Below are 253,892 nucleotides of genomic sequence, written 5' to 3'. Positions count from 1 at the left end.
TTTCTCGGCTCAAAAACATCCCAACGATTACCGTCTTGCCTTTGTAGCTGTGTGTGGTGAAGAGATGAGCTTGGGTGTGTTATTTGAATATACTGTATATATCTCTTTTGTGGCCCCAACGAATCCCTGAGTGCTGCTCAGGACTAAGGTTGAGCTTGGGCATGTTATTTGGATATACCGTATTTATCAGCGTATAACACGTACAGGCTTACCATTGCCATGAAGGCAGCCTCACCATTGCCATAAATGCAGCCTCACCATTGCCATGAATGAAGCCTCACCATTGCCATGAATGCAGCCTCACCATTGCCATGAATGCAGCCTCACCATTGCCATGAATGCAGCCTCACCATTGCCATGAATGCAGCCTCACCATTCCCATGAATGCAGCCTCACCATTGCCATGAATGCAGCCTCATCATTGCCATGAATGCAGCCTTACCATTGCAATCAATGCAGCCTTACCATTGCAATCAATGCAGCCTCACATGTGCCATGAATGCAGCCTTACCATTGCTATCAGTGCAGCCTGATCGATGCCCATCTGCAGCCTCGGAGGGGACCGGGAGGGACAAGTGCCGTCAGATTACAAACAGGAGAATTTCTTGTTTACTCGTGGCCTCTTAAATACAAAGTCCCGCCTCTTATGATAAACAGAACAGTTATTCAATGTCATCCCAGGAAACGGGACTTCCTATTACAGACACCGCCGAGTAAACAGGAGATTCTCTTTGGTAATCTGACGGCGCACGTCCTGTCCCCTCCGAGGCAGCGCCGATTAATACGGTATATATCTTTTGTGGCCCCCAGGGCACATGTGAGGCTGCAATGGCTATATATATCCAAATCCCCAGGAGGGCCATATTAAATCACCAGGGGGGCCGCAATTGGCCCCCGGGCCGGACTTGGACATGCCTGGTATACATGTACATATTTCAGCAAGGTTAGTTTCTCCATACCATTTGGTATATTTATATATTACTTTCATGTTTTAGCAATTCTCTAAACTTACCTTGTCATTATCATGTCATCTTATACACATGTATTGTCATATATTTTTTTAGACACACCATTCTTATGGGGCCATCATACCCACTGGTCGGGCACTTCCAACAGACCCTGCTACTCATCCGGACCCCTTCACGTGGCGGTGTCCGCTAGCCTCGCCCCCTCAGCTCCCGAACTGGATATTCAATTTGCCGCCCCCTTTGGTGCGCAGTGATTGGCCATTCAGTCCAGAGTATTGGTGAGTATGAGGTCCCTCCTTTGGTCTGACCTCCCCCACCATTCTTCATGCCCCTATATAATAGTGTTATTTACCTATTCTTTTCACTCAATCACAGATACAATGACTAGACGTCTGCCCCTGAGGAAGCAAGCGGAGCTCACGAAGCACGTAAGTAAACATTGATGCCTTTGTATGTCTGTTCTTGTTGAGGACCTACACCAATTGTTGTATACTCACATACTGTGACAACTTATATTCTTTTCCATTCAGCATGTTATTGTGTGTATAATTGTACTGGCCCAGCAAGTTACTACTATTATCACTGTCATTTTATGCATGTATTGAGTTTGTAATCTATCAATATTTGTTTGTACCCATGTTGTAAACTTTGGCTATTATGCCTGGCAACGCACATTTATTGCTGTCACCATTTTGTTATACAGCATTGTTGTCAACCAATAAACTGATTTTATTCCAATTTGTGTGATTACATGCCTATTCTCTTCCACCTCATTTAACGTCCCGGGGCCGATTTCTCTCTTTTTTGGTTCACTTATAGGGATGGAGGTGCAAGAGTGGTCACACCAGACCTGATTTCTCTGTTTTGTCAAATTCCCATGCAGGTACAATATCCCACATTTGGTCCCTTTAAGTTGCCACTGATCGGGCAATTGATGGTAGATTGTGGTACATTGGCTCCTATCAAGTCTAATGGGTCATATTGTCTGTTGTAGCACCGATTGTAAGTCAAACAATAATAAATGTGTGAGCATTATATTCTAGTGTTCTATGCTTAGTGTCTTTACCTCTGGTGCATTTAATTTTCTTGAAGTCACACATGAACACGCTGGAAACAAATCAGTTTCCTTCCAGTAATTTTAAGTGCCTAATTGTTTTTTCTTTTTTTTTCTTAAGTAATTACACACTAATGACCCCTTCTTGGATATATCCACTGCTGATTAATTACATTAAATGAAAACAGGATATTTAATCAATTTTTAGAGGTTGTTTCTCAAATTCTTGAACTGTTGGGTCTACAAAGAGTACATGGTCTTGTAAGACTATGCTATGGAAAGAGCATACTACATGACAATATGAATATGTTACTTGCCAATTAATTAAGTGAAATAGGCATTTCAATTCAGTAGACTCATCTTCCATTAAAACAAATTGTCTATGGCAACCAATTAGATCTTAGTTCAGATTTCAAAACTTCTTTAGAAAATTAATATCTGGAATCCATTTTATTTCTCAAAGTAATCTTTAAGGCCCATGGCCACTGTTAAGATGTGTTATGTGTGTTCATTAATTCATTTTTGACATCCCAATGCACCTTGTCAATATGCACTATATTGCCAAAAGTATTGGATGCCTGCCTTCACACGCACATGAACTTCAATGGCTTCCGAGACTTATACTGGCCATACACTATATGAAAAATCTGCCAAAATTCGGTCATTCAGACAGTTTGTTCATTTTTCGAACAGTTAATGGGCAACAAAATTAATAATCGTTGGGATGTTTTTGAGCCGAAAAAACGAAGGACAAGTTTGGAAATGTTCTGCCGAACGAACGATAAATCGGAAGGTTAATGTGTTTCCCGTCCGAACTTCCTGCACTAGGTATATGTAAAAAAACTAAGCAATTTTTTTTTATTTATGTCCACTGAACGATTTATCGGTCATTACATGATGGCAATATCGTTTGCATCGTTTTTCGAAAGTTCGTTCGGACGATTTTTCGTAGAGTGTATGGCCAGCATTAGTTCGTAGGGTACAATTGTGAGAGTTAGCTCACCCTTTGCAGCTATAACAGTTTAATCTCTTCTGGGAAGGCTGTCCACAAGGTTTAGGAGTGTGTCTATGGGAATTTTTGACCATTCTTTCAGAAGCGCATTTGTGAGGTTAGGCACTGATGTTGGACAAGAAGGTCTGGCTCGCAGTCTCCGCTCTAATTCATTCCAAAAGTTTTCTATCGGTTGAGGTCAGGACATTGTGCAGGCCAGTAAAGTTTCTCCACCCCAAACTCGCTCATCCATTTCTTTATGACCTTGCTTTGTGCACTGGTGCACAGTCATGTTGGAACAGGAAGGGGAAATCCCCAAACTGTTCCCACAAAGTTGGGAGCATGAAATTGTCCAAAATGTCTTGGTATGCTGACGCCTTAAGAGTTCCCTTCACTGGAACTAAGGGGACAAGCCCAACTCCTGAAATACAACCCCACACCATATTCCCACTCAGGGCCGCTGATAGGCCAGTACAACTGGCCCTGTTGTACCAGGCCCGGCCAGCAGGGGGGCCCGGGCAGCCTGTTGTTCCCAGTTGCCTCCACTTTGTCATAATACCACTTACAGTGGTCCATAGAATATTTAGTAGCAAGGAAATTTCATGGATGAACTTATTTCACAGGTGGCAACTAGGGATGAGCCGAACAGCCCCCTGTTCAGTTCGCACCAGAACCTGCGAACACACCAAACGTTCGTGTGAACTTTAGAACCCCGTTAACAGGAGAAGGTAGGGAGATCGTCGAGGCAGGGAATGGAATGGCACAGTGAGGCATGTATAGATGGCACAGTGAGGCATGTATAATGGCACAGTGGGGGGTCGTCTTATACAATGAGTATATCCCAAAACCAACATTTTAGCTGGAAAAGTAGGGGGTCGTCTTATACGCGGGCAAATAAGGTAATTTAAAACTGACTCGCGGCTATAATAAATTGTTGGCTCCCGGGATTTCAGAGAGAATTCATTCATAAAAAAAAAAGCCTGGGGTCCCCCCCAAATTCAATTACCAGGCCCTTCAGGTCTGGTATGGATATTAAGGGGAACCCCGCCGTCAAATTAAAAAAAAAATGGCGTGGAGTTCCCCCAAAAATCCACACCAGACCCCTTATCCGAGCATGTAACCTGGCCGGCCGCAGAAAAGAGGGGGGGACGAGAGAGCGGCGCCCCCCCCATCCTGAACCATACCAGGCCACATGCTCTCAACATGGGGAGGATGTCCCCATGTTGATGGGGACAAGAGCCTCATCCCCACAACCCTTGCCCGGTGGTTGTGGGGGTCTGCGGGCGGGGGGCTTATCAGAATCTGGAAGACCGCTTTAACAAAGGGGACCCCCAGATCCTGGCCCCCCCCTATGTGATTTGGTAATGGTACCCCTACCATTTCACGAAGGAAGTGTAAATAGTTGTAAAAAAACACACACACCATGGAAAAAAATCCTTTATTAAAAAAAAAAAAATCCAGCGGTGCTAATCCACTCTTGATCCCCGCTCCCCACTCCAACGTTGTCGGTATCCAGCGACGGGTGATCTCCTCTCTGGGTCCAGCGATGAGAAGATCGTCCGGCATCCAGAGCGCAGCATCGCCGATCGCCTTTCTCCACCGGAAACAGCCTAGCGAATGACGCTGCTGGAGCTAGTGACATTTCTTATATAGGTGAGGCGGAGCCACCCGTCACGTGTCCCTGTCCCCTCTGACGCAAGGGTGAAGCCTGGGCTTCCCCAGTGACGTAGTAGAGGGTGCGTCAGAGGGGGACGGCGTGACGTGACGGGTGGCCCTGCCTCACCTATATAAGAAATGTCACTAACTTCAGCAGCGTCATTCGCCGGGCTGTCTCTGGTGGAGACAGGTGGCCGGCGATGCTGCGCTCTGGATCCCAGTGCTTTTTGCGGTGCTTGCTGCGTTTTTTGACGTGCATTTTGTCGCGAATTTGGACAGGTCTAGGGTCGTTTTGGATGCGGGTCCATTGAATTCTATTACATGCAAAGCGCTGCTTTTTGCAGGAAAAAAAGTCCCCGACCCTTTCCAAAAACGCAGAGGCACAAAAAAGCATTGATGTGAACATTTTCCATAGGAACCCATGTTAAAAAAATTCCCTGCTTTTCTGCAAAATGCAAAATGCACCAAAAAACGCATTAATGTGAATGGAGCCTAACATTCACTGAGCTCCTGAGAGCAACCCATTCTTTCACAAATGTTTGTAGAGGCAGTCTGCATGCCTAGGTGCTTGATTTTATACACCTGTGGCCATGGAGGTGATTGGAACACATGAATCCAATGATTTGGTGGGGTGTCCCAATACTTTTGGCGACATAGTGTAGCTGCATTGCAGCATTCTACAATGCATTGTGGAGTGCTGATTTGCAAAACATAATGCATGTCAGATTTTGTGTGCCATTTGGTGCATTGCCAGACTATTAAATGAGTAGACTGCCTTATCGCAAAGCAAGTCAAAAGATGCCATAATGCACGTCAACATGCAAAACAGACCTAAATATCAGCCTCATTTTATTTAGTGACAGGTGCAGTGTATTTTATTTAAAGAATAATGTTTTATTCATTTTCCAGTATGCAAGTACAGACATCAAAAAAGAGAAATCTTCATCAAGGCGTTCCCAACAAACATTTTCAATACAAAAATATACGTTGGCAGGCTCTTTATGGAGCTGGTTCACATATCTCGGCAGCGGGTCCAGTGCGTTTTGCACAAAAACAATGTGCGTCTTTTGGGCCATTTCAGGTCCGAATCCAGCCCAAAATTCGAGCTAAAATGGGACTTGAAATGGTGAACAAACATGTGCCAGACCCCTGCTGTGAGCCGCATGCGGCTCATATGTGAACTGACAGCTTAGGCGATTCGTGCTGTACCATGACCAGGATCATTTTACACCAGAGCCATCTTACTGAGCGGGCACGACTGGGCACAGACTGGGGGCCCCCCGAGAATGCGTGAGAGAGAGTGGGCGGCTCCACCGCTCCATGGATGGCTCGTTGATGATAGAGCGGGCGGCTCATGAGTGAGTAGACAGCTAGCCAATCAGGGAGCCGTCGGGTGAGGGAGCAGAGAGATGACATCATCTGTCACCGCCCACCCTGCATCCCTGCAGTGCAGTTTTGCCCTCACTGTGCAGGCAGCCACAGGAAGCAGAGAGATGACATCATCTCTCTGCTGCCTGACTTGCAATAAACCACCTTAGCAGGAAAGTGACACAGCAAATGACAATCCGTAACATGTGGCAAGTGACAATCTGCAACATGTGGCAAGTGACAATCCGCAATGTGTGGCAGGTGACGTGGCAAATGATAGTCCGCAACGTGTGGCAGGTCACGTAGCAAGTGACAATCCGCAACGTGTGGCAAGTGACAATCCGCAACGTGTGGCAGGCGATGTGGCAAGTGACAATACACAACATGGGGCAAGTGACAATCCGCAATGTGTGGCAGGTGACATGGCAAGTGACAATCCGCAATGTGTGGCAGGTGGCGTGGTAAGTGACAATCTGCAATGCGCGGCAAGTGACAATACGTAACGCGTGGCAGGTGACGTGGCAAGTGACAATCCACAACGTGTGGCAGGTGACGTGGCGAGTGATAATCCGCAACGTGTGGCAGGCGACGTGGTAAGTGACAATCCACAACATGTGGCAAGTGACAATCCGCAACGTGTGGCAGGTGGCATGGCAAGTGACAATCCGCAACGCGTGGCAAGTGACAATCTGTAACGTATGGCAGGTGACTTGGCAAGTGACAATCTGTATCTGGTGACAGGCGACGTGGCAAGTGGCACACTGAATCTGGTGACAAGGAATCGGTGGCAAGTGACACACTAAATCTGGTGACGGGATGGGTGGCAAGTGACATGCTAAATCTGGTGACAGGAGGGAAGGTAAGTGACAGACTGAATCTGGTGACAGGGGACGGATGGCAAGTGACACGCTGAATCTGGTGGCAGGTGACAATGGCAAGTGACAGGCTGAATCTGGTGGCAGGGGACGGGTGGCAATTGACACGCTAAATTTGGTGACAGGTGACGATGGCAAGTGACACGCTTAATCAGGTGACGATGGCAAGTGACACACTGAATCTGGTGGCAGGGGACGGGTGGCAATTGACACGCTGAATTTGGTGACAAGTGACGATGGCAAGTGACACGCTGAATCTGGTCGCAGAGGATGGATGGTAAGTGACACACTGAATCTGGTGACAAGTGACCGGTGGCAAGTGACATGCTGAATCTGAAGGCAGGTGACGGTGGCAAGTGACATGCTGAATCTGGTGGCAGGGGACAGTACCAAGTGACACACTGAACCTGGTGGCAGGGGACAGTACCAAGTGACACGCTGTAAAGTAGAAATATTGTACTTTCACTCTTGAGAGGAGGTGCGTAAATTGGGGCAGGCTTGTAAGGGGCCTTGTAGCATTACTTTGCCCAGGGGCCCATGATGCTATTAAGATGGCCCTGCTTTACACAGGGAATGAAAATTACAAATCATACAAACAGGACCTATCTGCCCTCATGTGGAATATTTTGAACAAAGTATAAACTGAAGAAACATTTCTCTAGGAAATTCTACAAACATTCAATTGTGACACTTCCCAAACCTGGAAAAGGACATGTAAAGCCAGCCAACCTTAAGCTGATTTCTCTGCTAAAGTCAGATGTAAAAAGTCTTTGCCAAGGTAATCACAGCTAGGCTGAGTTACTGCCAAATATCATTAACACATACCAGGTGGGGTTTCTAAAAAGAGAGCCAGGCCTCTGATGGGAGCAACAAAACAATAAACCCAATTCAATTCATGGAATACACCAGAACGCCTTCTCTGCTTCTAGGTTTGGAAGCAGAAAGGATATTTGACCAAGTTTGCCGGTTATACTTACCTCAGGAGCTTGACAAGTTTGGATTCATGTATGCGTGTTTACCTCATGGCTACTTTAAAATCAGTTATTTATTACCAATGATAAGCCCTCTATCACCACTCATATTAGCTATGCAAACCTTCCCCAGAGCAGTACAGAAAAATCTCACCTCAGGTCTGACAAATTTAAAATGCAACCATAATACTGTATTCTATGTGAATGGAAAAGAAAGTACACCCCCTATATATCCCTTACAGAAATGTACAAAACAAATGAGAATAAATCTTAAAGTGGAGGTTCACCCTATAAAAAAATTCTAACAGTACATCCAGCCCAGTCCTGCATATAAAATGACACTGACCTTTTTTTTTTATTTGTCGTAGATATCGTTTAGCCGTGGAATTCACCGCGGCTTCCGGGTAGGGAATCCCGCAGGAGTGGGCGTTCCTATTGTCATGCCAATTGATTGACATGCTAAACGACGGCGCACACAACGCGTCACGACTTCCCGAAGGAAGCTCGGGTCGGCTCGGCTCTATTCGGCATGACAATAGGAACGCCCACTCCCGCTAGGGTTGCCACCTCATCCCTTTAAAACCGAACACATATTAATTACACAGGTTCTGTGGCTAATTAAGGTGGTAATTAGACTCATTTGGTGCCTTACCTGCATTAAATTAGCCTCAGAACCTGTGTAATTCATATGTGTTCGGTTTTAAAGGGATGAGGTGGCAACCCTAACTCCCGCGGGATTCCCTACCCAGAAGCCGCGGTGAATTCCACGGCTAAACGATATCTACGGCAAATAAAAAAAAAAGGTCAGTGTCATTTTATATGCAGGACTGGGCTGGATGTATTGTTAGAAATTGTTTATAGGGTGAACCTCCACTTTAAATTCTAAATAAAACAGTGATTTTCTTAAATCACTGACAATTACAAATATAAATGATTTTAAATTGCTGTCAAATTACATTTCCCATCTTGCTTTGATTTAGAAATAAAAACAATTAGGTGGAGCCCCCCCAAATAGGGTTGCCACTAGGGTGACCACCACATTTCCAAACTACAATTCAGGGACACCCTCCCTTCCCAAAAATTAGCTTGTGCTGTAACGAATCACAGCACAGTGATTGGACACAAGAGGTGGGATTTATGATTTCTCCAATCACAACAAGTACTGTCAGTGAGTAAAGTGGTGATGTGGCATCCTTTTTTTTGGGGTATCAGATTGGGGAGGTGGCTGTGTCAGTTTCATTCCGGGACATTGCATTGTCCTGGAATGAATGTGCCCGGGACAGACCTGCAAAATGCGGGACTGTCCCGGGCAATCCGGGACACGTGGTCACCCTAGTTGCCACCTTATCACTTTAAAACCAAAGACATATTAATTACACAGGTTCTGTGGCTGATTAAGATGGTAATTAAACTCACTTGGTGCCTTATCTGCATTAAAGTGGTTATAAACCCTGAAAAAAAAAACCCAACCCTGCAAGACAAAGGCATAATAAGCTAGTATGCCTGGTTCACACCTATGCATTTTTTAGTGCGTTTTCAGTTTTGCATGGTTTATTATAGATGTGGTTCACATCTATGCATTTTATGGAAAGGACCAGGGATTTTTTTCTGGTTTTTGGTTCCATAGACTTCAATGGATCAAAAATGTGTATTTAAAAAAACAAGATGCACCTGGAATATGCAAACTGCAACCTGCATAGGGGAGAAACAGGCCTTAAGGCAGGGGTCGGGAACCTATGGCTCGCGAGCCAGATGTGGCTCTTTTGATGGCTGCATCTGGCTCGCAGACAAATCAAAATAATTTTGATCGGTACTTGCCTCTCAATCCGCGGATCACGTGGTGTGCCGATCCGCGGATTGAGCCCATAGGAAAGGCCGCGGCTTTGGCCTAGCTCTAGAGCGGTAGCCATCTTGGTACACCCGGCGGCGGCCTAGGTGAGCGGCGCTCTGACGTCATCATCACTCGCCTCAACTGCTTGTTGATCTACCTGCTTGTGTAGGGGTAAGGAAGCAGACGTATATACAGTGGGGGAGATGTGGATATTACAGTGGGGGAGATGTGGATATTACAGTGGGGGAGATGTGGATATTACAGTGGGGGAGATGTGGATATTACAGTGGGGGAGATGTGGATATTACAGTGGGGGAGATGTGGATATTTCAGTGGGAGGAGATGTGGATATTTCAGTGGGGAAGATGTGGATATTACAGTGGGGGGGATGTGGATATTACAGTGCACACATGTACTTGTATTTAGTTTTAAACATATTGTATGGCTCTCATGGAATTACATTTTAAAATATGTGGCGTTCCCGACCCCTGCCTTAAGGGATGAGGTGGCGGAATTACCAGGGTCGCAGCAGTCGCATTTGCGACTGGGCCCTTGATTTCTGCCACTGTATGGGGCCCGCTCCCGCCCGGGAGATGGTACACTGACTGATCATTCAAGGGGCATGCAGCACACAGTCTCCGTCCGCACTCACGGGCACACTGCACAGGCTCCGCCCATCCTCACCGCCCTCACTCATGGGCACAGTCCCCTCCTGCTTCGCCAATCCTCCACCTGCATTAAGGTGAAAAAACACCTGGCAGTCACCGGCCCCCCAGCCCCCTTGTTTTACTTACCTGAGCCCCTTTATCTCCTTGGCGCGTCCCTGCCGTCCTTCTCTCCACGGAGTCCTGGCTTCGATTGGATAGATTGATAGCAGCGCAGCCATTGGTTACTGCTGCTGTCAATCAAATCCAATGACGCAGGGCGGGGCCGAGTCATACACTCTGTATGGAGCTGCAAGAGCCGCTGAGGGACCCCAGAAAAGGGTGTTCGTGGCCACTCTGTGCAAAACGAGCTGCACAGTGAAGGTAAGTATGACATGTTTGTTATTTTTTTTTTTTTCTAAAACAAACCTTTCATATCACTTTAAGGCCCTGAGATCTACGATGCTGAAAAAGGATAGGTGAGCTACTGCAGACAGAGCAGTTAGCTGGAAAAATTAATGTTAAAACTTCACTCTCCTTACTCTCATACACCAGAGACTGGACTCGGCCCCCCTCTTTTCTGTATAGCTGTTGTAAATTTTCCAACACAGTAATTGTTCATATCATATGTATCAAACGTATTAAGTAGGCGCCATCCACCTGTCAGAACACAATAGAACAGCAGGGTAGATCGCTGTACTAATGTCAGATAGTTAGTACGATAGCTCCCTCTTAGCTGTCAGTTTTTTTTTTTACACAACTGGTGTGTACTGAGCATAACCACTAGCAGACTGGGAGTAATCATCACTGGAGTGGGTTAACCACCACTATGGGCTTTAACAAGGACCTGCCCCATTCACAGCATCTGCTGCTGTGGTTTTGACCTTTAAAAATGCCTGCATCACTTGCTGTCATGTCCTGTTCATTTTAAACAACAGTAGCTTCTGCAACACGACAGAATTCTTATTCTCTAATTAAAACTTGCCAGGTATCACCGAGTATGGCTGGGTATTGGCTGGGTGTTGCAGAGTATTGTAGGGTATTGCAGAGTATTGGCCGATCAGTACAGAGAGGGGAGGGAGGAATCGGCATCACATGACGCCGGTTTGTTTACAAGTGATCGCTCCATCATTTGACAGAGCGATCACGTGGTAAACGACTGCTATCAGCGTCTATTTACAGCGATCCGTCCTGATGACATTGAAAAACGAAAAGGAAAATCGAGGTACGTCACGGTCACGTCACTTTCTACCATTTATTCAACAGCTACCATTGCTCTGTCTTGCTGAACAGTTGGAGTTTTTTTTCTCGTTTGTGTGGGAGGGTGCATGTGATCAGCACAAGGGCCAATCAGCACTGTCCAGGCAGAGGATCTGGAGTCGTGCAGCCTCATAGGACAGTCAGAGAAGAATGAGAACTCCTTCTACAAGCTAAAGCCAGTGCTTGGCTGGACACAGATAGAAGTCACTCACAAGACTGCTACATACTGCTGATGTGAAAAGATATTTAGCAGTTTATGTTTACTAAAATAATTACATTTATATGTTCTGTGTACAGTAGGGGACCAGATATAGTGAATGTAGGGTCCTGAGATTAGTAACCCTCTAACCCAGTGGTTATCAACCCTGTTCTCAGGACCCACTAACAGGCCAGATTTGCAAGATAATTGAAATACATCACAGGTGATATCATTTGCTGCTTAGTGATTGCAGTATGCTAGTCTGCATCTCCCCAAGGTAATACATAAAACCTGGCCTGTTAGTGGGCCCTGAGGACAGGGTTGATGACCACTGGTCTAACCAAACCCAGGGCCGGACTTACCATTGGGCTTGACAGGGCTGAAGCCCATGGGCCCCGCCCAATAGGGGGCTCCGGGCCCAATCGCGGCAACCCCCCGTTCGCGGCAATCCACTTCTGCAATTTTGCGGCAATCCCCCTCCTGCAATTTCGCGGAAATCCCCCGTTCGTGGCATTTTCGGCACCCCGCCGCTCAACAACTTCGGCGGATGGATGTAATCCTCGGCACTACCCATCCCTCCCACCCCCGCGCAACAACTTCAGCGGATGGATGTAATTCTCGGCAGCCCCCCCTCCTCAACAACTTTGATGTTTCAGGGGGCCCCTTCACTGCAGCTGTGAAAAGGGCCCCAAAATTACTGAAGGCGGCCCTGGGAAGAGGTAAGAAGTCCGTCCAGCGGCTGAACCCCCCCACCCCCTGCTCAACAACTTTGATCGGTCGGCGCACTGCCCCCCCCCTCAACAAGTTCGATAGGTCGGTTGGCGGATCCCCCTCAAATATGATCGGTTGGCGGTAACAGCCCACCCCCCGCTTCTCTGCTCCAGGGGGCCCCTTCGAATATTAAGCCCAGGGGCCCCCATCTCCCTAAGTTCTGCCCTGACCAAACCCTTCAATGAACACAAACCCCAGGGCCTAATTTCAATTCAAGGGACCTCCACAAAAACATTTGGATGCACCCCCCCTCAGCAACCTCTTTCTGTTACACCTGGCAGTGGCATTTAAGAATGACATGATTTTAACATAAAATATGCCTAAATCAAGGACAGATAGCAGGAGAAATGTCAGCATAGACAGTGCACTATAACGGATCATTGCTGTGGATAGAATTTATCAAGGAAGAGGCAGCAGTGCTGGTAATTAACTTTTAGTTTACTAAGCAGTAAGCAACAAACCAGCATTTTTTAACATGCATATGAATTTTTTATGGAGTATAACATTTAAGGCTTTGGTGCAAAATGTAAGCCCGTCCAACTTCTCAGAAAGAAAGAGCTTTACTAAGAATAATAATAATATTTTTTTTTTTTTTTTTTTTAAATCAGTAGTCCTTAACCACTTCCCGACGGCCGTACGACTATATACGGCCGCAGGGTGGTTCTACTTCTCTGGGGCGCTGTCTTTTTACAGCCGCCCCTTTCCGCGTTCTCCGTGCGTGCTCCCGAGCGCGCAGCGGGGAACTTCTGTGCGGGCTGTGTCCCTTGGACACAGCCAATCACAGATCGCCGTGAACGGCCAATCGGAGTGGCCGTTTGGGAGGTGATCTGTGCGGCCAATGAGAGATGATCTCATATGTAAACATATGAGATCATTTCTCATTGCCGGCTCTCACAGCGTGCTGTCAGGGAGAGAGGAGACCGATCTGTGTCTCTTGTACATAGGGACATAGATCGGTCACCTCCCCCAGTCACCCCCCTTCCCCCACAGTTAGAACACTATATAGGGAATACATTTAACCCCTTCCTCACCCCCTAGTGTTAACCCCTTCCCTGCCAGTCACATTTATACAGTAATTAGTGCATATTTATAGCACTGATTGCAGTATAAATGTGAATGGTGCCAAAAATGTGTCAAAAGTGTCCGATGTGTCCGCCATAATGTCGCCGCCATTACTAGTAAAAAAAAAATAATGAAAAATAATAATTCTGTCCCTTATTTTGTAGGCGCTATAACTTTTGCGCAAACCAGTCGCTTATTGCGATTTTTTTTTTTAACCAAAAATATGTAGAAGAATACGTATCGGCCTGGATTGAATTTTTTTTTTTTTTTAATTGGGCTATTTATTATAGCAACAAGTAAAAAATATTGTATATTTTTTTCAAAATTGTCGTTCTTTTTTGTTTATAGCGCAAAAAATAAAAACCGCAGAGGTGATCAAATACCACCAAAAGAAAGCTCTACTTGTGGGGAAAAAAGGACGTCAATTTTGTTTGGGAGCCACGTCGCACGACCGCGCAATTGTCAGTTAAAGCGACGCAGTGCCGGAAGCTGAAATTTCACCTGGGCAGGAGGGGGGTATATGTGCCCAGTAAGCAAGTGGTTAAATCTGGTCCAAACAGTGTATGAAAATCTAAACTGAATTTGTTAATGTAAAAAAAAGTTTATATTCTGATAAAAAGCGTTTTCAAATTATTTGACGATAAAGTTTTATTGTGGCCTAATAGGTCAACACTTAGCTCCGACAAGCCATGAAAAGCAGTCTTCTGAGAATCGCAGAGAGTCAATCAATTTAGCTGGCCCAATTACTTGAAGAGATTGTAATGGTAAACAGATTATAACGAGGCTAAATGCAGCAATAGAAGTGGGCAGACGCCTCTACATTGTGAGCAAGGCGCACAATCTGAGCTGCGACTAGGAAAACAACTTGATATTGACTGGGGAAGAAAATCATTGCACATAACGTCAGAGATTTGATTTAGATTATTACTGATAATTTAGAGATTTAAAATGAATTTAAGTACCTGCTACAATTTTCATAGGCCGAGTTTAAAGTGATTCTGTTGTCAGAACCATTGACGTATCTCGGCATAGAGCCTACATATACCGTCAGAATATTTATTCTGAACTATAAAATATTATTGTATTATGAAAATATGTATATCTGTGCTTTGGGAGAAATACAATTTTCCTACAATACAAGATATCTAAAATTCTTTTATCCGTGCTATTTTGAGGACAAGCAATACAAATGAATATTTAAAATATATATATTTATTAACTAAAGGTACAGTGCAAAATCTAAAATCAGGTACAATTCGTATTACAACAATTATTTGATATGCTTCTATAATCAGAAATAAGCGATGGTATTTACAATATTATGACAAGGCATTCATAGCTCTCATATTTAAATCATCTTGGCGTATTTAAAACCTTTTAGCTTTTAGTGACATAACCTTGACGTTGTATTATTTCTTCTCAATAACCAACAGATCTCTTGCCACTGCTACATAAAACACAAGGACAAGATGTCCTGTGGACAGTTCTTGGTAATTTGGCCAAGAATGTCTTTTTAACACACAAGGCTATCTCTACTGCATCACCTGTTTAAACATATCCCAACATTAGGCCATTCACTAGGACTCACAATGATATTGTGATCGATATATGTAACAAGTGTCTATTTACAGCACGTCTAGGCGTTACTTATTTAATTGCCTCTGAATAATCTTATGCTGCAGTTAAAGATATTTCAGATCCAATTAACACTTGCTAAGATAATAAAGTGGCCCCAGTTGGTAACTGTTTAAACTACCTATTGCATAGAGGATTTAAGATCAAAATTATACATTACCAGTAATAAGAGATCTTTCTGTTTGAGAAGGGAAAGTCCTAATGAAGGACTCTTGAGAGCCCCTACGTGTTTGCGGTCACTCTCTGCTTTCCAGCTTCCTTCAGAGATCAGAGCAGCTTCCAGAGATCAGCCATCTCTCTCCCATCAAGCTTCTTCCCATCAGCCTCTCTCCTGTCTGCTGTAATCCCTTTTTATCTCTCCCAAGAAGTGGGTGTGTCACATCACTATCACATGACTGCCGATGTCACATAATAATAGGTTTTGATAAGTCTATACTTAACCAATGCCGATATTAACCTGTAGGGGGCAGTAGCGTGTAAGGAATTATTCCTAATGATGAGGTCAAGCAGAGTTAATCATGACTTATGACCTCTCTAACTTGGGCCTATAAAACCCCCCCATAAATTGTCCTGTATGTCAAACAATTGTCAGACATCTAAAGTTATGATTGAGATAAGGTTTTATGATCAACACACATGCCTTGGAAAGTTCCTTTAAACTAATGTCGGGCTGTGATCAAGGCAGTCTAATACTTTGAAGTTATTTTAGGATCTTATACCTGGGACCCCAGTAGTGTCTATGTATTAACGAGTAGTATTATGTGAATTACTGATATACATGTTGTTGTTGTGGCATTATAAAGATACAATACTATTTAAGATATATAATTTCACTGGGATTTGTGAATAGCCCTTTTAGTTTCATAACACAGAGACCACACTGTGTTTAGTGTCATGCCGTGCCAGGATTTTCATTCTCTTATCTTATAAGTGTCAAACCCCAGGAGATATGATTTGGGGAGATAGCACAGGCAGGCTCTTTACAACCTAAAAACAGTGTCCATTCATGCCTGAGAACCTTTGTTTAAACTCTAACAGGGACAAATGGCTGATCTTCAGTTCATCATATCCCTTTATATGGAGCACTATGAAACATGTATTATGTGCGATCTTTATATGTATTCTTTTAACCCCAAATGTTCCGACAAATCCCCCCCACGTTCTTTCATAGTGTGGCGAATAGCCAAACACATGTTAAGAAACGGTGTCCGAAGAAATATCAGTGGTTAAAAGATATGGCCACATTATTATTTTTCTTTATACTAAAAAAAAAATGTTCCTCTCTTCGTCCATATGATAAAGAGTGTTCTTGTATGACTTGGATCTTCCTTGACGAGTTCAAGTCTTTATAAAAACAAAATGAACTGTTGCAGTGGTGGTGTCACCCCCCCATTTCAAATGTAATAAAAACAAAACTGGAAAACCAGCAATTGAAGAACTCTTCAGTGAATCCGCTCTTGTAGTGTTACAAGCTGTAAATGGGACTCAATATCCCTTCTTTCGACGGATATTCTTGGATTCAAATGAACAAGGGACTTCTGCAACAAATCTTTCTTTCCGACAATACGAATCCTGGAGCATCTCGCTTCATGACTCCTGATGAAGGATTCGATGTGGCGGCAGGTTCCATCCTTAACTGGGCATCACGGATTAACATCATCCAGACGATCGCGGTATCTTTTGGTGGTTAACTTCGCCTTTACCAATCAACGATCTGGTCTGGAGTGTGGTTTGGTGACGGTTCCCTCCGGAATGGGGTGCCAAGGATTAACATCATCCATGCGATCGTTGCGTCTTTGGTAGATCACTTCACCTTTACCAATCAACGATCTGGTCTGGATTGTCAATCATTTTCTATTGGAGTAAATAGACAGTATGAATACATATTCTTATTAATTAAGATTTACTGTTTCTAACTATGCTATATATATATATGATATAGCGAATGGTTAACTATATTTTAATTAACTAAAAATCATCAACGATGTAATGATAATATTATTCTGCCAGGAATGGCAGGATCAACACTAATGCTGAAGTATAAGATTTGGAGATCTGTAAGTCAAGAGAGAAATATCACAATGTCATTTTATTACATTACATTCTCTTGATCCTGTTAAGTCTCTTCTTATACCTTACCTTCCAGCATTCTTGGTTGGAAACTAGGATGACAAGCATACAATTTCATATTTCATACCATACCCAAACATGTCCTCAATTCACTGATATTGGCAGATACTCTGGACCTCATCACAGTCTCCATTTTCTTCTTGTGCGAGACTTAGGCTACGAACCGTAGGCCTCAGGAGATGAACCTTGGAGCGACACCATTGGTCTTCCTGAAATGAAATTTCAAACACCCGCCTCCCTCAACTGGTTAAGAACATATCTGGACCCTGGGATTAGCTTTTCAAACATTTTGCTATTCAACAAAAATATCATCCACCTATGTTAAACTTTTTCTTGAAGGTATATCAGGCCTTGGCCTTATGTAAAATAACAAACAGAAACAAAATCACATTCAAAACATGAATTTATCTGACCAAGTTACATTCTGTTTCAGTTGTACTATTTCTTACCACCGTTAACTGCCAGCTTGTATGGGTCTTCAGGACTTACCTGAATGTTCCACCATCATTGGGCATCACTTAGTGTTGTGAAATACTTAGCGCTTTGTATTTTTGTATCCAGCATTGGTCAATGTATGGCACAGCTTAGCTGTACATATATACTCGTTCATGTAGCTGTCTTAGATCAGCATACAAACGCAATGACCATTTAGTTTAAGAATATCAAGTATAGGATTATCATAAGATCCGGTTCACTAATCTTACAAAGCTTCTTTCCTTTAAATTCCTAATGGTTTCCACTAGCGAAACATAGCCGGCTAGGGAAAGACAACAATGTTTGATTTAAAACACAAGGTACATTTTCGCTTGGATCAGATTGGATCCTGGCTATGTGTATGTCTTATACCATATCACAGGAATCTTTTCATACACATATTTTCTTGAACTCTATGAAAACTTTTCTTTCATGAGTGTGATTTACCGAAATCTTTTCTGTGTACATCCTGTCTGCGAAACGTTTTAATGCAGCAGGGTTCTTTTAAAATCTTCGGCCTATGTATACATGGCCGGGTAATAATAAAACGTATTAGTACCTGTCTGAATAATGACCTTTGTGGTACTAATATGTTTACTGCATCTGGCAGTAACCAGGATTATATTAGGGCTTCATGTTCATTTATGAAACTACTTGGGTTTTACTTTAATCTGGACCACTTTGGTATTTACCAGATCTATGTGCATAACAAAGCAATGTAATATATCGTTGTCATTGTACACATGATATATTGGGTCATTGATTATCATGAAGAAATAATTGACTGATTATTTATTCATTTCCTGAAGGGTGTGAATACCTAAATATTTATTTTAGGATTGATCAACTATTTTAATAATTTCTACTAATGTGATTATATTCCTGGCATAAATATGAACCTCATAAATATTCCACAGGTCATTGACCTGGGGGGAAAATACCATACAATCCCAGTAGGATTACGTATAATTGTGAAGCTCAATAGAGTCAGCATACACTGTATGGATGTGAGCATTTGAGAATATCACCTTCCAAGCATACCTCTCAATTATATTCCAGGGGACATACACTTTAGTATGATCCTCCTGTCTGACCCTCATATTGGGGAAAATCGGAGATGCCTGTATGAGGGTGCCATCTAAATATGGATCTCACTTATACTCACTGAATGTGAGAGAACCGAGAAGGTTCACATGTATGGCCTCATTATTATTTTTATAAAATCACAATAGGATATAAATATTGTTAAGGAGATCGATACCCATTTGTAATCGATCGTGGGCATATTGATTGATTATACCTGTGGGAATATAAATTACTTCATTCCCTTTTAAGTTGAAATACAACTGGGCTTTTTATTTTTATTTGATTTCAGGGCAGTGCTGAAATATTTACCAAGTCGGCTTAAAATAAATAATTTTAGCTGATGTATTTTTCAGAAAATAAATTCTTGGATTTATTTTAAATATTTCTGAAATAACATAATTGCTTGGATTTATTTGAAATATTCCATATATTCATATGGTATCCTGTTATTACAAAATACCTGTAAGGAAAACAATATAAAAACAAAACACACATACTTGGAATGAATGACATGGAACAGTTTTTTTTTTTTTTTTTTTTTCACTTTGTCAGTATTGTGTGTTTGTATAAGCAAGGAGCAATGCCCCCCCACTGGTATCACACAGACATTCCTTAAGATAAGGTTTTGGCTGGAGCAACATCATTCTGCTCTCTTCACCCCCCTCCCTTTTTACAAAGGAGGGTGTGAAAAACTCCTTTCAGAGAAAGAAAGAAAAAAAAAAAAAAAAAACTTTTAAACAGCCATTTAAATATGTGAACAACTCAGCTAGATTTGACTTTCAAGTTTTTTTTTTTTTTTTAGAACTGAGTGTAACTTTTTAATTGAGAGGAGCTTCAATTTTGTTCTTGCTCTTATTAAGCCATTATTTGAGCAGGTTTTTTTAAATTTATTTTTGAAGCTCTGGTTCTGTAGAACCGTCAAAAAAAAAAAAAAAATGGTGTTCTGTTTACCCAGCCCGATCCATTTTTGGGAGAATAATCCCGGCCATAATATTATTATTTTTTTTTTTCTCTATTTGGCAAAGCCTTGCCAAACAATTGGGAAAATTCATGGCTCTCAGAATCTGGGCTTCTTACAACAGCCTGGGCTTTCTTGAGAACTTTTAAAAGTTCTGTGGTACTTTGATTGGGCTTAAATTTGAAAGTACCCATTGTCCTTATTGCAGCGTCAGCTGACTTATAGGGACCAAGCTCTGTCTTCATTACCCATACTTCTCTGATAGAAGACATTACCTGATATTTTGCAAACTGTCTGTGATGCAGACCAATTTCAGTGTCTGCATCAGCAGGACTGGCTGCACTAAAAATAACTTTAGTCTTTGTCATTTTTCAATATTGCATCTAACAATGGCAATACAAATATAAATTTTTTAAAAATTATATTTAATTTTTTTTTTCAAAAAATTAAAAATTAATAATGACAAAAATATATATAATTTTGCACAATTATATTACTTGTCTCAAACGTTGACAGATCCCGGACGAGCCCCCATATATGTCAGAACCATTGACGTATCTCGGCATAGAGCCTACATATACCGTCAGAATATTTATTCTGAACTATAAAATATTATTGTATTATGAAAATATGTATATCTGTGCTTTGGGAGAAATACAATTTTCCTACAATACAAGATATCTAAAATTCTTTTATCCGTGCTATTTTGAGGACAAGCAATACAAATGAATATTTAAAATATATATATTTATTAACTAAAGGTACAGTGCAAAATCTAAAATCAGGTACAATTCGTATTACAACAATTATTTGATATGCTTCTATAATCAGAAATAAGCGATGGTATTTACAATATTATGACAAGGCATTCATAGCTCTCATATTTAAATCATCTTGGCGTATTTAAAACCTTTTAGCTTTTAGTGACATAACCTTGACGTTGTATTATTTCTTCTCAATAACCAACAGATCTCTTGCCACTGCTACATAAAACACAAGGACAAGATGTCCTGTGGACAGTTCTTGGTAATTTGGCCAAGAATGTCTTTTTAACACACAAGGCTATCTCTACTGCATCACCTGTTTAAACATATCCCAACATTAGGCCATTCACTAGGACTCACAATGATATTGTGATCGATATATGTAACAAGTGTCTATTTACAGCACGTCTAGGCGTTACTTATTTAATTGCCTCTGAATAATCTTATGCTGCAGTTAAAGATATTTCAGATCCAATTAACACTTGCTAAGATAATAAAGTGGCCCCAGTTGGTAACTGTTTAAACTACCTATTGCATAGAGGATTTAAGATCAAAATTATACATTACCAGTAATAAGAGATCTTTCTGTTTGAGAAGGGAAAGTCCTAATGAAGGACTCTTGAGAGCCCCTACGTGTTTGCGGTCACTCTCTGCTTTCCAGCTTCCTTCAGAGATCAGAGCAGCTTCCAGAGATCAGCCATCTCTCTCCCATCAAGCTTCTTCCCATCAGCCTCTCTCCTGTCTGCTGTAATCCCTTTTTATCTCTCCCAAGAAGTGGGTGTGTCACATCACTATCACATGACTGCCGATGTCACATAATAATAGGTTTTGATAAGTCTATACTTAACCAATGCCGATATTAACCTGTAGGGGGCAGTAGCGTGTAAGGAATTATTCCTAATGATGAGGTCAAGCAGAGTTAATCATGACTTATGACCTCTCTAACTTGGGCCTATAAAACCCCCCCATAAATTGTCCTGTATGTCAAACAATTGTCAGACATCTAAAGTTATGATTGAGATAAGGTTTTATGATCAACACACATGCCTTGGAAAGTTCCTTTAAACTAATGTCGGGCTGTGATCAAGGCAGTCTAATACTTTGAAGTTATTTTAGGATCTTATACCTGGGACCCCAGTAGTGTCTATGTATTAACGAGTAGTATTATGTGAATTACTGATATACATGTTGTTGTTGTGGCATTATAAAGATACAATACTATTTAAGATATATAATTTCACTGGGATTTGTGAATAGCCCTTTTAGTTTCATAACACAGAGACCACACTGTGTTTAGTGTCATGCCGTGCCAGGATTTTCATTCTCTTATCTTATAAGTGTCAAACCCCAGGAGATATGATTTGGGGAGATAGCACAGGCAGGCTCTTTACAACCTAAAAACAGTGTCCATTCATGCCTGAGAACCTTTGTTTAAACTCTAACAGGGACAAATGGCTGATCTTCAGTTCATCATATCCCTTTATATGGAGCACTATGAAACATGTATTATGTGCGATCTTTATATGTATTCTTTTAACCCCAAATGTTCCGACACTGTCAATAAACTCTGAACAAATACCTGAAAACAGAAAATACAAAAAATCTGATTGTTTTTAACCACTTCAGCCCCAGAAGATTTGGCTGCGCAATGACTGGGCCATTTTTTTGCGATACGGCACTCTGTCGCTTTAACTGACAATTGCGCGGTCGTGCAACGTTGTACCTAAACAAAATTGACATCCTTCTTTTCCCACAAATAGAGCTTTCTTTTGGTGGTATTTGATCATCTCTGCATTTTTTTTTTGTGTGCTATAAACAAAAAAAGAGCGACTATTTTGAAAAAAAACACAATATTTTGCACTTTTTCCTATAATAAATATCCCCAATTTTTTTTACTTATGCCTGCACACACGGTTTTCCTGACATCCCAAAACCCAACGTTTTTCCCGACGTGATTCCTCTCAAGCCTGCCTTGCATACACACGTTCAGTCCAAAAAAACGCTCGACCAAAGCGAGGTGACGTCCAACAAGTACAACGGCACTATAAAGGGGACGTTCCATTCAAATGGCGCCACCCTTTGGGCTGCTTAATAAAAGTTTGGTGAAAGACGATTCACGCTTTTCAGTCTTTGTGCTTTTCAGTCCGTTACAGCGTGACGAATGTGCCATCTCCATTACGAACGTTAGTTTTACCAGAACGACTGCTCCCATCTCATACCTGATTCTGAGCACGCACATTTTTTTCCCCTTGGAAAAGCATACACACGAGTGTTTTTTGCGACGAGAAAAAGACTGACAGGAAACACGACGGGAACAAATAGAGCAGTTTCTATTTTTTTTGCGGGCAGTTTTCTCGTCTGGAAAACTGCTATGGAGCTTACACACGACCGATTTTTTTCCCAACCAATCTGAAAAATGGCAGTTTTCTCGTCAAGAAAACCGGTCGTGTGTACGAGGCATTATACATATTTTTGGTAATAGAAATCAAAATAAGCGTATATTGATTGCTTCGCGCAAAAGGTGTAGCGTCTACAAAATAGGGGATAGATTTATGGCATTTTTATTATTATTATTATTTTTACTAGTAATGGCGGTGATCTGATTTTTATCGGTACTGCGACATTATGGCAGACACATCAGACACTTTTGGACCATTCTCAATTATTTTTGCAATTAGTGCAATTAGTGCTATTGGTGCATGCGCCGTGAATTGCTGGGGATCACAGAACGCACCTTCTTCAAGTTCTGAGCTTGAAGAAGGTGCGCGCTGTGATCCTCAGCAATTCACGGCGCATGCACCGAAACGCGTTACATTCTGGTCCTTTGCAGTGACGTCATTCCCTCCTCACGCCATTGCGTCCCAGCGTGCGCTCCAGCCCTCCATCTGGTTACCGCATAGTCTACCCAGAAATCTGTGGTGTAACAGGCACTATGCAGCACACGCGCATCATTGGAATCTACAGCAACTGCTTCAGGGGACTTCACAACACGGCTGAGAATTGACTGTCTTCTGGACACCATCTACATGCCAGTATACAGTAACTTCCATGTGAGTGCTTTGATGCTGTTTTTCCATTAAAGTTTACAGTTTTTCTAAGTGGCGACTGTTCTTGTTGTTTTCTCAATTACATGTTTGGAGTTCGGCTTCGGCTCCCCATACAAGGCTGCCCAGATCTCAAGACTGTTTTCTCACTCTAGAGATTTTGCTCAAAGGACTTTATTTGAAATTTGTTATATCTTCTATTAAGCATGCGCCATCATTGTATATAATCTGTCACTGGCGGATCTTCGCAGGTGTATAAGCAGCGACGTTGTCAAAAGCCAGGCTTTTCAAACACAGAAGAGCAGGCAGAGGCAAGAGGTGTAGTTGTGATCAAGCCGGGGTCAAACACAGGAAGACAATCTGGAACAGGCAAGGAGCTGGTCCGGGAAAACAAGCCGGGTTCAGAGCCAGGAGAAAAGCCAGAGCAGGTCAGGATAAGCCTGGTCGGTAACAGGTAATCAAACAGTAGCCAGGAACACAGGATACAGAGCTGACGATAATGCAGCGATTTATGAGAGCAGTCCTTATATAGGCCAACAAAACACTTGGTAATTGGCCGTTGCTAACGCGCATTCACCGTTACACGCCGATTGCTAGTGCGCATGCGCGGATTAGCGCAGACATAACAGGTATTGGCATATCTGCCAATCCTTCTTCAATTTCTTCCCTGACACCCCTTCTTTCCCCACAGCCTTCTGGGACACATCACAGGTCCCACAAGACTGCGGGACCATTCACAAAGCGCAGCAGGAAGCTGAATGTGAAGCCATAAGGCTCCACCGCCGGTTTTCCTTAGTTGGGATGCCGGTGGCTTAACCTAAAGCCAATTGAAGAATAGGTTTTGGTGAGGACAACGCTGGATCCCTGGACAGGGAAGTGTCCTTATATTAAAAGTCAGCAGCTACAGTATTTGTAGCTGACTTTAAATTTTTTGGGGGAAGAATGGAGTTCCTCTTTAACATAAATGTGATCTTTATTGCTGCCTAAAATGTGTGGTGGCCATAAAAAAATTAAATAAAAAAAAACCACAAATTTATTTTGTAATATTCAAATGTGATTATTGCCTTGGAGAGCTCACATAGTGTCTTTAAGAGTTAAGTAAGTGATAAACTTTTTTTCATTACTCATAGTTACATCCTCTTTCATTTCACAGGAGAACCTTTGTGGGACTAACAATTTAACTGTATATAATGCAACATAACTAGAAATAAATACAAATTAAGGTGAAAAGTATACTCTGATCAGTTATAATTAAGTCAGTCTAGTATGGTTCGATGATTAACAAGTAATGGAGGCAAAGCTGAGCACATTCAATCAATGCTAACTCAGTGTGCGAGAAGTAATACAGTACTTGGGCGATTTCACATGCAAGGTCAAATATATATTAAAACCACCTAGCTTTTTTCTAAATAATGCCTAACTTCTCAACCCCTTTTATTCCTTGAAATTGCAAGTAAAGAGGAACTTCACTTAAAGGGGTTGTAAAGGTACTTCGCAGGTGTATAAGCAGCGACGTTGTCAAAAGCCAGGCTTTTCAAACACAGAAGAGCAGGCAGAGGCAGAGGCAGGAGGTGTAGTTGTGATCAAGCCGGGGTCAAACACAGGAAGACAATCTGGAACAGGCAAGGAGCTGGTCCGGGAAAACAAGCCGGGTTCAGAGCCAGGAGAAAAGCCAGAGCAGGTCAGGATAAGCCTGGTCGGTAACAGGTAATCAAACAGTAGCCAGGAACACAGGATACAGAGCTGACGATAATGCAGCGATTTATGAGAGCAGTCCTTATATAGGCCAACAAAACACTTGGTAATTGGCCGTTGCTAACGCGCATTCACCGTTACACGCCGATTGCTAGTGCGCATGCGCGGATTAGCGCAGTCATAACAGGTATTGGCATATCTGCCAATTCTTCTTCAATTTCTTCCCTGACACCCCTTCTTTCCCCACAGCCTTCTGGGACACATCACAGGTCCCACAAGACTGCGGGACCATTCACAAAGCGCAGCAGGAAGCTGAATGTGAAGCCATAAGGCTCCACCGCCGGTTTTCCTTAGTTGGGATGCCGGTGGCTTAACCTAAAGCCAATTGAAGAATAGGTTTTGGTGAGGACAACGCTGGATCCCTGGACAGGGAAGTGTCCTTATATTAAAAGTCAGCAGCTACAGTATTTGTAGCTGACTTTAAATTTTTTGGGGGAAGAATGGAGTTCCTCTTTAACATAAATGTGATCTTTATTGCTGCCTAAAATGTGTGGTGGCCATAAAAAAATTAAATAAAAAAAACCCACAAATTTATTTTGTAATATTCAAATGTGATTATTGCCTTGGAGAGCTCACATAGTGTCTTTAAGAGTTAAGTAAGTGATAAACTTTTTTTCATTACTCATAGTTACATCCTCTTTCATTTCACAGGAGAACCTTTGTGGGACTAACAATTTAACTGTATATAATGCAACATAACTAGAAATAAATACAAATTAAGGTGAAAAGTATACTCTGATCAGTTATAATTAAGTCAGTCTAGTATGGTTCGATGATTAACAAGTAATGGAGGCAAAGCTGAGCACATTCAATCAATGCTAACTCAGTGTGCGAGAAGTAATACAGTACTTGGGCGATTTCACATGCAAGGTCAAATATATATTAAAACCACCTAGCTTTTTTCTAAATAATGCCTAACTTCTCAACCCCTTTTATTCCTTGAAATTGCAAGTAAAGAGGAACTTCACTTAAAGGGGTTGTAAAGGTACAATTTTTTTTCTAAATAGCTTACCTTAGTGCAGTCCTCCTTCACTTTCCTCATCCTTTGATTTTGCTTTTAAATGTCCTTATTTCTTCCAAGTACAATCAAGAGTATAAAAATTAATGCAATGTAGGGAAAGTCTACCGTCCATAGGGGTTATCAACAATCCACAGTGGATAAGTTCTTCACCCCGCATTATCAATTTTCTACCACAAATGCCGTTGTATATTGAAAAAAAAGGGGGAAAGGAATAAGACATCAACCACAATGATCCCAAAGTCGAGACCACCTTGGGGATACAGGTGAGAGATATCTGCAGAAAAAGAAAAGAAAGAGAGAGGGGAAGAAAAAATGCGAGAGATAGGAGAGAGATGCAGAATGGAAGAGAAGAAAAAAAAGGGGGGGGGGGTATGATCTTTATTATTCTTTATTTTCTAAGCGACCGCTTGGGGAGTCAGGTTGTGTGATGAGGCCACAATGTAGTGCACTGGGAACAAGATTAGAGATTATTTGGATACATTCTGATGTCTCTTCCACAGACTTTGGATAGGAGTAACAGGTGCAGAAAAATTGGGTTTTGGGTGTCCGTGACACCTTCATACCATAACCCTATAAAAGTACTCTTGATGAAAGCAAGAACAGGCCTTGCTTTTAAATATTTAAATGATATGCACCTGTCAAACAGTTGTGGAAAAATTAGTCTTTAAATCTTAATTGTGCCCATGAAACCTACACCAAGAAAATTCTTCCATAACGCTAGGTTAGTCTTGAAGAGATTCCACATCCCAAAAACACTTAATCAGCGACACCGGAATCAAGTATTGCTAATTAAGTGGCTGTCAGGTCATTTGTGCCAGGTGACAAGTGCACCCCATTGGGGTCAGGGATGCACCACAGGGTAGTGAACCTTATAGCCGACTACTGCGGACGGACCACAGAGCGGATATGGAGGAGAGGTTCGCTGGGGCACAAACAGGGATCCTACAGGAAGCTTGAGCCCAAGATTCCCCAGGGCGCAGAGTCTAAGACCCAGCTTGGTGTTCACCAGAGCCTCTAGTGGTGAGGATGGCCTTCGCTGCAGCTGGATCCAGGTCGTGGCCCCTGGAGTCCCCTAGGTCACGCTCCGTAGGGAGAGAGGGGAAGCAGCACAGAGGACACAAGCAATAGTGGAGGGTAAGCCGAGGTCGGGGCAACATGCAGACGTGGATTAATCAAGGCTCAGGCCGAGGGTCAGGGTCACAGGCAAACAGAAGAAGTCGGAGACAAGCCAAAGTCGGTACACAAAGATATTAACGTAGCACACGGCAAGCAGGAACACAAGCTAACAAACAACGTTGAACAGCAAAGCAGACCTGCAGTGCACTAGTTAATATAGAGTTCCTGGGATGGCCTGGGGTGGAGCCATACAGGGAGGAGAGATGATAAAAGGCAGCCAGACAAGGAAGTCTGGCCTCTAATGAACACATGGAGAGGAGGTAAGCTGCCAGACATACTACACATCTATGACAGCCGCACAGTGCATTTTGTTCATTCGGCAGGCCGAACAAACGGTGCAACGCCCTGATAATCTGGGTGTTCGTCAAATGGGCGAACAGCCAATGTTCGGTCTGAACTCATGCTTGGGCCGAACCGTTCGCCTGTCCCTAGTTTGGAGGAAGAGTGGAGAGGAACAGAATCCAAGTTGCATGAGGTCCAGTGTAAATTTTCCACAGTCAGTGATAATTTGGGGAGTCATGTCATCTGGTGGTGTTTGTCCAGTGTGTTTTATCAAGTCCAAAGTCAGCGCATCCCTCTACCAGGAAATTCTAGAGCATTTCATGCTTCCCTCTGATGACCAGCTTTATGGAGATGCTGATTTAATTTTCCAGCAGAACTTGGCACCTGCCCACATTGCCAAAAGTGTCAATACCTGGTTTAATGATCATGGTATCGCTGTGCTTGATTGGCCAGAAAACTCACCTGACCTAGAACCCATAGACAATTTGCAGGGTATTGTCAAGAGGAAGATGAGAGACAACAGACCCAACAATGCAGACGGGCTGAAGGCCACTATCAAAAAAAACTGGGCTTCCATAACACCTCAACAGTGCCACAGGCCGATCGCCTCCATGCCACGCCGTATTGATGCAGTAATTAATGCAAAAGGAACCCCGACCAAGTACTGAGTGCATACTGTACTGTACATGGATATATGTACTTTTCAATAAGCCAACATGTCTGTATTAAAAATTAGGGCTGTTACTGATTAAAATTTTCGTGTTCGATTAATCGATTTGTTTTTAATCGATTAATCGACTAATTTTGATTATTTATAACCTTAATGTCCACACATCTCCCCCAGTAATGTCCACACATCTCCCCCAGTAATGTCCACACATCTCCCCCAGTAATGTCCACACATCTCCCCCAGTAATGTCCACACATCTCCCCCAGTAATGTCCACACATCTCCCCCAGTAATGTCCACACATCTCCCCAGTAATGTCCACACATCTCCCCCAGTAATGTCCACACATCTCCCCCAGTAATGTCCACACATCTCCCCCAGTAATGTCCACATATCTCCCCAGTAATGTCCACACATCTCCCCAGTAATGTCCACACATCTCCCCCAGTAATGTCCACATATCTCCCCAGTAATGTCCACACATCTCCCCAGTAATGTCCACACATCTCACCCAGTAATGTCCACACATCTCCCCAGTAATGTCCTCACATCTCCCCCAGTAATGTCCACACATCTCCCCCAGTAATGTCCACACATCTCCCCCAGTAATGTCCACACATCTCCCCAGTAAAATCCACACATCTTCCCAGTAATGTCCACACATCTCCCCCAGTAATGTCCACACATCTCCCCCAGTAATGTCCACACATCTCCCCCAGTAATGTCCACACATCTCCCCAGTAATATCCACACATCTTGCAAGTAATGTCCACACATCTCCCCCAGTAATGTCCACACATCTCCCCCAGTAATGTCCACACATCTCCCCCAGTAATGTCCACACATCTCCCCCAGTAATGTCCACACATCTCCCCCAGTAATGTCCACACATCTCCCCCAGTAATGTCCACACATCTCCCCCAGTAATGTCCACACATCTCCCCCAGTAATGTCCACACATCTCCCTCAGTAATGTCCTCACATCTCCCCCAGTAATGTCCACACATCTCCCCAGTAATGTCCACACATCTCCCCCAGTAATGTCCACACATCTCCCCAGTAATATCCACACATCTCCCCAGTAATATCCACACATCTCCCCCAGTAATGTCCACACATCTTCCCAGTAATATCCACACATCTCCCCCAGTAATGTCCACACATCTCCCCCAGTAATGTCCACACATCTCCCCCAGTAATGTCCACACATCTCCCCCAGTAATGTCCACACATCTCTCCCCAGTAATGTCCACACATCTCCCCAGTAATGTCCTCACATCTCCCCCAGTAATGTCCACACATCTCCCCCAGTAATGTCCACATATCTCCCCAGTAATGTCCACACATCTCCCCCAGTAATGTCCACACATCTCCCCCAGTAATGTCCACACATCTCCCCCAGTAATGTCCACACATCTCTCCCAGTAATATCCACACATCTCCCCCAGTAATATCCACACATCTCCCCCAGTAATGTCCACACATCTCCCCCGTAATATCCACACATCTCCCCCAGTAATGTCCTCACATCTCCCCCAGTAATGTCCTCACATCTCCCCCAGTAATGTCCACATCTCCCCCAGTAATGTCCACACATCTCCCCCAGTAATGTCCACACATCTCCCCCAGTAATGTCCACACATCTCCCCCAGTAATGTCCTCACATCTCCCCCAGTAATGTCCTCACATCTCCCCCAGTAATGTCCACACATCTCCCCCAGTAATGTCCACACATCTCCCCCAGTAATGTCCACACATCTCCCCCAGTAATGTCCACACATCTCCCTCAGTAATGTCCACACATCTTACCCAGTAATGTGGACACATCTCCCCAGTAATGTCCACACATCTCCCCCAGTAATGTCCTCACATCTCCCCCAGTAATGTCCACACATCTCCCCCAGTAATGTCCACACATCTCCCCCAGTAATGTCCACACATCTCCCAGAATAGAAAGCACACTCACAGCAAGCAGCAGACGATGACGTCAGCGTGCCGCTAATAGGCCGCCGCCGCCGGGTGTACCAAGATGGCCACTGCTCCGGAGCTAGGCCGAAGCCGTGGCCTTTCCTATGGGCGAGATTGCGTAGCTCAATCGGTGGATCTCGTACTCAATCAAAATAATTTTGATCGATCAAAGAATATAACGATTCATCCAGGAATTAATTTCCGCAGCCCTATTAAAAATCCTTTTTTTTTATTGCTTTTATGTAATATTCAAATTTTCTGAGATACAGAATTTGGGGTTTTCACTAGCTGTAAGCCATAATCATCAAAATTAAAATGAAGAAATGCTTGAAATATATCACTCTGTGTGTAATGATTCTATATAATATGAGTTTCACTTTTTGAATTGAATTACTGAAATAAATTAACTTTTGGATGATATTCACATTTTTTAGATGCACCTGTATATCCATCTATACCCAGCTAAGACTGTGCTGAATTGGAAATCAGTTGTACACTGAAAAAAACCACCTCTCTCCATTATTTCACCTTCACTTTTATACTTTCAATCATAATAATATCCTGAAATGTTGTAACTTAGTATTAACACTGTTTTATCTAAACCAACATGTTACTTGTGTTTAATGGACCTTTAATGAAGATGGTTGATGGTTTTATTTTATGCTGTACTTCTTAGGAGGTTAAGGCAGTAATCGCTTTTTATTAATGGGTTGGCTAATTTTTTCTATGTGTCCTTCTGCATCTGGATTCAGCATGGCACTCTGGGAAAACAGATCAGTTGGCGATGCTTCACTGCTACTGCTGGCACTGAATGGGTTGAATGAACATAAGTAACACTTTTATAGTATTAGACTCCTTTGTCTTCTATGAAATTAACAGATTGTGTGACATAAATCTGATATAGCCGTGCACACAATGACTACCTGCGTTAGAGGGCAGTGCAAAATCATTGCTAATTTACATTAATGTTGTAAGATCCACTTTCTGCTGCCTGTCAGTCTGTAACTCTAGATAGTTAACATATTTCAAATGTAATTACGCGGCCTTTATTTACTATGAATAGCTTTTTCCGGGACAATGCATATAAAGAGCATTCTGGCATAGAGTAGTTTTAATGAGTTCTAGGCCACAAAAAATTCTGATTAGTGTTTTATAAGTGTTATGTGGAATATTAGATGCCTCACAAAGCATTATGTACATGAGAAATGGCTATTAGTCTTACATAATGTACAGTATGTATATCAATATCTCACTGACTTTGTAGATGAATGTTTAGGGTCGAACCTACCTTGGCATTGTTTGCCCTTGCTGAAGGTACTTTAATATTCCATTGTTCTGTGAGTGAAATCTGGATATCACATGCAAGTCTTCTATTTAAAATAGTATGTAAACTCTAGGGCCCCATGCACACGAGACACAGATGCAAACTCATCTAAACACACGTTTTCAAACGCAAAAAACGGCGTTTAAAACGCCCATTCTTGCCGAAAATTTTGCGGCGTTTTATCGCGTTTGCGTTTATAAGCGTTTAGTTAAGAAACATCATAAGACCCTCCCTAAGCTCAAAAACAGTATTATTTAACCATTATAGCCATTTTGTGAGACCAGAGTGAGTAGCAGCTGAGAGAGCAGCAGTGTACGTGTATTTAGCTTGTCACTTGCCACATCACCTGCCACAAGCTGTGGATTGTCCACTTGCCACGTCATCTGCCACGTCACCTGGCCACGCCACCTGCCACAAGTTGTGGATTGTCCACTGGCCACATCACCTGGCCACGTCACCTGCCATGTCACCTGGCCTCGTCACCTGCCACAAGTTGTGGATTATCCACTTGCCATGTCACCTGGCCACGTCACTTGGCCACGTCACCTGCCACAAGTTGTGGATTGTCCACTGGCCACGTCACCTGCCACGTCACCTGACCATGACACCTGCCACAAGTTGTGGATTGTCCACTTGCCACGTTACCTGGCCATGTCACATAGCCACGTCACCTGCCACAAGTTGTGGATTGTCCACTTGTCACGTCACCTGACCATGACACCTGCCACAAGCTGTGGATTATCCACTTGCCACGTCACCAGCCACAAGTTGCGGATTGTCCACTTGCCACATCACCTGTTCACATCACCTGGCCACGTCACCTGCCACATGTTGTGGATTGTTTACTTGCCACATCACCTGGCACGTCACTTGTCACGTCACCTGCCACAAGTTGTGGATTGTCCACTTGCCACGTTACCTGGCCATGTCACCTGGCCACGTCACCTGCCACAAGTTGTGGATTATCCACTTGCCACGTCACCTGCCACAAGTTGCGGATTGTCGACTTGCCACATCACCTGGCCACGTCACCTGCAACATGTTGTGGATTGTTCACTTGCCACATCACCTGGCACGTCACTTGCCACGTCACCTGCCACAAGTTGTGGATTGTCCACTTGCCACGTCACCAGGCCATGTCACCTGGCCACATCACCTGCCACGTCACCTGGCCACGTCACCTGCCACAAGTTGTGGATTGCCCACTTGCCACATCACCAGGCCATGTCACCTGGCCACATCACCAGCCACAAGTTGTGGATTGTCCACTTTCCACATGACCTGGCCACGTCACCTGCCACGTGACCTGGCCGTGTCACCTGCCACAAGTTGTGGATTGTCCACTTGCCAAGTCACCTGGCCACGTCACCTGCCACAAGTTGTTGATTGTCCACAATGCAATGCAAGCAATTACATTTTTTTTCTTTTAATGGTTTTTCATCATTTGCCATAATTTTTGAGATTTCTAATGTAAAAAAATATGCCACCTTTAAAAACGCCTATAAACGAAATTGCGGCAAAACGGCGGTGATTTGCCGCGTTTTGTGTCTGAAACGCGAAAACTTTTGCGTCTGAACCCATGTATTTGCTTCTGAAAAAACAAGCATAAACACAACTGCCGAAAAACGCAGAAAAACGTGACTGTGTGCATGGACACATAGGATAACATATGTGTTCAGGGGCAGTTGTCCAAATGCCTCTGAACACGCGTTTACCAGCGTCTTGTGTGCATGGGGCCTAACAAATAGCTTCACTTATTTTCTCTGTTTTGCTTTGTTAAATGTACAGCTGAATTGTTTCTTATATGTGTTTGATGAATGCAAAAACATACCTGTTAACCCCTTCGCGCTGCCGTCTCCTGGCCCTTTAAGAGGTTTCAGATGCCGGGAGGCGGGGCGGGGTTTATGATCATGTGACTGTCGTGATTAGCTGTCATGGCGATCACATGATCAGAAAGCTTCTTGCGATCGGGAGCTTTCCGTTAGTCATCGGGGGCGAGCAGGTCGCGTGTAAGTTGATATATGCAAATATGCAGCCGTTCTGCGCCAAGGCCCACCCGCCTTGGAGAGGTCGCATATTTGCGCACAGTCGGTGCCTAGGGGTTAAACTTGCCAATCTTGTTAAAGGGGTTGTAAAGGTACAATTTTTTTTCCTAAATAGCTTTACCTTAGTGCAGTCCTCCTTCACTTACCTCATCCTTCCATTTTGCTTTTAAATGTCCTTATTTCTTCTGAGAAATCCTCACTTCCTGTTCTTCTGTCTGTAACTCCACACAGTAATGTGAGGCTTTCTCCCTGGTGTGGAGTGTCGTGCTCGCACCCTCCCTTGGATACAGGAGAGTCAGGACACTCTCTACGTTGCAGATAGAGAAAGGAGCTGTGTGTTAGTGGGCTTCAGGATTTGAGGTGCCGGAGGAGACCACACACAAACACACTCACATTTAATCGCCTGCTCGGTGGTGGAGTGTTTACCGTCCTTGGTGGACATGGCTGGGATGGCCGCTCCCTGCTATCGGTGACTCGGCGGGCGGGCGGCCTCCTCCTGACGGCTCCGGACTGTGAGGGAGGGAGGAGGAGGGGAGAGGGAGGACACGAGCAGTAGCGGCTGCTGGCAAGATGGCGGCAGCGCAGACTCTGCGGCCGGGCTCACACAGCGCGGGAAGGGGGATCATGGAGGTTCCCCGGCCCAGCATCCCGGTATAATAACCGGGGGGGCGCCCCCCCTCAGCTCAGCGCCCGGGGCAGACGCACCGGCTGCCCCCCCGGTTGTTACGCCAGTGAGTGTAGTATAGTGGTTAGTGTAGTGGTCAGTGTAGGAATCAGGCAGGTTAGTGTAGTGGTCAGTATAGGAATCAGGCAGGTTAGTGTAGTGGTCAGTGTAGGGATCAGGCAGGTTGGTGTAGTGGTCAGTGTAGGAATCAGGCAGGTTAGTGTAGTGGTCAGTGTAGGAATCAGGCAGGTAGTGGTCAGTGTAGGGATCAGGTAGGTCAGTGTAGTGGTCAGTGTAGGAATCAGGCAGGTTAGTGTAGTGGTCAGTGTAGGAATCAGGCAGGTTAGTGTAGTGGTCAGTGTAGGAATCAGGCAGGTTAGTGTAGTGGTCAGTATAGGAATCAGGCAGGTTAGTGTAGTGGTCAGTATAGGAATCAGGCAGGTTAGTGTAGTGGTCAGTGTAGGAATCAGGCAGGTTAGTGTAGTGGTCAGTGTAGGAATCAGGCAGGTTAGTGTAGTGGTCAGTGTAGGAATAAGGCAGGTTAGTGTAGTGGTCAGTGTAGGAATCAGGCAGGTTAGTGTAGTGGTCAGTGTAGGAATAAGGCAGGTTAGTGTAGTGGTCAGTGTAGGAATCAGGCAGGTTAGTGTAGTGGTCAGTGTAGGAATCAGGCAGGTTAGTGTAGTGGTCAGTGTAGGAATAAGGCAGGTTAGTGTAGTGGTCAGTGTAGGGATCAGGCAGGTTAGTGTAGTGGTCAGTGTAGGAATAAGGCAGGTTAGTGTAGTGGTCAGTGTAGGGATCAGGCAGGTTAGTGTAGGAATCAGGCAGGTTAGTGTAGGAATCAGGCAGGTTAGTGTAGTCGTCACGCAGTGGCGGCCCGTCCATAGGGGGCGCCCGGGCCCCCCCCCCCCCCCCCCTCCTGTAGTATAAAAAAAAACGGGCCCTTTAAGACATTTTATTTTGCTTAAAATGTCATTTTAACTTTTACCTGCAGTTCTGATGGCCGTCAATAGAGGGCGCTGCAGCGCCACCCCCTTTCGCAAATAACACAAATTCATTGCAATGAATGTGTGTTATTATTGTTGCCAGGTGCCACTGGTCTATTCATATAACCGGACATACAGGGAGCCGGTTACCTGAATAGCGGCAGCTGGTTGGCTGTGAGGAAGTGCCTTTCAGAGCCGCTGGCTCTGATTGGCTTTCCAAGTACAACCCTCCGCCTCTCGGATGTCTATACTCGGAACGCAGCCCCCGTGTTCCTTGTATAAGACGGCTGTTTCAGCCAATCAGGTTCCCGGATTCTGGTTATCGGGGAACCTGATTGGCTGAAGCGTCAGCAAGGCGGGAGAAGACATCACGGAAGTGGAAGCATTAAGGTAAGTGCCCCCCTTTTTCCTATCGCAATGATTAATTATTAAAAAACTGATGCTGACAGATCCCCTTCTCAACGGCTACACCATTGGTCGGACAGGCATCCGACCGACGCATCCATCGCGTCACGAGATGCCGAAAGAAGCCGAACGTCGGTGCGGCTCTATACGGCGCATGCGCACCGACGTTCGGCTTCTTTCGGCATCTCGTGACGCGATGGATGCGTCAGTCGGATGCCTGTCCATCAATTAGGAACGCCCACCGCCAGCATCGTACCCGGAAGTGGCGGTGGGAACGAATATAGCAAACGCTACGTACGGAGGTATTTTTTCAATAAAACCAGCCGATTCTAATTGTAATTATTGTAGCAAATGCAATGTCAAAAGTTTATTTTTAGGGGAACCACCCCTTTAAGCAAAGTGCAGTTACCCAGAGCAAACCAATCAGAATGTATCTTTCACTGATCTGACAGTAGTAAGTAGAGCTTTTACTGGTTGATATGGGTTCCTGCAAGCTCTACAACATTATAGCCATCTATTTTTTTTTTTGGTATAGTTCTTTTTCAGTTCTTATGTTTTTAATAATGGCCCGGATTCAGGTAGAATTGCGCTATTTTTACGGAGGCGCAGGGCAACGCTTTTGCCCTGCGCCCCCGCAATTTTTTTGCGCTGCCTTCGATTCACGGAGCAGAAGCTCCGTAAATTGCGCGGGCGCGCCGGCAAAATGCCCGGCGCAAGAGCGCGCAATTTAAATGATCCCGTAGGGGGTGTGGATTATTTAAATTAGGCGCGTTCCCGCGCCGATCGTAGAGCGCATGCTCCGTCGGGAAACTTTCCCGACGTGCATTGCGGCAAATGACGTCGCAAGGACGTCATTTGCTTCAAAGTGAACGTGAATGGCGTCCAGCGCCATTCACGATTCACTTACGCAAACTACGTAAATTTCAAATTTCGCGATGCGGGAACGACGGGTATACGTAACATTGGCTGCCCCTGCTAATAGCAGGGGCAGCCTTACGCCAAAACCGCCGTACGGAAACAACGTAAATTGCGTACGCAGGGCTAGCGCAACGTTGTGAATCGGCGTTAGTATGCAATTTGCATACTATACGCTGAGCACAACGGGAACGCCACCTAGCGGCCATCGCAAGAATGCAGCCTAAGATATGCGGGCATAAGAGCCTTATGCCACGCATATCTTAAGCTGCAGTCGGCGTAACGAGGTTCCTGAATCAGGAGCACTCGTTACGCCGGGGCAAGTAAGCAATTGCGCTGTGTAACCTATGGTTACACAGGCGCAATTGCTTCTTGAATCCAGGCCAATGACTTTAAAGTTACCCTGTAAGTACAAACATTATCTAAAATGCAAATGCATTTTTATGTTCCTCTTTAAAAAAAAAAAGTAAAAAGATAATTAGATACATTATGGATGATGGCACAGTGAAGACAATGGCACAGCGGCTGCATTTGATGGCATGGCACAGCGGCTGCGTTTGACGGCATGGCACAGTGGTGCGAATTGATGGCATAGTGACTGCATTAGATGGCATGACACAGTGGTAATAATTGATGGCACAGTGGCTGCGTTTGATGGCATGCACAGCGGCTGCATTTGATGGCATGGCGCAGCGGCTGCAAATTGATGGCATGGCACAGTGGTGCGAATTGATGGCATAGTGACTGCATTTGATGACATGGCACAGCGGCTGCATTTGATGGCATGACGCAGCGGCTGCAAATTGATGGCATGGCACGGTGGTGCGAATTGATGGCATAGTGACTGCATTTGATGGCATGGCACAGTGGTAATAATTGATGGCACAGTGGCTGTGTTTGATGGCATGGCACAGTGGTGATGATGCCACAGTGGCTGCATTTGAGGGGCACAGTGAGGCTGCAATTTTTTTTTTCCGTTTGCGCCCCCCCAAAAATTTTGAGCACCAGCCGCCACTGGTGGTCAGTGTAGGAATCAGGCAGGTTAGTGTAGTGGTCAGTGTAGGAATCAGGCAGGTTAGTGTAGTGGTCAGTGTAGGAATCAGGCAGGTTAGTGTAGTGGTCAGTGTAGGAATCAGGCAGGTTAGTGTAGTGGTCAGTGTAGGGATCAGGCAGGTTAGTGTAGTGGTCAGTGTAGGAATCAGGCAGGTTAGTGTAGTGGTCAGTATAGGGATCAGGCAGGTTAGTGTAGTGGTCAGTATAGGAATCAGGCAGGTTAGAGTAGTGGTCAGTGTAGGAATCAGGTTGGTAAGTACTATTGTAGGAAGGGAAGGTAGTGCTAAAAGTTTGCCGGTTAGGGGGGGCGCAAATTACTTGCCTTGCCCCGGGAGCTGAGAACCCACGCTACGCCACTGCCCGTTAATAACATTCACGCTCTCTATTTACTATTATCATTGAAAATAAAAAGATACTCTCACATTTTGGGTCGCTTCCAGAAAAGTAATAGAGAGGAAATCTTCCAATGGGGACACTAGTTCTGGTGACCTGGGGGACCCCAAGTGATTCCCTTAATTTGCAGGGATTTCCTCTCACTTCCTGTTTTAGCTATAGGGACAGGAAGTGAAGGGAAATCTCCCCAATGAGACACAGATGGCAAACAAAAACTGACAGGGGTTATAACCCTTCATTCCTCTATTCAGAGTGGAAAAAAATTCAAGTCTTGCCTTTTCTACAATAAACACTTGCCTATGGGGCACTTTTACCCTCTTCCTGCCCAGGCCAATTTTCAGCGCGGTCACACTTTGAATGACATTTGTGCGGTCACGCAACGCTGTACTCAAATGCGTGTTTTGGTGCGTTTCTGCGAACACGCAGGTATAAATGGGGCCTTAGGCCCCTTTCACATTGAGGAGTTTTTTAGGCGGTACAGCGCTAAAAATAGCGCTGCTATCCCGCCTGAAAAACTCCTTCACTGCAGACTCAATGTGAAAGCCAGAGGGCTTTCACACTAAGGCGATGCGCTGGCGGGAGACAGAAAAATCTCCTGTCAGCAGCATCTTTGGAGCGGTGAGAGGAGCGGCATGTATACCGCTCCTTCACATTGAAAACAATGGGAAACCGCGGCAATACCGCCCGCAATGCGCCTGTATAGAGGCGCATTGCGGGTGGTATTAACCGTTTATCGGCCGCTAGCGGGGGTTAATAACGCACCGCTAGCGGCTGATTCCTGCGGTAATCCCGACGGTATAGCGCCGCTATTTTTAGCGGCGTTATACCGCCACCGCGGCTCCCGCCCCAGTCTGAAAGGGGCCTAAGGGGGCACAGCTGTGAGTTTGCATGTGTAAAGGAAGCCTGAGGCCTCATGTACACAGGCGAATGGATTTATCCTGCCAGGAAATCTACCTCTAATCCTGCAGGTTTTTTTCCTCATGTGTTTACATGTGTATGGCGCTTAGAAGTGTATGCGTGTAAACTCATTGGACAGACTAGAAGATTCCTGTGTTCTAGCCTTTTAGAGTAAAGTTACGCACATAGGCGTGCGTTTATGTGGCGTTTTTTGCGTTTCTGTTCATGAGGCTTTATAATAGCGAATAAAAGTCTTGAGCTACTCTAGATCAGGGGTAGGCAACCTTGGCCTCCAGCTGTGGTGAAACTACAAGTCCCATGAGACATTGCAAGACCCTGGCAATCACAGGCATGACTCCTAGAGGCAGAGGCATGATGGGATTTGTAGTTTCACCTCAGCTGGGGTGGCCAGGTTGCCTACCCCAGCTCTAGATCAATGTTTCTCAACTCCAGTCCTCAAGGAGCCCCAACAGGTCATGTTTTCAGGGTTTCCCTCAGATGAAATAGCTGTGGTAATTACTAAGGCAGTGAAATCAAATCACCTGTGCAAAATAATGGAAATCCTGAAAACATGAGTTGAGAAACATTGATCTTCTAGAATACAGATCTCCACCATAAATATGAAGAAGCAGGGAACGTCAGGCTGACCTATGGATGAACATAACAGTCCTCATTATCAACCAATCAGTATTCTTCTTTTTACTTTCAACTCCACTAAAAAACAAGTGAGAATCTGATTGGTTGTTATTGGCAGAAGGAAAAGTTCTGACTAGGACACTTTTATAAGCTCCATATTACATAAGAGGGCAGAGGAGATCCGTGTATCACTATGTATGGTTCTTCCACCAAGCGCTGCACGCCGGTGACGTCACGAGATCCCGGCCGGAGATCGGTCCGGGGACAAATGAATGGAGGGGGCGGGCTGTCCTGACGGGGTGGGCGTGTCGCTGGGTTGCACTCCGGAGATGTCCGGGGAGTCCCGAGCACGAGGTGTCACGGCCGGCAATAACATGGGACCGACCCGGCAACCGGATGAGGAGGGCGAGAGCGACGGGGAGAGGAGTCCGCACAGCACGGTGAGGGGGAGGGGAGCGGAGGAAATGAGTTGGGGGGTGTTACAAGGGAGAGGAAGTGCTGCAGAGGGGACCCCGATTACCCATCACTGTGTGCCCCGATCACCTCCTGGCACCCACCCCGACAGTCTGGGCCCGGGACAATGGAAACTTTTCCTGTCCTCCAGCTGCACTTTATTTATAGACTTCAGTCTTCAGGCCCCACTGTCCTCTCCAGGGCCACTCACACACACCACACTGTCATCTCCAGGGCCACACACACACACACCACACTGTCATCTCCAGGGCCACACACACACACCACACTGTCATCTCCAGGGCCACACACACACCACACCACACTGTCATTTCCAGGGGCCCCACTATCGTGCAAAGGACCTCACAGCCTGCTGTCATCTCCAGGGGCCCCACTATCATGCAAAGGACCACACAGCCTGCTGTCATCTCCAGGGGCCCCACTATCATGCAAAGGACCACACAGCCTGCTATCATCTACAGGGGCCCCACTGTCATCTCCAGGGGCCCCACTATCATGCAAAGGACCACACAGCCTGCTGTCATCTCCGGGGGCCTCACAGCCCGCTGTCATCTCCGGGGGCCTCACAGCCCGCTGTCATCTCCGGGGGCCTCACAGCCCGCTGTCATCTCCGGGGGCCTCACAGCCTGCTGTCATCTACAGGGGCCCCGCTGTCATCTCCGGGGGCCTCACAGCCTGCTGTCATCTACAGGGGCCCCGCTGTCCTCTCCGGGGGCCTCACAGCCTGCTGTCATCTCCAGGGGCCCCACTGTCATCTTCGGGGGGCCTCACAGCCTGCTGTCATCTCCAGGGGCCCCACTGTCATCTCCGGGGGCCTCACAGCCCGCTGTCACCTCCAGGGGCCCTGCTGTCATCTACAGGGGCCCCACTATCATGCAAAGCACCACACAGCCTGCTGTGATCTCCAGGGCCCCCGCTGTCATCTCCGGGGGCCTCACAGCCCGCTGTCAACTCCGGGGGCCCCGCTGTCACCTCCAGGGGCCCCACTGTCTTTTACATGGCCACGCAACACACTGTGATCTCCAGGCCCCCTTCCCCACTGTCACCTCCAGGGACCCCACTGTCCTCTACAAGGTCATGCAACACACTATCATCTCCAGGCCCCCTCCCCCACTGTCATCTCCAGGGCCACACAGCCTACTGTGATCTCCAGGGGCCCACTGTCCTTTACAGGGCCCCACAGGCTCTCTGATCAGCGGGTGCCAGTGGACATCCATTGGCTGGCACCTGCTGATCGGTGTGTACTTTGTCTAATCTGCGGCACCCTACCCGGAAGTGCTGGATCACATTCTAGGTACGTGATCTAGCGTGGGAGAGCCGCCTCTGCTGCCATCTAAGTACAGTTGTGCTCATAAGTTTACATACCCTGGCAGAATTTATGATTTCTTGGTCATTTTTCAGAGAATATGAATGATAACACGAAAACCTTTCTTTCACTCATTGATAATAAATGGTTTCAGCCAAACACTAACAATCAGCTGTGTTTACTCTTTTTAAATCATAATATCAACATAAACTACCCAAATGAACTTGATCAAAAGTTTACATACCCCAGTTCTTAAAGCAGAGGTTCACCCATAGAGAACACATTTTGCCCTTAGATGGATGCTTGTTTTGTCTAGGGGAATCGGCTAGTTGAGCTGTACTTACCGTTTACGAGATGCATATTCTCCGTCGCTTCCGGATATGGGCTGCGGGACTGGGCGTTCCTTCTTGATTGACAGTCTTCCGAGAGGCTTCCGACGGTCGCATCCATCGCGTCAAGATTTTCCGAAAGAAGCCGAACGTTGGTGCGCAGGCACAGTATAGAGCCGCACCGACGTTCGGCTTCTTTCGGCTACGAGTGACGCGATGGATGCGACCGTCGGAAGCCTCTCGGAAGATTGTCAATCAAGAAGGAACGCCCAGTCCCGCAGCCCATACCCGGAAGCGGAGGAGAATATGCATCTCGTAAACGGTAAGTATGGATCATATTTTAAAACAGCCGATTCCCCTTCACAAAACGAGCAGGAATCTAAGGGGAAAAGAGAAAAAAAAAACATCATTGGGTGAACTCCCGCTTTAAAGTGGTTGTAAACCCAACCACACATCTTGCACCTACAGGTAAGCCTAGATTAAAGGGTCACTAAAGGAATTTTTTTTTTTAGCTAAATAGCTTCCTTTACCTTACTGCAGTCCTGGTTTCATGTCCTCATTGTTCGTTTTTGCTTTGATGTTGCTGTAAATCCTCTCTGTTCTGGACACTTCCTGGTTGCCTGTTTCCTGATAACCACAGTACTGGGAGATTTCTCACGGTGGTCACTAATCAAGGAGCTGTGTGTAAAACGAAACTGGATTGGTGCTGAGGAGTTTTAGACAAAGTATCACTGCTCTCTATTGGCTGACTGCCCTCTAGTGGCTCTCTGTACATCAGAGAACCAGCAAACAGCAAAAACGAAACTACACTGCAGGCACATTATATGATTGTTTTTTTATCTATTTTTAATCATTTTTAAAAGGAATCAGTTAACTATTATGTCTCTATGCCCTGTAAACAGTCATTTCAGCTAAAAAAACTTTTTCCTTTAGTGACCCTTTAAGGCTTGCCTGTAGGTGCAAGAAATCTCTCCTAAACCTCCACGGTTAAGGAGATATTTACAATTGAGACGAGCGCGAGTTAATGCCGTATTTCCGCGCATGCGCGGGAGCGATGTAATCGCTGCTCCGGCCAGTCGCAGCCCGACGATGACAGGAAGAAGCGACGAGGGGACATGGCGGTGGATGGAGGAGGACTTCGGGGCTTTGATCGCAGGTAAGTGACTCATAATGAGCTAGTGTGCTGTGCATACTAGCTCAATATGCCTTTCTCTTGCAGGGTTTTTTTTTTTTTTTTTAAAGTGAAGGGTTTACTTCCTCTTTAATACCGTGTGTTGCCCCATTTAACAACAATGACAGCATGAAGCCTTTTATGGTATTTGTGGATGAGGCTCTTTATCTTCTCAGATGGTAAAGCTTCCCATTCCTCTTTGGCAAAAGGCTCCAGTTCCTGTGAATTCTTGGGCTGTCTTGCATGAACGGCACATTTGAGATCTCCCCAGCGTGGCTCAATGATATTGAGATCAGGAGACTGAGATGGCCACTCAGAACCTTCACTTTATTCTGCTTTAGCCAATAGCAGGTCGACTTGGCCTTGTGTTTTGGATCATTGTCATGTTGGAATGTCCAAGTACGTCTCATGTGCAGCTTCCTGACTGATGAATGCAAATGTTCCTCCAGTATTTTTTGATAACATACAGTACTGCATTCATCTTGCCAACAATTTTGACCAAATTTCATGTGCCATTGTAGCACATCCCCAAAACATCAGAGATCCACCTCCGTGTTTCACAGTAGGAATGGTGTACCTTTCATCATAGGCCGTGTTGACTCCTCTCCAAATGTAGTGTTTATGGTTGTGGCCAAAAAGCAACATTTTGGTCTCGTCACTCCAAATGACTTTATGCCAGAAGGTTTGAGGTTCGTCTCTGTGCTGTTTGGCGTATTGTAAGTGGGATACTTTGTGGCATTTGAGTAGTAATGACTTTCCTCTGGCGACTTGACCATGCACCCCATCTTTCTTCAAGTTTCTCCTTATTGTGCATCTTGAAACAGCCACACCACATGTTTTCAGAGAGTCCTGTATTTCACCTGAAGATATTTGTGGGTTTTTCTTTGCATCCAAAACAATTTTCCTGGTAGTTGTGGCTGAAATTTTAGTTGGTCTACCTGACCGTGGTTTGGTTTAAACTAGGGTTGTCCCGATACCGGGACCGATACTCAGCATTTGCGGGAGTACTTGTACTCCCCCAAATGCCCCCGATGCCAGATCCGATACTCAGCCCCCCGGCGCAAAGCCGCCTCCGCCGTTGCATAGTTAATACGCGCGGGGAACATTACAGCTTTCATTTGAATAGCTGTAGTGTTCCCCGCCGCGTATAGACACTCCCCCTTGCTCGGGATTGGACGGGTGATCTGTCCAATCCCGAGCAAGGGGGAGTGTCTATACGCAGCGCGGCAGGGAACACTACAGCTATTCAAATGAAAGCTGTAATGTTCCCCGCGCTTATTAACTATGCGGCGGCAACATCTAGGTATGGGGGGACATGGCTGGATATGTGGTGGGACATGGCTGGATATGTGGTGGGACATGGCTGGATATGTGGTGGGACATGGCTGGATATGTGGTGGGACATGGCTGGATATGTGGTGGGACATGGCTGGATATGTGGTGGGACATGGCTGGATATGTGGTGGGACATGGCTGGATATGTGGTGGGACATGGCTGGATATGTGGTGGGACATGGCTGGATATGTGGTGGGACATGGCTGGATATGTGGGGGGACATGGTTGGATATGTGGGGGGACATGACTGCATTTGGGGACACATTTAAAAAAAAAGTATCGGTACTCGTACTTGGTCCTAAAAAAGTGGTATCGGGACAACCCTAGTTTCAACAGAACCCCTAATTTTCCACTTCTTGATTAGAGTTTGTACACTGCTGATTGGCATTATCAATTCTTTGGATATCTTTTTATATCCCTTTTATGTTTTATACAGTTCAACTACCTTTCCCCACAGATCTTTTGACAATTCTTTTGCTTTCCCCATGACTCAGAATCCGGAAATGTCAGGGTCATTTGGGTAGTTTCTGCTGTCATTTAAAAAGAGTAAACACAGTGATTGCTAATAAATGGCTTCAGCCAAACACTAACCACGAGTGAAAGAAAAGGGTTTGTGTTATTCATATTCTCTGATAAATGGCCAAGAAATAATAAATTGTAAACTTATGCGCACAACTGTATTTTATGTGGTCGGCAAGCGGCTATGTTGCTGAGCAACACCAGATTGAGATCAGTAGATCTAGGTCGCTCATTTACAATTATATCTACGTTGATGAGCGATAAAACTGGAAGAAGTTCTGGACAGCCGCACTCCCAAAACGTTTTTGGCTTTTTTTTTTCAAAAAATGACGCGTTTCACACTAACAGTGATTAGTCATGGCTATGACTAAGCACTGTTTGTTAGAGTGAAACGCATCGACTCTTCTGTCCTTTCTGCTGTGGCATGTATTTTTTGCCTTTTTGTTCAAGAAATTAAATCAAAACTTTTTTTGGAGTGCGACTGTCCAGAACTTCTTCTTGTTTTATTGTTGCATGCATTGCCAGCACCTGGGCTTCTAAACTGGAGGAGAGGTTTTCACCTTTGTTTGACCCACCTAGATTGGTGATATCCCTTTCCCTACATTGATGAGCGGTAAAGGTAAATGTCCCTATTAAATTTGAATATCATAATTTTTTCCCCCATTTTGTGGCTTGCCATCTTCTTATTCAACAACTGCAGTTTATTTTGTACAAAAATGTGGGGAATAAAATGTGTTTGTGTGAGAAATACCGTATTTATCGGGCTATAACGCGCCCCGGCGTATAGCGCGCACCCCCGAACTTGAAGGAAGATTCCTGCAAAAAAAATAAAAATACTTAGTTTGGATGCCCCTCGTCTGTGTCTTGCCCAGCGGCCTCGTCCGGTCCGGCGTCCTTCTGCGGCCATCCCCGCTTCCCGCGCTGTGTTTGAACCACTGCGCCGACATATACCGAGCGGAGTACACTCGGGTATAGTCGGTTGGGCTCGGCTCCTCTCGTGTAAACGACGTACAGGACGCACACGACGTGACCGCGAGAGGAGCCAAAACTGCCCGACTATACCCGAGTGTACTGCGCTCGGTATATGTCTGCGCAGTGGTTCGAACAAAGCACGGGTATGGGGCGTATATCGCGCACCCACGATTTTGCCCTGTTTTTCAGAGCAAAAAAGTGCGCGTTATACGCCGATAAATACGGTAATTTTTAGTGTTTCTTTTTTTTTTTTTTTCAGAAAATTTAGATTTGATAAATGGTTGTGCAAATATTCTATATTGCCAAGTGGTTTAATGTTCTGTGGGTTTTAGAGCTGATGTCTAGATTTCGTTTAACTTTAAGGCTCCATTCATACTTTTTAGCGCAGTGAGAATGCGCTTTCCTGGTCGAGATTTTGTTGAGCGATTTGCACACGATTTTGGGGCCAACCAGTTTACTGTGTCCGTTAGTGTTGCAATTTGCAGTACCAAAACCAAAAATGCGCTTGGCTGAAACCGACAATGACATAAAAAAAAAAAAAAAAAGAATATATCATTTTTTTTTAAATAATTGTATTCAACTTTTTAATATTATAAATTGAATATGAATTTGTCAGCCATTATTGGCACTTTTTTTATGGTGTTAAAAATCCTGCTTGGTGCATATTTGGAAGGTTAAATAAAAAAATAAAAAAAACACCAAAAAGCTCACCTCCCCATTGAAATGCATTGGAAATGCAGCAAGCGTGCATCAAAAATACACCTGTGTTGCATCTTTGCTTTTATTATTATATATTTAAAAATTTTTGCATACCTATGAAAAATAATTGCGGGCGTTTTCGGCAGCATTTATCTACACTTTTCTTTTTTCCGGCACAACGCTGAAACCTCTATTTTCAGCTGATAATTTTCAGCGGCCGACATTTTGGTGCATTATTGGCACTAGTGTTCGTACAGCATGCTGCATCTCCGTTGGCTAACATAGGCTGCCTGCATGTGGCTCCTGACATGTAAACAAACACCTCGTTGACGCTGTATGGACCTCCATGTCCAAGTGAATGGAGCCTTCCCGTGTGTCGAGATCCTTTTCTGTTTTCTTCACTCTAGGATCACTGTGTCTTATTTTTATAAATGTCAGAGCACATTTTTCTTAGAGGGTAGCTAACTCCAGAAGAACCCAACACACAGGAAGGCTTCATTCACATGGACACTGAGGTCCATACTGTTGGAATGAGGTGTTTTGTTTACGTGTCTGGAGCCACATGCAGGCAAATATATATTAGCAAATGGAGTTGCAGCACCTGTATGGACACAGCCACACATTTCCAAATTTGATAGGCTTGCAGTTGTGGGTTTATGGCCCCAAAACATGCACACAAGCCCCGACGCACCTTTCAAAGTTGATGTGCGGTTGTGTCCATACAGCCGCAGTGTCTCCATTCACTAACGTAGGCTGCATTCACACTGTAACGAGGCGTATTTTGCCGCGATTTGTTAACTTTTTTTTTTTTTTTACAAATCATTTGCATTGATGTCTGTGCCGAAAGCCGCCTGAAAAAAAAAGCGTCCAGGACTTGTTTGCAGACGTTTCGGCGTTCGGCGTGAGATGTGAACCATCTCATAGGCATCCATGTAAATTCGCCCCTCCAGCGGCACGAGCGTCGCGCTTCAGGCGTATATACGCCTAGGTGTAAATGGGCTCTTAGGCTGGCACCATGCAGCTCCAGACATGTAAACAAAGGCCTCCATGACGCTGTACAGGCCTCAGTGCTCATGTGAATGAGGCCTTCATTCGTGTTGGCATCCTCTTACTCCAGGATCGCTGTCTCCTCTAGGAGACTTTATGACATTTTGTAAAAATTAAAAAGGTAAATCCAGAGCTGTGGAGATATATAAAGTCATTTGGAAGTCTTGTGTAGATGTTGTACCTGGCGGGATGGGTGGTTTCCCCGTTGGCATTTGATTACTGTAATAACAGTGATAGTGTTTATTTAATTACACGATGATATGAGTTGCCTGAGGTAATTGGATTATATATAGTGTTAGAGGCAAGGCTGAGGTACATTTTTTATTTCTAAGGATTATGGGGCTTATGTATGAACAGTGTGCAGACCAGAGAAAGCAATGTGACTTCTGAATGGACACTGTAAACCATGGTATCCCGCTTTTCATACATAGGCCCTCGTGCTTATAGGGCCTATTCACATTATGGTGTCCTTTTATGAAGCAGTGAAATCTATTCACTGCTTCATTCTCCGGTATTCACGGAGGAGAGCGCTTCACCCTTGGAGGAGTGAAGTGATCTACCAATGCTTCTAACACTGGAGAATGGCCCCTGATACTGGAATCTCATGAGAGTTTGAGACTACAGTACAAAAAATTAACAGAGATGTCCGTTTATTGAGCAGTGATAAATTATCACTGCTCAGTACAGTGACAGACAGCGTGGTTAATGTTATTAAAATAACGAGTCCCCCTTCATAAATATATACGTGTGTGTGTGTGTGTGTGTGTGTGTGTGTGTGTGTGTATGTGCACGCACACACACTCCAGGGGGAGATGGTTGTTGGGGGGGGTCAGAACGAGGTAGAAAGAAGTTTACAATTCTTCCTCCTCAGATGCCCCGGGATTCCCTCTTCACTCCCCGATTCACCACCTCTGAGCTGGTGAATTCTGACACAGATCGCCAGTGAAGAGCTCAGATCGCAGCTTCATAAACTGCCCGTTACTGTGTCAGTCTATGAGGATTCTCTGTGTGTGGAGATAATCGGTGGATAATCTGGCTCCTAACTTTTTTACCTGGCTCCTAGATTCCAAGCAAATTTGTCAACCCCTGGAGTAAACATTTCAGATGATCCTTAATTATCATTGTGTGTGTGTGTGTGTGTGTGTGTGTGTGTGTGTGTTTTTTTTTTTTGCTGTAATAAACATAATGATTGTAATAGTAGTGAGAATGGTGGAAGGATGGCTTTATGTTTGAGAATATGTAACTATGGAGTTTACAAATTCAAAGAATGGCCTTCACCTAACATTTATTTGGATACAATGTATTTTTTATGTGAACAGTTGGGATATTTTAAACCATTAGATAACGATATATCTTTGAAGTGCTGAGTGTGTCTGACATGTATAGCTGTGTATCAGTGAAGTGTTGGACCTCATGAGCCGACCTCTGAGTTAACCACTTAAGGACCATTGTTTACAAGTAAAAATCATTTTTTTTTGCTAGAAAATTGCTTAGAATCCCCAAACATTTTAAAGCGGATGTGCCATGGGGAAAAAATATTAAAAGCCAGCAGCTACAAATACTGCAGCTGCTGACTTTTAATATTAGGACACTTACCTGTCCTGGAGTCCAGCGCCGATCGCAGCAGATGACGAGCGATCGCTCGTCTCTCTGCTGCTCCACCCGCCATCCACGCTGAGGGAACCAGGAAGTGAAGCGCTGCGGCTTCACTGCCCGGTTCCCTACTGCGCATGCGCGAGTAGCGCCGCGCCCGCCGATTGGCTCCCGCTGTGTGCTGGGAGCCGAGTGTTCCCAGCACACAACGGGGGGGGGGGTGACGGGATGTGACGGAATGCCCGTCTTTTGCCCGTGAATGCCGGGCCGGAAGTGGGTGCAAATATATCTGCACCCCCCCTCCCCCTGAAAGGTGTCAAATGTGACACCGGAGGGGGGGAGGGTTCCGATCAGCGGGACTCCACTTTAGGGTGGAGAACCGCGTTAAATAGTTGGCACAGACCCTAGAGAATAAAATGGTGGTTGTTGCAATTTTTTGTCACACGCTTTTTGCACAGCGCTTTTTCAAATTCCTTTTTTTTTTTTTAATGCACTTTAATAAAAAAATAAAACATAATGGATACCCCAATTGTATTATATGAAAACATGTTACACAGAGTAAATGGATGCCTGACATGTCATTAGGGGTGATGAATATAATCGCAGCATTGATTACCCAGAAAGCAGCAAAAAACGTGACAGCCATTTTGTCCAGAACTAAGAAAAAAAGTGGTGCTGGATATATGTTTTTTGTGTTTTGATTCCTTCCAGCAGCTTTTTTTTTTTTTTCTCCCTAATTGTTCTTATAGTGGTTCTAAAGCCAAGATATTTTTTTACCTTTTAAAGTAGAGCTGGACGATTCAGGCTGAAATGAAAATCACAATTTTTTTGCTTAGAATAAAGAGCACGATCCTCGCATTATACAAAAAAAAATAAAAAAACGTGCAAACTTTACTGTGTTTTTATTTTTTTATTAATTAAAGTGTATTTTTTCCCCAAAAATTGCATTTGACCTAAGACAAATGTGCAAATATAGTGTGACACAAAATATTGCAACAACTGCCATTTTATTCTCTGGGGTCTTTGCTAAAATAATATAAAATTGAGGATTCCAAGTAATTTTCTGTTATTTAACCTGGGGTCCCAGGTGGCGCTAGTAGCTCCTCCCCCGCATCGGAAAACCACTTAGTACACGTGCGGGCACACGTCAGTGTCATTGGGTGTGGTTGACAGCAGCAGAAGCCAATGGCTGCCCTGCTATCAATCTATCCAATCAAGAGCCGAGACCACATCCAGAGAGGGTGTACGCGTCTCCAGCGTGGGAACGAACGGGCTCAGGTGAGTAAAACGGGGGCTTCTCAGTGACAGAAGTTTTTTCACCTTAATGCATAGAATGCAAACTTTTTTTTTTGGAGAATACATATTAGAGCTGCACAATTAATCGTTTAAAAAAAAAAAAATCAAGATCTCAATTCAACCCCCCCGTCGATCACCAATGCAGAGTTTGCCGATTCTTTCATATAAGTGGAGAGACTTTATCTGCTCACGCTGACAAAAGAAAATATCTGGGCAGTCTGCCAAGTTTTTAACAGGAAACATTGTAACTAATGCTTCCTTCTTAAGCCTCATACACACGATCGAACTTCAAAAAAACTTTTCTGTGGATTTTTGTTTGAAGGGCGTTGGCCAGGCACACCCATAGCATACACACGGCAGGACTTTTCTGTAAACTTTCCCAAAACTCTCCCAACATCCCGTGGTATTTCTGCTCTTTACCGCCACCCTTTGGTAAATTTCTGCTGTTGTTGGTTGATTTTAACATTGGTTCTGGGCATACGTGTTTGTACTTTGTACAAAAGTCTGATGGATTTCTGTACACACGGTCGGACTTTTGTTGTCGAAAAGTTTGTCCGTTTGCAGAGCGAACTTTTGTCCGATGAAAACCGAAAAAGTTTGTCCGAAGGAGCGTACACACGGTCGGATTTTTTTGGAAAACTTGCTCATTTTGAAGTTTGTTAGCAAAAAGTCCAACCGTGTGTACGAGGCTTTAGAGCAAACGTATGTGTGTAAATGCAGGAAGTTTAACCACTTAAAGTCTAAATCTTTTTCTAACACTTTGTTTCTTACGTTAAAATCAATATTTTTTGCTAGAAGATTACTTGGAACTCCTAAACATTATATATATATATATATATATATATATAATTTTTGTTTAGCAGAGACCCTAGGGAATAAAATGACAATTGCTGCAATATTTTATGTCACACTGTGTTTGCCCAGCAGTCTTTCAAATGCAATTTTTTGGGAAAAAATGCATTTCAATTAATAAAACAAAAAAAAACTAAACAGTAAAGTTAGCCCAATTGTTTTTGTTTTAATGTGAAAGATGGTGTTATGCCGCAAGAATCGCAATCTATTTTCTAAGCAAAAAAATTGTGATTCTCATTTTAGCTAGCATCGTGCAGCTCTAATACATCTTTGCCTAAACTGATTGAATATTTTTTTGGGGATATTTATTATAGCAACAAGTTAAAAAATATATATATTTTTTTTTTTTTCAAAATTACCACTTTGTTTCTGTTTTATAGCGCAAAAAATAAAAACTGCGGAGGTCATCAAATGCCACCAATATTTTTTTTGGGTACAGCGTCGCACGTCGGCGCAATTGTCAGTTAAAGCGACGCAGTGCCTTATCGCAAAAAAATGGCAAATCTTTCCGGGCTGAAGTGGTTAATAAGACTTTTTATGTTTTGATTTTGCCAGCCAGGTTTAACTTTCGCTCTTCTATTTTTATCGACCATTGGAATGCACTGCGTGATGCCTTTTTGTTTTAATAATGCACTTTTTTTTTTCTTTTATCTGCAAAAAATGCATGTGGGAAGTATTCCCTGTTGGCAGAACACGATTACTGCTAGCGGGTATATCTCTTGGCAGTAATCGCATGCCAAAATCGACTTCAGTACAACCAGCCTTGCCCATACATGGATGGAATCTTGGAGGTCCCTGCTGAACTGGCTGAGGTTCGATCCTTCTATGTCTGGCTTCACTCATATGATCGTCATGAATGATGTACATGAAAGTGGGGAAATATAAATGAAAGTTTTATTATTGCAGCACAATGTGACGCAAGGTATTTGATTTTATTACACAAAATCAGGTTTGTTGAATAAAGCCAGCCATTCGCTGATCAAAATTCGTCCCTGTCTAGCAGGGAAAGGATGAATTGCAATCAGTGTTTGGTCTCTCCTGATCAAGAGAAGTTGATTATTTAATTGGCTTCTCTTTTAAGGGATATGCTAGAAAAAATTTCTGATGATCAGAGGCTGCAGCAGCCAATCGACTGCAGCCATTAATCAGTGTACTCTGACAGCAGCGGGTGCCACTGACGGAATACAGTACCTTGTACAATATCCTAACAATGTATGGTGAGCATAGAGTCAGGTTCTCCCTGTCAGCTGGAAGTCCAGGAAATTGTATTGCCCTTATATTGTAAAGCGCTACATGAACTTTTGGCGCTGTAGAAATCCTGTATAATAATTGCCAAGCGGTTCTGTGACGTGCCAGGAAGGGGAGATGAATAGTTTCAATTTGCATTCACACCTGAGTGTTTTCAGTTTGTAAAGTGCCTGAAAAACGTCCAACAAACAAAATTCCATTCATGTCAGTGTCACTTGAAGCAAAACGCCTGAGCCCAGGTTCAGGCTACTGCGATCAGACATCGCATGTGATTCGCACCTACGGGGCCGATCACATGTCTGTGAGGTGCTGTTCAGCCATACAGTTGTATGGCTGAACTCATTCGATTTGCAGGAAAAAAACGCAGGGACTCCCCCCACACTGAAATTGGATTGCATGAGTATTCTCACTAATGCGATCCGATTCCTGGGAGTTCACAGTTCGATTCCTGGCAGGACGTTAAAAAAAACTCCTGTGAAGGAGCGATGTGTACACCGCTCCTGCCCATTGAAATGATTGGGCAGTGCGGCTAAACCGCCGTTAAAAGCGCCCCACTAGTGGCTGAATACCTCTGCAAAAATTACAGTAAAAATAGCGGCACTTTACCGCGCCCCAGTGTGAAAGCAGCTTTAGCGTAATGTGAGTCTGGTTAACTAACATTTCTCTTTGCTCTGCATTGTTGACTAAGGCACCATACACACTATAGCAGTTTTTACCAAAACCATATAATGAGGTCAAACCTTAATGCCGTGTACACACGATCGTAAATTCCGACAAAAAAAAGTGGATTTTTTTTCAGATGGAATTTTGGCTCAAACTTTTGTTGCATACACACAATTCCGACCATCAAGAACTTGGTGACGTACAACGAGCTGAGAAAAATGAAGTTCAGGCTAGGTTCACACTGCTGCGAATTCAAAATCGCGGTAAAATCGCTTTCGCAGCTGCGGTTTTGCCGCGATTTCGGCCGCGATTTAAGAGACATCTGTGCAGGGTTCAATGTAAATCGCGGCCCGAAATCGCAAAAAGTAGTACAGGAACTACTTTTTGAAATCGCTGCAGCGCCGCAGATGCCATTGCCGACAATTGCTGGCAAATGCCGCCGATTTGAGATGCTATTTGACATGTGAAATCGCATCTCAAATCGTACCAAATCGTACCCAGTGTGAACCTAGGCTCAATGATTCAAAGCATGCCTGTGTTTTTTTTGGGCGTTGGAATTTCCGACAAGAACTTTTCCCGTCTGAAAGTTTGAGAACCAGCTCTTAATTTTTTGCTGTCGGAAATACCGACAGAAAAAGTCAGATGGAGCCTACACGCGGTCGGAATTTCCGACCAAAAGCTCACATCAAACTCTTCTTGTCGGGGAAAATCCGACCGCGTGTACGCGGCATATGAGTTTCAATTTGTATGCAATCAGGCAGGCCCTTGCACTACATGGTTTTTGTAAATCCTGAAGACAAAAATCTGCAGAAAATCGAATAGTGTGTATGGCAGGGGTGCCCAACCTTTTAAAGCAACTTGATAACCAGTCGCGGGCCACAATGAGCGGAGCTGGCGGATGACAGGTCATAGCTACTCTATAGGCCCTCTGATCCGATCTGCCCAGATGGAAGGGGACGAATTCCCTCCTATTTTTTTGTTTTTGTTTAGAGGATTGGATTTGAGGTAGGCAGGCGTAAACGGACAGAAGTCTGTTTACATTTGCCGCTCTGTAGAGGTGAATTGAGGTTACAATTGGGTAGGGTCGATCATGTGAAAAGGGCTTAAGACTGCTTTCACACTGATGTGGTGCAGTTTACCCACACCACAGGTGCAGCGTAGTGCACCTATGTCTAACCCGCGGGTTAGCTAACTTTGCCATTGACTCCGCCTGTGGCAAAAGCTGGCACTCTACAGGAAGCATTGGCTTATGGAGCTCTGCTCAGGAGCCATTTTCTTCCTCTACCACCAGCTTCATGCACAACACTTATGCTGTGGTAGGACAGGTCGGCAACCTGCGATCTGGGCTTGCCAACCCACCATTCCAGAGCAGGAGGTCGCGGGCCACATCAGAGGGCTCCGCGGGCCACATGTGGCCCCAGGGCCACTGGTTGGCCACCCCTGGTGTATGGGATCTAAGCCCAGTGGTTTGCGACATGGAGTGCTGAGGAATTGCTAATTTTGCTATTTCCGAGGAAAGTGGATTTGGAGATTTGAACAGCTCCTTTCCAATGCCTCGTACACACGACCAGTTTTCCCCTCGGGTAAACTGCCATGGCGGCTTTTGGCCAGGAAAACTGGCCGTGTGTATGCTCCATGGGAGTTTTCCCGACAGGAAAACCGCCGGGAATCCTAACAGGAAAAATGTTCTCTTTTTTTTTCCTGCCGTGATTCCATGCAGTCTTTTTCCCGGCAGTTCTCTTATGGGAAACACTGCGGTGGAGCATACACACGTCCGGGTTTCCCGGCCAAAGCTCTCATGGCAGTTTTCCTGTGTCGTGTGTGTGTGTGTGTGTGTAGGGGGTATAAGCTGCCGAGCCGGTTCTCGGCTTTCCCCTCGGGTTTCCCGCCAGTAAAAAGTCCGCCGGTAAACCCGTACGTGTATACGAGGCAAAAGCCATTTCCATTTTTGGTCTAACATTAACATCCTGTGAAGGATATCCTATGCTGATGAACTGGATTCCTATAACAGGTACCAAATTCTAGTAATACGCTTCCCATCATCGGTGTTTTAGTAGCCCAGGCTTTGCTGGTTCTCAGTCACATCATTGTGAAGGAGTGAATGACAAACTCAAATGGCATGTGTAACTGACCTTAAAATAGCTCATCAAGCTCATTTACATTCCCTTGCCTCCTTATATGTCCCAGTGCATAGAAGAGCTCAGGACTTTTCCAGTCTCTGACATCCACTGCCGTCCTCGAAAGCCATTCTGTCTGCTCAGCCGTCCCCACTTAGCATCTGATAATTGTCTGCTAGGAATGAAGCCTTTCTGAATAGTCAACACGGTGGAACTATTCATAAAAAATATATTTGGTAATGTGGAGATTTGAAGTATTTGAGTGGAAAGTAAGAAACTTTAAATATTTTTTTAACACCATTGTAAAGCTACATTGTGCAATGATGGACACCTTAAAGGGCTTTTGTCATGTAATCCTACCAGAAAATGTGACTTTATCTACATAACAGATGTCCTGAGGTGTCACTTTTCTGGTGTTTCTGCCCATTTATTCTGGATCTCCGAGGTAGGGTATGTACACAAGAGTGTCGCTGCTTGGCAGTAACGGCGCTCAGGCCTCACCCGACGGTTTCTCAGAGTAACCATTACGTTTTAGGTTGGGTGAGGGACCATTCATGATTGCCTCATGCCTTCACGTTTAGGAGTTATGGTGGCTACTGCAGAGTATTGAGGCAGGCGACTTGACATGTTAGATACGGCATTTGAAAGTGCTTGCTACGCAGCTGTGGGTTTTGTTGCTTTGTATACGCATATGACCAGGGGCGGACTGACAATAGAAGATCATGGGGCCCCATGTGTCCCCCGCCCACACGCAAGCCACACCTGTACAGGGAGACACGGGGGGAGGGAGAGCACACAGGCGGACACTGGGGGGTGGGGGGTCCAGCAGAGTATCATGGGCCTATACTTTGGTCAGGTTGGCCTCGGGCGGTGCCTGCACATGACATGCTTGCTTTATTTTTGGTACACACAAATGTGTCATAAAAATACATGAAATTCAATGAGGCCATTTGCATTTCTGTGCTTTGTTGGTAAAAATTAGGCATTTTTTTTCTCCAATGCGCTGTGATTCCCTAGAAAGGATTGGAACACATATCCGGTTTTATTGTCTGTGCCCCTATTAAGCCCCATACACGCGGGAGACGTTAAAAAAAAACCGGCTGACGTTTGGCCCGTGTGTGTCGGTCTGTCTGATCGGCTTCTGTTGGATATGCATGCTGAAAAACCAGTAACCAACCAACCGACTCCCCATCAGCACTCTCAGCCAATGGCACGAGAGCACTGATCGAAGTATTCCCCCTGTCAGAACACAACAGCTCAGCGGGGGAGATGGCTGGACTAACCTTGCGTGGTTAGTACAGCGGCTCCGACCAAAGCTGTCAGTGTTTTTTTTTGTTTTGTTTTGTGCATCTGCCTGGGTTGCACGTCAAAAATAATAATTATAATAATAAAACTGTAGTGTGTACCCGGCTTTAGGGAGATTCCTCCTCTACATTTGTCATGTTTGTCTTTCTCAGAGTGTGAAGGTGAGAAATGACTAGCACAGGAATTGAGTGGGACTCTTCAAATGAACGCACTCGTTCTGGTGACCTGGTCCTGGATGACCAGAGATTCTCTCACTTTGAACAGATTTCTTCTCGCTTCTTGTTTTGACTATGGGACAGAAAGTGAAGTGAAATTTCCTCAATGGGACCCGGGACTCCCCAAAACGTCCCTACTCTATCCAAAATATTTTAGGAGACAACGGATAGAGCTTGGTAGATCCCATAGACATGATTGCTGATGCTCAGTGTGGTCAGTCCTGGTGATTATATCTGTGGAGGAAAGAAATGAAGATTGTCAATATAATGTGCACCATTGATGGGTGAACAAATGATCCATTTAGCTATAGTATACCTTCTGAACTAGAAGCTTCTTACTCCACTATGAATGAAGATGCAGGATTGGACAGTGTGATGATCTTTAAAATTCTGGAAATAAATGAATTGTTATGCATACCCTGATTGGATTATACTCGTGTGTTTTAAAGCTGGACTCCAGGGATGACTTTATTTGAACAGTTAAAGTGGGTCAGCTTGGCCCAATGTAAGTATGCATATGTGATAACAGATTGGCCTCTGTGGGAAGCTGTAGACCGTGGCCCCCTCCTATCCACCTCATCCAGTCAGCAGAGAACACTTTGCATTCACTGAAAAAAAATACAAGGTGTTCTCTAAATGTCGGCTGTGCCAAGCAAAGAACCTTCTGTGGTTGCTATGCAGAAGGCACAGCACCCAGAAGGTGGTGTCTATCACTGTAGGATCTCAGGCTGCTACAGTGATTTATGACTTCCATAAGACTGATTAGGTATCACATATTTATATTTGCATAGTGACATTGGGCTAAGCTAAGTACCGTATATACTCGAGTATAAGCCAACCCGAATATAAGCCGAGGCACCCAATTTTACCACAAAAAACTGGGAAAACGTATTGACTCGAGTATAAGCCTAGGGTGTCCATCTGCATGCCTCACTGTGCCCATGCCTCGACTGATGTTTAACATGGGAGTCTATGGAAGGGGTTCCCAGGTTTGAAAAATCGGTGCTCCACAGCCGTAGGTCCCCCAGACAATAAACTTTGCACACTTGTAGAGGAGAAATGGGGCTACATGTGTGCCAAGTTCTGGGTCCAGGGGACTTGAGGCCGGCCGGTACCGGGTCCCCAAAGTTAACAGAGAAATTACCGTTAAACATTGGAGTCTATGGAAGGAGTGCCGACTTTGAAAAATCGTTGCTCCCCGGCCTTAGGTCCCCCGGACAACAAACTTTGCACACTTGTAGAGGAAAAGGAGGGGGGGGGGCTATATGTGTGCCAAGATTGGGGTCCAGGGGACCTACGGCCAGCCAGTACCGGGTCCCCAAAGTCCGGGAGATCAGGCGTGAAAAGGTGACTCGAGTATAAGCCGAGGGAGAACCAAAAAATGTGCTGAAAAACGCGGCTTATACTCGAGTATATACGGTATGTGCTACAGGGCACCCATCCAGTTCTAAGTTGTGACCCTTTTATAAATCCATGCACATCGTGTTCAGACTATGTTTACAGTGTTTGTACTTGTTTGTCTGGATGATCCCAATTTTATCCCAGAGAACAGGAACCAGGAATGCTTTTTAACAGATTAGCCAACGACTATGTATTGAGTAAATGCTGCATTTGGCATGTCATGTTGTTCTACAAGCTCTAGTCTATGATAATCATGCATGACCCATGCTGTGAAGATTTGTATTCTATAGCTCCCTTTGTTACCTAACCACTTGACCTCTGGAAGATTTACCCCCCCCCCTTTATATATATATATATATATATATATATAGCAAAGATCCTAGAGAATAAAATGGCGGTCGTTGCAATATTTAATGTTGCACCGTATTTGCGCAGTGGTCACTAAAATGAATAATAAAAAAAAACACTAAATGGTAAAGTTAGTCCAATCTTTTTGTATAATGTGATGCTCATTTTATCCAGACTCGTGCAGCTCTATAATAAACCCATTGATGCTGCACTTAGCTTGCTCTTCCTTGTGTTCTATTTTGTTTTACTGTACAGCATGTACTGACCCACTATCTATCATATAGTATTAGTGTTTTTTTTTTTTGTTTTTTTACACTGATTTCTTTTTCATTTTCAGGACTCTCAAATGCTGATTAACCAACTGAGAGAGATAACCGGGATCCAAGATCCAGCTATTCTGAATGAAGCACTTAAGGTCAGTGAGTTGGGCATTTCATGTGTGAGACAATTTTTTTGGTTTAGGCCCCTTTCACGCTTGTGTGACTTGTCCTGCGACTTGGGACAGCATGTTTTCCAATGAGTGCCATTCATATCCCTGTGTCTTCAAAGTAGTCCCTGCACTACTTTGGTCTGACTCCATAGTCCTCCAGATTACACAGGCAAGTCGTGGCAAAATTGCATCAAAATCGCAAGTGTGAAAGGGGCCTTAATAGAATTAATTATTTGGGGATTATTTCATAAAGACATGCCAGCATTGTACAAAGTCTGTGACCCATAATGGTCAGAAATGGCATATGTACACGGGACATCAGTGCTGCTTTCCTTCCCTATAACATGTGATTGCAAGAGCAAATAAGAAACAGTTTCTTGCCATTTTAGATGCAACTGTAAGGCAAATCAAAGCAACATAAAGTGGAACTACATTGCAAAGTCTAAGGGCTAGATTCGGATAGCCCTGCGTAATTTAGTGCGGGCGTAACGTATCTCCGATACGTTACACCGCCGTAAATTAGGGCGCAAGTTCCGTATTCAGAAAGAACTTGCGTTCTAAGTTACGGCGGCGTAACGTATGTGGGCCGGCGTAAGCCTGCCTAATTCAAATGGGGATGATGTGGGCGTGTTTTATTTAAATTATTGTTGACCCCGCGTATTTTACGTTTTTTACGAACGGCGCATGCGCCGTTCGTGAAAGAATCCCAGTGCGCATGCTCGAAATTCCGCCACAAATCTTCATTGCTTTCGACGTGAACGTAAATTACGTCCGGCCCTATTCGCGAACGACTTGCGCAAACAATGTAAAAAATTCAAAATTCGACACGGGAACGACGTCCATACTTAAAGCGGGGGTTCACCCTTAGAGGGCACTTTTCCCCCTTAGATTCCTGCTCGTTATTACTAGGGGAATCGGCTATTTATTTTAAAATTATGTGCAGTACTTACCCGTTTACGAGACGCATCCTCTCCGTCGCTTCCGGGTATGGGCTTCGGGAATGGGCGTTCCTTCTTGATTGACAGGTTTCCGAGAGGCTTCCGACGGTCGCATCCATCGCGTCACGATTTTCCGAAAGAAGCCGAACGTCGGTGCGCAGGCGCAGTATAGAGCCGCACCGACGTTCGGCTTCTTTCGGCTACGAGTGACGCGACGGATGCGACCGTCGGAAGCCTCTCGGAAGGCTGTCACTCAAGAAGGAACGCCCGCTCCCGAAGACCCATACCCGGAAGCGACGGAAGAAGATGCAGCTCGAAAACGGGTAAGTACTGCTTATATTTTAATATAAATAGCCGATTCCCCTAGACCGAACGAGCAGGAAGCTAAGGGGAGATTTTTCTTTTTTTTTTTTTTAAATGGGTGAACTCCCGCTTTAACATTGGTTGCTCCTCATATAGCAGGAGCAACGTTACGCCGGAAAAAGCCTTACGCAAACGTCGTAAAAAAATTCCGCCGGGCGCACGTACGTTTCTGAATCAGCGTATCTAGGTCCTTTGCATATTCTACGCCGAAAACTGCGGAAGCGCCACCTAGCGGCCAGCGTAAATATGCACCCTAAGATATGACGGTGTAAGAGACTCACGCCAGTCGGATCTTAGGCTAATTTCGGCGTATCTTGCTTTCTGAATACAGAAAGAAGATACGCCGGTGCAGCTTTGAATTTACGCGGCGTATCTATAGATACGCCGGCGTAAATTCTTGCTGAATCTAGCCCTAAATTTTTTATTTTCTTTTGATACATTCCTTACATTAAGGTAAATAATGTTTAGGTAAAAGTATTGCCCCCTCACGCCCATCACTGTTATACTTACCTGAGCCCCCATCACTCGATCCAGTGATGTCCCCATCTGTATCTTCCCCCCCCCCCCCCCTTTTTGCAGGCTGCCATGTGTCTCCGACTGCTGTCAGTCAAATCACGTGACGAGGGTTCTTGCCTGATGAAATGTGGTGAAAATGTCAACAGTTTCCTTGGGATACTTTTTCACGTGACTGTAAATGGCCGCTGGTGATTGGGCCACTGGCGAGCGCCGCTGGTGATTGGGCCACTGGCGGGGCGCCACTGGTGATTGGGCCGCTGGCGGGGCGCCGCTGGTGATTGGGGCCACTGGCGAGGCGCCGCTGGTGATTGGGGCCACTGGCGGGGGGTCGCTAGTGATTGGGCCACTGGCGGGGCGTCGCTAGTGATTGGGCCACTGGCGGGGCGTCGCTAGTGATTGGGCCACTGGCGGGGCGTCGCTAGTGATTGGGCCACTGGCGGGGCATCGCTGATCATCGGTGACCTGATTACCAGTGTATATGTGCCCTGTCACAGGAGAGACGGTTATTGAAGGGCGTGCAGGGGGGCAGGGCTGTGGGAGGTCGTCAATAGACCCCTCCCAGAACTGAGCGACTGCGTTGTAGCCGTTTTTCTGCTATAGTACGGTCGGGAAGTGATAATCATAGATGGGAATAACCTGAAATTCCACTTTTAAGTTCTGCTTTTGTTTTTGTTGTATTTACCAAAACGTGTTGTAAAATGGAACAAATCTGTATCTGCTTTAGAATTGTTGCTTCAGGTAGGTATCCATTTCCGTAAAATATAGTAGATGGTAAGTCACACAAGGCTAAGGCATTACACTTGTTAACCTTAAAATGAGTTCTGTCTTACCGAAATAATAGAAATGTGACTTTTACTTTCTCTGCTCCTTTATTCAGGCTAGTAATAATGACATAACTCAGGCTGTAAGTTTTCTAACTGATGAATGTGCCAAAGAGCCAGAGGGAAACCCTGATGAACCATCTGAAGACAAGACAAAATCGGGTAAGTGACGAGCCTCATTGCCCTCCTTATTGGATCTTGAACTCTAGGCAAACTGCCAAATACAGGTGCATCTCATAAAATTAGATTATCATCAAAAAGTTTACTTATTTCAGTAATTCAATTTGAAAAAGGGATTTCAAGCATTTCTTTCTTCTATTTTTTTTTCATGATTTATGGCTTACAGCTACCGTGTTTCCCCGAAAATAAGACCTACCCCGATAATAAGCCCTAGCGTGTTTTTGGCTGCCAAAATTAATATAAGACCCGGGCTTATTTTCGGGGAAACACGATAGTGAAACCCTCAGAATTCAATATCTGAATATTGCAGACCAATAAAAAAAAAGGGTTTTTAATAGAACAATGTTGGCTTACTGGAAAGTATGTCCATGTACAGTGTAGTATGCACCCAATAATTGGTCTAGGTTCCTTTTGCATAAATTGCGGCGTGGCATGGAGGCGATCGGCCTGTGGCACTGCCGAGTTGTTATGGAAGCCCAGGCTGCTTTGATAGTAGCTTCCAGCTCGTCTGGTGTCTAATAATGTTTTCATTACATGTTGCATTCTTTTGAGTTCTGAGGAGAATTAGCCTGCCTATGTTACGCCCCTTGTTACCATAAAAGTACAATTGTAATTTTAATGTTATACCTACGTAATCGTGTGTATAAAAAACTTAAATTGTGCCAAATAAACAGAACAGTTATTTGGAAAGATGCTGAGTGTATCTTTGTGTCTGTTCCCAACTGTAGTAGGTTTTATTAACGATCAATAACATTTCCAGAACACTGCACACTCTGCTCTGTCCTCCTATCAGCATGTTTCACGTCAATACATTTGCTTTCAGCTCCCAGTCCTTCCCTCCCTCTCCCAGTCTGAGGGCTGCTATATTGGGGATTACAAGATGCAGTATACCAGGTCAAGTATAGTCCAGGTACACACACCCCTCCCCACACATTCAGAGTTTGTCTGTGAATAGTTCTGCTTTGTGCTAATCTATTTATAGCTCCCTCCCTGACACAAACTTCAGACTCCCGTCTCGGAGAACGTCTCAGAAGTTATCAGGCTGATAACAGAAGAACGGAGCAAGAGACGGCTACATGACTACTTTTGGAGAGGGATAACAAAACACTACAGATATGTGTTCAGCTAAGATTTTTATGAATGGGGTTTACATCCACTTTCATGTATAATCATTAAATAAACTTGCATAAAATCTCTCTTTTACAAAGCATGAAAGTTAAAACTTTGGCAGATCACCCCCCTCACCATCTTCGGGTACTGGAGACACTGAAAGTGACGTCACTTGCTCCACCCAACGTGTTGCGTCACTTGTCACATGACGATTTTTTTTTTTTTTTATCCTTCATGCTTTGTATGAGAGAGTATTGCAGACCAATAGCATTAGCTCAAAGGAAGCCATCTAACCCAAATTAGTGAAGCTTCCCTCTTTCCAACTGAGATTACCAATACTAGGCTAAAAATCCTCTAAAGTTTTCCTTAAATACAACAGTGCTCTTTTTTTTTTCTTCAATTGTCCTTTTAAAGTGAAAGTATTACCACATTTTACAAATCTTAGTTGAATCCCCCCAGAAATAGAGTTCATGTAGCAGTTTTGTTTATGGTACATATAAATCATACAGTTATAAAATGTTGATAAATGTAAATGTATGCACTTGGGGGCTAAGAATATGCATGCAGCATACATACTAGGGGGAGTACAACTGGGGGAATCCATAGTGGAGAAGTATCCGGGGGTTTTAGTTGATCATGAGCTCAATAATGGCATGCAATGCCAAGCTGAGGTTTCTGTCCTTTTCTTGTATTAAGAGAGGTATGGACTCCAGAGAGAGATATAATTTTGCCCCCCTGTACAAATCATTAGTAAGACCTCATCTGGAATATGCAGTTCAGTTTTGGGCCCCAGTTCTCAAAAAGGATATCGGGGAGCTGAGAAAAGTGCAGAGAAGGGCAACCAAACTGATAAGAGGCATGGAGATGCTCAGCTATGAGGAAAGATTAGAGGAACTGAATTTATTCTCTCTTGAGAAGAGGAGAATTAGGGGGGATATGATCAACATGTACAAATATATAAGGGGTCCATATAGTGAACTTGGTGTTGAGTTATTCACTTTACGGTCAACACAGAGGACACGGGGGCACGCTTTACGTCTAGAGAAAGAAAGATTTAATCTCCAAATACGGAAAGGCTTCTTCACAGTAAGAGATGTGGAATAGACTCCCTCCAGAGGCGGTTCTGGTCAGCTCAGTAGATTGCTTAAAGAAAGGTCTGGATTATTTTCTAGTTGTACATAATATAACTGGGCATTAACATTTATAGGTAAAGTTGATCCAGGGAAAATCCGAAGGAATTTTGTCCCCTGCTGTAGCAAATTGGAGCATTCTCTGCTGGTTTTTTTTTGCCTTCCTTTGGATCAACTGTGGGTATGGAGTTGGGTATATGGGATTGTAGGATACTTTCTATTTATTGTTTTATGGTTGAACTAGCTGGACTTGTCTTTTTTTCAATCTGACTAACTACGTAAAATGACTCATACCCTGCCTATGAAGTTTTACCATTTTATTATTTTTCAGCTGTGGTCAGGTTCCTGAATGATAAAGACGAGCTTCAGACAGCCATAGCCCTCAGTCTGCAGGAATCTACCATCCACCAGGTAGAGAGGAATGATTCAAATGACAGGTATGTGTGCTGAGATTTTTTAGCAAGCGACACGTTTTAGTCTCGAAGGTGCTGGGCACAATTTGTAGCAATGACACCAACAATGGGGCCCAATGGTTATCAATGATGAGGCACAATTCCTCCCTAGTGACAAACACAATGGGGCACAATTCTTCCCACTGACACCAATGATGGGGCACTGTCTAGACCCCTAAAGTCTAAAGGACAGGAGACTTCTTTGTTTAGAAAGTTTGGAGACCCTTTTTCTAGATAGTATAAATTATTGGCGTCTGTGTGGAGGAACATGGGACGGCAGCAAGCAATCCAAATGTTTACAATACAGAGGGGAATTTGTGTGATATCTGCAAAATGTTTATTGGCGTTCTGCCTTTCACCGCTGTCTTCATTATGGCAGCTTCCAAGTGACTTTGTTTTCCAGGGAAGAAAAGATTTACAACTAAGCAATATAGTCTCTCTCTTTTTCAAGAAGTACACCAAAGGGCCTGGGAATGTCCTGGAGTGATGGCACCTGCCATCATCTTGACAGCTGATGCCCAGCTTTTTGTATTTCGGCTTTGGTAGCAGAAGAAACGGCTGTTCTTCAATACTTTTTTAGAATGTAAACATGTACTGTAACAACTTGTGGCTATCAGGGGAGCTAAATACAGCTGATCTGGTGTGTGTGTGTGTTTTTTTTTTTTTGTAGAATTGTTGCTGAAAAGACAAATAATTTCCTATTTAACGCCACCTGGTACCCCATCACCAATTACAGAGAGAGAGAGAGATCAAAATGCAAATCTTTTATTAACCACTTGAGATCCGCGCTATAGACAAAAGACGTCTACAGCGCGGCTCTCAAGTGCCGAGTGGACGTCTTTGGACGTCTTTTTCTGTGCATTACCCGCGTGTGCCACTGGGGGGCGCGCAGCGGGTAAACACTGTGCCGGCGCATCGCTGGGAAGCCGATGCGTGTACCTGGCGGCCGCGATGTCCGCCAGGTACACGCGATCGGCGGTGACAGCAGGGACGGTGGAGCTCTGTGTGTAAACACAGAGCTCCACGTCCTGTCAGAGGAGAGGAGACCGATCTGTGTCCATTGTACATAGGGATACAGCATCGGTCACCTCCCCCAGTCGGTCCCCTCCCCCCACACAGTTAGAACACACCCAGGTAATACATTTAACCCCTTCCTCACCCCCTAGTGGTTAACCCCTTCCCTGCCAGTCACATTTATACAGTAATTGGTGCATTTTTATAGCACTGATCGCTGTATAAATGTGAATGGTCCCAAATTTGTGTCAAAAGTGTCCGATATGTCCGTCCGCAATATCGCAGGCCTGACAAAAAAAAAAAAAATCGCAGATCGCCGCCATTACTAGTAAAAAATAAAGAAATAAATATAAATCTATCCCCTATTTTGTAGGTGCTGTAACTTTTGCGCAAACCGATCAAATCCGCTTATTGCGATTTTTTTTTTTAATTTTTTTTTATTTAATTTTTTATTTTTATTTTTTTAACAAAAATATGTAGAAGAATACATATCGGCCTAAACCGAGGAAATAAAATACTTTTTTAAAAAACAAATTGGGATATTATTATAATAAAAAGTAAAAATTATTGTGTTTTTTTTTTTTTTACCAAATTTTCTGTCTTTTTTTTGTTTATAGCGCAAAAAATAAAAATCGCAGAGATGATCAAATACCACCAAAAGAAAGCTCTATTTGTGGGGAAAAATTATAAAAAATATAATTTGGGTACAGTGTTGTATGACCGCGCAATTGTCATTCAAAATGCGTTGGTGCTGAAAATTGGTCTGGACACGAAGGGGGTTTAAGTGCCCAGTAATGAAGTGGTTAAAGACTGAATTTCATTTGGAAATACCTTTGCAATGCTTGTATGAAAGCATTATTTTGTTAAGTTTTTTTTTTCTTTGCACACAGGGCATTAGAAAAAATGAGCTGGAAAGCCACTACTAATGCCAGTGAACAGCGGCTGTAAAAACCTTCTTTTACTAGCGTTAATGCGTATTTAGTCACGTTGGCTTTTAGCAGCGTTTCTCTGCCTTTTATTCAAAATCAATGGTTCCCTATGAGAGCCATCTTAACTGATCCGACTTTTAGCCCATTGGTTTGAAAAGAAGTTGCATCCAATTCGGATCATGATGAGGTGCGCCTTGTGCTCTGAGGATCTTGAAAGGGAACCCCATGCTAAAATGAAGAAAAACAAATGGCATGGAGTCCTCCCCAAGATCCATACTAGGCTCTTTGAGTCTGATATGAGTCTTTAAAAGGTAAATGCTATGCCAAAATGGGAAAGAAAATGGTGTGGGGTCACCTCCCCTCCCAGACCATACCATGCCCTTATCGAGCATGCAGCCCAGCAGGTTAGGAAGAGGGGGGGGGGGGTGAGCGAGCGCCCCCTCTCCTGGACCATACCAGGCCACACACCCGCAACATGGGGGGTTGGGTGCTTTGAGGCTGGGGGGCTCTGGACGACAAGCCTAGTGCATGATGGGGCAGGGTCTCTGGACGACGTCACCAGTTGGCCACGTCCCATAGCTTTATAAGTAATGAGACGCCGGAGCTAACACGGAGCTAGCATCGGGAGAAGATGGCGGAGGCAGAAGGATCATGTGGGTTTATTTTTTTATTTTGGCGTGGGGTTCCCCCTCAGAGCACAAGTTGCACCTCCAATTCAGATCATCATGATCCAACTTTGATGCGACTATTTTATTTAAATCGATGGGCTCTTATAGGGAACCATTGATTTTTGACATGTCAAAAAAAAAAGCTTGACCTGGATTAATGCTGTATCCAGCAGCCTTTAGCAGGGTCAGACTTTTTTTTACAGCTGTAACACCGGTTCTCAGAACGCACTGGCCTTGAGGTTTAAAAAAAAAAAAGTCAGACGCTGATAAAAGCAGCTGTCAAAACATCCTGTGTGCATGGGGACTTAAAAAACAATAAGGAAAGAGGGCACTGTTACAAAGACACAAAAAGTAGTGTATGTATGTATGTATGTATGTATGTATGTATGTATGTATGTATGTATGTATGTGTATGTATGTATATGTATGTATATATATATATATATATATATATATATATATATATATATATATATATATATATATATATATATATATATATATATATATATATATATATATATACATACATACATACTTATATACATACATACATACTTATATACATACATACTTACTTATATACATACATACATACATACATACATACATACATACTATATACAGCCCGACTCTACTTTTGAGAGCAGATGGGAAGCACAGTGCTGCCCACTGTGTGTAACTACTGGTACTACAGTACATTGCAGCACACGCAGTGTGTAATGGAAATAGTTTGGGCCAGCTTGGCCCAAATGAACTGTTAAAAGTGAACTGAAATTTAAATTTTTAAGGACCAATTCATAAGCTCATGAGATGGGAATAGATAATTTACATTTAACTCTTGGAGTGAGGAAGGATTAGAATGTATGCCAGGTTTTGTTTGGTGTGAACCTATTAGGGTTCATATTGATCTGTAAATAAAAGAAATGGAGAAGAACTCGCTTTTTTCATGAACTGATGGCTATTGTAATTTTATGTTCAGATGCCCTGACTGCATTTGTGCTGAAAATAAGAACCGTGCCAAAAGAAAACGGTCCGAAGTCTGGGGGAATTCACCTGACCCCAACGATCTGAGAAGGAATGGTGACTGGCCTGTTGGGTTAAAGAACATTGGAAACACCTGCTGGTTTAGTGCAGTAATTCAGGTATGCTCTAGAACATTTATACTAAACTACAAGTATAGATTGGAGATGGCATGAATTGATTTTCTATACAGGTCTTCATAGACTTAATATTTCTGGCAGGTTACAGAAATTATTGCATATTTTTATTTTGTATATTCTGCACTTGTGTACTTTTTATGTTGCTATGACACAGTCTCTGTTTTTAAGCCTGGATTCACATTGACTTCAGGTTAGAAAAAATTGTGCGAGTTCAGCTGAACTTGCACGATTTCTTACCCGCATGTCAGTCTGACGTCAGAAGCGATTTCAGAGACATCTGTACGGGTTGCTCCAGGTGTCTATACAAATCGCCCCCCGAAGTTGCCAAAAGTAGGAACTACTTTCGGAATCGGTACGGTGCTGCGAAGTCGGCACTGCACCGATTCAGACGGTGCCATTGCCGCCAATAGCCGCAGATTTGGCATGCGATTTGACATGTCCAATGTGAACCTGGGCTAAAGCATAAGTGAACTCATCTAAAAGTCCCCTGTTGGGCTTTGGTAAAATATCAGGGGTCTGAGTGCCACTTTTGAGACGGGGAAAGGAGATTGAGGACACAATCCTCAATCTTCTCTGCAGCCTCAGCTGTACAGATTGAATGAACAGGAATAGCTCTGTAGAGAGCTTAATGTTCATTCACAGACTGAAGCATAGTAAACAGTTATGAATGATCTGTCTATTCAGACAGGGAAAGGGCCAGTAAATGACGTGTCTACTGGCCCCTTAACCACTTTCCATCCTGACAGCATCCCCTGCAACAGCTGTCTGTGGAGGGGATAGGGGGAACCCAGCAGAGCTGTGGCTGATAGAGGAGGGGGGGAGAGTTTGGAGAGGGAAGAGAGCCCAGAGGCTTGGGGCAGAAGAAAGAAGCTGGCTAGGCGGGGTGGCATGTAGAGGAACCAATCTCCTCCTTGTTCCTTCTGCAGCTGCTGAATGCCTGCGGGAGGGAGAGGAGGTAAAGCGCCTGCAGGAGAAAAATGGACAGGATTGGTTCATCTGTGCTGCACCTGCCACCCTTCCTAACCAGGTGTACAGGGGAGTCGCATGGGCCAGCTGAAGGATGGGGGGGGGTCACAATTGTAATCCCTGTCTTCAATAAGGATTGGCTCAAGCGTGTTGGCAGTTCCACATGCCTGCTACTTCCAGGAAGCGTTCAATGTGCAGCGCTTATCGCAGGCAGAGAGACCTTTCCCAATCTCAGCAGCCACGGATCGGGAAATGTCTCAATGTCTGTGATTGGCGATGTGCAGTGTAAACTTTCTGGCGGGCCTGAGCCCATCCTTAGTCTTCAATATAAAGACAGGGTTGGATTGGATTGGAATAAATGCTTATAGAGCGCCGAATGCGAGTTGTGAAACTCGCGTCTAAGCGCTTACCAACAAGCTGGATACCAACTTTCTGCACAACTTGTGTCCACTCCTCTTTACGCACATGCATGTGGCAGCCTAATTTAATTATACTTATGGTGGCCTCCAGTGGCGCTGCAGATTATGGCTCTCCCCAAAGAAGTGAATGGGACTCAGGAGCACATGCAGAAGAAGAGGGTATGGGTAGAGCCACAGAATGATTGATTGCAACAGGTGCCAAGGTAGTCTGGGTCAGCAGCATGCTATAGGTTGGAGGAAAATGCTGTATTTATCAGCGTATAAAACTAGTTTTTAAATTAACAACTGTGAAGCAAAATAAGGGTCAGCGCTCATTAATGCAGCCTGATTAGTGCCCATCTGCAGCCTCCCCATCTCCCATCAATGCAGCCTGATCAATGCCGATTCCCATCAATGCCCATTTTCAGCCTTAATGCAGCCTCCTCATCCTCAGACCCCCTCTGTTGTTCTTTCTGGCATGCAGACACATTTTAATATACAAATCATTCTAGGTTATTCTTTAGGAGTATTTAAAATGCTTTTATCATATTTTGTGTGTGTGTGTGTGTGTGTGTATATGTGTTATATATATATATATATATATCTGGACTAAATTGTGTTTGTTTTGTTTTTTGTAATACTGGAAAGATTACAAACTTTGCTTTTAGAAATAAATCAGTTTTGTAATGGATATGGTAGTGTACTATCACATTACCATCTCTGCAGCTGCCTTCCGCTGTGTGATGGCTTTGATTGTTAAGAGATCAGCTCCTTGTCTACAGTTCTGAAACCATTACAGATCCCTTAAAAATGTATGACTCTGTTAATTGCTAATTATGTTACTTTGTTGGAGCGGGGCATTAAGTGAAGAAAAGCAGCGAACGTTTAAAGTTTAAGTTCAGCGCTATTTTTCTAATCCCTCTGAGATTGGATTTTTAACACAAAAGGTCGCTTCTGACTGTTCAATTGTGTTTACACTACTTGATTACAAAACGGAATACAGAGCGAACGCCAGCGTGCGTGTGGGTGCTGAATGACTCGGGATTGGCACTGAGCTTTCCAGTTTCCTTTTTAATTTGAGAGCCTGACTTCAGCTGGTTGGTTGGTGTTGGTGGCACTCAATTAAAATCAAGCGTTTTACTAGGTTTCCTGGGAGTGTGTGATGAGAATAAGCCATAGATAGAAATACGCGCTGCTGTTTCTTGCTGTTTATTAGTATGACTCACAGATAGAAATAACCCCTTCCCTTTTGATTGGTTCCCAGCTGAGTATTCCACAGAGCTCCTTTCAGAGCTGTGATAATGTGGAAACCTAAACTACCAATTAAAGTTAACACTTGTTTTCTTTATTTAAAATGGTGAGGTTTACTTAAAGCCTGATCAGCAAGTGAACTTTGATGCGTGCGTCGCATGTTATCGTTCTAGACCTAATAGTTAAAGCTGAACTCCAGGCAGATATAAAAGACACAAACCAATTCAAGTCTGGGCTCATTAGTAAATCAATAAAAGTATTCTTCCACACCCATTGAGGGACACAAGCATTCAGGAACAGTTGGGTTATATTGTCTCCTACAGGAAGTTTAGACTCTGCCAAACAGAAACATTGTAAGCCAGCCCCCATATAAAGAAAACATTGTAAGCCAGCCCCCATATAAAGAAAACATCGTATGCCAGCCCCCGTGTTAAGAAAACGTCATAAGCCAGCCCCCATATAAAGAAAACGTCATAAGCCAGCCCTCCCATATAAAGAAAACGTCATAAGCCCGCCCCCAAATAAAGAAAACGTCATAAGCCAGCCCCCCCATATAAAGAAAACGTCATAAGCCAGCCCCCAAATAAAGAAAACGTCATAAGCCAGCCCCCAAATAAAGAAAACGTCATAAGCCAGCCCCCAAATAAAGAGAAAATAACATCGTGCAAACCGGAAGATCATTGCAGCTTTGTCAAACTATAGAGTCAAGAGTGTTTCTAAATGTGGTACACCCCCCCCCCCCCATGTGACGTTACGTTTGTTTCTGCATTCCAACCTGATTTCCTATACTTCCTGGTGCGGCTCTGTACACAACCGATGGTCACGGACTAAGGCAGGGCTCAACAAATCCCGGTCGCCATGGCGAGCTGGCGCCATCTGGTGGTGAGCTGTTGGTATTACAAGTTAAGCATTACAAGTTAAACAGCAATTCTAATGTAATTTTTCACTATTTTCACTGCCATCTTCTTCCCTCTAATTAGAACCCCCAAACATTATATATATTATTTTTTATCCTAACACCCTAGAGAATAAAATGACGATCGTTGCAATACTTTCTGTCTCGCCGTATTTGCGCAGCGGTCTTACAAGCGCACTTCTTTGGGAAAAAATTACACTTTTTTTAATTAAAAAATAAGACAACAGTAAAGTTATCCCCATTTTTTTTTTAATATTATGAAAGATAATGTTACGCCGAGTAAATTGATACCCAACATGTCACGCTTCAAAATTACGTCCGCTCGTGGAATGGCGACAAACATTTACCCTTTAAAATCTCCATAGGCGACGTTTAAAAAATTCTACAGGTTGCATGTTTTGAGTTACAGAGGAGGTCTAGGGCTAGAATTATTGCTCTCGCTCTACCAATCGCAGCGATACTTCACATGTGCGGTTTGAACACCGTTTACATATGCGGGCGCTGCTCACGTATGTGTTCGCTTTTGCGCGCAAGCTCGTCAGGACGGGGCGCGTTTTCTGGCTCCTAACTTTTTTAGCTGGCTCCTAGATTCCAAGCAAATTTGTCAACCCCTGGACTAAGGCACATCACTGTCTTCCTGTTCCAGGCATATATTTGTGATGAGCAGACTTTACATATTTTAATGTGAGTTGCCAATTGCTTTTAACCATTACCGTTTACTAATGCTGCACTTAAAACCACAGTCAAACCTCAGCGCTCACTATGTTTCACATCCAATAGTGTGGCAATATTTCAAGCGATGCTGCTCTCCTCGAGCTGGAAAACTAGAAAACGCTACAAAGAAGAATAAAGGCGGGCGCAAACACCAAGTGCATCACCTTCAACACCGTGTTCAATTTTCTCAAAAAGCGTACTTGCAACCATGAGAAGATATAAAAGCCCATCAAATCACAACTCCAGCCTGGGGGATACCCAATATCCGCAGTTGGAAACTGATGTGTTTCGGGAGGCAAGTCCCCTTCCTCAGCTCTAAATTGAACACTGTGTTGAAGGTAATGCACTTGGCGTTTGCGCCCTCATTTTTCTTCTTTGTAATGCTGCACTTAGTTGGCAGCCTCCATAGAAACCCTCTTCTACCCAGCATGCCTCATTGTTTTGCTAGTGTTTTAATATAGATAGATATATAGATATATAGATATATATATATATATATATATATATATATATATATATATATATATATATATATATATATATATATATATATATATATATATATATATATATATATATATATGTCATAATAGTTATATATAGTTTCTTCATCTCTGTTGAGAGAACTCTGACTACTTTTTGCTAGCATTTGTTTTGTGTGTGTGTCCCCCCCCCCAAGCTGCTGTACTGCTTGAGTTGGTCTCTTTATAGCAGCGATGCAGATTGGCGTTTCCTCCGCCTAGCTTTGGAGGCTGTACCTGGACTCCACTGTACTGGACGTGTGAGGAATGTGACCTTCAGCCGGAATGTGACCCCCCCCCCCCCCCCCAGGCTCTGGGCTCTATGTTGTAGCACTTTCCAGACCTGAGTGTAATGTGTCTATCTTAGATACACAACACTTTCCACATTCAGGGCTGTGGCTCATCTTCAGGTCTGACCTTATCGCTGTACAATTTGTTAATAAGGCTGTTAACCACATCAATACTGGGTACTTTCACCCCTTTCCTTCCCAGGCTCTCGCACTTTCAAGTAGGGCCGAAACAACTAATCGATTACGAAATTAATCAATTTGATTAATCGGCCAGTAACATAATTGGGTTAAAAAAACAAAAATTAGCCCTGTATAGTACAAAAAAGCAAATCGCTACTGTAAATATTCACTGTCCCACAGTAAAAAATGACCCCCTTACAGTAGCGATTATTTGCTCCTTTTTGTACTTATATTTTTGTTTTTTTAACCCCATTATGTTACTAAACACCTCTGTGTTTTTTGGTGCTTTTTGCAGAAACGCACTACACTTCATTGACATGTTTTCCTATGGAACACGTTCACATCCATGATTTTTTTTCAGCTGCTGTGTATTTGGAAAGGGCAAGGAGTTTTTAACGCAAAACTGTGCTATTTTTTTTTGGTTCAATATACTTCAATGGAGAAGCTGCAGAAAAGCATGTAATGTGTCTTTGCGGCAATTTGTGTTTGTTTTGTAATCTGCCCAACAACAATTTGGCCCCAAAAAATGTAAAAATTCAATTATATATTTTTTTTTTTAAGGCTATATCCGATTAATCGAAACCATAATCGGCCAACTAATCGATTATGAAAATAATCGTTAGTCGCAGCCCTACTTTCAATGACAATTGCGCGGTTATGCAACGTAGTACCCAAATGAAATTTTTCATCATTTTGTTCACACAAATAGAGCTTTTTATTTATTTATTTATTGGTGACATTTATTCACAACTCCTTTTTTTTTTTTTTTTTTGAGATATAAGCGAAAAAAGAGCAGAAATTTTCTTTCTATTTTATAAAATCTACTTTTTTTTTTTTTTTCATAAATTTAAGCCAAAATGTATTATGCTACATGCCTTTGGTAAAAAAAAAAACAATAAATCCAGTTTAAGTGTATAATAAATGGTTTGTGTGATCATTTGTACGCAGATGATCATGTAGAGATGTGCGCAGGTGATAACAGACATATGTGTGCAGATAAACATTGGGAGATATGGTTTTACTTCTACATGTGGATGGGGAAACTATTTTCGGGACATGTGTGTTTACATTGTGTTGGGATGTGTGTGGGGACACTGGGCCAGTGATCGGTGTGTAAAAAGCTGTAAAAGATACTCGCTGATCACCGGCCAGCTGCAGAGATCTGCTCTCCTCACTGACAACTTCTGCGCGAGGAGAGCCGATCGCCTAGCAACTGGCTCTCTATTTACATCACATGACGGCTGTGATTGGACATAGCTGTTATGTGATCAGGAGTGCCAATCACAGAGCCCTACTGCCGATAGGAGATGCGCCGTGTCCGAGTGACACAAGTAAAACGGGATCGTGCCGCTGTGCGGGCACTTGCGCAGATGATCCCCCTCTTTCTGAGGGACGTTCCGGGCCTTATGTGCAGTGGCCGGGTGGGAGGTGGTTAAAGTAGAACTAAAGGCATTTTTTTGATGAAAAACTCTGATAATAGTTTTTTTTTTTTTTTGTAGGAGCTTTTAGGAGCATTAGCTTTTTAGTGTTTTCACAGTGCATGGAAAAAAAAAAAAAAAGAAAAGCTGTTGGGAGTGTTTAGCTTTTTTTTTTTCTGTAAGAAAAACGTTCCCAAAAAACTATACTAAAACAATTTTTTTTGTTTTCTGCTCCTAAACACTGAAGCTTGAAAAAAAAATGCTTCTGACACTATGTGACCATGAACATTATTTGCTTCTAGGAGCAGAAAAAAAATGCTAGTGTGCATGGAGCCTTAAACTTTAAAGTGATAAGTCTCCTTTTTGTTATTTTTATTGAAAAAATAAATGCTTTTATACTTGCCTGCTCTGTGCAGTAGATTTGCACTGAGGAGCCCGGATCCTCCTCTTCTCAGGTCCCTCTTCGGCTCTCCTGGCCCCTCCCTTTAAGTGCCCCCCACAGCAAGCAGCTTACTATGGGGGCACCGAGCCGAGGCACAGCTCTGTGTATCTATTTAGACACGGAGCTGCGGTTTGGCCCCACCATCTTTCCTCGTTGGCTAACTGACTTTAAATTGACAGCAGTGGGAGCCAATGGCGTCGCTGCTGTGTCTCAGCAAATGAAGAGGAGCCAATGGCTCTGCTGCTGTCTCTCGGCCAATAAAGAGGGGAGTCTCGAATGTCTGAGGCAGTCGTGGACATTGCTGGATCAAGTTAGATCAAGTAAATATTAGGGGGGCTGCATAGAATGCATTCAGATGATAAACCTTCTGCCTTTACTACAGCATTAAACATATGAATAAATCCACATTATAAAAACAGTCAGTCAATAAATGCTGTTATACATGTTGTTCATACTCACCCAGTCACTATGAGGTTCTTTTTTTTTTTTTTTATATTCTGCAAAAAAACCTGGTTGATCTTGCTGTTCTCTATGGTGTCCGTTTATGAAGCAGTGAAGAGCGGTGATCCCAGGGATCACCAGTGATCACAGCCCATAAACAGTTTATGAAACAGTGATAATCGGGGGAGAAGTGTTTCTCCCGCAGATTATCTCTACACACAGTGAAGTCTCATAGACTGACACAGAAACGGCCAGTTTATGAAGCTGTGATCTGAGCTCTTCACTGGTGATCTGAGTCAGAATTTACACTCCCCGATTCACCATCTCAGAGCTGGTGAAGCGGGGAGTGAAGAGGGGATCCCGGGGGTTCTGAGGAGGAAGGAGGAAGATTTTTAACTTCCTTCTACCTCGTTCAGACCCCCCAACACTGTAACAATGTCCCTCTGTAATATTTATGTGTATACATATATAAACATAAATATATATAATGTATACATGTACATATATATAATCATATTTGCCAACTGTCCCGTTTTTAACGGGACAGTCCCGTGAAATAGGACCTAGTCCCGGCTAATTTAGCCTGCCGGGACTTGTCCCGGTTGTAGGGGTGAAACGGATCGTCACCGATCCACGGAGCGCTCCAGAGCCTAGGAAAGTCCCCGGCTTTGGCCTAGCTCCGGAGCGGCGGCCATCTTGCTCCACCCAGTGTGCTTGCCAGAGCCCAGAGCACAGCGTGACACGCCTCCCCGCCTCAGCGTGTTGACTTCTGTAGTCAGCGCGCGGAGGCGGGGAGCCATGTCACGCTGGGCTCTGGCAAGCACACTGGGTGGAGAAGATGGGACTGGGCCCTGTCGTTCCACCGTCATCCGTCCGGGCCAGCCCAGTAGTGTAGCGTGGGGGTGAGCAGCCAGTGCTCATTCCAAACCTACCTCTGCGCTGCTCCTCCAGGCTCTGAGTCCAGCAGCCCCTATTATCACTGTGCACAATCAATAAATCAATCAATCAATCCAGTCCTCAGCACCTGCACCCCCCCCGCCCAGGGACTCCAGTGGTCTGGTCCAGCCTGTCCTGTCCCCCATGATTCCCCAGGCAGTCCGTGTGTGTGAGTGGGAGGGGCGGTGCTCGGTGCAGACGAGCGCGTGGAGGCTGCTGGTGGAGAACATGGCCTGCGGGGGAGGAGTGCTTCCTCTGAAGTGAATAGTGATCCATCTCAAATTATCCCTTTCCTCATGGCTCAGTTATGTCACCCTCAAGAAGGGACTGGTGGATAGCAGTTATCTATGGATGGAGTCCTGGCCTGGAGTGAAATCCCCCGATCTACCTGAGGGGAAGTAGTCAGTAGTCTGAGTACTGCAAGACACAGTGTAGTGGGCAGGTAGGTCAGTGTAGTGGGCAGGTAGGTCAGTGTAGTGGGCAGGTAGGTCAGGGTAGTGGGCAGGTAGGTCAGGGTAGTGGGCAGTAAGAATGAGTTCCGGCGTGTTCGCATAGAACACGTGCGGAACCCACCAGGAAGTGAGCATGGCACTGCGCTAATCACAGCCAGGGAGACATTTCCCGATGCTCGGCTGCAGGGATCGTGAAATGTCTCCCTGGCTGATATTAGCGCAGCACCGTGCTCACTTCCTGGTGGGTTCCGCACGTGTTCTATGCGAACACGCCGGAGCTCATCCTTAGTGGGCAGGTAGGTCAGCGTAGTGGACAGGTAGGTCAGCTGCCTCTCAAAGTGACTGACTGGTAGAGCAGTGGACGGTATGATTATTTTTTTCATTTTTATTTTGTTTTTTATTATTTTTACAGAATTTTTATTTATTTTTAGGAATCATTAGAGGACTTCAGTGAAATACCAGGGGTCCAAACAGGGGGATCCTGTGGCACACGAGGTGATTAGGGTGGGCACTGTGCACGCCTATGATCCTGACACCATATCAAGCATGGTGTTGGGATGATGTGAGTGCTAAAACAGCCATTCACCTGATAAATCAACCCCCCCCCCCTGGTCCTTGGCAAAATTGTCCCTGAATGGCAGTTTGGAAATGTGGTCACCCTAACAAGGGGGGACATGGAAGGCCGCGATCGGCAGCTGTATAGTGCCCACGAGCTGCGGGTTCTCCCTGGGGCTTGTAGTTCTCTCTCCTACTGTATCCACTGAAGAGTGGAGGGGCCTCTGACCCGGGCATAAATCGGCTTCACTCTTAAGTGAGTCGCTCTGCTTCTACACTTTTGATGATGCATGCCTGGGTTAGAGGCCCCTCCCCTCTTCAGTGGATACAGTCGGAGAGAGAACTACAAGCCCCAGGGAGATCCCGTGGCTTGTGGGCACTATACAGCCGCCGATCACTGCCTCCCATCTCACCTATGGAGAAGTCCTGGGTGTTCAAGGTGCACAACAGAGACTAGCCAGGTACAGGGAAACCTCTGGAAGTGGGGGGGGGGGGGGGGGGTGTGACTGTCTGGGGACCCTGATGTAAGGGGGCCCAGCTGAACTGGGGGTGTCGGTAACATATAATGACACTCCCTAGCAGTTCGTGTCGGGTGCGATGCGGGAACCCACAGTGGATTTGCAGGGTTCTCGCATTGCACCAGTGTGAACCGGGCCTAAGAAATACTTTTTTTAGTTTACAAAATGCATGCAATGACAGTTGATAAGGATTAACGGCTTGCCAACCGCCGCCTAACGATGTACGGCGACGGCGCGGCTGCACACATGGGCGTCCAGGTATGTCCCCTTTAAGATGCAGAGCCATTGGTCGCGAGCGCAGCAGCATGTTCATAGCTGTGCTGCAAAGTGTCCCTGGAATTTTTTTTTCAAATGTTGGCAACTATGATATAATGTGTGTGTGTGTGTGTGTGTGTATAAACACATGTATATACAATATGTGTGTGTGTGTATACATATATATATTATGCAGGGGGACTCGTTATTTTAATTACATTAACCACGTGTCTTTCAGTGAACTGAGCGGTGATAATTTATCACTGCTCAATAAACTGACATCTCCGTATTTCTGTGAATTTCTGGTCCATTCTCCAGTGTTTGAAGCGTTGGAAGATCACTTCACTCCTCCAAGGGTGAAGCGATCTTCTCCGCTTCATAAACAGGCACACAGAGGAGAAAAATATTCACCGTGAATGCCGGAGAAAGAAGCAGTGAATAGATTTCACTGCTTCATAAACGGACACCTTAATCTCCCCCTCCTGTCCATGCCTCCCAATTCCATTTAGGGATTTTGCATAGCAGTGTTGGCAGCTCTGCACGTGCTCCGTTTTCAGTGAGTTTCTATGCTGAGCATTTCCTCCCTATCACATCTGAGCAGCCCATGTGACTATAGAGTCGCACATGCGGGCGTATACACAGTGGTAAGTAACTGCCCACTACCTCCCCCCTCCTCCATGCCCACTAACCAGCTAAACACAATAGTGGTGGGATAGTACATACAGATTGATGGTGGCATGGATGTGTCATGTGGCTGGGCTGTGTAAATCTCAGGACTAATGGGCATCAATACCATGTCATGTAAAACTGTTTCCTTGTACTATATACTGTGTATTTGGCTGTTTTGCATGAAGTTCAGCTTTAAATTTCCCATTCTCTTGCTGTATCATCTGCTGGCCAGTCATTTGCTGAGTTGGTAATTATCATCCCCACTCATGTTTCTTTCCTTTGCTGAATCTGAAGAAAGTAGATGTGAAATGAGAAAAGGGATATTTCAATCCTTGGTTGTTCTTCCCTTTTTTATCACAATTACCTTTTTTTCTATTCCTTTCAGTCGCTCTTCCACCTGCCAGAGTTCCGAAGATTGGTCCATAGTTACAGTATTTCCCAAAGCATGCTGGAGAGATGTCAGAGCAGAAGTGTAAGTACTTGACTTGTGCGTTTTATTATAAACCATAGAAAGACAGTTTTGTATTTAGGAAGAGGTAGAAGTTTACTATTTCTTTTCCATTAGTAGGCTGATCCTGCTGTCAGAACACTACATCTAAATGGTAAAAGCTGATCCTCAGAAATGTGACAAAAGCAGCCCTTGCAGTGGGGCCACTTCGCATTGTGAAAGCATAAACGCTCATTTAGTCTATGGGGTACACCGATGAGGCTAAATCTACCCACATTATTAAAATAAGCTGTTTTAACCACTTAACCCCCGGACCATATTGCTGGTCAAAGACGAGCACTTTCTGCGATTCGGCACTGCGTCGTTTTCACTGACAATTGTCCTTTTTTCCCCACAAATAGAGCTTTCTTTTGGTGGTATTTGATCACCTCTGCGGTTTTTCGTTTTTGCACTATAAACAAAAATAGAGCGACAATTTTGAAAAAAAATCATATTTTTTACTTTTTGCTATAATAAATATCCCCCAAAAATATATTAAAAAAAATAGTTTTCCTCAGTTAAAGCCGATACGTATTCATTTTTTTTTCATTAAAAAAAATCCGCAATAAACGTTTATTGATTGGTTTGCGCAAAAGTTATAGCGTTTACAAAATAGGGGGTAGTTTTATGGCATTTTTATTATTTTGTTTTTTTACTAGTAATGGCGGCGATCAGCCTTTTTTTTTTTTTTTTTTTTTTTGTACTGCGACATTATGGCGGACCCTTCGGACACTTTTGGCACATTTTTGGGACCATTGGCATTTTTATAGCGATCAGTGCTATAAAAATGCATTGATTACTATAAAAATGCCACTGGCAGGGAAGGGGTTAACAATAGGGGGCGGGGAAGGGGTTAAGTGTGTTCTAACTGTAGGGGGGGTGGCCTCACTAGGGGTAATGACTGATCGCTGTTCATACATTGTATGAACAGACGGTCAGGCATTTCTCCCCTGACAGGACCGGGAGCTGTGTGTTTACACACACAGCTCCCGGTCCTCGCTCTGTAACGAGCAATCGCGGGTGCCCGGCGCCGATCGCGGGCACGTGCAGGGGAGTCAGGGACGAGCGGGGGGCATGCGCCCCTAGTGGCCGCGTAGAGAGCCGCCGTGTACGGCGGCTGGTCGGCAAGTAGTTAAATAACCAGAATCGCATAAAAAGGTCATTCAAAGCACCATACATTTATTGATCGATCTACTTTTCTATGATCTATTTAAGTCAGGGGTGTCCAAACTTTTTTCAAAGAGGGCCAGATTTGATGAAGTGAACATGTGTGAGGGACGACCATTTTGCCTGACATTCTGTGAACCATTAAAATTCTAAGTGTGTTAGTTCGAGCTCTAATACACTGCCCAACAAGAATTCTCTGTGTGGGGTGAAGAGATGAGCTCAGGCGCGTTATTTGGATATACTGTATTTATCGGCGTGTAACGCGCACCTTAAAAAATCTTAAATTTTAAATAAAGAACTGTGAATCAAAATAAGGGTCACTGCTCATCAATACAGCCTCACAAGTGCCCTGAATGCAGCCCCCTCATTGCCCTGAATGCAGACTCACCATTGCAGCTTGAGTCATTCATCTGCAGCATTGGAGGAGACGGGGAGGAAGCGGGACAAGCGCCGACAGACATACAGTAGAATTTCCTGTTTTATCGGCGGCCTCTTTGATCGAAAGTCCCGCCACCTGTGATGGACAGAACAGTCGTCCAATGGCAGCACAGGATACGGGATTTCCTTTTACACAGGTTGCCGTGTAAACAGGAAGTACGCCTGTATGCACAGCGCTCGTCCCGCCTCCTCCCAAGTTAGGATGAGCTCCAGTGTGTTCTCATAGTACACGTGCAGAGCCCGCCAGGAAGTCTGCACGGCTCTGCGCTAATCACAGCCAGGGAGACCTTTCCCGATCTCTGCAACCGAGCATCGGGAAATGTCTCCCTGGCTGTGATTAGCGCAGAGCCGTGCAGACTTCCTGGCGGGCTCTGCACATGTACTATGCGAACACGCTGGAGCTCATCCTTACTCCCAAGGCAGCCAGCATGTATTTCTTTTGTGGCCCCCGGCGCTTGGGGATTCGTTGGGGGCCACAAAAGACATAATGTCAAAATGATCAGGCGGGCCGTCCGAAAACTGAACGCGAGCCGCTATTTGGCCTGCGGGCCAGACTTTGAACATGCCTAATATAGACCATTCAGAATCCTTTCTCCCTTTTTCTTTTAATAATTGAAAAAAAAAAAAAAATGACAGTGCAAGATGTGATAATTACAAGGCAGAATCCTTTCAATGAAAATTGGTCCCCTTTGTTCAAAATCAATTGATGACGCATAAGGAGGTAAGGCATTTTGCCTTGTCCTGCAATGGGACTGCGCTGGAATAGCCATCCAACGCAGTCCCACCACATCTGCTATGATACTTGCAGTCACGATTCCGTGAAGAAATGTTCGATTGCATCAACCAGTGGTCCGGGGGCCACATGTGGCCTGTGGAGCCCTCTGACGTGGCCCGCGACCTTCTGCTCTGGAATGGTGGGTTGGCAAGCCCAGATCGCAGGTTGCCCACCCGCCATACCAAAGCATCAGTGTTGTGCATGAAGCTGGTAGTAGAGGAAGAAAGCGGCTGCGGAGCAGAGCCCCATAAGCTGATGCTTCCTGTACAGTGCCGGCTTTTTCTGACAAAGTTTGGCTAACCCGCAGGATAGACACAGGTGCACTACGCTGCACCCGTGGTCTTGGCAAACCACAGAACATCAGTGTGAAAGCAGTCTTAGGCCCTTTTCACACGTTCAGCCCAACCAAATGGGACCCTCAATTCACCTCTATAGAGCAACAGATGTCTATTTACGCCTACCTACCTCCAATCCGAAAAACAGAAGGGAGTTCGTCCCCTTTCGTCTGGTGGATCGGAGGGCCTTTAGCGTAGCCGTGACCTGTCATCCGCCCATTGTGGCCCTTGACTGGTTACCACATGGCCCTCGCTCTTCAAAAGGTTGGGCACCCCTGGATTAGATTGTTGTATGTATGGCCACTATTAGATTTTTGCACGCAGACATTAAAAAGTATGTAGAATGGGGCTCCTGGGTTTGTTTTTTCTGTATTGACTATTGTTGGTCATGTCTAACCCTTAGATTGAATGTTGTATGTTTTTCAGGAGAAGAGGAACATTGCTTTTATGCAAGAACTTCAGTGCTTGTTTTCTCTTATGGTTGGATCCAACAGAAAGTTTGTTGATCCTTCTGCTGCTGTTGAACTGTTGAAAGATGCTTTTCTGTCTGAAGAAGCACAACAGGTAAAGAATAGTCAGTTTTTGCTTTAGATTCTCGGATTGCAGTTTCTTTTCCAGTACACATTGGGGTCGATTTACTAAAACTGGAGAGCGCAAACTCTGTTGCAGCTCTGCATAAAAAACCAATCCGTTTGCAAGTTTTTTTTTTTTTTGCTAAAGGTTAATTGAACAAGCTGAAGTTAGAAGCTGATCGTCTACCATTCACATCTGCACCAGATTTTTCACTCTTCAGGTTATTAAAGTGGTTGTATACCCTAATTATTGATTTTTACCTACAGGTAAGCCAAGGGGCAGACTGACAACTCATGGGGTCCCGGGCAATAGGAGATTATGGGGCCTCCGGGCAATAGATTATGGGGCCACACACATATATACACATATATACACATATATACACATATATACACATATACACACATATACACACATATACACACATATACACACACATGTATACACACATATACACACACATGTATACACACATGTATACACACACACACACATACAGTATGCATAAACACAGAATACACACACTGAAAAGGTACTGGAGAGGCGGGGCAGCTATAATCTTGGGATATTTGGGTACATATCAGGGACATGTAAAAAAAAAAATACAGATTTTTACATACTGTCCCAGGTTTTACTGAGGCTGGCAACCCTGATGGGGGGGCCCTAGTGGGATTGGGCTCTCGGCAGTGCCCAAGAGCCCGAATGGTCAGCCTGCCCCTGGGTAAGCCTATAATAAGGCTTACTTGTAGGTAACATGAATATCTCCTAAACCTGTACGGCTTAGGAGATATTCACTTTGCATGCAGCCGCTGACGGCGGCGCATGCGTCTGCCGGACATTACCCAGAAAAAGTGACGTCATCGCAGCTCCAGCCACTCACAGCGCCGGAGCTGCGAACCCGGAAGACACGCCGAGGGGAAAAATGTCAGCTCCCTTGGCGTGAACCGGGATTGGATACTGTTCATGCCTCGTTCCAAGGTAAGCATTTCATAATGAGCTTATATGCGTTGCATACTAGCTCATTATGCCTTTGCCTTAAGGTTGGTTGTTTGTTTTTTTCCTGCGGATATACAACCACTTTAAGTAAATTAACTTCAACTTCATTATGACAGTATGATTAAAGTATCACTTTAATGACCTTGTTCATCCTCCCGCCCCTCCTTCACAACAATGTCTTTAGTGGTAAAAGGTAAACTATGCAGAAAGTTGCCGTGATTGGTCCCTGATTGGTTCATGTGAAACCCAGCTGTATACTTTGCGGTAGCTCTAGCCCTGATGATATGGACTGTTCATACCACACCAGAACTAAACACTGACATCTCATTGGGTCTACTGACGGCACTTGGAAAGTACTTGGAATTTCCCTAGGTTTTTTCTTCTTCCTTTGGTAATGCAATGTTACTCAAACTGCTTTCACAGTAGAATTGTGTACTCAGGCATGTGAGGTCAATGGTGTTATTCCAGGCTGCCTTGGGACATCTGTTTTCTCCTACCGTCCTATGAGAACTGAGTCAGCAGTTGTTGGGAGATCTGTGTCACATGACAATAAATACTTTTTTTTTTTTTTTTTTCTCTCTATTGTCAAAAAAAAAGAAAAAAAAAAAAAAATACTTTTGACTTCACAGTTGTTCTTGATGGAAAAATAAATGAATGCATTTAGTTGAGTGTTCTAATGCCACAGCTTTTAATGTTCCTGACACTAATTCTGCATTTCTGCTCGCTAGCAAGATGTCTGTGAGTTTACACACAAGCTGCTGGATTGGCTGGAGGACGCTTTCCAACTGGCTGTCTGCAGAGAGTAAGTTTTTTTTTTTTTTATATGTCATAATTGAAATTTGTTTTATAATTCCTATCAGCTGCCACGAGTGGATGACCACAGAAGGTTATTAACCACTTAAGACCCGGACCAAAATGCAGGTAAAGGACCCAGCCAGTTTTTGTGATTCGGCACTGCGTCGCTTTAACTGACAATTGCGCGGTCGTGCGACGTGGCTCCCAAACAAAATTGGCGTCCTTTTTTCCCCACAAATAGAGCTTTCTTTTGGTGGTATCTGATCACCTCTGCAGTTTATATTTTTTGCGCTATAAACAAAAATGGAGCAAAAATTTTAAAAAAAATAGAATATTTTTTCCTTTTTGCTATAATAAATATCCCCCCAAAATATATATTAAAAAAAAAAAAATTTCCTCAGTTTAGGCCGATACGTATTCTACCTATTTTTGGTAACAAAAAATCGCAATAAGCGTTTATCGATTGGTTTGCGCAAAATAGTGTTTACAAAATAGGGGATAGTTTTATTGCATTTTTATTATTATTTTTTTTACAAATAATGGCGGCGATCAGCGTGTTTTTTTTAATTTTTTTTCGTGACCGCGACATGGCGGACACATCGGACAATTGAGAAATTTTTGGGACCATTGTCATTTTCACAGCAAAAAATGCTATAAAAATGCATTGTTTACTGTGAAAATGACAATCGCAGTTTGGGAGTTAACCCCTTCAGCGCCCCCTAGTGGTTAAGTGTGACCTCATATGTTTTTAACTGTAGGGTGGTGGGGCTGGACATGTGACATCATTGATCGTGTTTCCCTATATCAGGGAACACACGATCAATGACCGTGCCACAGTGAAGAACGGGGAAGCTGTGTTTACACACAGCTCTCCTCGTTCTTTAGCTCCAGGGACCGATCGCGGGACTCCAGCGGCGATCGGGTCCCACGGTCACGGAGCTTTGGACCCGGGCGCGCGCCCGCAACCCCCGACTGGGCACTTAAAGAGGACGTATAGGTACGTGCTTTTGCCCAGCTGTGCCATTCAGCCGACGTATATGTGCAGGAGGCGGTCCTTAAGTGGTTAAAATAATCTTTTTGTGGACATTGTGCTTCTCCTGGGTTTGCAATGGTGTATGAAAGAGTTAACAGCCGAGGGGGGGTGTGGGTGTATATATACGTCACTTTACCCAGCCGTGCCATTCTGCCGACATAAATGTACAGGAGTCGGTCGGGAACCGGTTAAAGTGGGCCTTAAAGTGTTACTAAACCCAAGACCCTGCATTCATTATATCTGGTCTCCCACAGTACACAGAACATGGAAATGCAATTATTTTAGTAAATATAAACTGCTAAATACTTTTTATCATTAGCAGTTAGAGCAGTCTTGTGACTTCTATCAGTGCCTGGTTAAAGCTTGTAGGAGGAGTTTTCATTCTCCCATGATTGTCCTATGAGGCTACAGGACCCCTGACCCTCTGTCTGGAAAGTGCTGATTGGCCCTGTGCTGATCACATGCACTCTCCCAAGAAAATAAACCCTCTGCAATACACACCAAACTGAGCATGTGCAGAGTGACTCCATTAGACTGTGTTATCAGGAAATTATTAGGGGACGGTGGAAGGAGGAGATGATCAGAGAAGATGGGATTAAACGGCCTTTTTACACAATGCAGAGGATTAACCCCTTGGGTTCCACAGTGAGTGTAACAAGCACGCTTTACTGCATATACACACTGATTTTACTGTTGTGGGTTTAGTAACACTGTAAACTCTGCCCAGAAGCAAATATCGCAGCGTGACCGCGTGTACTATTTATTAGTCAGATTTGCACTTCTCTGATTTTTATTTCAATTTTATTACTAGGACCTAGATCCTTCTTTTTTTTTTTTTTTTTTTCCACTTATCACAAAGTAATTGGAAATGTGACACTGAGAAATAAAAATAACATTTATAAATCAGTTTTTTTATATATTGGATTTTGTACTTTTAGGTGTTCAAGAGATAAGACTGAAAACCCAATGGTGCAGCTGTTCTATGGTACATTTCTTAATGAGGGATATCTGGAAGGTATGTTCTCCATATTGCTCACAGTAATTGGGCAGTGTGAGAATAAATACAGTGGACATTCTTATTACATTTTTACCATACGTGTTATATTCATACATTGCCTGACACAAGAGAAAAAATATTTTGGCAGGTTCAGGCAGTTCTTAAATTTTGACAAAGTAATAGCTGCCCACATCCTTAATTGTTTCAGGAAAGGGAGTGGGGTTGTTCTCCTCCCATTTGCACCTGCACAGCCGCATCATTCATTCATAGGAATCTGTGAATGAGAAAACTACAAGTCCCGTCTGTCTGTCTGATATTATGGGATGACGGACTACAAGTGTGCATAGTCCATTCACACCCCCTCCATCTGCTGATCGTAGGTGCAATACTTTGCAGGTTCCTGATTAAAAAATAATAAAAGAATGTGTGTGTTTTTTTTTTTTTTTTTAAATCCTCCAAAATATATACCGTATATACTCGAGTATAAGCCGACACGAATATAAGCCGAGGCACCTAATTTTACCACAAAAAAATGGAAAAACGTATTGACTCGAGTATAAGCCTAGGGCAGTGATGGCGAACCTTGACACCCCAGATGTTTTAGAACGACATTTCCCATGATGCTCATGTACTCTGCAGTGTAGTTGAGCATCATGGGAAATGCAGTTCCAAAACATCTGGGGTGCCAAGGTTCGCCATCACGGGTGTCCATCTGCATGCCTCACTGTTCCAATGCCAATTCCTCACTGTGCCCACGAATAGACTGACGTTTAACATGGGAGTCTATGGACGAGGTGCCCGGCTTTGAAAAATCAGTGCTCCCCAGCCGTAGGTCCCCCCCAGACAACAAACTTTGCACACTTATAGAGGAAGAGTGGGGCTACATGTGTGCCAGGTCCCCAAATCCGGGAGATCAGGCACAAAAAGGTGACTCGAATATAAGCCAAGGGGGGCATTTTCAGCACAAAAAAATGTGCTGAAAAACTTGGCTTATACTCGAGTATATACGGTATGCATCTATAATTTTTGGTAAAAGGTGATCTTATCCTTTTTAGAGGTGAAAAGTATTGCTTATCAAATGTCACAGTTGCAGGGGTTTGTACAAACCGAATAATACTGTGAGGGGCAGGATGCTACTAACGGCCAGATTCTATTCATGTTGGTTAAAGTATAACTAAAGGCAAAGCTTTTTTTTTTTCCTTAGTTTTGGATAGATTAGAGCCCCTGGCAGCTTTTATCGCTGTCTGTGCCCCCATTAGAGAGATTCACCCGCTCTATTTGTCCTGTTTATCATTGAAATATAAAAGAAAATCCCAAATTGGGTTGTTCCCAGAAAAGTAATGGAGGGGAAATTTTCCAATAGGGACACTAGTTCTGGTGACCTGATGGTCCCCAGGAAATTACTTTAATTTGCAGGGATTTGCTCTCACTTCCTGTTTGGCTTTGGGACAGGAAGTGAAGGGAAATCTCTTCAACAGGACAAAGATGTTAAAAAAATAAAAATCTGATGGATGCTATAACCCTTCCTTGCTCCATCTAAAATGGGAGGGGTTTGACCATAGTTCTACTTTAAACTTTTTTTCCAACAGCTGTCAGGTGCTGCCGCAGACATTGCGATAAGAGAACCCGGTAGTGTAGCATTATGGCTTCAAGCCGGATCCCTACTGCACATGCGTGAGGCACCACTGCAATCTCCTACTGGCCTGGTGGAGGAGGGAGCCAAGCTGCTAACGTAATTCCCAAGCGGCCCGGACTCCCGGAAGTGGGGACAGGATACCTGTCGGGTATCTGCCCCCCCCCCCCCCCCCCAAATGTGGCACCAGAGGGGGGAGCAGACAAATGAGCGAAAGTTCCACTTTTGGGTAAAGCTCTGCTTTAAAGCAGGACTAAACCAATCCTTTTAATGGTTTAAAAAAAAATTACATTCCCGGCATGCCAGGTTTACGAACTGTCATATTTGCTTGTGCCCTCAAACCAAACTGTCAAACCATCAAATGGCTGGTATCATAAATGTTCACATGTGCAGCATCATGGCAGTTACACATCAAACATAGGCTAAGGATGCAGCTTTCTTGGCTGAGAAGGATGGGAGGGCTTGGTTCGCATGTAATTCAGGCAGGAATTGCACCGTATTTCTGTTCAAATTGCATGCAATTCTTTGCAGTGCAGTTTGAGCCCATTCATTTTGTATGCCTCAAATCGCACTGCATCAGCACAAAAAAGGTGCATGTATCCTTTTTTGCCACACTGGAACCGGATTGCATTTGTTTTTGCACCCATGTGATCCGATTCTGGCAATTGCACTGCTTTTTGTGAACCATTTTTGAGGTGTCGTTAACATTGACACCTGCAGCAATTTGCATGAAGGGAGTGCGATTGTGGTGCGAACCGTGAATCACACACTGCATCAATTTGAACCTAGGCTAAAAATGGAGCTAAACCCAAAAATGTATATGAAAAGAGATGCACACATACCTCCCTGCTGCAGCATCAGTCCCCCGTCCCTTCTAAGACTCAGAACTGAGCCATCGGCGATCACATGATCACTTAGTTTGCGGCCTTCAATTGGTAGAGAGCGGTGACTGCCAGTCACCACTCTCTGCTCTGCCCCTCCAGTGCTCACTGGAGCGTTGGGCTGGGGAAGGCGGTGGGAGAGTAACTAGCTTAGCGCACTTCTGAGAACCTGAGCCAGCTGCAGATCGGGGCATCTAGATGGATCCTGACATTGTCGGGGTGTTTCCAGAGTCTGGAGTGGCTGATTCTGGGGCACAGAAGAGTATGTGCCCTCCTGTGACCCTGAATAGAAGTATGACCAAATAAACTTTGGCCATACTTTTTTAGGGCCTTTTCACACGGGGCGGATCAGTAATGATCCGCCTCCGTGTGTCCGTAAGCTCAGCGGGGATCCTCCGTATATCCCCGCTGAGCCGTCGGCTGACGGGGTGGTACCCGCACACTGTGCAGGGACCGCCCTGTCTTTTCTCCGCTCTCCCCTATGGGGGGATCGGATGAACACGGACCGTGTGTCCGTGTTCATCCGATCCGCAGACGGAAGAAAAAATAGGGTTTTCTTCCGTCTGCAAAACATCCGCAATCACATAGGGAACAATGTATGTCCCTTTTTCATCCGCAAACGGTTACTTTCAAGGCATGCAGGGCATCACCCCAGCAAGACGTGGGCAGCAAAATATAACTTACTTGGGGTTTTAACACTTTTTCCTATTCTATCTAAAACTAAAAACAAGTGTCAAGTTTTGGCTTTATATTTGAATGGAAATGTTTTGCGAATGCAGTTTCACTTTAGAACATTGGGCAACTGTGTATATGTGAACAGCTGCAAATTTGTTACATCAACAATGTATTTTTTTCTTTTTATATAACAGATAAAGCATTCTCCAATATTGAGACCTTTGGGCAATACCCCTTGCAGGTGAACGGCTTCAACAACCTAAACGAGTGCCTGGAGGCAGCAATGTTGGAGAAAGATCTTGAGCTCTCTCAGACTGGGCAAGCCGTGCAGTACAGGCAAGAGGTTAGTATTGTCTTGTTCTATCAGCCATACGCAAGAATTTTTTTTTCCGTTCTGCTTCAAGATCATTGGGTAACACGCTGCATTGTTAGTGAGCAATCTTACGTTTTTATTTTCTCTGTATATTTTCAATTTCTTTTGAGTTTCTATTTTTTTTTTCTCTTTTCAGCGTTGGTTTACAAAGCTTCCCCCGGTGCTAACCTTTGAACTTTCTCGGTTTGAATATAACCAATCTTTGGGTCAACCAGAAAAGATCCATAATAAACTTGAATTCCCCGAGATTATTTATATGGACAGGTAAAGCATATCTAATATGACGTGTAGTGAAAAATATTGCAACTTGACTACTATTTAACATTTTTGGGAGTAGCTGTCTTACCATCCAAAGCGGGCTACATGATTTTTTATTTTGCTCTTTTGATGCAGAATAGAAAAATAGACATCATCCAAAGATCGGATTCCAATTTCCTTCTTCAAAAGCTTTCAGTTGGTTGGAATTTGTTACCCAAATTGATGCTTTAACCACTTCAAGACTGGGCACTTTCACCCCCTTCCTGCCCAGGCTAATTTTCAGCTTTTAGCGCTGTCGCATTTTGAAAGACAATTGCGCAGTCATGCAATGCTGTACCCAAATAAAAAATGTTTGAGACCGATAGAATTTTCTTTTAGTGGTATTTATTCAGTGAGTTTATTTTCTAAACATATGAAAAAAGACCAAAACTTAAAAAAATAAAATTATTTTGTTACAAAATTTTGTAAAAAAAAGTCTTCTTCAATAATGTGTGCTGATGAGTTGGCACTAATATACAGCACTGATAGGTGGCACTGCTGGGCAGCCTTTTATGGGCACTGATAGGTGGTGGTGATTTTGGCACCAGTGGTGGGTGCTGGCAGGCATCGCTGATGGAACTGGTAGGAATTCTGCCCCCATCACTGGTAGGAATTCTGCCCCCATCACTGGGGCCGGACTGTGGCTATCAGCAGTACAAAATCCCCCATCATTGCTGTCATTGGCAGAAATTCTGCCCCCATCACTGGTAGGAATTCTGCCCCCATCACTGGTAGGAATTCTGCCCCCATCACTGGTAGGAATTCTGCCCCCATCACTGGTAGGAATTCTGCCCCCATCACTGGTAGGAATTCTGCCCCCATCACTGGTAGGAATTCTGCCCCCATCACTGGTAGGAATTCTGCCCCCATCACTGGTAGGAATTCTGCCCCCATCACTGGTAGGAATTCTGCCCCCATCACTGGTAGGAATTCTGCCCCCATCACTGGGAGGTATTCTGCCCCCATCACTGGGAGGTATTCTGCCCCCATCACTGGGAGGAATTCTGCCCCCATCACTGGGAGGAATTATGCACCCCAAGGGCCGGATAAAATCAAGCAAAGGGCCACATCTGGCTCCCGGGCCACAGATCTACTGTAATGTGCTTACATACAGGTTCACTTATTTCTTATATTGAGTTGAAATGTAATATTCCTCCAATATGTCATATATATATTTTTTTCTGTTACTATGTAAGGTAAGATGGTAGTTCTTTTCATTGAGTTCACACGGAGTGTCTGGGGATGTGAAGTAATTGAGTCTTTATTTACAGGTACCTGTACAGAAACAAAGAGCTCATTAGGAAGAAGCGGAGGGATGTCAGGAAACTGAACAGGCACATCGACTACCTCCATCAGAAACTGGAAAGGTAAAGCAAGGTTAATAACTATTTCCTGCGCTAAACACTGTTAAAGAGCCCACTAAAAGGTTTTGTCTTTTAAAGATCTCATGGGTAATGCAGAAGTGTTTAAAAGAACATTACTGCACCCCATCTATGTTCTGCACTGAAAAAAACAAAAAAAGTGTAGTAGAGATCTGTGATCTGAGATCTGTGATGTGGCTGTTCAGGGCTTGTGAAGTATTTACTATTTCTGGGGCTCCTAATCCTTCGGTAGAGCAGGTCAAAGACGGGGATGTGGAGTATCCACTACACACAGGTAGTAGAGTCTGTTGAATTCTCTGTGGTACAGTGCCCGAGGGTGTGATGGGCATTTCTAACCTAAAAGTCAATTTTTAAATGGTAACTCCAAACCTATATTTAAAAAAATATTTATATAATTGTAAATACCTATAATCCCTAAAGCTGATTTCCAGTAATTTAGGGCCAGATTCACAAAAGAGATACGACGGCGTATCTCCTGATACGCCGTCGTATCTCTGTTTCTAACTATGCGACTGAGTCATAGAATCAGTTACGCATAGATAGCCCTAAGATCCGACAGGTGTAATTGTTTTACACTGTCGGATCTTAGGATGCAGTACCGCGGCCGCCGCTGGGGGGAGTTCGCGTCGTAAACCAGCGTCGGGTATGCAAATTAGGAGTTACGGCGATTCACGACGGATTTTAGCGTTCGCTACGTCGCTGCTAGTCTAGTTTCCCGTCGCAAAGTTAGTCGTCGTTTGACCTGCCCTAACTTTACTCAGCAAACGTATTGCTGTTTAAAGTATGGCCGTCGTTCCCGCGTCGAAATTTGAAATTTAACGTCTTTTGCGTAAGACGTCCGGGAATACGGAAGTACGCTACGCACGTCGCCGTTCGAAAAAATGACGTCACTTCGCGCAAAGCACGGCAGGAATTTTGAAACGGAGCATGCGCAGTAGGTCCGGCGCGGGAGCGCGCCTAATTTAAATGGCAAACGCCCATTTGAATTGGCCCGCCTTGCGCCGGACGTATTTACGATACACCACCGAAAGTTTCCAGGTAAGTGCTTTGTGGATCGGGCACTAAAACTGAAAACTTGCGGCGGTGTAACGTAAACGGGTTACGTTACACGGCCGCAAAAGTATGTGAATCTGGCCCTTAGCCACTTTGTAAAAAGTGAAGGAAGACATTGGTTAAAGTGATACTAAACGCTTGCACTGTAATTTGATACAAAAAAAAAATCGAAGTACCTTTTTTCCTATGTGATATACAGCTGTCACATGACCCAGATCTTTCCCAGCCTGTCTGCAGGGAAACATAAGCAGGAGGCGCTTCTAGTCCTCTGCTACTGGTAACATGTGAAAAAAAGAAAAAAGCAGCCTTTTGAAATGCAGAGTAAAAATAAATAATATCAGACTGTTTTAAATTGCCTTAGACGTATGTTTGAAATCAAAGCTTTATTATTTTTGGAAATGGCATGGTGTGGGCAGATTTCTGCCACTCACAGGTTGTCTCGCACCCCCTTCAGCCTGTGTCTTGGAATAAGAGGGAGGTGAAGTCACCATTAATCTACATGTAATATCCTAGGGAGGAGGCTGTCATTTGCTACTGTGTATATGCCCACGTGTGTGTTTGTATGCTCACATGGGCTGCTCAGATGTGATGAGGAGGAAATGCTCAGCATTTCCTCCCCATCACATCTGAGCAGCCCATGTGACTATACACAGCGGTAAATGACTGCCCACTCCCTCCCCCCTCCTCCATGCCCACTAACCACTATGGGGGTGGATATTACTTGTGGATTAATGTTGGTTTTACCTCCCTCTTGTTCTCTGACACAGGCTGAAGGGGTGTGACTGGCAGAAATCCACCCGCACCATTTTTTCACAAAAAATAATGATTTGATATATATTTGGATGCCAATTTAAAATCATTTATTGCTGTTAATTATGTTTACTCTGTCCTTCAAATGCTGTTTTTTAATTTTATATATTTTTAAAGGAATATTTTTTTGCCATATGAGCAAAATGTACAATTTACAGATATCGGAATATATTATGCACACGTCAATGCATGACAGCCCTTCTGATCAGATATTCTCAAAAACCACTACATATATATATGAAGCATTTGATTTTTTTCCGTAAACAAGGAAGCCAAATAAAACTATACACTTTTTTATAAACATGTGACCAGCAGCTCTTCCTGCTTTCGTTTTTGTACACAGGCTGGGAAAGAGCTGGGTTATGTGACAGCTGTATATCACATAGTAAAAAGGTACTACGATATTATTATTATTATTATTTTTAAATAATTATAGTGCCGTCTTCCACATACAGAAATAGAAGGGACAATGTATAGTATCACTTTAAAATTATACAGAAATCTTTTTGTTTTTTTGTTAAAAAAAATAAACCTGTTAACTTGCCTGCTCTGTGCAGTGGTTTTGAACAGAGGAGCCAAGATCTTCCTCTTCTCGGGTCCCTCTTCTGTGCTCCTGGCCTTCCCCTCCCGTTGAGTGCCCCCCCCAGCAAGCAATTTGCTATGGGGGCACCTGAGCTGAGCTGCAGCTCCAGGTGTTCATTTAGAGACAGAGCCGCGTCCTGGCCCCACCCCCTTTCTCTCCTCGTTGGCTTATTGACTTTGATTAACAGCAGTGGGAGCCAATGGTGCTGCGCTGCTTTTTCAGCCAATGACGAAGGGGATTCCTGGACAGCCGAGTCTCTTCTGCAACATTGATTGATCTAGATGGGGCTCAGGTAAGTATTAGGGGGGCTGCTGTACACAGAAGGCTTTTGATCTTAAAGGGGTTGTAAAGATACAATTTTTATTTTTCTCCTAAATAGCTTCCTTTACCTTAGTGCAGTCCTCCTTCACTTACCTCATCCTTCCATTTTGCTTTTAAATGTCCTTATTTCTTCTGAGAAATCCTCACTTCCACGACACTCCACACCAGGGGCCTTGCATTACTGTGTGGAGTTACAGACGGAAGAACAGGAAGTGATGATTTCTCAGAAGAAATAAGGACATTTAAAAGCAAAATGGAAGGATGAGGTATGTGAAGGAGTTATGCACTAAGGCAGGGGTCTCCAAACTTTACAAACAAAGGGCCACTTTATTGCCCTTCCGACTTTAGGATGGCCAGATTGGGGCTAGCAAGGGAAGAAAAAGTCACGGGCCTGGCATCAGTGAAAACATATATGGCCTCAGGGTTGGTGGTGAATAGGAAGAGGCGTATTCCCCCTATTAGTAGGAGTAGTATCCCATCATTGGTATCGGTGGATAATATAGTGCCCCATTGTTGGTGTCAATGGGAGGATTAGTGCCTCATGTCAGTGGGAGGAATTGTGCCCCAAGGGCCAGATAAAGGCTAGCAAAGGGCCACATCTGGCCCTCGGGCCGCAGTTTGGAGACCTCTGCAGTAAGGTAAAGGAAGCTATTTAGGAAAAAAATTGTACCTTTACAGCCCCTTTAATGCATAGAATGCGTTTAAGATCAAAAACCTTCTGCCTTCACAAGCACTTTAAGTGAATTTAGGTGGGGAGAACACGGCACTAAAAGTAAGACTCCTTTGCTATGATGTGCTCCATCTACGGTGATTTCAGGTCCTCTGCCTGAGCGACCTCTTTGCTGGACTCAGACAGACATAAGAACACAGGGGGGGGTTCTTTACCCTACCACCATCCACCCAGAACTAAAAATAACATTTGTGCAGGTTTTGCATTTACTGCAGAATAGTTGTCTCCTGTGTAACATTACTTGTCAATTAGGTTCTACCTGTTAGAAATTTGAGTATGTAAAAGAATAACGTTGTTTTATAGAATTTGTAACATGTGTCTCTCTATCGGACAGATACCTGAAGTATGGCTCCGGCACCAGCCGTTGTCCTCTGCCTGATATGCTGCGATATGTGCTGGAGTTCGCTCACGCTAAATCTGCTGCAAGAAGCCATGCTGTGGATTTGACACGGAGCGCCGAGACTCCAGCAGATGACACTACTTCTCCTGACTCTCAACCACAAGAAAATGGGTAATTTCATTTATTGTAAGATGCAAACCTATAAAATAGATGTTCTAGCTAACCTTGTAAATGAGTGCTGCGCAGCCAAAAGCCATTTACTTGATGCTATTTGCAGCGGATTACAAAACCTTATCTTCATTTGTTTTCTAGTTTGTTTTATGTTTTTATTTTACTGTGCTCTTTAATAGGCCAAGATTAAAGTTAGAGTGTTAAAAATGCAGTAATTTTTTTTTACTAAGCCGTTAAGCATCCTGCACAATTGTATGCTAAAACAATGTCATACAAGGTAACTTCTGTGTTTTTTGCAAAGTCTAACCGATTTTTTTTCTTGGCAAAAAAAAATTCACAGTTTTTCCACCCATAGAGTTAGGGCCCTTTCACACGGGGCGGATCAGTAATGATCCGCTCCGTGAACCTCGGCTTGCTCAGCGGGGATCGCTCCGTTGATCCCTGCTGAGCCGGCGGATGACAGGGCGGTCCCCGCACACTGTGCAGGGACCGCCCTGTCTTTTCTCTGCTTTCCCCATTGGGGGGATCGGATGAACACGGTCTGTATGTCCAAGTTCACTCGATCCAATCCGCAGACGGATGGAAAAATAGGATTTTCCTCCATCTGCAGAATCAGAGGAATGCGGAACCGGGTGGGATCGGGTGTCAGTGGATGTTCATCCGCGATCTCTTAAGGACCAATGTATGTCCCTTTTTCATCCGTAAGCGCCTGTGTGAAAGGGGCCTTAAAGTGGAGTTCCACCCATAAATATAACATTACATCAGTAGTTTTAAAAAAATGTCATTAGTCCTTTACGAAAATTTTTTTTTTTTTTTAGATGCCTTCAAAGTGTTGTTGCTAGGCAGAATAGTTAATCTTCCCACTTCCTGCACCTAGGTGCTTAAGCTTCCTAACCTACACCGCACAGACTCCTGGGAATGTAGTGGGTGTAACTTTACAGGAGTCTGTGCACTCCCCAGTCTCAAAGAATCATGTGACTTGGACAGCACAGGTGCTGAAACCTGATCTGACACTGCTTGTGCAGCACTGAGCATGTGCGAGATTTGCAAGGCTGAAATCCAGGAAGTCATACAGTCCGGCTTCATGATGCCCACACTTAAGATGGCCCCAGTCAATTTCTATTTTATAAAGTGTCTAAATGCTGTAACAACCTAACAAAACGGACCTTAGTTTACAGACTAACTTTACTAGAATACATTAAGCTTGTGTATTACAGGGGTATTTATATTTAAAAAGTGAAATTGTGGCCGGAACTCCGCTTTAAGGTGTACTGGTTATGTCAGCAAACAATTCCCTCTCCGGTTCTACACGAATAGCGAAGGGACAATTTGATGCCTAAAATTGTTTACTACTTCGCACAGGGGCGACTCGTCAGGCGACTCAGCCGCATGACAAGTCGCGCTCCGCTCTGTTAAATGGAACCGTTCTAATAGGAGCAACTCAAGTCGCTCCGACTTAGAAAAGGTTCTTGTATGACTTTGGGGGCGACTTGCATTGGCTTCAATACAAAAGTCATTCTGCAGGTCGCCTCTGAAGTCGTCTTGAGATCGCCTTGCAGAGTCACCCTCAAAGTCGTGCCGTCCCATAAATTACGGTCTCGCCACTAGGGTGCGCTCTCTGTGGGCCTAGAAGCAATACTTGCCTTCTCTGTGAAATCGTTTGTCACAGAACAGTCCCACTGATTTCAATCTGTCCAATGAGGAGAGACGGCAGCTGGAGCCGCTGCACTCATGCACTTTGCTGGATTGGATCGGGCTGAGGTAAGAAAAAAATGGGCTCTGGGGGGAGCTGCAGCACAGAAGGTTTTTCACCTCAATGCATAGAATGCAATAAAGAGGAGTTCTGCCGACAATAAAATAAATAAAAAAAATTAAGTCAGCAGCTACAAATACTGCAGCTGCTGACTTTTTAAATAAGGACACTCCCCTGTCCAGGGAACCCGCAATGTCCTTACTCGAAGCTGACCCATCCCGTCCCTCTGCTCCGGGTGCAGGCAACGGCATCTTCAGTAAGGGGATCAGAAAGTGAACCGCCTAGTTCCCTACTGCGCATGCATGAGTCGTACTGCACGTTCTGAATGGTCCCTACTGTCTTCTGGGACCTCTGCGTCTCCCAGAAGACGGCGTGGGCGTACTTCGCCACAAATTCTGCGGTGCTCTTTTGCCGGAAGTGAGAGCACATACCTGTATCTGCTCACCCCTTCCCTGAAAGGTGCCAAATGTGACAACTGGATCGGTGGAAGTTCCATTTCTGGGTGGAACTCCGCTTTTTAAAGTGAAACCTCGAGGCTTTGCAACCACTTTAAAGCATTGCACTCACAATCAGCAGAACCTAGCCTAAACCATTAGTAATTAATCTAAAGTCCTTAATTCAGTATATAATCAAAAAAGGAAATAACCGAATAAAAAGCGTATTCAGCAGAACACATGTAGAGTGTCCCTCTTTAGAGGATTTGCAATATAACTGTCAAATCTTTTGAGTAATCCTAAATATTTTCTCTGTTTTTAGTCTTTTACCAAATGGACACAGTGAGCACCTGGGCGGTGATGAAGCACGCCTTCCTATTCTGGAGCATGAATTGTCTTCTGTACAATCTTTTGATGAAAGTTCCATGGGATCTATCGAAGGCCCAGCTCCCCATTCTGCCACCAAGGAAGAACTACACTCTGTGGAATTATGCTTGCAGAGGTGGAGAGCCGAAGTGGAGCAAGACATTGAAGGTCAGGTGGGGCATGATTTGTTTGCTTGTGTACATGCTTGGGTCAAAGAGAAAAATAAAGGAGGAGATTAAAAAAAATGTTGAATAGACATACACAAAGTCCGAAAGAATAGGACCGTAGTAAAACTCCAAAGTCTGGGGTAAGTTCAAAGGGGTTGTAAAGGAAATTTTTTTTTTTTTCATAATAAGCATCCTTTACCTGCAGACATTCCTCTTTTTTTCTTTTCCTCATTGTTTGTTTTTGCTCAGAAGTTGCTCTATTTCTTCTCTGTTCTGTTCACTTCCTGCTTGTCTGATTTTACTGACCACCGTGATGGGAGGCTTTACTGCGGTGGTCAGTAACATGCTCGCCCCCTCCTGGGAACTACATCTGTGTGGCAGGACGCTCTCTCCGTGTTAGAGACTTCAAGGAGGTGTGAATTACTGGGCGTGCCGCAATGCATACTGGGAAATGTAGTTCTTACATGAACGAGCGCCGCAAACCAGGAAGTGAATGAGAGAACAGAAACTAGAATGCCGGAGGTGATATAGATGAAGGAATTTAATAGGTATTTACTCGTTTTTTAACAGAATCATTACACTGTTCTGTCTGTCTTCCTTGCAGACATTCGTTTTAGGCAAAAAAATAAAAATTCCTTTACAACTCCTTTTATGATTGATCAGTTGATCATCATTGGAATTCCACCATGATTCAGCTTACATTTGTGGTAGCAAGGTTAAAATAAATCTCCTTTACAGAGAAAATATCATTTGTTGTTGGATTTTGCATTTTCTTTTGTTAAATTAATTTTATTGGGTAAGAACAAGGTACAAAAAAATGGTAATATTGTATCGTTAGGGAGTTGATTACAATAGAATACAAGAACGGCAATCGGGGTACATAGAAATTACATTCGTAGAACAAAGTTCACAAGTATAAGGCACGTAAACATAAAAATAAAAACTGCTGGGGATTCTGGAACACGCTGCATAAGTTTAGTATACATATAAAAATTAGGGGGGGGAAACACGACCAGCATAAGTGTGCTGATTAAGGAAAATGTAAATATTACAGTAGCATATCTATACAGAAAAGGGTTTATCGAGCATGATGGCTATTAAACAACAAGATGAGGACTAAGAATAGCAAGGAAACAGAAAAAAGGAAAGAAGAGGGTAAAGAGGTGGGGGCAAGAAGGGGAGAGGTCCAAAATAATGGGGTAAAAGAGGAAAGCGAGCGGGGGTGGATTTTGCATTTTCTATATATTAAAGCAGTATTCAACCCGAAAACAAAAAAGCTGTACAGTAAAACCTTGGTCTGCGAGCATAATTCGTTCCAGAAACATGCTTGTAATCCAAAGCACTTGTATATCAAAGCATTTTTTTTACAGGTTCTAAAAGAGGAGAGGCACCTCTAAGTGTAGCAATAAGTTGCTAAATGTTATACCTTCATTAACCCCTTAATGCCCGCCGCACGACTATATACGTCCGCAAAATGGCACGGACAGGCAGATGGGCGTATATATACGTCCCCGCCTTCTAGCGGGTGGGGGGTCCGATCGCGACCCCCCCCCCCTGCTGCGTGCGGCGTGCGGATTCCCTCGGGGAGCGATCCGGGACGACGGCGCGGCTATTCGTTTGTAGCCGCTCCTTCGCTATCCCCCCCCCCCGAGGCTGAAGAACGGGGAGAGCCGTGTGTAAACACGGCTTCCCCGTGCTTCACTGTGGCGGCGTATCGATCGAGTGATCCTTTTTATAAGGGAGACTCGATCGATGACGTCAGTCCTACAGCCACACCCCCCTACTGTTGTAAACACACACTAGGTGAACCCTAACTCCTACAGCGCCCCCTGTGGTTAACTCCCAAACTGCACCTGTCATTTTCACAATAAAGAATGCAATTTAAATGCCTTTTTTGCTGTGAAAATGACAATGGTCCCAAAAATGTGTCAAAATTGTCCGAAGTGTCCGCCATAATGTCGCAGTCACGAAAAAAATCGCTGATCGCCACCAATAGTAGTAAAAAAAAAAAATATTAATAAAAATGCAATAAAACTATCCCCTATTTTGTAAACGCTATAAATTTAGCGCAAACCAAACGATAAACGCTTATTGCGATTTTTTTTTTTTTTTTTTTTTTTTTTACCAAAAATATGTAGAAGAATACGTATCGGCCTAAACTGAGGAAAAAAAAATGTTTTTATATATGTTTTTGGGGGATATTTATCACAGCAAAAAGTAAAAAATATTGCATTTTTTTCAAAATTGTCGCTCTATTTTTGTTTATAGCGCAAAAAATAAAAACCGCAGAGGTGATCAAATACCACCAAAAGAAAGCTCTATTTGTGGGGAAAAAAGGACGCCAATTTTGTTTGGGAGCCACTTCGCACGACCGCGCAATTGTCAAAGCGACGCAGTCCCGAATCGCAAAACCTGGCCTGGGCATTTGGCTGCAAAATGGTCCGGGGCTTAAGTGGTTAAATGTAACCATATTGCTACACTTAGAGGCTCCTCTCTTCTTTTTTATACTCGATTGTGACATGCTACTCTTGTATCAAAACATCGCTTGTATATCGAGGCAAAATGTATTAAAACATTTTGCTCACCTTTCAAAACGCTCCTAAACCAAGTTACTCTCAAACCAAGGTTTTACTGTATATTACAATTTACCTGTCTTTTACTGTGGTGGCTGCATTAGTTTCTTTTTATTTATTTTTTTGGCTTTTTTTTTTTTGTCCTTTTTTTTTTTTTTTTTTCTACCTGATTCAGCCAGTAACACTTTCTGTCTTATGGTGTCTCCACACTGGATTGTGGAGCCACGGTGACACATTTGGACGGTAGCGCTGTCAATCTGGGGACAGAGAAGTATTGGGTGCATTAGCAGATTTAACTATATTGGATCATTTGATGGCTTTACAGTTATCTTGACAGCAAAAGCCATTGTAATAGTTATTATTGTCTTTGGCAAACCATTAAATTTAATGGTTTTAAGCTTTGCTTTAATCTTGTCATGCACCTTATGATCTGTTCAGTATAGGAATTGGCTCTCAGAAATCAATTGTGCTGTTTGGTCACTGAACAACTTTTCATAGTCCCAGTAAAATTTCTGTGAAATTTGACTAATCAATCTTTTCTCTTGTTGAGCCAAACAATAGTATTTAGGCAAATGATCCTTTAAACCAAGAGTTAATGATTAATCAACTGACTGATTGTCATTACATGTATGGTGAGTGTTGAACTCGATGGGTATGTTAAACTATCTGACATAAAGGTCTTTTAAATGGTCATTTTTAGGCATCTAACCAATAAAATGAGGAATGTCTAGGATTCCTTCTAGGTAAATTTAGAAGTATAGAAGTGGTTCTCTGTTACGTACTTGATTTTGGATCAATATAGTGGCCCATAAAATAATGGAAGCCAAGCACATGGGCAGCTCTGCAGTTTAGTGGGTCTGTGGCAGCTGGTGCTCCAAAATTTTTTGGGGGCGCGCAAACAAACTGAAAAAAAAAAACATCAATTGCCACCAGTGTGCCCCCTCAATCCGTTGCCGCCAGTGTGCCCCCTCAATCCGTTGCCGCCAGTGTGCCCCCTCAATCCGTTGCCGCCAGTGTGCCCCCTCAATCCGTTGCCGCTAGTTCCCCCTCCCCCCGACACTTACCTGTCTCAACGCTGTCCTCCACGCTTCGAGTCCTCCCGTGTCTTCTCCTGTCCTCTTCCTGTCATCTCTGCTATGATTGGACACCTGATACGCGTCCAATCGCAGCGCCTGTTGCTTCAGGTGACTGGGTAATTGGACCTGGTGCACCTGATTGGCTGAGAGGTGGGTCAGTGTTGGGGAAGCTATTTATTCGCTTACCTACACACAACACTGTATAAACGGGGAACGCAGAGCATTGTGCCCGCTGTTTGCCATTTTTGAAGCCTATGAGATAGAACCCATGGTTTTAATCGGGATGCCTATTAGAGCCGACGGCTCTAATCAGGCACTTCCAAAAACACCCCTGCCGCTGTAATTTAGATGCCCAGCGCCCGATAGATAAATTCTTGCAATGCATGAATATATTGATGATAGAGGGGGGGGCGCTCCTGCGTCCTCTATGGACGCACCGCCACTGGTGGTTCCTTTTGTTAAAATCTTTGCCAGGGCACTATCTGCATGGAGTTTGCATGTTCTCCCTTTGCCTCTGTATGTTTCCTCTGGATACTCCAGTTTCTTCCCATACTTTAAAAACTTGCAGGTAGGTTAATTGACACTTCTTCAAAAAATAGCCCGTGTGTGATAGGGACCTTAGATTGCAAGCTCCTTGAGGGAAGGGATTGATGCGATTGTACAGTACATATAATGCTGTGTAAATTGTTTGGGCTGTATGAATATCTTTAAATACATGTCCACCTTAGAACAGACATTAAATTTGTCATCTGCCTGTTTCCTCAGACTTGAAGGTTTCTATTGCCAAATTAACAGCAATGATTGATGACATCTACAACGATTCAGACCTAATGCAGGTAAAGATCGTGTTTGTCCATGCATGTTGTGTTTTTTTTTTTTTTTTTTTTTTTTTTTTTTTATATACGGTCAATTAATGTTTCCTTTTTTAATTTGTGAATTTTACCTTATTTTACATCACCACATATTGTGAAGATACCAAAATACAATGTATATTTGTTCTTTGGGACGTATTCAGTCCTATGTTTGTGTAGTGCACCCCCTAAGGAGCCGGAGTTAAACTGTCCAGGCACTCTATCAATCCCCACTTTACATTTGGAATCCACTCCGTTGCCTGTAACGGCAGCTTGCTTAGCCTCTCAGTGACCCGCTGAGAGCCTGAGCCAGCCGCTACTGCCCCTGCCCCACCCCCTCTACAGCCCAGTGCTCCAGTGAATGCTGGAAGGCCAGAGCAAAGAGCCAGTCACTGAGAGTCACTGGCTAAGCCATTTATAGGCAGCTTTGTATTCTTTTAACCACTTCCCGACCGCCGCATGTAAATGTACGTCCACAGAATGGCACATACAGGCACATGGGCGTACATGTACGTCCTTGCCTTCTAGCGGGTGGGGGGTCCGATCGGGACCCCCCCCTGCTACATGCGGCGGTCGAATTCCCGCGGGGAGCGATCCGGGACGACGGCGCGGCTATTCGTTTATAGATGCTCCGTCAAGATCGCTCCCTGGAGCTGAAGAACGGGGAGAGCCGTATGTAAACACGGCTTCCCCATGCTTCACTATGGCGCTGCATCGATCGAGTGATCCCTTATATAGGGAGACTCGATCTATGATGTCAGTCCTACAGCCACACCCCCCTAAAGTTGTAAACACACACTAGGTGAACCCTAACTCCTACAGCGCCCCCTGTGGTTAACTCCCAAACTGCAGCTGTCATTTTCACAATAAACAATGCAATTTAAATGCATTTTTTGCTGTGAAAATGACAATGGTCCCAAAAATGTGTCCGAAGTGTCCGCCATAATGTCGCAGTCACGAAAAAAATAGCTGATCGCCGCCATTAGTAATAAAAAAAAAATAATTAATAAAAATGCAATAGAACTATCCCCTATTTTGTAAACGCTATAAATTTTGCGCAAACCAATCGATAAACGCCTATTGCGATTTTGTTTTACCAAAAATAGGTAGAAGAATACATATCGGCCTAAACTGAGGAAAAAAAACATTTTTATATATGTTTTTGGGGGATATTTATTATAGCAAAAAGTAAAAAATATTGAATTTTTTTCAAAATTGTCGCTCTATTTTTGTTTATAGCGCAAAAAATAAAAACCGCAGAGGTGATCAAATACCACCAAAAGAAAGCTCTATTTGGGGGGAAAAAAGGACACCAATTTTGTTTGGGAGCCACGTCGCACAACCGCGCAATTGTCTGTTAAAGCGACGCAGTGCCGAATCGCAAAACCTGGCCTGGGCATTTAGCTGCCTAAAGGTCCGGGGCTTAAGAGGTTAATGAATACTAAGCTTCCTCTGATTGGCTGAGTCAGAGGGGTGGGCTGATGACGTCGCGTTTACTGTTGTCTATTTGAAATTGCCATTGTCTGCAACTATCCACCATTTATCTATTCATTGTAGCATTCATAATCATCAACTCTTTACACATTTGTCACCAACAATGCTGCTTATCCTAATTCTGTCACCAGCAGAAGGTCTGCGCTGAGTTTCTTTTGACTGTCCGTTTCTCATAGGGATTCCCAGAATTTCATGGAAAATTTTATGTTTACTATTTCCTTGCTTGCACAGCGATTTCTGCACCGGGGGCCTTCTCTGAAATAGTAGACATCACTTTCTAGATGTGTACTATTATTAGTTTGGGGAGCTTTTGTAACTGTTTTATTATAGATCACCAGGCAGAGCACACAGTTGTTGGTATTCTGTGTGATATAGTGTTCCATGTGCTTCATCACCCAAAAATAGCAAGCTGTGAGTGTGCAATTTGAAAATCTGGTGTCCGGGAGCTTAAATATCCCATGTCATGCTCCAGCTGATTGACCAAGGCGCTCAAGTGGTGGGCCGGCTTCAGGGTAACATGTGAATGAAGTCCAGCTTTGTGTCAACAGCTGAGAATTTTTCCTGCATAACAGAGTTTGTGTTGATTTACAAGGCTAAATCTGAGTCTGTGGAGTCACTCTGCCAATATGTTTGTGTGTGCTTGTGAGCCCTGAAATAAAACATTCCAAAGGTTCAATTTAACATTTGTTTTCATTGGCTTCTTAGACACCCCTCATATTTTTTTCTACTGCTGCTAACTCACTAGTAGCATGGCAGAGCCACTCCCATATCTGCGTTTTTGTACGCCTATTGTCTCCCTGGTTAAAGGACCGCTGTTGCAAAAGATGTATAACTGTAGGTGATTAATACCTGCATTGATATTGTTCAGGCTAGGGTTGCACCAATACCGGTTGTTACCAACGAGTACGAATACCGATACTTTCAGTCAAGTACTCACCGATAACGGGTACCAATGCCTGCCTGGCTATTCCCTCCCCTCTGTAAACTGACCACAGTATATCAGGGCTGCTGCACCCCCACAACCTGGTCAGTTTACGTGCCTCCATCATTCACAGCTTCCTTCTGTCCTCCTCTCCCCCTCCCGCCTGTCAGCAAGTTACAGTGGCTGCCCCCCCTTCTGCTGCTGGAATAACATCTACATATTTATACTTTTATACTGTCTCCTAATCCTGTGTCGCCCTGTGTGATTCATTTTTAAAAAAAAAATGCAGTATATGCCTCCATTTTAGAGTGGTGGTCACGTGACCAGCCAGCTCTCTCCTTCTCCGCTCCAGTCTGACATCAGCGGGGGGAATATCGGACCCACCTGCTACAGCTGTCAGACGGGGAGAATAGAGAGCCAGCCCGTCATGTAAGCACACACACACACACACACACACACACACACACACACACACACACACACACACACACACACACACACACATAAAGATGTTAGAGTGCATATAGCGGCCTTGTTAAGAAAACCATGTGGTCCACAAACTTCAGCAGAGTCTCTTGAGACATGATGGCAGCCCATGGATACTACAGTGAAGTGTGGTAAAATCCACACCCATGTTTGTATAACCCTGACTTCTAATCAAAAATGAAGAGCCTTCAACAAGCGAGAAATAAGGTTGTCTGAGCACATGAGGATTGTTCCCCAGCTAAAAAGCTGCAATTCTACAACCAATGGGCCATCCAGTATAAAGAGGATGTCTGAATCGAGAGATTATTTTTTTTGTTAATGATTAATTGTGCAGCTCTACTGCTACTACGGTGATTGCCACGAGCTTCCAGGTCCCAAAATATGCGACTGCCCGGCTGCTAAGTGAACACAGCAGGTCGCTTGCCATTCAGAGAACATTTTACATTTTCTCAGTGAATGCTAATTTTTTTTTTTGTTGCCTGATGTCACCACCCTACCTCTCCACCTCTTACAATTAGAGAAGGCTTTGCAATCATTGAGAAGATGCAAAGTGTTTTCTAAATGGTGCCCATGCCGATCAAATGACTTCTTGCGTTCATTATGCTTTAGGGCAGCTGCTTGGCATGGGATTCGGAGGCTAATGGTGATGCGGTTTATACTACAGTGATTTCCAGCGTCCTCTGGGATCCGCCTCATATGACACCTACATACTTGCATTAGTCCAAGCTTGAACCAAGTAACTATGCAAAACTGGAGTGGCAATTTATTTTAAATGAGAGATGATGCTTTATTCCCTGTGTGAAGCTAAAATGGATAAGTGGGTGGCAAGCGAGAGGGTTGGTGGTATACTGTGCCTAACTGAAAACCTGTTTTGTTTTTGTTTGTTTTTTAGTATGAGAAATGGTGCAAGGTGTTGAGGAATTTTCTTTTATCTCGGTTTCAGGTTCCATACAGACTCCATGCGGTGCTAGTTCACGAAGGCCAGGCTAATGCAGGCCACTACTGGGCTTATATATACAGCCATACCAGAAAATGCTGGCTCAAGTACAATGATATGTCTGTGACTGAGGCCACCTGGGAAGAGCTGCAGAGGGACTCTTTTGGAGGCATGAAAAATGCTAGCGCTTACTGTCTCATGTACATCAATGATAAGTTGCCATACTTGATTGCAGGTAAGAAAATCTGGAGAAAAAAATGCAGAAAGCGAGGTCCTTAATAGTTTGCAAGTATAGCAATTCATGACAGCCAGTCCACTTTCCCTTTACTATAGACCCATTAAATATGTATATGTTTTTGTCTGGCTACTATATAATACTAAGCTTTGCACATCATCAACTAGGTAAATCCTGAAATACTACAAAATGAAAGATATTTGGGTCTTTTTTCACTTAACTGTGATGATCTTCAAAGTTCCTACATTCCCCGCTCAGCCTGTGTACACAGCACCTTGACTTCTGTCCAAGACTGATGATGGGGCTGGGACTTGAGTAGATTTAAAGAATAGTTCCAAGCATGGCTATATTATACATAGAAAGATCCAGCTTGGACCCATGTACCTAATTCCTGGCCTAATCCCCCTGGAAGCTAGAAATCATCGAAGCAGATACTGCTACTCCTGCGATCTCCATTTGCTTTCCGGGTTCCATGCCGAGCGGCTGGCCTGATGCATTATGAATACAGGAGTTTTGGCTGCTCAGCAGGGGCATCATTCAGGGAATGCCTTAAATTTGTGCAAAGCATTCTCTGATTGGACAAGGTGAAAAATGTGTGACACAGGGCTGCTGATGGTGGGGGGACCACCAGTCCTCCTGAGGGCCTGGGCACACAGGAGGACTGGTGGAGGAGCATAGCATTCTCTTTTTCTCATTAAGTGTTGCTCTGAAGAACAAGTATGTGTAGCCATCCAGATTTTTCATTTGTGCCTGCACCAATATACCTTTGTATAATATAGCAATGCCTGGAATTATTTGTTGAACTTGTGACTTTTTTAACTTTTTGAAGTTGCATATCATAAACAATTCACTTTTTTAAATGCAATATTTGTTTTGCCTTTTTTTTATCATTCTTTGTTGTATGTCAGTGCTGTTAATCTAAATCAGTGGTCTCAAAGTACCGGCCCGAGGGCCATTTGTGGCCCGCGGACCAGTTATAAATGGCCCCCAGGCAGGCTGGCGCCATCTGGTGGTGAGCCGTTGGTATTATAAGTTATTACCACCAGATGTGAGCTGGCGCCATCTGGTGGTGGCCGTTGGAATTACAAGTTAAGCATTACAAGTTAAACAGCAATTCTAATGTCATTTTACACTATTTTCACTGCCATATTCTTCCCTCTAATTAGAACCCCCAAACATTATATATCGTTTTTATCCTAACACCCTAGAGAATAAAATAGCGATCGTTGCAATACTTTTTGTTACGCCGTATTTGTGCAGCGGTCTTACAAGCGCACTTTTTTGGGAAAAAATTACTTTTTTTAATTAAAAAATAAGACAACAGTAAAGTTATCCCCATTTTTTTTAATATTATGAAAGATAATGTTACGCCAAGTAAATTCATACCCAACATGTCACGCTTCAAAATTGTGTCCGCTTGTGGAATGCCGACAAACTTTTTTACCCTTTAAAATCTTCATAGGCGACGTTTAAAAAAATCTACAGGTTGCATGTTTTAAGTTACAGAGGAGCTAGAATTATTGCTCTCACTCTACCAATCGCGGCGATACCTCACATGTGTGGTTTGAACACCGTTTACATATGCGGGCGCTGCTCACGTATGTGTTCGCTTCTGCGCACAAGCTCGTCGGGACGGGGTGCGTTTTCTGGCTCCTAACTTTTTTAGCTGGCTCCTAGATTCCAAGCAAATTTGTCAAACCCTGACTTACACCAGTGCTTGTGGTAATAATGTGCTCGCTGACACCAGTGCTGGTGGTAATAATGTGTTCGCTGACACCAGTACTGTTGTTTTTGAAGTTTGAAAGTTTGCATGCGGCCCCCCATGGCATATGAAAACTTGTCTTGTGGCCCTCAGGTAATTTGAGTTTGAGACCCCTTTAAATACATTTTTAACAAAAAGGGAGATGCTCAGTTAAATTGAAATACAAGGATACAGCCTGGCATAAAATCCAGAGGCTCCGCAGGAATGCAGTGATTGCCCATGCTTTTTCACCTGTAGATTTTATTTTTTATGGTATTCAAATAGTAGTAGCCTATCATGTATTGTAACTAAAACTGTTTTTTATTTTGCAAGCCTCAATCATAATTGACTATCAATTTTTCATGATGGTATAGTTAATATGGTATTGTATGCATGTCAAAATATACAACATGCCACAAAGGTCGAAAGTCTCTACCCCATTATGGGTGCCACTTGCCTTCTAAAAGCTTCACTATAGAAAATTTGCCCCATCTATGGTGGTGGTGGGAGATCAATGCCAACAGAGGTCAATCTTTGTGTTTTCTATTGGGTTTGGTGGGAAATCTGGAGTTGTCCTTAAAGTGGTTCTAAAGCCTAAACATTTTATACCTTAATGCATTCCTTGCATTGAGGGTAAACACTTTTTAGGAATCGGCATACCCCCTCGCCACCCCCCCCTCCCCTTTGGCTCTTTTCTCCCCTCCCTTCGAGTCCCGTTGTCTGTGTCAATGGACATAGCAGTGGGGCTCTCGGGTGTAAGAATGTACGGAGTTGCCCCATGGGAAGCGGCTTCCCATAAGGGCACTGGGCAGAAAGGAAGGACCAGGAGCAGCGGCCAGGGCGACCCAAGAATAAGAGTGTTGGGGCTGCTCTGTGCAATTCCATCGCACAGTGCAGGCAAGCATAGACTTGTTTTTTGTTTTCTTCTTCTTTTTTTATATCTTTTACTTTTTTTTATTATTATTATTATTATATCTTTACAATTGCTTTAAATGTATTCAAAGGTTTCAATCATGTTCCTCCTTTCCTGTCTTTTCTCAAGAATTAACATACTAAGTTCCAGAAGTCTCTAATGACGTGTTTTATCCCCCCGACTTCAACATTTTTGTTGCCCGTCTCTGGACTTGTTCTTAATATCTTTCTGTAAGTGAGGTCTCAAGAACTGGACACCGTTTTCAAACAGGTCGTTAAACTAACAATCTATAAAGAGGAATCAGGACCGCCTTCCTCCTGCTGGGGATCCCTCTAGGGATGCATCCTAGTATTCAATTAAATGAAAAATGCACCCCCAAATTTTTTATTTCTTTTCCCCCTCTAGTTCTGCCCAACCCAGTACCCCTGATATTGTATTGGGAGGATTATTATTTCCATAGGTGCATTAGTTTGCATTTAGAGACCTCGAACTGCAGTTTCCAGCTTTGACCAATCTTCCAGTGATGCCAAATCATGTTACAAAACAACTCGAGGAATGTCAGCCCTTCTCTTCGCTTGCTGCTTTTACAGGGTGACACTAAACTGAAAAGCACTTGCCATATTTAGCTGCAATATAAAGTGTGACTTCTAGGAGTAATTTTATAATTGATTGTTGCACAGACTCAGAAACTGGACAGCTGGAGGATAGAATCGGCACTCTCCCACTTCACTTTGTGCAATACGTCAGAGAGGACAACCAAGGGTTTGAACATGAAGTGGAAGAATGGGAAGAAGCTCACTCCTGCAAAATCCCCCAGATGGAACCTGTTGTAACCTCAGAAGAAGCCTCTTCCCCTTGCAATGGTAATTTGAAAATTTAAGGAGAATTGTGCTTTAGCAGCATCCTATGCGTTTATTTATTTTAGTAATGGTAGACCTCAGATCAAACTTAAAGGCAGATTTTATTTTTTCTATAATTTTGCTGCAGTTGCTCTGTGCAATGGTTTTGCACAGAGCAACTCCTCTTCTTGGGTCCCCTGCCGGTGCTCTTGGCCCCTCCCTATTGCCAAATGCCCCCATAATAGCCACTGCTGTGTCCATTCACACACACTAAGCATGGCTCTGCCCCGCTCCCTCCTCACTGCTGTGATTGGCAGTAGCGGAAGCCAATGGTTGCTGCTGCCATCTCAGTCAGTGAGGAGTAGGAGACCTGGGAGAGCTGCTGCTCATTTATTGAGATGGGGCTCAGGTAATCATTTGGGGGGGGGGGGGGGTGCTGCACATAGAAGATTTTTTACCTTACAACCACTTTAAATCACTCCCCTCCCTTCCGCTAATCTCTGGCCTGCTCACAGCTAGATGCTACTTGGTGTGTGGCACCAGGACTTGGTATATGTTAAGCACTGCTTATTTGTCTCCCTGCAAGCTTTTCAGTATACAAATTTTAATGGAGATGGCTGGACATTTTAAGCCTACACAGTAAGCAGTATCATTAAGTATCTTGCTATGTCCAGGATATTCTTTATCTGAAAGGCAACTGGGGAATGTATTTGGAACAATGCATGTTATCTTGCTGAAGATTCAGAGAAATAGGTGTTTAACAAGAACATCTGGATTACAGAAAGTTGTGTGTGTGTGTGTGTATATATATATATATATATATATATATATATATATATATATATATATATATATATATATTTTTTTTTTAGGCTCCATTTACACCTATGACAATTTGGTGTTGTGCATCTTAGGGGGGGATATTGTCCACATTACCATTCATCCCGTAGTAATGCACATTTTGCTGGAATTAATGCCAAAAATATGGCAGGGTGGGGTGTTTTTCAACATATTGCTCCCATGATGCATCGAAAATATTATTGTGGAATGTTCCTTGCTAAAAGTTATTTTTGTAAGTTCCGCTTTGTAGAAACATAATTGTCAACCGTGCTGTTTTAGAAGGGCATCCTTTCACCTCTAGGATTCTGCTAAGAAATTCTATGCCTTATTGAAGGTGGAAAACCACCTGTGCTGCAGACCCCCCCCCCTCCTTTTTCTTACCCGAGTCCGATCCAGTGATCTGCAAGAGCGCATCAGCTCCAGCTGTTGTCTTTCTCCTTATTGGACAGATTTATGACCAATGGCTCCCACTGCTGTCAATCAAATCCAGTGACAACAGGAGCGGGAGGCAGGGCCAAGTCCAGCTGTCTACGCCAAAGGATGCAACAGCGGGACTCGGGGACTGAGCCTGCTTTTGTGCCCCCAGGAAAAGCGAACTTCCGTGGGGGCATCTGATGAAGATGGTCAGGTGGAGAACCCGATGGGATACGGGGCATCCCAGAAGAGGATCAAGGCTGCTCTGTGTAAAACAATTGCACAGAGCAGATAAGTTTAGCCATGTTTGATAGATACAGATATAGCTATAGATATATATCAACAGGGTTTACAGCCCCTAAACTTACTTTGTGAACATCCCCACACATTATATTTCTTGAATTCTGTGATACATATTCACTATGCCCTGTGAAGTAGTCACTGCTGTCGCACAGTTCAGAGCCTGCTCTCTGCCTCCCGAAACGCCTCTCGGCACCTCTGTAGTTCAGCGTCAGTACGGGAATCCCTGCCTGGAGGCAGCAAGGTACTATGGGATATGTAGTCCTCAGAAATTGAAAGAAATGGCACAAAGTAGCCCCCATTAGAGACGGGACTTTGGAGGTGACATAAATTTGAATTTAAAAAGATAAATTGTATTTCTTTTGTAATAAAATGTATCTTTTTAAATTCAATTTGGTGTTCATGTCGCCTCCAAAGCTCTGTCTCCAATGAGGCATACTTGGTGCTATTTCAATATCCTTGGGATGTTGGCGACAGTAAACTAGGTCTTGTTTATGGTGGAAATCTTTTCTAGAAGTTGAAAAAAAACAGCCAGAGAAGAAGCTGCAAAACGTACAGGGAATCTAGGAGGTTGTGGAAAGAGATGACCAGCAGACAGGCAGAACTAATAAATGTGAAAGACGATTGTTCTTGTAAGCTTATATTGGATTGTGAAATATACCAATTGTTTTATATTATTGATATCACAATGCTGATGTTATAAAAAGAATATGACCATAGATTTCCTTTTAAAACCATAGGCTCTTTTTTTTTTTTTTTTTTGAGACTGCATAACCATACAAAATAAGTTCCAATCCTCCACATTACAAGGGTCTGTTTGATACAGCTATGTACACTCAAGAGTTGGGAAACTGTGTCAGGAAACTCCACAGATAATGCCAATTTCTCTCTTGAAAGACGTTTTCACCACCCCACCATGGATCAATGCAAGTCTATTGTCCCACACCCCACAGGCAGTCTGATGGACCCAGTGTCCTAATCTCGCCCTATTTGTTTTTACTCCGGATTCAAAAAAAGATGCTCTATGCCTCGTATCAATATGTTAACCCTTCAACACGTCTCACTCTCCTAAAGGTATATGTAAAGCTTCTTCTATCCCAGGATTATTGCAACTGCACCACTCGCCGCCACAGGCCAGTCACTTTATTATTTTAAAGCGGTTGTAAACCGCATAAACTTTTTTTTTTTTTTTAAACCTGCAAGGCAAAAGGCATAATCGGCTAGTATGCACCGCATACTGGCTGATTATGAAATACTAACCTCGGAACGAGGTGAAGAACACTTACCTGGTCCACGCCGAGCGAGATGTCATCTTGCTCCGGCGTGTCTTCCGGGTATCGCCACTCCAGCTCTGTGATTGGCTGGAGCGGCGATGACGTCACTCCCGCGAGTGCGCGCGGGAGATTTAAATTCGGCAAGGTCCGGCGGCTGCCGGTCCTTTCGCCGTGGATTCCCCCCTGCGCATGCGCTGCTGCAATCGGCGGCGCATTGCGAGCGGAATATCTCCTAAACCGTACAGGTTTAGGAGATATTCTTTATACCTACAGGTAAGCCTTATTATAGGCTTACCTGTAGGTAAAAGTGAAAAAAGTGGGTTTACAACCACTTTAACATTTTTATATTCGTAAACTAGAAGGTATATTCTGCATTATTTGCAACAGAGGTATTGAAATTTCCACTTATTTTCTGTATGCAAATTCTTCCACAATAATGAGGATAGAAAGAGAAATACTTGTATGTCTTTTATATGATGTGGGTCTTCCATTTTGCAGGCTCTCCTTTGGCTAGTGAGGATTCTACAAGGTCTTTATCCTCTGAACATGCAATGATTGCCAAAGAACAGACTGCTCTTGCCATTACTAAAACAGCCGAGGCATATGAAAGAAATGGTGTGGAGGCTGCACTGAAGGAGGTGACACATTTTATTATATTTGATTTCTCTTATGTATTTAGTACTTGGTTGCTGTGGTCTTTTATCAGTTTAGAGAATCAACCTTTCAGAGAACCTGATGCTGATAATCATTCTGTTTTCATTGGAAGGTATGGAAGAGTACTCTGTTCTCTTACCTAATTTCATGATTCATAGCCCTGTGACTCTTTATACACTGCTAGTCCATTGGAGAGACTGACCTGGTCTGCCTACATCACTTCAAGGAATAATAGGAGCCAGACAGGGGTCTAGAGTACCCAGGATGTTTTTAACCACTTCACCCCCGGAAAAATTTACCCCCTTCCTGTCCAGGCGAAATTTCAGCTTCCGGCACTGCGTCGCTTTAACTGACAATTGCGCGGTCGTGCGACGTGGCTCCCAAACAAAATTGAGGTCCTTTTTTTTCCACAAATAGAGCTTTCTTTTGGTGATATTTGATTGCCTGTGCGGTTTTTATTTTTTGTGCTATAAACAAATCAAAACCATAAATTTTTTAAAAAAACACTATTTTTTACTTTTTGCTATTATAAATATCCAAAAATCGCAATAAGCCTATAGTGACTGGTTTGCGCAAAAGTTATAGCGCCTACAAAATAGGGGACATGACTATGATTTTTTTTTTTACTAGGAATGGCGGCGATCTGTGTCCCTATGTACAAGGGACATAGCATCGGTCTCCTCTCCCTGACAGGACGTGGATCTCTGTGTTTACACACAGAGATCCACGGTCCTGCTCAGTTACTGGCCAATCGCGGGTGCCCGGCGGCCGCAAGGCACGCGCATTGTGTTCCCAGTAATGCGGCGGGTGCGTGCCCCCTAGCGGCTTTAAAAGACGTCATATGACGTCCTGTCAGAACAATTGAGCTACCTTGCCGCCGTCAATTGACGGCGGCTGGTAGCTGAGTGGTTAAAATAGTGGATCCTAAAGTAGAACTATAGGCAAAACTTTTTTTTTTTTTTCCTTTCATTTTGAAGAGAGCAATGTAGAGTATTAATGTCCCATTGCAAAGATTTTAGTTCACTTCCTGTCTCATAGCCAAACATAAAGTGAGAGGAAGTCCCTGCAAATTGAGCTGTATGGGAGTTTTTTTATTTTTGTTGAATCATAAATGCCTAGGTGGATGCAGCATCGGTCCCCACCAGCTCTAACACCAAGAACCACCAATCGGTTCTTGCAGCTCCCTGAGCAGAGAGCTTACTAGAGTGTCGGGCTTTGAATGGGGTGGGAGTGGGCAGCCTGGTGCCTGTCCAGGCATGTGGGAGGATCCCGACAGTCATCAGGCTTCAGCCTGTGGTGTGCTAAATACAGGTCACAGGAGTGCAGAATGAGCTGAACTTCTGTGAGTCACAGCTGAAGTACAACCAAACGAGCTTTGACTATACTTCTACTTTAAGGCAACTGCTTGGGGTCCCCCAGGTTACCAGAAATGCTAACCTGGGGGACCCCAAGCAGATTTCCCTGCAATTACTTTTTTGTAGACAGCCCAAAATTTGTGATTTTCTTTTACTTTCCCTGTTCAGCTATAATGGTCCAGGATGAATAGTGTGACTCTCCATGACGGGGACAAAGAAAGCAAAAAAACTGACAGGTGTTCTAACCCTTCTCCACTCAGTTTTGTTTTTAGTTGCACTTTTTTACACCCCTTTCATAGACAACAGTATTGATGTCACCATAAGCGGGTGAGCCATAGTAAGGCAGAAGTCTTTCATTGCACTGGTAGGGAATACCTAGAGGTCGGTGCCATCATGATGCAAGGAACCATGGGAAGAAAGTCTTTGTATACACCAATAGTGGCTCAATATATCGCAAAGTGAATTGAATTCCTGATGCGGCAGATTATTAGAATTTGCGCTGTTATTTATTACATGTCTCAGCTTTAAGCTATTGTATAACGTGTGCATTCTGTGCTTGGTGACTATGCAAAATTCATGACTAATTCCATAGTAGATATTTTTGACATCTATTCCAGTACGTTGTTTGCATAATTGCCACCATTTTATGTTAACTTGCAACTCTAACCAGTGGATAGGGTGGGAAAGGGTTAGAACTTCCCACCAAGATGACACATGGACAAGAAGCAAGGAAAAATCTCTCCAGTGGGAATACAAATTAGAATTCCTTTTTTTTCTTGTCTGTGTCCCGTTGAGGAATTTATCTTTCACTTTTTGCCATCTTTCACTTTTTGCCATTTTTCTGGCATCTATAAAATTGACTGAAAGTAAAGGGAAATTTCACTTATGAGGACAAGTTTTATTTCTCCCGTTCTTTCTTCTTATTGCTGTTCATCCTAGTATAACCCTTTGCCATACCCACATTTTTTCAATGTTTGGCACTGTTGGCAAGCCTTTGCATGGTTACATTGAGTTATAGCTCAGCTCAGCCTATAATGTACATTTTTTCGATTTACTTTACCATCTTTCCTACCTGTCCTTTCTTGCTTTCCTTTGCTGAAGCCACAGCCATTTCAACCAGAGCCAGAGGAGGCCAGTCAGTCTGAACCCAGCCCCCCTGACCAGACAGTGGAGAAGGAACTGCAGCCCAGCTCCCAACTGTCCGAGGTGGAGATCCCCAGTGTGGGGAAGATACTCGTTAGATCCGATGCTGATGGATATAATGAGGAGGTACAGAGCTTGTCTGCCCCAACCCCACTAATTCTTGCGTTGTTGTGATTCTAGGCTACACCTTTTAAATTGGCTGGGACATAAAATGTTTGTTAAATAAGGGTAGTCATGCGGCCAGGGAACATGAAGATCATTACAAAAGAGGGCCCTCCAGCCTAGTGTAGTATTCCATAGAATTTATTTATGATCAACAAGAATGCTACTCGCAAACATGTGAATTAAAATCGCTTATTGAGCTACTAATCTATAGCCCAGTAGTCCTAGTCTTGGCACACTCCAGAGTTCAGGATCCCATTGAGGTCCACCTGCATTCTGGAGTGTGCCAAGTCTAGGACCACTGGGCTGTAGATGAACGATTTTAATTCAGTTTGAGTATTCTTGTTGATCTTAAAGGGGTTGTAAAGGTGTTTTTTTTTTTTTTTTTTTTTTTTTTAATGGGTTCCTTTAAACTAGTGCATTGTTGGTTCACTTGCCCTTTCCTTCGATTTCCCTTCTAAATGTTTTTTTTTTTTCTTTGTCTGAATTTCTCACTTTGTGTTCCTCCTCGGTAAGCTTGCCCCCATCATCCGAGCCGTTCTGGGTGGGGGGTTAGTCGGCCAGAACAGCTTACTGAGGAGGAACAGGAAGTGAGAAATCTAGACAAATGAAAAAAAAACATTTTAGAAGGGAAATCAAAGGTTCGTGAACCAACAATGCACTAGCTTAAAGCGAGGGTTCACCCAAAAATCAATTTTCTGCCATTAGATCCAGCATACTGCTGACATCTGCAGTATGCTGTTGTTTTTTTTTTTTTTTTTGTACTTATCGTTTTATCAGCCGTTGTTATCCGGCTCCGAGCGGGGATTCCTTCTGGGTATAGACGTTCCTAAGCCAAGCGGAGTTGATTGACGGGCTACTAAAGCGCGCCACGCCTTCCGAAAAATACCCAAAGTGACGCTCGAGTGTTTACGGCGCCTGCGCAGTCAGCTCTACACGGCGGGCGCCGTAAACTCTCGCGTGTGACTTCGGGTATTTTCGGAACATCCGCTTGGCTTAGGAACGCCTATTCCCCGCAGAAATGCCCACTCGGAGACGGATAAGAACAGCTGATAAAACGATAAGTACAAAAAAAAAAAAAAAAACAGCACACTGCAGATGTCAGCAGTATGCTGGATCTAATGGCAGAATGTTGATTTTTGGCTGAACCTCCGCTTTAAAGGAACCTATTTAGGGGGGGAGAACTTTTACAACCCCTTTAAACATTCGGTGGGATAATGAACTTAGGCTGGTGTGCCCTCTTCTTCTTTTTTTTTTTTTTTTTTTTTTTTTTTTTTCTTTCTTTTTTTTTTTCTTGTAGTGGCTTCAGGACATCCCCAGTCCTAGCGGGCAGCAAGGCTTGAAGCATTCCCCAGCGACGTGATTTCATCTTTTACACCTGATCCAGGCTATCAGACTTAGGAGGAGGGTTATTTCCGAAAGGCAAATTCAGTTTGCACTTGAAATTGCACTGGAAGTGCAACCCCTGTAAATCTGAGGGGAAGCGCTGCTGATTTTATTATCCAATCATGTGCAAGCTAAAATGCTCTTTTTTATTTTCCTTGCATGTCCCCCTCGGATCTCCAGCGACTGCACTTCCAAGTGCAATTTCAAGTGCACTTTGCACTTGTAGTGTAAAGTGGATTTGCCTTTAGTAAATAACCCCCCATAGTGTCATTACACAACAAGATCATATATTTTCATGTGTGGAGGCCATTTTGTAATGCTTGAATGCTGCAGATTATTGTAGCATATTATACAGTTCATCATATCTGTAAAGCCTCTGCCTATTGCGATACTAGGGTAGGGTACTATGCAAAGACACTTGTATCAGTCCAGGGAAAATGAGGACTGGGGCTTAATCTTCGAACTCAAGGTGGTTACTCTTCTGCTGAATCTCAGGATGCTACTGTTATGCAAATACTGACTTAACCCCAGAATGCTTCCTCCTTCTTGTTATTGAGCCCTGTTTCTGAAGGACAGTCCTAATGACCAATTGGGAGATGATGGGCATATGCCTTGACCTGATGGGATAATAGGGCTCTTGTTTGTTGTGGTTAATGAGAGAGAGAGACTGACTTTTTTAATTATTATTTATATTATATATAAAATTATTATATACTGCTCAAAAAAAATTAAAGGAACCCTTTTGAATCAGAACTCCTGGGATATTGATCTGGTCAGTTAAGTAGCAGAGGGGGAGGGGTGTATACAGAGGTGGTTTGTTAATCAGTTTCAGCTGCTTTGCTGTTAATTGAAATTAACAAAAGGTGCACTAGATGGGAAACAATGAGACAACCTCCAAAACAGGAATGGTTTTTCAGGTGGAGGTGTCTGACTTTTTTCCCTACTCCATCTTTTCTGACTGTTTTTCACTAGTTTTGCATTTGGTTAGGGTCAGTGTCACTACTGGTAGCACGAGGCGATACTTGGACCCTATAAAGGTTGTACAGGCAATACAACTCCTCCAGGATGGCACATCAATACGTGTCATTGCCAGAAGGGTTGCAGTGTCTCCCAGCACAGTCTCAAAAGACCATGGAGGAGATTCCAGGAGACAGGCAGTTACTCTAGGAGAGTTGGACAGAGTCGTAGAAGGTCCTTAACCCATCAGTAGGACCGGTATCTGCTCCTTTGTGCAAGGAGGAATAGGATGAGCACTGCCGGAGCCCTACAAAATTACATCCAGCAGGCCACTGGTGTGAATATCTCTGACCAAACAATCAGAAACGGACTTCATGGGGGTGGCCTGAGTGCCTGACGTCCTCTAGTGTGCTCTGTGCTCACTGCCGGACACTGTGGAGCTTGATTGGCATTTTCCATTGAACACCAGAATTTTCAGGTCCACCACTGGTCCCCCATGCTTTTCACAGATGAGAGCAGGTTCACCCTGAGCCTATGTGACAAACGTGAAAGGGTCTGGAGAAGCCGCAGAGAACTTTATGCTGCCTGTAACATCGTTCAGCATGACCGTTTTGGTGATGGGGTCAGTGATGGTCTGGGGAGGCATATCCATGGAGGGACGCACAAACCTCTACAGGCTAAACAATGGCACCCTGACTGCCATTAGGTATCGGGATGAAATCCTTGGACCCATTGTCAGACCCTACGCTGGTGCAGTGGGTCCTGGGTTCCTCCTGGTGCACGACAATGCCCGGCCTCATGTGGCGAGAGCATGCAGCCAGTTTTTGGAGGATGAAGAAATTGATACCATTGAATGGCCAACGCTCACCTGACCTAAATCCAAAAGAACACCTCTGGGACATTGTTTCCGTCCATCCGGTGCCGCTAGGTTTTACCTCAGTCTGTTCAGGAGCTCAGTGATACTCTGGTCCAGATCTGGGAGGAAATACCCCAGGACACCATCTGTCGTCTCATTAGGAGCATGCCCTGATGTTAGGCATGCATACAAGCAATTGGGGGCCATAGAAACTACTGAGGACCATTTTGAGTTGTTGCAATGAAATTTCAGCAAAATTTACTAGCTCGCTGCATAATTTTTTCACTTAGATTTTCGGGGTGTCTTTGAATTCAGCCCTCTGCAGGTGGGTAATTTTCATTTCCATCAAATGATGTGCCATCCTTTCATTCCCAACACATTACCCCATCCATATCAGTATAGATATCCAGCATGAGATTTTTGCCCGTGGAGATCTGATATGTTTTCAAAATGTTCCTTTAATTTTTTTTGAGCAGTATAAAAGTGTGTGTGTAAAATTATATATAATATATATAAAATTTTTAGCTATATATTTTAAAAGTGTGTGTGTGTGTGTGTATGTATGTGTGTGTGTATATATGTATGTATATATGTGTATATATATATATATGTATGTGTGTGTGTGTGTGTGTGTGTGTATATGTATATGTATATGTGTATATATATATATATATATATATATATATATATATATCTCATCACATCACATCACATCACCTATTGTGAAAGCCTGTCTACTCGGTAGCTTAAAGTCATGGTCTGCTTTATTTTAAATCTTCTGATTGGAGTGTTTTGTTCTCATTCATTCGTGTTAGACGATGCTGTCTCCTGCCATGCAAGGTGTTATCCTGGCAATACTCAAAGCCCGCCAGATCTTTGATCGTGATGGGCCAGAAGCAGGGCTTGTTAAGGTATTTTTAAGTTGTGCTAACTCTCAGAAGACTAATCCCTTTCCAGATTTTGCTGTGCATTCTAACTTGTGTGCTGTTATTGAAGTGAACCTAACATCTGTCACTTAAGCCCATGTTTGAGGAGTGCATCGTTTTTAACTAATAATTTGAAGGGACATCTTGCGGTTGAATTGGTGTATCTAACCAAGTGGTTGGCGGTCTGTATATGCATGAGGTTCTTACGATGGCCGTGATGCTTTAAAGCCTGGAAGATACTAATTTCATTTTTTTTTTTTCTAAAACAATAAATATTTGCAATTCAAATGCTACTGATTAATATAGAATCGTAGTATTAATATTCTCAAATGTGCCATCTATAGCATTTGTTCTTTAATGACCTAGGGCAGTGGTTTCCAACCTCAGTCCTCAGTGTCTACAAGTCATGGCTTGAAAATTACCCTTAGATGAAAAAGTTGTCTTTCAACTTTCTAATATGTCCTCTGCCCTTGTTGTTTTAACTTGGGATAGTAAAACATTTTTTTTCTATGCCTTATACAGCCCACTTCCTGTTTCTTGTCCGGTAAAAAGCCTAGGCTCATGACATCATACGCAGATTTCTCTCACTCTTGTGAGTTTGCCAGGAAAAGAGGGGTGATGAGTCATAAGAGGGCCAATGAAAGCTGCTGAGCTTGAGTTGTGTCTGTTTAAATCCAGGAAGTGATTCAGCTGCCCACAGTTAAAATGGATGCTGACAGATTCAGTGGAGGGAGATTTATGCAGCATATTTGTCAAGTACAGAATCACAGTATATATAAAATAATATGCAAAGTGGTTTGGAGGGAAGCTTCAGAATGGCAAAGATTTTTTTATTACAAATTATGTGAGCAGACTGCAGTTCCTCTTTAAATACCATGCCATTGACATTTATTTAGCACACCTGTGCGAGGTGATGGGAACATGACCTGCTGGGGGATATTTGAGGACTGAGGTGGGAAAACACTGATATAGGAGTACTATTAAGGTGAACATGGCATAAAATATTTTTGGTCCTGAATTACTCGCAGCTTGTGTTGCCCGCAAGCACTTGTGGTGGTTGTCAGAACTATCCCTATGGAGCCTGTTGGATCTTGCACTAGGGCTTATACTGCCCACTTAATATTTCAGTGATGGGGCCGTGCATAGCATCAACAAGTACAAAGTTCAGTCTCAACACAGAATTAGTTGAGGGCCTAATGTGGAGGACCAGATGGCTCATTAGGAGGTACAACTTTTAGACTAACACAGGTTCTTACAGGTACCAAAAAGATGGTATTACCTTTAGAAATGTTTTTTTGGGAAGTTAAGTTCAATTTATTGTTCAGTGTTTAGATGGGAAGGATAGCTGGTTCTAATTAGTGTCAACTAAACCCACATCATAATTTATTTTTTCATAAATGGTTCATTCCCTCTTAGTCAATATGAGATACGTTTTCTGTCCTCTGCAAAAAGCCTGGTTGATCCTGCTGCTCTCTATCTCCCACTTCTGTTCTTGTCCCTAATTCTGCTAAGGATTTTGCAGCGGTGGTGGCAACTCTGCACATGCTCAGTTTTCAGTGAGTTTCCATGCTGAGCATTTTCTCAATATCACATCTGAGCAACCCATGTGACTATAGAGTCACATATGTAGGTGTATACACAGTGGGATATGACAGCTCACGCCCTCTCTCCTCCTCCATGCCCACCAACAAGCTAAACGCAATGGGGGCGGGATATTGCATGTAGATTAATGGAGGCTTCACCTCCCTCTTATTCTAATACACAGGCTGGAGAGGCATGACACAGCCTGTGACTGGGCGATATCCGCCCACACCATGTTGTTGCCACAAAATAAAGATTTGATTTTGAATATAGATTATAGTTATATGCCAATTTAAACAGTTTATTGATTATATTATAATAATTAAAAAAAATTTTCTCTGTATTTTAAAGGCTTTTTCATTTTATTTTGAACATGTGATTGATCAGCAGCAGAGGACTAGAAGCTCCTTCTGCTTATGTTTCCCTGCAGACAGGCTCGGAAAGATCTGGGTCATGCGATAGCTGTATATCTATTAGGAAAAAAGGTACTTTTTAAATTTTTATTATTAAAATGATTACAGTGCCATCATCCACATACAGAAATAGAAGGGACAATGTCAATTTAAACAATGTGTGTTTAGTATCACTTTAAATGCACGTTTCACTTTAGTCTATTCGCTGTCATTGAAATGACAATGGATGGAAGCAAAAATTGGTGTTGTAATTTATTTTTAGTTGAGAACCTTTATTTAAAATATTAAAGCTGCTATTGGGTTTTAATGTTGTTTGGTACTCCAGTGGTAATTGGTTGCTGGTGCCTCCTATGTAGTAACATTTATGGGTCTTTTACCATCACTAGGGCTGCAACTAAAGATTATTTTTATAATCGATTAGTTGGCCGATTTATTGTTTTGATTCATCGAATAATCGGTTAATAACCTTAAAAAAAAAATTAGAAGGTGAAATTAGAAGTCTAAAAAGAGAACACCAGGAACAGGCATTTAAAATAGAAGATCAAGAGAACAGGGACAGAAGAAAAAAATCGAAGAATCCGTGGGGTTCCCGAAATACCCCAAAACGAAGATTTAACAGAAGTAATAAAGAAGATATTTAACCCAGTAATGGATAAAGACATCACAAATCCAATTAAAATTTTAGAGGGTACATAGATTAAGAAGGCCAAGAGAAACACCGCAAGAGAAACCAAGAGATATTATAGTGCGATTTGACAGCTGGGAAGAAAAAAATCTGCTGGTGCCTCCTTTGTAGTAACATTTATGGGTCTTATACCACCACTGCCATTTTCTCAATGAATGCAGATTTGAATAAGGAAGAGATGCAGTTTTAACGATCACTGCCATGTCCAATCAGAGAATGCTTTGCATTTGTTGAGAAGTATTATATGAATGATGCCTGTGGCAATATACTGGCCTGAAACTCAGAAGCTAGCGGCAGTCACCGTAGAAGGGGTGCTTACTACAGGGATTGCCAGCTTCCGTAAGGATCGGACAGATATTGCACACGCATACTTTCATTGGTCAAAGCTAGACCACTGTAATTATCCAAAAAAATCCATACCTAAACTTCTCTATAAAATTCCTTGTTGCTGTTAAAGCTGAAGTTGCTACTAAAATCAAGATACAGTACATTTTCTAGTGCCCTTAAAGTGTTCCTAAACTCATAACATTAAAATCAGACTGTGTATGCAGTAAAGCAACCTAAGTAGCTGATCCTCTGCATTGTGTAAAAAAACGGTGTGATCATGTCTTCTCTGATCCTCCCCTTCTTCTAGAGTCCCCAATATATCTCCTGATAGTACAGATGCTAGGGGACAAGATTTACTTGCTCAGTTTGGTGTGTATTGCTGAAACGTTTTTTTTGTTTTTTTTGGGGGGGGAGAGGAGAGTGCATGTGATCAGCATCTGTCCAGACAGATGGTCAGGGGTCTTGCAGCCTCGTAGGACAATCATGGGTGAATAAAAACTTCTCCTACAAGCATTAACCAGACACTGATAGAAGTCACAAGACTGCTCTGATATATTTAACAGTTTATATTTATTAGAACCATTGCATTTCCATGTTCTGTGTACTGTGGGAAACCAGAAATGGTGAATTCAGGGTCCTGGGTTTTATTAACACTTTAATCTGTAATGTTAAAGCAGGATTCCACCTGCAAATTTTTTTTTTTTTTTTAAGTCAGCAGGTAGTAACACTGTAGCTGCTGACTTTTAATAAGGACACTTGCCTGTCCTACTCGCCCGTGCTGATGGCCCCCGCTTATGCCGATCCCTCGATCGGTACAGGTCCCGCTCCACCATCCACACTAAGGGAAACAGGCAGTGAAGCCGTACGGCTTCTCTGCCAGTTTCTTACTGCGCATGCGCGAGTCTCGCGCTGACTTCTGAATGGGCGGCTGCTCTCTGGGATTACACACAGTTCCCAGAAAGCAATTCACTAGAAGAGGATGAAGATGGTGGACCGGAAGAGGCAGATTACGGACTTCCGCATAGAAACGGGTATTTCAGGTGAGTATATATAAAAAAAAAAAAAACTTTTTATTTTTATTTTTTTTTCAATATCTTTTTATTTTTTATTTTTTTGGGAATTTTTTTGTCAAAAAAAAATTATTGGTGGAACTCCACTTTAAAGGAGAAGTAGGACCAAAGATCTTTTTTGGCCATACTTCTCCTGTAGGTTACAGGAGTGCCCTTTGTTCTGAACGCTTGTGACCCGTTTTCAGCTATCGCAGCTAAAGTCCACTGTCGGCTGATGTCACTCAGCCACACTCTGGAGAGATCACCATTTTAATGTCGGGATCCACTCATCTGACTGGCAGCTAGCTCAGGCTTTCAGCTAGGAGCCAGAGCCTGCCGCAACCCACCCCATCCACGGCACTGGACTACAAGGAGTGTTGGAGGGGCAGAGAGCGGCGGAAAGTTACCCCTGCTATAGGAGGGGTAAGTGCGGCGTATCCTATGTTAAGTATGGCCGTTGTTCCCGCGCCAAGTTTTGAATTTTTTACGTTGTTTGCGTAAGTCGTTCGCGAATACGGCTGGACGTAATTTACGTTAACGTTGAAACCAATGACGTCCTTGCGACGTCATTTGGAGCAATGCACGCTGGGAAAATTTGCGGACGCGCATGCGCTGTTCGATCGGCGCGGGGACGCGCCTGATTTAATTTGTACACGCCCCCTAGTCGGGTGATTTACGATACGCCGCCGCAACTTTAGAGGCAAGTGCTTTCTGAATAAAGTACTTGGCTCAAAAAATTGCGGCGGCGTAACGTAAATCAGATAGGTTACCGCGGATCTAAAGATCCGCTAACCTATCTGAATCTAGCCCCGGGATTATTAGCAGGAGTTTGAATTACACTTGATACAGAACTTGCAAAATAGAATTCAAGTGGGGAAAAAAATGTATCCTAAATAAAATAATATCTCTTAACCAGTAAGTCGATTTTTTTTTTTTTTTTTTTTTTTTTTTACGACAATTTTTTTTTTTTTTTTTATATATATATATATTTTTTTTTTGAAAATGTAAAAAAATATATTGCCATTTAAAGCAAAGTTACTCAAAGGCCCCTTGGCATAATTTAACGGATGCAAAGCCACCTTGAAAAGCCTATCTCTGACAGAGCAGAAGTCGGGCCTTGCTCCGGCATTCAGAGGGGGCCAGTTTGTAAGCCGTTCAGCATACATGGGGTGGTAAAAAAAAAAAAAAGAAGCCTGGTTTTGTGCGCTGGCACATGTGTGGGCTTTCTGCCACCTTTGAGCGTTTACATTTGCTTGGAATTTTTAGCTGCTCTTGTTCTGTGAAAAGCACTGTCAGCGCCACTATTGTTCCATCTGCAAAAACATGCAAATTTGTTTTGGAGCTTGTGGAACATCTATTTTTGTCACCACATGCATATGCAGAGAGCCGCTTGGGTTCCAACAAGATAATTTTAGGCTGTGCCATGCAGAATCATCCCGCGCTTGACGTAAATTGGTTTTCAGCCCTGAAAAGGTAGCAGATGATGTCTGTAGCTTTTTTTCAAAGAAGCTTTCACTTTGAGGCTCAAAATCCGTTTTCAAACAGACATATTCATTCCCCTGTCTTGGTAATTAAGTAGCTACACCTTGAAGCTAGAGAGACTGCAATCCTTGGATGCGGTTTTTGCTCACTGTACACCTTCCGTCCGTGTAGCAGGGAGCAGCGTTTTATTGGGAGAACTTTAAAAATGCTGATTTACAAAAGTAATTGTTTAACTGCGTGACTCCTATTTAAATTAAAGTTTTATTGTGTGTGTTTTTGTTCCGGCTCCCATTGTCTGTATATTTTATGGAAACCGGATTGCCATTTTATTTGGATAAAGACATGGATGAGTGAGTTTGGGGTGGAGAAACTTGACTGGCCTGCACAGAGTCCTGACCTCGACCCAATGGAACACCTTTGGGATGAATTGGCGGGGAGACTGCATGCCAGGCCTTCTCATCCACATCAGTGCCTGACCTCACAAATGTGCTGGAAGAATGGTCAAACATTCCCATAGACACACTCCTAAACCTTGGTCACAGCCTTCCCAGAAGAGTTGAAGCTGTTATAGCTGCAAAGGGGGTGGGCCAACTCCATTTTGAACCCTATGGACTAAGACTGGGATGCCATTAAAGTTCAAGTTTATACTCGAGTATAAGCCGACCCGAATATAAGCCGAGGCACATAATTTTACCACAAAAAAATGGAAAAGCTTATTGACTCGAGTCTAAGCCTAGGGTGTCTATCTGCATGCCTCACTGTGCCCATGCCTAGACTGACGTTTAACATGGGAGTCTATGGAAGTTGTGCCCGAATTTGAAAAATCGGTGCTCCCCAGTCGTAGGTTCCCCAGACATCAAACTTTGCACACTTGTAGAGGAGAAATGAAGCTATATGTGTGGCAAGTTCCGGGTCCAGAGGATCTGCGACCGGCCGGTACCGGGTCCCCAAATTCACTGGAGAAATTACTGTTTAACATGGGAGTCTATGGAAGGAGTGCAATTTGAAAAATCGGTGCTCCCCAGCCGTGGGTTCCCCAGACAACAAACTGTGCACACTTGTAGAGGAGAAATGGGCTACATGTGCGCCAAGTTCTGGGGCCAGGGAATCTACAGCCGGCTGGTACCGGGTCCCCAAATTCACCAGAGAAATTACCGTTTAACATGGGCGTCTATGCACACTCGTAGAGGAAGAGTGGGGCTACATGTGTGATCAGTCTATAATCTATAAATGGAGGACGGGGTGGATGTTTGAAATGTCTGCTTGTCCCCCATTCATTGATCATTCATAGAGGCTATAGTACCGGCTTCTATGAATGAAGGTGGATGGAAAGGGTGAGCAACTGGGCATAGTTGAGTACCTGTCGCTGCTCCCTCATCTATAATACAGCAGTTGCAAATCCCCCACTGCATCAGAAGGAGGGAGATAAACCAAGGAGACAGCAGCACAAGGGACACATCACACATGGAAAGTAACATTACCGGTCAGGACTCATGCTCCTTATGTACCTGTTATGGGTTAGGGATTCAAAAGTGCATATCCTTCTCCCTCCTAGAACAGAGTATAGCAATTTGGTTAGACTGTTTTGCATTGGATACACAGATTATTTTCAGCTCAGCCCTTTAACTGCTTTTTGACTGCCCCACATAGATATACTGTGGCAAGTACGTGATTTCGCGCACGTGGTCTGGAGTGCACGCTCCTGCTGTGATTGGACAGCTTGGGAGCCAATCAGCGGGTCCGGCAGACACAATATCCACCAAGACCTACCGATCGTTCTGAGAAGAGGCCGAACGGTGGTGTGATTATGTAAATAAGGTAGACCGCAGTTCTGCCAAAGGGAAGAGTAACATCTTGTGTTTTCTGCTAAGAAGAAACATTGATCCCTGTCTTCCCCTAATCAAAGCCTCCCCCACACAGTTAGGAAACACCTCTAGGGACACATTTTGATTGTCCCCCAAATGTTGACCCTTTCCCTGCCAGTGTCAGTACAGTGACGGTGCATTTTTTTATTTTTATTTTTTAGCACTGATCACTGTATTGGTGTCAGGTGTCCTATTTGTCAGCCGCAATGTCGCAGTCCTACTAACAATCGCTGCCATTACTAGTGAAAAAAGAATAAATAAATACATCCCATAGTTTGTAGACGCTAGAACTGTTGCGCAAACCAATCGATATGTGCTAATTGGGATTTTTTTACCAAAAATTTGGCGCAGAATACATATTGGCCTAAATAGATGAAGACATTTTGATTTATATATAGGCTTTGTGTTTATAGCATAAAGTAAAACATTTTCTCTTATTGTCCATGGACGGACACAGCTCCTTAAATCTTGACAAGTGGGTTATGTTCCCTGTTTACATGAGAGGAACACATTTACATACACACTATGTAAATATTATTAATATTTGGAGTCGGTATCTGGGTCCTTCCCCAACATGCTGGTGGTGCCAGCAGGTGTTGGCACCTGGGATTCCCACAGAGGTTTTATTGTTAGTCCTGGACACGTTTGTGCCAGGGTGGGGGTGGACTGCGGACGAGTGGTAAGAGTGCCCCCTTCCCCCGTTATCCCCTGGGGAATGCTCTGTTATAGGGCCATGGACCAGGTACCTGGGTAGTAAAAAAAAAAAATAAAAAAAAAAAGCAGGATAAGGCATTTATGGGTGCGCTTCTCACTGCTGCAAGGGACTCTCTTAAGCTGGATAGTGCAGCTGGGTTTCCGCCAAGGGCTCGGTCTTTTTTGGATCACACAAATCAGACTGCTCTGTGTAGGTTTTTTCCTTCTGTGCCCTTCTTTGATAATTTCTAAGAGGTGGAATGAGAACAGCCGCTGTGGGCTTTTGTAGTCCCTCACCGCCGGGTGGTTCAGTGCCCCTTTGAGGAGAGCCTTTTTTAAAAGGTGGGCTTCTTCTCCTGTGGTGGACCCTCCGGGTTTCATGTTTAGGTGACCACTCTCCCTATTGCGGGAACCCCCGCTTGTATGGATCTGACTGATAGAAGATCCGAAGTACTGACCCGTTCAATGTTTACAATGCTGGGGTCTGACTTGCGGCCTATTGTGACCACTACTCTGGGTACTCAGTCGGCGTGGCGCCATTTTTTCGGAGGTTTTTCAATTACATTGAAAACTCCCATTGGCGGCCATAGGCGCAGCTTACATTGTGGTCGGCCATTTTCCTGTGGCCGCGTACTGAATGCTCAGGGGCCATCTTTGAATAGTCTTGACCCCTAGTGCTGTATACAACTCGGAGTGAGCATTTTGCACCAGACAGTGGAGGAGAACCGACTCTCTCCCGAAGTTATTAGGCTAGCGGACCAGCTGGTCCAGGGCCTCATATGGGTCTGTGATGCTATATTAAATGTTGCGCCCTTGTTATCCAGGGCTTCTGTTTCAGAATGGTTTTATGCACACGTTACTTGGCAGCAAGAGAGTCATTGGTTCGAATCCGGACACCGATGCCAATCTGCCTGGAGCTTGCATTGTCGCTCCCTGTGTCTGCGTGGGTTTCCTCCAGGTACTCCAGTTTCCTCCAAAGGCATGTGTGCATACACCTACATAATATACATACACACTATGTGTGTGTGTATTATTTAGGGGCAATCCTCCCGGGCCGTCAAAGGCCCAGCTGGGGGACTAATCCGTCCCTGGGTGCGTAAGCCGATCACACCGGCACCCAAATCCTGCCAATGTATGTAGCCTTCCCTCCCTGTCTCTGTAGGTGAGAGGGGCGGCTTGCAGGTTCACAATTCGGTGAAACCTCCCTGCTCTCTGACCAGTGGGTCTGCGAGGTGGCCTCTTCGGAGTACTAGATGCGTACACATCGGACACTTTTGACACTATTTTGGGACCATTGTCATTTATACAGCGGTCCGTGCTATAAAAATGCACTGATTACTGTGTAAATGACACTGGCAGGGAAGGGGTTAAACACTAGCGGGCGAGGAAGGGGTTAAGTGTGTTCTAGGGAGTGATTCTAACTGTGGGGGCTGGGCTACAATTGACATGACAGCGATCACTGTTCCTGATGACAGGTAGCAGTAGATCACTGTCCTGTCACTAGGCAGAACAGAAAAATTCCTTGTTTATATAGGCATCGCCGCCGTTCTGCCGCTCTGTGTCACGGAGGTCACGGAGCGCGCGCCCGCACAGCGGGAATTTCAAAGCAACATACAGATACGTTACTTTGCGCAGCCGTGCCATTCTGCGGATGTATATCTTTAGGCAGTCAACAAGCGGTTAACTGGTCTTTTGCAGCAAGGAGCACTATGTCCAATACAAGGCAATTTACAAGCTCAAACTTGCCAACCAGCCAGCCAACCGTTAAGAATGGGTTTCTTCCTGGGTTTCTTACTTCCTGGGATCCCTCTGCCCCAACTCAGGAAGGCAGGTAGGAGGGTGTGCTTGGCTGCAGAAATGCATAGAAGGGTGAGTCGTCTTTGAATATTAAATAAAATTGTGATTTTGGTGCTCCAGTTGCAGTGTAGCTCCCAGTGATGGACTGGCCATCGGGACTACCGGGAGATTCCCTGTGGGCCGATGGCTCAGTGGACTGGTTCGGAGGTCCGCATGATCTACCCGTCAATCGCCGACAGCTGGCGCCTGACGGGTAGATCAAAATTTAGATAGCATGCAGAGTAGCGCAGGAAGCGTGTCTAATAAGTTCTCGCTTATGTCACGGCACGTCAGTCACGATGCACCCCGGTGGCCCCTCCTCTCTTCTCGTCCATCCCCATTTGCTTGTGACGACATCTGGGATGGACGAGAAGAGTGGAGGGGCCGCCAGGGTGCAGCGTGACTGCTGTGCCGTGACATGAGAGAGAACTTATTAGACACGCTTCCTGTGCTACTCTGCATGTTGGCTGGTAAACAGTGTTCGATGTGCTATGTGCCCTGATGTGATCTTATGTGCCACGTGTCCGATGTGCTGTGCTGGGATGTGCCCTGTACGTTTTGTGTCCTCATGTGCTGGGCCCTGTACAGTGCCCTGATGTGCACTGTACCCTGGACCAGTCTGGATGAAGTCGAGGGCCTTATTTTTGTCCCAATCCAGCCCTGGTAGCTCCGCTTTAAGGAAAGCAAACCGATACCATTATTAACCACTTGCTTACTGGGCACATAAACCCCCTTCGTTCCCAGGCGAAATCTCAGCGTCCGGCACTGCGTCGCTTTAACTGACAATTGCGCGGTCGTGCGACGTGGCTCCCAAACAAAATTGGCGTCCTTTTTTCCCCACAAATAGAGCTTTCTTTTGGTGGTATTTGATCACCTCTGCGGTTTTTATTTTTTGCGCTATAAACAAAAAAAGAGCAACAATTTAAAAAAAATATATATTTTTTTTTACTTGTTGCTATAATAAATATCCCAATTTTTTTTTAAAAAACTATTTTTTTTCTCAGTTAAGGCCGATACGTATTTTTCGACGTATTTTTGTAAAAAAAAAAAAAAAATCACAATAAGCGACTGGTTTGCGCAAAAGTTATAGCGCCTACAAAATGGGGAACAGAATTATGATTTTTTTTATTATTTTTTTTTTTACTAGTAATGGCGGCGATCTGCGATTTTTATTGGGACTGGGATATTGCGGCGGACGTATCGGACACTTTTGACACAAATTTGGCGCCATTCACATTTATACGGCGATCAGTGATATAAAAATGCACTAATTACTGTATAAATGTGACTGGCAGTGAAGGGGTTAACACTAGGGGGTGAGGAAGGGGTTAACTGTGTAGCCTGGGTGTGTTATAACTGTGTGGGGGGAGGGGGGTGACTGGGGGAGGGGACCGATGCTGTGTCTCTATGTACAAGAGACACGGATCGGTCTCCTCTCCTCTCACAGCACGTGGAGCTCTGTGTTTACACACAGAGCTCCACGTTCCTGCTGTCACCTACCGTGTCACCGACGATCGCGTGTACCCGGCGGACATCGCGGCCGCCAGGTACACGCATCGGGTCTTCGGCGATGCATCGGGACAGTTTTTACCCGCCGCGCGCCACCCAGTTGCGCGCGCGGGTAATGCACATAAAGGCCGTTTTTAAACGGCCACTTGGCACTTGAGAGCCGCGCTGCGGACGTATTTCGTCTATAGCGCGGATCTCAAGTGGTTAACCAAATAATTATAAAGTAAAATGAAAGTTCAGCAAAGATTTTTGAAGATTTAATCAAAAGACGTACTTGTATACTAATGAGTTCTTTGCACTGATCGCACTGAAAGCCTCAGTTATAATTGCAAATATATTGTATATGCTCCGGCTTCTTTTTAATCTTCTGTTTAGTACAAAACACCTTTTAATGTAAATGGAGAGCATCCAGTTTAATATTTCATCAACAGGAACTAAACAGAGCTTTCAAACTATGACTTGATTTTTCAATGCCCGGCATTCAACTTAAAATTTGGTTTTTAATAAACCCAATTTCTAAAATCTCATTTTGAGCTTTTAATGTGGTAATTGCATCTCTACAGTGGCGTTTAGGAATGAGGAATCTGCTGCTTTTAGTAAAAGTACTAAATGATGTGCCTATCATTAAGGCCCTTGTTCAGACACTTGGGGGGGGGGGGGGGGGGCTTATTTACTAAAACTGCATGGTGCAATATCTGGTGCAGATCTTCAAAGGAGCCAATCCATTTTATTTCCTATTTGATAACCCTCTAGCCCTGTCTCCCAGTTGTGCTCCTGTATTGTCACCCTGTGATCTGGGCTTCTGATGAACGCTTATGACCAATTTAACACATTATACAGGCATGGTCCACTGTTGGACCCATGGCCACCATTGGAAAACCCATTCATGGAGCGATCACTTCATGTAGACAGGAAGTAGCTACACTGGGATGCAACAAAGTTGAAGACAAGTATTTTATAAATAAAAATGCCAGTCCTTTTTAGATCCGGTTCACACTGGGGCAGCACGACTTGCCGAGCGACTCGGCAAGGCGATCTGCCAACGACTTCAGAGGCGACTTGCAAAATGACTTCTGTATTGGAAGTCAATGCAAGCCACCCTGAAGTCGTCCCAAAGTAGTACAGGAACCTTTTTTCTAAGTCGGGGCGACTTGAGTTGCTCCTATTAGAATTGTTCCATTGTACAGAATGGAGCGCGACTTGTCAGGCGGCTAATTTGCCTGACGAGTCACATCTGTGTGAACCGGCTCTTAAAGAGAAGTATGGTCAAAGCTTTTTTGGCCATACTTTTTTTTTTGGGGGGGGGGGGGCGGCGGCACAGAAGTGCACTCATTTCTGAACTCCTGTGACCCAGATTCAGCTGCCAATGGGCTAAAGCTCGCTGTCGGCTGACATTAGAGCCATTCCAGGCTCTGCAGGCATCCCGGCCGGCAATAATGTCGGGATCCATCCAGAAGCCTGACAGGCAGCTGGCTCAGCCTCAGTGTACCACTGAAAGCCTAAATCGGCCGTTCTCTTTTTAGTTAAGACTGAGAACTGAGTGATCACATGACTGCTGATCGCTCAGTTCTTGGTTTTCACTGAGCAGAGAGCGGGGACAGCCATATACAGTGCCTTGGTAAAAAGTATTCATACCCCTTGACATTTTCCACATTTTGTCATGTTACAACCAAAAATGTAGATGCATTTTTATTGGGAATTTATGTGATAGACCAACACAAAGTGGCACATAATTGTGGAAAAGTGGAAGGAAAATAATAAATGGTTTTCAAAATGTTTTACAAATATCTGAAAAGTGTGGCGTGCATTTGTATTCAGCCCCCTTTACTCTGATACCTCTAACTAAAATCTAATTTAACCAATTGCCTTCAGAAATCTCCCAATTAGTAAACATAGTAAAACTGTGTGTAATATAATCTCTGTATAAATACAGCTGTTCTGTGAAGCCCTCAGAGGTTTGTTAGAGAACCCTAGGCTGGACATACATTATACAATTTTCTTATTCAATTTTCCTTTAGATTTACCAAAACCATATAATATGAGGTCAGACCTAAACACTTTCAATGTGTATGCAATCAGGCAGGGCTTGCACTACAGAGTTGAAGGTAAATCTTCAACTCTTGGTGAACAAACAGCATTATGGAGGCCAAGAAACACACCAGACAGGTCAGGGATAAAGTTGTGGAGAAGTTTAAAGCAGGATTAGGTTATAAAAAACATATCCCAGAGTTTTGAACATCTCATGGGGCACTGTTCAATCCATCATTCGAAAATGGTCTGTTTCAGGTCTGAATTCAGCCCAAAATTTCGGGCTGAAATGGTGAATGAGGACACACCGGACACCTGCTGTGAGCCACTGCGTGCTCATGTCAACCCAGCCTTAGTCGTGTACTCCACAAATCTGGCCTTTATCGAAGCGTGGCGAGAAGAAAAACATTGTTCAAAGAAAGTGATAAGTCCAATTTTCAGTTCGTGAGAAGCGATGTGGGGGATACAGCAAACATGGTAGAAAGTGCTCTGGTCAGATGAGACCAAAATGTAACCTTTTGGCCTAAACGCAAAAAGATGTGTGGCAGAAAACAAACACTGCATGTCTCCCAGAAGAAACCATCCCCACTGTGAAACATGGTGGTGGCAGCATCATGTTGTGGGGATGCTTTTCAGTAGGGACAGGGAAGCTGGTCAGAGTTGATGGGAAGATGGATGGAGCCAAATACAGGACAATCTTTAAAGAAAATCTGTTAGAGTCTGCAAAAGACTTGAGACTGGGGTGGAGGTTCACCTTCCAGCAGGACAATGACCCTAAACATACAGCCAGAGCTACAATGGAATGGCATTAGATCAAATCATATTCATGTGTTAGAATGGCCCAGTCAAAGCCCAGACCTAAATCCAATTGAGAATCTGTGGCAAGACTTAAAAATTGCTGTTCAGACGATCTCCATCCAATCTGACAGAGCTTGAGCTAATTTGCAAAGAAGAATTTTCCCTCTAGTTGTGCAAAGCTGGTAGAGACATCCCCAAAAATACTTGCAGCTGTAATTTCAGTGAAAGGGGGTTCTACAAATTATTGACTCAGGGGGGCGCTATACAAATGTACCCCACACTTTTCACATATTTATTTGTAAAAAAAAAAATTGAAAACCATTTATAATTTTACTTCCACTTCAGTTATGTGCAACTTTGTGTTGGTCTATCACATACAACCAAAAACACAAATGTATTTTATTGGGATTTTAACATGACAAAATGTGGAAAATGTCAAGGGGTATGAATACTTTTTCAAGGCAATGTAGATATAGGCAAGTATAAATGTAATTGTTTTTTTTTTTTTGCTAGTCCATACTTCTTCATTTAAAACGATTTGTAAATCCTTACATATACCCAGTGAAGTGACTGGCTTCACGTGATAACACAGATAAAACAAATCCTCCTACCCAAGTTGTACCTTTTTTATCTGCTGCCTTTTCTTCTCTAAATCTTTTATAGTCCAGAATTCATAAAGTTTGTCTGAGCTGTCAGAAAACGGGGTGGAGAGCTGAAATTGCGCACTGCAGAGCTCAGTGAGGAGAGCTCTGAGAGCTGATTGAAGGGAAGAGGTCATACCCCCGTTATACAGTGCACAGGAACGGAGCCAGTCAGCTGTAGGTCCCTCCCCTTGGAGTTTGGGTTGAGACAAGTACACACTATAGAGGGATATGCTTTGTTTGTTTCTCATGTCTTTAATACCTGGGGTTCTGGCAAACTAAATGTCATCTATTTAGGGACCACATTTACTTTCAGATTGGTTATTGTGCATATAGTAATGAGTGCTGCGTGATACTTGGAGATCTAACCTTATATAATCTCGGGCTATGAAGCATGATCTTATTTGTAAAGCTATTCTTGGTACACATGCTGCTCGCTATATTACATCTCCTTCCCCTGCTGTGATATATAAATCACATAACACAGATGTGTGCGCCTGTTTTTTATGTTTGAGACGTTGCAAATTAATATCTAGACTTTAGGCTTTTTATGCAGTTTTGGTGCCGTTTTTGATTTTGTAGAATTTTATGATGTTAAAATATGCAAACTCAGCAACTGCACTGTGACCCAATGGCAGCTTCCATACACTTGGCGCTAGATATCCTGGACTAATATGCATTTACATTTGAATGGTATTAAGAAGCTCTTTTTACAGCTGGAGTTTTTTGTAGGCATTCCATGAAGAATATTCCCGACTCTGCAAACTTGCCGAGGAGCAGCCCTCTCCATCCAGTGACCCTCGCTTGCAGCATGTGCTGGTCTACTTCTTTCAGAATAAGGCCCCACAACGTGTGATTGAGCGCACATTGCTGGATCAGTTTGCAGATAAGAATCTCAGCTATGACGAGCGGTGAGTAGAACGAGTCTAGACACTATTATTTTATTTTTATTGCTTCCGTTTTTGAAGTACCAATATGTCTTGCTTTACAATTGTTAGTTTACTGTTTGTAGATGCTTTCCAGTGGCGAGCTACAAATGGCCACCCTTATATAAAGGTACATATAGTCTTGGGCTGCCTTCAACCATTGCCCAACCATTATACATTTGTCTTTTTTGTTTGGATGACTCCTCACTTATGTCTGTCTTGATTTAGACATTACTCTATGGAAAGCCATAGATGATGCAATTTTCTTTCCTGCAACAACGGGTTGCATTCAAAATCATTTCCCCCATCAACACAGTCGGTGTTGATGAGGGAATTCCTCCAGCAGAGCTATTGTGTTCTCCTGGTGGGAAAACACGGGGAGCCGTCCCTGCTGGGAGAACAAAATGATTATTGCTAGCGACTATAGCCTGAAAACAAAAAAGTGTAGCGCTAATTAAGTTGGGTTGGCATAAAAATTCAAATTACAAATATGAAAATAAAAGTGAAGTGAAAATGTCCACATAAATATATAAATGTCCATATGTGAAAAACACGAATAGTGTAAAAATACGAATCTGACTATAGGATAGTCCAGCAATAATATTGGTGAATTCCAAAGCCTGGTGATAACTTCAAAGATGTGCTAGATTTGAAGGAGCGTTGAAATTAATTAACCTGAAGAGAAACCACCACTGATAGGTAAGGGGCTTACCAGAGAGTTTGAACCCAGGAGAACCTACGTTCAGATGGGTCAAACAGAGCTTTGTGTGGTAAAACCACGATGGAACTTGGGCAATCCTGTATGTGTCTCCAATGGCTGTAGCAAGAGTGACCAAACGGAATGGAATATACCACAGACGAAGATAGCTGGTTACCTGATGGTCTCGCAGGACATGGTGGTCCAAAAAAAAATCCCAGATGTGTATTGAAGGGTGTGTACCATAGATTAGGAAGAAAAAAAACATCCACATAGCATAACTCTGTGTTGAATGTTGAAAATTTTAATGTAGCAAGAACACTTACATTTAGATGGGTGTACAAGCGCTTTGTGCAAAGTAGTAGCAACAGTGGGGTCCTACTGGCGCGTTTCGTCCCACGGACATCATCTGGGGTGATAGCCGGCTGATAATCACATGCTGCAAATCCAACATGCTGGCTGTACATAAGCCGATTGATGGATTGACTTGGGTACAATTGGCCTGCCCATAGATGGGTTGACTCTCGGCTGGTACCTACATCTATAGCCGGCTTTAGATTTTCATAGATTCAGCATTCCGCCATGCCTGTTAATCTGTGCTACAAAGTTAAATGGCGTCTGGTCTGTTTGTTAAATTCAGAATTGGAATAATTCTTAGAGCAGGGGTGCCCAACCAGTGGCCCACTGAGCCCTCTGATGTGGCCCGTGACCTCCTGCTCTGGAATAGAATACTGTTATTAAAGGTCAGTTTATTACTAAAATTGCAGTGTGTGTGTATATATGGGCATATCTGTTCTGCAGTGGTTACTGGGCTGCTTTCAAACTAATCCACAGGTGCAGAGCAGTTTACCTGCGGGTTACCTGCACTGAGCCATAGACTTCTGTTTATTACCTGCGAGTTTTGTGAGCTTTCTGAAAGTGCACCAAACTTGAAGAATATAATAGTCTATTGCAAAGTGCAGAAAAGCCAAAGGTACACAAAGGCGCATCAGTGTGAAAGCAGCCATGGGCCCCTGTCACACGGTCAGTCCCACCCAATTGGACCCTCCATTCACCTCTAAGGAGTGGCAGATGTAAACCGACTTGTGTCCTACCTCCAATCCGATCAGGCTATGTCTGTGTTCGCTCTGCATATGCAGAGCGGACACGGACCTGCCATCCGCCAGCTCCGCTTATTGTGGCCCACGACCAGTTACCAAGTCGCTTAAGTGGCCCTAGTGATTCAAAAGTTTGGGCACCCCTCCCTGTCTTAGAGGAATGGGTTCTGTCAACGGTACCAATATGTTTTCTCTTTACAGCCCTTCTTATGACTCTGTAGTATTTGGGCCCCTGTGCAGTAGCACAGGCAATATTTTGCTCCTGGGGCAATTTAATGTGACCTTGTATGTGGATTTTTTTTATTTTATCCGAATGCCTCACATATCCACTTCCAGACCAGCTAGCCTTCTAGTCGTCAAACCGGTATGATGCCTGCAAACAAAGCCTGGATTGGCGCTCTGCGGTGGTAACCTGGAAGTGATGACCTGACATCGCTTCCAGTTAATACATTGCAAGATCTATATGCACTTTGCTTATAGGTGCTGTAACCTAAAGACCTTTCTGTGCTTATTTAAGTTTGTTGTTTATTAATCTCTTGATTTCCCTTTTTAGATCCATAAGCATTATGAAGGTAGCTCAAGCAAAGCTAAAAGAGATTGGTCCAAATGACCTGGATATGAAACTGTACCAGGTTAAGTTTTTATGCTTATTGTTTTTTTTTTTTATTGCTTTGTATACCTATTGCAGTTGATTTATGAAACCCAAAGCAGATATTAAAGACACAAATGAATGCACCTCTGTAATGATCAATACATTACATACAAATGTTTTATTGCAAGCAGTGCAAGTACCTGAATTTGGCTTATTGGCCTCTGGTAGACTTCCGTACTGCAGAGCTCACAAGGGGAGGGAGAAGCAGCACAAGGAGCCAATTATGTGTACTGTAGTGCAAGGAGCATACTGATGGGACACAGCAGAGTGATAGAGATGAGCTTACCCATGTGCTGCTTCAGCTTTCACTAGCTGGAGACGGGAGAAGACCTACAAGTGAAAGTAAAAGTGAAGTTAAGAAAGATCAGGCCCCTTCTGTGCCAGGCAGGGCTTCTTCTGGAGACTACAAGTGGTTATTCTAACTCGTAATAGAGGTGGGATTCACTATTGTCATCATAAAGAATTCAACCTGGGAAAAATGCCATGCAACCATCACTGAAGTCAATGTATGTAGACAGAAAGTGGCTGCAGGAACTGAGCTGCACAGAGATACAAAGGATAATAAAAAGGAGGAAATTGTGCTTTTATAAAAAAAAAAAAAAAAATGCAGGCAGCAATTATTTTATAATGCACAGCGCTTTAGAAAATAAATGTCAGTCAGTTAGGGTTCTTATGTTCTTGCGTACACAGTTTCAGCTCTCAATATGTAAAGTCTTGTGTGAAATTTAATAGTCTGTCTTCCTATGTACAGAAGTGGCACGAAGATTACAGCCAGTTTCGGAAGGTGTCCGTCTATCTTCTTACAGGACTAGAGCTGTACCAGAAGGGAAAGTAAGTGGCTGTTTTTTAAATTTAATTTTTTTATCTTTTTGTTCAGGTACTTACGTAGCACCCTTTAATGTGTTGTGTTGTGCTGTCCCAGCATGTAGGGAAATGGATTGTTCAGCAGTATGCAGATTGATCTCAGACAAAAGTAAGGAGAAGAGACCTCATAGTGTAGTATATTAAGACCACTTTAATAAAATGTGTGTAATATTCTCACAGGAGTAGAAGTAATAACAGAAAACCGCTTTGGACCATGCCTTTGGCGTGTTTCTGTTGACTGAACTCTCGGAGGATGTCGCACTGGCGTGGTCCGGCAAAGCTGTTTGTGATTTATGTTTGTTACTACTTCTACTTCTGTGAGAATATAATATACACCATTTAGGTCTCCTCCTCTTCCTCCTCTTCTTCCTATTGTCTGAGATCAATCTGCATGCTGCTGGATGATTGTTTTGAGAATCCATTACCCTACATCAGTGGCTCTCAACCTGGGGGTCGGGACCCCCTTGGGGGTCGAATGACGATTTTTCCAGGGGTCACCGAATCCTGGGCTGTTCCTGAAGCCCGCACCGCTTTCCCTGCCTTTTTGCGGCTGCCCAGCTGGGCTTTCCCTGGAGCCTGTGGCCGCCCAGCTGGGCTGTTCCTGGAGTCCACGGAAACCCACTCTGCCTCTTGGCAGCCACCCATTCAGTTCACGGCATGGCTGGGGGGGGGGGGGGGGGGGCAGAGACCAGAGGTCAGCTGACTGGTGAGCAATGTGAAGTGGGAGGGGCTGAAGGAGACCCTATCTCCTGATTTCGGCATAAATCACTGCTACGAGACACCACAAAGTTGGCGACACAGTGAGTAACACTACCTGTGATTAGAGTTGCCATTAATAGTCCCCACTACAGTTCTCAGATCAGCAGATGACCTTGATCAAGAGCACCTAAGTTGGCTGATCAGACACACCCCCCCCCCCCCCCCCAGCACTGCCACTGATCCCACCCCCACGCCAGCACTGCCAATTCAAATAATTTTATTGTTAGGGGTCCCAACAACTTGGGAAATTGTATCAAGGGGTCACGGCACTAGTGGGTTGGTAGGTTGAGAACCACTGTCCTACATGCTTGGGGAAACTTCAAGCCATGAGATTTGATTATATTGCAAGCAGTTTTGGACTTCTGTAATGCGGGGTCTTTGGCTCTGGTAAGCAAGCTATATTGGTGATGGTATTCAAGTGGATGACGAAGGAGACTTTAACATTGGATGTCACTAGTGGTTGTATTCACAAGTTTTACAACTTAACCTTTTGTATGGTTTGCATGTGATTAACAGCGCAACATATTAAGCGTTTATCTTGGTTTGATATCTTAGTATTTGAGGTATCTGTGAGTGCAGCGTTTTTTTCTTTTTAAACTGATTTGCACATTTATTATTTTACACATTTTCCAGTGCTAAGCTTAGTTTTGGTTTTCTAGAACTCTTATAGCACCAACAACTTGCAAAGTACTTTACATATATATTGTACATTAGTCCCTACACTCAAGGAGCTTACAATCGTCCTTAACTCAGTCAAATATACACATACTAGGGCCAATTTAGACGGGAGCCAATTGACCTACCAGCATGTCTTTGGAGTGTGGGAGGAAACAATGCACCCAAAGAAAACCCAGGCAGGCACAGGGACAACATCCAAACTCCAGGTAGGTAGTGCCATGGTTGGGAATCAACCTGATGACCCTAGTGCTGGCATGTGGAAGTGCTAGCCACTTATCCACTGTGCTGCCCCAAATAGATCCCCAAATACACCCTTTGTTAACACACATGCATTTTTCTCATGTAACGCAGTGGTCATCAACCCTGTCCTCGGGGCCCACTAACAGGCCAGGTTGTATATGTTACCTTGGGGAGATGCAGACTAGACTACTGCAATCACTGAGCAGAAAATGATATCACATGTGATGTATTTCAGTTATCTTGCAAACCTGGCCTGTTAGTGGGCGCTGAGGACAGGGTTGATGACCACTGCTGTAACTGATCCAAAATAATGCATGTTGTTATTTTCTTACTCTCTCTTCTTTTGTTAGATGCCAGGAGGCCCTCACCTACCTTGTGCACGCTTATCAAAGTAACAGCGCTTTATTGAGTATTGGAGCAAACCGTGGAGTAGATGGGAAGCTCATTGAGCTATACAGGAGGAAATGTCTTCTGGTATGTATTCTTTCTGGATATATTTGTATTTATATTTCTGTGTATTGGTAGCATAAGGGCTTAGCTGTGCAGGAGGTTTAAAAAGAAATCGCCAGCTTTGTTTGCAGAAACATTGTTGGACTAAGTACTGAAACATATGGGGCTAAGTACACGGTAGCTTAAATCTAACAGGAAGTCCAAGTAGCAAGTGCAGTCTTTCTGCATACTGCTAATGTTTTCCTGTACGGCCTCGTACACACGATAGGATAGCCAAAGGACAATGGTCTGAAGGACCGCTGTCTTAGGTTAACCGATGAAGCTGACTGATGGTCCATCACGCCTACACATCATAGGTTAAATAACCGATAGTGTCAGAACGCGGTGACGTAAAACACGACGACGTGCTGAAAAAAACGAAGTTCAATGCTTCCAAGCATGCGTCGACTTGATTCTGAGCATGCACAGGTTTTTAACCAATGCTTTTGCGTGCAAACGTTCGGTTTTGACTAGGGTTGTCCCGATACCACTTTTTTAGGACCGAGTACAAGTGCCGATACCGAATACCGATACTTTTTTTTAAATGTCCCCCCACATATGCAGCCATGTCCCCCCACATATGCAGCCATGTCCCCCCTATATGCAGCCATGTCCCCCCTATATCCAGCCATGTCCCCTCATACCTTGATGCCGCCGCCACCGCCGCATGGGTTAAACAGCGTGCGGGGAACATCACAGCTTTCATTTGAATAGCTGTAGTATTCCCGCTGCACCGCGTATAGACACTCCCCCTTGCTCGGGATCTGTCCAATCCCGAGCAAGGGGGAGTGTCTATATGCGGTGCAGCGGGAATACTACAGCTATTCAAATGAAAGCTGTGATATTCCCCGCACGCTGTTTATCCCATGCGGCGGGGACGGCGGTGTTGTTGCGGTATGCAACGGGGTTGGCGGCAGCATTCGTTGCGGGGGGGGGGGGGGTGTGTGTATGGTTCAAGTATTCTATTTAGGTATTGGGGGTATTTGCGGGAGTACAAGTACTCCCGCAAATACTCGGTATCGGTCCCGATACCGATGCTGGTATCGGTATCGGGACAACCCTAGTTTTGACCCATCGGTTAGGCGTCCATTGGTTCAATTTTAAAGCAAGTTCCTATTTTTTTAACCGAAGGTTAACTAACCTATGGGGCCCACACATGATCGGTTTTGACCAATGAAAATGGTCCTTCAGACCGTTGTCCTCTGTTTATCCTATCGTGTGTACGAGGCCTAAAATGTCCGAGTTCAGAAAATTCACTTTATTTATGGATGTCATTTATGCATACTTCTGTATCATAAGTAATAGCAAAGCTGTTAATGAATTCATAAGCCTGTAGCTGAAATGTGAAATGGAGCCGAGTGGTTATTCAGTATTACAAATTCATAAATTGTGGTCTTGCTTATGCCAATCCACGTTTTCCTTTTTTCACAGGAACTAAACGATGCGGCTGCCAAAATGTTTGAAACTCAGGTAGAGGAGCAGGTGTCTGAAGGGATCAGCATAATGAACGATCTGATCATCCCATGCATGCACCTCATCGCTGACAACAAGATCTCAGAGGAAGATCTGGAGGCCATTGAAGACATGAGGAGTCGTTGGTGCTCTTACCTTGGTCAGGATATAAATGGTGAGTCAGGCAGCTTTTTACAGCAATAGGGCACTAATGACACTGGCAGAATTCCAAGATTGAGCCCAGGTTCACACTGGGTACGATTTGAGATGCGATTTCACATGTCAAATCGGCGGCATTTGCTGGCAATTGTCGGCAATGGCACCGTCCTAATCGGTGCGACGCCGCATCTGCGGCGCTGCACTGATTTCATAAAGTAGTTCCTGTACTACTTTTTGCGATTTCGGGCCTCGATTTACATTGACATCTGTGCAGAAACCTGCACAGATGTCTCTTAAATCGCGTCCAAAATCGGGACTGACAAGCGGGAGTGAAATCGTGCGAGATGAGCTGAACTCGCACAGCTTCACTCCCGCAGCACAGTGTGAACCTGGGCTAAAAGTGGAAAATACACCAACAGCCTTATTGCAGTAAGCAGCTCAAGATGAACGTGTTTTTGGAGAATCACTTTTAGTAGTTGAGGGGGTAAATGCAGACTGGTTTAAACCTTCTAACCAGGGTCTGTCTGGTAACAAACAAACCCAGTGACAGAAGGGTTAAAATAAAACTTTTACGATCTGAATTTTTCCTTCACATTACGGGATTGATTCACTAAAACTGGAGAGTGCAAAGTCTGGTGGAGCTCTGCACGGTAGCCAAGCCGCTCCTAACTTCAGCTTGTTCAATTAAGTTTTGACAAAAAGAAAAAAAAATCAAGCCGATTGGGTTTTTATGCATAGCAGCACCAGTTTTAGTAAGCCAACCCCTATGTAATCAGTAGTCTTGCTAAATTAAAGTGACACTTTCACTATACAAAAAAAAAGGAACAAAAAAAAAATCTGCTGTCGAGTATAAAGTGCTGCCATCCTGAGGTATCAACTCATGGTGGAAGCGGCCTCCACATCTTGCTGTTCTGACCTGTGCCTGGCCATTTTGGCAGGTAAAGCTTTTTCACTTTTTGGTAGCGAAGATTATTTTTATTTTATTTTTCTTACCTTGTCTACCTTTGTATGGGCCATTGAGGCTGTCCATCTTTTAGGCCAGTAGGAATGCATTTGAGATGGGAGGAAGCATGCAATCTCCATCATGATGTCATAATCTTCCAATGCGGGTTGCTTGGATTAGTTTAATTTTCATGATGCAGGATGTCCGTGAGGCAAAACTAAATTCTTCATGGGGAAGCAGACTCATAATGTTCAAGTAGGCAAAGCAATGTGGCACACTTGTGTCCACTTCCCAGTGGTGACAGGTCCAGGATCCTTTTGCTGATCCACCCGACCGCACCACTGAATCCACTTATTTTTCCAAGTCCTGCTTTTCTCCTCTTTCGACCATTGGACAGCCAACGATGATATATATCATCATTCCCCATCACCTAGCTCTATTATCGGCATGCTAAGATGTACTCTGTGCAGCACATGTGCCACAAAAAGCAAAACTGATAGGTGTTCAGGGAAAGAGTTTTTTTTTCTTTCTATGCATGTCTCTTGGGCTAATTAACCACTTAAGGACCCCTTCACGCCGATATATGTCGGCAGAATGGCACGGCTGGGCACAATCACATACCTGTACGTTTCTCTTTAAGCCCAGCCATGGGGTCGCGAGCGCGCCGCCGGCAGCGCACTTGCGACCCGGTCCTAAGCTCCGTGGTCGGGACCCGCGGACCTGATCGCCACCGGTGTCTCGCGATCGGTCACTGGAGCTCAAGAATGGGGAGAGGTGTGTGTAAACACACCTTCCCTGTTCTTCACTGTAGCAATGTCATTGATCGTCTGTTCCCTGATATAGGGAAAGACGATCATTGACTTCACACGTCCAGCCCTGCCCCCCTACAGTTAGAAACACATATGAGGTCACACTTAACCCCTACAGTGCCCCCTAGTGGTTAACTCCTAAGCTGCAATTGTCATTTTCACAGTAAACAGTGCAATTTTATAGTACCTTTTTCTGTGAAAATGACTGGTCCCAAAAATGTGTCAAAATTGTCCGATGTGTCTGCCACAATGTCGCAGTCACGTAAAAAATCGCTGATAGCCGCCATTGGTAGTATAAAAAAATATATATATTAATAAAAATGCATTAAAACTATCCCATATTTTGTAAACGCTATAAATTTAGCGCAAACCGATCGATTAAACACTTATTGCGATTTTTTTTTTTTTAACCAAAAATATGTAGAAGAATTCGTATCGGGGGGGGGGGGGGAGTGTTTTTATATATTTTTGGGGGATATTTATTATAGCAAAAAGAGAAAAAATTTTTTTTTTTCAAAATTGTCGCTCTATTTTTGTTTATAGCGCAAAAAATAAAAACCGCAGAGGTGATCAAAAACCACCAAAAGAATGCTCTATTTGTGGGGGAAAAAGGACGCTAATTTTGTTTGGGAGCCACGTCGCAGGACTGCACAATTGTCGGTTAAAGCGACGCAGTGCCGAATCGCAAAAAGGGGCAAGGTCCTTAACCTGCATAATGGTCCGGGTCTTAAGTGGTTAAAAAAATTAAATAAAAAAAACCTCTAGCTCTTTTGTAGTTTACAAAGTAAGACTTTAGTTCTGCCTTTACATATGATTAGTCTGCTACCCAGGCATGCATGACTTGTTGACCCACATCGTAAAGAGTGTATACCTCTTCCACATTCCTAGTGCTTTTATTTATTTTTTTATGTGCAACCCCAGCTGCATGGAAACTAAAACTGGCCATCCACTGATAGAATTTCAGCTGTTTCGGGTGGATTTTTTTATTTGTTTATTTATTACAGGTACTCCTATAGCACCATCAATTTATGCAGCGCTTTACATATGTATATTGCACTTTCACATCTTTTAGATTGTAAGCTCTAACGCGCAGGACGCTCTGATTCCTCCTTGTATTGAAACTACTGTCTGCCCTCATGTTGTAAAGCTCTGCCCAAACTGTTGGCGCTATATAATTCCTGTATAATTATACAATAATCAGTCCCTGCCCTCAGGGAGCTTACAATCTAAGGTGCCTAACTTTCTTTCATACATACACATACTAGGACCAATTTAGACAGTACAGTGGTGTAGTGGGTAGCACTCTCACCTAGCAGTAAAAAGGGTTGCTGGTTCTATTCCCAACCACGACACTACCTGCCTGGAGTTTGCATGTTATCCCTGTGCCTGCGTGTCTTTCCTCCGGGTACTCCGGTTTCCTCTCACACTCCAAAGACATGCTGGTAGGTTAGTTGCCTTCTGTTCTAAATTGGCCCTAGTATATGAATGTGAGTTAGAGACCTTAGATTGTAAGCTCCTTGAGGGTAGGGACAGAAGTGGATGCACAATGTATATGTAAAGCGCTGCGTAAATTGACAGCACTATGTAAGTACCTAAATAATAATAATTAACCAGCCAGCATGTTTTTGGAGTGTGGGAGGAAACCGGCGAACCTTGGGGAAACTCACGCAGGAGCAGGGAGATCATGCAAACTCCAAGCAGGTAGTGCTGTGGTTGAGATCCAAACTGACAACCTAGCCACTTAGCCATTGTGCTGTTGGACAGAATTTTAAGTGGGTTGCCCTGCTATCACTGCTCAGCAAACTGATTGAAGAATTGAGCCTGAGGGAATATCGGTGGCCAAACAGCGAGTGCATCCAATCGGCTAAAGTCACCGTCTGAAGCACTGGCTCTCAGAATACAATGGCTGGCAGAGGAGTTCCTCCATGCTGTTTGGGTTGTATGGGGGTGAATCAATGGATTCCTTTCATTCTGCCCACCAAGTGAAATCTAGGTGGGTATGGCCAGCTTAACTGTCTGCATTGGTGAAAGACTCGGGTCTTATGAAATGTACATGCACCACCAAGTAAATTTTATCTTTTGTGCTGTGTCAGTTTAACACAATTTCTGTAAAATCCATGGCATTGAAGTTGCATTAACTGTATGAGTTGCTAGGTAATGTGCAAAGGACCCACCTAAAGTTCGGATACAGCTGCTAAAAGAAACTCCATAACTAATCCCGTTGGCAACTATTGAAAGAACACTGTGAAAATTACATTATAGACACCATTCACATTTCTGTGTAGACAGGTTATGGTGAGATGGCAAAAAAGAGAAAAAAAGAACCATAGAGTCCTCAAATAAACCAGTGCAAACCACAGCGTAGCTTTTTTTTTTAAAACAGATGGGGCCAGATTCAGAAAGATTAGCGTATCTTTCTGCGGGCGTAGCGCATCTCATATCCTCCTAGGCATCCAATAGGATCGCCTGTCCTTTCAGCCGATCAGACGACGGATCTCACGACCCGCTTCCTGATTGGCTGGCTGGGAGGAGGATCAGTGTGAGAATAGCGAATATTCATTTGCTATTCTAACACAACTGGGTGGGCTCAGAGCGCAGTGCTCTGCGCCCCAAGCCCACCCTATTTAGAAGCCTATTAGAGCCTCTCCTTCAACCCCCCCCCCCCCCCTATTGAAATCCATGCATTCCCCGCTACCAAATGTAGATTAGGGGGTGGCACTGATGCTCCCCTAATGGACGTGCCGCCACCGATTCCAAACTGCATACAGATGTTTTCAGCCTTGTTGGCTACTGTGCTGTTACTTTTACAGACTCTGCTATTCCTATGTCAAAAAAAAAAACATTTCTAGAGAAATTGAGATCCGTGGCACTGATATTGGTTTGCTGTAAAGCCTAAATCATTATCGGTCACCATCAGAGACGATGGCGAAATTTTATTGTTTTTTAATATGGACAGGAAGTGAGCAGCGTTTTCCATGACTCCCTCCCTGGTCTCTGTTATTACCACTTGTACATCAGCCAGTTTCTGAGCATTATGTAATGTTGTGTATGGCGGCCCTTTAAATGCTTAATAACAGCGATATTTCAAACCTTGCCCTGTACTGTAGTTCTGTAGAGCTTTGAGTTGTGATTTCTGTCACACAGCACAGGGAATAACAAAGCTGCACAGTCACAACTTTGACCTTTGCTTATTTGACTTTCACGCAGCTTCATCCCCCTCCACCATCGCCCCCCCCCCTTTTTTGGAGCTGCACGAGCAGTTGACGCAGTAATAACCCGTGTCACTTTTAACATCCCTGCATATTTATTGACTGACGGCCCCCACTCCTCTTTTCCTAAGGAAGATTAAAGCATAACGATTTCAGTTTATGGCACATTAGAATACACATTGTCCCTCCAAGCTCGTGCGAAGCGAGATTAATGGGCTGTCAGAAATCTGTCTCTGCCGGCAATGAATTCCAGACATAAGAGTCTCAGGCACGCTGGGTAGGATACAAATTAGCACTGAGCAGTACTTATTAGACAGTGAAGAATTCATATGTATTTTATTGTGGTACGATGCCAGGCACATTCACAGCCATCCCTACATGAGACGCACAGGTAGAACAGCATGATTATTGCTTAACAATGAATTTTCTTCACTTCTCATCTTTTAATAGTGATTTGTAAAGCTTTTGTAAGAGCGAACAGCAAGAGCAAAATTATTTGGGAAAATGAAAATGGCTATGAGATGAAGGGTAGTAAATAAATTCAGTAACTGCCAGCAACTGGTATGGATACTATTAAAGCCCAAAGCATTTTTTTTTATTTAGAATAGAGTGGAGAAAGGTTAGTTGGCCAACAGGTTTATAGTGGTGTCTGTGATTTCTGTATGGAGATTTCCAGTTCTTTTATGTTAAAGCGGGAGTTCACACAAATTTTTTTTTTAACCTTAGATTCATGCTCATTTTGTCAATGGGAATCGAATAGTTTTTTTAAAACGAAGCAGTACTTACCGTTTTAGAGAGCGATCTTCTCCGCCGCTTCCGGGTATGGTCTTCGGGACTGGGCGTTCCTATTTGATTGACAGGCTTCCAACGGTCGCATACATCGCGTCACGAGTAGCCGAAAGAAGCCGCACGTCGGTGCGGCTCTATACGGCGCCTGCGCACCGACGTTCGGCTACTTTCGGAAAATCGTGATGCGATAGATACGACCGTTGGAAGCCTGTCGGAAGACTGTCAATCAAATAGGAACGCCCAGTCCCGAAGACCATACCCGGAAGCGGCAGAGAAGATCGCTCTCTAAAACGGTAAGTACTGCTTCGTTTTAAAAAAACTACTCGATTCCCATTGACAAAATGAGCATGAATCTAATGTTAAAAATTAACATTTCCGGGTGAACCTCCACTTTAAGTCAATGTCACAAGAAATGATGGCAGCTCTCAAACCGGGTCACAGACTGCAAAGAAAGGGGCAACCTATGACCTGAAGTCTGTGAGCACCTGACCATCGTACCTTGAATAACTTTTTTGATTCCCTTTTCGATTACATTGGCATTCTTAAAGCGTTGCCCTTCCCTGCAACTGTGATATCCTCTACTCTTCTGGGAAGGGTTTGCAAGTCCTAATGGTGGCTTCCAGCTAGCATTTCAGTTAATCCTAAAAGGTATCCAATAGGGTTTTTGTACAGGGTTTTGTTAAAGTGGTTGTAAAATTAAAGACATGCAATCTGAACAAAGCATTTTCCTGTATAGTGTGTACAGAGAGAGAATCAGAGGTGGATATAGATTATAAATTTGTAGCCACCAGTAGACCCAAATGAGAGAGATGGAGCACTCCAATAGAATAAAAATTCAAGTTGATTTATAAAATTATATTAAAGCCATTATGTAAAAACAAACCGTATTCCAATGTATATACATGGTATTGTCCCAAATGAATGTGCCCTATGTAAACACAAGAGAACCTGTGGGTATACCCATAGATATGTAGCGCCCTGCTCCCATCGAGTGGGCTCTGTGTTAAATTATAGTTGTCTGAGCAGTAGTTTTGGCTCGGATTGATCCAAATTGTTGGCTCTGTTCAATTCAGCTGGGTTGCGCAGTTTTCCCCCTGACAGTGGGTGTCGCTGTCAACGCAGGTCACGGTTGGAAAGGCAACAGGCTGGACGTGTTATGTCTCTCTCTCTCTCTCTGAGGCTTGGCTGTGCATTCTGGGGAGGGGTACTTAAGGGACAGACGCTGTTTAGCGAGGTTCGTTTTCCGATCCTGACCTGGGGATGTTGAGCTGCTTTGTAGCCTCGGGGCCGGCTGGCCCGAGGCCTAGCAACTGAGAGTAGGCCCAAGAGTTTCTGGGGGTCTACTGATCCAGGGATGGTCCTTCGCTACCTTATCTATGGAAGGAAGCTGAACAAGTGGGATTCAACTGATGGACGTACCCTGGCGAATTTACCTCGCTGTGCTGCCGGTCCGGCTGAAAGATTCTTGGCACCGTGAGTCGTCCAACTTTTGTTGGAACTATATCGAGTGTGCAGTCGGTTACATGATCTTGTGGCAGAAGATCCTGAGACGGCCTGACGACACTCATCAATTCCGTGGCAGAGACTGTGTCGAGCTTCGCATCAGCTGCTAGGCCAGTGAGAGTAGGCCTATCTGGTGGTTGCTAAAATCCAGTGTGGAGCCGAGTAAATCCTCTGGATCTAAGTGGTACCTGTGATCCGCAAAGTGAAAGTGCCCGAGTCTTTCCTGTCCCTCTATTCCTCTGTTGGAGAATCTAAACCAGCAGCTCCTTCAGGGGTAGTGCTACAGATATGATGGACTCTCTGGTGAGTCTATAGAGAAGGTGTCCTACATATCAGGGGCCCTGCAGGAAGAAATTGGGGTACCGGGGGATCGCTATGCGTTTCGCTTTGCAGCTTTCTTAGGAGATCCTATTGGTACTAAGAAATACAATATACGTTATGATATGCCAATACATATTTAAAGGTAATTCATACACCAATATCAAAAATGAAGTATATTGTATCTGTTACTCATGAGACATAATATATATTGTCCCATGAGTAACAGATACAATATACTTCATTTTTTATATTGATCTGTTACTCATGGGACAATATATATTATGTCTCATGAGTAACAGATACAATATACTTCATTTTTGATGTTGGTGTATGAATTGCCTTTGAATATGTATGCATTAATATAAAAAACAATTCCGAGCCCAAAAAAAAATATCTATCTCTATCTATCTATCTATCTATCTATCTATCTATCTATCTATCTATCTATCTATCTATCTATCTATACACAATAATTTGGGTGCCCGTGTAAAGGTCCCAAACACACAATGTGTGCTAAGCTGCTCCCCTAGAAAGTGATGAAGTGTATGTGACTTCTATCTGATGCGTGCTAAAAAAGTGTACTGGGGGCGCTATGGAGTAATATGTAATTACACAACTTATCCTATAATATGCAACAACAAGTAAATTAATAAAAATGTGTCCTGTTGTACGTGATCAATCAATGAATCAATAGTAAATATTTTTGGACTTATGGACTCGTTACCAAGCTTTTCAAATAAAACAAACGTATGCACAAGAACAGCTACATAGTTCAGTAGAAGCCTCGACTCTGCTGTGTTATTGATTAGAAAACTGGACAAGAATATTGGAAAAAAGATCTATAAATTAAATTGCTGGGATTAATGATGTGTTTAATAATAGCTTAAATAATAACTATAATAAAAATGCATTCCCTCTCTGTTTTACAGAAAATTTACAGCTGAAACTTGGCCAGTTTCTCCCAAGACTCTTGGACTGTTCTAGCGAAGACATTTCATTAAAGGAACCCCCCAAAATCCGGCCTCACTCCCCATATGATCTGTGCAATCGTTTTACAGCCATAATGGAGTCCATCCATGGAACTTCAACAGTTAGGGTGAAATAGAATCAATGAGGTTTTTCTTTCTAGATCACCAAATATGAACCACTACAGACTAATGGACGAGGTCACCTCCTCCGAGTTCAACACAGCAGAGTTTTTAGTATTTCTGTGTTTTCAAAGCCATATGAACAAGAAAAAGAAGCTACTGATTCCTGATGCAGGTTAATGATTGGAGAGCATGACCCCGGTTAAGAGGTTAACACTGGGCTGCGAGAGCTGTCTGGACTGCATTGTGGTTTGTATAGACGAGTAACCATGATAAGTACACACTGGAGATGGAATTGTTGGTGTCCAGCTTTGAATGCTTCCCCTAGACCCAGAAGGACCTATGTAGTGCCAATTCTGTGTATTGTTTTATGTGTATGCTACTTTTCTTTGTATGTGATTTTACTTTTTCATTGTGTTAATTTGACTGCAATGAGTTTACTATATTTATTTTATTCTTCTGCAGTGTTATACATGCCATAATTTTATGTCTTTTAGGGGGAATTCAAAGTATTTTTGGTGTATTGGAACTTTCATCATCACGCACTACCCACCCTCTCCTTTCCCAAATTTCCATGCCTGTGCTGTGTATTGTTGACAAGATTTGTCTGTTTGAAATGCATAGGGAAATCTGGAAGCAGAAAGGGCAAGGATCACTGTTGGCATAAGGAAGCAGTGAAAATATTTACAGCTGGTCTGTGGTGGAGATGCATTGAATGCAGGCAGTGCACATATGGTAAAGAGGAAGCTTCCCACACCTCAGGCCTAGGGCTGTACATCCCAGCACCATTAGTATTATATGGGTAGCTTCCCTCTTTCCCCTTACAATGGTCCATAAGACTGTAATGGGACTTGGACAGCTTCCACATCCCCGTACCACCAGAACAAACAGAGGGGATGAATCCACTGTGGGGCGGGGCAGGACTTGGACAGCTTTCGGCATCCCCGTACCATGTTAGTCAAACACGAGCCTCTATGTATTATAACTGTACTTGGGTGAACTTCCTTTGAGCTGGATTCAGAGGAAGCATTTTTACACCTGGAATCTTGTAAAGGGTTTGTGACGTAGCATTTGGCTGTAGATCTCATCCCACTTCACCTAAAATATCTTGTACAGAGTTCTGCTTAAAATGAATAAAGCCATAATTTTTTTAATAAAAAGATGGCTGTATAACAGATGCATTAAACTATGACATGCAGAAATATCATGGTGTTAATTTTTAAGGCAGAGCTTGACAGATTCATGCTCTGGGCCTCGTAATGAGTTTTTGCCTAAAGTTCGTACCATCACAGAGCAGCACTTTACGTTTTCAAGCAGAAGTCCATACCAGTTCAGTTGCAGTAGCCTTATGGTTGGCATATATCTCAGCTTGAAGTCTTTGAGTGGTACTCGTAGGTGGTTTGTGCTGCGGGTGCATGTTGGAAACTTTTTTCAATCAAATTAAATCGGATTCACGGGGTCAATATCCATAGATCAAGTGTTAAAAAATATCAAGTTTCCCTTGTAATTTATATTAAATAAATCCATAATGAAAGTCTTGGTATGAACGTTTCAGGGTCCATTCACACCACAACTTGTTCATTGAGCACGGGTAATCATATGCGCATTGATGCAGCCATAATTGTTTGTTATTATTAAACTTTCACTAACATTTTCTGTGAGGTCACATCCTGCTTTTCTTTGCCAAGTTGAATTCCCGTGCAGAAACTTGTGCATTTCTGTGCAATGTTTCCTCTTACTGACTTAATCATCACAATGGTCTTTGATATTTTAGGAAGACGTGGTTGGCAGAGATGTGGGTGTTTGGGGTCAATCCATTCTTGCACTAAAGAGAAAAGAAGGGTCAGCTCTGCATTCTGTACCATGACCTGTGTTTTTATTGAGACAACTTTTTTAAATATATCAGGTGGTCACTTGAAAGATTAGGTTAATATTGTAATTGCTATTGTTTTGTAAGTGTAGCACGTCATTCGTGTTTAAGGTTTTTGTGTGTGTGTGTGTGTGTGTGTGTGTGTGTGTGTTCATTTTTCCTTGCTTTTACCATCTCCTTGAAATCCTGACCTTCAAATGCGGGACATAAATTACAGGAAGACTGTGTCATTAACTGAATGTTTGGTGGTTACACTCTGGTACCTTATACCATGGTCATGGTTAGTTTTTCTTCGTTTCTCTGGTGGAATGACCTTGGGTTTTGTTTTACCAGCAAGATTGTGGACATATAGCATTCAATTGCAAGAATGTAACGAAAGGTCATGTATTGCTTGATCTTTTTAGAGATGAGAGAATAGTGATCATGCATGGTCCAGATAGAAAAATGCATGCTCAGTGACCGGGTGAACCATGGTCAATGTTCTCTGTGGCAATACGCCTACCAATATCTGCCACCCTACCCAATATGCCCCCCCCATGGATCATTGTTACTAAAGGACTCCTGTATGTTCACCTTCACAACCACTGACACTGCGGGTCCAGCTCTCGTCTAGAAACCAACTACACTATGCAATTGGACAGTGTCATTGTTTGCTAGGAGACAGCTGGACATCAAACCACCTGGCTGGGTTTGTTGAATGTCCAAGAGAACGGAACACTGGTCAGTATGCTCATCACTAGTATGCCCATCACTATTTACGTTCAAACCAAACAGCGACAGTGCAAATAAAAAAAAAGCTAAACCACAGATATTTATTAGGCCAAATGAGCGTTCTAATTGTGCACAAAGGTCTTCATAACAAACTGCTGCGCTTGACTTACACGTTGGGCTGAATCAAAGATGGTTCACTTCAGGAGACTAGGCACTAATCGGCAGCTCTCCATGGCCTGCAGTAGAGGTGAGTGAGCTAGCTTTGAAGTGGTATTTTGCATATATGATCCACATCTATTGTTTATTTAAATTTTGTATTTTTGGTCTTATTTTTGCCGTTGGTAGGATAGAGGCGGCTGTTCCCTAAACCACAGTGAGTGTTACAACATCTACTCACCAGTGGCCATTTTCTGTTTCTTGTCCATGTTCTGCCTGTCTGAATACAGCTAGGCAGCTATTTCCTCCCAGATCTGGCCCTTTCTTTCTAAATGTCCATGTAAAAGCAATTCTTGGTGTGTCCTACAGCTCTAGGTGCTCATGCATTGGAATTCCACTGTCTACCAACCATGGTTATGTCTCCTGTTCAGCACCCATTTCTAGCACCTTCCAAAACACTTTCACCTTTCTTCTGGGTAGATGGGTCAATGCCAGGCCAGCCAAACTTGTGGTGGCCTGCTGTTTTGTATGTGTGTTTACTAACATTGCGTTTCCATATGTTGCTTTGCATTGGAAAAAAGTAGGCCTTTATGCAATTTCCACCGCATATTAGCACATGCCAATGCAGCGCACCTGTGTGAATGTTTCCCATTCACATAGCTTAGTTTTCACAGGTTCTTGAGTTGTCGTGTGTGTGGGGGGGGGGGGGGGGGGGAGGTGTGAATGGACCTTTTTATACAAATAGCGAGTACCTCTCATTTTGAACTGCCAAAACATTTCTCTCCTGTAAAGCTAAAAAGCGAAACATCTCAGCCTTCCACAGATAAAGAGAGCAATCAAGCCAATGCACCTTTTAGATTGCTCCGTTTTAAATAACTCTAACATCCATATCTCTTGCCAAGCAAGTGACAGAAGCTGACTGGGTAATGGAGAATTTTTAGCCTGTGGGTGTGGGCTTCTCTCAACAATCACACAAGCAGCTGCATGATTCCATTTCAGCAGGAAAGAGCGGGTGAAGGGAAAGACCAATTTAAGAAGCCAAACACCATTGGGATTTGGCAAGTAATGGCTCTTGGCTCTCCTATTTTGGAAACTGTGAGAACAAGAGCATATCAGGGAAATTTTCGACTGGCATCTAAACAATGTTCATCCATTATTGGGAATGGAAAAAAAAACTAGAACCCTTTTTTTTTGTTTTTTAATTACTCCTTATTCCCTTGTAATTACTTCCATTTCTGTTTTTAGAGACGTGGGTTTATTTTACATGAAATCTCTAAACCACTATTGCTGTGCCTTAAAAATGCCCATGTGTTTTTGCCAGTGTTGATACCAGCTGTGCCAAAACCTATTGTCCACAGCTTTAAAATGCACACGTGTCAGTTTTATCGAGCTCTTCCTTTCTAACACCAAATACGGGTGAGAATTGTGCTGTGTGACATTGTTACAATTGATGATAGGTTCAATCTTTTAAATGTGTTTTTATGTGCAATAAAATATATTTATGTTTTTAGATGTTGCTTTTTATTTGTGTGCTGTGTTGAAAGAAAGACTGACATGTGGTCTATATGATACAGGCTTTAACACTATATATGACCAAAATGTATGTGGACACTCCTCTATATTTCATTTTAGGGGTTTCCAGTGAAGGGTCTAAAGATTTTAGACAATTGTGTGCTACCAACTTTGGGGAAGGCCCTTTTCTGTTCCATTTATGACTGTCTCTGCGCACAAAGTCGGCTCCATAAAGTAGGGTTGTCCAGATACCGATACTAGTATCGGTATCGGGACCGATACCGAGTATTTGCGGGCGTACTTGTACTCGCGCAAATGCTCCCGATGCCTGATAGAATACTTTTTTTGTATTTATCAACATGTTCTATGAAAATTCTTTGAGTTTTTTACTACTGCGTGACAAGCAAATACATTTTTTTATTCATTTTTACTCATTTTTATTCTTTTATAATGTCTCGAGTTAGTTCTTCATATTTCTAAAGAAAATATCCTTAGTCTGTATTGTGGTTTGAAAACTGTCACATGACATTTAAAAAAAGTATCGGTATTCGGTATCGGCGAGTACATGAAAAAAAGTATCGGTACTTGTACTCGGTCCTAAAAAAGTGGTATCGGGACAACCCTACCATAAAGACATGGTTTGTGGAGTTTGGTGTGGCTGAACTCAAGTGGCCTTCAGAAATCCCTACTGGACATATTTGGGATGAACCAGAACTCCAACTGTGAGTCAGGTGGTCTTGTCCAAAATCAGTACTTGTATTACAAATGCCCATTTGGATGACTGGGCACAAGTTCCACAGACACCATCAAAGCTTGTAAAAAAATCTTGTTTTATGAGAGTGAAATTGGTTTGTGATACACCTCAAATTATTCAATCTGCAGTGCATGATTCATAAATGCATAATGAATAAAATGCCAACTAATTCCTACAGTGCTTACAAAAATAAATGAAATTCTTATTCGCGTATGGAATGACATCACGTGTGTGGCCCTGCTGAATGCATTTCTCTGTAAGAAGTGTCGTTGGGAACACTAAGGCCTCGTACACACGACCGAACATGTCCGCTGAAACTGGTCCGACCGTGTGTAGGGCCTAGCGGACAGTTTTCCGGCCGAGCGGACAGGTTTCCAGCAGACAAAAGTTTCTTAGCATGCTGTGCTAACCACCATCCGTGGTTAGTACACCTAACCATCGGACCGAAATCCCCTGCATGCGTCAAAGTGATTCGACGCATGCGTGGAAGCATTGAACTTCCTGGTTCGTGCACATCGCCGCCACGTCACCGCGTTTTCTGTCCGCGGGGAATTTGGTCTGATGGTGTGTTCACACATCAGAACAAAACCTCCCAGCAGACATGTCCGATGAAAATGGTCCGTGGACCGTTTTCATCGGACATGTCTGGTCGTGTGTACAAGGCCTTATACCAAGGGGCCATGTCGGATGTTTTTTTTTTTTTTTTTTTTTTTTTTTAAGATTTTTCTCTAACATTCATAATTTTTTTTATGGAATCGCCAATTTGCTAAATTGCTCAGGGATTGTGTTTTTGCATTGTTTCTTATCAGAGACCAGGTCACCTGCCACAATTGCTCTGCATTTATCCCTATGCCTAAGCTACAGAAAGTTTAATGAGCGATTTGTAGCATCAAACTCCAACCTAATAAAGTAGCATGAGTTTGATTGCAAACAAATTGCTTCTAATGCTGCGTACACACGATCAGTTCGTTTGATAAAAGGTCTCATGGACCGTTTTCATCAGACAAACCTATCGTGTGTGTGCCCCATCGGTTTTTTAACCATCAGTCAAAAAACTAGGAACTTGTTTTAAATTTATCTGATGGATAAAAAACTGATCGTCTGTGGGTACGTCCATCGGTTAAAAATATACGCATGCTCAGAATCAAGTCGGCGCATGCTTGGAAGCATTGAACTTCATTTTTTTCAGCACGTCGTTGTGTTTTACTCTACCGCGTTCTGACACTATCGTTTTTTTAACTGATGGTGTGTAGGCACGACTGATCATCAGTCAGCTTCATCGGATATCTGATGAAGAAAATCCATCAGACCGTTTTCATCAGACGAACCGATCGTGTGTACAGGGCATTAGCGACTGTAACAAAATGCCTGCACCTATTCTGGGTTCTTCCACCAAGAAACAACTTCCTCCAGTCTGGAACCAGGTATTATAACTGAGCACCCAAGAACTAAGCGACACTAGCTTGGGTGCAAACTGAAACTCCACTTTATTGCAAATTTACACAGAATATACAACACACAAGATCAGGTAAGGGCCTGATCACATTACCTTAACCACTTACGGACCGCCTAACGAGGATACACGTCGGCAGAATGGCACCGCTGGGCACAATTGCGTACCTGTACATGATTGTATAAAGCCCAGCGGTGGGTCGCGGGCGCGCGCCCTGACCCGGTCTGAAGCTCCGTGACCTCGGCCGCGGGACTCGCAGACCCGATTGCCGCTACAGCCCTGCGATCGGTTCCCGGAGCTGAAGAACAGGGAGAGCCGCGTGTAAACACGGCTTCCCCATTCTTCACTGTGGCACTGTCATCGATTGTGCGTCTCTATATTGGGGAACACACAATCAATGACATCAGACCTACAGCCACACCCCCCTACAGTTGTAAACACACTTCAGGGAACACATAACCCCTTCAGTGCCCCCTTGTGGTTAACTCCCAAACTGCAACTGTCATTTTCACAATAAACAATGCATTTTAAATGCATTTTTTGCTGTAAAAAATTACAATGGTCCCAAAAATGTGTCAAAATTGTCCGAAGTGTCCGCCATAATGTCGCAGTCACGAAAAAAATCGCTTATCGCCGCCATTAGTAGTAAACAAAAAAAAAAATTAATAAAAATGCAATAAAATTATCCCCTATTTTGTAAATGCTATATATTTTGCGCAAACCAATCGATAAACGCTTATTGCGATTTTTTCTTTTTCTTTTTTTTTTTTTTTACCAAAAATAGGTAGAATACTTATCGGCCTAAACTGATGAAAAAAAATGTTTTTATATATGTTTTTGGGGGATATTTATTATAGCAAAAAGTAAAAAATATTGAATTTTTTTCAAAATTGTCGCTCTATTTTTGTTTATAGCGAAAAAGAAAAAAAAAACAGAGGTGATCAAATACCACTAAAAGAAAGCTCTATTTGTGGGGAAAAAAAGGAAGCCAATTTTGTTTGTGAGCCATGTCGCACGACCGCGCAATTGTCAGTTAAAGCAAGGCAGTGCCGAATCGCAAAAAGGGGCCTGGTATTTTACCTGCATTTTGGTCCGGGTCTTAAGTGGTTAAAAATGCAAAATGTAAACTGTAGTCTCGTTGGCACTTCTAAAGAAACAGCTAACAGTGATCTAATTAAACAGTAAGCTAGCTAGCCATCTAGACAAGCCTAGGTGACTCAGTGCCCACCCAGACAATGCATTGATTAATCAGGTATCCCAGACAGACTGGCAAGAGTCTACAACGCTGAATACACAAAGTACATTGCACATGCTGTCTTCAGGTGTTTGGCTTTAACTTGTGTAATCTGTCCACTAAAAAAGACAAAACTCACAATTTTTTTTAGCAGTCTGAAAGAGTGGAATGAATTTATCTTCCTAAATTTCTTGAGGGGTTGTTAATAAATATTTCTGTCCCAAGTGGAGGGGCTCCAAGTCTGCAGGAGGGCTACCATATTTCCTCTGACCATTAACCTGTACGAGATTTATAGAACACCTTTCCATCCATTCCACAAAGAATATTGTACTTCTTCAGAGAATTAATATAAGCCTTGCTCTTGGCGTTCATCACGTTGGTGTCTATCATTAGAGAATGATCTGCTCTCTCCATGGGATCAGAGGCTGAACTTGGCTCTTTACCTTGCTCTGACCATGAGAAGCAGACATGGGCCTCCGGTCTCCTCCATGGGCCATAATCTGTGGGTAGAAGGCTTAGCGCCCCTCCAAAATCCTCTCTCTTATTGACAATCTCCTAAAAGCTATAGTGATTAAAAGGGAATACAACTCCTCTGCACGATCACTGTGTTAAAGTACATAAAAAATAAAAATACCCCAATCCCACAACTTCTACAAAGATCTGAAAAAAGTGCATATGTTATTAATTGCTTAACCACTTGCTTACTGGGCACATAAACCCCCTTCGTGCCCAGGCGAAATTTCAGCTTCCGGCACTGCGGCGTTTTAAACTGACATTTGCGCGGTCGTGCGACGTGGCTCCCAAACAAAATTGACGTCCTTTTTTCCCCACAAATAGAGCTTTCTTTTGGTGGTATTTGATCACCTCTGCGGTTTTTATTTTTTGCGCTATAAACAAAAAAAGAGCGACAATTTAAAAAATATATATATATATATTTTTTACTTGTTGCTATAATAAATATCCCAATTTTTTTTTTAAAAAAAATATTTTTTTTCTCAGTTAAGGCCGATACGTATTTTTCGACATATTTTTGTAAAAAAAAAAAAAAAATCGCAATGAGTGACTGATTTGCGCAAAAGTTATAGCGCCTACAAAATAGGGGACAGAATTATGATTTATTTTTATTATTTTTTTTTTTTACTAGTAATGGCGGGGATCTGCGATTTTTATTGGGACTGCGATATTGCGGCGGACGTATCGGACACTTTTGACACAAATTTGGGACCATTCACATTTATACAGCGATCAGTGCTATAAAAATGCACTAATTACTGTATAAATGTGACTGGCAGGGAAGGGGTTAACACTAGGGGGTGAGGAAGGGGTTAAATTTGGATCCTGGGTGTGTTCTAACTGTGTGGGGGGAGGGGGGTGACTGGGGGAAGTGACTGATGCTGTGTCCCTATGTACAAGAGACACAGATCGGTCTCCTCTCCTCTGACAGCACGTGGAGCTCTGTGTTTACACACAGAGCTCCACGTCCCTGCTGTGTTCCCGGCGATCGCGTGTACCGGGCGGACATCGCGGCCGCCAGGTACATGCATCGGCTTCCCAGCGATGCGCCGGGACAGTGTTTACACGCTGCGCGCCCGGGTAATGCACTTTAAAAGACGTCCACTTGGCACCTGAGAGCCGCACTGTTGATGTCTTTTGTCAATAGCGCGGGTCTCAAGTGGTTAAATACTGCTGCAGATACTCTGGGGGTTATTCACGAAAAGGCAAAGCCACTTTGCACTACAAGTGCAAATTGCACTGAAAGTGCAGTCACTGTAAATCTGAGAGGTAGATCTAAAATGAGTGTAAGCTCTTCTTCAGACTTTATCATCCAATTATGTGCAAGCTAGAATGCTTTTTCTTTTCCTTGCATGTCCCCCTCAGATCTACAGCGACTGCACTTCCAAGTGCACTTGTAGTGCAAAGTGGATTTGCCTTTAGTACATAACCCCCTCTTTGTTCCCGCATGTGATCAGCAAGGACTAATATATTCAGCAGTGATATGCTATATGACAATTACTAAATGCAAAAATTAAAAGCTAATAAAAACCATATATCTTTTAATATCATTGCAAATTTAAATTTAAAAACATTCTTCCTAAATCAGTTTATATAGGGACGTTAACTGCTTGCCGACCAGCCGCCGCTGTTATACGATGGCAGGTCGGCCCTCCCTGCGCGAGAGCCGTAGCTATACGTCGGCTCTCGCGCAGGCCACTAGGGGCGCGTGTGCCCCCCCCGCCCCCGACATTTGGCAAATCACACCGTGAAATTGTGTTAAATAATATCACCACAAACAAATGAACACTGATGATCAAATGAATATTGTGCAATGGAGATCATAGATGGATGCAAGTGGGATGATCATTGGAAGGAGGGAGCGGAGCGCTGCAGTCAGCCAGAGCTCAAAGCAGCCCCAGGACAGGCAGCCTACCGGGAATTATCCCGGTGGGCCAGTCCGGCCCTGGTGGCGAGACATCGGCTCCTCCCAACGCATTGCATCAAAGAATCTCGTGATTTCCTCAGGGGATAATGGTGTTTGGCTGCGGGAAGGATACACAGGTCTTTGTTCTGGGCACATAATGCCCTAAATGTAAGTATCTCAAGGTGTACTGTAGCCTCTTGTAGAGTTTAAAATTGCACATACTCGGCACTTCAAAAACAGGCGACTATTAAATTATTTTTAAGGTTACTAGTTTAGGGTTACAGTGGAGGTCTAGAACTACTGTATTGCTCCCGCTCTAACGATCGCGGCAATACCCGACGTGTGGTTTGAACACTGTTTACATTTGCGGGCGCTTAACACAGAAAAAAGGGGAACTTTTTTTACTTTTTTTTTTTTTATACATTTTTTTTTTACTCTGTCCCTGTCCCTTTTATTGCTGTCACAAGGAATGTAAACATCCCTTGTGACAGCAATGGGCAGTGACAGATACTCTTTATGGAGAATTATGGGGTCTATAGGACCCCAAATCCCTCCTTTGCACTTGAAAATATTCAGGAAGCCGACCGTCGGCTCTACAAAAAACACTACCAGGGTGATGCCTACAGTTGCATATCATCCTGGTACAACCACTTGAAGCAGGAGGCCACATACTTTATTATGTCAGCGTCAAGGGGTTAAACTGGCACTGATTTAACAAAACATTTTTGCATTTTCATTTTATTTATTTTCATAAAAAGGCCCACCGAAATCCTCAGCACCAGGCCCATGATGCTCTAAATCCGGGCCGTTGTATGAATGTTATGCCGCATACACACGATCATTTTTCGTCATGAAAAAAAACTTCGTTTTCAGCATGTCCAAAAAAACGAAATTTTTCCAACTTCATCATTAAAAAGGACGTTGCCCACACACCATCGTTTTAAAAAAAATATGAAAAAAACGCGGTGACGTACAACACGTACGACGGCACTATAAAGGGGAAGTTCTATTCGCCTTTGGGCTGCTTTAGCTGATTCCGTGTTAGTAAAAGACGATTCGCGCTTTTCTGTTACAGCGTGATGAATGTGCTTACTCCATTATAAACTGTAGTTTTACCTGAACGAGCGCTCCCGTCTCATAACTTGCTTCTGAGCATGCGCGGGTTTAAAACGTTGTTTTAGCCCACACACGATAATTTTTTACAACCCGAAAAACGATGTGAAGCCCACATACAATCATTTTAAATGACAATTTTTAAAAACGTCGTCTTTTTTCATGCCGAAAAATGATCGTGTGTACGCGGTATAAGAAACCTTAGATTGTAAGCTCCTTGACGGCAGGGACTGATCTGAATGTAAAGTGTAAAATGTTAAAGCACTGTGTAAATTGTCGGCACTATATAAGTACCTGAATAAATAAACTAGCCAATGTTAAATGTAAATACTTGTGCAACAGTCAGTGCAGGTCTGGTAACTGTATTAGAATGTTTATGATGATCTTTTTCTGCCACCTAGTGAAAGATTCATGACTTTACACATAGAGCGTTTGGCAAAATGTTTTTAAATCGAACGTCCTATATGAACAGATAAAAGGACCAAACATTACGTTTAGCACCAATAGTTTAAATTAAAATCTTATTGGATTTTTTTTTTAGAGCCCCTTTTTGGGCAAGTGTATTTTTTGTATGGTCCCCCCACCCTGATACAGCCCCTGTTTTATTTTTTTCTGTCTGTAGAAGTCGTCCTTATAAATGCAATCTCCTAGAGCCCTGCTCTTTGGCCTCAAACACACATCCTGCATTTATCAAAAACAATTATTTTCTGTGTGCACTGTTCACACCATACATGTCCCGTGTGTGCATTGTGCATGTATGCATTTTTATACAAGCAACTCACCACACTGCATGTCACTGTAATGCAATGGGCTGCAATGCATTGTGGTGCATAGAGTTGAATAAAGTGTAATTTTACTACACATCAGTAAATTCAAAGAAAAAAAAAAGTAAACAATGCTATGCATTCTAACAATGTGTTGCATCGTCCTATACAAAGTACATCAGTGTACAATTTTTAGCAGGCTGGTGTGAAGGACCTCTTTAGCCAATAGTAGTTACTAACTATAAGGCCGTGTACACGGTTGGAATTTCCGACAACAAGTGTTCGATGTTAGCTTGTTGTCGGAAAATCCGACCGTGTGTTGGCTCCATCGGATATTTGCTGTCAGGATTTCCGACAACAAAAATTTGAGATCTGGTTCTCAAATTTTAGACGGAAAAAATTCCAATCGTCTGTAGCAATTCCGACGTGCAAAATTCCCACGCATGTTCGGAAGCAATTTGGCACATGCTCGGAAGCATTGAACTTTATTTTCTCGGCCCGACATAGTGTTGTACGTCACGCGTTCTTTTTTTTGAAGGTACATTTTTTGAAGGTACATTTTTATTTAGAATTTTTTGTACATACAAAGCAGACAGTACAACAAACGCACATCCTAGGCGAACATAGCCCGGTACATCATTTTACAAAACTTTGGTAGCTGGTACACATTGAGCATTTTCATAAAAACACACAGAGAAAGGTGGGAGAAAAACAGAATCGTTCATTTATTTACACACGACCGTTTTTCTCGGCAGAATTCAGCCAGAAACTCGATGGGAGACGTATTCTGCCGAGAAAACCGGTCGTGTGTACACTTTTCGCCGAGGAAACCGACAAGGATCTCGTCGGGCCAAAAAGAGAACATGTTCTCTATTTCCTCGTTGGTCAATGGGAAAAGTTGGCTCGCCGAGATCCTCGGCGGCTTCACAAGGAACTCGACGAGCAAAACGATGTGTTTTGCCCGTCGAGTTTCTCGGACGTGTGTACGGGGCCTCAGATCTATTCAACGGGCAGAGGTATCAGCCATCAGTCAAAGTTCAAGGAGCAGGAGGTATGGTGCTCTCGGAATTAACCCAAGAGCCCCAGACCTTCAAGAGTTTTTTTTGGACACCCTCTAGCCTCCTATGTCATCTTATACAGCGGTATAGCACGATTGATGGTGGTGAGCCAAAAGGCAATGGTAGGTAAGGATGGAGACTTCCAGTGGAAGGTTATAGACTTCTTAGCATAGAACAGTACTATCCACAGGAAGGTTTGCATATTCTTAGATATAGTCTTGTCATCAATGTGGCCCAGTAAACACCTCAGAGGATTACATATATTTGGTAACAGCGTCAGCGAGCTAATGAAGGTCGTGACCTCCGACTAGAACTTTCTAATCGGAGCACACTCCCACATCATATGAAAGAACGTGCCATCGGCCGTGCCGCATCGGGAGCATAGCGCTGAGGGGATTCTGCTCAGTTTTAACAGTAAGCATGGTGTGAAGTAGGATCTATATAACAGTTTGGTCTGTATTACCTTGTCACGGGACAAAATGACAGAGGGGACCTGGAGGGGCAACACCTCCTGTCAGCTCAGGGATGTCTGCTCTCCAGCTAGCAGCCGCTTTGCTCAGCCTTTGAGTCATAGTGTGCAGGAAAGACCCATAATATGTGGAGACTAACTTGGTGTGCGAGGGGTCAGTTAGTAGTCGCTCCAGCCGAGAAAGCTGGACGACTATGTTACGAAGGCCAAACTGCGTTGCTACAGTGTGACGTATCTGTAGGTAAAGAAAGTAAGCCGTGCGTGGCAAATTATAGTCTCTACGAAATTGCTCAAAAGTACAAAACACATTGCCTGAGAACAGATGTAAAATAGTTTTTACCCCCCTTTTCGACCAGTATCCCCCATCCGATCTACGGAAAAATTCTGGAAGATTCGGATTCCCCCACAGTGGAGTGTTCGGTGAGTATGTATTACTGCTGGAGGGGACTTGCAATTTAGTGAGTTTAATAATCCGTAGAGTCATAGCTATAATACTCGTTCCCTCCCGCCCCCCAAGGGACATACAATGAATCAAATTTTGCAGGGATTCATAGGAGGTGAGGATGGCTGCCTCCAATGCAGTGGCTGCATTGTTGGCTTCGGGGTAAAACCACCAGTGTACGTGGGCCAATTGAGAGGCAATATAATACGTTTGAAGGCAGGGGAGGGCCAACCCGCCCTCCAGTACTGGTAACTGAAGGGTGTCCTTGGCAAAACTGCCCATTTTTGGCCAGTGTGCCTACTTCCCCAAACTTCCATATAAATTAGCGGGTTGCACACCAATGACATCACCCAATAGCACATGCCACAGTTCTCCTCTCCAGGGACGGCCCCTCTGATCACAGAAGTGATATCATTAATTTGCAACTTGCTGATCTACACATTGGTTCTCAGCAGAGTATAGACAGGATTGTTCGGCTGGCACCTGGCATGTCCTACAGGGGAGCGAGCATTTGGAGTAGTGAAATCTATATGGAATTACACCTGAACCTCTGATTGATGTAGTTGACCATTTGTCATTTAGAGGTGGTTTTACTACTGTTTCTAAAGGACTCCTGTCGTCTTCTGTTAAAAATTGTAAACTAGCCGTTGGGGACCCTGGGTGACATTATTTACCAAATATGTTTTGGTTTAGCAGATTTTTTTCCCTGAGTTCTCCAAACTTCTTGCAATCTGAACTTTGCTCGATTTTGCTCACCTCTAAATAAGGAAATTAAAAATAGCTTGGTATTCCTTAGCATGAGGGGGGCACGTGGCTCACTCTACGTATCCGGGCTGAGGCTTGGTATTTGGTCAATACTGTAACATGGGGTGTGGAAGGAATTCTCAGCCCTGACTAGCTAGAGGAACTTGGGTCTTACTTGGGTCACCCCAGGGGTGCTCTTAGCAACACTATGGGCCTGGGAACCCACTGTATGAAAAGGCACATGGCCACATCAGTTTTTTCAACACAGTGCCTCTATGGACTAGGCCTTTTGGCTAAGTCCTGGGCATTTTTTACTATCAGGCCTCAGGGCCTAGCCAGTGAACCTGCACACGCACTAATTATTTATTTTTCTCCTCACGTTTTGTCACTTTGCACTTTTGTCTGTTTGTCTTTTCTCACTAAGATGGAGGGTGTGGGTCTTTGGGCCTACCTTAAAATCTAGGGGAAGGATGTGCGGCCATCATGTTCCTTTCTCCCCTGAACTGGGAGGAAAGGGGTCTCTTCTCCGAAAAGCCCCTTCACCTACTACTCCTTGGTTGGCTGACCATGAGCAGTGGGTCCTTTTGGCTAGGTGGACCAAGAAAAATCTTGCCCCTGTCAGAAGCCTTTCACCCCTGGGGGTCAGGTAAAGGTCCTACTTTTTTGAGGAGTGGACAAGAGATGCAACCTTAAGTGCATTGTTTTGTGTGTGTTATTCACATATACTTTTTTTGTACTCTTATGCCTCGTACACGCGACCAGTTTTTCCATCGGGAAAACTGCCATGACAGCTTTTGGCTGGGAAAACTGGCCATGTGTATGCTCCATGGCAGTTTCCCCGTGGAGCATACACACCGCTGGGATTCCCGGCCAAAGTGCTCACCGCAGTTTTCCCGACGTGAAAACCTCTGGTGTGTACACGGGGAAAGTGACCGAGCAGGTTCTCGGTTTTCAGACTGGGATTCCTGGTGGACTTTTTACCGCCGGGAATCCCGATCGTGTGTACGGGGCATGAGGTGTTTTCTTTTTGCGCACCACCAGGGATTAGAAAAAAAGTTCTTAATCTCACTCACTGAACAGAGTGGTGGTGGAGTAAAAGGAGAGGCAAGTATGGGCTGATGGCGAAGTGGGCATTAAAGCAAACCTTTTGCTTTGCCCTGCAATTTAAGCTACAGGGGTGAAATTATACTCAAAAAAAATCTTACAATAACAAAATCTTGCATTGAAGTCACTTTGAGGTCTTATCAACTCTAAACAGTACTTTGCGCACTAATTTATACAAATATGTATGTAAAACTGCTGACATTGAGAGCTTATCCATTCATACAGCCAGAGATTCGGCAATCAGAATATAGTTGTAGTATCTCTGTACCCCTAACAGTTCACAGCCAGAAGGAATTAACCAATCCTACTTGTCAGAGAATAACATGTTTAATGGGAATGTTTATGTCTCCCCGCATAGTTAAATCACTTGTGACAGCAGTATATTATAAAAATAATAATAGCTTTTTAGTTATCAAGCACCTTATGAGTAAAGGAGCCCGAGGGAATAAAAGGAAGCCAAATTCAGCAATAAAGAAAAAAGCAAAATGCGCTATTAAAGCTTACCCTGTTAACATATGCAAATTGAAACAATGCTGGGAGATTTATTTTGTTGCTATTTCAAATGAGATTGTGTGTATGCGTGAGAAGGGAATGTCTGCTTGTTTTCAGGCGCCTAGTTTATTAAGCACATTGGCGCTAATACACATTATTTTTGTTTGGTAGCCTGCCGAGAATACTATTTAAAAAAAAAAAGGTGTCTTAAAGTCTAGAAAGCTCAGAATGTCGGAGTCTAAAGTACCACAGGCCCTGGTTGGATGTGCTGGGCCACCGATTAATGTGTGAACTTAGATCGGGCGTGATGGCTGCAATTTTGTCTCTTCTTTGAGCATGGAATAATACACCAGCCTCACTCAAACAGTGAAAGGAGCAAAGCCCTAAGTTAAGTAGCCCATAACTAATTGGAATCAGTCTATCAATGCCAGACCAGCACCAGAGGCAGAGAAAAACAATGAAGAGAAGAAGCTTTAGGCCCCGATCACACCTGAGCAATTTTCTGCTTGAAGCTTGATGCTCCAAGATCCTCAACAAGCAAAATCCCATTCATTTCAATTTCATTTCACCCTCTGCTAAATCACTGGGAAGCCCAGGAAGGGGGAAGACTGGGCTTACCCAGTGACGTAGCAGGGGGGCGGGGTCACGTGACGGGTGGCCCTGCCTCCCCTATATAAGTAATGTCACAGCTTCAGTCGCGTCATTCGCTGGGCTGTGTCCAGCGGTGAGAGGAGGTCGGCGATGCTGCTCTCTGGATGGGTGGATCTTCTCATCGCTGGACCGGAGATCACCCGCACCCGTCGCTGGATACACCGGCACCCGTCGCTGGACCGGAGAACAGTATTGATCAGGACAACGTTGGAGCAGGAAGCCGGGAACGAGTGGATTATCACCGCTGGAGTTTTTTTCTTTTTCTTTTTATTAATAAAAGACTTTTTTCCATGGTGTCTGTGTGTTTTTTTTTACAAGAATTTACACTTCCTTCGTGAAATGGTAGGGGTACAGTGTACCCCATTACCAATTCACATAGGGGGGGCCAGGATCTGGGGGTCCCCTTTGTTAAAGGGGTCTTCCAGATTCTGATAAGCCCCCCGCCCGCAGACCCCCACAACCACCGGGCAAGGGTTGTGGGGATGAGGCCCTTGTCCCCATCAACATGGGGACATCCTCCCCATGTTGAGGGCATGTGGCCTGGTACGGTTCAGGAGAGGGGGGTGCACTCTGTCCCCCCCTCTTTTCTGCGGCCGGCCAGGTTAACGTGCTCGGATAAGGGTCTGGTGTGGATTTTGGGGGGAACTCCACGCCATTTTTTTTTTTAAATTTGGGGTGGAGTTCCCCTTAAAATCCACACCAGACCTGAAGAGTCTGGAATGGATATTTGGGGGGAACCCCCACGTCATTTTATTTTTTAAATTGACGGCTGGGTTCCCCTTAATATCCATTCCAGACCTGAAGGGCCTGGTAATAGAATTTGGGGGAACCCCCACGCTATTTTTTTTATTTTTTATGAATGAATCCTCTCTGAATTGCGAAGCCGACAATTCATTATAGCCGCAAAGCCGGTTTTAAATGACTTTTTTTCCTTTCAGAAATGACACTTTGTGCAGTGCCATTACATAGCCGAACTCCGAACCCGAACCCAAACTTTCAGCAAATTATTCGGGTTCGGGTCCAAAAAAAAAAAAAAATTCGGTACGAACCCGAACTTTACAGTTTGGGTTCGCTCAACCCTACTCCCTAATGCCCATTTAAAAAAATCAAGAAATTGAGATAAGAAGAGAAAATAACATAAAAAAAAAAAGAGAAAAAAATTGATAGTATAGTAAAAGTTAAGATAGTGTAAAGGGAATAAACAAAACCATGTAACTACTAGAACCCAGTCTAAAGAATATTTTCTTTTACTTGCCTGAGTAAGAACCTATGTAAGGACAATACTTTGTGCCGATTCTACTCTGTGCCAGGACCCTGAGGCTGCATGATAAGCAAAAAAAAAGGACTTCATGTGCCCCTCTGGATCATGGATCAAAATGTTTTTGTCTGATTTTGAGTTTCATTCTAGTTGGGATGTTGCTCCAGGATGTATGATAATCTCTTGCGTGGATAACATTTGCATATGATAATTCACTGAGATAGACTTTGGCATACCACCTCACATTGGCTGGCAACACTATAATGTTCTCAGAGGAACCTTTTTAGCAAAACGAACGTAGGAAAAGAACAAACCCTGCCAAACTCCCTTATTCATGTACCAGGAATAATAATATGCAAAAAAGGTGATTGTTTAAACCCACAAGTGCTTTTATTCGCCACCATCTTCCCTCTATACTGACATTTCAAAATAACACATGTGATAAATTAGTGTTTGCGTAAAATGTTTAGCATTGTATAACATTTTTTGAGTGTATTTTTATACAGGTCTATGTGGAAAACCAAAAAGATTAACAACTAAGTAGGAAAGAGGGACATAAATATTTGGTTCCAAAAGAGAGACAGTCCATCCTAATGAGGAACAGCTTGGAGCTATCCTAGCATGAGCCATTTCTACCACGAAGCAAGCAAAATGTATTTGTTAAAGCGGGAGTTCACCCATAAAAAATGTTTTACCCTTAGATTGATGCTCATTTTGTCTAGGGGAATCGGCTAGTTGTTTTAAAATCGAAGCTGTACTTACCGTTGTAGAGAGTGATCTTCTCCGCCGCTTCTGGGTATGGTCTTCGGGACTGGGCATTCCTATTTTGATTGACAGTCTTCCGACGGTCGCATCCATCGCGTCACGAGTAGCCGAAAGAAGCCGAACGTCGGTGCGGCTCTATACTGCGCCTGCGCACCAACGTTCGGCTACTTTCGGAAAATCGTGACGCGATGGATGCGACCGTCGGAAGCCTGTCGGAAGACTGTCAATCAAAATAGGAACGCCCAGTCCCGAAGACCCATACCCGGAAGCGGCGGAGAAGATCGCTCTCTACAACGGTAAGTACTGCTTCGATTTTAAAACAACTAGCCGATTCCCCTAGACAAAATGAGCAGGAATCTAAGGTTAAAAAATGTTATTTCCGGGTGAACCTCCACTTTTAGCAGATATTCTCAAAGTTCTAAGATCTGTGGGAATGGACCATATTTATGCCTATTGCTTTGTTGCTTCTTGCTGGTTTACTGCAGTGCAAAGATCTAAATGAAATTCACAAAGGACCCAATAAATTAAGTAAGAATACACATACCCGTATATACTCGAGTTTAAGCCGACCCGAATATAAGCCGAGGCACCTAATTTTACCACAAAAAACTGTGAAAACATATTGACTCAAGTATAAGCCTAGGGTGTCCATCTGCATGTTTCGCTGTGCCTCACTTTGCCTCACTGGAGGTTATTTACTAAAGGCAACTCCACGTTGCACTATAAGTGCAAACTACAAGTGCAGAGTGCACTTTAAATTGCACTGAAAGTGCACTTGGAAGTGCAGTCGCTGTAGATCCGAGGGGGACATGCAAGGGGAATAAAAAACAGCATTTTAGCTTGCACATGATTGGATTATTAAATCAGCAGAGCTTCCCCTCATTTCAGATCTACCCCTCAGATTTACAGCGACTGCACTTCCAAGTGTTCTTTCATTGCAATTTCAAGTGCACTTTGCACTTATAGGGCCTGATTTAGGTACATTTGCGTATCTTTGCGTATCTTTGCCCGGGCAAAACGTATCCGATTTACGTTACGCCTCCGCAACTTAGACGGGCAAGTGCTGTATTCTCAAAGCACTTGCTCCGTAAGTTGCGGCGGCATTGCGTAAATTGGCCGGCGCAAGCCCGCCTAATTCAAATTTGGATCAGGGGGGCATTTTTTTAGGTAAATCTACTGTGACCCGACGTGATTGACGTTTTTCCCGAACGGCGCATGCGCCGTCCGTGGAATTTCCCAGTGTGCATTGCTCCAAAGTACGCCGCAAGGACGTCATTGGTTTCGACGTGAACGTAAATGACGTCCAGCCCCATTCACGGACGACTTACGCAACAACGTAACTTTTTCAAATTTCGACGCGGGAACGACGGCCATAGTTAACATTGTTGCGCCGCACTTATGCCACCATATAGCAGGGGCAACATTACACCGGGAAAAGCCTAATGTAAACGGCGTAAATTTACTGCACCGGCCGCGCGTACGTTTGGGAATTTGCGTATCTAGCTAATTTACATATTTTGACGCTTAAATCAGCTTACACGCCCCTAGCGGCCAGCGGAAAATTGCAGTTACGATCCAACGGCGTAAGAGACTTACGCCTGTCGGATCTAATGGATATCTATGCGTAACTGATTCTAAGAATCAGGCGCATAGATACGACGGCTCGGATTAGGACTTACGACGGCGTACATGGTGCTGCGCCATCGTAAGTCCTCTGAGAATCCGGGCTGTAGTTTGCACTTGTAGTGCAAAGTGGATTTGCCTTTAGTAAATAACCCCCACTGTGTCCATGTCCATGCCTCACTGTGTCCATGCCTCACTGTGCCCATGCCTCATTGTGTCCATGCCCCAGGCCTCGTACATACGATAGGTTAACCAGAGGACAACGGTCTGCTGGACCGTTTTCATTGGTCAAAGCCGATCGTGTGTGAGCCCCATAGGTTATTTAACCATTGGTTAAAAAAAAGCCAACTTGCTTTAAAGGGTCACTAAAGGAATTTTTTTTTTTTTAGCTAAATAGCTTCCTTTACCTTACTGCAGTCCTGGTTTCATGTCCTCATTGTTCGTTTTTGCTCTAATCCTTCTCTATTCTGAACACTTCCTGGTTGTCTGTTTCCTGATGAAAAAAGTCATGGGAGCTTTCTCTCTGTGGTCACTAATCAAGGAGGTGTGATTACAGTGTGTCTAAAACCCCTCAACACCAATCAGTTTCGTTTTACAAACCATCACTGCCCTGTATTGGCTCTGTGTCTCTGTACATCACAGAGCAGTAAACAGCATGCAAAAACGAAACTGAAACTGTAGGCACATTATATGATTGATTTTTATCTATTTTTAATCATTTTTAAAAGGAATCCGTTAACTATTATGTCTCTATACCCTGTAAACAGTCATTTCAGCAAAAAAAATGTTTCCCTTTACAACTCCTTTAACCACTTGACACCCGCACGCCGTCATATGACGTCCAAAACGGGGACCTGTTATCCTGGGTGGACGTCATATGACGTCATGGGCTTTGCGGGGGGATATCTCAATGATGCCTGCACCCGGAGGCATCATTGAGATATCATTTTTTAGCGGCGGCGATCCTGCGCACCGTAAGAACGATCATAGCGGCGGTTCCGCCGCTAGATCGTTCTTACAGGCGGCGGGAGGGGACATCCCCCCCTCCCGCCGCCATCCGGTGCTTCTCCGGGCTCTCCCGTCCCACCGGGGGCCCGGAGAGATGATCGCCGTCCGCCGGATGTTTGCGATAGAGAAGACTGGTGACCAGATGGTCACCAGTCATCTCTATGACCGTCGGAGGCCCGGGCGCGATGTGATGACGTCACGCCCGGGTCCCCGTAAGTAAACAAACCGCAATTGCGGCTAGTTTGAATGAGATCTGTGAATTTTTTTTCACAATCTCATTCTTTCCAGCCTGGAGGAGAGATGTGAGGTCTTATTGACCCCGCATCTCTCCTTAAAGAGGACCTGTCACACACATTCCTATTACAAGGGATGTTTACATTCCTTGTAATAGGAATAAAAGCGATTGAAAAAAAAAAAGTGTGAAAAAAAGTGTAAAAAATAAAGAAATATGTAAAATAAAAAATAAAAAATAATAATAAAAAAATTTAAATGCCCCTGTCCCCGGTAGCTCGCGCTCAGAAGCGTACGCACTCGTAAGTCCCGCCCACGTATGTAAACGTCGTTCAAACCACACATGTGAGGTGTCACCGCGTGCGTTAGAGCGTGTGCAACAATTCTAGCACTAGACCTCCTCTGTAACTCTAAACTGGCTACTTGTAAAAATTTTAAAGTGTAGCCTATGGAGATTTTTAAGTAACGAAGTTTGACGCCATTCCATGAGTGTACGCAATTTTAAAGCGTGACATGTTAGGTATCTAGTTACTCGGCGTAACATCATCTTTCATATTTTACCAAAAAATTGGGCTAACGTTACTGTTTTGTTATTTTTTAATTTATGAAACCATTTTTTTTACAAAAAAAAGCCGTTTGAAAAATTATTGCGCAAATACGGTGCAAGATAAAAAGTTGCAATGACCGCCATTTTATTCCCTAGGGTGTCTGCTAAAAAAACATATATAATGTTTGGGGGTTCTGAGTAATTTTCTAGCAAAAGAATGATGATTTGTACATGTAGGAGAGAAGTGCCAGAATAGGCCCGGGAAGGAGGTGGGTTTTAAAGCCCGGTATTGAAGTGGTTAAATTTAACCAATGGATTCCTAACCGATAGGTCAAAACCGATCATTAGTAGGCACAACCATCGGTTAGAAATCCACGCATGCTCAGAATCAAGTCAACGCATGCTTGGAAGCATTGAACTTCATTTTTTTCAGCACGTCGTCGTGTTTTACGTCACCGCGTTCTGACACAATAGTTTTTTTAACCGATGGTGTATAGGCGCGACGGACCATCAGTCAGCTTCATCGGTTAACCGATGACAACGGGGTCCAGGGGACCTACGGCCGGTCAGTACCGGGTCCCCAAAATCCGGAAGATCAGGCGCAAAAAGGTGAGGGGGGCATTTTCAGCACAAAAAAATGTGCGGAAAAACTTGGCTTATACTCGAGCATATACGGTATACCGTTCCTATATTCTAAATATTGGTGTAGTCCAGATTTCAGATTTAAGGGTGAATGAGATACTTTGTGGCTATCTGCTTCCTTTTAGCTGTAATTATATAATGTACACAGGGCAAGCATACTTGCCAATTTAAAAAAAAAACTGCCTTTTTTGCACCACACAATGTTTCTGCCTTAGCGTCCCCTCAGGCAAATGAGGTTAGCGACTTTTTATCAGGGTTAAAGTAGAACTATAGGCATTTTTTTTCTCTTTGGATAGCGCACAGGATGATCATAACCCCTGTCAGATTTGTTTTTCAACATCTGTGTCTCACTGCAGAGAACTAATGTCCCTAATGTAAGATTTCCCCTCTACAGGCGGTCCCCGGGTTACAAACAAGATAGGGACTGTAGGCTTGTTCTTAAGTTGAATCTGTTTGTAAGTTGGAACAGGTACATTTTTTAAGTGTAGCTCCAGCCAGGGAAGGGTTATCGCCCCTGTAACATTTGTTTTGCTGTCTGTGCCCCTGTTCAGAAGATTTCAACTCACTTTCTGTCCCAATGACAATTGAATTTAGAACATTTTGGGTTATTAGGTAAACAAGGATTGGTGATAAAGCATCAGTGGAGAGGAGATACCTTTTTCCCATATTAAAGCGGGGGTTCACCCGTACATAACAATTTTTTCCCTTAGCTTCATGCTCATTTTGTCTAGGGGAATCGGCTAGTTGTTTTAAAATATGAGCTGTACTTACTGTTTACGAGATGCATCTTCTCCGCCGATTCCAGGTATGGGCTGCGGGACTGGGCGTTCCTATTTTGATTGACAGTCTTCCGAGAGGCTTCGGACGGTCGCATCCATCGCGTCACGATTTTCCGAAAGAAGTCGAACGTCGGTGCGCAGGCGCAGTATAGAGCCACACTGACGTTCGGCTTCTGTCAATCAAGAAGGAACGCCCGCTCCCAAAGACCTATACCCGGAAGCGACGGAGAAGATGCATCTCGAAAACGGTAAGTACAGCTCATATTTTAAAACAACTAGCCGATTCCCCTAGACAAAATGGGCATCCATCTAAGGGGATTCTTTGAAAAAAATGTTTTATGGGTGAACTCCCGCTTTAACTCTTACAGGAGAGAATTTTCCTTCCTAGGGGTAGATTTCCTCTCACTTCCTGTTGTCCTCCTCCGTTTGTAAGTAGGAGCCATTTGTAAGTCAGGTGTTTGTAAGTAGGGGACTGCCTGTATTACTTTTCTGGGGACAACCCAAAATTTGGGATTCTCTTTTACTTTCACTTTCGATGATAATGGTAAACAGGACAAAATTGAGAGGGTGAATCTCCTTAATGGGACCACAGACAGCAAAAACTAAGAGGATTGAGGCTGCTTTTTGCAAAACCACAGAGCAAATAAGTGTAGCACTACCCCCGTAGGAGCTGCTGGTTTAGATTTGGACCTGCCGTTACCTTATTGTTCACCATGCTTGTCCTAGGGGTCCTTCTTGAAGAGTTACAAATGTCCGCTCCAACACTTAGTTTCTTTTTCTTCAAGGGTTTTATTAAACAAGTTCTGCCAGAGGGGTGGAGGGGTAGGGAAGATTCAGGTACCTTGCTTTGCAGATGACGGGTATGATCTTGGATCCAGAGGACAAATCGTTTCAACACTGGATTCAGCAACCACCAGATAGGCCTCTCTCACTGACCTAGCAGCCGGTGCGAAGCTCGTTCAAAAGTCTCTACCACAGACTTGATGAGTGCCGTTGAGTCGTTACATGGTCCTCTGCCACAGGATCATTTAACCACACACACACTTTGCAAAGTTCCAAAGAAATTGCACAGCTCACGGTACCAGGATCTTTCAGCCAAGCCGGCCGCACAGTGAGGTAAATTGGCCATGATGCGTCCTCCAATTGGGTCCCCAATTGTTCGGCTTCTTCCTGCAGGCAAGACAGCACAGGATTACCCCTGGACCAGTAGGCCCCAGAAACTCCTGGGCCTACTCTCAGTAGTGGAGCTTCGGGCCAGCAGGACCTGAGACCAAAAGACTAACACATCCCTGAGGCTAGGAGGGCCATCAGGTCAGGATCGGAAGATCCCGCCAGAATGGTGTCTGTCCCCAGAATGCACAGTGGTGGGAAGTAGGAGTATTTTGGTGGTTTTTAAGTTGGTACTGTTTTCTTTTCTTGTTCTTGAGTCAGAAAATCCTCTTATTATTTTGTAATTTTTCCACAAAAGAAAAAAACAGACAGCCACAAAAAGTTAATTTTAGCATTCATGTTGTGGGGATGTTTTTCTTCAGTAAGGACAGGGAAACTGGTCAGAGTTAATGAGAAGATGGATGGGGCCAGATACAGGGCAATCTTAGAAGAAAACCTAAATACAGGAGGCATAGACTGGTCGGAGTCCGAGTAGGACACCTTAGATGTGTGGCTTCCAGGGGTCACCCTTCTTTCCTTGACTTATTACAGGAGTTAGGACAGGCTACATCCCCTTCCAGCACTCTAGCAGCAGTTACAGACGCACTTCACCCCTTTATCGAGCCTGAGCGGCATGCACACTTTCCACACCCTAAACATAGAGCCAGAGCTACAATGGAATGGTTTAGATCAAAGCATATTTATGTGTTTGAATGGCCCAGTTAAAGTCCAGACCTAAATCCAACTGAGAATCTGTGGCAAGACTTGAAAATTTCTGTTCACAAACGCTCTCCATCCAGTCTGACAGAGCTTGAGCTATTTTGCAACGAAGAATAGGCAAAAATGTCACTCTCTAGATGTGTAAAGCTGGTAGAGACATCCCAAAAAGACTTGCCGCTGTAATTGCAGCGCAAGGTGGTTCTAAAAAGTATTGGCTCACAGGGGCTGAATACAAATGCACACCACACTTTTCACATACCGTATTTATCGGCGTATAACGCTCACTTTTCCCCCCTGAAATTAGGGGGAAAATCACGGGTGCGCGTTATACGCTGATCCCTGCCGTCTCCGAGGGAAGAGGAGGAACGAGTGCCGCTGAATTACAGAGCCGCGATTTACTGTGTGCCGGGCGCTCAGTCACTCACAGCCACGCCTCCTGGCCCCGCATTGGGCAACTGTCTATCATATGAGCAGGGCCAGGAGGCTGTAAGTGACGGAGCGCCCGGTACACAGAAGATCACGGCTTTGTAATTCAGTGGCACTCGTTCCTCCTCTTCCCTCGGAGACAGCAGGGATCTGACACTGGCGAGGCTGCAATGATGGCAGTGTTTCCAAGGTCAGTGTTTCCGGAGCAGTGAGGGGGTGCTGTGAAAGACAATATAAGGTGTTCGGGGTGTGGGCTTTATCTTAAATGGACAAGGTCTCCTTATTACATGGACTTTATTATACATACAGTAGATACTTCAAGCTGTTCCTCCAGGAAAAGAATACTAAAGCATTTTGTTTATATATCACTTGTGGTCTAATTCAGCGGCACTCGCTCCTCCTCTTCCCTCGGAGACAGTTCTTTATTTAAAATGTTTTTTTCCTTAAACTTCCCTCCTAAAATTGGGGCGCGCGTTATACGCCGATGAATACGGTATTTATTTGTAAAAAATGTTAAACATTTATCATTTTCCATCTACTTCACAATTATTTGCTACTTTGTGTTGGTCTGTCACATACAATCCCCAAAAAATACATGTATGTGTTTGGTTGTAACATGACAAAATTTGGAAAATTTCAAGGGGTGTGAATAATTTTTCAAGGCACTGTAAGCAAATGGCAAGTGATGATAGCATCTGTAATAAAAACTGTAATAAACCTGAGACTTTGCACCTACACTTTTGTAGCCTCCCTTTCAGGCTGAGATGTATGGTGTGTATGTAAGCCTTTCTGAGTACTTCTCTCGGCAAGGTTTGAGATCAAGAAGGATGATGCTCATGGACCACCAACATTTCATTCTGAATATACATGCGTGGCCCCTCGCCTGATACACAAGGCACATGTTCTGCTGGAGACAGTATGTTCTGTGTGGAAGACATGCCATCTGTCCGCTCACAGATAGTAAATCGGCATAAGCAGCAACTCTCGGAAACTCATCTTTATTGGGGGATTATTGCTGTAAGCTCTTGCGTATTCAGCCTCATTGTTACTCGAGAGGTTATGAAACATGCAGCTGCAGGAAACAGAAGTACATTTATTTACAGTTTATATCTATCGAAAGTGAGTAAAACACATAAAGATGTAAAAAACACAATATACAAAATACTGTAGCTTTGTTCAATAAAACACAGTAAAGTTCAGTAATCCTTATTAACTAGATTTTTTTTTTTATAGTGACCTGATTTCAATGAGCAGACCTCTCGTCTTTAATATGCAGGCATGTGCACATTTCAGAGTTTCTGTTTGCTTTTATGCTCTTTATGGTACATATCTGTCAACTATCAATAGGTAGACGTGCTTGACGAAAAAATTGTTTTGTTTCGTTAAGATTCGGTAATCTAGTTATTTAGTTTTGTGAAATTCGGCTGATTCATTCAATTCGTATTTGGGATTTGTATGCGGAATTCGTTTTATGACTTTTTAAATTTTTCTTTGAATATACCAAACTTTTTAGATTGGAAACATTCAAATCGATTAATTTTGATTTGCCTGAATTGAAAACTTTATATATATATATATATATATATATATATATATATTTTTTTTTTTTTCGATTCAAATGTGGCAGTGAACAAACAAAAGAAACATTTTCATCAAATTATACAATGACTCTTTAAATCACCTTTGGCTTAAACAGCATTATTTTGAAATGGTTCTCTAATAACACACACAGTCTATGATTTCAGAAACATGCTTAAAGTTCGAATTCGACTGGAATTCGATGTCAAATTCTGACAAATTTTTGTTTCTTTATTCCGAGCATTTGGTAAACTTCGTTTGTACTCTAATTCAGGTATTCTGATATGTCTGAATCTCAGAATAATGAAAAATTTGTCCGAATATTTATTCGGAACGAAACAAACTGTACATGTCATATTTCCCAACTTTCTGAAATGATAAAACCTTTAAGTACACAGTTTGTGGGCAAAGAACACGTTCTTGCTACGGCCCTGGTTACTCGGACCACAAAGATCTAATGTGCAGAAAATTATTGGCTAAACAATACGAGGGCTTTTTTGACCTCTCCTTTTTTCCTTTATATTAGCTTTATATTATTTTTGTAATAAAGCATAACACATACGGTAGTAAAATAGTAAATTTTGTATGGTGATGTACACATTAGAGCAAAAAAGTTTCTAGCAAGGCTGCATGAGGGACATAGCGATTTAGTCTCAAAGTGGGGACAGTCCCTCTAAAAAAGTGACAGTTGGGAGAGATGACGCTGTCTTTATGATCTTTATAATATCTTTCACATTTCCAACATCCCTGAATATCATCTTTATCAAGAAGTACATAGAGCAGCTTACCAGAAATAATCCAAGAACACTAAGAAAAAAAGCACTCAGGGAACTCCTCTGTTCTTATATTGTTTTTTTATTTTTTTTATTTAATCACTAAGTACCTTATTCCTGCAGCACTGTTGTGTGGTCACATGATCTTTCTCTGTTCTTTGGCATTTGCTGGGAAAGCTCTTTGGGATGGGTTTCTATTATTCTGCTGATGTATGCTCGCAGATTTTAGTGCAGAACCACCATATGTGCTCGTGTGTAACTCGCTCTCCAACACAAGTCGACTTGGACATTGCATATAATTTTACTGGTGTATAATGCCATTGAGATAAAAGTTTAAAGTTTACCTCCGTCATTCTACTCGAGGTGGTGGGCATATAAGAACAAAATACGGAGTCAAAGATGACTGACACAAGCTTTCATTTTGTAAAGATGGCATCTGCATTCAAGGTTTTTTTTTTAATTTACATGTATTAGCAATTACATTTGATATATTTAATAATGATTTATAATAAGACATTTGTAAAGGAAATTTGGAAGTTCTCTTTATAGAATTGTATTCTATTTTGTATGTATTGCACACTGCACTTACTGTGCACACGGCACTAATAATGTTTTCATTACATGTTTACGTTCTTTCGAGTCCCGATTAGAATTAGCCTGCCTATGTTACGCCCCTTGTTACCATAAAAGTACAATTGTAATATTATTATGATACCTACGCAATCATGTGTATAAAAACTTTCAATTGTGTCAAATAAATCAGAGCAGTTATTCTGGAAAGATGCTTTTGTGTCTGTTCCCTAATGCACTAGTTATTATTAATTTGGAACCACTAATCAATATGACGATGGGAGTTGCCTGTCTAAAAAATTTCCAGAACACGTTTTGTGAGTTTCTTAAGCTGGATACACACTATACAATTTTCTGTAGATTTTTTCCTTCAGATTTACCAAAACCAATTGAAGATTTGATCTCCAATTGATTTTAATGGATCAATCCATAAATGTCTGGAACAGACACGACTTCCTACGCTTACTGCACAACATGTTGAAATTATGGATAAATCTTTTACACATGAAGACATTTCTCAAGTTTCTAAGACATCAAAATTAAATAAATCCCGGAGATTTATTTAACAGTCATTATAACAAATATGCTGATCTTTTAATACCTCATTTAATTTTTTATATTTTAACTACCTAAGAGAAGGGAATATTATTCTGAATGATGAAAACATAGCATTTATTAGCGTTATTCCCAAACCACATAAAGACTATACAGAAATATCAAACTATTGACCTATATTCTTATCTAACCTTAAAATTCTTATGAAAACTTCGGGTTTTATCAGATATCGACAAACATCAGATCAAATCTGTCGATGCTTAAACCTTATTACGGCTGTCCATTCACATTGGGACTTCCCATTAATTGGACAAGCTATGTTATTATCATTGGACCTTTACAAGGCCTTTGATAGTTTGTCATGGGATTATTTGTTCACAGTGTTAAAAACTTTGCAATTTGGCCCTTCTTTCTTGTGCATTCTATGTGCTCTATACCACACTCCTGCTGCACACATTCTGCTAAGTGTTAGGCTTCATGTACATGGGACATTGTTCAACCTCTCCTGAATAATTTAACTTGACAGCTAGAAACTGGCGTCTAAAAATGGCCATTTAGCCGTGTTTCCATGGCGCGTTTAGCTGAATTTTACTGCGTTTGCGTCTAGAAGCGTTTCAGCAAAAAAAAATTGGGGTTAAAATGAAAAACGTCTGTAAACTAAATGCTGTTAAAGGCGAGTTACCACATTTAGCCACTTTTAACTGCATTTGGCATCTGAAATGCCTCCAAACACAGCTTCTGAATGCATTTTTTTGGGTTCCATAAAAAGCCTCTAAACTCAACTGCCTATAAACGACTATAAACGACCCTGTGTACATGTACTGATAAAATAACATAGAGGAGAGTTCAGGAGCAGTTAAAACAAATGCCCAACTGCTTTTAAAAATCTGTTTACCAGCAGAAGTGTACACAAGGCCTTATAAATCAGACTCCATAAATAAACAACATGGTAAAAAAGACAAGGTTGTCCTCTATCACTCCTTCTATTTGCAATTGCAATAGAACCACTTGCTATAGCTATACGTGATCATCCAAATATTAAAGGCATTCATTGTGGACAATACGAACATAAATGTGCATTATATGATGTTTTGATGTATATTACTTCCCCTCATAACCTAACCTAATGAAACTTTTGACCTCATTTTTGTGATTATCGGGACTGATGGTAAATAAAAACAAATCTATTGCCTTAAACCTCAATCTCTCTGAATCTACGGTTATGTTACTTAAACGTAATTTTGAATTCAAATGGGTCACTCATTCTCTTTCTTATTGATGAATTCAATTGACGTTTGCCATACATACTTTATAGTCTGCAAATTATCCTGTTATGTTTAGAAGGCTTTCAGAAGATATGATTAAATGGTCAAGGTCAAATCTTTCTTGGTTTGGAAGGATTTCATCAGTCAAGATGAATATCTTACCAAGAATTTTATATCTTTTTTGAAATCTCCCTATCATAACTCATAAACAAGACCTCCTTCTAATTCAAAGAAAAATCTGACAATTTACACTATAAAAAAATGTGGAGGCCTAGGAGTCCCACATTTAATTGCTTACTACCAAGCAGCTCAGATAGTCCACAAACAAGGAGAGAGGCGCCTCTGGGTGCAATACTTTAAAACAGTTTTAATTTTAAGAGCCACAAGTTAAAAAAACACTCACATTTTGGTGGTCAATCAAAAGCATGTATAAGCAATTCTTCAGAAGGATAGGTAGGTATCATCTGGTGCATCTGATGGAGTCCTTTCCCTTGTCCCTGGTACAGCGCTGTGGGATGCAGGGGATCAGTCCTTCTGCCGCTGGTGGAATCTTATTTTTCAGCGGTGGACAGGGGGATCCTGTGCAGGCGCTGCAAGCCGTGTGTGCCGATGGACAAACAGGGATGACGTCACCAGGAAAGCGACGCGTTTCTGAATGCTGGCAGCGAGTGACAGGGCTGCCGCATTCCTTTCTCAAGCTGCTGATATGGAGCGTGGGGCTAAACTTTGTATGGTAGGGGAGTGGGCGGAGCTAGTCGGGAGCGGACTGCAATAGGTTTAAAGCTAGGAGCTGGGCGGGGAGATGTCGGGACGGGAATAAAATAAAAAATGAAAAACAAAGGACAAAATATAGAAAATCGGGACGGATGTGAAAGAAAAAAAAATATATATATATATAAAAAAAGGAAGAAACAAAACGATATGTGGGAATGAAAAAAGGGGGTGTATATGACCAAGATTTGGTATTATGTTTTTATAATGAACTGAAAGTTCTGGTTACAGAGAATAAAAAGGCTAAGAAAATAAAAATAAAAATAAAAAGGCTATAGTGGGACTGGCGAAGATACAGTTATGACAGGAATGGTGGCAAACTAAGTGGGGGGACATAGGGAGGAAAAGATGGAAGGGGGGGGGGGCCGGGGATAGGGTAAGGAATTTGATAAATTTTAGGTGTCATGAGGCCATGAAACCAAGGAATATAAAACATTTTTTTTTAAAAAGGGGGAGAGGAAAAATGGGGAGGGAACGGGAAAGTGAATGGGGAAGGGATATGGTGGTGGATATATATTCTCACACTAATACAGCTCCAAACTAGGAAATATTTTAATATTGTACAAGATGAAAAAGTGAATGTTGGTTGAATTTTTAGAACAGGTAAACAAACCAATACAAAAAACAGATAGTGGGCAAATTTTGATTATTTTCTCACATAAGCCAATTTGGTTTGATCTTTTGACTGGTAAATCATATTTGATAATTGTTGAAAACAACAATTATAAATTGAATGCATGTTTAAAATTAAATCTCGGTTGTAAAATTGGAAAACATTTGGGCTGATGTTGGGTGAATTTTGGGTCAAATCAATAATAAATAAATACCCCCCACCATTTCTGATGATGTAATTGGCAGCATTTTAAGTATAAGGCACCGTACACACGACCAAGGAACTCATCGTAAATTAAACATCGTTTTCCTCGACGAGTTTCTTGTTAGGCTTGTCGAGAATCTTGACAAGCTTTCTTTGCGTACACACTGTCAAGACAAAATCTCGTTGTTCTCAAACGCGGTGACGTACAACACGTACAACGGCACTATAAAGAGGAAGTTTGATTCCACTGGCGCCACCCTTGGGGCTGCTTTTGCTAATCTCATGTTACTGCGTGTTAAGTAAAAGTTTGGTGAGAGAAGATTCGCGCTTTTCAGTCTGTTACAGCGTGACGAATGTGCTATCTCCATTACAAACGCTACTTTTACCGAAGGCACGCTCCCGTCTCATACTTTATTCTGAGCATGCGTGGGTTTCTAAGCATACACACGAACGTGTTTCTTGTCGTAAACCAGCCCGACGAGAAACGCGACGAGGAAATTGAAACTCCCGATGAGGAAAAAGAGAACTTGTTCTCTTTTTTTTATGTCGAGTTCCACGACAGTTTTCTCGACGAAAAACATACACATGACCGTTTTCCTCTGCAAAAAAGCTCTGCCGCCAAGTTTCTTGATGGATTCTGTCGAGGAAAACGATCATGTATACGAGATCTAAGTAAAGCATGTTGTATATATTTAAATGAAAAGAGAACTTTGTTTGAAAATAAATACTGGATTTTTTTGTAAGGAATGGCAGTTTAAAAATTGGTTACAAAACTCCCAATATTGTGTACTGGTGGCTTTAAAATATATTTAGAAACTTCATATGAATGATAGTCGCTATTAGTTCCCAACATGTTTCTGCTGTCATACTATGATATCTGATCATGTTTATATGATAATACTTGCACCTTTCACCTCTACAACACAAAGGGTTGAACACAAAGCCAAAAGTGAGATTAACCCTGCAGTGCCCATGTGCTTCTGGTTGCTGGTCCACTGATTAAATCATCTGGCGGTAATTCTGGTTGACATTGAGACAGATTAGTGAGTGACCTCCTTCCGTAGGGGATTGGAGCCTCAGTGACACTGGTACACATTTACTCTCCGGCACGTCTGTCAACCATGCATGGGGTCTCGGACCCTTGCTGATTCTAAATGATTCTCTCTGCTGCCGCTTCAACGACAACCCTTTCAGGACTGTCAGTTCGTTAAGACCCTCAGAGACGCCAGGATGAGGTAGGAATTTGATCGTACCCAGCCAATTTTCTAACTCCTTGTGTGCTCTGTTCAAAATATATGAATGGTGATGTTCACAGCTATAGAATAAAGTGTTCCACCACACAGTTCACAGTGAAGGATTCCTTATCCTTTACATCATTCAATAAATTACATCTAGAGTCATATATATATATATATATATATATATATATATATAAAGCTAATTGATATAAAAGAAAAAAACAGTGCAGCGCAATATATCATAAACACATAATACATTTTTTTTATTGTTTTTATTTATATATATAAAGCTGTTAATATGATATTTAACAGACACTCACCTGCAATGAACACTAGGTGAATGTCATATTCACTACTTTAAAAGTAAGTGAAAAACAGCCTTTCCTCTGTAAAAAGAATAACCCTTTATTTATTTTATTTAAAAATGTTTTTTTTTTCCAGCTGTTCTATTGGCATATATATATATTTAAACAACAGTAAGGAAAAGTTGACATACAGGAAAATTGTAAAGTTGAAAATATAGCAAAATTGGAGATGCAAGGACTTTAGCTTCTGTTAAAATAGAATGCATATATCAAGAGAAGCATTCATTTACATCACAATTAATATTTCTTAAAATTAATACACACGACTTGTCGGTTTTATTCATTATTTTCATTTTGAACCGTGCTTGTTTGAGGTTTTGAATTGCCATTTTTTTCTCCCCAGTGGCAACCATTATGTACCGTACTGTAATACGCAATACAAATACACCCACATGACCACATGTGAACAAAGCAAACTGCTGATCCTTCACCCTTTCTGCGAATATACAAAAACTCATTTTAAAGGATTAGTCTTTTCAAAAATCTGCATTAAAGACCTAATTTTCATTTTTTTTATGGATTTCTTGGCAGTTGTGAATGGCAAAAAAATAATATTGATATGTTTTAGCAAATGCAACCTTGTTTTGAAAATTAGTACAAAAAAGCACAACTATTTCTCCCTGAATGCTTTGATGAAATTGGTCTCAAAGGCATTATGTAAGCACAATATATAGAGGCGGTAGGCCACACATGCCCATGGGTTTTCCACATTTTGATTTCAAATGTGAACTGACTTCTATTATGGTGAGTTGGGTACATAATATTTCTAATGTTACACCCATTTCAAATATAAGCTTTTTTAAAATTATTATTGGAAGTACTATTCCCTTTCATGAAACATAAAGATATATTTTACATTAAATCTCATACCTAGAGCGTGTATGACTTATGAGTCAGATGAAAATACAACAGCACAGCCTGGACCCTGGACTGAATTGTCTTGAACTATACTTAGGCCCCTTTCACATGGGGCGAATCAGTAATGATCCGCCTCTGTGTGCTCTGTAAGCTCAGTGGGGATTGCTCCGTAGATCCCCGCTGAGCCTGGGGGTGGGGGCAGGGCAGTCCCCGCACACTGTGCAGGGACCACCCTGTCTTTTCTCCGCTCTCCCCTATGGGGGGGATCGGAAGAACACGGACCGTCTGTTCCGTGTTCATCCAATCCGCTCTGCAGACGGAAGAAAAGAAAGGGTTTTCTTCCATCTGCAAAATCGGATATTTGCGGGGGCGGACGATTACGGGTGTCAGCGGATGTTTATCCGCTGACACCCGCAATCTCATTGGGACCAATGTACGTCCTTTTTTCATCCGCAAACGGATGGATGAAAAAGCTGATATACAGTCCGCACATGTGAAAGGGGCCTAAATCATTTCATACAAAAATAAATATGCAGAGAGGTAAAACTTCATAAAAAATCATCTTTTTTTTTACTTTGTAACTATGTTAAGTATATAAATTAAAACATCTTTGAGAAATGTATTCCATCACAAAACAGATAATAGACAGGTAAAAAAATATATACAACAAAAAATCTAATATTCAGTATGTAAACAAATACATAAAATGTGTAATTAAACCCCTAACCCTAATGCCGCGTGCACACGATCGGTTCGTCTGATGAAAACGGACCGTTTTCATCAGACGAACCGATCGTGTGTGGGCCCCATCGTTTTCTTATCCATCGGTGAAAAAACTAGGAACTTGTTTTAAAATGATCTGATGGTTTAAAAAAAACAAACAAAAAAAAAACGATTGTCTGTGGGTACGTCCATCAGTTAAAAATCCACGCATGCTCAGAATCAAGTCGACGCATGCTTGGAAGCATTGAACTTCATTTTTCTCAGCACGTCGTTGTGTTTTATGTCACGCGTTCTGAAATGATCGGTTCTTTAACTGATGGTGTGTAGGCAAGACTGATAAAAGTCAGCTTCATCGGATATCTGATGAAAAAATCCATCAGACCGTTTTCATCGGATGAACCGATCATGTGTACAGGGCATAAGGCTAGAAAGGAAAACAATATGTAGATTTGAACATCAATCTTCATGGTTTATCATTGTAGGCCTTTTCATCTCTGTTATCTTATCATGTATATACTATAAATGGTTTCATATTTTAAGCTACATTTTGACCTCTGTTCTTGTTTAATAGGCAAGCACACATTTGTTGAGCTAGTCATGCACTGTCCAAATTTCAGCCAGTTCCTTCCTGATGAAAAAAATTTGCTCTATGGGTGGCCCTGTTGGCACCATTCTGCCTGACATCCTTGGGCTGAAAACTTGAAGAATCTGGGTAGAAGAACATTGTCTGAATAGCAGCTGCATTCAATCAGATGCAGCCACTGTTCAGATATTCGGACTGTCAGAATATAATAGCCGGTGCTGCAGATTTGTCCACCTGCACTGGTTAGCATGGATGGAGGTACCTGCAGGAAGAACAGAAAAAGCGTATGTTTATGGTCAGCCTAAACCCTAGTTGGGCCGAATGTCGTCCGGCATCAGCCAGTTCAATAGAAACTGGCTGACATTCGGCCCATGTGTGCTGTAACCCGGCAGACAGAAACCGGTTGATAGGGGATGACCAACAACGGTCTGCTGATTGGCTTCCAATAAGCCTCGTACACACGCTCGGTTTTCTGCTGGCAGAGCTTTTTTGCCGAGTAAACCGAGTGTTTGTACGAGGCTTTGAGGTTTCTCGTCAGGAAATCTGCCCAGAATCTCGACGAGCAAAATAGAGATCCTGCTCTCTAATTTCTCGTCTGGATTTTTACCGGCCTGCTTCCCGACGAGAAACCCGAGAGTGTGTATACTTACCTGTCATCGTAGAAACCCGCGCATTCTCAAAATGACTTTGACGCATGCGCGGTAGCTTCCGTGGCATAGATAGGGTGCAGCAAGATGGCTACAACGGCATCGAATGTGACGACATCGTACGCAATGACGTCACTGCGTTCTTGCCTTCCAAAAGAACCACGGTTCTTTTGAAAGGAGCGTCTGTACACTCGGGCGGCAAGAGATTCTTGTTAAGAATCTCGTCAGGAAAAACAACGTTTTTTTCCTGACGAGATTCTGGCCCATGTGTACGAGGCTTAAGAGCACTGACCAGAGTTTTCTGGCGGGGGGCGTCCCCTTGTCAGAACACAATAGCAAAGCAGTGGAGATTGCTGTGCTAACATTGAATGGTTGGTACTGAGCTGCCAGTTTTTTTAGTTCAACGCTGCTGGTTGAACGGAAAAAAATAACCACTAGTGTGTATGAGGATTAACACTTCTGGAGAACAATCATGAAACAATGAAGCTGAACACAGAAGATCTCTTAGTGCCGGTTCACACAGGGGTGACCTGCCAGGAGACTTAGCTGCCAGACAAGTTCACGCTCCCTGCATTGTAATGGAACCGTTCTAATAAGGGCTACTCAAGTCGCTTTGACTTAGAAAAAGGTTCCTGCACTACTTTTGGGCGACTTTGGAATGGCTTGCATTGACTTCATATAGAAGACGTTTTGCAAGCCGCGCTGAAGTCGTGCTGTACAGGGCAGCTTCAGAGTCAAACGAGAGTCAGGCGTCTTTAAAGCCTCCCCTGTGTGAACCGACACTTATAGTGCATATGTCCTTAGTTACAGTATAGCACTATAACAACGATTACCATTTTGCTCTACTTTTATACAAGTTCTTCCTTTTAATCAGTTTCAGCATAAAATAAGCAGTACAGACGGTCCCCAGGTTACAAACAAGATAGGGTCTGTAGGTTTGTACGTAAGTTGAATCTGTTTGTAAGTCGGATCGGGTAAATTTTTTAAGTGTAGCTCCGGCCCAAAAAAAATATTTTTAAGCTTTTTGTATAGCATAGAGAAGGGTTATCACCCCTGTAACATTTGTTTTCCTGTCTGTCCCCCTGTTCAGAAGATTTCACCTCACATCCTGTCCCAATGACAATTGGATTTTGAAAATGTTGGGTTGTTGTGGAAACAAGCCTAGGTGATAAAGCATCAGTGGGGGTATCTTTTCCCCAAAACAACTCTTATGCCGCGTACACAAGATAGGTTAAACCGATGAGAATGGTCTGATGGACCATTTTTATCGGTCAAAACGATTGTGTGTGGGCACCATCGGTTATTTAAAAATCAGTTAAAAAAAAAGCAAACTTGCTTTAACTACTTGACCCCCGGCATATAGTCAAATGACAGCGGCAAGGTGGCTCTATAAATCCAAGCCGCCGTCTTTTGATATCTTCGCGTCCTCCGGCCACTGGGGAGCGCGCGCGTCCCCGAAATGCCGATGCGCATGCCTGGCGGCCTCGATGTCCGCCAGGTAAACATACGCCGCTCTATGTGAATCTGGCTAAACGTGTTTTTTTTTTCAAAATTGTCGGTCTTTTTTTGTATATAGCGCAAAAAATAAAAACCGCAGAGGTGATCAAATACCACCAAAAGAAAGCGCAATTTTAATTTAAAGCGACGCAGTGCCGCTGTCGGCAAGTGGTTAAAGTAGTAAAAGCAGTCGTTTTTTCCTTTTGGGATACAAGATTTACACAAATGAATAAAAGCTGATCATTATAAGCACCCCTATTGGTGGTAAATGGTTTGTCTCAACATTCTAAATTCAACTTTTGATGGACTGCTTGGTCTACTAAGGGAAGGAAAGAAATAACAAAACTTACTGGCAGGTTCACTGAGGGAAAATAAAAGGAAACAAAATTAAAGTATAACTACAGGCAAAACTTTGTTTTGGTTTTCAAGTGCAAAGGGATTAGAAAGCCCTGACATGTCTTTATTGCTGTCTGTTCCCCTGTTGGGGAGATTCACCCTCTCCGTTAGTCCTGTTTACCAAGTGCTGCTGCTTTAAAGTGTAACTCCACTTTTGTTGAGAAAAAAACATTCCCCTCTGGGTGATCGATGTACAAGGATTACAACCTTTGTTGCAAGTTCCTACCTTTTGTTATTCTGAAGAAATCCATGTGTGTTTGTCTGTGCTTCTGTGGTCAGTGGGTCTAATGGGAGTGGTTTCATAATTAACTGTCAGGTGTGCAGCTGCAGGGCACTAATGAGGAAATCTGCTAGGCCTGCATTTCTTTATGCCGTGTACACACGAACGGATTTTCCGTTGGAAAGGAAATCGGATGTTTTTTTCCGACAGAATTCCGCTCAAGCTTGGCTTGTGTACACACGGTCACACCAAATTCAGACCGTCAAGAATGCAGTGACGTACAACACTACGACGAGCCGAGAAAAATTAAGTTTAATGCTTCCGAGATTGCGTCGACTTGATTCTCTGCGTGCATGGTTTTTAGTGCGTCGAAATTGCATACAGAAAAATACGGAAAAATAGAGAATCTGCTCTCTATCTAAGTGCGTTGGAAATTTCTGACAAAAAAAGTCAGATGGGGCATACACACGGTCGCAATATCCGACGAAAAGCTCCCATCTGACTTTTTCCATCGGAAATTCCGACCGTGTGTACATGGCATTAGACATGCTCCTATTGAAAGTATCTCTCCAAAAATGACATTTTTGTTGCAGGGGATGCCTGAAATCTGAAATCTTAGGCAGACTTCTGGGAAAATTGGTGAGCCAATCACACAAGCAGCAGCACTTTGTGTACAGAACACCTCCAGGTAGCCATGTTGCAATGTATTCTTAAAAAATTACAGTGGCTGCAGATTGAAGAGGAAAGGTTATTTTTTAACCACTTAACGCCCGCCGCACGACTATTTACGTCCGCAAAATGGCACGGACAGGCAGATGGGCGTATATATACGTCCTTGCCTTTGCGCGGGTCGGGGGTCCGATCGGGAACCCCCCCCCGCTGCGTGCGGCGGGCGGATTCCCTCGGGGAGCGATCCGGGATGACGGCGCGGCTATTCGTTTATAGCCGCTCCATCGCGATCGCTCCCCGGAGCTGAAGAACGGGGAGAGCCATATGTAAACACGGCTTTCCCGTGCTTCACTGTGGCGGCGCATCGATCGTGTCATCCCCTTTATAGGGGAGACACAATCGATGACATCAGACCTACAGCCACACCCCCCTACTGTTGTAAACACACACTAGGTGAACCCTAACTCCTACAGCGCCACCTGTGGTTAACTCCCAAACTGCAACTGTCATTTTCACAATAAAGAATGCAATTTAAATGCATTTTTTGCTGTGAAAATGACAATGGTCCCAAAAATGTGTCAAAATTGTCCGAAGTGTCCGCCATAATGTCGCAGTCACGAAAAAAATTGCTGATCGCCGCCAATAGTAGTAAAAAATTTTTTTTATAAAAATGCAATAAAAATATCTCCTATTTTGTAAACGCTATAAATTTTGCGCAAACCAATCGATAAACGGTTATTGCGTAGAAGAATACGTATCGGCCTAAACTGAGGAAAAAAAAAAATGATATATGTTTTTGGGGATATTTATTATAGAAAAAAGTAAAAAATATTGCATTTTTTTCAAAATTGTTGCTCTATTTTTGTTTATAGCGCAAAAAATAAAAACCGCAGAGGTGATCAAATACCACCAAAAGAAAGCTCTATTTGTGGGGAAAAAAGGACGCCAATTTTGGAATTTTATTTTCTGAACTAGTCATTCTAAAAAAAAAAACCCTTGGAATTCCAGTAGCGGGTCAATCATATTAATGGCAGGTTTTAATTACGCTTAGTGAAATCATGTGGATTCTTAACAAGGATCAGACTAAACACAATTTCCTGTCGCTACAGTAAGTTTGGGGAACTGCCAGTAGCTAGAGAGAAAAAAAAAGTAATCTCAGTATGTGTTTCTATTTGTCATGTGCCTTTTTAGGCTCTGCTTAGGCTGTGTAATTTGGAGTAAGAAGGAAAGTGTATGAAACATGATGAAGACCATTGTGAAGGTGTCACATGCTTGGGGAATGGAAAGGTCCCTTTTAAAAAGTATTTTTTTTTTTGTGAACTCTTTGAGCAGCTTTAAAAAACATCTAAAAAATGAACCTGTATTGGCCAGCCTAAGCCTAATGCCGCGTACACACAATCGGATTTTCCGATCGGATGAAAAAAGTCAGATGGACTGTTTCATCGGAAATTCCGATCGTGTGTAGGCCCCATTGAAATTTTTCTTGGCTCGTCATAGTGTTTTACGTCACCACGTTTTGAACGGTCGGAATTTAGTCTGACAGTGTGTATGCAAGACAGCTTGAACGGAAATCCGATGAAAAAATCTATCGGATTTTAGACCATCGGAGAATCCGATCGTGTGTATGTGGCATAAAAGTTTTATCTAGGTAACAATAATGAAGTAAAGTGGTTGTAAAACTATTGAAGGTCTGTTAGGCCTATTTAGGGGTCTCAGTAAGAGCCCATTCACATTAAACTGCGGCGCACAGATGTGAACTGAACAAATACTGTAAGAATGAATGGCATTTAAAAGAATAGGCATAATAGCTGCACATCTCCCCACTGGGGAGATTTACATCTCTACTCTAAGGCCCCTTTCACACTGGGGCATTTTCAAGCGTTTTTCAAGCGTTATTCGAGCGTTATTTCAGCAAAGCCTCATCTGCAATCCCAATGTGTAAGCCTGAGTGCTTTCAGAGCCCTTTCACACTGCCAGCGCCCGAAAAATGCTGGTAAAGCACCGCTAAGACCCTAACGTTTTAGGGCGTTTTTGCAGTGCCTCAGTGTGAAAGGGCAAGGCGTTTTTACAGCGCTTCCAATTCATTTCAATAGAGAGGGGCGTTTTTGGAGTGTTTTTTTTCAGCGCCCAAAAGCTGCTCCAAAGATGCTGCTTGCAGGACTCAGTGTGAAAGAGTCCATTGAGATGCATGGATAGAGTTTTATGAGTGCTTTAATAGCGCTATTTTTAATGCTAAAACGCTGTAAAAACGCTCCAGTGTGAAAGGGGTCTTAGGGGACTCATACTAACAAAAAAAATTAGGGAACTTGTAACATTTCTATGTGGAATAATTATATGAAAATATGACATCGAGATTGGCCATCGCACACTCTAACAAGGGTGACAGTCCAAGAAAAAGGTTCTACCCTTTTCCAGTGTCCAATGTCAGATTTTTATTTGTGATCAGTTTACAGAGTTTTTTCATCCCATCCTGGGCAATAGATATAATGGTAGCCTCTCCAGTGGAGACACAGACTACTGCAAGGCACATTTTATTTCGGTAAAATGGAAGATGACTAAAACCTCTTTTAGGATACTGGAATTGTGGTGGTGGAGCTCTGGACTCAAAGCTTAGTGGACGTTCTGATTAAATCTAATAATTTTTATAGTGTGGCTGCTCTCTATTGCCCAGTGGAGCCCCATTATGGTTCCTGAAACAGAGCAGAGTACAAGGGGTGGGCACTGTGGTATCATGTGAGGTGGGGGGGCACAGGAAGATTGGGGGGAGAGGATTTGTGTTGGAAAGGGGAATTTGTGGGGCGGCAGGGGGAAAATATTCTTCTAGGAGGAGAAATTTGGAAGGGGGTACTAAGAGTGGTGATTTAGGGGGATTTATTATGGGAGGGGGATGGAGGAAGAAGATTTGTACTAGGAGGGGGTATTTGGGGGAAATTTTTGCTGTGGGGGGATTTGAAGTGGGGGGAAGATGTGTACTAGGAGGGGACATTTTAGGGGTAGAGGATTTGTGCTTAGGAGGGAAGAATTTGAGCTTGGGGTATGGGGGGCAAAAATTTGTGATATGGGGGGATTTCAGCAGGCGGGCAGATCTGCACTGAGATCAGGGGGGATATATGCTTAGGGGGTAAGCATGCAGATTAGTGGTTAGTGTTTTTGTGGGGGATTTATGCTGACACATAATGCTCATACATTTTGGAGGGGCGCAGTTTGACATGTTTGCTCTGTGCTCTAAATGACCTCATCATAGCACTTCCTGGAAGGATCAAATTATATAGAGAAGAAGGATGAGAGTGCCAAACTTTAGGGAACAGTGCAGATAAGAATCTTATTTTTCACAATAACAGCAGAATCTATCAAGACTTACCAACAAACATGGTTACTGTCAAATCTTGAAACACTATTTTATTGTGAGGCCCCGTACACACGACCAGTTTCCTCGGCAGAATTCAGCTTCCGACCGAGTTTCTGGCTGAATTCTGCCGAGGAAACTGGCCGTGTGTACACTTTCGGCCGAGGAAGCCGACGAGGAGCTCGACGAGGAAATAGAGAACATGTTCTCTATTTCCTCGTTGTTCTATGGGAGCTCTCGGCCCGCCGAGGTCCTCGGCGGCTTCAGGGCTGAACTGGCCGAGGAACTCGATGTGTTTGGCACGTCGAGTTCCTCGGCCGTGTGTACGAGGCTTCAAAGAGAAAAATTTGTATATGGACCAATTATTATGACTTTTTCCTCTCACCCTTTATCTCCATAGAAGTCTATTATTATTGTTTGTGCTTTCATGTCTCAAGACCCATACACACGGTCAGACCTCTTACTTCCATCGGAGTAAAAGAAAACATGTTCTCTATCTAAACTCCGTGGAAAAGAGGAAAAGAAGAAGGGTAGGGGCAAAAGAATAGTTGCTGAAGCTAGACTTGAGGACATGCCCACCCAAATGTTTGTGGACTATCTCGGTACTGATAAAGAACAATAGAAGTTGTTGAATTAAAAAGATTTATTACAGATAAAAAATGCAACAATCATACAGATCAAAGATTTGGCGAAGTCTCTACTAGTTTCGCGGGTGTACCACTTCTTCAGGAGAGCCAATCTATAAAATACATAACAGTGTAAAATCATAAAATACAGTTCAGCCAAATTACTTGATTGGCTCTCCTGAAGAAGCTGTACACCCGCGAAACTGTAGAGACTTCGCCAAATCTTTGATCTGTATGATTGTTGCAAACTGTAATAAATCTTTTTAATTCAACAACTTCTATTGTTCTTTATCAGTACCGAGATACTGATACCAAAATGTATGAGCATTATGTGTCAGCATAAATCCCCTTCCTCTTTTCCACATTAACTTGGATGATGGTACGGTATTAAAACTATTACTCACTTCTTATATGAGGCTATACTCCAATTTTGTATATCTAAACTCCGACGGAATTCCTCGGATTTTCCGATGGGGCACATACATGGTTGGAATTTCCGATGGAAAAAGTCTGTCTGACCTATTCCATCGGAAATTCCGAACGTGTGTACAGGACATAAGTGGTCAGTCGTTTCTTGTCCTGATGTCACCGGAACAGGAGGTGAGGTGTAATCTCCCCAACAGGGTCATGGTCATTTACTTTTTCCAAATCCATCAAAAACTAAAGTAGCCAATAAGAAACCAAGGAGAATTTGTATGACCATAGAGGAATATTAACTAAACAATTTCTGATTAAAAAGAATCAGATGCCAGAATCTGAATTCTCTCGATATTATCAGATAGTGAACTTTTTTAACACTTTAAAGTGTAACTCAGATATCAAATCTATGACGCCCATGGAATATATACGTAATCATTTTTTTATAAAGTTATATTTCGCCTATTTACTCTATTTGCACATCTACTAAAATGAAACAAGTTTATATGGAAGAATGGGAAAATGATTTGAATGATACTTTAGAATTGAAGGAATGGTATAAAATAGCCCACAATGCTTCCAAATCCTTAGTTAACACTTTTATCATTGAAGCCAATTATAAAGTATTATTGACATGGTATATGTTTCCAAAGAGAATAGCTTCCTATGTCCCGGAAGCTTCACCATTGAATTTTAGGGACTGTGGCCAAAAGGGGACGATGTATCACGTATGGTGGCAATGTCCAAAAGTTAAACGTTTCTGGATTCGAGTTTATGATCTTATTTACTCCCTCACTCAAATCAATCTGAACAAATTCCCTACTATGTAGTCCGGTGGAAAGAGTCCCAAGACACCTGGGAAGATTGATTAATTTTCTCTTTATAGCGGCAAAAATTACCATAGCTAGATTCTGGAAGACAGCAACAATTCCTTTTAATATACTCAAAGCTAAACTGTCTTGAATTATGGTCAATGAGCGTCTTTCAGACATTTGATAGGTTTGCATTGTTTGAGAAATCCTGGAAACCCTGGATTGATTATCTGTATAATGAATCCTAAGATGTATCAGCTTAAAAAACTCTCATACACAGATAAGTTGGCATGCAGTACTCTGAAGCCTCGTACACACGACCGAGAAACTCGACAGAATCCATCAAGAAACTTGGTGGGAGAGCTTTTTTGCCGAGGAAAACGGTCGTGTGTACGTTTTTCATCGAGGAAACTGTTGAGGAACTTGACGAGAAAAAAAGAGAACAAGTTCTCTTTTTCCTCGACGGGAGTCTCAATTTCCTCGTCGTGTTCCTGGTCGGGCTGGTTTCCGACGAGAAACTCGAGCGTGTGTATGCTAAGAAACCCTTGCATGCTCAGAATAAAGTATGATACGGGAGTAAAAGTAGCATTTGTAATGGAGATAACACATTTTTCACGCTGTAACAGACTGAAAAGTGCAAATCATCTCCGACCAAACTTTTAATTAACACGCAGTAACATGAGATTAGCAAAAGCAGCCCCAAGGGTTATGCCAATGGAATCGAACTTCCCCAGCCATTGTATGTGTTGTACGTCACCGCGTTTGAGAACGAGGAGATTTTGTCTTGACAGTGTGTACGCAAAGCAAGCTTTTTGAGTTCCTCGTCAAGCCTAACAAGGAACTTGTCGAGGAAAACGATGTGTCTCGCCCGACGAGTTTCTCGGTCGTGTGTACGAGGCATATGTCTGTCACTTCTTTCTTCCTTATCTCTTTCTCTCTTCCCTTTCCTATTTCTGACTTTTATTATGGGCTAATAAGGTCTCAGTTAGACCCGATGATTCACCTATTTTTTCATATTAGGATGACATATAAAAACCCATCCATATTTTATTAGATCATTTTAGAGACTCTATATATATATATATATATATATATATATATATATATATATATATATATATATATATTGGGTATGAATTTCAACTAATACATTCTTGACTTTTTTAATATCTCTAATCTATTTTGTTGCATTTGAAAACGTTATCTATATATACATATTCTCATAATTTAAACATCTATACTCATACATATAAATAAAGGGGTTGTAAAGGTTAATTTTTTATTTGTATTTTCTAAATAGGTTCCTTTAAGCTAGTGCATTGTTGGTTCACTTACCTTTTCCTTTGATTTTCCTTCTAAATGTTTTTTTTCTTTGTCTGAATTTCTCACTTCCGAATAAAAAAACAAACCTTTGCAACCCCTTTAAGATCTTAAGTTGATTTGACTTACTGTATAGTCATCCTAACCTATTATTACAATGTATTTGTGCATAATAATTGTTAATGTAATTGAATTATTATTATTTTTTTCTGTACTATATTATATGTTAATTTTTCATTGAAATTCTGAATGAAAACAATGAAACAGAAACCAAGGATCATAATGATAAACTGATGATTTTCTGTTCTTTGCTTTTAAAATTGGGTCTCAATGACTTTTGTAGTGGTGGCTTTTGCCTGGAGGTAGGCTATAATACAAGCCTATTGTCCTATACTTTATTCTTTCCCCACTTAGTATCAGTATGTTGCACTCCTTGTGTGCTTGGATGTAGTACAGCAGGAAAACGTTGCCAACCGCTTAACTGGAAATGTCCGTCATGATTTTGATGTTAAATACTGGGGTTATGGCTGCAGCTCGATGCCATAACCCCGTTATCGTTTTCCTTGTTATTTCCAAACTTACTGGAGCTGTCGGTTAGACCGGAATCAATCCTATGCGGCCGATCGCTCGTGCTCGCAAGTATACACAAGTTCTCCTAAGTCGCTCCCGCATTAGTATATGGTGTTTAAACCACACATATGATTGTTCGAGCGAAAGCAATAATTCTAGCACAAGTGGTAGGTACTGTAATTTGTTGCCATTCCACAAGTGTGTACCATTTTAAAGCATGCCATGTTAGGTATCTATTTACTCGGCATAACATCATCTTTCACATTATACACAAAAATTGGGGTAACTTTTGTGGGTTTTTTTTTATTCATTAAAGTGTATTTTTCCCAAAACAATTGTGTTTAAAAGACTGCTGGGCAAATACAGTTTGACATAAAATATTGCAACGACCGCCATTTTATTCTCTAGGGTAGTGGTTCCCAACTCCTGTCCTCAAGACACACCAACAGGCCATATTTTAAATATTACCTTGGGGAAACGCAGACTAGAATACTGCAATCACTGAGCAGCAAATGATGTCACCTGTGATGTATTTCAGTTATCTTGCAAACCTGGCCTGTTAGGCCGCGTACACACGGTCGTTCCAAACCGCTGAGAATGGTCCGACGGGCCATTTCCATCGGTTCACCGCTGAAGTGGCCTGATGGTGAGCATTGTTTCCGACTATGCGTGGTTGTACCTTTGACTTTTGTGTGATGGATTTGTGTGCTGACCATCAGAAAATCTAATGACAAACTGTTGTCCCCTGAACATTCAATAGCCTGTCATCCAACATTTGTTGGCTGAATGTTGGACAACAATTGTCAAAAGGAGCGTGCTAACAGTAATCTAACGGTAAGATTTTAGGACAACAGTCTGTCAACAGACAATCCCCTGCCAACAATTGCATCGTGTGTACAGGGCTTAACCTTGCATCGTGTGTACAGGGCTTAACCCCCCTGGCGGTATTCTCGAGTCTGACTCGGGGTGAGATTTTCATACCAAAAGCGGTAACCCCGAGTCAGACTCGGGCTTGCCTCGCTGCAGCAGCAGACAAAGTTACTTACCTTGTCCCTGGATCCAGCGATGCCACCGCGCTGTGTGAGCGAGCAGGTCCTCGCTCGATTCACACAGCGTCCTCCTGTGCCGCCGATCTCCGTTCCCTGCGACGTTACGACGCGCGGGAGCGGAGAACGGTGCCAAATTCAAAAACGTAAACAAACACATTACATACAGTATACTATAATCTTATAGATTACAGTACTGTATGTAAAAAACACACACCCCCCTTGTCCCTAGTGGTCTGCCCAGTGCCCTACATGTACTTTTATATAATAAAAACTGTTCTTTCTGCCTGCAAACTGTAGATTGTCCATAGCAACCAAAAGTGTCCCTTTATGTCAAAAGTGATTTTAGATCAGCTAGAAAACAGCGATAATAAATTATAATCACTTGCAGAATTGTGCGATAGCGATTTGTGGGGAAATTCGTCATAAAAAAATAAAAGTAATGACAGCGACAATTCTGCAACTGAGCAAATTTCAGTGATTTTGAGTTGATTACATTATTGAATAATTTTTATTAGAATTATATTATTATTTGTTATAATTATTTATAATTATTTATTATATTATAATTTATAATTTTGTTTTTCAAAAAATGTCATACCCGGGATGCCTACTAGACTCTTGTTTGGTCAGATTTAAGTGAGTTATTCCTAAAAATTACAGACCTACAGTATAAAACACCAAATTTCCTTGCAAATAATGGTACCGCTTTCAGCATCTTTTTTCTGAAAGGATCATACCGCCAGCAAGGTTAAAGGGTCACTAAAGGATTTTTTTTTTTTTTTAGCTTCCTTTACCTTACTGCAGTCCTGGTTTCATGTCCTCATTGTTCGTTTTTGCTCTGATGTTGCTGTAATCCTTCTCTGTTCTGAACAGTCTGTTCCCTGATGAAAAAAGTCATGGGAGCTTTCTCTCTGTGGTCACTAATCAAGGAGGTGTGATTACTGTGTGTCTAAAACCCCTCAGCATCAATCAGTTTCGTTTTACAAACCATCACTGCCTTGTATTGGCTCTTTGTCTCTGTTCATCACAGAAGCATGAAACAGCATGCAAAAACAAAACTGAAACTGTAGATACATTATATGATTGATTTTTATCTATTTTTAATCATTTTTAAAAGGAATAAGTTAACTATTATGTCTCTATACCCTGTAAACAGTCATTTCAGCAAAAAAAAATTTTTCCTTTACAACTCCTTTAAGGCAGTCCCAACCCAACAACAAGGCAATTTGCCCTTTGTCCTATGGTATTGTACCATTGGTGCATGCCGAAAAAAAAGGAGATGTTGTACTGCAACTCGCTGTAATGCGTCACAAGCCACTGGCAATACATAGATATTTTTAAAAATGAAACAAAGAAAAAGGGAAAAAAAGAAGCATTACAATGTGTTTTAGCAACGCATGCCAGCACGCATTCATACTCCATACACGTTATTTGCACGCTATGATGTGAGCTGGCACTGATATATTTTTTATAGATTTTCTGTTATGTCTGTACACCCCAAAGACATGCTGATAACTGTTTCTCTGAAAAACAGCAGAGAAATTATTTAAAAGGCTGTTTATGAGGACAGGCACGGTTTTGCCTTTTTGATGGCTGCTTCTGGTGGGTACAGATTAAAGGCAGATGGAAGAGAATTACTACACAGTAGCATGTGCTTGATCTAAAGATAAAAATAAATCAGAATTAGGCAGTAGGGTTTAGTAATTTTGTGCTGTGTTTAGCTTATTTGGGCTGCAAGCAGAGGAATCCTCTACTTCGTGCACCTCTCTGATCATACTAAAGATTGCTTTCCATTTATCCTCATTGGATATGTTTAGACGGATAACAAAATAAAAGCTTCTAAACTCATGCCAAATAATTATTCCTGTGATTTTCTTTTTTTTTCTTCTTTTCTTAAATCCGGCTAAATCCGGCAGAGCTCTTGGATGTTACAATTCTTCTCTCTGACTTCGAGCTTAAAGGAACTGTGTAGTAATCTGCAGTTTAATTTTCCTTCTTCATTGGGAGTCTTACAGAAATGAGAACAGATTTAACTCTGTACAGGCAGCCCAAGCTAGCTTTACATGGATCAAATGTTATCATTTATCAAACTAATTGGCTTTCTGTGTAATAGGAATATAAAGATTCTTATAAAATGCATATTTTTAGTAGCCGATAAGAAACCAAGGATCATAATGATAAATTAGTGATTTTCTGTTCTTTGGTTTTTAAATTTGGGTCTCAGTGACTTTGGTGGTGGAATAAATAAGGCGATATTACTTTCAAAAGGTAATGACTTTCAAAGAACAAATGTTTTTAAGTGACAAATCACTGATTTTATCAATGAATTACCTGGCAGTCATGTGGATAAGTAATGCAGGGCCACCACCAGCAAAAGGCTGCTTAGGCAGCCACCTAAGGCCTAGTACCAAGCCTTTTTTTTGCAAATTACTGATCCCTACTGCAAATGTTTTGTTTAAACTTCAGCTGTTAGCAATGGTACAAAGCCAGTGGCGGCTGGTGCTCAAAATTTTTGGGGGGGCGCAAACGAAAAAAAACAAAAAAACAATTGCAGCCTCACTGTGACCATCAAATGCAGCCACTGTGCCATGCCATTAAACGCAGCCACTGTGCCATGCCATCAAACGCAGCCACTGTGCCATCAATTGACACCACTATGCCATGCCATCAAAAGCAGTCACTGTGCCATGCCATCAAACACAGCCACTTTGCCATCAATTGTCACCACTGTGCCATGCCATCAATTGTCACCACTTTGCCATCAATTGCCACCACTATGCCATGCCATCAATTGTCACCACTTTGCCATCAATTGTCACCACTGTGCCCATCAATTGTCACCACTGTGCCCATCAATTGTCACCACTGTGCCCATCAATTGTCACCACTGTGCCATCAGTTGTTACCACTGTGCCATCAGTTGTTACCACTGTGCCCATCAATTGTAGCCACTGTGCCCCGCAATTGTCGCCACTGTGCCCCGCAATTGTCGCCACTGTGCCCCGCAATTGTCGCCACTGTGCCCCGCAATTGTTGCCACTGTGCCCATCAATTGTAGCCACTGTGTCCATCAATTGTAGCCACTGTGCCCCGCAATTGTAGCCACTGTGCCCCGCAATTGTCGCCACTGTGCCCCGCAATTGTAGCCACTGTGCCCCGCAATTGTCGCCACTGTGCCCCGCAATTGTCGCCACTGTGCCCCGCAATTGTAGCCACTGTGCCCCGCAATTGTCGCCACTGTGCCCAGTAAAATGCTGCCACTGTGACCTGTAAAATGCCCCCCCCCCGGCACTTACCTTTCTGGGGTCAGCCGTGCTTCTACCGTCCCTCGTCCAGTCCCTCGCCCCGCCCTCGATGATGCCGGTACGTCCCGAGGATAAGCATTCAGGAAGCCGACTACAGCCTCAGGGCTGTACTCGGAAAGCCTTTCAGAGCCGCTGGCTCTGATAGGCACTTCCACACAGCCAACCAGCTGCCGTTATTCAGCTGGTTGGCGCTCAACATCCGGCCAGCTGAATAGTGGGTGGCAGCGGCCAAAATATATAGATTCATACAATGCATGAATCTATATATTTTAGTGGCTGTGCCAGAGCCAGAGGGGGCGGCGCTCCGGCACACTCTATGGATGAACCGCTCCTGTACAAAGCATTGAAAAGTTATTTTCAAATGAAATAAAAAAAAAAAAGTTATATGTTAAAGATGTAAAAATATTAATGAACAAAGCAAACACAAAAACTTTAAATTATTAATAGTTTATAAAATAGAAGTGAAAAGAAAAAAAATCATCAGGAAAATAATAATTAAATGGAGAAGAAGAATAAGGAGTTAATTAAGGCCGATTCGCGTAAATTAAGGGTTAATAAGGGGTTATAACAGAGAAATATTCAATTAAAAAAAAACTTTTTACATAAAAGTTCATCCTTTTGATTTGTAGATGAAGAAACAGAAAGATACAAAAAGAAACCTTGTTTCTTTTTACCTTTCTGTTTCAGCAGCTAAGCAATTTTGATAAACATTGCTCGGCCGTTTTTTTTTTTTTTTTACAGCTCCAAACTTTGTTTACACTTTAGCTGTCAAGCCCCACTGACAGCTGAATGAGTCATTTGCTGTTAAAGGGGTTGTAAATGTACAATTTTTTTTCCTAAATAGCTTCCTTTACCTTAGTGCAGTCCTCCTTCACTTACCTCATCCTCCCATTTTGCTTTTAAATGTCCTTATTTCTTCTGAGAAATCCTCACTTCCTGTTCTTCTGTCTGTAACTCCACACAGTAATGCAAGGCTTTCTCCCTGGTGTGGAGTGTCGTGCTCACCCCTTCCTTGGACTACAGGAGAGTCAGAACGCCCACAAACTGCTTATCTGCAACTTAGAGAGCATCCTGACTCTCCTGTAGTCCAAGGGAGGGGGGCATGACACTCCACACTAGGGAGAAAGCCTTGCATTACTGTGTGGAGTTACAGACAGAAGAACAGGAAGTTAGGATTTCTCAGAAGAAATAAGGACATTTAAAAGCAAAGGAGTGAGTAGCATGAGGCTGGTCTATGTGACAGGCAAGCACAGGGAAAAACAGGAATATACCAGATGTACAACATCAATAATAAGCAAACAGCTGGGCAAGCACATAATGCTCAGTAAATCCTTTGTGTGTATATATATATATATATATATATATATATATATATACAGTATGAGATACTGTATATATATATATATATATATATATATATATATATATATATATATATATATATATATATATATATATATATATATATATATATATATATATATATATATATATATATATATATATATATATAAAAATATATATGTATGTATAAGTATATATTTTTTTTGCAAAATATACTAAAATATACTAATTATATATATACACATACACACACTGTATATATAAATTTAAAGTAAAAAAAAAAAAGTAACATGAAATAGATTTTAAACTATTATAAAAGGATTCCCAGTTTACAATTAAAATCTTTTATAGAAAAGCTACATCTCCCTAATAGTACTTTGTACAGTCCTGCAATGACTTTTAAGTTCAGCCAATCAGTTGTAATGAATCCAATAATCTGCAAATCCCATTAAATCAGTTCATGATACGACGGATTATAATTTCCATTTTGGATCACATTTTATTGCATATTTAACTCAATGTTCTTGTGCTAGGATAATCAAGGATTTGTTGTTGTAGTAAAATAATGATAAAATCCATATTTACAAAGCCAGAAAAAGTCAATGCATAAGGCCTTGTCCACAGTGACTTAAGGCCCCTTTCACACGGACGGATAGAATGGTGCTTTTAGCTGCGGATTTTCTAGTTTTCTACCGCAGCTAAAAGCACACAATGCTTTCCTATGGCCCCATTCACACACATCGTTTAGCTGCGATTTCGTTGCATGCGGTTTGGTGCAAATAGAAAAAATAGAATTGAATGCGTCCAGGTGTGATTTAGCGCAGCTATATGCACTTAACCGCAGGTAATCGCAGTCTTTTGTGTCAACTGCGGATAGCAGCGTGAGAAAAAAAAAAGAACAGGAAGCACATCATAATAAAAAAAAAAAAAAGGAGACTTTACAATAAAAATTTGGCCAGTTCAGCTGGGACCGGTGTTCTATCGAGAAGTGCTCCCTCCATCGAATAGTGCCCGGGACGAACTGCGCATGCGCCGTACGTCATAGCACAGCTATTTTACGATCACCATGTAACCATGGTGCATGCACACATTGTAGGGGAGGGGAGACTGTAGTTCTCAGATTGTGCCTCGCTGTTTGGGGGCAGATTTACAGTATGCTGATTGTCCGGTTTTGTCTGTGTTGCAGGGTGGGTTTGCTGTGTTGAACGGACGGTTTTGCCTGAGTGAAAGGGCGGGTTGCAACACAGACAAAAACAGCCCTTTAACACAGCCACATGCCGCCCTCCAGCAGCAGCGATGCACAATCTGAGAACTGCCGTCTCCTCCCGCTGTTTTTACATGTTTAAATTGTGCCTGTGAAATAGTATCGCCCATCAAGAGATATCTCCTATGATGTACGCATGCGCCATGGTTACATCAGCCCAGCTGATCGGCAAATCAGCTGTTATGCTGTTCTGTATGGCTCGTGCGCAGTACATCCCAGGCACTTCTCGATAGTGGGCACTTCATGACAGAACATCGGTCAAAATTTGGTCCATGTATGGCAACTGTGGTTGAACAGAAGTCAATCTATCTTTTGTTCAACCACCCTAGGGGTTTTAGCCATTAAATTAGCGCTGTAGGCAATGAAAGCTTCAGTCCACTGGTATATGTTCTGAATAGGGATTGGTGAATCTGCCTGGGTTTGGTTTGCAAACAGTTTTACAAATTTTTCTTGAAGTTCAAAGTTTGCAAGTTTTGCAGAGAACCCTCTGGGGTAGATTCAAATAGCCCGGCGTAAATTTCTGCAGGCGTAGCGTATCTCAGATACACTACACCACCGTAACTTAGTGAGGCAGGTTCTGTATTTAAAAAGAACCTGCGCCATAAGTTAAGGCGGCGTAGCTTATGTGGTCCGGCGTAAACCCGCGGAATTCAAATTATCCATGTAGTGGGCGTGTTGTATGGTAATGAAGGCTGACCCCATGTAATTGACGTTTTTGACTAACGGCGCATGCGCCGTCCGTGAACGTAACTCAGTGCGCATGCGCCAAATTAACCCGCAAAAAGCCAATGCTTTCGACGTGAACGTAAATTACGCACAGCCCTATTCGCGAACGACTTACGCAAACGACGTAATCGACGGAAAATTCAACGCTGGCCCGACGTGCATACTTAACATAGGATACGCCTCATATAGCAGGGGTAACTTTACGCCGGAAAAAGCCTAACGTAAATGACGTAAAAAAATGCGCCGGGCGTACGTACGTTTTTTGAATCAGCGTATCTACCTAATTTGCATACTCCTTGAGTAAATCGACGGAATCGCCACCTAGCGGCCAGCGTAAATATGCAACTAAGATACGACGGTGTAAGAGACTTACCCCAGTCGGATCTTAGCCAAATTCCGGCGTATCTTGTTTTCTGAATACAGAAACAAGATACGCCGGAGCATCCTAGAAGTTACGCGGCGTATCAATAGATACGCCACCGTAACTTCTTTCTGAATATACCCCTATATGTTTATCTTATAAAGTCTATCTTGTTATTAAATTCTGGCCATTTGTAGGGCTAATAAAATAATGTGGGCCAAACTAACTATTTAAAGTTCACTAAAACATAAAGCTATGTTTAAAGCTAAAGTTGTCGGTCTATAAGGGAAAAGTCAAGCTTGTAGTGCATTCATGGTAATTAGGGTGTGAACATGCAGATTACATTACTTTTTTTTTTATTATACAGGATTTATATAGCGCCAACAGTGTGTGCAGCACTTTACAACACAAGGGTAGACAGTACAGTTACAATGCCAGAGGAATCAGAGGGCCCTGCTCGTTAGAGCTTACAATCTAAAAGGGAGGGTCAAGTGATATTACCTTTTGGTAATAACTGTGGGGGATGAGCTGATGGGGCAAATTAATGTTACAATTGTTAGGTGGAGACAGGATAGGCTATTCTGAAGAGAACATTTTTCAGGGATTGCCTAAAATTGGATAGAGTGGTGCCAACCGCCAGTATTTTTACTGCCAGCCAGTAAAAAATGGTCACTTTTCTCCTGCCAGTAAATACCAGTAAAAGAAAAAGGTTGTCAGTAAAAAAATGACTGTGATGCTTGGCCAAGACCATCCGAGTGCCTGCTACAGTGTTTTCGGACTGCCCCGGCAGTGTGTCACATGAAGTCATGGTGCAAGGGAATGGAGCAGCTGGAGCCTCATGTGCAGGACAGGAGGAATGCAAGCCGGTAGTAGACTGAAGGGACCACCTGCCATAGAGAGAGAGGGTCATTGTGACTCAGGAGGGCACGTTCAATGTTGGTGAGGTGTCATCGTCATCTGTGCTGTTGTACTCTGCTGTCAGTGTCACTGTGAGAGACAATTTCATGCGTGTGTGCCGCCCATTCCAATTTCTTGCCCTCTCGATTCCTGTCACTGAGCTACTTATTTACTATATTGAAAATAAAATAAGAAATATGTTTTTGCCTTAATATCTACCTTAAATCACTTTGCTAATTGCATATTGTAACTTGTTTGTAGCCTAAATACTGAAATTTGCTCTTAAAACTGTAATTTTGTAACTTTTGCTGTGTCAGTAATTTTTGGGTGTTGTGTCAGTAAATTTCAATCTGGTAGGTTGGCAACACTGATTGGATAGAGTTGGAGATAGTCGGACAGGGAATTCCAAAGGATGAGAGAGGCTCTGGAGAAGTCCTGGAGGTAACCATGGGAGGAGGTGACAAGGGAGCTAGAGAGCAGGAGGTCTTGGGAGGAACAAAGAGAACAATTTGGTTGGTATTTTGAGACTCGGTTAGTGATGTAGTTGTGGATGGCTTTGTAAGTTATTGTTAGTATTTTGAATTTAATTCGTTGGTTGAGTAGCAGCCAGTGGAAGGATTGGCAGAGAGGGGTAGCAGACGCTGAGCGGTTTGTAAGGTGGGTGAGTCTGGCAGCAGCATTCACGATGGAATAAAGTGGGCATAGCTTATTTAAAGGTGAGCCAATGAGAGGGGGGGGGTTGAAGTAGTTGAGGCAAAAGATAATCAGGGAGTAAATTAGGAGCTTTGTGTTTTCATTGGCTAGGAAGGGGCGTATTTTGGAGATGTTGCCGAGATTAAGGCGGCAAGCTTTGGAAAGTGATAGAATGTGAAGCCGAAAGGAGAGTTCATAACACCTAGCACCCTGGCATGTGGGGATGGCTTGATGGTTGTGTCATTGCTCTTGACAGAGAAGTCAGGGAAAGAGGTGTGTAGAGGAGGAAATATTATGAGCTCGGTTTTGGATAGATTGAGTTTGAGAAAGTGGTGTGACATCCAGACTGGCGATGTGTGAGGAGACTAAAGGAGCGAGTTGAAGGGTAGAGTGATACAATTTGGTGTCGTCAGTGTATAAATGCTATTGAAAGCCATGGGAGTCTATCAACTGACCTCGGGAGGAGGTGTAGATTGAAAATAGGAGAGGACTAAGAACAGATTTCTACTTTATAAACAATATACAGCCACGTGAGAGTGACATGACTCCATGTGACTGATGTTAGAAGGAGAGCTCCTTCAATAACTCTAATCAAGTGGAGTGTAGATTTATCCGATCACAAAACAAAGCATTTCATTTGACACAGCTGGCTGTGTGTGAGGAGAGTGACGGAGGGATAATGTGGGTCAGCAGAAAGGCCATGTCAGAGCTAAGTGGAAGCCCTGGACAGGAATAGAAAGGATTATGTCACTAACACATCACTTACACCACAGAAAACTGCACTCTGAACATTTCCATTTCTTCTTAACACATAGACACTTAGGGCTAACTCACAGCAGCTCATGTGTTACAACACAGTGGCTGGTGCGGAGTTGGTCCGGCGGAATCACTGGCGTGCCGACATCGCACAGTTCACATTTGTTTAATGAATTTTATCAAAACGCCACACTCTGACAGTTCACTGGCCACCGCTTAGCCTGACGTAATTTTTTTCACTGCACACTATGCACCATATACAGGAGACAAGGCATTTTCACTTGTCTTGCAGTAAGACTGTGCTTGAAAAGCACCCAAAGCAGTCCCACCACACCTGGTGTGAATAGCACCCTAGGACTCATTCAGACGGGCACTGAGACCTGTAATCTGTTGGCTGGTTTATTCTGTATACAATTTAAGCATTGTGTTACCATGGTTTATCCCTCAAGTGTCAATTTTTTTCATTCTCTGGGCCCATTCATACCTCACCACTCAACAAGTGCACACCAATGTATTTATATGATCAAACAATACAATCAATATTTTTGACAATCCAATTGTATTGTAATTATACTGTCTGCCCGAATGTTGTAAAGCACTGCGCAAACTGTCAGGGCTAGGGATGAGCATACTATAGACTCTATAGCATGCCTGTGAAAACGTCTTTCAGAACCTGGGTCTTGCCCCACGGAACATGTATCAATGGAATTTCTTTTTTTTTAAACGGTCGTTTTTTCTGGAGCAGTAATTTTAATGATGCTGCATTGTAATCTTCTTTTACAATGGATGATCGTTAGTAAGTTAATGTAATCAAGCCTCTGGTTGGGCTTGTTTGCACTTGTGGCTGTCATTGTTATCCCTTTAAATGTGATTTGTAGTGGATCGCGACATCAAATTCTTAAAGGGGTCGTGACTCAAAAAAGGGTAAAAACCACTGGATTAAAGGATTTCTATTTTTATCCATACATTTCTAATGCCGTGTACACACGACCTTTTTTCATGACGAGTAACATGCAATTTTTTAACTTGGTCATTAAAAACGACCGTGTGTAGGCTCCAGAGCATTTTTCTTAACGTGAAAAATGGGCATTAAAAATTTAGAACATGCTCTATTTTTTCTCGTTGTTTTTCACGTCGTGAAAAACAGTTGTGTGTAGGCTTTAACGATGGGGAAAAAACGTGCATGCTCAGAAGCAAGTTATGAGAAGGAAAATCTGCATAATCAGCCCAAAGGGTGGCGCCAATCGAATGGAACTTCCCCTTTATAGTGTTGTATGTCACTGCGCTTTGCTTGAGCATTTTTTTTCACGATCGTGTGTATGCAAGGCAGGCTTCACAAGAATCAGGTAGAGGAAAACGTAGTTTTTTTCCCATGATATGAAAAATGGTCGTGTGTACGTGGCTTAAGATTCACACAACCCTGCCACACAGCACAGCCATGTATGGCAGGACAGGGAACCTGATTTTTGTGAAAGTTAAAGCAGTAGTAAACCGCTGTCTTTTTTTTTTTTTTTTAAAGAATCTACATCTCACCTTTTTCAGCATCCAACTCCAAGAGGGCTACTTTTTTTTTTTTACTTTTTATTGGCAAATGACATCACAAAACATGTGCATTTGATTGGTTAGCTTATACATTCACTCCCATTTATTACAGCCCCCTGTGACATCTGTTCTTGGCATGGAGCCCTCATAGGTCAGTTCACATAAAAGGGTGGTTTCTTCTTGGAAGTCCATTTTTGGGCATGCACACACACCCTTCTTGTCATGTGGCATAAAAGTCCCCTTGTGTCTTTCATTCAGACTCATTCGCCATCTTACATAAAATTCCTTTGGTGGGATGAAGAGAAGGGGGAGGGAAGGTTGAAGTCCACTTTAGAATGCAGTAGGGGGAAGGGGGGGATGGAGTGAGTGGATGACACAGCTGTTCTTAATAATAGTCCTTTTGTATATCCATCCAAGTTGAAATATACTTTAAAAACATATCTGACAAAACTTTATGTAAGGATAATATCTGCATTGCAACACATACCCATACATACATATGCATATATATCTTTTTTAGATAATGAATATAAAAACAAATAAACAGTATAAGGAATATAAGAAAGAAAAAACATTTCAGTGATTCTAATAAAAAGGATTAGCTTAACTCAAAAATAGGCATTTTAGCCTAATCCATCACACTAGTATGCACCGAAATGGCCAGTTATAATAACGCACTGCCATATCACAAAAAAAGGCCTGGAAATTAAGGGAGTAAATCTTCCGGAGGTCAAGTGGTTAAATATATATACACCTACACACATACAGGTCTTGTCCCACAGCTTGTGACTGGACAGTGAAAAGAGAAGCAGCACACAGATGAGTTCACTCTCTGTCATTTTTGCTGTCTCCTCCTATCAGCATGCTCCTTGTTATTACATGATCACTGCAAATAATAAAAACACCATAAAAGACTCGCTATCAAACCATGAATTAGGAAGGATATATGGATAATGGTAATTTGGTCATGTGATCTGTGTGCACTGTGTAGAAGACACGTGAGTTGAGGATTGCGATCTGAGCCTGAACATTACCAGTTACAAATTAGAAGCTATAAATAGCAAATGCACCTTTAGCTGTGAAACCCAGAGACTTAAATCCTTCTGGAGCCAAATGTACAGAAGAAAATTGTGCTTCCCGAACGGACAGCCATTGATAAGCAATGGTTTTCTTCTCTGATCTGCAAAGTAATCTTAGCATTTGATGAGCTTCAGGCCTCATTTGGTGAGGATTACAGGACTCCATAATCCAGGCCCTAAACCTGTCCTCTTTCTGCATAGATTATACATGTGTCATTTACAGAGTGCCGCTCTGTGTTAATGAAGACCCTCTCTCCAGTACAAGGCAGCTTAGACACCAAAGCACAGATGTTGGGCAATTTTTTTTTTAATGTTGGCTATTATTTTAACAGAAATGCTTTTATCGATATTATGTGCATCCCAGTCTGCTTTGCATTTATTAATAGACATTTATATCAGTGTTTTGTGATTATACTCTATTTTCTATGTTGTGCTATGTTTATAACATTCCACTTTAAATGTGATATTTTTTTTAACAGTAATTGGACATTCCAACATCTTAGTGTAAAACATTGTGGTAATACTGCGCTGTCATATGAACAAATGAAAAATATAACTAATGCTGCAACTTTAAATGTGAGACAAAAGTGACAAAATATAGAAAAACAAGCTGTGCAACTAACGTGATGACTCAAACAGAAAACCAACAAGTGAATCAATTGCAAAACTTAATGCTGTAACTGTAGAGAGATCACTAAAACAAATAGGTGACCCTATTTGTATCACATGTTAATAAGTCTCCTGAAGAAAAGGATTGAGCAAATCAAAGTCCTATTTCAAGGAATGGATGCATCAGATGGTAGTTTACTAGCTGGAAATGTGCTGCTCTCCTATAGGTAAAAAGGTGACATCAAACCGAAAGGAACCACAGAACAGTGATGGGATAAAAAGGAAATCCTCCACCTTCCAAATAAACTGCCTCTTACCGAAAGGGAAGATCCCAACCAGAGATCTTCTGTTGGCGTATGGCTTTCAAACCCAGCCTAGAGGTCTATGTAGTAGGATATCGTTAGCCCAATGTCAAATGGATCTCCCACCGCTCACAGATGGTCAGGTCTGAATACAGCCAGGTGAGGAAGGAAAGAAGGCTGACATAGCGTAATCCAGTAAAACGGTTTAATGTATAAAATCGCACTTACAAAAGGAAGATATAAAATCGCATGGCTGTATTCACACCTGACCATCTGTGAGCGGTGGGAGATCCATTTGACATTGGGCTAACGATATTCTGCTACATAGACCTCTAGGCTGGGTTTGAAAGCCATACGCCAACAGAAGATCTCTGGTTGGGATCTTCCCTTTCGGTAAAAGACAGTTTATTTGGAAGATGGAGGATTTCCTTTCTATCCCAGGGAACATGTATGAATGGAAAAAAAGATTTAAAAACTGTCGTTTTTTTCAGAACTCCTGAAAAAACTACCGTTTTTAAAACTTTTATTCCATTGATACATGTTCCCTCGGGCCAGACCCGGGTTCTCAAAGACGTTTTCACAGGCATACTATAGACACCCAGCAGGTACAATATTTAAAGGAATTTTTTTTTTTTTTTTTTTTATTTAAGCATCATTAAAATCACTGCTCCTGAATCTTTAGGTGCAAACTACAGAGCACACGGCCAGTACACACCAAGTAGCTTTAGGTGCAAACTACAGAGGACACAGGCAATAAACCACGTAAGAATACTGCAGCTAGCACAATCACCTACCTGCCAGTAAATTAGAAAGAAGTGATCTAGCTAAACTATACAGTGTATAAATATATTTACAACACCTGGGATGTATATATATCCTCTACACACTGTAATATTAACTGACTAGCCTGCCTGCCTACCCGCCTGCTCTATCTACCTGCAAAAAATGACACTCTCTCTGTCCTCTCTTAACCACTGCAACACACTACACAAGGCCGACCTGCAGGCGGCCTTTTATAGTGTGGGGCATGTACTAAACCCCCTGAGCCATAATTGGCCAAAGCCACCCTGGTTTTTGGCCAATTATGGCTCTCCGTTTTTTTGCAAGCTGTGATTGGCCAAGCATGCGGGTCATAGTGCATGCTTGGCCAATCATCAGCCAGTGATGCCGCAGTGAATTATGGTCTGTGAAACGTAACTCGAATTTGGTGCTAACGACCCGTTTTGTTTGTATTTCGACGAACGATCGAATATACGATGTTCGAGTCGTACATGAGTTCGACCCGAATACGAAGCTCATCACTACTCAGTAGCAGTGGAGTTTTGGTAGAAAAAAATTACGTGCCTAAAGGTTTGTAAATGCATGTTATCGCTAGGCATGTTTAGGGCTTGAGCAACTAATTTAAATGGCCAGAATAAATAACTATTCTGGCCAAAGAAAAAAATGACACACCTAAGTGCTCCATTTACAAGCGTCCAGCGTTATTTCTGCCAAAATGCTTCTTCCAGGAGGAAAGAAGTCTAGGAGACTTATCAAAATATCCAGTGTGCATGAGGCGTAAAGGTACATATCGTATATGACAACCTAAACAAATACAAATCAAGTGAAATAAAGATCTTTGTTTCCTTTCCCTGAATGGGCTTAATCCTCTTTCATTTGTGTCTCTATATTCCCAATTCCCAGTCACTGCAGCTCTCAGTGGAAGGGTTTCAGCAACAGAGGCAGTGCTGTCAATCCAGAAAGGCAGGACTGGGTGTGGCAAGGTGCTTGTAGGTGCCCCATAGCTGCTCCACATGGCCAAACTCTCCTAGCTGGAGCCCTTCAGTAAACGAGTCACCCTGGAACAGTTCCTAGTCCTGGTGCTCCATGCAGACCCCTATGTCTGCCACACATGTGCACAATGGCAGCGACCCTCTTCGCTCCATCCCCTGATCCATATTCATGTCAACTCCCCACATGCCTGGAGCACACAATTTATTGTGGTTGCAAGGCAGGGCTCTATAGATTTGACCAAACTCCTTAGACCCATAAGACACAAGGGCCCAAGCACTTGGCACATGAAACCTTATGGGGAGTTCTGCTCACACCGCCAGGAGGGTGACCATTTTCCCAAACCACCACAAGCTCCCAAGCCAGTAAGGTTTGCACTTCACACATCAAAGTTTTTTGTCAGCTTTGCATTTTGCTTACCTTTCCCTCGGCTATACATTGCAATTCCTTTTAACCACCTCAATACAGGGCACTTTCACCCCCTTCCTGCCCAAGCCATTTTTCAGCTTTCAGCAATGTCACACTTTGAATGACAATTGCGCGGTCATGCAACACTGTACCCATATGGAATTTATAATTTTTTCCCCCACAAATAGAGCTTTCTTTTGATGGTATTTGATCACCTCTGCGGTTTTTATTTTTTGCGCTATAAACAAAAATAGAGCGACGATTTTGAAAAAAAATAAATAATTTTTGCTATGATAAATATCCCCCCCAAAAATATAAAAAAAATGTTTTTCCTCAGTTTAGGCCAATACGTACTTTTCTACATATTTTTGGTGGAAAAAAAAATCGCAATGAGTATATCGATTGGTTTGCACAAAAGTTATAGCGTCTACAAAATAGGGGATAGATTTATAGCATTTTTATGATTATTTTTTTTTTTTACTAGTTTACTAGTTAACATTGGTTCAGTAAAATGGTTTACAGGCATTCAATTGCCTAGTATAATTAAGAGAACTATGTGATTGGAATTACAGACTCAAATGTGGTAGAAATAATCCCAGACACTGGTAGCACAGAGTCCAGACTACATGGTAGTGTGGTGTCCCAGTGCAGGTATCTGCTGTAGGCCCTGTCAGATTGAGGCCCTCGGCTTGTGGGGTCTCCCCTGCAGGGACTCAGCTAGTTATGATGTGATTTATACTGTTATGGTTGATAACGCGACGCGAGTTTCACAACTCGCATTCGGCGCTCTATAAGTATTTATTCCAATCCAATCCAATCCAATAATACGTTTATTAGGTGTGTGTATAGCTTTAAGGGGTTTAGTCAACCATCTCATGTTCAGTCAGAGTGTATTACCATCTCATGTTCAGTCAGAGTGTATTAGAGTCAGGAGGACTAAATGCTAGACAATACCTTATTGTGTTGTGTTATACTACAGGTCAGTCTCTATGATCCACAGCTCTCAACCAATAGGCTTCAGTCTAAACAGGCCCTTATAAGGGATTGTACTTCCTGTTTAAGCCAGTCTAGACTACACACAGTTCCTGGCAGAGCAGAGCAAAACACATTCAGAGAAGAAGTGCAGGCCAGAAGTCTCCAGTTCAGGAGAAAATACGGCAAAGAGTGGAGTATCCCTAAACATTACAGAACCAGTACTTCAGCTCATTTATCGGATCAATCCGTTATTCCGGCAAAAGCCTCAAGTCTACAGACACTTCAGTAAGTGTATCTATTTTTCAGCCTAGTTAAGCATAGGCCCTGAATTACTAATCCGGCTTTTGCAGCCGAGTATATATATATGATCAGCTAAGCTCAAGCATTATCAGCCGTGTGATCCAGAGACTGCCTGCAGAACATTTTGACACTCTGTTTAAACGCTGTGAAGATTTTGACACCTGCCTTCATGCCAGTAAAGCCTTCGTTGTTTTAACCCCTGTTGTGGACTGTGTTATTACCATCCTAACTAGCGGGGATACGGAGGCCCCCGGAGCTGTAGTTTCCCGGGGTATTCCAAGACTACAGTGGCGTCACGTGACAGAGAGGGTTAATACCATCTGGCCCTCACTAAGGGTTATTACCACCTGACCCTGGGCTCCTAGCCCCAAGAACCAAGTAGCTAACCATCAAGCGCATGTGTGTGGCCGTGGGGCTCACCCTCCCCGGTCTCACAGTAGCTGTAGGAGGGGATGCTGAGGTGCTTACTCATGTAATAAAGTCATTGGCCATGACCTCTCCAGGCCTTATGACTGATAGCATCCCCTTCCAACAAGGAGAAAAGTGCTTTGACTCTAGTCTTGCATCCTACTGTTGTCTCTGCACTGGACCCAGAGTAGCTCCTCCTCCCACCTTAGAAAGAACCAGGGTTGGGCTACTCAAGAACACAGGACATAGAGAATCCCTCCCTGCATGCAGATTCACAAGCTATGGGTAGTGATGCTCATAGCTCCCCTTCTGCAGCATCATCTCATCCCACTGTGATGCAAGCAGGTACAGCCTACATGAGAGTTTCAACAACACTGCTCTGAATTTGGAGCAGTGCAGCATGGTTTCCACCACATCACAGCTGGCTGCATTAGGTGACCAGGTGATTAGGATCAACAAGTCTTTGTGCATGGAAGAGAAAACTGTGAATCCATAGTTCTAGTTTAAAAAATATATTTGAAATGCAATTAGCAAAAGTACCTGAATCTGGCTTGGTGACAGAATCCTGCCATCTTCTATACAACAGAACTCAAATTGGAAGAGAAGACTAGGAGCCAGTCAGGTGTTCTGCATGTACATGGGCTTACAAGCATCCTTTCCCATCAGTAGCAGTGGGAGAGGTAAGTATATACTAGCTTCTTTTTGCGGGAACTCCTTTTTGTAGTTATGTTATACATGTAATTGGGTCGCTTTAAACAGGTCTGAGGTTTCAATGCCCATACTTTTTAACAGTGTTGGCTGCCTGAGCAGCCATTCAGCAACCACCAAAACTGTCACATGAGGATGTAAGATATATGGTCCCCATACCCAATCTTCTTTCTGGGCTGCCAAATGAAGCAGCGAGTGAAAGGAAGGTAAATATATGCAGCTTATTAGGTGCTTATAATCTAGTTAAAAGGAGACAATTAAACAATGAAACACCATGAGCTTTCATATAATTGATCCAATTCCACTTAAGTAGAAGTAGTGTATAAGCTTAGAACAACCTGAGCATCGGCTTAAAACAGCAAATGAGCTAACTAAACATCCTAAAAGTTTTTAATTCAGCCACCGCACAACGAGGCTTAACACAACACATAGATGGTGATTTATCCAGTTTACAGGTAATCACTTCTGATACCACACAAAGCCTTTTTTTTTTTTAAACCAGAGCTCTCTTTGACAAAAACAGAATATATTAGAAAAGCTTAAATATTGCTATCCAGTGTCTGGGAGCTACCTAAGAAATGGAATCCATGTGTTGATCCAGTACCTCGCAGATTCAGCCGTCAGTCTGCAGTTCTGTCATGACCTGTGCCCCAAGCTCTAGTGCCCATGCTCTACCTTTAATGGCTGATGAACAATTGATAGCAAAAGTGTTTTTTATGTGACCCTATGATACACACTTAGGGCCAGATTCACAAAAGAGATACGACGGCGTATGTTCTGTACACTTTCCAGTACGCCTTCTTCTTCAGTCTTCTAAGGAAGTAATCTTATTAAGTCCTGTAAGAAGTGACTTTAAAGGTCACCTATTACAGTTTCTGAGAAGCCTAGTTTACTATTTTATTTTAATTTATTTAATTTGGTAAATTTTGAATGATGTGTTGTTTCACAATTTTTTACAGTATACGAAATGTGGTACAGCTTGTTTTGGGTATACACAGTGTTACTACTGTACATCATTGTGAGTTAAACTAATTGTTGGAAATGTCTTGGAACTTTTTTGAAAGCCACTCTTCACTTTAAGCCAGACCCAAATGCATACAATTGGCTTTTTTTTTAATATAATGAATGTTCGAATAAATAAATGAATATATTTTTTATATTACATGTTAGTAAATATATAATCAAAGGGTAATCAATTTCATTCCCCTCTCCAGGCAATCAGTTTCTCCACACAAGCCAAAGCCCAGTTGAGGCAATACATGTTTTGTTCCGCAGAATAAGTATGACTTTTCTTGAATAAATTATCGTTCTTAGTATGTAATGGTTTGCGGGTGTGATATCTTCCATTATTCCCAATAAGCAAGGACAGAGTTCACAACCTTTAGGCAAACATTTACCCGTTATTATTTTCATATATCTGCATTTTCAAATAATGAGATTCTTTTGGCAGGAAGTGTAATGCCGCGTACACACGGTTGGAATTTCCGACAACAAATGTTCGAGAGCAAAATCCGACCATGTGTAGGCTCCATTGGACATTTGCTGTCGGAAATTCCGACAACAAATGTTTGAGAGCTGGTTCTCAACTTTTCTGACAAAAAAAGTTCTTGTCGGAAATTGCGACCGTGTGTACACAATTCAACGCACAAAAATTCTATGCATTCTCGGAATCAATTCGACGCATGCTCGGAATCATTGAACTTTATTTTTCTCGGATTGTCGTATTGTATGTCACCGTGTTCTTGACGTTGGCAATTTCCGACAACATTTGTGTAACCGTGCGTATGCAAGACAAGTTTGAGCGAATATCCGTTGGAAAAAAATCAATGGTTTTGATGTCGGAATGTCCGATCGTGTGTACGCGGCATGAGTGTAAACTTCTGAAATGGTAAGGTTTGGTCACCACCACCAAAGGTGATCATTGAGATCCTTGGACCCTGTGTTGTAGGGAGTGGTCAGTTGTAACCATGTTTTGGCACCCTTAAAGGCCTTGTTTGCTGGAGATAAATACTTAATATACGCATTTAATGTATTTTATGCATGTTATTTACCTGTAAAAGCCTCCCTTGTGTAGACATACAAAGCCTGAGACTGCTCTGCGCACCACCATCTTAGATGTGAAAAGCTCTAGCAGACTCAAAGTTGTCACTCAAGTGACATGCAATAATAGCCTATCTCAAACGTTTAAAGATGAAGGAACTTTTGAAATAACTTCACAGTCTGAAGGATGCCCTGCTAGTAATTATTGTATCTACGTCTCACAATACATAAGCGTGATGGTCACTGGGAAGAATGCTCCATACATCTGTGGTCATTGGGAACGATTCCCCCTTATTGCTAAAAAGATAATTGGTGACAGTTGTAACTTACCTAAAGCCTCGTACACACGATCAAACTTCCATCGGACAAATCCGTGGATTTTTGTCCTAAGGGCCATTGGCCGTGAACTTGTTCTGCATACAGACGGCAGAAAATTTTCAGTCAACATACACCAAACCATGTGGTTTTTCAGCTCTTTATCCCCACCCTTAGGGCAACTTCTGCTATTGTTGTCTGATGTTTAGCATTGGTTCGGAGCACGCGTGTTTGTACTTTGGATTTAAGTCAAACAGATTTGTGTACACACGATCGGATGATCCGACAGAACACATGTTTTGTCGGACAATTTGAGAGCATGCACAGCCAACATTTGTTGTCGGAAATTCTGACAACAATTGTCCGATGAAGCATACAGACGGTCGGATTATGCGACAAAACACATCCGTCGTACAATTGTTGTCGGAATATCCGATCGTGTGTACGAAGCTTAATGCTGCGTACACACAACCGTTTTTCGGGTTCTAAAAAATTACGTTTTTTAATGGTCTATAAAAAAATAAAAAACATTTCAACCCGATCATTAAAGCGGCCTTGCATACGCACGATCGTGAAAAAAAAATGCTCTAGCAAAGCGTGGTGACGTACAACACGTACGACGCCACTATAAAGGGGAAGTTCCATTCGGATGACGCCACCCTTGGGGCTGCTTTTGCTGATTTTGTGTTAGTAAAAGACGATTCACGCTTTTCAGTCTGTTACTGCGTGATGAATGTGTTTACTTCATTACGAACGCTAGTTTCACCAGAACGAGCGCTCCCGTCTTATAACTTGCTTCTGAGCATGCACAGTTTTTTCACGTTGTTGAAGCCCACACACGACCATTTTTTACAACCTTAAAAACGACAACGTTAAAAACGTAGTGAAAAAAATAGAGCATGTTCGAAATTTTTAATGCACATTTTTTAGATCGTGAAAAATGCTCTGGAGCCCACACACGGTCGTTTTTTAATGACATTAAAAAAAAAACGTAACTTTTCAGAACCCGAAAAACACTTGTGTGTACGCGGCATTCGAGTCACAAAATGCTCATCACTTAAGAAACCCAAAACAACCTCTGGAGGAACTGCAGGTTATCGTATATAGGGAGATGGGGGAGAAGCCGGACCAGCAGAGAAAATAAAATTAGGAGGACTATGATGTGGCAGGAGGGAGGGAGAACTGTGGCTGCATGTAGTGGATTGACTCTACCTTGTATCATAATGAAAAACACTGCAAGTAAGAATTTTAAATGTTTTTCTGTACTTTTACCTGCAATTTTGTAAACTGTTGACAAGGCATCTTTAACATTAATAGAAGAAGGCCAAATCTCCCAACCAAAAACTGTCCTGTCTTTCACAAAATTAAAAAATAATAAGTAAATCTTGAATGGGAGTGATTGGTGTGTCCTCTGTTGAATCCGGCACCTCATCCCTATAGGTTATGGTATAGGGTTGTGAAAAACGAGAGGGATTATAACAGTGCCTTAAACAAGTCACAATTTTTTTTTGTCAAATCCGTAAATAAATATAAACATTTTATTGATAGTACGAAATGGTTTAAAAACATTAAACGTAGACTAGAATTGACATGGGTTGTTACAAAGTCCCGACATGTTTTGGCAAATCGTTGCCTTCCTCAGGGGTATGAATCAATCAATGTATTTTGTACAATCTAGTAAAAGATACATACAGGTAATTAGTTCAGAGTATATGAAAAATGAATGTTTCAAAACAAGGCTACGTTCTCAGGAAATAAATGAGCAAAAGTGGATCCAATATGTGGAAATAACCATTGTGAAAAAGCTGAGTGCCAAAACAAATGCTGTACCTACCCTGGGTACACACAGGAAGCAGAGCCAAATGTAGCAAACTGCAAAGTCACCCAAAGCACCAATCAAACCTTAGTGTTACATTGATTGATTCATACCCCTGAGGAAGGCAAAGATTTGCCGAAACATGTCGGGACTTTGTAACAACCCATGTCAATTCTAGTCTACCTTTAATGTTTTTAAACCATTTTGTACTATCAATAAAATGTTTATATTTATTTACGGATTTGACTACAATTTTTTGTGACTTGTTTAAGGCACCGCTGTAATCCCTCTCATTTTTCACAACCCTATACAATAAGTAAATCTTGTTGTTGAGTAAATAGTTTCTCCCTGCATGGCAATAAAACATTTCTTTATTGCTTTATGAAGTTGAGATTATACCTAGGTTTCAAGAAAATATCTGAGTTCAATGTAACTGTGAGGCAATATAGTTATTGTATTTAATCTACACAATAGAGTGGATCTTAATATACTGTAGTTTAATTGTTACTCATTGTTATCATTACAGGATTCAAGACAGGAGGTGCCATGCTCTTGCATAAATCCATATGGTCGTCATCTGACCCACAATGGCATTTGCTGTTCCTAGCAGCAGCATGGATCTGCAGCAGGATAATGGGGCCTGCATGCGAAATCATGTTAATGACAACAGCCTGAAAGTAGAGGATCCTCGAATCAGAAGATACTCCATTCCTCCAGTTCAAACACCCACAGGAAAGCATATGCTTGCCTATCTGCCCAGGCCGCCTACAGATACCAACAGATATGGAACTTTCCCTCAGAAGGTAAAGCATTGCAGTTCCTGATTACCTTTTATCACTTTTTTTACGTTTGTATTACAGATTTTTCAAAACAATACAAAAATATTTCCAAGTGGAACAATATAATTTTTGTGCATAGCCTTACATAAGTAGTCACACATACCATGTAACCAGCCCTGCATTTTGCATCACCGCACCTGTAGGCAGGGGTGTATTTAGGTTTTGTGCTGCCCTAGGCCTGACTAAACTCGTGCACCCCCTTATTTAAATATGACCCACCCTTTCCTGTCAAGGCCACACCCCTTGCATCTTAAGACCCACCCTGAAATTTTCAAGTGGAGACACTAGTTCTGATGGCCTGGGGGCGGTAATGGATTCCCTTAATTTGCATAGATTTCCTCTCACTTCCTGTTTGGCTATGGGACAGGGATGGTAAAAAATTAGAAGCTTAGTAAATGAGCAGAAGCTCTGCTGACTTCCATCATCCAATCATGTGCAAGCAAAAATGCTGTTTTTTTGGGGGGTATTCTTTACAAGGTGAAGCTTTACCTGGTTTACTAAGCTCTAGAGCAACTGCACTTGTAGCGTGCAATTGCACTTTATAAAGTGCACAGTCTAGTTGCCTGTAGTAAATCAACCCCTTTGTGTCCTAAATTATCAAAAAAAAAGATTTCTTTCTACTTGCAGAAAATCTACTAATCTTTCTTTAACCTCCCTGGCGGTAATCCAGAGTCTGGCTCTGGGTGGAAATCCAGTACCATTAGCGGCATCCCTGAGCCAGATTAGAGATAGCATCGCAGTTTTCAGGCAGAGTTTACTTACCTTGTCCCATGTCTCCCCGCTGTGTGAGTGAGCTGTCTCCTCGCTCGATTCACACAGTGCCTGTGTGCCGCCGAGCTCCGTTGCCTGCGACGTTACGACGCACGGGGGGCGGAGATCGGCGCCAAATTCAAAAAAATAGAAACAGTACACATACAGTATACTGTAATCTTACAGATTACAGTACTGTATAAAATAAATACACATCCCCCTTTGTCCCTAGTGGTCTGCCCAGTGCCCTGCATGTACTTTTATATAATAAAGACTGTTCTTTCTGCCTGCAAATTGGAGATTGTCCATAGCAACCAAAAAGTGTCCCTGTATGTCAAAAGTGGCTAGAAAACAGTGATAATAAATTAGAATCACTTGCAGAATTGAGCGATAGCGATTTGTGGGGAAATTCGTCATCAAACACTGAAAGTAATATTTTTTATTATTATTATTATATTATTATTTGTTATAATTATTTATAGTTATTAATTATATTATAATTTATGATTTTGTGTTTCAAAATGTATCATACCTGGGATATCTACTAGACTCTTGTTTGATATAAAACACCAAATCTCCATGCAAAACAATTGTACCACTTTCAGCACCTAAAATCTGATAAAATCATACCGCCAGGGAGGTTAAAGTGTACATATAGGGGGGAAGTTATAGAGGTTGTCCTAAAGTAATGGTAAACCATCATCTTGTAAAACAACCCATTCTGTTTTAAACAGAAATGAAAGTCAATACATTTGTGTATAAATAAAAAATATAAATAATAATAAAAAAAAAAAATATATATTATATATATATATATATATATATATATATATATATATATATATATATATATATATATATATATATATATAGTAAAGTTTGGGGGCTATAGCTCAGCAGGATTAAGTGCATAAACCGTTTGGGGGGGGAGGCTTTTATTTACAGACAAACCAAAATAAGGCTTTGCTCAGCTTACAGGGAAAACTATAACACAAAAGTCTGCTTAGCTTCAGCATCAAATATAAGTCTGATTGTCTTCAGCACAAAAATAAATCAAAGCAAAAGCACATACAGTTTGTTTGTAGAATTTCAAAAGTCCTCACTGTATTCTTAAGGCCTCGTACACACGACCAGGCATGTCCGATGAAAACGGTCCGTGGACCGTTTTCATCGGACATGTCTGCTGGGAGATTTTGGTCTGATGTGTGTACTCACCATCAGACCAAATTCCCCGCGGACAGAAAACGCGGTGACGTGGCGGCGACGATGACGCGGCGACATGCGCGAACCAGGAAGTTCAATGCTTCCACGCATGCGTCGAATCACTTTGACGCATGCGCGGGATTTCGGCCCAGCGGACATGTCCGATGAGTGGTACTAACCATCGGACATGTCCGACGGACAGGCTTCCAGCGGACAAGTTTCTTAGCATGCTAAGAAACTTTTGTCTGCTGGAAACCTGTTCGCTAGGCCGAAAAACTGTCCGGTAGGCCCTACACACGGTCGGACATGTCCGCGGAAACTGGTCCGACGGACCAGTTTCAGCGGACATGTTCGGTCGTGTGTACAAGGCCTAACAGCTCCCAGCAGACGCCCAGCTCATCTTCACAGGTGCAAACCCCATACTCCTTCACACACCTCTAGCACCACTTTCTGTTTTATGATCTGTTCTCTGGAAGTGTTAACTCCCTATGTGCTGACTCCCAGTGGTCAGGGGTGGAGGCTCTTTCCCACCCGAATAGCACTTATCAATAGGTTGCTATAATTATGAAAATTCTCGTAAGACAAAACACAACTTCGGAAGTGATGTAATGTAATGCATTGTATTGTAATGTATTCTTTTAATTTCCGAGCATACTTGGTCTTGGTCACACAATTTTTTTATGTACAAATACTATACTAATTACATAAAAATCATTAGTATTGTTATCATACGAGAACATTTTTTGTGCTTGTCTTTATATAAGGTCGGAATCTGTAGAGGTTTCACCTCAAGAACAGGCAACATAGGCAAATCTCCTTAAAGGGACACAGACAGCAAAAAATATATATTTTTTCTATTGTACCCAAAACTGAAAATTGTGGCTATACTTACAGTACACTTAAAGCAGTAATCCTAACATTCCCAATTTATCCCCTGCCAAGTGGGTGAGTTTGTCAGATCCACTGGAGAAAAGCACCATTGGTGCATTGCACTTGGGTTAGAGAAGAAGTATGGCCAAATCTCTTCTGGTCACACTTCTCCTGTGGGTCAACAGGTGAAAATAAAGGGGGAAAAAATGGGGGAAGAAGGAAAACGTATGCAGCCACCACATCTAAGGCCTAGATTTAGGTATACATTAGAAGATAAGTGCACCTTTAAACAAAAAATAAATGCACATATTTTTGCAGGTAAACACATTTGCATTTACTATTTTTGTTTTAGGAGCCAGGGAAAGCATCAGTGATCAGCAGATCGCTGGTGCCATGCAGATCTCCTGCAGGCTGTGAGTGTAAGTTCTGTGCCCATACATCATACTGGCGGGCAGTTTTACACTGACAGCTAGACTTAATGAACTACCACAGCACTCAACAGCACTGTGGTAGATCATTGAGAACTACAAGACCACAACTGCAAAGGTTGTCGGTAGTTGTAATTCATTCATTCGTAGAACACTGTGAATGAATGATGTGGCAGGGGCGAGCGGAGCCCCGCACTCCCGTGTTTTCTTTAGATTGTGGCTGCGAGTGAGGAGAGACGATTCCCTGCTCGCTGCCAAAACAAAAGATGAACTTATCCTCTAAAGAAGTACGGCCAACGCTATTTTGGCCATACTTATTTTGTTGTTCGCAGGAGTGCACTTAGTTCCGCACTCCTGTAACCTAGATTTAGCTGAAGCCTACTGTTGGCTGATGTCACTGATCCGATCCAGGCTATGCAGAAATCCCAACAATAATGTCGGGATCCACCCAGATTCCTTACTGGCAGCTGGCTCAGCCTCTTAGTGTGCCACTGGGAGCCTGAGCCCCTCCACAACCTGGAGCTCCACTGACAGTCACCTCTCTGTGCTCAGAGCGAACCTGAGAACTGAGCAATCAGCGGTCTTTGATTGCCCAGTTCTTGGCGTAGAGCCATCAGATCTATGCTGCAGACATCTAGGTATGTACATTTGTTTTTTCTACTTCCCACACTTCTCTTTAAATAGCACATGCTCCCATGGTGTAGAAATATTTTAAACAGTATGTTGGATCCTAAATTATATAACAGACCTTGGGGGTATGTGTCTTAACAAAAGTAAAGTTTTACTTTGAAAATATTCAGATGTAGTAATGTTTTTATTTTTTATTATTATTCATGGACTCTATTAGAAAGCTAGCTACTGTATATGAATTGTTCCGGTAACATCTCATTTACTATTTTCTTTTGCTTTCATATAGCCTGAAACAATGGTTGTCTCTGCCACATCTTGTGATGATTACCAGCAGAAACTGGAATTACCTCCACCCAAAAAAGGTGGCATCATCTCAAGTTTCATACCGCTGTCATATACCCACAGTGTCAAAGGAACCCGGCATAGGAGATTCAGTTCTATAGAACCTACAAATACCTGTGCTACCCCTCCAGTTGCCAAGCAAAGGCCTAGTGTGACTATTAACACAGAGGACTTACCCCGATACCAACGAGCTTCCAAGCAGGAGCCACCTCAACGAGATAGCGTCTCAAAATGGTATCCCAAACATGCCCTTAGTGTTCCAAATATTCCCCTGCGAAGTAAAACCCCAACCCGTAGTGTTGTCTCAGCTCCAGCCACCACCAAATCACACAGGATTCGTTGTAAGCTCATGTATGATGATCGTCAACTCTTTAACCTCACTAATCGTCAAACACGCCAGAGGTATGTCACCAAGGATGGGAAGTGTAGGGTCAACCTTGGACGTATTAATGAAAAGAAGAGGTTTATATCAGATATTTTTACCACCATCGTGGATCTAAAATACCGCTGGTTCATTTTTGTATTCATGTTATGTTACATTGTCACCTGGGTTGCATTTGCACTTATTTATTTTTTGGACGTCTTCCTTAGAGATGACATGAATCACATTGGGGATCCTGAGTGGAAGCCTTGTATTGATAATGTTGACTCCTTCCTTTCTGCCTTACTTTTCTCTGTTGAAAGTCAAAGAACGATTGGCTATGGCACTAGAATGGTAACTGCCTATTGCCCAGAGGGTGTAATATTAATCATGGCTCAGTCAATCCTAGGGTCCATGATTGATGCACTGATGGTGGGCTGCATGTTTGTAAAGATTTCTCGGCCTAAAAAGAGAGCCGAGACTTTAATCTTCAGTAAGAAATGTGTGGTGTCGCACAGAGATGAAAAGTTATGCTTGATGTTCAGAATTGGAGATCTACGGGATAGCCACATGGTGGATGCCAAGATAAGAGCTAAACTTATCAAATCTAGGCAGACGAAGGAAGGTGAATTTATTCCACTGGAGCAATCGGAGATCAACCTGGGTTATGATACTGGAGAAGACCGTCTGTTTCTGGTGGAACCTCAGATCATCTGTCACAACATAAATGATCACAGCCCATTCTGGGAAATGTCTGCAGAGTCCTTGAAACGAGAGCAGTTTGAAATTATTGTAATATTAGAGGGCATTGTAGAAGCTACAGGTAAGAAAACATTTTAAACTGTATCTCTACAGCTAAAATGTCTAATTTCAAGGGTAACTCCACTTTCGTAGGAAAATAATACAGCGTATACAATTGCAACAGAAGTCATATTGTAATTGAATGTTATAAAAAATACCTTTCCTTTTCAATCTGCAGCCACTGTAATTTTCTGAAAATTCAATGCTATATGGCTACCTGAAGGTGTTCTGTACACAGAATGGCCTGGATTCACGTAGAGCGGCGCATAGTTTTGCCGGGGTAGCGTATCGAATATACGCTACGCCGACGTATCGCAGAGCGGCGAGCACAGTATTCTCAAAGAAAATGCTCCCAACGTTGCGCCGACGTAATGTAAATTCATAGGCGTAAGCCGGCCTAATTCAAAGTAGGTGGAAGTGGGCGTGAACCATTTAAATGAAGCGTGACCCCATGCAAATGATGGGCCGAACGAACGTTGCATGCGCCGTCCCGTGGACACATCCCAGTGCGCATGCTCAGAATCACGTCGGAAATACTCCCTAAGATACGTCAAATCACTGCCTGCGACGTGAACGTAACCTACGCCCAGCCCTATTCACGTACTACTACGTAAACGACGTAAAATACGACAGCTGTTCCCTGGTCCATACCTTAACATGACTTACACCTGCTTTATGAGGCTTAACTTTACGCCGGACGTACGACTTACGTAAACCGCGTTTATTAATGCGCCGGGTGCAAGTACGTTCGTGAATCGGTGTATCTCACTCATTTGCATATTCGAATCATAAATCAATGGGAGCGCCCCTTGCGGCCAGCGTAAATATGCGCCCACGATACGACGGCGTAGGAAACTTACGTTGGTCGTAGGAAGCCTATTTTCAGGCATATCTAGTTCTGTGGGCACGGCGCACAGATACGACGGCGCACATTGACACTTACGCGGCGTATCTCGAGATACGCCGGCATAAGTGCTACGTGAATCCGGGCCAATGTGTACATAAAGTCCCCCAGAAACATAATTCCCTGCTTGTGTGATTGGCTCACTGATTTTCCCAGAAGTCTGCACTAAGATACAAGTCAGATTTCTGGCATCCCCTGCAAGAAAAACTTCATTTTTGGTGAAATACTCCCAATAGGAACACATCTAAGGCCCCATACACACGATAGAATTTATCCGCGAATACGGTTCAGCGGACCGTATCCGCGGATAAATCCTCTCTAAGATTTCAGAGGATTTCTATGCGATGGCGTGTACACACCATCGCATTGAAATCCGCGCTGAAATCCTCTGCCGATGACGTGTCGCGCCGTCGCCGCTATTATGACGCGGCGACGGGCGCGACGCTGTCATATAAGGAATTCCACGCATGCGTCTATTCATTACGGCGCGTGCGGGGAATCCCTTTGGACGGATGGATCCGGTAAGTCTGTACAGACGAGCGGATCCATCCGTTGGAATGGATTCCAGCAGATAGATATTCTGTGCATGTCGACAAATATTTATCTGCTGGAAATCCATTCCAGGGGAGATTTATCTGCGGATAAATATCCGTTGGCGTGTACACGCCATAGGATCTATCCGCAGAAACCCATTTGATGGGATTTATCTGCGGATAGATTCTATGGTGTGTATGGGGCCTAAAGGGATGCAGGCCCAGCAGCTTTCCTCATTAGTGCTCTGCAGGTGCACAGCTGATTGATAATTATGAAACCACACCCATTAAACCCTCTCGGTACAGAGGAACAAACTGTGATTTCTTCAGAATAACAAAAGGTAGGAATCTGCAATAAGGTTTGTTAAAATCCCTGCAATGTACATCAATCACCCAGAGGGGAATATTTTTTTCTCAACAAAAGTTACTGGAGTTACCCTTTAAGAGTTTGTTTATAAAAAAAGTTTTGAGCTTGAATCTGAGTACCATGTATGTTTTACCCAAATAAATTAATAATATTTAAAACACTTAAACCAAGCCCAGGCACCGCTTAGCCATCCAACTACCGGTACTTCTGAAACAACTTTTTATCCGTTGGAAGTATACATATATATTGTCTGTTCACTCTTTCCTTTACTCTTTCCTCCCCTTGGAGGTCAGTTGCATAAACAGTTCTTTAAAAAAAAAAAATCTAATGGAACAAGCCCCAGAGTTTCCAACCACTTCTTACAATTTTTAAGCAAACTCTATTTAAATTCCAACTTTAGGATGGGCACCAAGCTGTCACCCCCTTCTTGGACCCCCATTACCAATTTTTTCAGTATACAGTACATACTATTTTGCAGCTACCTTTCCTTGCCCCTAGTCACATGAAGCTTGGAAATCGACTCACTCCTCCTAGAATTTTTTTGTTAATCCTGGGAACTACACAGATGAGGAATGTGTTCTGTGATCATCAATTAAGTGTTTGTGAATAAACCATATCTATGGTTGAAATGTATAATCATATATTAACCACTTCAGCTCCGGAAGGTTTTACCCCCTTCCTGACCAGGCCATTTTTTTGTGATACGGCACTGCAATGCTTTACTGATAATTGCGCGGTCGTGCGACACTGTACCCATATAAAACTGATGTAATTTGTTTCCCACAAATAGAGCTTTTGGTGGTATTTGATTATCTCTGCGTTTTTTTTGTAGGAAGACTTAGCAGAAACACAAGATCTCCATCTTCCTTACTAGCAGCGATCTGCCTTGTTTACATAGGCAGACCGCTGTTCTGCCTCTCTCCAAACGATTGCTGGGTTTCCCGATTTCTAGTTTACTCCTATTAATTTGAAGGATATTGAGGTTTGTAAATTTACTTTGTGAAAGTCCCCACACATTTACTTCCTTGAATTCTGTGACACGTAGTCACTATGCCCTGTGATTAGGCACTGCTGTGTCACACAGTTCACAGAGCCTGCCCTCTGAACTATAAAGGCGCTATGAGGAGAAGTTTCAGGAGGTGGAGTCAGTACAGGAATCACTGCTTGCAGGCAGCATCTTTTGCTGGCGGAAATTCCAACAGCAAAAGTCCGGAATTTCCACCCAAGAGTTCACATCTGACTTTTGCTGTTGGAATTTCCGACCGTGTGTACGCGGCATAAGGCCCCTTTCACACGATCGGTCCAACCCAATCGGACCCTCCATTCACCTCTATGGAGTGGCAGATGTATACAGACTTTTGTCCATTTACACCCGCCTACCTCCAATCCGATCTATTAAAAAAAAGAAGTGGATCATCCCCTTCCATCTGACTGGATCAGAGGGCCCATAGAGTAGATTTGGCTGTGTCTGTTTTGCATATGCAGACTGGACACAGACCTGTCATCTGCCCACTCCGCTCATTGTTGCCCACAGCTGGTTACTAAGTCGCTGTGGCCCTCGACCTTCAAAAGGTTGGGCACCCCTGATCTAAAGCCTGCATCTCCTCCATTACAGTAGAAACCCATAAGGATAAAAGAGGGTTAACAGCTGTTTTCCAAAACAAAGAAATCAATTGTCTGGCAGCTGACAAGAATAAATGTAGCAGGTTCTGTCTCTGTGATGCCATCGAGCCCGGGAATATAGATAGGAGTGCCATTTCTGGAGCGGGTATCAAGGACTCATCATAGAGTTTACTGTATATGGTGAAAATCTGAGACCAAAAAGGTTGAATCCAGGTGCACTCCCACCAGATGTGGAAATATGTGCCCTCAGCTGAACCACACCGCCAACAGGTGGCCACTGGCCAGTACTGCTGGGAATATTGTGTGCAGGGAGTTAGGGTCCCCGTGCCACCTAGAGAGGAGTTTGAAGCTTTTTCTTGCGCATAACAAGATACTGTGGATTTATGCGTAAAATTAAACAAGGTTTGCCAATCAGCAGTCATGTGTGCTCTTCCCAGGTCTGCGGACCACATCCTGGTGTATGTTGGAAGTTGGTTATGTAGCAATGCATGTAGTAGTTTATAGATTGAAGAAAGTAAATTTCTGGGTGTCTCAGGGAAACAGCACAGCTGTTCATACTCAGTCAGAGGTCTATGGGTTTGAGAGAAGGTAAACAGATCGGTGAAAAAAAAAAGACGAGTGGAGGGCAGTAAGCCAATTCCCTGGGCCTGCAGGAACGACGGGTTTCCCTGAACTATGGTAAATAAAGGAGCGTGCCACCAGCCAGGAGGAGAGTGTGAATGGACTCAAACTTGGAGGAGCCCATTCCCTGAGGCAATGCAGGGTTGTCAAATAATGTGGTAAGAGGGGAAGAGGCTAACATTTTTAGAGTCACTCTATACCCCTCACACAAGACATTGACTAATGTTGGGGCCCAAAGTCCTGCATTGGAATGCTCAAATAAAACTCTTGCCTCCAACTCAGCAGCACTCCAACCATCTCCTGTCACTCCCCATGTGGGACTCTCCAAGCCCAGGCTTCTGCATCCGTTTTCTCCTCTTGGCCACACACACCATCCTCCTGGGACTTGTATTCCCATATAATTCTTCTTTTAACAGAGGCTGTCTCCTAGGGACTACATCTCTTATAGTTTAATGCAACTTCCAGCAGTCCTTCCCTGCTTCATGGGCCTGCTTTCTCTCCTCCCAGGCTGCACTGCAACCAGTCTCAGTGTCTCTCTATCCTGGGCAGTGGGTGGACTCTCTCTTGGCTATGGCTGCAAGAACAGCCTGTCATGGCCTCTGGCCAGCTCTCTCTGTCTTCTTTGAAGCAGCTCCATGCACTGGCATCTAAAGAGACGTGAGAGCTACAATGTGTGGGTGGCTGTAAGAGCTGTCACAACTTGGTCCATGTGGCTCTGGCACAGGAAGTGCTGTGGATCATGGCCATATTTATTTTTCACGTTCCATTAAACAATACTGCCTTTTCTTTCCTACATGTATCCCTTGTGTTTAATCTGCATGCAAAAAGGATGACTTAAAGTAGAACTATAGGCAAAACGTTTTATTTTTATTTTGGATAGAGCAAGGGAGGGTTAAAACCTCTGTCAGAACCCCGCCATCTGTGTCCCATTGCAGAGATTTTCCTTCACTTCCTGTCCCATAGCCCAACAGGAAGTGACTGGAAATTCCTGAAAATTAAGGAAATTCCTTGGGGACCCCCAGGTCACCAGAACTAGCGTACCCATTGGAAGCTTTCCCATCTATTACTTTTCTGGGGACAACCCAAATTTTGTGATTTTCCCTTACTTTCAGAACGAATAGAGAGGGTGAATCTCCTTAACGAGGGGTACAGACAACAGTGATAAAAACTGACACGTGTTCTAATCCCTCTGCACTCTATCCAAAACTGCCTTTAGTTATACTTTACTACAATGTAACAAGTTTAATGTGATTATGTTAACTGGTTAGTGGAATAAATGATCCTGTTGGCAGTCTTCTCATACAAAAGCTCCCTATAAACTTTTGGTATTATTAAGTCCTGTGCCTTTAGGCTGTTTATATCAGATGGGTTTTGCCTTCCTTCAGAAGACTATGGAGATGTTAAACCTGCTTGAAGCAAGACAAATGCAGGTCATAAAGAAGTCAACTGCAGGTCAAATACACCTGTCGCTGAATTCTGGACGATCTCAGAAGATCCTTGAACTGATGTCAAACTGGTGCCATCAACACAAGTCCAAAGCCTATTCACACAGGCAGGGCCGGACTTACCATTGGGCTTGACTGGGCTCAAGCCCATGGGTCCCGCCCAATAGGGGGCCCCGTGCTGATACGCGCAACTTCTACGTTCGCAGCAATCGCGGCAACCCCCTCCCGCAATTTTGCGGCAATCCCCTCCCGCAATTTCACGGCAATCCCCTCCCGCAATTTCGGCCCCCCCACGTTCAACAACTTGTGGATGGATGTAATTCTCGGCAGCCCCCAGCCCCCCCGCTCAACAACTTCGATGTTCCAGGGGGCCCCTTCACTGCAGCTGTGTAAGGTGCCCCAAAATTACTGAAGAAAATGGTAAGAAGTCCATCAAGCGGCTGCCCACCCCCCTTTAACAACTTTAATCGGTCGGCGCACTGCCCCCCGCTCTTACAACTTTGATAGGTCGGTTGGCGGATCGATGCCCCCCCTCAACTAAGCGCATGGGCCCCCACCACCCTAAGTCCTGCCCTGCACACAGGTCCTTCTCTACAAGTTTACACTAGACTTCTATGGACTCTTCACCCCGGGAATGTGGGCAAACAGGTTAATACAATGTACTTCATGCACCTCCAATCACCTTCAATATACCACGCTATATGCCAATTTACTATGATGTGACTTTATGTATCATATCATTCCTCTTTTTTTGTTTTTATTTTATATTTAATTTTTTTTTCTCTTTTAATTTTTTTTTATTCATTTATTTTTTTTCTCTCGTCCTCTCCTTTTCCGCTGTTGGCTAAAAGTGGTGTGTTAGATGGATAAAATAAGGGTTACTTCCCTAAATGTAAGAGGACTTAATATCCCCGAAAAACTGAAAATATTAATAAATGAACTAAAATCGCTCAAAACGGACATAGGATTTATTCAGGAAACACACTTTAAAGATGGGGTATATACATATCTTCAAAATAGGAATTTCCCTAATGTATACCAGGCCTCTAACCAGGAAGCCAAAAGCAAAGGGGTGGCAATTTTAATAGCAAATAGAATACCATGGTCCTTAGTCGAAAAATACGCGGATCCAGGAGGGAGATTCCTGTTTCTTAAAGGGACAATAGGGGGTGAGAAGGTAACATTAGCCACCATCTATGCACCGAATATACATCAAGATAGTTTCTTAGTAAAGGTGATCACTAAATTGATGAATTTTAAAGAGGGTAAATTGATCTGTGGTGGGGATTTGAATATACCTCTAAACCCAAAGGAAGATACCTCAGTAGGGGCGTCGTCGGTACCAAATGGAATTAGGAAACGAATCATACAAAAACTACATGAATTTCAGTTAGTAGATGGATGGCGTATGTTACACGCAGGAGAGAAAGACTATACATATTTTTCAACCCCACATCAAATATATTCAAGAATAGATCTCTTTTTGATCCCGCATCAATGGTTACATTTAATACAGGATATCTCAATTGGGAATATAACTTGGACAGATCATGCCCCGGTAACAATGGAAATAACTTGGGGAGAGGGAACTCAGACGTCAGAATGGAGATGGAAATTAAATGAGAGTCTACTACAGAATCCCCACATAATTGAAGATGTAAAAAAAGAAATAGTGTGGTACTTTCAGATAAATGATACTGAAGAAAATGATCCGGGTATAGTTTGGGAAGCCCATAAATCAGTGATCCGAGGGGTTCTAATTAAACATTCCTCTTTTTAGTGTAAGCCCTGGTTCACACTAGTGTGATTTGGGGGGGGGGGGAGAGAGATGGGGAGGCCCAGGCCGCCCACCACAGATACCTGCTTGTTTTAATCAAAGTTCTTATGGCCGGGCGAGTCTCAGCCACAGGCATCAACACAGCTCGACCAAATTTTGTCAAATTTTGCCAGACAGTTTCTGCTCTCGTACATAGGTAGCACTCTCTTTATAGTAGCCTGCCAGGAGGTTTTCGTAGGGAGCTCCATCCCCTTCCATATCAGCAAAATTTCTCTTCTGGTATAAAATAGAGCGAAGGTTAAAGTGGAGGTTCACCCTATAAAAAAATTCTAACACTACATCCAGCACCGTGCTGCATATAAAATGACACTGACCTTTATTTATTTTTTGCCGTAGATATCGTTTAGCCGTGGAATTCACCGCGGCTTCCGGGTAGGGAATCCCGCGGGAGTGGGCGTTCCTATTGTCATGCCAATTGATTGACATGCTAAACGACGGCGCACACAGCGCGTCACGACTTCCCGAAGGAAGCTCGGACCGGCGCCAAATAGAGCCGAGCCGACCCGAGCTTCTTTCAGGAAGTCGTGACGCGCTGTGTGCGCCGGCGTTTAGCATGTCAATCAATTGGCATGACAATAGGAACGCCCACTCCCGCGGGATTCCCTACCCGGAAGCCGTGGTGAATTCCACGGCTAAACGATATCTACGGCAAAAAAAAAATAAAAGTCAGTGTCATTTTATATGCAGCACGGTGCTGGATGTAGTGTTAGAAATTTGTTATAAGGTGAACCTCCACTTTAAGCATAACTTGATTTATCTATCCCTCTCTATGACTTATTTTGTGATTTCATTGTGACTTGCTTTGACTTCTGTTAAATTAAATTGCAAGCGGCAGTGAAATCAGAGGACCAAATCGCCCGGATCTGCGGTGACAGTTATGGCCAAAATATAATTTTGTTTCAATGTGAAAATTTGCTGTTTCTCCTTCTGGTCCAATACAACTAACTGTGCTGCTCAACTAGATATACCAGTAGTTCTCAACCTTTTAGTGCCGTGACCCCTTGATAAAATTTCCCAAGTTGCGGGGACCCTGAACAGTAAAATTATTTTCGTAGCGTGGGTTGTCAGCACCCAAGGCAAGACAAGTAATTTCCGCCCCTAACCCATGTAAATTTAGCGGTCCCGAGCCCCCCCCCCCCCACTCGTACAGTATTAAAACCTCATATGGTACATTTTAGGATGTACCATTCTATCTCTTTGTTCTCCTTTCTTTCCCTTTTATCTCTCGCTATCCACATTTCTTGTTTTTTCCCCATCTCTCTCTAGCCATCTTTTTTTTTTCTCTTATTCTTTTTCTCCCTTTTTCTTTCTTCCTCCCCTCCTTTTCCTCCCCCTTCCATGTAGTCTCTATTTTTATTCCTTTTCTTACTCCTGGGGGGGGGGGGGGGGGGATGAGTGGCAATGCTTGGAGGTTGTTCTGATCACCCTTAGGTGCTCTTGATCATGGTCATCTGCCCGAGAACTGTAGTGGGGACTTTTAATGGCAACTAGAATCACAGGTAGTGTTACCCACTGTCTCTGACTTTGTGGGTTCTCGTAGCAGTGACACCTATGCAGAAATCAGGAGATAGGGTCTCCTCTAGCCCCTCCCACCTCACAATCCTCACCAGTCAGTGGACCTCTAGTCTCTGCCCCCCAGCCATGCCATGAACTGAATGGGACGGCTGCAAAGAGGCTGAGTGGGCAGCCGTGGGCTCCAGGAACCGCCCAGCTGGGCAGACGCAAAAAGGCTGGGAGAAGGGTGCGGGCTTCAGGAACAGCCCAGGATTTGATGACCCCTGGCAAATCATCATTTGTCCCCTGAGGGGGTCCCGACCCCCAGGTTGAGAACCACTGAGATATACTATACAACTAATATTTAGCATAAAGTAATCAGACACTGAACACATTTATCATCACATTACATTCTATAATAGATCACTAATAACAACCAGTTTCAACTTAGTTCAAAGACAGAAACTGCGATGTCATTGAGAAACAGCCATTCCAAAAAGTGCGTAATATGCAGCTGTCACTCTGATGTACAACATAAGGAAATGTGGACAACCCATTCCTTCTATATTCTATTATACCACAGATTCTAAATGCAACTGAAGGTGTGTTGGTTTAGCCTTTATCTCTGAAACATAGAGCTACTGTAAAATGAAAGTCTGCAGCTGTCACCACTATGGACAAAGAAATGGACTGTAAACATTTAAAATTGTGTTCACAGTAAAAGCTTTCCTAAATATGCAAACGTATATTATATTCTGAAACCACTGACTTAGAGCCTGGCTTATTTATTTTTGTCTTCTTGCTGAATGTAAGGCCCTTCACAGTGTTGATGAGTCAATCCATTTTAAGGCTTCATTTCCACTGGCGTTTTTACAGCCACTTTTGTTAGCCTTTTTTACAGCTTAAAAAGCTGGAGCTCAAAAACGCCGCGGTAGCGTTTTTGAGCGTTTTTGAGCGTTTTTTAATGTCTGCCGTTTTTACAGCTCTATTGCTGGAGCCACAGAACGCCCTGGTCCCGCGTTTTTTTTACAGCTCAAAAACGCCTATGCCATTTGCAGCTCAAAAACGCCTATGTAGGCATGATGCCATAGAATAACATGGACAGGCGTTTTTAAGCTGTAAAAAACGCTCAGAAAAGTGGCTGTAAAAACGCCAGTGGAAATGAAGCCTAAAACCCGATGATGAATTAGCAAATTTTTGGATTCTTCTTAAAGAAGATCTAAACTGTATCTGAGAACCACAAACTGAAAAGGTGATTTGACTTATTTTTAATATCCAGAGAAAACTCACCTCTCCGTGTCTCCATGCTTTATTTTGTTGAGAAACCACATTGAAAAACATCCCGCTAGCATTTCTAGCCATGGCCATCCTAACCACTTCAATACCGGGCACCCCCCCCCCCTCCTGCCCAAGCCAATTTAATTTATGGCTTTCAGCGCTGCTGCTTTTTAAATGACAATTGTGCGGTCATGCTACACTGTACCCAAACAAATGTTTTATTATTTTGTTCCCACAAATAGAGCTTTCTTTTGGTGGTATTTGATCACCTCTGGGATTTTTTTTTTTCTGCTAAACAAATAAACAAAAAAATAATTTTGTTTTGGTTTATGTTACAGAACTTTGTAAATAAGTAAGTTTTCTCCTTCACTGATGGGCACTGATGAGGCAGTACTGACGGGCACTGATAAGGTGGCACTGATGGACACTGATGAGGTGGCACCAATGAAGTGACACCAATGAGGTGGCACTGATGAGGTGGCACTGATGGGCACTAATAGGTGGCACTGATAGGTGGTACTGATATGCAGCGCTGATGGAGACGATCGGCTCTCCTCTACTCGTGTCTGATACATGGCTTTTGCTGTTTACACCGTGATCAGCTGTGATTGGACACACATTGGACATTACACACTTCTGCACTTTAGCAACTTTTTGCGACACAGAGCCCCTGGAATTCATAAAAAATGGAGCAGACAGATTTTGCCAAAGTGTCTTTTGGGTGTTCTAGAAGTTCTAGACTTGTTCTTGAATTTGGTGCAATACTTTTACAACCATTGCATACATCTCTGGGGAGGTCTGGTGTTTTATATTTGTTGTTGGAGAAAATTTCTCAAGGTAACATCTTCAATGTAGGCTTGTCAAATGACAGTACGTGGTATAGGCTAGAGCAGGGGTGCCCAACCAGTCGCCGGGGGCCACATGTGGCCCGCGGAGCCCTCTGATGTGGCCCGCGACCTCCTGCTCTGGGATGGAAAAGAATACTGTTATTTAAGGTAATTGTATTACTAAAATCCAGTGGCGGCTGGTGCTCAAAATTTTTGGGGGGGCGCAAACGAAAAGAAAATCAAATGCAGCCACTGTGCCATCAATTGTCACCACTGTGCCATGCCATCAAACGCAGCCACTGTGTCATCTATTGTTACCACTGTGCCATGCCATCAAATGCAGTCACTGTGCCATGTCATCAAACGCAGCCACTGTGCCATCAATTCGCACCACTGTGCCATGCCATCAAATGCAGTCACTGTGCCATGCCATCAAACGCAGTCACTGTGCCATGCCATCAAACGCAGCCACTGTGCCATACCATCAAACGCAGCCACTGTACCATCAATTGTCGCCATTGTGCCAATTGTCGCCACTGTGCCCATTGTCGCCACTGTGCCCATTGATGTCACTGTGCCCTTTAATTGTCGCCACTGTGCCCATTCATGCCGCTGTGCCAATTGTCCCCACTGTTCCCATTGTCCCCACTGTGCCTATTGTCGCCACTGTGCCCATTGATGTCACTGTGCCCATTGATGTCACTGTGCCCTTCGTTGCCGCTGTGCCCTGTAAAATGCCTCTTCCCCCCCCCTTTACCTTTACTGGAGTTAGCCATCCACATCCCTCGATGTCTTCTCCCGCCCTTGATGACGCTTCAGCCAATCAGGTTAACGTTGGCCAGAACCGGTGAACCTGATTGGCTGAGACGCCTGTCAGTCTTATCCAAGGAATGCACCCCCGTATGTTCCCTGGATAAGCTTCCGGATGCTGAGGGCTGTACTCGGAAAGCCTATCAGAGCCGCTGGCTCTGATAGGCACTTCCGTACAGCCAACCAGCAGCCATTTTTCAGGTGGCCGGCGCTCATGTCCGGCCATCTGAATAGACCAGTGGCAGCGGCGACAATATCATTGATCCATGCAATAAAAATCACAGGGCCAGATCCACGTACCCTGGCCCATATTTCCATCCGGCGTAGCGTATGTCTGATACACTACACCGCCGTAACTTACAGCGTATTTTCTGTATCCTGAAAGAATTTGCGCCGTAAGTTACGGCGGCGTAGTGTAACTTTGGCGGCGTAAGTGCGCACAATTCAAATGGATGTGATGGGGGCGTGTTTTATGTAAATACGTCTTGACCCGACGTAAATGAATTTTTTTTGGAACGGCGCAAGCACCGTCCGTGGGGGTATCCCAGTGCGCATGCTCGAAATTAACCCGCAATAAGCCAATGCTTACGTCATTCTACGCAAAGCCCTATTCGCGAACGACTTACGCAAACAACGTAAAAAATTAAAAATTTGAGGCGGGAACGACGGCCATACTTAACATTGAGTACGCCTCATATAGCAGGGGTAACTATACGCCGAAAAAATCCTTACGGAAACTACGTAAAAAAAAGCGCCGGTCGGACGTACGTTTGTGGATTCGCGTATCTAGCTAATTTGCATACTCAACGCGGAATTCGACGGAAGCGCCACCTAGCGGCCAGCGTAAATATGCAACTTAGATCCGACGGCGTACTAAGACGTACGCCCGTCGGATCTAGCCCAGCTTCAGGCGTATCTTGTTTTGTGGATACAAAACAAAGATACGCCGGAGCAAACTAGAAGTTACGCGGCGTAACAATAGATACGCCAGCGTAACTTCTTTGAGGATCTGGCACACAGTGTATATACAGTGTATATATGAGCATATCTGTTCTGCAGTGGCTTTTTGTAAGACCCTGGGAGGGGTAAAACTAGATCCATTCAGCTGTGCTGCATGTACATATGCTGGCAAGGATCCTGCTTACAGGAAGAACAAGTAATGTGAGCAGAGAGGTGAAATGTTGTTTCTGTTCTTTTATTATCCAGTGACAGGATTTATCTGTATAGTTAAACTGCCGAAAAGAAAAAAATGGTTATTATTCTGGATGCACATTCTGGCCAGTCTATAAATCTTTCAGCCAGATGGACAGAAATGCAAATCTTTGGGTTGTATATCACCTGTGTAGTTGTAGCTGTTTTCTTAGATCTCACCTTTAACCACTTGAGAACCGCGCTGTAGACGAAAGACATCCACAGTGCGGCTCTCAACTGCCGGGTGGACGTCCCTGGACGTCCTTTTATTTGCATTCCCCGTGCGCCGCTGGGGGAGTGCAGCGGGGAAAAACTGTGCCTGGCGCATCACTGAGATGCCGATTCGCGTGCCTGGGGGCCGCGATGTCCGCCAGGTGCCCGCGATCGGCAGTGACAGCAAGGACGTGGAGCTCTGTGTGTACACACAGAGCTCCACGTCCTGTCAGGGAGAGAGGAGACCGATACTGTGTCCCTTGTACATAGGGACACAGTATCGGTCACCTCCCCCAGTAAGTCCCCTCCACACACAGTAAGAATCACACCCAGGGAATACATTTAACCCCTTCCTCGCCCCTTAGTGTTAACTCCATATTCACACCTGAGACCTTGTAACACTAACGAGTCATGTGACACTGGGGAGGGAAAATGCCTAATTGGCCCAATTTGGGGTGTACTCACTTTTGTTGCCAGTAGTTTAGACATTAATGGCTGTGTGTTGAGTTATTTTAAGGGGACCTCAAATTGACACTGTTATACAAGCTGTACACTCACTACTTTACATTGTAGCAAAGTGTAATTTCTTCAGTGTTGTCGCATGAAAAGATATAATAAAATATTTACAAAAATGGGAGGGGTGTACTCACTTTTGTGAGACTCTATATATAACAGATATAGCTTATGCCTTTCAGCCTTAAAGGGCCTTAGTCATAGCTGACCATCTAGCTGCTTGTGTTGTTGAAGTGGTTGCAAACCCTTTTTTACAACATTATGCTACAGGTAAACCTATAATAAGGCTTACCTGTAGCTATCCAGGATATCTCCTAAACCTGTACGTTTTATGAGATATCCCCTGTCCCCTGCATGTGCCAATGTCATTGGGGCAAACTGAAGCAATGGCACCTATGTGCCGTTGCTTCAGTTTGCATGCCATTACCGGGGGCTCCGTCCAATCACAGCGCCGGAGCCACGATACCCGTAAGTAACTCCAGGACAACATGTTGGCGGCCGGAGGGGGAGACGTGGACCACTGCGGGGGCTTCGATCTGAGGTAAGTAACACATAATGAGCTAGTATGCTATGCATACTAGCTTAGTATGCCTTTGTTTTGCAGATTTTTCTTTTTTTACAAGGGTTTACTTCTTCTTTAAACATTCTCAGATTCTCTGTTACAGAGACAGTTAATTCAGTTTCAGTCAGTTTGTAACGAAACATGCCTCGTACACACGATCGGAATTTCCGATGAAAAAAGTCAGACGGATTTTTTCCATCGGAAATTACAACCGGGTGTATGCCCATCTGAGTTTTTCCATCGGATATATTCCAAGGAATTCCATCAGAGTTTACATAGAGAACATGTTCTCTTTTCCTCCAATAAAATTCCTTCGGAATTCCGATTGTGTGTACAGGGCATTAGAAACACTTGCTGCGTGCCTACATTAGAGGATATGCAGAATGACACGTAAGTCACATTCTGTACAGTATATGCTCTCCATAAGTTGAAAGTTACTGAGATTTCAGTGTAAACATTGAAGATGGATTTATCTACAATGCCAATGTAAATAATGGCTTAAATCATTATTATTTTCTAGAAAATCACTTATAACCCCCAAACATTATATATATATATATATATATATATATGTATATATATATATATTTTTTTTTTTTTAAATTTAGCAGAGACCCTAGGGAATAAAATATCGATCGTTGCAATTTTTTTTGTCACACAGTATTTGCGCAGCGTTTTTTCAAATGTAATTGTTTATGGAAAAAAAACACTCTAAAGAATAAAGAAAAGCCACAATATATACCTCATTTTTTGTAATATGAAAAATTATGTTACGCCGAGTAAATGGATACCTAACATATCACACTTTAAAATTGCGCAAGCAAAAGATCAACATTTTGGGGGTTTTGTTTGATCTTTGCTTTAAAAAAAAAAATACAAAATTGTTTACCAGCATGATGTCACTCCAGTCCTCCAATGCCATAGAGGCAATCAGAGACAACCTAGTCTCTGATTGCCTCTTTGACCAGCCTGCCACACCGTTGGATCGTTTCTCTAGAGCGCCGGTGGAAATGGTAAGCCTGAGAAACTCTGGTGAGCGGCGGAATAGGGGCTTCCCCTCCCGTCGCTTCCGAACATGATCCAGTAGATAATGAGCCACTTGGATCGCTTTCATGAGAAAGCCATCCGCTGGCTGAAAAAAAAGATACCAGGGTTATGGCTGATATCAGCCATAACCTTTGTAAACCACTTGCAACGAAAAAAAAGTTTACTTCCGCCCTACACCGGAAATTACATCATGACGTCACTCCGGTTCCCCAAGGTCAACTTATATATGTATTGCGTGATTTTACTGCTGAAATATCGGTTTTGACTGTAATGATCATTTTATGCTTCAACCTAATGTAGTAAATGGTAAGATCCTTTTTCATCACTGTTTTACAGCAGCCATGGATATAGACTGTCTTCCATGAGGACAAAAGAGTGTAACTGCGTACGCATTATGTGCTATCAGAGCGACTGGCTCCAAAGCGTCAGGTCTCGGCGTCTCCTCCACACGTTCTCCCGCTGTCTCTGCTCGTGTAGTTGGACGTGATGATGTCAGAACGCTAGCTACGCCTACGCGTTTCGTCAGAGATTGACGTCTTCGGGGATTGGCAGCCAATCCCCGAAGACGTCAATCTCTGATGAAACGCGTAGGCGTGGCTAGCGTTCTGACATCATCACGTCCTACTACACGAGCAGAGACAGCGGGAGAACGTGTGGAGGAGACGCCGAGACCTGACGCTTTGCAGCCAGTCGCTCTGGTTTCTATATGCATGCTAACTCAGCCTAAATGTGAGTGTACACAGTTTTATATTTGCAATAAATGCTGCCAGTTGAAACGGTATTACGCTATGGGGAATTTTCTTGTATCTTTTTCCCTGTGAGCTGAGTTCTCGAGGCAGCAGTGCGGGACCCATTCAGGATTCCCTACCATCCAGTCTCAGTGGGAGACTTTAATAATTAACCTGAGTCCATTCCGATCGCTGTAGCGGTCATATATGGGGGTAAGCGGACTACATTACTTTAACACCCGGGTGTCTTCTTTCTGGTGGAGAGACTGTTCAGAATATATTCGGTGTCACACTCTGAATATTGCCTAACAGCACCTTACTGGACCATTACCTGTGGACTGTTTTCACTCAATCATACGTCACCATATAAATTTAATTTTTTTTTTTTTAAATAAATATTTTTTTGATTTATGTTTATTTTGACACAAATGTTTGTGAGATTCACTCTTGCACTTTTCTAAGATTTTTCAATTATATGTCACATATATTGGTTTATTTCTCATATATTATTTCCATACTATTGATCATATTTAATTGATTTTTTCTTAGTGTTATTAATTTATTACCCCCTATATTAACCTGCGCTTCCCGTGCAGGTTTTCAATTCACATTAAGTTTTATTGCGCTGTACCTTCCCCCTTTTTTTCACTCATCTTTAAATTTTGTATCTAAAATTTTTTGGTACTTGGCAGCACTAATTTTTATTTCCTGACAGACTCCATGGCAGCCTACGTGTGGGTTAACCCCGCCTCTCATACCTCATAGGACCCTACTCCCATAAAGCTTTGCTTCCTGGCCATAGACAGTGTTCCTTTTTTGTCCTCCTCCTAGGACCGAAATCATTTTTGACCTTCAGATTTTTTTAGTCTAAGTTCAGTCCTGGCGGTGTTTCTTGGGAGAATTTAATGGCTGGAGTCCAACAAGTCCCAGCTATTAGCTGGGCGAATTGCACACTACAGAAATAATTCCTGGTAGAAGCTTACTATTTAGCCATTGGCTAATAAGCTACTTGTGGTCAATCGTCCTGGCTATTAGCAGGAGACCTTCTTCCCCACAGATGGTGCCCAGGTGTTTTGTCTATGCTCCCACTCCCAGGCTGGACCGGATCGTCTTGGTAATGTATCAATTACAGTATCTTTTATGGCAGCTGTTTGTGTTTGTTGTTTGTCAGCGCCGTTTTTAAGCCTTACTTTCCGGGTCTATGGCTGCTGGAACGCATTGTGCGTTTCACTCTCTCCTCCTTCAGTCTCCTGCGTGTGCGAGTCTCCGGCTCGCGCGTGCGCAGTGGAGTCCATTTGCCGATTCGCGCAGGCGCACGCGGCAGTCAGGGCCACGCCAATCACAGCGCAGGTGCGCGGCGTACGCGGCGGGCGCGGTGACGTCATCGAGGGCGGCAGTTTTAAAAGGCTGTCTGCTACAGCTGATTCTGGGGATTTCTCCTAGGATCGCTGTTGCTCCCAGGCTCAATCCTTATTGGAGAAGGTAAGGTGCTTGGCTGCACTCTATTCTTATACACTGCACCGATTGTCTCCTATACCTTGTTGCCTGTGGCCTGCCCTCATTGTAATATTTTTTATTTCTTCTTTTGAAAATTGTTTTCAGTGGATATATCTTACCACTATGGATGTGTCACCGCCCCCCAGTGGCCAACCCTTACGCCGCAGGTAGGATGGAAAATTTTCTTTTCCTCTGCCTGTTTGTTTGGGTTTCTGTATCTTTTTTCTTATCGTATCTTTCTCCACCATCAGCCCTTCTAGGTCTGATCATCAGCCCTCAGTTCAGGAAGACATTGGCGTCGCTAGAGCACATCGTCATCATTCCAGGTCAAGCTCTAAACGTCCAAAGAGCAGGTCACCCTCCAGACATCATGGGGAGAAATATAGATCCACCTCTGACCGCCATTCCCACCGTCATTTGGGCAATTCTGGAAGAAGATCTTGCTGGGGGTGCAAGGCCCAGGTCCCGGAAGGGAAATCTCTTTGTGATCCCTGTTATTCTCGTGCGGCAAGAGAGAGAGTGGATGGAGACCAACAAGTTGAGGCTCTGGTCAGGAAGGTGGTCCAGAAATCCCTGAACAAACCTGTTTCCAGTGGTGACATTCTTTCTCCTGTAATTCCAGCCCCTGTCCTTATACAGGATGACTCTGAGGTTCCGGGTCCATCTCAGCGCAATCGCTCCTCAAGTTTGTCCTCCTCTAGCGAGGTAGAGAGTGTCGTCAATTCCACAGGATTTGATTTTTCTCTAGTCCAAAATCTGGTTAAGGCAGTTAAAACCGCTCTAAAATGGGAAGACCCGGTGGAATCTCCTAATAAACAGAGAAAATATTTCAAACACCTCAAGAAGGAGCGTCCCAGCTTTCCCATTTTGGGTGAACTTGGTGAAATGATCACTGATGAGTGGACTACCACTGAAAGGAAAAATTCATTGATCTCTAAAGTATCAAAGATGTATCCATTTAAACGTGAAGATGTGAAACACCTAGAATCAGCTCCTTTGGTGGACGCCGCTTTAATGAGACTGGTTAAACATGTTACCCTTCCTTTGGAAGACACAGTTTCCTTTAAAGATGCTTTGGACAGAAAGATTGATACAGATCTAAAACGCATATATGTCACAGCAGGTATGGCATGTAAGCCAGCTCTGGCCCTTGCGGCCCTCTCCAAGGCAATGGAAGCTTGGACGGATGAAGTGGATTCTACTCTATCCAATATGTCTGGTCTTCTGGTCAGAGACTTACCGGTTCATGAGTTAAGAATGGCTGCTGCCTTCCTGGGTGAGGCTTCCCTTGACATTATCCGCCTGGTGGCACGGGTCATGCTCTCGTCTGTTACAGCCAAACGTGCCCTATGGCTTCGTCCTTGGGTAGCCGATCCAGCCTCTAAACAGGCATGGTGTCGGATTCCCTTCCAGGGGTCCTCCCTGTTCGGGAACAAACTTGACAGCGCTATCTCCCGTGCCACAGGGGGCAAATCAGGGTTCCTTCCTCAGGATCGCCGTCCTTTCAACCAAAGGAAATTTTTTCCTAGGCAAGATCAAGATCGTGCCAGAGAGGCCCGTCGATACAAGCCTGGTAGGGAGTTCAGGAAAAATTGGAGAAGAAACCAGCCTTCGGGTCAAAAACCCACAAAAGGGGCAACCTCAGGTAGCCGGGACACCCCTAAGTCCTTTTGATATGGGGTCTGCCCGGACGGAGCAGGTTGGTGCTCGGCTTCTGCAATTCCGGCACGTCTGGGCAGCCTCAATAAAGGATTTTTGGACGGTCAAAACAGTGTCCTTAGGTCACTCCTGGACCTTTGTCAGCCCTCCTATACTTCAGTTTGTCCCCACAACTCTGCCCCATTCAGAAGAAAAGAGAAATATCCTTCTAACATACACAAACACTCTCCTGTCCCAGGGTGCCGCTATACAGGTGCCAGCAGCAGAAAGATTTCAGGGAATGTACTCTCCTCTATTCATGGTTTTGAAGAAGTCCGTCTCTTGGAGGCCAGTGATAGACCTGACGCATCTGAACACCTTTATCAAAAAGGAGAAATTCAAAACGGAGTCGTTACTCACAATTCGTCAGACCATTCTACCAGACGACTGGCTTGTGTCAATCGACTTGAAAGATGCCTATTTCCACGTGCCCATAGCAGCAGAATTTCAGAAATACCTTCGGTTTGCAGTGGACAGTGTTCACCTTCAGTTCACTTGTCTCCCGTTCGGGCTTACAACATCGCCGCGAGTGTTTTCAAAGCTCTTACTGGCTGTCGTGGCCTTGATCAGAATGAGAGGCATTCGTCGACACCACTATCTGGACGATCTGCTGTTACTTTCACAGAACAAGGAACAGTTATTGCTACATCGGGCCCAAGTCATTCTCACTCTAAACGAGTTCGGTTGGCTTTTGAACAGGGAGAAGAGTCACCTAGAACCCACACAGTCTCTAGTCTTCCTCGGTGCCCAGTTCAATACGGTTCAGAGTACCATCTCTCTACCCTTGGAAAAGATCCCAGTCGTCCGAGAAAGAGTCCGTCTAGCTCTGGAGTCCCCTTTCCTCAAAGCTTCACTCTGCCTCAAAATTATAGGCACCATGGTGTCAACAACCCCCATGGTGAGGTGGGCACAATGGAGAATGCGTCCTTTCCAGAAGGGTTTTCTCCAACAATGGGATCCGAGGTCCCAGGACCAATTAATCCGGATAACTCGGTCAATGCGGGACAGACTCCTCTGGTGGCTTCTGCGGAAAAATCTCCTCAATTGTCTCTCAATAGCCCCTGTCTCCTGGATCACAGTCACATCCGACGCCAGCAGCAGCGGCTGGGGTGCCCTTTGCCTAAAAGAAGTAGCCCAAGGGAAGTGGGATTTCCCATCTCGGAAGGTAGTATCCAATATCCTGGAACTCCGTGCAGCCTTCTGTGCCCTTCAAGCCTTCACCCATCTGGTAAAGGGGTCGTCAGTTCTTCTGAGGATGGACAATACGACAGCCGTGTCTTACATAAAGAGACAAGGAGGCACTCGCAGTCTGTCCCTTCTGAGGGAGGTGGATCCGATTATGTCGTGGGCTCAGACACACCTGACAGATCTATCAGCAGTTTATCTCCCCGGAACGCAGAATATACAAGCAGACTTCCTATCGAGAACCCTACTCGACAACAACGAATGGTCTCTCCACAGCGAAGTCTTCAGCTGGATCCTGTCACTAGGATTCATTCCAGAAGTAGACCTGTTTGCATCCCCGTGCAACTACAAACTGGAGAAATTTTACACAAGAAATCGCTGTCCCCAAGCATTTGGGGTGGACGCTCTGACAGATCAGTGGAAGTTCCACAGAACCTATGCCTTCCCCCCTGTTCCAGTCATTCTCCGATTCCTGTCGAGACTCAGGTGGGAGGAAGTCGAGGTGGTCGCAGTAGTTCCTTACTGGCCCAACAGACCATGGTTTCCACTGTTATTCCAGTTGAGCTTCCAGGATCCAGTCCAGCTCCCGATCAGAACAGATCTCTTGCTTCAGGGGTCGACTCCTCACCCTTGCCCATCACATCTACACCTGATGGCCTGGTTTTTGAAAGGGAAAGGCTGGAAGCGCTAGGTTGCCCAAGCCAAGCAATTTCTACATTACTAAATGCCAGAAAAGCAAGCACCAACAAAGTCTATCAGAGGATATGGTCTAAGTTCTCGGACTACACCTCCTCCATGAACAGTTCAGCTAAAGTCCCCAGAGTACAAGACGTTTTGGGTTTTCTCCAAACTGGGCTTGATCTACCTTTATCAGTCAGCTCCTTGAGGGTTCAAGTTTCAGCTATTTCTGCCTTCACAGGAATTTCATGGGCCAGACATACCCTTGTTCGTCAGTTCTTTAGAGGAGCTATGAGATTAAGGCCTTTAAGAAAACCGAGATTTTCTAAGTGGAATCTTCCATTAGTCTTGGACTTTTTTTCAGAAAACCAAGATTCAAATCATCTATCTATCAAAGATCTTTCCCTCAAGGTTGTCTTTCTTGTGGCTATAACATCCGCCAAAAGGGTCTCTGAAATAAGTTCTCTAGGTTCCAAAGAACCGTTCATCACCTTCTTTCCGGACCGTGTTGTGCTCATCCCGATGCTGGGCTCCAAGCCCAAGGTTACGTCAATCTTTCACGAGAACCAAGAAATCGTTCTTCCCACTTTCCATTCTTCTGAGGATTCTATTGTTCATCCTCTGGATGTCGGCAAAGTCCTAAAACAGTATTTGGAAGCCACAGCGTCCTTCCGTCAATCTGATCATTTGTTCGTGTCATTCCACGGGAAAAACAAAGGAATGCGTGCTTCCTCCAGAACCATCTCAGCATGGATCGTCCAAGCTATCCAAAAGGCTTATAAGGCAAAAGGGTTGGCTCCTCCTGAAGCGGTAACTGCTCATTCCACTAGGAGTGTCTCGACATCATGGGCGGCTGCCCGACATGTCTCTCCAGAAGTCATTTGCAAAGCGGCTTCCTGGTCTTCTTTGAATACGTTTATGACGCACTATTGCGTAGAACCGGCCTCCTTGTCGTCGGTTAATTTTGGTTTAAATATACTATCTGTTGACAATGTCAATTAAAGTTTTGTTTCTTTAACCAGCAACTGCCCACCCGGGTGTGTATGGCTAGTCATTTCCCACACGTAGGCTGCCATGGAGTCTGTCAGGAAAAAGGAAAATTTATATGAAATACTTACCGTAATTTTCCTTTCCTGATGGACTCCATGGCAGCAGGAGTTCCCTCCCTTTGCTGGAGTAGGCTATATTATGGAACACTGTCTATGGCCAGGAAGCAAAGCTTTATGGGAGTAGGGTCCTATGAGGTATGAGAGGCGGGATTAACCCACACGTAGGCTGCCATGGAGTCCATCAGGAAAGGAAAATTACGGTAAGTATTTCATATACATTTTCCTTTTTTAAACGTTTATTCTGCGCAGTGTTTTTTTCTACTAGAAAAAGTTTTTGCATTATGTGCTATATCAAATATGTATATAATACATGCACAAGCAAGTACATACTATCATAGAAAGTGCAGTTTTCCGGGACTGAACCACTCTTCTTCGCCCATCCCACCAGCTGCACACTTACCTCAAAATGGCAGCCATAGCCTGCCCATGCTGCAGCTGTGTTTACAGCATTTCTCTCTCAGTGCCTTACAGTAAGCGGGCACAGAGTTGTAGATGGTCATCTTCCAAGCATCTCCATTGGTCTTGCCCACTCACTGAAAGCGCACTTAGGCCTCGTACACATGATAGGTTAAACAGAGGACAACGGTCTGATGGACCGTTTTCATCGGTCCAAACCGATCATGTGTGGGCCCCATAGGTTATTTAACCATCAGTTAAAAAAAAGCCAACTTGCTTTAAATTGAACCGATGGATTCCTAACCGATAGGTCAAAAACGATCGTTAGTAGGCACAACCATCGGTTAAAAATCCATGCATGCTCAGAATCAAGTCGACGCATGCTTGGAAGCATTGAACTTTCATCACGTCGTCGTGTTTTACGTCACCGTGTTCTGACACGATCGGTTTTTTAACCGATGGTGTGTGGGCGCGATGGACCATCAGTCAGCTTCATCGGTTAACCTATGACAACGGTCCATCAGACCGTTCTCATCGGATGGACTGATCATGTGTACGCGGCATCACACTATAAAACAGATGGATAGGTGTGGTAAAGCAACTCACTGTATACCTTAATAAATGATATATTTACTATTACCCCTTAATGTAATATATCTAAATTCTCATCCCATACAGGAATGACATGTCAAGCCAAGACCTCCTACACAGAAGATGAAATTTTATGGGGTCACCGCTTTGAGCCTTGCATGACTCTGGAGAAAGGAGCATTCCGCGTTGACTACTCTCATTTTAACAAGACATTTGATGTCCAGACACCCTGGGCAAGCGCGAATGAGATGCAAGATATCAAAGAGAGTGAACAGAATGACAGATCGACTCTCAGCCTCTTTTGGGACAATAATATGTTTCAGACAGTTCCTGAGGACCCAAATGCAGAAATGGAGAGCACATCTCAGAATAACCAAGACAGGGTGGACTTTCCCCGCTTTCCTGAAAGCACTCGAGATGTTGAAAGTAATGACCTTGATGTGTGATAGAATACTCTTTGTCTTTAGTTGCCAATGTGTAATGATTTACAGCAGGGAGAAAGAAAACACTTAAAACATGTTTTCAACCTATAAAACTAACATGTTCTTCAAGTCAAATGTAATTCACAGTAATTACTGTTCTGTACTGTAATTCAATTTATAATTACGATCGCATCCAAGTGTCTTTTGCTACAATATCGATATGCAAATGCTTTATATTACATGAATGAATACGTTTTCATTTTTAATTCCACCTAATTTATGCCAGAATTTAAATCCATATCTACTTTATATCCCACTCAACATCAATTCCTTTATTCATGCCTTTTCACATTTCTTCTGCCATTTTTGTTTCTTACACTATCTGTGTTCTTACATTACACTAAACTTTATTTATTTGTGGCAATAAAACAATTTACAGGGTCAATGGAGTGACGCAATCATTATCCATGGCTGTCATTCTGATCCAATGGCTTTATACGTTTTTAGGTTGGCGACAGGAGCGGCTGGTCCATAAGGGGCACCCCTAGTTTGCATGCGGGGTGCCGGACTCATTGCTTGCTATGAGTTTTTTTTTTGTTGCAAGCACATGATTAGAGCCCGAGGCTCTAGTTGGCTTGAAAAGGGTTGGGCTCGGGGCACAGAGCACTGCGCCTCAAACCCACCCACTTGGGACACTAGCGAACCAATATTCGCTATTGGTTTCTGGCTTATCCTCCCAGCCAATTGGGGCAGGAGGCAGATCTGAAGAAGACTGGGTTGGCTGGGAGGAGAAACTGGGGTAGAGTGGTCAGTGTGGACCTGGGGACCGGCCCCCCCAAAAAGTTTAGCACCAGCCGCCAGTGGTCAGCAACTACCAACAAGTACATTGTTGACTTCAATCTGACTTTTGTGATCTGCGTGTTTGTTTTAGCTGAATCTTTGAGAGCATATTTAGAAAGAGGGCAGTCAATATGCAGCCACTTTATTTCTTTCAGTACAGGTTTCCTTTAACCACTTGCTTACTGGGCACATATACCCCCCTACTGCCCAGGTGAAATTTCAGCTTCCGGCACTGCGTCGCTTTAACTAACAATTGCGCGGTCGTGCGACGTGGCTCCCAAACAAAAATGACGTCCTTTTTTCCCCACAAATAGAGCTTTCTTTTGGTGGTATTTGATCGCCTGTGCGGTTTTTATTTTTTGCGCTATAAACAAAAAAGAGCGACAATTTTGAAAAAAATACAATATTTTTTACTTGTTGCTATAATAAATATCCCAATTTAAAAAAAAAACACATTTTTTTTCTCAGTTTAGGCCGATACGTATTCTTCTACATATTTTTGGTAAAAAAAAAAAAATCGCAATAAGCGACTGGTTTGCGCAAAAGTTATAGCGCCTACAAAATAGGGGACAGAATTATTATTTTTTATTATTAATTTTTTTTACTAGAAATGGCGGCAATCTTTATTGGGATTGCGACGTTATGGCGGACACATCGGACACTTTTGACACATTTTTGGCGCCATTCACATTTATACTGCGATCAGTGCTATAAATATGCACTAATTACTGTATAAATGTGACTGGCATTGAAGGGGTTAACTCTAGGGGGTGAGGAAGGGGTTAAATGTATCCCTGCATTGTGTTCTAACTGTAGGTGGAGGGGGGGTGAATGGGGGGGGGGGGTGACCGATCTATGTCCCTATGTACAAGGAACACAGATCGGTCTCCTCTCTAGAGACAGGACGCTGTCTCTGTGTAAAACGGTAAAATGGCAATGAGAGATGA

The 253,892-nt window shown here is 43.1% G+C and overlaps 2 protein-coding genes and 1 long non-coding RNA gene across 7 annotated transcripts; 2 read left to right on the top strand and 1 right to left on the bottom strand.

The window, feature by feature from the left end:
* Positions 1–15,093: 15,093 nt before the first annotated feature.
* LOC120915481 lies at positions 15,094–22,245 on the bottom strand. The gene is made up of 2 exons (XR_005743886.1): positions 21,265–22,245; positions 15,094–17,139 (listed from the first exon to the last, which is right to left on the bottom strand). It is a non-coding gene; the product is annotated as an uncharacterized LOC120915481 (long non-coding RNA).
* Positions 22,246–40,234: 17,989 nt separating this feature from the next.
* On the top strand, positions 40,235–157,182 carry USP28 (ubiquitin specific peptidase 28). Of its 5 annotated transcripts, none has more exons than XM_040326027.1 (26): positions 40,235–40,367; positions 59,156–59,233; positions 61,943–62,048; positions 64,638–64,743; positions 68,352–68,514; positions 79,840–79,926; positions 83,083–83,220; positions 84,954–85,027; positions 86,992–87,068; positions 90,434–90,582; positions 90,749–90,876; positions 92,181–92,276; positions 96,123–96,299; positions 98,809–99,020; positions 103,434–103,504; positions 107,365–107,593; positions 110,928–111,110; positions 114,413–114,552; positions 117,031–117,192; positions 121,243–121,338; positions 136,993–137,171; positions 139,534–139,612; positions 140,384–140,463; positions 142,524–142,647; positions 144,094–144,289; positions 152,777–157,182. In XM_040326027.1, exons 1-26 carry the CDS (start codon positions 40,257–40,259, stop codon positions 152,950–152,952), a joined length of 3,417 nt encoding a protein of 1,138 aa, XP_040181961.1. In that variant the 5' UTR covers positions 40,235–40,256; the 3' UTR covers positions 152,953–157,182. The 5 variants fall into 5 exon arrangements, with proteins under 5 accessions (XP_040181961.1, XP_040181960.1, XP_040181963.1 ...); XM_040326026.1 differs by having other exon boundaries at positions 117,025–117,192; XM_040326029.1 differs by lacking the exon at positions 110,928–111,110 and having other exon boundaries at positions 117,025–117,192.
* Positions 157,183–186,420: 29,238 nt separating this feature from the next.
* On the top strand, positions 186,421–252,550 carry LOC120915478 (G protein-activated inward rectifier potassium channel 4-like). Its single transcript, XM_040326025.1, has 4 exons — positions 186,421–186,593; positions 222,839–223,115; positions 227,319–228,558; positions 251,771–252,550. Exons 2-4 carry the CDS (start codon positions 222,900–222,902, stop codon positions 252,127–252,129), a joined length of 1,815 nt encoding a protein of 604 aa, XP_040181959.1. The 5' UTR covers positions 186,421–186,593; positions 222,839–222,899; the 3' UTR covers positions 252,130–252,550.
* Positions 252,551–253,892: the final 1,342 nt, after the last annotated feature.

This window comes from Rana temporaria, chromosome 10, assembly GCF_905171775.1.
Source record: "Rana temporaria chromosome 10, aRanTem1.1, whole genome shotgun sequence".
Taxonomy (NCBI): Eukaryota; Metazoa; Chordata; class Amphibia; order Anura; family Ranidae; genus Rana; species Rana temporaria.
Note: the sequence above shows the minus strand (reverse complement) of the source record. Positions and strands in the feature narration are given on the sequence as shown.

Excerpts from the sequence above, each read along its gene's own strand:
- USP28 (XM_040326026.1), top strand. The coding sequence starts at position 40,257 with ATGTCCGGGGAGTCCCGAGCACGAGGTGTCACGGCCGGCAATAACATG. Across the intron at positions 79,927-83,082 it reads AGAGATGTCAGAGCAGAAGT|GAGAAGAGGAACATTGCTTT; the intron begins GTAAGTACTTGA and ends TATGTTTTTCAG. Across the intron at positions 111,111-114,412 it reads AGCCTCTTCCCCTTGCAATG|GCTCTCCTTTGGCTAGTGAG; the intron begins GTAATTTGAAAA and ends TCCATTTTGCAG.
- LOC120915478 (XM_040326025.1), top strand. The coding sequence starts at position 222,900 with ATGGCATTTGCTGTTCCTAGCAGCAGCATGGATCTGCAGCAGGATAAT. Across the intron at positions 223,116-227,318 it reads ATGGAACTTTCCCTCAGAAG|CCTGAAACAATGGTTGTCTC; the intron begins GTAAAGCATTGC and ends GCTTTCATATAG. Across the intron at positions 228,559-251,770 it reads GGGCATTGTAGAAGCTACAG|GAATGACATGTCAAGCCAAG; the intron begins GTAAGAAAACAT and ends CATCCCATACAG.